Source organism: Corvus cornix, chromosome 19, assembly GCF_000738735.6.
Source record: "Corvus cornix cornix isolate S_Up_H32 chromosome 19, ASM73873v5, whole genome shotgun sequence".
Taxonomy (NCBI): domain Eukaryota; kingdom Metazoa; phylum Chordata; class Aves; order Passeriformes; family Corvidae; genus Corvus; species Corvus cornix.
In genome coordinates, this window is record NC_046348.1 from 3,752,733 (window position 1) to 4,026,020 (window position 273,288).

At 45.5% G+C, this 273,288-nt stretch overlaps 7 protein-coding genes across 17 annotated transcripts; 5 read left to right on the plus strand and 2 right to left on the minus strand.

Moving 5' to 3' along the window:
- Positions 1-7,830: 7,830 nt before the first annotated feature.
- On the minus strand, positions 7,831-34,996 carry SPNS3 (sphingolipid transporter 3 (putative)). 3 transcript variants are annotated; one of them, XM_010402526.4, is made up of 13 exons: positions 34,690-34,995; positions 33,217-33,548; positions 30,034-30,099; positions 29,448-29,584; positions 28,756-28,907; positions 27,807-27,873; positions 26,759-26,949; positions 24,710-24,862; positions 21,393-21,582; positions 18,803-18,868; positions 12,209-12,307; positions 9,458-9,626; positions 8,877-8,963 (listed from the first exon to the last, which is right to left on the minus strand). In XM_010402526.4, exons 2-12 carry the CDS (start codon positions 33,422-33,424, stop codon positions 9,459-9,461), a joined length of 1,497 nt encoding a protein of 498 aa, XP_010400828.1. In that variant the 5' UTR covers positions 33,425-33,548; positions 34,690-34,995; the 3' UTR covers positions 8,877-8,963; position 9,458. The 3 variants fall into 3 exon arrangements, with proteins under 3 accessions (XP_019143003.1, XP_019143005.1, XP_010400828.1); XM_019287458.3 differs by lacking the exon at positions 9,458-9,626 and having other exon boundaries at positions 7,831-8,963; positions 34,690-34,996; XM_019287460.3 differs by lacking the exons at positions 9,458-9,626; positions 34,690-34,995 and having other exon boundaries at positions 7,831-8,963; positions 33,217-33,655.
- Positions 34,997-48,085: 13,089 nt separating this feature from the next.
- On the plus strand, positions 48,086-74,482 carry UBE2G1 (ubiquitin conjugating enzyme E2 G1). 3 transcript variants are annotated; one of them, XR_005603398.1, is made up of 7 exons: positions 48,086-48,388; positions 63,096-63,198; positions 66,549-66,646; positions 67,709-67,887; positions 71,065-71,188; positions 73,145-73,180; positions 73,300-74,482. XR_005603398.1 is itself a non-coding variant. In XM_039562920.1 (6 exons), exons 1-5 carry the CDS (start codon positions 48,343-48,345, stop codon positions 71,149-71,151), a joined length of 513 nt encoding a protein of 170 aa, XP_039418854.1. In that variant the 5' UTR covers positions 48,086-48,342; the 3' UTR covers positions 71,152-71,188; positions 73,300-74,482. The 3 variants fall into 3 exon arrangements, 2 of the variants coding, with proteins under 2 accessions (XP_039418854.1, XP_039418855.1); XM_039562920.1 differs by lacking the exon at positions 73,145-73,180; XM_039562921.1 differs by lacking the exons at positions 48,086-48,388; positions 73,145-73,180 and having other exon boundaries at positions 63,112-63,198; positions 66,554-66,646.
- Positions 74,483-77,844: 3,362 nt separating this feature from the next.
- On the plus strand, positions 77,845-110,132 carry ANKFY1 (ankyrin repeat and FYVE domain containing 1). 3 transcript variants are annotated; one of them, XM_039562918.1, is made up of 25 exons: positions 77,845-77,940; positions 82,651-82,843; positions 84,369-84,487; positions 86,801-86,936; positions 88,371-88,494; positions 89,671-89,820; positions 90,312-90,477; positions 92,515-92,719; positions 93,467-93,535; positions 94,284-94,483; positions 94,902-94,999; positions 95,378-95,603; positions 96,545-96,643; positions 97,021-97,174; positions 98,088-98,256; positions 99,419-99,537; positions 99,887-100,043; positions 101,003-101,203; positions 102,434-102,610; positions 103,026-103,173; positions 103,444-103,534; positions 103,861-103,985; positions 104,201-104,347; positions 104,828-104,918; positions 105,862-110,132. In XM_039562918.1, the coding sequence occupies exons 1-25, from the start codon at positions 77,931-77,933 to the stop codon at positions 105,992-105,994; spliced, it is 3,507 nt and encodes a 1,168-aa protein (XP_039418852.1). In that variant the 5' UTR covers positions 77,845-77,930; the 3' UTR covers positions 105,995-110,132. The 3 variants fall into 3 exon arrangements, with proteins under 3 accessions (XP_039418852.1, XP_039418851.1, XP_010400826.2); XM_039562917.1 differs by lacking the exon at positions 77,845-77,940 and adding an exon at positions 78,093-78,391; XM_010402524.4 differs by lacking the exon at positions 77,845-77,940 and adding an exon at positions 79,080-79,172.
- LOC104691235 (neuferricin) lies at positions 109,723-115,991 on the minus strand. The gene is given in 5 exon segments (XM_039562919.1): positions 109,723-112,704; positions 114,339-114,525; positions 115,175-115,315; positions 115,679-115,760; positions 115,762-115,991. Coding segments are annotated over 5 exon segments (765 nt in total). The 5' UTR covers positions 115,903-115,991; the 3' UTR covers positions 109,723-112,490.
- Positions 115,992-116,905: 914 nt separating this feature from the next.
- Positions 116,906-173,035, plus strand: ZZEF1 (zinc finger ZZ-type and EF-hand domain containing 1). 2 transcript variants are annotated; one of them, XM_039562789.1, is made up of 55 exons: positions 116,906-117,256; positions 121,393-121,537; positions 122,566-122,760; positions 123,641-123,812; positions 125,216-125,415; positions 126,461-126,671; positions 128,216-128,332; positions 128,547-128,725; positions 129,753-129,851; positions 130,919-131,010; positions 131,985-132,133; positions 132,675-132,786; positions 133,890-134,105; positions 134,598-134,698; positions 135,030-135,199; positions 135,954-136,087; positions 136,385-136,455; positions 136,905-137,019; positions 137,644-137,803; positions 138,760-138,881; positions 138,967-139,077; positions 139,741-139,907; positions 140,472-140,553; positions 141,161-141,362; positions 142,405-142,553; positions 142,943-143,183; positions 144,710-144,789; positions 145,664-145,757; positions 146,307-146,823; positions 147,433-147,597; positions 148,249-148,368; positions 149,224-149,385; positions 150,016-150,145; positions 150,394-150,532; positions 150,726-150,891; positions 151,362-151,624; positions 152,591-152,763; positions 153,321-153,468; positions 154,026-154,165; positions 154,589-154,866; positions 155,920-156,094; positions 156,612-156,744; positions 157,739-157,935; positions 158,489-158,608; positions 159,530-159,718; positions 160,072-160,172; positions 160,679-160,814; positions 161,816-162,175; positions 164,044-164,187; positions 165,067-165,235; positions 167,119-167,217; positions 167,958-168,123; positions 168,769-168,919; positions 169,416-169,487; positions 169,972-173,035. In XM_039562789.1, exons 1-55 carry the CDS (start codon positions 116,921-116,923, stop codon positions 170,044-170,046), a joined length of 8,910 nt encoding a protein of 2,969 aa, XP_039418723.1. In that variant the 5' UTR covers positions 116,906-116,920; the 3' UTR covers positions 170,047-173,035. The 2 variants fall into 2 exon arrangements, with proteins under 2 accessions (XP_039418723.1, XP_039418724.1); XM_039562790.1 differs by having other exon boundaries at positions 116,921-117,256; positions 154,029-154,165.
- A 26,560-nt stretch (positions 173,036-199,595) lies between these two features.
- Positions 199,596-251,795, plus strand: ATP2A3 (ATPase sarcoplasmic/endoplasmic reticulum Ca2+ transporting 3). 2 transcript variants are annotated; one of them, XM_039562833.1, is made up of 22 exons: positions 199,596-199,807; positions 218,617-218,634; positions 219,069-219,151; positions 220,321-220,425; positions 221,150-221,288; positions 223,947-224,027; positions 224,420-224,505; positions 225,031-225,495; positions 231,324-231,412; positions 234,018-234,120; positions 234,330-234,461; positions 235,274-235,399; positions 236,481-236,699; positions 237,157-237,492; positions 237,582-237,802; positions 238,475-238,677; positions 238,781-238,866; positions 239,434-239,567; positions 239,982-240,099; positions 240,736-240,853; positions 242,811-242,872; positions 246,993-251,795. In XM_039562833.1, exons 1-22 carry the CDS (start codon positions 199,690-199,692, stop codon positions 247,014-247,016), a joined length of 3,066 nt encoding a protein of 1,021 aa, XP_039418767.1. In that variant the 5' UTR covers positions 199,596-199,689; the 3' UTR covers positions 247,017-251,795. The 2 variants fall into 2 exon arrangements, with proteins under 2 accessions (XP_039418767.1, XP_039418768.1); XM_039562834.1 differs by lacking the exon at positions 242,811-242,872.
- Positions 251,796-256,920: 5,125 nt separating this feature from the next.
- Positions 256,921-268,739, plus strand: P2RX1 (purinergic receptor P2X 1). 3 transcript variants are annotated; one of them, XM_019287705.2, is made up of 13 exons: positions 256,921-257,237; positions 260,522-260,669; positions 261,075-261,146; positions 261,575-261,644; positions 262,148-262,244; positions 262,487-262,567; positions 263,794-263,935; positions 265,019-265,149; positions 265,766-265,856; positions 266,523-266,588; positions 267,220-267,312; positions 267,826-267,873; positions 268,127-268,739. In XM_019287705.2, exons 1-12 carry the CDS (start codon positions 257,101-257,103, stop codon positions 267,868-267,870), a joined length of 1,173 nt encoding a protein of 390 aa, XP_019143250.1. In that variant the 5' UTR covers positions 256,921-257,100; the 3' UTR covers positions 267,871-267,873; positions 268,127-268,739. The 3 variants fall into 3 exon arrangements, with proteins under 3 accessions (XP_019143250.1, XP_019143249.1, XP_010400825.1); XM_019287704.2 differs by having other exon boundaries at positions 268,190-268,739; XM_010402523.3 differs by having other exon boundaries at positions 268,193-268,739.
- The last annotated feature ends 4,549 nt before the right edge of the window (positions 268,740-273,288 follow it).

Sequence of the window (273,288 nt, forward strand, 5' to 3'; positions counted from 1 at the left end):
CAAACCTTTGTCCTGGCATTCCTCTGTGAAAGCCAACAGCTGCCCACCTCACTAGAGCACATCTTTTACTCAGACGTGTGGCAGCACCTTTTCTCCTTTCTGTGGATCCCTCTAATCCAAATTCCATTCCTTTGATTTTCCCATCTTCAGCTTTCTCCTTGTTACAGTCCCAACTTCCTGTGCCCTTTCCTGCTTTCAAGTTATGGTGCTCTAAGCATGTTAAATTCCTGCCAATCAAAGCTGCAGAGCAGGGGGCTCTCCTGAGAACACTCACCTGTCTTCTGCTGCTTTAGGCTACAAGAACTGAGCATTTGAAATCTTTATTTTGGTGCCTGTGAAGGTCTGACCTTGGAGATGGCAGTGTCTGAGGGCCTCTCACTGACACATCACTGCACCGGTGGCTGTTAGGTCAAGGCCTTTCAGAGCAGTCTTGAGAAGATGAAAAAGAGAAACTGAAGAAATCTGGAGAAAGGTCAGCACCTAAAGGCCGTGAAATAGTCCTGGCTCAGGTAGTTCATCTCAACTCATTGCAGGACACTCCTCTAGTTCTAAAAGGAATAGCAAGAGAATTGAAATCTCACTATCAGTGAATACCATTTGGAATATTTTTAATTAGCATTTTCATTATCACCATCTACTTTGGAGCCCTCTCAAAACCTTTCTAAACAGATCTGTGCAGAGCACCTTACAAGTACATGACGATGCAAGGCTGGATCACAGTTCCATGAGTTCCCCAGGACACAGCCAGTTTGCTGAATGGCACTAACACTCCATTGCTCCTCTAATCTATGTTGGGAAAAGTGCTGTAAATCCAAGGGCACCACTGCCAGGGACAATCCTAAGGGACTCTGTGAACCTGTCTGTGGCTGCTGCCACAGTGTGAGCTCGGGACACTCCTCAGAGGGAAGCACTGAGCAGGGAACAAACAGCCTGAGAGTTCAATCAGGTTCAAATCCCAGCTCCACCTGACCAAGACACTTCTCTGGGCTTTACTACCATTAAAAACAACCCTGTAGATGACACTGTTCCCTCTCAGTAAAACACTGCTCAGTTGAGGGTTTTTTGGTTACTTATTAGTGAATTGAGTATTACGCTCTTCCCTCCCTCCATGTAATTCTTTTTTCAAGAGACACAATTTCAAAAGATGGGAGAAAACTGCAATACTAGTGCCAAAGTCCTCCTGTTGGTCTCTTCAGAAGCTGAGAACTGCTGGCACTAGCCCAGGAAAAGCAACAAAGAACAGGAGGAGTTTGGAGAGCAGCTAGACTTGCAAACCTCAGAGCACTGTAGAATAAACCAAACACAAAACAGAATGATGATTGGCAGCGATGGGATGACTGTGCTGCTGGAAATGAAAGTGCTATGAATAATCAGGCACCTCTGACCCAGGAAAACATTGACTTCATTTGCAGCACAAAACAGATTGCAGATGGTATTGGGGAGGGGAATCCAGCTATTCACTGTGCTTTCCCCTCACCAGAAAAATTCATTTCCTCTGTACTGTTGAGCAATGAAATGCACCTGATTGGATCTGCTGAGACAGCTGCACATAGAAGATCTGGAATGAAAAATTAAAGAGCCCATGGGGTGATGCTAAAGGTAATCCTATTAAAACAGTGGGCTGAGGGCGAAATGCACATATAACTCCTATTTTAATAAAGAATTAAAACAAATCCCTTAAAGGAAAAAATTTATTTGGACATTTATTTGAAATCCTAATGTCATTGTTGCTGAGTTAGATGCTGGATGTCAGTGCACAAACAAGGATGTTTCTCATTCCCCACTGCTCCCCCTGTTTGCTCCTATTACTGCTCACTTCATCCTGCACTTCCAGCTGCTCCCTGCCTCCCATCTCCCTGCGTGCTGGGCACACCTCTCTGCTCTCTGCCAGCCCTCTCTGCTCTGGCTCACATCCCTGTGAGTGCTCGTTCCTGTCCAGCCTCTGCAGGGACAGGTGACAGCTTCACCTGGGGCTCTCAGCACTCCCTGCTCGCTGTGACACATTTCCCATGGCCAGGACTCCAAGGGAGAAGGGAGAGCAGCAGCAAAGGCCCATCTTTAAAGCAGGCTGAGGGCCCTGGGTGCTCCTGTCCTCAGTTGACACCAGAAGAGTGAGGCGGCTCTGACTGGAAAGAAGCCTGAAGATACAGAATAACATTATCCCTTGTTATCCCTGGTCTCAGCCTTTGGCTAGTGGAGAACAAGATGCAGCAAAGCCTGCCTGGGAAGCAAATGCAAACAGCTCAGAATGTCCCTCTGGAAACCTCCCTTGCCTTCAGCATGTCCATGTCTGACATACACAGGTCCTTGCTGAAACTCAGGTGTCACAGCCCCTCTGACAAATGCTGCCTCAGAACAAATGAATTGAAACACTGGCTTTCCAGGGCCATTAGAAATAAAGTCCAGAGGTGAGGAGGAAGAGGAGGAGGAGGAGAAGGAGGAGCAGGAGGACGCATTTGGATCTTTTTCTTGCCCCTCCCCAGCATCACTGGAGGACAGATGTTTGTCACATCAGGAAATAAAATGGATATCTTATAGTAGGAAGCTCAGCTTGGGTTTAAGGCAGGTTTGCCTAAAGAAGCAACATGTACTTACTCATAGTTAAAGAAGTCTGCCCTGGAATTGTTGGAATAACAGAAAAGCCAATCACTTGTCAAAGTAGACCCATCCCATTGCCACACCTCTAAGCTGTCTACGAGATCTCTCTTCACCTAAACAGGCTATTCTTTTTTGGTTAAACATTTGCATTTTATGGAACATCAGCAAATGGGAATCTTTCCCCTTTCCTCCCATACCTTGCCATTAAAAAGAGACAGAAGTGTCTCAATTAAGTTGGCAAGTCCAGGCAATCCCAGTATGACAATTTTCTTCTTCCCCAGACACAGATCACTGACTTCTTAAGAGCCACCGGTGTCAACATTTCAATAACAGAATCACAAAACAGGTTGGGTTGGAAGGGACACCTTCCACTGGACCAGGCTGCTCCCAGCCCTGTCCAACCTGGCCTTGAACACTTCCAGGGATGAGGCAGCCACACCTTCCATGGGCAACAAGTCCTGTTGTTCTGTCATCCTCATCCTTCCAAGAGCACTTTGAGCCTCTGGTAAAGTGCAGCAGAGAACATTCACTGGTGATTGCTCCAAGTCAGGAGACACAGAGCTGGGAGCCATCGTGTTTAACCACACACACTGACCTTTGAGGGGAAGGCTGCTGCTATGACAGTAACTGCACCTGCTCCATGGCTAATGTGCTCCCACTTGCACATGGAGATGGTGATGGATCCCATTGATTCACACGCCCTCAGAGAAGGATCAGACCCCACAGCGTGGGCAGGTTTATAGGGTACAGATGCCCATACCCAGTGCGCAAGGAAAACAATTCTAAAATTAGAACTGCAATTTTCTTTAGGAGCTCTTCCTCCTCCCTGTGCATGTCAGGAAGGCAGCTCTGTCGTCCATGACTTCCAGGCAAACAAAGGGCCAAAGAAAAATAATTCCCTTGCTCAGGAGCTTACCATACAATTCCCATTCAATTATTATTCCCAAATTAATTGGAAGGACAACTCAGAGAGATTACTGGCTTGCAGGGGCTTTTGTGGTAAAAATCAGATCATAAACATGATTTTCTTGGATAAAAGATTGCCTAAACACTATCCAGCTGCCACTGAGCATCCCCTTGGTGAACATCTTGTCATTCCTAATACAAAACCCAGATAATATGTTTACTACAAAAAGAACTGGATTGGTAACCAGCCCTTTTCACCTCTCCTCTTCCCCACTGCACTCACACCCACATACTTCTCTGCAAGGCTTCTAAAAATCATTGATGGGGACTCTGCTCCTTTCTACTGTGATCTGCATTTTATTCCACTACTGGATGAATCCATATTTATCCAAATGGGCTAAAGAAACACCTGGTTTTACTGCAGAAATATTCTCAGCAAGAAATCAGGATTCTTTTGCAGTTCATGTCCTCCCTTAGAGCTCTGCCTGCTCCCACCTCTGCCATACCAGTTCCAGTGACATCTTCTCTGCCCTGGGTTGCCAATATACTCAAAAATGAAGTTCATGCACTGAAAAGGCAACCTACCAAGACAAAAGGCTGTGCAGAAGTTAACAGCTGCACTGTTTGCCAGACTGGAGATTAAGCAACAGTCTCAGACCTGCATTTCTTAAAGTGATGTTTTCATTAAGCAGGATAGATATTCCTGAAGAAAATGCCTACAACCAAGATTTCAAACATAGGTGCCTAAGATTAGGCTCCCAAACCTATCTTTAAGCTCCTAAATCCTTAAGCAAATGGCCTGGTCCTCTCGAGTATTGATCACAGAGTGACTCAGCGCACCTTCGCTAGGAACTGAGGGATGAGAGGCTCTTGGGAAAACAGGAATGAAAAAAGGAAGAAGTCAGGCCCCTTCCTAAGGTACATGCTGGTAGAATAAAACAGGTAGCTTGAAGTCAGCACTTTCAAAAATTATTCCCTCCATCTTTTACATCAGTTTCAAGCCTACTGCCCAACACATTTGACACTGAAAAGCAAATTATACCTGCATACATGAATGCATGAATTCAATTTAAAAGACCTTTTCACAATACTATGAAAAGACCCACCAGAGTGTATGAGCAGATGCAGTCAGACTGTGGTGCCACAGTGTGAGCTGAGTCCCGGGCAGGTCGGGTTTGGTCATTGCACAGACTCCTGGTTTTAGGGAGACAGGGTGTGTTTCCCAAGTCTGCTCCAGCTCTCTTGGCAGGGTCAGGCCTGCTGGGATACAGACACATTCCAAATCTGGGCACTTAAGAGGGCATTTACAAAGCACCTTCATACAATGGGATTTGACAGCATGTACATTAATCTCTCCAATTAGAGCTATTTGACTCTTGCAGGGTATGTAGGCAATTTACATACTAATAACAAAACTGCTAGGAAATATTAAATGACACAGAGTGAGACCCACACAATTTGATCAGCTACACAGCAGCAGGATCAAGAGCCTCCTCATATCAACCCTTGTTTCTCTTATAAGCCAAAAGCTCTCTAAGAACCTTTCCAAGGCTTTATTGGATTACAATGAGGGTAATTATAGCACTGAGATGAATCCAGTGGCTCTCTTGTAATGAAATACAGCCAGTTGTAGCTACTTGAGTGCCAGCCTGACTTGGCAGGGCCTCACAGACACTGTTTCTTTCATGCATTTTTTGCCTATTCCGAGGGATGAGGTGACTGCTCCCCAGTCCCAGGCAGCCTCACAGGCAGGATGGGAGAACCAAGTGCTCAAAGGAGGCCTGAAGAGTGAACAGTGTTCGCAAACCAGCAGAAGGATCTCTCAAGAAAACTTTTGCCATAAAAGTTTGGGGATAATGGAGGACTTTTAGCTTTCTTAGTTATTTCAGAATTTATTTCAACAGACACTGCACAGGCATTGCATTGTGGGGAAGGGAAAGAAAAAGCAGAGGTGATAGATCTACTGCTAAGAAAAAATAAAATCAGCTAAATTTGGCTGTTTGGGCCTTTCTGCACTCCTATGATGCTATTCTTAGGTGGAGAGTGTCTACCTCCTTTAGCTTACTTTCCATACTGGAATTCTACAGATTCTAAGCCAAGAGGACATATGTACCTAATGGTAAAGGCACCAGCTGAGCTCCAGCCACTGGGCAGTGCAGGGCTACAAGGGGAAACAAGTGCAGGGGAGAGGAACAAGACAGAATTCAGCCATCTATTCTGAAATAGAATATGGGGGCAAACACCAATTTTCATTGCTGGAGTACTGACACAGGACACCTGTGCAGGTGCTGATTTTTTCAGTGGAAGTTAGGAATGAGTTAGCAAAAACCCAGCCATCAGGGCTGGTGCAACTCTGAGCTGTCACAACTGACCCAGGCTCAGCACAGGCCCCTCAGAACCACCCCCTGAGCCTTTTTTCCCCACTTTTGACACCCATGGCTACATCAGCAACGTTATAACGTTCACAGCTGTTCTGCAAAACAGTTTGCAAAAGACAATTCAGCTGCAGAAGTAATGAGGGCAAAGAGGAATAAAACACAAGATGTTCTTAGGAGAGAGCAGCCCAGACAGCATCTCCAAATCTGTCGCCTGGAAGGCCAAGCTCTGCCATCTGCACCTTCAGCCACAGCACAGGGAGTTCCTGAGGTGCTGTGACATCCTTTTCCAGAGCAGAGCACAGGGCTACTTGTTTGGGAAGGAGAGAAACAGTTACATGAAACATCTTTGGCAATTAGAATTCTGCTGACAGGAATGTCACGCCACATCACTGGTGGAAGAAGTGAACCCTCTGGAGAAGTGGTTACACACCCTGGTATTGTGACTTAGACATGTCCTGCCCACTTGGTGCCTTTACAGGCATTTGGCAGAACCTAGAAATAATCACAGCTCTGAAGGCAATTTTTATGCAAAGCAGAGCTCTAAAACTTGTTAAAAAAATATCCACAAACAGCAGTAAAGGTCACCTGTCCCTGCTTTGGGAATGAGGGAAGGGGAGGAAAAGATCAAAAGGATTACCTGAATGGACTTATAAAATCCCACCTTTTGGAGCTGTTTCAATGTGTATCTTACTCACTATTTTGATTGGAAAGAGCAAAGAACAAATGTTGAGGGTAGGAGGAGAATATACAAACAATTACAGAAAATGCACATTTTGACAACTTGTTTGATTATCATTCAGTTGCTGCAAGGGACACAGATTCCCTGCAGCAGGAATGCTGCAAAACAAACAATCCCAATAACCAGCAGCTTCCAGCAGCAGCTCTTTCCAATGTAGACAGAGCATCTGATTTAATAACTTTTTAAAGCCCTCCATTTTTCTCTTACTCATACTTAGTTGGAACCATAGAAAACAACTGGTATTTCAGTTGAGGCCTGAAAACCTTAGCTCCTTCACTGGCTGTGTGCCAGGACTCTGTGACTTTCCCTAATGCAGGTTGTTGGTGGCATGAAGACTGTAATGTCTGAAATAGCTACCATGCAGCACAGCCCCCTCCAGCACTAAGTTAACCCCTCCATGCAGAATTTGGTGACACCCACTAAGAAGCAAAATCAAGACATGCAGAAAATGTTAAGAAATTCTACTCCTCTTACAAATCCTAGCGAGGAAGTTCCATCTTTAAGAGACAGCACCAAGCAGGTGATGGAAACAGCTTCCCTGCCATGGAGGCAGAGGCTCCCCAGGCTGCTCCACGCAGGTGCTGCCTCTGTCAGCAGCTCAGTGAGACAGGACAGGGCAGCTCCAGGGAGGCCCAGGCACAGCTCAGATTATCCAGTTGCTTGGTGGGAGTGTTAGTCCTGCTAAATGCAGGAAAAAAGAACAAAAATACACATCCTTTGCAACGAAAAGAGAGAGGTATTTGAAAAGATGGAATGACTAGTCAGTGTGATCCTGCTCATTTCTAGGCACTGACTTTCACAGAGGAGATTGGAGTAGGAGTAGGAAGGAGTTTGTCACGGACTGCTTGCACCATTTACAGAACAGCATTTGGCATCTCTTGCTCATATGCCAAATACATGCCTGCACAGTGAGCCAGATGCACCTTCTAGTGAATTTTTTAAAAAGGAATTTAATGCTGACATAACAAAAGTGATAAATTGCTCAACTGTTTGCAGGGCAAGTCCTAAATGTACCGATAGAGAAGCACATGGAGCTGCTGAAATCCTGCCATGGCTGAAGCACTTAGGACTTCTGCAAGCTTATGCATTCATATCCAATAGCAAAAATCTCTTTTTGGACATGGGCTCTCTGGCACCACAGGAGTTTCCCAAAAGTCAGTGTGACAATGGCCATGGCTAGTTTTTGCAACCAGAAAAAGTTGCTCAGTCTTTCAGAATACAAACCTTTATTTTAAGGACAATTATTACACTGAGTATCACAAAGTTTCTCTATTATTTCCCACAATGGTCACATTTCACTACCTGGGTTTAAGTCAGACTTCAGAACAGATTTTTTAAAAATGAGGTAGACAGAGGGAAGAACAAAAGCCCGCAGTAGCTGAATTATGCTATTTACAGTGACATTAGACATTCACAGTCATTACAGGAATATTGTGCTTTATGATACTTATTATTTACTGGGAGAATCAGGCAAGATTCACAACACTTTACAATTCACTTGCCAATATCTTCCTCAGGCTTTGGCTTTAAGGTGCTACTGGGAACTACACCATAACAAACAATGGAAGTTGGCCACACTGGTCATGTCCTGTTTGGTACCTGGCATGATACTGTGACAACAGATATCACATCCCAAATGCCCTTCACTTTGAAGATAAGAGTTCAAATGGACAGTTATATTTAAGTGGTTTTACTTAAATATAACAGTTATATTTTAGTGGTGCTACTGCTCACTCGTGAGAGGAGATACTTACCCAAGGCCTGAGGATACACTGAAGAGCCTCAAAGTATTAGGGAGAGGCCATTAACATGTTACATATAAAATTACCACAACTCTCCAGTCTTGAATCTGACATGACTTTGATAGTTTTTGCTTCTCTTGGTCATTTCAGACAATTTAAAACACTCTTTGTACTATCTACATTTTCCAAATTCTGTAGGCAAATCTCATCCTGCTAAGAACTTAGAGACCTCCCTAATCTCCAAGAGATGTTGTGCCTCAGAAGCTCCTGCCTTTTTGAGGTCAGCAGTTGTGCTGGTGACAGCTCTGTAGAACACCCTCTGGAGCTCTCCAGCCCCACAGAGGACAAGGGCCTGGTTATAGATGGGGGAGGAGGGTTGCCATATGCCAGTGCATGAGCAATTTTTGACTTGCAGTCAAAAGCATCCAAAAAACTCAGTATGCAGGATTTTCTGCCATATGGAGGAATTGTGATTTGGCCTTCTCCCCAGCTGTATCTGATTAAGCAAAAAGGAAAGAAAAAAGGGAGGACATTCTTTTCTTCAGGGCAAACCTCACCCCAGAGTTCATCTTCCTTTGAGGGACAGTTCATTGCTGGTACCTGGAAAAACAAGTCAGAGCAGAAGGAGGCTGTAAGAACCCAGGTGCTTGAGGACAGAGCTCTGTCCAATTCAAAAGTTTTTTTCCCAAGTCTTTTACACTTTGAACACAATTTCTTTCAGGGAAGAGGGAAGTGCTACAGAGAGACAGGACTGGTTCTACAGGGCTGAGAAAGATCAGAGTAGACAAAGAACCTCATGTTCCATGAAGTCTGCAAGGGTGCATTACAGTAAATGATGTTATTTCCATTTACTGCAGCATTCTGCACTAACAGCAATTTTGCTTGTGAGCTCTGTCATTTGTTTTACTCAATGTGGAAGGTTTCTTTAATCTGAGACTTTGCTGGGATTTGCCCTTATCTTTTTTATAGAGATTGACATGGCATTACCATAAGGCAGATGTTAACATGGTTTAAGGTTACAGAGACAATTCTGTGGCTGGTGTCCAAACAGGCCACCACATCCAGGTTTAACAGTTGTAAAGACACACAGACACCTCAGAGCCTTTGTGCTTCTTTCCGATCTTCCTCGATGTAGAAAGACGTCAGGAGGAAAAAGCCTCCTCCAAAGACCCCAACAAAAGCACAGATGATAAAGCTGTACTGCATGCTCCGGAAACTCCACTGCAACGACGGGATGTTCTTGGCCTGGATAGCGTTGGAGATCTGGGGAGTGAACAAGGCTGCCATTAATCTGGGATAACACCTCCATCCTCTCCTGCTTTAAACAGCCTGTTTACAGTGTGGGCCTTGAAAAGAATAAGAGTCAGACAGGGATGAGAGCCTGCTCCCAAAGTTTGTCAAACCCAGTACCCAGCACACCTGTACTCCACTGCTCTCCAGCTGCCAACTGGCCAAGGAATCTCATGTCGTTTTACACCTCCAGTGCCTCCAGTCACAAGGGCAGGAAATACATTTCACCATTTCCTAGCCCATCTCCAGACTGCCAGCACAGGATGGGCATTTGGCAGTGACCTTTAGCATTTCTTGATCCTATTCAGTAAATTTCTGCCTCCCTTATTGGCATCCAGTGGATAGAAACAGGGGGTCAAGCAGCAATACAGGCACAAGCAGCAAGACTCATAAGACAGGGAAGAGATGGAAATTAACCTGAGACAAGAGTGGGGTCTGCTTTAGAGCCAAAAGGCTTTTGAGGAGTTATGGAGTGACACTGTGAGTAAGTGGGAGGAAGAAAATACCAGGCAGGTGCTTTTTGCACTGGAGGGAGAATGAGGTTGTAAAGGATATAGATGATACACATGAATTTAATTTTGAAGACAGAAGGAAAATCTGATTTCCAGAAACTCAGTAAGATTCAACACTTAACCCAGGAACCTGAAATCTTTTCTTAGCATAAACAAAAAGATAAATGTTGAAAGCTGTCATTTTTATTCCCACATTTGTTCTTGATGGTTAGAATACACTGTGTGACTTGAAATGCATAAATACAAGACTCTTCAACCTTTGCTGGGTTTCTATGATTATTTATGACAGTTTAGAAAGATAAGAGCAAGATCAACTCTAAATGGGCACCTAGGGACTACAGCAAGCATAATGGCTGCAATACAAACCCAATGCATTTAATTTTAAAATGCTTAGTGAAAAAATCTCTGGAGTGCAGAGGGAAGAAAAACAGGCTCTGAGAAAGAAAACTCCCTGATTCCTCAGCCAGATTTTAAACTAAAATGTTGGCTGAAGCAGGTTAGGAAACACTATCAGGATATGAAAGCAGATTTGGTGTTTAACCAACAGCAGTCATGGGAAGTGCTGGTATATGGCTTCACAGAACATTCCAGAGGACAATGTGGGTGCTCAGTACACAGGAACACAGTTGGACACACGGCAGTTTTATTCCTGGGTTTATTGCCTCTGTTCTCTTTGAAGTTACAAGGTTACCTGATGTTAATCTCATCTGGATAAGCTTTTTTTTGTCTTCACTCTTTTTGATGAGCTGCTTTCCAAGGTGACTTCTGCAGGTCCTGCACACAGTGACAGGCAGGATGCAGCACAAAGCCTCAGTTCTGCCCGTGCCCCAAAGAGGGCAAAGGACAGCGGGCAAGAGGCACAGTTTTATCTTTCAGGTAGAAAGCTTAAATGAATAGATTGGTAAGAGAGAGAATGAACAAGACATATTTCAGCTTTTGGGGTACCTCCCATTTTTGCATCCCATTTCAGCCATTTTCCACAGTGATGTTGGTTGTGTTCCCACACACATACAGTCAGATAAGTGTGAGAGCAGGAGTTTCCTAACACCAACAAGTAAAAAGGAAGTCAGCAGGGGGAATCCCTCAGGGAGAGAGGTTGTCTTCTCTGCCAGACAGATTACACAGCTGAGACTCTGGGTTTCATCTGGCTGAGGGCAAGGGGAACCTCCTGTGTGGCTGGGCCAGCAGCAGCTGTGCAGGCACAGCTCACTTGGGCATTGCTGGCCCTGTCTAACCCTGACACTGTTAACATGAGGTGAACTTCTTTAAATAAACTTTCATACAAACACAACTTCAAAGCAACAACAAGGACTCAATCTCCCACGTCAAGTAAAGCAGAAAAGTCAAATGGGTGCTTTGTTAGCTACTGTGTCTTAAAATGAATGAAGGAAGGAAATGAGACTGACAGATAATAGTCCACTGAAACTAAAATAATGAACTGCACGGAGAAAGCAGTACGAGGCTGATTTGCCCAGAAGCACCTAAGATCAAGTAAATGTAGGAAGGGCAGAGAAATCAGGTCCCAAGGAATATGGGAATTCAAGGTTAAGGTGATTTGAGACCAGAGTTTTAAAGGTCAAGTAAAGACAACCATTGCACCACTTTTGTTCTGATTTTTAAGAGACCACTGACTAATTGCAAGATTTCAAACTTCGAGATTTGAACTAAGTCTTGGGTTTTAACACATTTAATTAATTTCCATGAAACTCCTCACAAACTTAGCAGAAAGTGCTTAAATCCCATGACACTGTCTTTGCAAAAATGCGTGCCTTCAAAAATGTATGAATCTGCAAATTTAAAATAAAAGTAAATTTCTACACACTGCAAAGAAGTACTCACACCTAAAAGCAGTGTCACAGGACCAGGTGCTTCATGCAAGTAAAAACATTTAGAAAAATGTCTCTGTGTCCTAGACTCAGGGCCAGCAATTTGAGTAATTTCTGGTTTTGGACCAGGTAGTGCCTATGATTCTGTGAGTTTCTGTCTTTCAGTTTCTGTAAGTTTTACCCTAAGGAAAGCTCAATAAGGAGAGAATTCACTTACAGCTCCAATGAGGTATGGGCTGCCTGCGTCTCCCAGCAAATGGCTCACCAAAATCTGCAGGGCGATGGCTGTGGACTGTCGCCTCGGTGTCACCACATACTGAAACAAAGCACAGCCCACAGGAGAGGAAACATCAACACAGAGAACTTCATGAGTGACCAGCTGCTTCTAGAATATCCCAGAGACACTGATATAGCAACTTTTATGTATTTCATATTCAAACACTGTTTACAATTTCGGAGACAGAGAAGTTATTCTGAGCAAAAGAGTACATTGCATGTTTTGTTGAGGAAAAAAACATTCAAGAAAGGAAGACACAGGAGAAAATAACAATAAAATAGCTAATCTGTGACTCCTCTGCTTCCATACAGACTCAGAGCAGCTTGTACAGATCCATTTGGCCGTGCAACCAACAGAAGCCTCCAGCCAGTATCCCTTGCAGTCACAATGATTTGCTTATAAGGATTCAGCACTGATGGTCCCTCAGAAAAATATCTTCTGACCTGTGTCAGCAGGCCTGCTCTAGACTGCTGGGGGAAAGTGGGGTACCTGGAACCTGGAGGAGATGCAAAGCATGTCAGCTGAGGCCTTGCAGACCCCTTGAAGACTGAGGGTGAGGACCCAACCTGACAGACCAAAAGGTGGCTGGTGATGCTTTGATGGCACTGCCTGTAACTGGGAACCACCTGAGACACAAGATACTGTAGTAACAACACCTCACACTGATTTTGTTTTTCAGTGCACACAGTTTAAATAACGAGTTGGAGAAGAAGATGTGGTGTACATCCAGAACACAGCAAAGCATTGCATAGATTAGAACTGTTTTGTCAAACGAAATATACGAATTTGGGGGTAATAAGAGCTCTTTGCCTGTGCTACTGAAGATGAACTGTGCCTGATGAAGTCTTTCAATAATACATTTATGCAAAAAGCATTCACAGGCAGAATGCTTCAGAAGCAATTTCAAACCTTCATAGCTTCATTTTCCAACCACTTGTTCGTATCAGAAACAAAATGCTTAATATTTTCTCAGTCCTCTATTCCACAATTTGGGGGGCTTTCTTGAAACTCATCTAAATGTCACCAAGTATGTCTCACACATTAGTTAACAGAGTGATTGGTGGTTTTTACCAAGGGACAAACTCAACGTGTATGACCTATACTGTGGCTCTATCACTGCCCTCAAGGAAACATTAACATGCATGGTAAGATGGATTTAAAACTAAAAAAGACCCTGCTCTCACATTTAATTTAGAGTTTTGGTACTGCTTACCATATACTGCAACCATTTTCAGTAAAGAACCAGACAACACTGGCAGTGCCCCTCTTAGGCACTCCACTCAACCTTGGATACACAAATCACTTTTAAACCAGTATGTCTGCACCCAGTAAGAGAGCTCTGAGCAGCTGGATTAGAGCAGACAACCTCCTTCCTTCCTCTGCACACGTGCAGCTAACGCATACCCTGCTCCATTCCTAGTTCCTCCAAAGCAGGTATTTCTGAGCATGGATATAAGATTTATTTTTCATTAGGAATATTTAGGTAGAATGCTTCAACACTAGTAAATATTAAACCAGGGATGCTTTGGAGATCTCTCCAAAGTTACAGAAAACCACTGTGATGTCATGTTGCCACGACACTGCATCCAGCCCCATGACAGTGTAAGAGCAGAGTTATGTGAGATTGGCTGCTCTGAAATCCTTGTCACCCATGGGATGAAGGAACAATCCAACAGCTCCTTCTCACTGAGGCCACAGCACACTATGGCCTAGTGTGTGCAGTCTACCCATGGGTTTTTTTCCCTCTCAGAACCTGCCTGGATGATGAGCATGCACAGTTTGTGAACAGGCTTTCTTGCACAGAGACTAAAAAACTACAGTATAAAACTCTAAGCTTGGGAAGCAGACCTGGCTATGACAGACTGTACTAGACTGGAAACTGTCAGCTCTTGGCTCTCTGAGGATTTCATGTCATCTGTCCCAGACTCAAAATTTCTTTTATGGATAATGACAGGCTGTGTTTGAGAAATGCAAATCAAATATTGTTATGCACTTAGTATATTGTGGGCATTGAAAGCATGAGAAAAGCTAAATGTAATTTGGTTCTCCCAGTGCCCTGCACCTTACTACCTTTATTTAATATCCCATATCTCTAACTACAAGAGACAGATGGAACAAAGCTGTAACAAGAAAAATACAAGAGAAGAATAGGATGTTTCCTATAGTTTCAGGGCTCATACAAACTCTGCCTGTGCTATTACTCAGGTTCTGCACAACAGAAACTGTACTCTGTAGCGGGGGGGGCCCCGGGAGCAGGGGAATCCAGCCAGAGTCACGACAGGAACACCGATACGATTGGAGCATCGTGCTCCAGTTTTATTGTTCGGTTACACCAAGTTATACTTTTTCCAAAGTTCACACCCCTTTCCCATGAGAAAGCCTCTAAGCAGCGGGGGAGCTGACCAGTGTATACCTTTTCCCAAGGCTGTTCAAGGCTGCCAGCTAGCAGGTGCCTTGCAAGCCTGTTTTCAGCCTGAGGCCCCATCAGGGGTACTTCTGCAACAGCCCTGGGATGCCCAAGCTCTCCTGGGGTATCCTATATTCCACAAGGAATCCCTCTACAGTACTCAAGAGCTCAAGGCACTGTGGGACTCACTAGGAAAAGAAGAAACAAAAGACACTCTTGCACAGAGACTCTGAAGTAGCCATGGGGTCCTGCCTGGCCACAGTGACTGCCCAGGACCCCCCACCACGGCAGGAGTGCAGGTAACGTCCTGGAAACTGCCCCTCTGAGGAGATCCAGCCCAGATGCCTGGACAGAGAAGTAGGTGCCCCAAACAGGTACAGTTTGCAGACCCCTCGAGCTGCCTCTGCAGGTTTCAGAGATCCCCCCGAAGACTCTGCCACAGAGCTGTCAGCTAAATAAGCAGATGGAACACACACGCTGGTGAACACTTCGGTACCTCTGAGGGCACTTCCAAAGACAGGGACACGTTGGTAGCCTTCCCAAACCCCATACAGGCTTCAAGTTCCAGCATCTCCTACACTATTAGCTGCCAAAAACCTAAAAGACAGAGTTCCATAACCTCACAGATGGCAAACATATTTCATAAGGAACACTCCAAGTACAGCCTCCCAGTAAACCAGCAAGGCAGCTACAACACATCTCCATTTGCACATTAGGACTGTAGTTGTACAGCAGATACCTTTGTGTTTACACTGAATAGGAGGCACAAAGGTGGCTACATGCAATGCCTCTTGATGCACCAGCCACAAAGGGAGGAAGTCCTTATCATTCAGTCAGCATCTTCCTTTGTCTTCAGCTCCGCAGGTCGCAGGAGAAATTAATTCCTAGTTACATTGTCTGGCTAGTAGTGCCATGTGGGAAGAAAGAAAAGTAATTTTCATGGCAAAATAAGAACATGCATTAGCAAATCCAGCTACATTATCAGAAATTCTACCAGTTCACATGGGAAACAAGGCAAAAAGAGAAATTACTGCTGTTATCTATGGCACCCTTCAGTCAGTATAACAGCAGTGATACACTGAACTCATGGGATTTCAACAGGATGAAACACAACTCCCAAGTAAGATTACCACTGAATGAGCAGACATCTACAAATTCAGCTAAATTCCATCATTTTTCTGATAAAATAATTAGTAGCATCTAGAATTCAAGAGATCCAACCCAAAGCACATTTGTGGTAATAAACTGGATGTCTGCCCCCAGGGGCACACATCAGGGGAACACAGCACCACAGGGCTCTGCTATGCCAAGCTTTTCACCTCTCCACTTGTTGCCAATTGATACAATATTGCTGGTAACTAATCCCACAGTATTTTAAAAGAAATGGAAATTAGGGGTGTTGGTCACCTGGGAGACAAGAACTTCCTCCTCTTCTGAATTTACATGGATGCAGGATATGGCAATGATGCTCCCCACAGACTTCTGCAGGCTGCAATGTGATGCAGCATTCCCTAAGAACAGCATTCCCTGAGACTGCAGTGATGGAACTGAACAAAAGCCCTGCCCCCGCAGGCTTTGCAGTTTGGGTTCAGGGAGGAATTGAAGGAAAGAGCTGACAGCAACCATCTGCCTCACTCTCCTCACCATGTATCACCACTACCTAACTCAGTGCTGTCACCTCCCTCTTTAACCGTGACAGAAGACAGAATTAAAATGCAGATGTAGGAGTTCAAAGAAAAGTAAATTGAGAAACTTAAAAAAGTTGGTGCCTCAACTGATATAAAAACAATGGCAATGATATTAACACTTGGTTCTGGTGCAAAAACCCCCAATTATTTCAAAATAAACTGAAACAGAATCTAAGTAAAAATGTCAGTCTGGACCAGTGATAGTTTTTCTGCACCTGTTCACTGCTGTAAGGCTTCAGCTCTTTTCTCGTAGGATAATCATTTCTGACCATTCTGCGAGAGTCGAATAAGAATCAAAACCCTCTTGGCTGCTGGCTGAGATTTTAAGCAAGCAGCCAATTCACTAATGCTGACTACATTATTTACTACTTTATTAAAATTCCAGAGTGCAGAAAACTGACATGTAGAGAGCAGCACCGTGAAAGAGAACATAATGCACAGTCAGTGTCAGCAGGACTTTGCTGAAGACCCATGAAATGTAAGTAGTTCCATTCCTTCATCTCAATCAGAATGTAAAGAAAGGTTCTTCAACATGAAATAAAAAGATAAACAGACATGTCAAGGCAAGGTCAGGCAGTGGAAGGAGAGTTCTGTAGTGCTTCACAGCTGGTCCCTTTGGTCACTAGACAGTGCTCAGCTTTTGGTAATATACTTTCTCATCCTTTTACACAGACTCTGCAATAGGGATACTCCTATCTCTGCTCAGATTGTCCCCTACTTGGGTTTAGTTAGCCAGTAGAGATACCAAGCAAGTTGTATATCTGAGCAACTCAGACCACAGTGACAGTGACCTCAGGGGTAAACTTCTAGTTCCTGTGATAGCAAAGGACAGTGACCTGTGTTCCACTGGAGCCAAAGCCTGCAAGGTTTTTTTACTGTCCCTCTTGTGAACTGGTATTGTGCATCACTGCATGTTGTGCTACACATGAATGCACTCACTGTGGTTCTTAAATGAAAGATTTATTATGACTATGGAGTTTGCAGCAGCAATCTGCAAACAGATTTCAGCTCCCTTAGAATGAAACACTATTACACAAAATGAGAAATGCTCACCTGACTCTTGCTTCAGAAGAAACAGTCAAACATCTCTGTTCTGCTGTCCCTTAACTTTGTGCCTTCTCTCACTTGTCCTGATGGCTTTACACAATTTTCCCACTTTCAGTGCCAACTGCAGCAGCACTGTGCCTGCACCACACTTGCCTGAACAGTCCCTGTCTCTCAAGGAGCTTCCTGCTTGAAATATTTAGGTTACCATCACATCCACAGTTTTTCAGCACAGGGATCCCAAAGTGGAGAGTTTGGGTCCCTTGTGTGACACAGTACTCTATTCCTCATAGAAAACTGTAGTGTCAATTTAAATATTTTGTCTTATGCCCATGGGTAGCAACAAAAGAATTGTCAATCATATAAATAACTTCGGTATTTAAATCAGCTTTTTGCAGTCTGACTATCAGTTATGAGCATTTCTTCACTTATTGCACTGATAAACCACATTCACTTGCTCATATTATGAATTAATAATAAAAAAAAGGTAATATAAACTACTTGATAAGACTCTAACAACCTGGGTAGTTTAGCGACCATAGTATCTGTCCCATGGTTTACACAGACATCTATTAGTGACTGTGGAGCTACAACCTAGATGAAAGGTTGCCAAATTTTTATTTAGAGTGAAAACTCAAGTAAAATTAAATCTAAAAACCTTTGAAATGATAAAAAGAAGCTGCTCATCGCAATCTAGACAAACTGTGCTACAAGATGTGTGCTTTTCACATCACTCCTTTCTAAAGAAATTACTGACAACAGAATCCAAATGAAATCATGCACTGCTATTCGTCGGGCTTGTGGTGTCAGTCCTGCAATCCCCAAGAGCCCCTTAAGCATCACTGCTGGCCTGATGCTTTGGCAGTGTAGCACCACTTCTGAATTGGACTTGCAAGCGCTGGAATTCATCTGCACTGTATTCTGGACTAAGGGAACTTGCTAATACATCACGCACTATCAGCTTTGCCTCATTTGCATCATGCTCTCAAACCTCTGGAAAACAAATAGAAAACCTGATTATAGACACAAAATGACCTTGTTTCTGGTGCAGACCATTTTCTGGCAGACATCTGACAACACAGAGCTGTACCGAAGCCCAAAATACTCTGGATACAGGCAGCACTAGAGAGTCCCACGTGCACGAGTTCCATCCAAATCAGGACATCTTCCTGGGATTATAATAACTTGGACTACTCCACCATCACACCCTTATTGCCACTGGCATCCTTGCCCAGCAGTACATTGTGGCAGTGATTCCAAGCAGAATACCAATAAGGGGATTCTTAGTAGGAGTTCGTTCATCTGTCCCCAGAAAGCCACCAAGATGCAGGCTTAGGAACAATATTACACTGACAAAAAAACTTGAAATAAGGAAATAGTTTCACAAACACTCACCAGCAGTATGTCTGTCACAACAGCCCAGTTTACAGACAAAAATAATTCTCCAAGTGCAATAAAAATCTGCAAAACAGAAGAAAGCAGTGACTATACTATTACTATTACTGTTACTATTACTGTTACTATACACTGAATTGCCCTTCTAGGCTGTGAAGGTAAGACAAGCTCACTGACTGTGCTTATCTATGTAAGAGTTGTCCTACATACCCATTACTTCTAAATTAAACACCTCTGTCTACGCTTACAAACACTAACTTCATCTTAAAGGTGGGGAAAGGAACCAAAGAAGGTATTTGAATCACAAATCCTCAGCAGAAGAGCCAAAATAGGAAACATACCACCCTCCCAAATTAACTGCTGTGAACTACTGAACCCAAGAAGAGAAAAGCAAGATCCATGGAAGAGAAACATTCAGTGCAAGTTTAGAAAGTGCACAGGGATGCATATGAAGCCAACTGAGCACCTCTGTGCCAGTGCAAGTACTCTTGAGGGCTCCTTCGGAGAGAGAACTTCCAAAATGGAATGGACTCCAAGGAACAGGCAGTCTCAAAACCTTGGTGTCCTGTGGGAAATCCCTAATCCATCACAGATGGAGACCCAGCCATGAGGAAAAGGGGTAGGGCACCGAACAGTTCTTACAGCTGTGGTCTCAGGAAATATTAACCCTTTCAGCCAGTCCTGGATACAGATTGAAGCAGCCTGCCCAGACTAAGTGAGACTTGAGGAAAGCATTAAAGTTACACCACTGAGGTGGAGCAGTGCTAGAAAGCAGGATCTCTTCAGAAACACAGGCCACAAAGTCACATGGCACCTGGAACATTATTCTTATCTACTAATCACACTGATGGCACATTGTTACAACAGGTGCCAGCATCATGTTTGGTAAGGTCTTGGCCAAGCTGTTGTCCCTGGTTGATGAAAACACAGTCTAGGAAAGGCATAGTGACAAACTGTCAGATGTTTTTGGAGGGATGGCTTACATTCTCCTAAGGAGAACTAGACCTAGTATACCTAGGATATCTATAGATATCCTAGAGGTAATAGATAAAGATCATAGACCTAGAATATCCATAGCTCCTCTGTGGTTCTTGTCTGTTCTGTTCATTTGTTTTCTTCTCCAAACCAGTTTGGAGAAAAAGTTCCTTGAAGCACTGAGATACTTAGTATAGACCTTTATCCAGACATCTTTTCCTTCACAGTGCTTTAGATTAGATATAAAGAAGAAATTCTTCTCTCTGAGGGTGGTGAGGCTGTGGCACAGGATGCCCAGAGAAGCTGGGACTGCCCCATCCCTGGAAGTGTCCAAGGCCAGGTTGAACAGGGCTTGGAGAAACCTGGTCTAGTGGAAGATGCCCTTGCCCATGGCAGGGGAATGGAACTGGATGAGCTTTTAGGTCCCTTCCAACCCAAACCTCTGATTCTCTGATTCTAACAAAAGGTACATTTTGGTAGTTCCAACCAAATATATTATTGATTCACTCATATCACAGAGACTGGCAAAGTAAACTGTTGCTCTCTACCTTTAATGACAAAAAATCCCCTGAGGAACACACTCAGAGTGGAGCTATGGGGGACTGAGAAGCAGAAAAAGAAAATGGCTAATTCTTCTGGGCACACAGATCCCTACTCTTAGATCTAAAAATAATCTTCAATTTCACATTTTGCTTTGGGTACACGCACTCAGGCAAATCCACTTGTGTTTTCTCTTGGTGTAAAGGTGTTTTTCCACAGGAATACACAGTCCTGAGGAGTCAGAAGGAAAACCTCTTTGAACAAGTGTTATTCTTAGAAGCAAAAAACCTGCAAAAGTGCCCTTTTGCAGAGAACTGTTGATTACTGTAATTAACTTTACTTGGATCCTCTTATTTATGTTAATCATGGTGATTTTGGCTGGGAGTCACAGGAAAAAAGCACAGGAGTCTTCCCCTAGCTGTTACCAGATTATAGTTGAAATGGGGTTTACACTCGGTTCCCTCTTACAGGGATTTTTTGCCATTCCTAGTAAGTTTCTGTCTTCCCCTTTACTGAGAACAGAATTTAAGTGATTTATACTTCAGTTTGCATGGCCAAAAGCTTGACTTCAAAGATCAGGTAACGATCTGGGGCTTTGAAGGTAAGGGCTAAATTATTCTTAGCAAGAACTGTGTGTGTTGTACAGTCCCAATAACACCAATCTTTAAGTATTCAGAGAGCAAAAATAAATAAGAATACTATATTAGCCGCAAAGCATTAACATAAGATTGAGACTTGCTTTAACTACATTTCTGCATAAGGGACAAGTTTCATGCAGCTAAATGCATAGTCACTATTCTCTTCTTCAGTGTGGGCACTCTGCAGGTCCTGAGGCCCAGCTTTTGTGTTCTGTCTACCCTTTATACTGGACCAAGGACTGCCCAGTGTGGCTCTCACAGGACAGACCTCAGCTAAGGGAGAGCTGAGCTTACCTGGATACCTTGTCACAAGCCACTGAAACCTCTTAATGGTCTAGAAGACTGCAGAAAATTCTACAAAAGCCACCCCTCACCTCCTCCTCCCCTTTCCCATTCTCCCTAGGATGCCAGAAGACATTTTGCTAATTGTCACTTACAAAAGTGGAAAGGATGTTCATCTGGGCCACCATCAGAGCTGTGTAGAGGCACAGGGCAGAAATGAACATGCTTGTGGCACAGATCAGAGGATCAGCTTTGTTGTTTATCTTCCTTAATTGTCTTGCGGCTTCTGCCCCGGCAATAACACCCAAGATTCCTGTCCCAATGGTGATGCCTCCAAATATTAGGCTGGTGACAAAGCAAAGGATTCAGCAGAGCATAGTAAGACTGTACCGTGGAAAAATAAATGGTGTTAGCTTGCACCTGCAGTTTCAGAGGAATCTTTAATGGGGAAGTTGAATTTTATTCCACTTGATGTAACCCTCCCACTCCTTCTAAATGGATGTAATCCCAAGCCTCAGCTGAAGCTATGGCTTTGCAACGGCGGCTGTATCCTGTGGAGAAGATATTTTCCCATTTACAGAGCAGGTGTTATGCACCCAGGCTCAAGGAGGGCTCTGCTCAGTATGATCTGGCCTGGACATGCTGTGATTTAGAGGAGACACAGTCATCCTGGTTACCCTGAGAATCAATCTACCCAGTCATCCCTGAAACACAGATGGAGTAACTCTGTATCACAATCTGCTGTCTTGGAAGAGATCCTAGCACGTGGAATGATATACATCTAAATTATAACCCTCTGGTTAGCACAGCTGAGATGAGTCACTTCTCTGACTAGGGGAAACACCTACCACTTCCCAGAAGAGTTCAAAGAGTACTGAATAGGTAACTACTGCCAGGTCCACGTAGCATTTTCTGAACACAGAATTTCCAACACCATTCAGCTTTGTGTGTCTGCAAATGCAAATGTGTCCTTCGGGAACCACAAGTTCATGTTTTAAAAGAATATGTCTGAATAGCTTAGAAGATTCAGCTTGCAAAGGGACTTCCATGTGTGCTTTCATCTCTGTCCCAAATGAGACCCCTCAATGACAAAGCAAGTCTCTTGCACAAGATCAGTGGTGCCACTTATTGTTTAGTGCATCGTCATTCTCTGAAGGCAAACAGGGACAGGACAAATGTATTCTGAGCACAAGTGCTTCTGAATATTTTAGAGTGCTACATGGTGAGTTCTGTACATTTTCCTGAGCTTTCTCTAACTGTAAAGCAAAGTAACCAGCTGGGATATGATCTGTTCCTTTAAACTACAGCAGATCCACTTCTTAATTTTTTTCTGGCTAATTAAGAAGAATTCAATAATTCTAAAAGGAAAAAAAAAGGTATTGCTATGCAAGATAACAAACTTTAAGCAAATTTGTACTCTCCCTGCAAGTTCTTCAGGATTCTGATCCATCACTGTCTATAGCTCGATAGTGACATTATAGATTGTCACTAGGCAGAGTAATATCAAAGATTTCTTCAGGAGAGGCAAGTTCCAAGGTGACATTAGTTGATTGAAGCATTCATGGAATTGTGTTTAGAATATTCATGTATTGTAAACTGTAGTTGAAATAAACCTGCAGCTGGAATAAAAGAGAACAGCCAAAACTAAATCCAAGCACGGTGCAGTCAACAGAGAGTAGGAAAGTACAGAAGCCTAGTCCTGGGGAAAGGCTCCTATGGGATCTTTAAGGGTCTGAGAATGCTCACTTATCTCTCTGAACTGTTCGAAAGCGTTTGCACAAAGACCTGAACAAAAACTTCACACTGCCTATTTATCTACCTTGAAAGGATTGAGACTTGAGTCAGTTGTGGTGCCATTTGAGTTTGTGTTTCCAAGGAGTCTAAGTCACACAGTCTTGATCCTTAAACAAACTCTGAAACTGCTCAACAGCCAAAGGGGAAAATATCTTTAAAGTATCCCTGGGCAGGTCTGGTAATGTGCAGTTCCTCCAACACCATCAGGTCTGACACAGTAGTTTATATTCTGTTTCTTTACATCCCCTTGGAATAACAGTCCAAAACCAGCCTTATGCTGCTTCTGGCATGAGCTTATGCCAAGGTTATATTTAAAGCATCCTATAAGAAGCAGTACATGAGGTTAAACTATCAGATGCTCTGTTTCACTCCCCTGAAAACCATGTCTGCTCTCACAATACTACTGTGGAATAATAATTCAGAAGTGGATTAGAAAACAAACTAGAGGCCAACACCTTCAACTTCACAAAGGAAATATTTAAACTGCATCTGTGAATAGATACAGCCAAGCATCTTAAACTGTTCAGCTTCCCTTATCTGCCTACCCTGAGCCAGACTCCTGTGTTTCACTCCCCTCCCAGTGCTGTTCATTGATAAATAATGTGCCAATGGTGGCATCCATAGAAGGACAATTCATTTCCCCTTGAAGGATTTTGGGATGACTCTTCAATCCATGTGGTTATGCTACAACTTAGAAATCACTTTTGAGTTGACTCAGTTATTCCACTGCAGAAAAACAGAAGAATCCTATTAGCAGAGGACATATTCAAGATGTGATTACTGCTTTTCCCTTTAATTTTCTTTACCTGGAAAGGCCACGCAGAAAGCACTTAGTTCTTTGAAATCCATTACAAAAGCAGAGACTGAAACGAGATCTGGGATACCTCCCAGAGAAAGGGACACTTGTATGGAGACCACTGGTAGAGAGTCAGTCCCAGTGCTCACTGTTACTGAGGGAAGCCATGAAGACTCAAGAGGAACATTGAACACATATTTGTATTCTGGACAACACACTGTGAAGAAAAACTTCCCTTCCTATATGGGGAAAAGGGGTCTACAAAAAGGTGTGTTATGACTACTTCAAAGCCTTCTACTAGTGTAAATTCCCCTTCTTATACAATATTTGATACTATTAATGAATCTTCGTTGGTCTGGACATGCTCTGTAAGCAGAGCTCTGCTGGCAGCTACTCACAAGATCCTAGTTTGACATGATGATATAATACTACATCAAAATCATCACATTTTCTTCAAGCTGGGAGCCACAATGAACTCACCAACATGGCAGGGATTACAAAACCAGATTAACAAGAAGATAATAGGTTACTAAATCACTGGATTTAAATATACTTAAATGGGTATTTAAGTAGCTTGGGACGCACAGTCATTTGTCAACTAAAAACTCCTTGCTAAAGCTGCTCCTTTTTCCCCACAGGTGTTCCTATTACTGCTTCCTCCCACTTTACTGCAATAGGGCTGGCAGCATCTTTCCAGTTAACTGAGTGATTATAAACAAACAAACAAAGGGGAGTGTCTCAGATACCTGGAAGCAATTTAGTTTAACATTCACACCCCATTGCCTTCACAAAAAATGCTCAGTCACATCCTCCCTTCTGCCTTTGGAAACAAGCTGTGATTGAGCACCGTGCAGTGTTTCCAGGTATGCTCCCACAGCTCACCTGTTAGATGAATTGCACGATTCTTGGAGGCATGGTGGGACAATGCCCTGGACAACCTGAGCCCTGTACAGAAACAGTGGCATCCACATCCCCAGGGCTCCAGTGACAAAGGCCATGGCAGTCAGACCAAGAGAGGAACAGACAAAACTACCGCTGAAAGTCAAAAGAAAACAACTGAGAGATATTAGAAAGAATGGTGTGTGAGGAAAAATGGAAAACCCATCTGCAACACCCAGGACTTCAAGCAATAGAAAAACAATTCATTCAGATGTCTTAGAATCAAAATCCACTCCCTTGAATATCTGAACTCTGATCAGGCTTTATCATGAAATTCAACAATAAAGTACTAATTAGAGCAAAGGGTATGACCTACTGATTTCATGTTAAATCCCAGTCTCTTGCAGATTTCATTGCCAACTTCTGCCAAAACAATTGCTGTGAATTTTTGATAGCAGAAATACAACAATAGAGAGTGAGAAAGAATTTAAAGGCTTTGTAGCTAAAGGAAAGGGTACTATCTGCAAGTCTAAATGCCTCGGTTTTTAAGTTGATATTGTAACCACTATAAATGAGAGTAACATCTGGGTCTTCCAAACTGTGAAGTTGCAGTGGCTGAAGCACTCCTTAACTCCACCTGAGTAAAAATAGATTCTCAATCTCCACAGTAAGTTTTGGACAAAAGGAGAAGCATTTTTGAAAACTGTCCAAACCTTGTGTCCTTCCTGCCCTATTCTAGGAGAAAATTAAATTTTTGCCAGACTCTTTGTCATTAATAGTTCAGGAGAAAACTCCCTTTGAGGTCAATAGGGACATACAAAATCTTAAGACTGCTGCAAATGACCAGGTGACCACCAGACTAGAGGATTTGTTAAGAAATTAACCCAATTCTCCATCTTCTAAAGATAAAGTGCTCTTGGACTTGATTAAAAGTGGAACCACATAGTTTTTTGGCAGTATGTCTTTTTGCTTTGGAAATCAATTGCCCAAGGAAAAGAAAATGGGACTTAATTGCTAAAGGAAAAGAAGATTAAAAAATATTTTTACATTGGAAAATCTCTGTAGGAAAGCAACTTTGGAGATAGTCTAGTTGCTGATATGTCAGAAAGGTTCATTTTTGACTCAGGAAAAATTATTTTTTTATTCACTTCAGGATGTAGTGCCTACAAATTGTGATCCAACAAAACTGATCGCTAGTGTACTTGCCGTTCAGGATGTAACGAGGATGCAGATTTAGTGGGCAGTTAGAAAACGCTGGATCGTGTGGAAGAACAGTCCAAGACAGACAAGGTCCCAGGAAAGCAAGTCTTTACACGAAAAGCGTTGGCTCGGGAAAGCAGCCTGCGGGCAGCGCGGAGCCGGGTCTGGCGCAGCTGCACAGCGGCACCTGCTGTTCCCGAACCGGCTCCAGCTCCTCGTCCTGTCCCGGCAGGGCCGGTCACCGCCTGACTGCGGGGCCACCGGAGCGAGGAACCTGCTCCAGTCCTGCTTCGTCCTGCAGGTCAGCTGCATCTTTAGTTTTTGTGTGGTTAAAAGGAAGATGTCACCTGCCAGCCACAGCTCAGCCCACCAAAACACATGGACAATTACTTTACAAACCATATTGGGGTCCTACAAACTCTGACCTCATGCATAGCAGATTCCCAAATACTACAGAGACTGCCTGAGACATGCTGATCCAACCTTCCTCAGGCACTAAGAGTTATAAACAAATTTACACCAGACAATTATGCACTTTTACCAACCTAGCTTCCTTAGGGAAGTGAAAATTTAGTAGAAAATAGAGCTGGATTTAAATAGGAGCAAACTGCCATCATAACTTTGCCCCTTTCCCCCTCCTCAAAACGGGAGGATAGAAGAAGCAAATAAATTTTTTATCTCTTGTGTAGAATTTGTGTAAAAAAGTGGAAGAAAGATTTTTACTAATGGTGTTTCCATCCTCTTGCATAGAGCATGTGGCTCAAAGGCGTGAAGAGGATTCAATAGACGTATTTCTTAAAATGGACTGGTGACTCCTCAACAGAGGGAACCTTTGTAGCTCAAACCACTTACTTCTTGGCAAGTGATCCCACATCTTGACACCAAGTAGTCTTGGCAGTTCTATGTACATCTGGCTTCTCATCTGCTCTTTGTATCGTGCCGGAGATGCTCAGTGCTCTGTGTGCTGCTGTCTTTCTCTGGATCCTGTGAGGGACCAGTAGAATCAGGAGAAGCAGTGCCAGTCCTCCCATGCAAGGAGTTACCTGTAGACACAAGGCTGGTTAGATCAAAGACACCTGTTTTTTTATAGAGAGAACTCCACAGCAATTCAAATTGTGTTAGAACCACATATCAGAAAATTGCAAATATGTTCAGAAATAGATGTGTGCTGGTTTAGGTCATATTTGTAAAGAAAAACAGTGACTTTGGTGACTTTGGAGGAAAGATAATAGATCCTCCCTCCCCATCATACAGATACATGATCGCTTCTCCCTCTGATTTTAAAGAAAAAACATGTGAAGAAAGAAAACTGTACTGTAGTACTCCAGCCACAAACACAAGAATCACTGATGCAGTCACCAGTGTTACCTGAGTAACATAAGTGTTACTCCAGTAAATATTCTGCCCTACTCTGCATGTGCTAGCTGATTCTGTATACAAGGCATGAGGCTCTGAAAAAGTGCTTCCAAAGCACTCGCAATGAGAGACATCACAATGACATGACCAGAACAGAAGAGGTTATTTTCTTGAAACCCTCAAATAATAGAAGTTGTTCCCAACGGCATTCCAGAAAACTGGTGCTACCAGTATATGATCATTTTACCTTCAAATTTTCTGTTTGAGGAGGTTTTGGTGCAGTAGCAACCATTCCAAATGTGCCCTCAGGTAAGAGGAACATCAGCACCTGCCCTGGTTGCTGTACACTTTCACCTACACCTAAGAAGTTTCTAGGCAGAAATTTTCCACTTGTCCTGCAGGAAAATTTCTCCTAAACACAATGTTCCTGACCTGTCAGAAGGTAGAAAGTCCTTCCACTGCTCATCTTTAACACAATGAACTTAAAGAATCCAAACCCCAGTGATGATTTTGATGTTACGGTGAATGAAAATGAGTGACTCACCCTGAATGCCCAGTGCCAGTCACCTGTGCTTTTTGCCATGACAGCTGCCAGCATGTAACCACAGCCACTGTAAACAACAGAAAGGAATGATCAGTAAGCACCAATGAATTCTGGGTGGCTGAAATGACATGTCTTGCCAGCTGAGGAGAGCACACAGAAGTGTTCTGTCAGTTTTCCAAAGGGATAAACAGAAATAACCCTCATGGTTTGTGCTACTCTACTTGCCAGCCAGTATTAAAAAGAGAGTCTAACCTCCTCAGAGCAGACTTGAGACAATGACAGTAACGTCCCAGATTCCCCTTGGAATACATATTCTGTAGAATGACCCTGCAAACCCTGGTCAAAGAGCCCATAAAACAGTTTATTACCTACTCCCTTCTGTGCTAGTCACAGGAATTATGCCCTGCAGGAATTTCTTTAGTTTTAATCTGCCTTCTGGGCCCAGCCTTGGCTGCCTGCTCTGATACAAAGTATGCCTCTAAACCACTTGAAAAGCCCTTCTCCTCCTTTTCTTCAGACACAATGTCAATTTAACTAAAAGAGGAGAGGGAAGTACCACTTCTTCCTTGGGAGATATTTAATGGAGGGTCCTTGAAAAATCTGTCAAATAAACTAATACCTAAAAGCTTTTGCTTCCAAAACACAGAAATAAATTACATACTCTCATGCACATATTTCTTTTAGAATTGATTCAATCTTTTATTCAAAGCCAGAGTTTCCAGAGTTTGTTTCTCCCTAAAAATGTTGGGGAGAAAAAGCAAATTTTTTTCAAGGTAAGTAGAGAAATACACCTAATCAACTCTATTCAAACTTGCTAAGGAAGGGACAAATCCCTTTGCAAGAGTCAATGCAGAAATACATCAAAATAAATCTGATTAGGGCTCAGGGTATATTGAATTGCAGGTGTGGTCAGACAGAATTTCAAAAGGCCACTAGCAAGAAAACCAACCTTCCCACTGGAATAAAGATGTAGAAGATAGATAACACTGTGGTCCTTTTTCCTTCCTCAAACAGGTCTGCAATGATGGTAGGCGCTATAGTGGAGTAACTGGCAGAGCCAATGCCAACCAGTCCTCGTGAAAGAACAAATATCCTGTAATGCTGCAGGGAAAAGACATATTATAGTCAAAAAAAGGCCATGCAAGAAAGAAAGCTTACTGTTTAAAGAGGGGCATTTTAGTGGATCAAATCTACCAGAGGAAATCAGAATTGAACTGCCTTTTGCCTATGTCTGTATTCCCTCTACTCACACCTCCTCCCCTCACATCTCACTGCTGGGCTTTCTCTTTCTGCACAGCAGTGACTTCTCAGAGTGACACCCAGAGGGCATTTCAGGATCGGGTGGATAGCACACAAGCTTGCCCAACAAGCTGCCACACCATAAGGTCATAAACAACAAACATGCAGGACAAAAATAAAATCCCATCAATTGCAACAATAATGTGGAGGTTCTCTATTGGCTGGGTTGGACGCCAGTGCCCTATAAGGCATTCCTGCATGGAGTACATTTAGTCCAGGCTTAAGGCTCGGGAAAGGAGTGGTCACTGATGCTTTTGCAAATGTGATTAGAGAAGGACCCTATCAAGTCCTGCAAGATGTATTCAGGTTGTTTTCAAAGCACCCTATAAAAAAGCAACATACCGACTCAGTGATGAATGAGCTCCCTAAGGTCACACCAGACCAGAAGAAAATACCAGCCCCAAGGATGATTTTCCTGTTGTAGCGATCTCCGAGGTATCCAAAGATGGGGGCAGCCAGCATGTAACACAAGGTGAAGACTGAAAATCCAACAATCAACAAAGACAATATTCGTCCAATTATTTTTGTCATATGTGCTGCTCACCCCTCAGATAAACTCAGGTTATTTTTAGAGCAGGGTTAAAGGCAGACTGAGTTTGTAGGACTAGGAGGGGGACTGATATTTGGAAAAAGACAAATGCAGACTCAAAATACTTATACAAAAATAAAATGTATGTGAATTACTTAACTTCTTTATTTCTTGCGAAACCTTTCATCTTTTGTGGTTTCCATACTGTGGGATTTTTGAAGGACTCAACTCCAGTCTGCCTTCCAGTTTTGCATTATAGTCAGCCTGCCCACAAGTGGAAGTGAGCAATACCACATACGAGGAGGAACTAGGAGAGGTAAGTAACTGGACTGTGTTTTAGGAGCAGACCACAAAGGGGCAAGGCAAAGTCAACCATCTGAAATAAGGAAATTTTATTACCTGTTTGCAGTAGACCTGTCTTCCCATCACTAAGCCCAAAGTATTTCTGTATATCCAAAAGGATCCCTGCAACAGAGGCAGACATTGAACGACAGCAGAGTATCCTGCTCAATCCTGCTGTCAGCTCTAAAACAGGGCTTGCAAGAACTGCAGCACATTTTCTAGTTTAGATGTAAGCCATTACTCTGCCACAAGCACAAGATGCACAGAGAATTAAAAATTCTTATCACTATAAATAAAATTAATGATCTTCCACTATAAGGGTCTTATGAGAGTCGGTTTACCCACTGTTTCAACCACACCTGTTCTGTTTTGCACCATTAGCACCTAAGTACATGAACAATTTAGAGTTCAAAGTTTAATGGACACAATGTGGAACAAAACACTGGATGTTAAGACAAAAAGGTCATTTTTTTCTCTATACTATGCCAGGGCTACAGATCTTCCATCTCACCTATACTGTATTTCCAATTTACATTGCTGAAAAACGATCAAAAATAGAAGGTACTGCTTTGAAAAAGCATACCTGTACTCCAGTATTGAAAGATATCAATTAAAAAAGACATTTATTCTCATACCACTTTAGTTTTGTCAAAATAGATAAAGTCATAGCATTGTTGAGAGGATGAAACCACCACCACTTACAAGAACAAGTTCTGTGTAATTTGCCTGCTGTGCTCACAGGAGCTCGTCTGCAGCAGAAGGGAGCTGGGTGAGGTCAGCAAGAGGCACCCCTTCTCCCACAGTGTGTTTTACATGTTGTGCCATGAACTATACTGCTCCAGCCACTTAAAAGCAGTGTGGGACCAGCTAATTTAAAGCTAAATCCATGTTCTCCTACAGTCCCCATGGCTGCAGCATCAGTCCACTCACTATTTACTGATGTGACTTCAAGTCAGTGTGGATCAAGGTCCAGCCTAACAGCAGCTCCAGAGATTTACAGTTGTTTCTCAATGACTCTTGAACATAGTTTACATTTAGGGATTTCCTAATGTTTTCAAAAGTTTAAATGGGTGATTTAATTCAAACATTTTGCATCATTAAAACAGGACAATCAATTGTATCTTTCTGGCAGCCAGTGATCAACGCACAGAAATACTGTATTACATGAATTCAGGTTTGGTCTCATGGATTATTTAGAACAAATCACAGCTAACAAGACTTGAACAGAACCACAACTTCACCTCAAACTAACATTCACACTGAACACAATTAAAATGTCATCCCCTCCACATAACTAAAATAACTGATCCTACTCGTTCCTGGCAAATTACAAAGCACTGATTTGAACAGCTTGGTGACAAAAAAGAGGGGAAAGGTCTGCACGGTCACTAGTTTTAACAAATTTAAGTCAGCAGACAATTAAGAGGAAGAGCTTGTTTTCTGTGATGCAAATGCTGTCAAAGCCTGTGAGCAAAACTATCCGGAAACCACAGCTTTGTAACTGCTACCAGTTTACTGCTAGTTTACTTCTAAGCAGATACTCACACCTCCCCTTCCTCTCTTTCCTGTTAGCTGATACCTAACAACATGGTCATACACTTGGACAGCCAAACTCAAATGCAAAGCAAAAGTGTTGCAAGAATTCTGCAGTGGCACGGAATTATAGCAGGTGAACAGTATATTGCTGTGGTACAAACTTCAGCTTACAGACTTTCTCCATGGCCCAGGAGACATAGGATTAAGTAAAAAGTGGTTTAATCATACAGTGTAATTAAAGGAGATGTTTCAAAGGCTTGGGAACTATCCCAACCTCTGCTCTTGAATTCTTACGTGTCCCTGAAGGTACCTCACTCACAGGAGCATGCTGGGGAAATTTTAAGCTCTTAGCAGGTACAGGAGCCCCTGAATAGTTCAAAGCCTAGAATGAGCCAAATGGCTTCTTGAACTTAACCCCCCAAAGGGGTTACCCTTCTAGCACCCAAGTTCTCCCTTGAAGATATTTTCTTTCTCTTCTGTCCTCTGCCCTTCTCCAAGGAAAGTTACTTGACAACAGAACGCATACACAGAAGCTTTTCACCAACAGCCTTGCAGTGTCATTCAGCAGGCACTCCTACTGCACTCCTACTCCTACTTGCTTCCTTCCCTCTTGTGTTGTTTAAAAGTACTCAAAAAACCAAGCTCAACCTCCTAAACCCACTATGCTCTCCATTATTAAAGACACTGACTGAATGTCCTAAATTTCTGAATGGTCTAAGTAGCAAAATAACTCCTTTGTGTACAGTAACTAGGTATTAATTCCAAATTCAATAGTCCATCCTTTGGGTTTTTTCAAGGTTATAAAACATTGCTGTTTCCCAGGCCACTCAGAAGTAAAATATAGCAAGGTCACAACAAGTGTTTCCCCTATTTTCTAAATCAGATGCCTGGAAGCATGGTAGATGCTTAGGAGTGTTACTAAATAAAAGAATTTACACAGACCACAATTTACATGGGAGAAAAAACCCCCAGTTTTCCCTCCAGTTTACTATAAGCAACTCTTGGTTGTTTTCAGCTAGGGAAAAAAAATAGTTTAAAAATCACATTTTGGAGGAAGGATATTATTTATTAGACAACAAGTCATAACTTGGGTAGGGGAAGGCTTAAGGAAGTGGGTCTCTATTCTTTTTTCACAATCATGTTCTACTCTTCATTGCAGAAGTCACAAAACTGCCAGCAGCTCACAAGGAAGTTAAGCCTCCCCTAAGCAAACTAACACAGATAACAAAGTTATCACAAAGATGACATAGTTTTTGTACTTTTAAGGGAGGGAATAGCATCAGTATTCTTCAGATAAAGGAATACCATGTAGAATCTACTAGATGAAAAGAAGGCCTTGAAACTGCTGGGTACAGTGAAGAGAAGCTCCTTAGTCAAACCTCTGTAGAACCCAGCCACAAAAATGGACCAGTTGCTCCGTATGCTAAAGTCTGTTTATAAGAGACCTAGATTTTAAAATATTATATTATTTTTATAAGCATTCCACTAACTATTAATATCCAATAAATCACTTCTAGGTTTTTCCAGATTTATAATTGGAAGTTTCATTAAGAGTATGATCAACAGGCTAAAGCAGATAAATGAGAAAAAGTAAAAAGACATAAATATCCTTACTTTAGAAACATTTGTAGAGTTTAGAAACATTTGCAGAGCTGCTAAGAACTTACATTTCTTTTTCTTTAGAAGAGGAAAATGGGCTCTCACCTGGCACAATGAACCAGTCAATGAAATTTATTAAATTCCCAAAGCACAGCACAGCAACTACCAGGCAATCCCTCTTTGCTGGATTGTTCCTTGACACGGACACTGATGGACATTGTGTCCCATCTGCTGCAGCAGCTCCATAATTCTGTCCCTCAAGCAGTGGCTGGAGCAGCAAGCCTGTGTCTTCATGTTCGCAGGGGGGTTGCATGTTTCCAGTGCAGACACTCAGCAGGGATGATGAAGCATTTCCTCACACAAAATTGATGTGTTGGGGCTATGAGGAACTTCAATCACTACGGTCATTTCCGGCACTGAAGCCCAGCCACTAAGAACTGAAATGAAATGTTCCTTGCAGTCAGAAGAACTTGCAAACAAAAAAGCTGCAGTGTTTTGCAAAAGTGCTGAAGATCATGGCCTTGAAGACTAGGAAAAGTAAATGTAAACAAAAGCAAAGTAATCCATTGTGCACCCAAGAAATAAAAGTGCACAACTCTGCAGTGATATCACAGAAACTACAAATGCCAAAATAACAATATTCTTTGTTGTCAGTGAGTTGCCAAAGCTAAAAATAGTCTTTCTACAGAAGAAAGAGAGAGAGAAAGAGAGAAAGAGAGAAAGAAAGGCTAATTTTCTAGACCAGTACCTATTTTTTTTACTTGAGCCCTCCTTTACCACAGATTTCTTGTGCAACTCTGTGACAAGTCATTTGCTTTCTCTGCACCTCAGGTTCTCACCACACACAAACTGTGTCCTTTAAAACAGGGCTGTATAGCCTTGTCCTGCCACCTAAGCATTCCCTGCTCCTTGCTATCGCCCACCTGTTTGGCCAGATATACTCCCAGAACAAAATCCTTCCCCCTAAGTTCCAGAGTTTTTAGGTCAAATCAGTAGAAGACTCATACTCCACACTACATGCTGGGTTTCATTTGGTGTTTTAGGGAAGGAATATGAAACAAAACCAACCAACCAACAACCCAGAACGCTACACTGAGCAGAGAAAGGGAAATGGAAACAAAGCCACTCTTCCCCACTGCTGCTGGAACAGTGCACATTCCACAGTTTTGAGTTGTTCAAAGGGATTTTTTTTCCCTTTCTCCCTCAAAAAACAGTTCTGAAAGGGGAGGAGCAAAGGGTATGGGAAGGCGTTCTTGTTCTTTTGGCACATGAAGACGCCTTTATCTACCTTCTTTCTTCTGCCCACTCACATTTTTAGAAGTATTCAGTCACCTGTCTTTTGAGCCACTTTGTGGATTACCAACTTCAGAAGCTAATTTATTTTTTGCAGCCTGTTAAGAAAATTTAAAGTGAAAATTATCAGCAAACTCCAAGAGTTTAAGAGTGAGGCAGCTAATTTGAATGAGGACTGCTTATGGTTTATGACTCATGCATGAAAACACCAGCCTGTGGTTGGGCTTTTTTAAAGAACTGTGTATTTCACACTTTAGACTAACTAAAAAACAAAATAGCACCTACCACTCTTGGCCCTTTTGTAAAATCCAGACTCCTTTGCTTCCACGTGCTCATTCTATCTTCCCTTTCTTTTATCTCTCTCCCTTTTTCGCTGCTATAGACCACAGAATGTTCTCTGAGCAACGTCACGTTATCCATACCATCCCAGCGCTTAACTAAACCAGCGAAGTCAAGAGCTCCTTGGAAGTTCTTGGAAGCAATAAAGAATCAACACAATTTTGGAGCAATTAGGAGTTTTCCCTCCAACCCCAGCCGAGGACAAAGGAAAATCAGGAGCACCTATTCCCATTACCGGTTCAATGCCTCTGACGAGTTCGGGCGGGCTGTGGCGGCGCCTGGGCGCTGCGCCGCTGGGTGGCGCCCCAAGCCCGGCGCGGCGCCGCCGCCCCGCCCGCTCCCGTCCGGCCTCCGTATCCTTCCCCAGGAATATTTTCCGTGTTTGATGCCCAGCCGCCGCTCAGACCTTGTAAGGAGAAGGCCTCACGGGGCAGCTCATCATGGTTTAACTCTCACTTTGGATAGTTTAAATGTCTCTTGATCCAAGCGTCCTCGGAGTACCCAGGGCACATCCTATATTACTCTCAACTCCTGACATTTACTGCTGGACCTGATGTTTTGAGACAGCCAAAGGCAGGTTTCTAACTATAACTGCTGTGGCAAGAACACAATTCTGCTTTTATAACCCAACATTTCCGAATTCCAAATTTTCCAAAGACAGAGTCAGATTAAACAAGATGTTCCTCACAAACACAAACCCATCAGTTCTAAACACTTCTTTTGATTCCATTTTTGCCCTTCATTAGTTTCCAGATATCACTTCCACTTCATGCTTTTTGTTGCTGTACTACCTGGCCACTGGTGGCATCGCGTCTGTGTACACATCCCCCTTCTCCCTTCCCTCAGTGTCACAAGCCACCTCCTTCCACCCATTCCGGCTTTCACTGCTGGGTACAAGTCCGCAGTGGTTTTTAAAAGGCCCCCTGTGACTTTGCCTTCCTCTGTCAGCTCCTATAGCCATCATTCCTTGACAACCATCATTCCTTGATAGCCACCCTGCCTTAACTGCATGCTTGTGCTGTTCTCCAATCACAATTTTCGTGTTTATCCAGACCACACTGCACCATAAACTTCCAGCAAAAGTTCGTGGCAATCCACTTTTGCATTGTGGGCATATAGAATGCCACTATACAATGTAAGCCAACTTTTGTTAGGCAAGATCACAGCTCATTTCTTTATAGAAAATTAAATTTTTTCTTTATTTGTTCTGTCAGTCAGGCAGCTCCTTTCTTGGAACGAAGTGCAGTGTTTGCTTCCACAGCTTACCCTGGTGGTGCCAGGTGCCCATGCAATATAAAAGGCAGCTTTTTATCCCTGTCATACTCCTTCAGAAGCTCTGTTCTCTTGGTGGTTCATTTGAGCATGAGATCTCATAGCTGTGCCATGCAGTTAAACTCTCCCATGAGAGCAGCAAGTCAGAACCTCTTTATTCTCATGTTTGGCACCAGCCCACACACAGAGCAACATATTTTCTTACACCATTTGGAATCTGGCTGTGGTACCAAAAGTTGTTTTGATGGCTGAACTTGACAGAGGCAACTGAGATCCCCCAGATGGACACACACGTTTGGTGATAGTTAAGCTGGCTGGCTGATCCTCAGCAGGCCAAGAAATGAGCCATGCCTGAATCCTGACAGGACTGCTTACACACAACTGATGTGAGAGCTTCCAGCTTTCTCTGAAAGGATTTCCAAGTATTTACTACAAAATGCCTTTGAATGTATTTATTTATCCAAATAACCTCTAATGGTGGATGCTGCCGCATCCGTGAACAGCTTTGGAGGTTTGCCAGAGCTTTCCCAGAAAGCTACATCAGAAGGGGCATTAATAGTGAACCAAGATGTCGGACAGATATACATTGAAAATATTTTATTATCCTGATTAACTCCGAACCATTTCCATACATGTAACAAAAAGAAGCTTATTAAGCCACTGAACAGGAAACAGCAACAAAATCTATGAAAACTAAATATGAAAATAATATTAATTGTTGACTAAATCTAACAATACTGATTTTAGGAAGAAAGAAATAAGCTGCTTTTGGTATCTCTCTCATGCATTACCCAGACAGAGAACATAAAGTAACCAAAAGAAAATACATACTTGTCTGTATTTGCAAGTATATATTTAATTGCTTCAATAAGGTTAGACCAACAAGCATGCATTTAATGCAGAACATAAGACTGGTCTGCATTTTGAGGTGTATGTATTTTAAGCCTGTTGTGATGGAAGCAAATTCATAAATCATGAGATTCTGCAAATAATTGAAATTTGGATTGGTGCAAAACTTAATAATTTTAGTGTCTGACAAGATCAGAAAAGTGAAATTTAACATCATTCTAGTAGACAGACAGCTCAATAAATGCATGTCCAGACCCACCTGAAATATTCCACTCCAAGGAGATTCAAAGACAATTATAGTGACTGCAAAAAAGCTGCAGAATGACAGAGATTCAGGTAAGAGGTTGGGGGGGTTTAAGGTTTGTCACTACTTGTACCAAGGCTGCACAATAACTCACTTTGGTTTTGAACCCAGTCTGCAGTGCTAAAACATAAAGACAGACTTGGACTGAGACACGAACACCTGGGCTGCACGTCTGCAGGGGCAGCAGTTTGACAGTTTAAACCAAGCAGTGACCAGCCTGACAGGAGGGCAGAAATGTAACCACGTATAAAAGTAGCATAATTTTCAGTTACAGATCTATTATAGAATCAACACTTGATCCTGTTCTCATACAAGACCATATTACAAAACTCCAGAGATGACTCATCTACTAACGTGTATATTTTTCTTGCCTTTCAGCCCTCCAGACTGATGTACATTTGCCAAGCTGTTATTGTCATGGAATACACAGCTGAGAGGGAGGGAGCCCGAGCACTCTCCTTCCGAGGGAAGTTTGAGAAATTCTGCACCTGTACTTTGTTGAATCTGCTCTATCTGGATGTGGTGCTTGCAGCTACATTAGCCATGATTAACACTCAGGTAGCAATTGCTAATGACTTCAAAAGCTGTTAGGAAATATTTTGTATTTTAACATGAAATTTAATACCTGAATAATCAAAACTAGATTGCCAACAGTTTTTCTTCACCTTTGCAGGCAGAACTAGATGTGTGAACCATTATTTAATTTGAGTCTCTGTCCATATCTTGTGGAACAAATATGCTGCAACAGCCTCAACCATCCAGACTAATCATCTTTACAGTAGTCCACTACTACCAAAAACTTCAAGAAAACCAGCTGGACCACCTGATCCACTGTACACTTAATTAGAAAATATCTGCTAGGAAGATTCTCATTCTGCGAGTTTCAATAAATGCTACATTTTTAGTCACCACATCCTTTTTACCTCCTCACCCTAAATTTCCATCTAAAATGCTTTCCTTCTTGTTGCCTGAGTAATAGCACAAAACCCAGTGTGGATTCACTGGAACATACTCTAGTGCTGTGACAGCAGTAAATAAAATTTACACAAACTGAAGTATAAAATCTACTATTTCATTATTACTGACAATTAGCTCTATATAACTTCCTACTTCTTGGAATGCAGATCATGCTTTTGGTTGGGCAGGGAAGCTAGTTTAGACTCTTCTCCTACACCTTTTAAATTAGGAAACAAACTGAAGCTTTACAAAAAATTTCTTAGGGTGCTTACCTAGATAACTTACCTCACAGGTAACATTCTCCTTGGTTGTATCCATATAATTCTGTCCCAAAAGGTATAGCAGAAGAAATTACAGTTCCAGCACATAATCACAGAGCAGCAAAAGATGAACACACTCCAATTCTATTAGCTGCTCCCTTCTTCTCTGGGAAAACAAAAAGAAAAGCAAAAACCTCCTTTGCAAATGAGAACATTTTGCATTAACATCAGACAAAGGAGGAAGCTGCACATCGCTGGAACAGAGCTTCCTCTTATAGCTGAGATTTATTCAAGCACAGAGCAGCTCGTGGATGTCAAGAGAAGTGAGGAATTATAGTTAATGTGCACCAAAGATACTATTTCACCAACCAGTTTATCTGCTTTGGCCTTGACCATTTTTTAGCTCAAGCTTATTTTTACTGGTGTAGCTGATAAGTGAATTTCTCGCATTTTGGGATTCTGGATGCTTCTGACACAATTAGAGCAGAAAAGGGCTGTGACATCTGCTTGGATTTTGGAAGAAAACTCTGGAATTAAATGTCTATTTAACCTATGTTTTGACCTTTCTACCACAGTGAAACATTCATCCCCAGAGGAACTATTAGTTGACCACTGCAGTCTTCACTGTGATACACCAGAGTCCTCTTAATTAAGACGACAGCAAAGCAGGTAAGAGTCATTTATTATGAGTAATGATAAACAGACAAGCACTGACAGAACAAAAATGGAGGCCTTTCCCTATGAGGCCTCTCTCTTTCCAGCCTCACTACCTCCAGACTGAAAGGGAAGACTATTCTGCAGTGAACACAGTATTTTAATCACTACAGAGAATGTTAAGGTCAGGGTTAACTAAAAATTGATTTAAATTAAAAATATTCTAATTAAGTATTGAGAATGCCTTTATTTCCCAGAAATAAGTCCTGCACAAAGAGATTTACTGTCACTCTCAATGCTTCCAGTAAGGCAAAGTGAGGCTGTATGCACCCTTTTGGGAAGGGTAAGTATGTGAACTCACTATAGCCATGCTTAATTGATAGCACTGTGAAACAAATTCTGCCAGCAACAAAAGAAAAGCTTGGTCATTCTAAAGCACTACCCCCAGGATGCTGATTTTTATGACAGTTATTATGCAAATATTTGGAAGTTCTTAAAGTTATAATGCAATTTAGATAGGAAATTGGGATTAAAATATATCTATACTATCACTGATAGGTAGCCACCTTAGGCAGAGGGCAGCTCCCAGTCCAACAAGAGAACAAATGGAGGAAGTGGCCAGAGTCACTCTTTTCCTGGGCATCTTCTGTTTGATATTAATCCACTAGAGATAAAAAAAGTCTGTAAAAATCTTGGCCAGTCAAACATCTACTTTTAATGAAACAACAACAAAAAAAAACCCCAAAACCACCAACCAAACAAAAAAAAAAAGTGAAGTGTGGAAAGGATTGTCTATCAGTTACATTGGTAACCTGGGAGAAGAGTTGGGAAGAACTCCTTGCTCTGCTACTTAACTTCCTTTGCTAAAGCAAAGGGAGGCCAAGCCTGCAGTCCTAAAGCAACTGGTACCATCATAATTTAAAGGGAGAAAGAAAACAATAAACATTAAAACTTTGAAACACTTACACAGTTCTACTTAACATCTGATTCTTGTTAACACATACAAGATGTTTTCAGGCTTCAGCACTTGGTTCTTAAAGCTCTGGTTTGCATACAGTATTCATTACAAAATTTAAAACCACAGTAAAAAAATTACTATATGAATCACTTAGCAATATTAAAGTAAAAAGATAGAAATTAAACTTCTTTCTATTCATTTCATTCACAACCTCCTTCTATTCACTCTTTATACCAGAAATTTTACCTGTTCTGAAGATGCTCTCAAAATGTCTTACATATAAAATCATAAGGTATATGAATAAACTCTGGCCTTTCTTTCTTTCCTGGAGTCATGCTGGCATTTGCACACTTTACACACTTTTGATAAAGTATAAGACTCTCAGGCTGCTAATGAAAGAGAATTTTATTCTCACAATTTTAGAAGCTACTTTTGCTTAAGACAAGTTCAGTACAAGCGGAAGAACTATTCTCTCTTTATTCTTACCAGCCACCAACCAGCAAAGGCTCTTTTCCATACTTCAAAGTAGCTTTTTGAATACTTTTCATAATAGAGCATTAATACCAACTTCAGCTGGTACATTTGCTTGAAAAAAAAGTGTTATGAGATTTATTATTGTAAATCCTGAATTTAAATGAAGCTAAGAAGAGGCTTTGTTTCAAAGTCCAGAATGGTTGCAGGAGTTTAACTGGCAGTCATGGAAGAACTGCAATCACTCGATTTGCAAAACTATCCAAAAAAAAAAAATATTCTGTACCTTCCAACAAGGCTTATGTCAATAGAATATCTTCTGGCTTAGTTCATTAAAATGCTTCCTTAAGAAATGATTTAGAAGTACAGAATAAGGGCAGTGTAAATCAGCAAAGTGATTAATCTGTTCAAAAAGCCAAATATAACTGAAGCCACCTGTGTTTTCACTGCCTCCATTTCCCCTCCTGCTTTTCTCCTCCTCCAGCAAGTTCTCAGTCCTGACAGAAAACCAAAGCAGTCCTACATGGCCACACACTGAGATCACCAGACTCCACAGGCCCAAGCCGTTCATCCCTTTTGTCCACCTGTTTGCACAGCAGACCTGCTTGGTGCTCCAAAGCCAAGATTTTCCTTTGGGCTTCTGTTGAAATTAAATTCAGTTCCACAGTTCCTGTGTATAATACAAGAATTGTGGTTGCATAATTTTCTAGTAGAGGCAAATATTGTATCGTATGGTAACACTCTAGCCCACTGATGGATGGACTTACACTATCTTAACCTATTTTGCTTCCTTGAGGGGACTAATCCTCACGTAACATGTCTAAGTGCATCCACATTAAGGGATTTGGCACTTGAGCTGTGCAGTACAGGTCGTGTTGCTCGTGCTCTCACAGAGCCCTTGTGCAGGTTATATTTGTATTCACTGCTCCGTTCATCTCTGGGCAATTTCTATTCAATACCTTCCTGGCTGCAGACATATTTCCTTCCCTTTTGTGCACTGCACTAATTTTGTACTCGCAAAGGCACCAGAATGTGTCAGGTACAAATATGAGCATATCTCAAAGTACTGCAAATTTACTGTTCCAGGGAAAAATTAACTTTGTTGCCAAGCATTTTATATACCTCATAATCAACAATTTCTGGCCACAATTTGAGGTAAGAGGCATCAACTGGGATAGATTTTGCAAAATGAATTTTTGGGATATATTTTATAAAATGTGAGCAAAAGAATTTAGCAGGTTAAAAGGAAGAACAATTTTTAAAGTGTAATTCTTTATTTTAAACCAAGTGTGTATGTTCTTTTAAAAACAGCCCTATCTAAAATAAAATGTGAAATAAGGGCAGCCCACACGCCATGAAATCCAGCATCACAAAGTACAGAATATACCAGTAGTTCAGGCTTGCTGCAGAAATTTCAGAGAAAGTCAAAACACCGAACTGGTGGGTGTTATTGAGTAAGTGGCTGGAAATAGCATGTGGAGTGCTGAACCAGCTCCTTGTAGCAGAGCTTCATCTGCAAGTGCAGAAAGAAATTTCTTCATCTGAGTTTATTCAACAAGTTCATTTTGATGCCTGGTTCATTAAGAGATGGGAACCAAACACGGTTTGAAAAAAGCAGCCAGTTTGATTTTCCCTTTTCCAAACTTTGTGCAAAATCAAGGTGTGGGATGCTTAGATCTAACTTGTGGGAGGATGAGATCTGGTAGTATGAATATCTTGGAAGTGGGGGGAGATAAAAACAAATTCTCATTTCTCATTTTTAATGATTCCTTTGTGCATTTTAACTGAATCCCATCAAATGTTACTTGACAGAAAGAATCAGTTAAAAGCTCACAGCATCTAATAAACAAAATAGTACTTGATGGATTAAAGAACAAAATCAGAAGTTTGAAAAGATATATGTTCATGTGCCTAAAATCAATGACTACTCCAGTCCTACTGACTGTCAAAAAGTAGCGTTGTGCCAAGCACCTGGAATCCACTATTTTAAAACATAATTAAAAATTTTAAATATAAAATAAATTATGTAAATTAGTATTTCCAGCTTGCCATTTTAAACCATGAATCAATTATTTAAATATCTTGTTTAAACCAACAATAGAAAAAGGAAGCAGTGAAACCAGTATTTTAACTTCTAGCACCAAATTTACATACAAATAACCATTCTCGAGTATATGTCCTTGTTTCTTCGAGAAAGAATTCTTATGTTTATTTTCTTCCAGTAACATGCCAGCATTTCAGAAAAGGCAAATCAATTATGACCTCCTTCATATTTCACATCTTTGTGTTTGTTCCAAGGATCGAACACTGACACAGCAGTGGATCTCATGACTGCTTTCCATCAGGTATATTAAACTGATTGTCAATTAGGTCAGGCTTTCAGGTTGCAGAGCAAAGATTTCTCACACTCAATTCTTTAGAAATATGGGTTAGAAAATTGCAATTTTCATTTTACTTTAACCCTCCCCATAACTACTTTGGATTTAAGACAGTCTTCCATCATTAACTACTGATTTTGTTTGCAGATTTATTTTGATGTTGTTTTTTACTAATAATCAGGAAAGACATCCAATTCTGAATAAATTATGTCCATGCTGTGTAAAGTGAACACCTCTCAGGGGTCATTTTACACTCTCCTACCACTAATGGCTAGGCATGTCTGTTTCCCAGCTGAGAACGTTATCAGTTTAAGTAATAGTTTAAGCTTATACAAATAAAGTTTGGAACAAGGTCATTCTGGTTTACCCAGGTCTTAAACAGCACCTTTCTGCCAAAAGCCTGAATCAACACCACCATAAGAATCCATAAGGATTTCCTGCAGTTCCAGAGACTGTTTTACCATAACCATTCCTGTCAAGCCTGATCATACCAGAAATCTTACCCAAAAGTCAGGTGAAAACACTTTGTTTAGGTGTCAGCCTTCAGTGAACAACTTTGTCTACATGTACATCTGCTCTCCTTGGCTCAAGCAATCATTGTCCACACTTCATGCCACAACTAAAGCCTTTATCTCTGGTCAGTGACCTAGAGGGAATACTGCTAGATTTATTAAGGAGTGACAGACAGACATATGGTGAGGTTTGAACATTAGGGTCATTGTGGTTTCGTTTATCAGGGAATGTTAAGTCAAGATTAGCTCCTATTTCTGGCTCCAGGGCTTGCTCTGGTATCTTGGGCAAGACAATTTAGCGCCATGGACTGCCATACATGTCCATCCTGACTATGTGGACTGGTAGGGAAGAATGGAGATTCTTACCTCTACAAGAGATCCTCAAGGATTAGTGTTAACCCAGCAGGACCCTGATCTGAGCTGGAGAAGCTGAGCACTGCTGCAATACAAGCCAATGTAAATATTTTCATCATGTCCTGCTCGGAGACAAGTTCTGAAGAGATGTATTGTAGCAGCTGCAGCAATTCCTGTACCAGGCTTCTCTCTGTTTGCCATGCTACTGATTCACTGGTCCATATTTTTCCAGGAAATCACATTTCTTCACACACACACCCACTTCCAGTGAAACGTGAGCCCGACAACATTTGAGTAACAGTTAAACTTTCGAACCTGCTCTGTAGGAGTAGCCTTGAACTCAGCACAAATACTTGAGGCCAGACTGATGTGTTCGGCCCAGGTTTAGTCCCCGCTTTATTTATAGGTCACACCAGATTGGGAACAAAACAGCTTTTAGACCTTGCTATGCTCTTATTCAAGCCAGCAAGGAGCTGTGAATCAAACAAAAAGTACAATGAATTGCTATCTCCTTTTCCCCAATTTCTCTCTTCACAAGGAGTTTTCAGAGCGTTTTTCTTTATGATGCATATCCATGGTAATGGCCAACTGTTACCTCTACATACAATACAAGAAGAAATAATTTAGATTTTGCTACTCCCAAGTAAACTCAGTCAAGGCTTATTCAAAAAAAGAGATTCCTTAGAGCAAACTACTTATGTATTGACAAAAGCACAGCAAAACCAAGTGCTAGGGGGTAGACAGGAACACAGAACTGTTCAGCAAACTGATATTATTTCCTCGTGACAACTTGGATCCAGAACATAAGCCTTTTAAACACTTAGCCTTTACTGTTCACTAGATATAAACTGCAAGAAACCCAAGCCTGCAAATGCTATAAAGGGCATATAAATGGTCCCTTTTTGCCTAACAGGAACTGTTTTTAAGCCTAAAACCTGACACTTCACAATGCTACCATTTAAAATGTCTCTTCACTGACTTTAGCTTGTAAAATTAGAGGAACCTTGCAGAACATGTTACAGGGAGCTGTGTCTATCTTACCATCAGCTTTTTGCATTTGCCAAGAAGCTGAAGTAGGGGAGCAGATGATGTTAACAGTGTGAATCCAGCTGGAAGACTCCACAGAACAGAAACTATCTACTAGTGTAATCTGTGATTTGTGTTGTGAAGGAGGAACTGGAGAGAAAGTCAAACGAAAGACATCATATTCAAGAAAAGTAAGATGCTGAATGTGAAGCCTTGATCCTTTTTAAGGTGACAGAAAAAGTGCCAGGATTTCCTATTCTAATCATGAGATGAATTATGATGATAATATACCCTTGCCAAGGGAAAGATTAATGCAGTAAGGACCACAGCAAATGGCTGTCAGAACTGAACAGTCATTATACCAGAAATGGTCTCAGAAAAGATAATCTAAATTCTTATTGCCCTTCCACTCAATGCAGAAATGGGGGAAATGGCTGCAGAGAGGCTGCATGCCAGGGACAGTAAAACAAATTCAAAAAAACAATCTCTCCTATCTTGAAATCTTTTCCTCAAATGTGGTGCATGTTGCCTCAACAAACAGTAGGACAAGGTGTTTGTGCATAAGCAGTACAGAAAGTAGATATTAACAGAACAAAGATCACTTCATCTAGCAGGGAAAGGCTTCTCCCTCTTTTCAGACAGTCTGGTGTGTTTAAGGACAGGCAACATGAGATGCAAGCCAACAGAGCTCCCCTCTGCTGTGGCATGACAGCTCCATTTTCATGATGGGATTCCACGGAGTCTTTACTGCTGCAAGGAAACACTAAACTAGTTTATGCCTCAGTCACACACCTGCCCTCACCACCATGTTGGACATTTTGCAGCTACACACAAGGTGATTTCACAGAGCAGGGTTAGAGCACTTCAAACTGTCAATGCTTCCCATAATGAGACATACTACTTTTATAAACTAGGGTTGAATTTGTCGCCAGGATAAAGGAATCCAGGTCATTTGTGCCAGCATAAACTGAATACTTTATTTTCCAACCTACAGTCTCCTATGTGCCTGACAAGGAAAATAATACACAAAGTATAGGAGACCACAGAAAACTTCCTTTCTTAAGTCAGGTAATTGCCACTGAGTGACCTAATCGTGAACAATACAGAATGATTTTGATTAACAGAATGTAATAGAAATAGAGTTGTTTCATATAACCTTTCAGTCTTCAGTGCTGTAGTTAGGTCCTCTATTAATAGAACTGTCAGAAAGTGTGCTCATGCCTGAACTGACATCAGGTACAGAAAGTTGAGTGAGTGAATTTAGTGCTGGCTTAACTGACATTGTGAACAAAGCCTACTTTTTATTCCTGAAAGAGAAATACCATCCACAATAGTGTCACTTCCCATCAACACGCCTGAATTCCAATCTGGGTGACTGTCTCTTAGCATAATAAGTTTACAAATGCACTTGCACATGATAGCCTCCTATGTTTAAATGGATAGCTTGTTTTTTAAGATTGAATGAACCTGACTGAAGCAATACAAAATACAAATACAAAATACATTTAGGAATGCGAGTAAACCTACAAAGGAGAAAGGCTTTCACAAAGACTTTCTTTGGCTAAGGACACCCTTATGAGGTGAATTTCAGTAATGGTATCATACACTATGGGATGTCTTCTGTCATCTCAGTTTAATCATTGAAAAGGACACATAATTAATCAGAACTGCAAGAATATCTGGGAATAGTATTCTGATTAATTGTACTAGCACAGTAATGAAACTCTCAGACTATACCGGGCTTTCCAAGTTGGAGCACAGGAAATGACGTTACCATTGCTCATTCTCTTTCCTTTTGTTGCAAGCCAGTTTTGGTGTTCACAAAATAAAGCCCCTGTAGTAGAAAAAATAAATTAAAACAATTCCTTTTTATAAAGGATTTGAACATTTTGGCAAACAGATACAGGATAAATCCCTTTGTAGTAATTTATTTCTGCAATAGAGCAGGGAGTTTCCTGCTTTCTACTACTGGTAATAACGGTTCATCCAATTAGCCAGAAACTGTGTTTACTTGTGAATTGAAATGTAAAATTAGGGAATCCAATGAAATGCTTAAAGCCAGAGGAGCAGAGCAGCCCATACCTTTTACTTTAGAGTTGCATACACCTATTTATCACAGTATATTTTTCAAAGTCAACACGTGAGCCTACAGACAACTCATACTTTTGTCAGGCTTCTCCTGGCCATTTATTTAGTTCCTTGGGATAAATTATCTTAATTTTTAGCTCTTTTCCTCTGCAGTGCCTGTCTTCAGACTTGTAGTCATCCTTCAAAAGCCCTTTTTCTGAAGGTTTTTGCTGGAGATCCAAACCCAAGCCTAGGTTGCCCTTCAGGGATACACTAATGCAGGAAAGTCCCTTTGCCTCATAAGTGTAAGGGTTGATTTAGGCCTTTTATCTCCCTTCTTCTTCCCTGGGCACATCCTCAGTGCAGTGGCACACAACTCTAAAGCATGCCCACCACACACACAGACAAAAATGTACATTTTGCAGCAATCCTGTGTGAGCAACATTTACCCAGCAGCTGGTAACTCTTTTTACCTGTTCTGTTTAGCTGTTCTTTTTAGCTGCTCCTCAAAACCTCCTGTTTTTAGTGGGTTGGAAGATGGCAGCAGCCTGAGGGCCAGCAGAGCTCTGGGCACAGACACTTCTGTTACATACTGCCTGCATCCGACAGTCCTGTGCAGCCTGGTGATGAGGGCAGATGTGTCTCGGGGGCTGCTGTATCTCAGCAGAATCTCATTCCACCCCCTGCAATGGGCAGGGACTCCTTTCACTATCCCAGGTTGCTCCAAACCCTGTCCAACCTGGCCTCAAACACTTCCAGGAATGGGATAGCCACAGCTTCTCTGGGCAGCCTGGGCCAGGGCATCACCACTTGAAGAAGAAAGCATTCCTTCCTAATAATGTCTTTCATGAGGGCCTTTGCAGATCACAGAATTGTTAGGTTTGAAAGGGCTCTCTGGAGATCGCCCGGTCTAACCCCTTGCCAAGGCAGAGTCACGTGGAGCAGGTGACACAAGAAGGTCCAGGTGAGGTCGGCATTTCTCCCTGGACAAGTCTGTCCCAGTGCTCTGCCACACTCACGTAAAGAAGTTCTTCCTCAAGTTGAGGTGGAACTTGTTGTGCTTTAGTTTATGGCCCTAAATGTCCTTCGTGAGGAGATTCCCCTCACGAAGCGCTCTCCCTTTCTCCCCGCTAACTCAGGCTTGACTCGGGAAGGGGAGGCAGCGACCTTCCCAACATGGCGGCCAAGCACGACTCCCTCCTCCCCGCCCCTCAGCCGCTCTCAAGATGGCGGCGCGGAAGGGCCGGCGGCCGGCCCGGGTGCGCCTGCGCGGGCCCGAGTGCGGTGAAATTCCTGGCGGGGGGAGCAGGAGGTGGCGGCGCTGAGGGCTCGGAGCAGGAGGCGGAGGGCGGCTCGGAGCCACGGCCGCGCTGCCCTGCCCGGGACCCTGCGTGCTGTGGCGGCCGGCGCCGAGCCAGACCCCCGGCGGGCGCGGAGCGGACGGGCTGAGGGACGCTCGCCGCCGCCTCTTGCAGCGCCAGGAGCCGCGCCGTCCCCGCCGCCGCTGGGACTCCCTCCCCGGGCAGAGCGGGGGAGAATGACGGAGCTCCAGTCCGCCTTGCTACTGCGGAGACAACTAGCAGGTACCTGGGCTGGCGGCGGAGGAAGGAAGGGAGGGCGGCGGGTGATCCGCCGCGGGGGAGCAGCGGCCGGGCGGCCTCGGAGGGGCTGCGGCCCGCAGCGGGGGAAGGAAGGGGCGCCGGCTCGGGGAGGGGGCGGGCGGGAGTGTGTGTGTGTGTGTGAGGGGGAAGGGGAGATTACGGCCCCCCCTCGCCGTGCTGTGCCCAGCCGGGAGCCGAGGGAACTAGGCCGAGCGGGGGAGGGGGAGCCCGGCCGGCGATTGCTGCCAGGGGAGCCGGGGGAGGGGAGCGGGGCCGGCACGGCGGGGGAGCGTCCCCTCGGCTGCCCCCGTCCCGCCGGGGGAGCGCGGGGTGGCACCAGCCGCGCTCGTCGGCCCCCACCCCCACCACCCCCCCGGTGCCAAGCCTGGAGGACTCCTCGTCCCCTCCCCTTGCGGCCCCGTCTCCCTGGGGCGGGGGAGAACCGAGCCGGAGCTCGTCCCGCAGCGCGGGGGATGCGGGATGATGTTTGGGGGTGTTTGTGAGGCGCCGGAAAGAAGGGGAGGACGGAGGATTGTTCCCCCACCTCCCGACGAGGCACTCCGGGCCCAGGCTGACTCCCCGCACTCGCACCCTTTCCCGCGGGGACCTGCGGTGCCCTCGTCCCGCCTCCCCTCGCCGGCTCCCCCTCACCTCCCGTGCCCGGGAGGGGGAGGCCGCTGCCCCCTTTGTTGTCAGGAGAAGCGCCGGGGGCTCCGCAGGCACCGGCAGGGGGAGAGGACCGGGCAGCAGCGGGGGGCGGCGGGTGGGACCGCTGCGGGGGGATCCGCGGGGAGGGGCGGGGGGGTCCGCCGGGGGCGAGAGGGCGGGACGGGCGCGGGGGAGGAGGAGTTGGGGACCGGGCTGGGGGACGGACAGGGCCGGGGTGCTGGGCCCGAGCCGGCGGCGGAGGGGAGCGGGGTGGCAGCGGGGTGGCAGCCGGGCTCGGTGTCGCCGCGCCCCCTCCCTTTGTCCCCGGGCGGGCGGGCGGCCGAGCTGGCCCGGCCCGGCCCCGCCGAGGGGACCCGCATGCGCGGGGCCGCACAATGCGGCTCCATGTGTGCGCTGCCACACTTAAAGGGAAACGAGCCGGCAGCGCTCCCTTCCTCCCTCCCCCACTCGCACATGTTCGCCGCATCCTCTGCCTCTTGGGCCGGGATACGGCGGTCCACTCGAGGAAGCGCACGGGTCCGCCCGGTACCTTATGAGAATCGGGTCGCCTTTTTCGCCCCTTACGTAAAAACTGCTTCGTACCCAGATAAGGAAATGTGTGCTAGGTGTACCTAAACTCGGGCAATTACAGCGCTGGCTGGAGTTGTCCGACTAGCCATACAAAGGGACAGGGTCACTGAGTGGCACGGGAATTCCCGGAGGAAGATTTTGGCCCGAGACTTCAGTTAATGTCGTTGAAAGCCTAAAGGTGGAAAGCAGCATTGTTAGCAGTAAGGAGATGAGGTTGCATAACCGGGCATAGCAAGCTGGATGGTGTGTTTCTGCATCTCCAGCACTGTTTTCTGGGTTTGGCTGATGACCAGTTTGAGAAACTTCAATATCGTTAACTACTAGCAGAGAGTGTTTTACCCCTTTAAGGTGAAGCTCTTTAAAAACAAAACAAAAAACCTAGTACCGTGGCTAAAAATCTCATACTGTGGCCTTAGTCCTGAACATCAGCATGCACCTGTTAATGCCCTCCCTGGTAACTGCTGAAGTTATTAGTGACACTCAGTGAGGTGTCTGCACGTTCAGATAAGCTCATACCGCCTCAGTATGAGCTTAACTGCAGGAGCTGCAGACTGGATGTGACGTGAAGCTTCTCTCTCCTATATATGATCCCTTAAGGGAAACAATAGTGTAGGATAGTTGCTCTCTCCCTTGATAAAAACAAGCATTTGGTAATCCAGAATAGTTGTTCAGCTGTCTGAAATTTCTCTTTTAATCTACTAGTTGTGCTCTGCAAAAGAAAGTTGAAAGTTTAGCTGAAGTCTCTTTTGATAGTAAGTATTCAGCTTTTGTGGTGTATTTTTTCTTTTTTTTTTTTTTTTTTTTTTTTTTTTTTTTTTTTTGTCTTGTGAAGTCTTAAGATGTTGTGTAAGCACAGACTGGTTGGATATGTAAGTAGATTTGTAGACTTCTGTCTAGATCTAGGTGTTAACTTCTGTTTAACTTTCTTCTCACCCTTTTCTTAAGGTTTCTCATGTACTGGTAAAAACTGGTGAGCTTTTCCAGTTGCCCCTGTTACTGATTCAGCTGTACTGACTGCAGCCATTTGCTTGAACCATGCAGCTATTGTGAGGGGATGGTGTTTTAAGTAATATCAATACCTTTGGTATCCCTTTACATGTATTAAAAGAAATTGAAACGGTATTAAAAGTGACTTTGAGCATGCATGAAGTGTGGTGAGCATTGAAGAAGAGCCTTGAACTCTTCAAAAATCCTACGTGGAATAACTGACCTGAGAAAATTATCACATATGGAAGAAACTATTTTCTATGTGACATCTGAACTGAGCTGGCACTGGACTGACACTGGTTTTTCTGGTGTCAGGCTGCTTGAAGTCACAGTGCAGAGACTGAGCTTCATGATCTTCCTTCCCTACTGCTGACTTATCTTCTTCCAAGTCTCAGCTGCTCCAATGTGTCCCTTTGTTTATACCCATACTGGTTTTTTTCTACCTCAAACCAAGAGTCACCACTGGTATTTGCCCTGGTGGGACTGATACTCAGTCTCTCTGCTCCCATTGCCTATATCCAGTGTGGTGAATTATGGGGTTGTACCTGGTAGTTGGGTTTTGGAGGACAGTAAACAGTTGATATGAGTCATGTGATCTAAGCTAGTTTAAATTGCTTTAGATCATTCACTTGTGCTTCAGTAATGACAAGAGATCTGAAGTTGAAGCAAGACATCCAGAAATGGAGGGAGGTTGAAGCGAGAATCTGAGACCTGTATAATGGTGGAGCAGTTGAGGAATATAAAAAGTCTTTAATGGTAAGACCCTGGATATCTCTTTTTGATGCTGAGAAGAAAAAACAATGGCAGGAGGAGGGAGGAATGTTAAACAGTAGTTCTCAGAGTGGCTACCTGTTTGGTCCCCCATATGCTTTGGTTCTTAATTATGGGGAAAGAAGGTGTCTGACACAGAGCACTTTAATGAGCTGTTTTAATTCCTGAGTACTTTGTCAAAGTATAGGTCAGCCGATTAGGCTGCTGGTTGTCAGTGAGATGTAAAACAATGGGTCTTATCAAACAGAGCTAAACTTCAGAACACAACCTGAAGTAAGTTGCTCCAATAAGTGTATGAAGACAGGCTCCTATATTTTTTTTTTCCTAAAGCAAGCTGGCTTGTAACTTGAGCAGGGAGCTGGTACCACAGCACCATGTACAGCATGCTTGTGTGCTTCAGTGGCATGTTCTGGATGCTGATAGTGCTCTGAGAGAAGGGACATTCAATGACAGTCACAAAATACAACTTCAAGTTAGATGTGGGTTGTTTTTTTTTAATCTCCCAAATTCTGTGTGGCTTCACAGTGCCTTTGCTAATGAAATATTGAGCTGGATCCCCAGGGACTTAGTGTAGTAGCTGTTTTTATATTGACATGTGCTTGCCCCCGTTTAGGCACAAGAACAATTCAAGGTAGTAAGAACTTCAGGTAGTTTTTATGGGTTTTGTTTTGGTTTTTTTAAGTGATAAGGAAGTGATGGGTTTGGATCTCTTAATACCAAAGCCATTTAAAAAGGGTAGTCTAACTAGAGCTGGAGGATCAGCAGTATCTATGGATATCTGTAAAACTAAATGCTGTTCCATCTCAAATCAACTTAATTGTAAGTTGTAGCAGCTTCTGGAAATATCTTAAAATTCAAACATATTTGTTCTTATTTTTTTTTTTTCTTAAGGAGAGGGGCGCTTTGTGGGTTGGTAACAATGTGAAATAGAAGCCATGACCTGTCCATTTCTTCCAGGCAAGGTGCAGGAAAAACTAAAAGAAAAAAAAGTGCCTCTGAACTTAAAAAAAAAAAAAAGTCTTCAGCAAGTATGTAGATTGGTGTAGCACTGGGTTAGCAGAGTTCACCCCCCAGGGGAGCTGGTGGAGGATAAACTGTTCTTTTTACAGCCCCAAAACTTTATGTCCTTTAAAAGGAGATGGAGACAACAGGGTGTAAAACTTCTCTTCCAGTCTCCAGAGCTGTCAAGCCCAAAGGTTTTACAGACTGAAGTATTTCTCTGAATACTTTTATTTCATCTTTCTGCCAAATTCTTGCTGACACAGAGACTTTAGAGTAGGCAGACATGTCTAGTTCAACCAGCAAAATCACATAGGGAGGATGCAGTTAAATCAGTAGCGCACAGTGGAACTAGAAGTGCGAGTTCTCTTTAACATAAACATGGAGCATTGGAAATGGGAATAACCATGCCTTTGTTGGCTGATGTTGTGCTAGGTTGTAAATAATCTCCAATTTAGGATACAGAAAAAGTCACACTAATGCTTTTCTTAAACATGAGAAACATGGCATTATTTCAGTTTAAAGTGTATGCAGCTTCTATTTCAAAGCAGAAATGTCTAATTAAAAATTAACAAGTTGGAAAACTGTATTAAATACTTAATGTTACAGTAGAACAATTTTTACTTTCTTCTGTGGAAGAATCTTGCCATGTAATGTTGAGCTAGTTGAATTTTTGGCAATTAGATAGGACTTACTTTCTAAAAAATCTGTTTGAATAGTAAATGGAGACGGAATTGTGGAGTGAAGATAGCTTAATACATCAAAGCTGAGATGTGTATTTCTGGGGTGGCTGGTGTATAAGAAACCTTTGTTTACAGTTGAGCACTGGCTTACAATAAGTTTGTCTATAAGATATTTGAGTGGCACTGATGTAAAGTATTAATTTGGTACTAGACTGCGTGTTACCTCCATTGTGAAAGTCTGTTCATATGGACAGTAATATTCTGTATTATCCCCAACAATTAAGACTCCAAGGTTCTGCAGATGTCAAACTTAGCATTTGAAGTGCTCCTGAAATTAAAAGCAGCCTTGCATATTTTTTTTAGAAGATTCTTTCATGTTTTTAGATAACCATCAATTTTTTGGTCTGATGCTTTTTGGGGTACTTAGGTACAGCATGTGTGTAGCACTCGCCTTAATCCCCTGGCAGTGTAGGGCCCTGTTTCAGCAAATGAGATAATCCCGTTTCTTGTGAGGTTGTGCTGACAGAATTATCAAAGCTCTCTTGCTCAAGATGGCTTTATAGACAATATCATTGCTAAAACGCAGATCTTGCTCAGACTCCAGTCACTACAACAGCACAAGCAGCCTGAATTTCTGTTGCACTGTAAATAACATGATAAATATGACTAATGGCAAACTTTGCCTGCTACGTGTTAGTTTTCCAAATGCTTCTCTTGCAGAAATTATCTGAACTTTGCATCTTCAAAGAAAAGAATATTTATAACAGCAGCCACCAGCAAAATTTCAGGGGTGCTGGCAGTTTTGGAAAGTGAGGTTTAGCTAAACCTCAGAATGGAAGGGCTTGATGACTCAACCAGTTGCTTGAACAGGATGAAGCAATAAGCTGCTTCATAAACTTACTATAGCTGCCTCATCAAGGAGTCACTGCCTTGGCTCTGCCTAGGTCAGCTTACTAATCTTTCAGGGAAAGAACCAAACTTACCATGAACTGAGTTCTTTTCCTTCTCTGCTTGCCCCAAACAAGGCATTGTAAGTTACACCAAAGTAAGGGCATATCAGGATGTGGCAGTAGAGTGATTTATTCCTGTTTTGTTGGAGAATAGTGCAATGGGAGAATGTTGCTGGAGATCCTCTGAGAGGAGCACAATTAATACCATTTGAGAAAATACTTTCATCAGAAGAATTCCTGCTTTGTTGATAAGAGCTTCATTTGGAGATGTTAAATCATGCAAAACCAACTAAGATGTCTTGCCTTGTGTGATTGATACTGATTCCAATCCAGTATTGGGGTTATTTGCTCCAGAATTGCTAACTAAGGATTTGTTGATTTGCTGTATATGTGTTTTTTTTGTTTAAGATAAACTGATGTAGAGTGAATGGTCTTCAGGTGAAACCATGTGTAATTAGAACTGATTCTGCTTTGACTTTTCTTTATGCTATTGAGGTTTCTTTTAATGCAGGGCAGACTTGGAACAATACCTGCATATTCCACTAACATAGGATTACTTGGTCCCTTCTGTGGTTGGTACAAGTTGGTTTTTAGTTCCCTCAAAGCCCTATGTTAAACATTTTGGAAATAAATGACCTTTGTAGATGAAACCTGTTTGCCTTAAATAGGCATTCTGCTAAATTCTCTTCCTGTAGTGTGTTTAATCAACCTCTATTTTGATCTAAAATACACCAAACAGTTTGTTCCCAGCATAGAGATGGGGTTCTAATGAAGTGGAACTGAACTGAAAGATGGCTGCTGTTCTGAAATCAAGAACTAACCAAATACTAAAATGAGTGTGCAGACTTGGGTGCCTGGAAAAAGGAGAGCAGGTGGCTTCTGTGAGGAAGAGGACATGTGACTCCTGAAACTCTCCTGTCCACTTTTTGTTCCAGTGCATGGGAATGGAATCAGGGCAACATTTCACATGCAGGCCTTTGCTCTCACCAAGCTGTGCCTGCTCTGTGCTTCAGTTTTCAGTGGTGTGTGGATATCTGTCAGTGTCTGGTCTTGGTGAGATCTTTCACTTACGGCCTCTAGCAGGCTTGAGCTTTAGGCCACCATGCAAGTGTAAATGTTCATATTTACTTTTCTTTCCTACTCTCAAGTTCAAGGCGTGTCAGCTGGAGCAGAGATCAGATATCCAGACCTTGTAAGAACACTAAGTATAGCAATCTAATTGAAATAGGGTTCCATAAAAATTACTTTCCTGGACAGAAATGTTAGCAGGTTTTGCCCAGGTTTAGAATAATAGTAAAGACTTTTGGTAGAAATCCTCCGTCAAGGTTTTCACATACAGTCTTTGTGTGGATTGTTAAGGGAAACCTATTTCTGTGCTGTCATCACACACCTCATAGGTCGAGCTGGCTGGTTTTTTAGCTGGCTGGCATTTGGTGCTGATCCAGAAGATGGTGCTGTCAAGAGTCATTTAAAGGAATGTCTTAAAACAATTCTGAATAACAATGTGGCTCAAGTTAGGGTATGCAAACCTGTTATTCATATTATAAGCAGGAGAGAAAACAAGCTGAAAAATTGTCCTTGACTTGCACAAGAACTTACGCATATGACAAGGAAAGCTACTGATGAACTCCTCAGATGTTAACATCTCCGTGTGGCATAGGCATGCCATAAAGACTTTTCAGTGGATTTCTAATGGTGTTCTGTTCTTGTCTGTGAACCATATACATCCTAGAATCCTTGGCTCTGTGCAGCAGTGCTGTTTCATGACTAACGTCTATATGACTGCTCAGAAGATACTTGGATGGAATTTTTTTTCTTAGCTTTAGTCTGTTGGTAATTTGCAAATAACTTGCAAGAAGTTAATGAACTTCTCCTGTCCATGACAAACTCAGCTACCTTAATGGTGCCTAGAATGGCACAATTTGGTCTTCCCGAATTCCAGCAGTTGCATGCAGTAAGCATCTGAAACTCGTAGTCTCCTTTGTAGGTGAGAGAAATAAGTGTGTGTAGAGTGTGATTCATCTGACCTGTTTTCAACAACTGCTTTGGGATAATTATGGTGTCTCCGAAACTACTTAGCCTGATAAGATGTCTTGAATGCTGCTGAGGGTGACCATCTCAAGTACAGACAGATGCAGGTGGCCATTGAATGCTTGTCTAACTCTTAAGAGTGGAAACAGGCATCAAACATGGAGGACAAAGCGGAGGTGGCATTTCTGTTACACTCAGTGTGAGAGATGAATGTGGCCCTGTGCTGCAGTTGACTCGATGGGCAAAGCACTGAATATTCCCTGGTGACATAATTGCTTCCTTTTACATGTGGGTTTCAGAATCAGGGTTCTTCCAGTTCTTTTTACTGTCCTTGTTTTTCCCTTCCTCGTAACACTTCCTCTCAAAATTCAGAACTTACTGGGGATGATTTTGTTGTGGTCTTTTAGCCGACCTTATTCAACCTCCATTTTAACCTGGGTGGTATAACGGTGCTGGATTCTGGTCTGATGGGATACACAGCATGCTTCTAGCAGTCTAGTCAAAGAAGGCTCTTCAGGAAACATTTTATCTTGATTTCTACCAAAATCACGTGACTGATAGTGATTTGAACATATATTCTTGAACTTACTGCTGAGAACCTTAATTCTGGAAGCATAACTTTCAAAACTTCAGACAATACTATGACATTTAAAGGTTTTCATCAGATGAGTATGTTTTGTATTTCCAGTGATTTGGACAGGAAAGTAATTTGAACACCATGTTTGTTTTCAAAGAAAATATTTGTGGGCTTAGTAGGCACAATGTGGTCTACAGTAACTTAAGTTACTGAGTTTAGATATTTGCTTAATGGCAAATGCGTTGAGGGAGGGGGAAACAGACCTTCCTTCTGTAGTGTGGGATGTTGGGAAAGGACTGGTTTGAGTTTGTGTACACAGAAGGGTCCATGTATGAAGAGTGCTGCAGAAAGGAAATGCCTCAAAATAGGTTGTGACTGTTCTTGCCTGTCTTTAGGACTCTCAGGTGAAACGGTGCGCAGGAACAGACTGTGGGCTGGGTAAACTGGGTTGCTGGTAATCTGTGCTCTAGTTGAGACTGTCTAAGAGCTGGTTTTGAGACCCATGAGAGAGAAATCTAAAGGAGCATTGACAATGTCTACTGGTGCCCACCTCCATGGGTTTAAGGGATTACAGGGAACTCCTTAAGAACCAAGTCAGTACCAAAGATCTGCAAGCTCCTGGTTGGTGTGTTAAGACTCAGTTTTCCACTAAATAACTAACCTGAACTTCCAATTGTCTGTCTCCAGGTATGCTGAGATTCCTATGACTGTGGAGCTACAGAATATACAGAATCAAGAAACTCAATTTTTAGCTTAATTCTAGAATAAAGTGACACCTTACTCATAAAAGAGTTCCAATCTCTATTTACTCAAGTTTCTCTGGTACCTTAATCCTCATACCTGTAGTGTCAGTTCTAGGAACTTTGGGCTAGTGCTGCTCTCTACTTGTTTGCAAAGCTGAACTGTGGCCATGGCTAGGAATTTGACTGGGAATAAAACCAAAAATCAAACAAGAAACCTCCAGCCTTGTCCTCTGTCCTTTCAAAATCTGCTTCACTGTGCAAATCTATGGAAGACTTCACAGGTATAGCTGAGGAGATGGCAACTGAAGCAGTATGCGAAGGTGTGCAGCACTGCACTGAGATGCAACTTGCCTGTTAATGCTAGTTGTGCAAGCTTTCTTACATATTTTCTGAACTCAGAGAATTTGATTTGTAGAAGTCTGAAATGCTTCCATTATTAAGAGGGAGTGATTTGTGGAGCACTGGAAATTAGTTAGTTGCCAGGCTAAAGTCAAATCTAAAGCTGCTACTGAAATGGTTGGTAGAATCTCTGCTTAAGACAGGTTTGTCTTTACCACTTTAGTCTCCCTTCAAAATAATTTCAATGTCCTTCAGAGACTTAATCTGTTCTGTCTTAAATGTTGTCTATTTGTTACTCCCACAGTGGCTATCAGGAGCGTGTGCATATTTTGTGCTACGTTTTGTCTGAACTTCTTGGATGAGCTTGTGAGCAAGACAGAACATGATGAAAGCAGATAGTATGGAGAGCTTGGGAAATACATCTCCACATAGAGATCATGTTACTTTGTCATAATCTCAGCCTGAGTTCTCTAAAAGGCGAGATTCTACAGCAGGGTCTATGGGCAACCAAGTTTTGGAAATTGTAACTGGCCTTAGTGAAGTAATAGGACTATACAGAAGTCACAGGGTGGGGTACCAGAAAGAAGAGTCTAAAATGAGGATTTTTGGTGTGAACAGCTGTTAGAATCTCCTGAACTAGTTCTGAGCCTCACAAAAAGCAACGAAGACAACATGAGCTTATGGTGCAGCAGATATAAAGTGCTGATATGGCCTGCTTGCTCTGAGAGCTGTGTAAGCCAGCTAGATGGTTTATCCAGAAGCCTTAGCTGGGACTTGGGCTCCCTAGTCTCTGTTTTTGTGCTGTACTCTATCCACTGGCTGCACAAAACTCCAACACTGTGTAACTTACAAAAAAGGCTGCTGTTAAAAAATACTGGAGTTCATATTTTTGAAAGCTTTGTACTGTAATGGAGCTTTAAATACTCAGAGTTCATATGCAGTGGCTGGCTGAGCGAGACGTCAGGCTGAAAAGTTTGGATGCCGTAAATAGCTGTTCCATGGAACTATGGGGCTCATTCTGCTTAGTCATTTTTGTTGATGCTGTTTTGCTTTGGGATTGGTGAAGTCTCTTGGCTTATATAAAGGCAGTTTCAGTGAGTGTGGGAACATCGGTAGCTTGATGTAAACTAAACACTGAAACTGGAAGTGCAGCCTATGGTACTGTGTTGGCTCAAATTTAAGGCAGTGGTAATTTAGTTCTGTTTTAGTAAGAGCTAAAGGGACAGACAGTGGGGCAGATCATGTGAAAAGGGAGACATGGGGCTTTAAAGTCTGTTCTTGATTTAAACAACTCCACTGGATTATGGGCCTTTAGTCTTCCTCACCTCCCAAATCAGGTATTGGATTTAATCCCAGGTTCAGGACTGGGATTAAAGGAACTGAATGTCTAATTTATAAGCAGACACTGGATTCAGTTCCAAGTATGTTGCTGCCTGGCAGCTGTCCAGGTGTGTGCTGCTTTGGCTGTCAGCTGCTGCTTGGTTTGCAAAGGGCTCTGCCTGAAACTGCTTCTAGACTGAGTGTAAGAATGTTTCGGGGGTTTTTTTTCTTTTACTGGGTAGAAAAATGCCTATTATATTAAATAATCAGAAATGCAAAAAATGTTGTCAAAAATACTAAACCACAGATTTTAATATATAGTAGTTGCAAGTAAGTGGCATTTAGTTAGGCATGGACATGATGGAAATATATTAATGTACTCATTTATGTTTAAAAAGTACAGCATATCTTTAGCTGAACAAGAAATCTGAAAGTAAAGCTGTTGGAAAAATAATGTGGAAGGATCCAGTTCTTTGTAGGTGTCTGGCTCCTCTGCTTTTCCAGGACCTGTAGGGCAGTTCTTCATCAGGGCTTTGTAGAGGACCTGCACTAAGAGTTTGTTCCCCTCTCCCTACCTGGAGAAGGGAACTGAATCCTTTGCTTTATCCACATGTTTGTCTAGGGAAGCTCCTGTTCAGGCTGCAAGCAGTTCAGTGCTGTGGTTGGTGGGGACTGACAGGCGCAGGGAGCAGGTGTCCCCTGCTCTGGGTGCAGTGTCAGTGTCGCTCGGTCGCTGGGCAGTGACACCAGCCTGGCACCAGCCCTGTGCGACTGAGCCCTGTGTTCGTGTGTATTCCTTTTGTGCCCTGCCTGCATCGCTATTCCTCTGGGATTCTGGTGCATGGATTTCACTACTGTGTGAGGCTCAACTAGTGAAGAGAGAGGCAAGAGACAGGTGGTATTACCAGTTAACTTTTCTGATGCACAGCACTGACTATATCCAGGGAAAAAAACAAAGCCAAACAAACCTTGGGCCTCTGCGTTGTCAAGTTTTAATGAGTAGCAGCTATTGGCTATCCATGGTAAAGCAGCCAAGGATGATGCTTTTCATATCTCAGTGCAGAACTTTCCTGAGACTTCCTTTTTTGTCTGCCTACCAGCCATGTTGTTTAGTTTAGCATAAATAATCTGGATGGAAAAGCTCATTTTTAAGTTGTTGGTAATTCTGCATATCTCTTGTGGAGAAGGTGTATGAGCTTATGTTCACTGTTTTTCCTCAGAGTATTTCTGCAATCAGCAGCTGTTTCAGCTGTGCTTCAATATTGCTGTCATGGAAGGAAAATAACCTTTTCACAAGCAGACACTGATGCCACCTCTTGTAAAAGAAGTAGTGTGTGCATTGCGTTTATAGGCAACGTCCACTAAGCAAACTGTTTAAACTGAAAATTTTTGTTAATGATTTATCCCTTTCATACAGTTTACAGATGTTCTACTTTAAAGGAGTTGGCATCCAGGACTCTTACTCCTTCTCTCAAATTCTCTTGCAATATAGTGGTACATGGTCCTAGGTGTGAGTCGGAGTGTAAGCGCTGTCTTTCTTTGGGAATAAATACACGAAAAATGTTTTGAACTACTTGGGGATAAAGTTGTTTGATACTGAGAGAGATGTAGAAAGAAATTGAAACGGCACACATTAAGAAATAGAGAACAAAATGTGTATATTGGCTTCGGAAATAGTGTGGCATATTTAAATACAGAGAAACATTCTGAATTTTTTCAATCTTAAGTTCTGGCAGTCTTTAAAATCTTACCAGTGAGCAGTGATAACTTGCAAACAATAAAGAAGCTAAATGTGAGCAGTTTGAGTTACAGCAGTTCACACAAAATTCACACAAATCCTTTTTTCTCAGCGGAAATGCAGAAATGATGGGACTTGTGTTTCACAGGTTTAAATTTATGTTGGAAAGTCTTAGGTGAGATACTCAAACCTAGTGTTTGCATTCTGACTTCTGTAGTTACTATGGTGGATATTCTGTATTACAGTACCGATAATATCCGAAAGGGTGGTGTAAGTGTCCTGAGCAGAGATGGCTTTTTTCATAAGCAATAGGCAATTTTTAAAATGAAATCCTGTGTGAAAAAGCAGGTTATATTCAACGACTGATGTGGTGGAACCTTTAATAGACCATGCTGAAGAAATGTTTGTATTAAGGAGGTAAGGGACTGGTGAAGCGCTCTGTTAATGTGAGATGCTCACCAAGCTATCTGTCCTTTCAGCTAAAATTAAATAGTTACTCTGGCTTGTGCAACTGTTTCCACAAAGTTTCATAGATGCCAGAGTCTGAAAACTGATTTGCTTGGAGGAGGCATGGCCGTGCTGTTGCTTTTGGGTTTGAAGTTGGCATCTTGGTTAGAGAGCCTGTGACATTGCCTTTTTTTTTCCAGGCGTTGTCTGGAAAAAAAGTGGTTGGGCTCAATACCCAAATCTTTGTCCTGCACCTTTGGGACTGGGTCGCTGACCTCAGCTCCTGATTACACCCCTCTGAGTAGCTCCTAGGAAAACCCCTTCCAATATATGTTCCTTGGGATTTTAGAATTGGGTCATCTTTGTGGATAAGTTTGACTAAATTAGCAATGACCAAAACTGATATTCCTGCCATCTCCCTCTTCAGGACCTTGATCTTTCTTGTGAACTGAGGGCTTTGTTTTCCCCATGTGGAGTTGGACTCCTCTGTGTAGGGTTTGAATTGATTCTTCTTGCCTTTTTCAACCACACTTTAAATAGTTCAGAACTTAACTAGCCACCAGTGATTGCAAGCTTATGGGCAAATCAGTTTGAACTTACTGGCAGCTTTTTCTCCAGAAAGATACAAGGTTCTCACTTGAAGTTCCACTGCATGTACCTGAGGGCATTATAAGGCCCTCTGAACTTAAGTCTGTGTAATGCTGAGAAAACAACACAAAGTACAGCTTTTGGGTTTAAAAAATGGGAATATATAGACAAACTGTGCTGTGGAACAGAACAATGAGAGCTGCATGGTGTCTGACAGGTTGTAAAATAAATAGGGGTTTTTTTTCCCCCAATAACTACCATTCTTAATTTAATCTGGAAATTACTGACCAATTGAAAGAATAACTTTTTCCCCCCCCTTCTCATATTCTAAGTACCCAAGATCTATCAGGATTTTGTCTGTACTGTTGGAAATGCTGGATGAAGAATTTGAATTTGGCATAAATATGGCATTTAATGTAATTTCTGACCTTAAGCTGTCAGTTAACAGATGTTCTTACCTTCCTACTCTCACCACTGGATTTGAGTGTTTAATTCCAAATCTTACAGGTCTTTTTCCTGGAGCAGGCTGAAAACAGAAGTTCAGTGGAGTCTAGACCTAGCTGTGACTTGTGTGTAGCTATTTCCAGAGAAGCCTCTATCTGGCAGTAACTGTATGAAGTAGCCTATACACTTAGAATGCTGTATTGCTTATCACTGAAGGAAAAAACTGTGAAGTAAAAGGAAGAAATAAAAACACACAACCCCATACCGGAACAGCATAGCAGCTTATCTTCTATGTTTTCTTCTACTAGTTCAAAGTATAGTAAATTATTATCTCCATAATTTACTGGCACAGGTCTCAAATGCTTTCAGATTGTGGGGAAAAAAAAAAATCATTTAAATGAAGTAGAATGTTACTTTAAAATAAAAACATTGTGTGACTTTGGTCTGCTGTTAACATTTTCTAGAGTTAAAGGCAGACTCTAATTTAAAATGACTCATTGGGGTTCTTGGAAAGCTTTTTTATTATTAGAAAGCCTGTTTCCTGACTTGAACACTCATTGGTATCTAGTTTAGGAGACCATGTCCCATAGTTGTGTGCTGTTCTGGCCCTTCTGGTCATGGTGTACTCAGAGAGTTTTAGGGTCAGACATGGTCTCAGCACTGGCAGAAGTGTTTGCAGTGGGGGAGCTGAGGGTACTCACCCAGGCCATAAGTCCATAAGCAAGCACTAAATGTCACGGGGTTTTTTGGTCATGTATGGACACATGAGCAAAACCAGCAAGTGTGTATTATAAACACTTAAAGTTACTCTTAATTTTTTTTTCCCTTCACAGAGCTCAACAAAAATCCAGTGGAAGGCTTTTCAGCGGGCTTAATAGATGACAATGATCTTTATCGATGGGAAGTCCTTATTATTGGTCCTCCAGATACACTATAGTAAGTACTGATACTTATACAGAAACTTAAGTGAACTCGGATTTACTAGTTCTAGTTTGCTCCTAGTGAACAGAAGCTAACCAAAACCTTTGTGCTAAATTAGGTAGTGCTCTTCTGTTGCTAGCAGAATATGTGTAAATAGCTGGATTTGCTATGTAGAAGTTCTAAACTGCTTTGCTCCCCTGGGAAAAGGCAACACTGATCTCTTTGTACTTGTATGGAAAAGAAAGAGAATAGGTACACTTAGAGGCTGCTTCTGTTTTCTTTCACATGTAAGTAAGGTAGATAAAATCCACTATTTGCTGTTGCTGCTGGGAGGCTGTAGTTTAGCTGATAGTGCTGTGTTAAACCATTACAACTTCATGTTTGTGATGGTAGGAAAATACTCAACTCAAGTGGGATGTAGGGATGTAGTTGGAGGAAGCCGAAGCAGTCCATAGAACTAGCTTCAAATCCTGTCAGTTTGAGATGGGGGAACTTCCAAGTGTCACCTGGAGTACTTTGGGGTGATCATCTACTCCAGTTTCTGGGAAAAGGTTCTATGCTCAGGAGAGGTCAGTTTGAAGTGTACTCCTGAAGATGAACTCTGTTATCTTCTTTAAGATGTTGCAGTAGTAAATTACTGATACAAAAAGCCTGGTGACATTTACTTGAGGTCAGTTTTGGTTGCAGCATGAAGTTGTGTATGTCTGTCGGCAGACTTTGAATAAGTACTTAAACCCAGCAATCAAATTGCTTAGCTTTTCCTCAAGCTCACTGCACTGTGGTTCTCATGTTTTGCATGAGATGTTTCCTCCAGCTTCTCTTGACCTTTTCTGAACAGTCTTGTTGGTTCTGTTATATTCTCATGGCTATTTTATAAATACTGTCAGTAAAGAAATGCTGCCTCTAATTGTTCATCATCTTAGGTGTTAAAAGTTGCAGTAGTGGTTTTTTTGCTCCACTTTTATAGGGTCCTGTACCAGTTTGGCCAAATTTAGAAATATATCCTCTGAGAGAAGGCAGGTTATAACCACCCCTCCCCCCCAGGTTCGGGGAAAAAAACTTTTTCCTCGAAGGAAAGTGAAAGAGATAAAAACTATTTATTTAACAAACACATGGGAAAAGGATAATACTGCTAAATAATAAAACTTCTCACTGTGGAGAAAAACCTGGGAAAGTGTTAGAGTCCTCCCTTTGGTCTTCCTCCTCCTTGGAGCTGGGACTTGGCCCAGGGCCAGGCCCTCTGTGCTCAGTGGAAAGTCCTCCCGATGTGTTCTTATATTGAAGCAGTCCAGCAGAAAAAGGGAAAAAAATCTGAAATTCCAGAGAAAAAAAACAAAAGTTCAACTCTCCATCTCTCTCTGGAGAAAAAGAAGCTGAAAAACTGGCCGAAAGCTGGCTGGAAAACAAAACTGCTTCCTCTCACTCCTGCCGCTGCTGTTAGAAGCCAGAGGAGTCTGTGTCTCTGTGTCCTCGAAACATGAAAACAAAGCTGCAAAACTGCTTTGAAGAAGTTTTGCTCAGTTTCTCCTTCCCCCCTCTCAGGCTCAGTTTAAAGGCATAGAAAGGCATATATATGGGCAGTGATATGGGATGCAACATAAAGTCACCTCAAGACAGGTCCCAAGCTTGAGGACCTTTGAGGCTTTTTAGATAAGAAACTCTCTTCTATTCCAGTCCCCAGTTGCTGTTTTTTTCAGGGTAGTATTACACTGAATCCTTCTTCCCTGGGCTGTTTGATAAGGATGGTCTTGCATAATAGTTTAAGTTAGCCAACTGTCAAGCTTCAGTCTCATTCCTGGTCCCACTTCATTTATTCTGAGTTTACTTGAAAATACTTTAGACATAGTGCATTAGTCTACTGAGAGAAACCCTTTTATCAAGAATATTGCTAAAAATGGCATTGATCTCCCTTAATTGACAGTTGTATTTCATTAACTGATTTCTAATGTATATCCAGTTTAAAAGTTTTATTTATATGCAGTTGATATGGGGCAACCAGGGATGCCCTGCAGTCTAGTAGCTTTAGGATCTGCTTCTTTAAAAAGGGAAAGAAGGACTTTCTCAGTTACAAAGAAAGGGTTTGACCAGTTTGGGGCTCTCAACAAATCAACAAATGCAGTCTACCTCTCCTTTGTTGACATTATGGGTGTTAAAATTCTGGACTTCTTACCTTTCCTGGGATGAAGGATTCTTTGGAAACTGCCTGCCTTTTCTAAAACTTGTGAAAAATGAGTGCCGTGGGTTCAGATCCCCTCAGCTGCTTCAAAGGGCCAAGTTACTTAAATGCAGTGCTTTTTGAGGTTGGTTTTTTGTTTGTTTGTTTGGGGGGGTTTTTTGAGACAGTTGCTGTAACTGCACACCTTTGGTTAGTGGTGGTAAAACATGTTATTTTCTCAGTAGGCGGTGCACTTCAGAGATTCCTACTCCTTTACAAATACAGGAAAAATATTGCACTGAGCAGTTTTCTACAGCAATTCTTTTGTCCGAGTGGCTGCTGAGGAGTAGCTTGCCACACTGTGCAACTCCTGCCATCTTCTTTGGAGGTTTATGTTCCTCTTTTTGTTCTGCCTTTGCAATTCCAAATTTTGTTACAACCTTCAGTTAGAGGAAATGACAGTAGCAGGACAAATGTTGTATTATTGACATTAGCAAAGTATTCCATCTGTAAACCTTTCCATCTAATACAGGCCTTCACATTTTTCAAAAGGGACTATTCCTGGCTTATAACTCCACATAAAACCTGGATGTCTCTTGTTTATTGTTGTTTTCCAGTTGAGTGGGTAACTAATGTAGAACACCTCACTGTCATGCCTGAGTCCCTTTAACTTAGTGTTGAAAAGGTAGCATTGGAAGTCTTTTTACATTTAATGCTGTAGACACAGGCAGAGCTTTCTGCAGTTTTTCCCTGGGGCTCACTGCTGCAGACTGAGACCACAAAATTAGGACTGAGGTCTCTAACAGAGGAAAATGGGTGTCTTCTGGGCTGGACATGAGAAAGGCAGTTATTGGCAGTACCTTTTTTTTTCCTGTTAATAAATTTACTGGGAGGGAAAAAATGTAAGTTGTGATTCCAGATGGGAAATTCCTTGGCAGTTTTTTGATGATTTTTTTTTTTCCCTGTGGTTTTTCCCCTCTGGAATATCATCCTAGTTCTAAAAAAAATCATGTTGGAGAACTGGCAGTATCTTGTGAAAGGATCTTCTCAATGTAGAAATGCTTTACATTGCATATGGAAGTGTTGGTACTGTTAATTACCAACATGATGTTGTGTGAGGTGTAAACTTAGAGGTTTTGATACATCAATAAGTTCTGATCTTCAGCTTAAGCTTACAAGAAACTCTACTAAGATATTTTTGATTCCCCAGTGAAGGTGGTGTTTTCAAGGCTCATCTTACTTTTCCAAAAGACTACCCACTGAGGCCGCCAAAAATGAAATTCATCACAGAAATCTGGCATCCGAATGGTAAGAAATGTCAAAGTTTCAATTTCTTTTTGCAGTTCAGAACTAAAATGCAGGGAAGACAAATAGATACATTTCTGTTTGTGTTAGAAATATGAAACCCTGCTTTTACTTTGCCATCCTCACTTAATAGAGAACTAATAACAATGGCAGAGTTTTTAATAGTGCTGCTCTGAGGGCATAAAATACTCTTATTTTCAGAAGCTAGTCAGAGTAGGTTCTTGCATTCTTGGTAATTGTTAAAGGATTTTTTCTTCATTTGTTTTCCTAAGTGCAGAATTCTAGTCTGAGGAGAAACTTGAGTTCTATAGCTGCCTTTTGTTATACCTTCAAATATTTCGTCTTGCTGTTACTGACTTGGCAGTTCAGTATAGAAGGCCCAAGGTTGTCCTCATCTAGTGAAGCATGAAAAGAAATCTTTCAGTTCCTCCCAAGGAGACTTCTCCTAATGTCTCATTTACTTATAGGCTGTTGGAGATTAGATGGGAAGGTAAAATAAAATGGAAGATGGTTTTACTGGGAAAGAGAAATGCTCTTCAGCTTCAGAAACTGTAGATGTTGAAAGGTGGGAGGAGACAGTGCTCCCATCAAAAGGACAGGGAATATTTTAATGCTGTGTCAGTTTCAGCTCTGGAAATATCAGAGTACTTGTCAGGCTCTTTCTAATTCCAGCAGTTTAAATTATATTTCAGTATGTTCCAGTAATATCCAGCTGCTGCTGTTGCTGTGGAAAAAACTCACTCTCTAGTTTGCTGAACTTAACAGAAAAAGCTGTAGTGGAAGCCTGTCTAAATAAATAGTCTTGAGAGTTGCAGCATGATGCTAGACTGAGTCCTTCCTCCCCATGTACCCTCTCTGTCAGGAGTTCAGGCACATTCAGACTTCCACCAAGCCCTGTTTATTACAGTTTAAGTTCTGCAATAGTTAATTACTTTCCTTCTTTATAAAGTGTTTTCACTAACGTGTTTCAGACTAGCTGGAATGAAGATGAACAGTTCCATGACTGTCCTGAAGAAATGCCAGCATGTTGTTCATTACTGAAATATGCCTTGTTCTATTTTGTAGTTGACAAGAACGGCGATGTCTGCATTTCAATTCTTCATGAGCCTGGAGAAGACAAATATGGCTATGAAAAACCTGAGGAACGCTGGCTTCCCATTCACACAGTGGAAACTATAATGATTAGTGTTATTTCTATGCTGGCAGATCCCAATGGTGATTCTCCCGCTAATGTTGATGCAGCGGTAAGACTTTCCTTGGTCTGCCAATTGTCTTCAATGTAGAAACCTTGCCATGGAGTTCTGTTTCTAGTTTAGCAGACAGTAACTTTGGGAAGAACCTTTTCTATCACAGGCTAAGGCTACCTTTTTATTGGGAAAAGCAGTGATGATGTCAGACAGAACTACTAATTACCCTTGGGAACTTTTTTCACCTCTCTAGAACAGTCTTCTTGTCCCATGGATTAGAGCAGTAGGTTTGACTGTGTAGGTCTGTGCTCTGAGACGGTGCTCAAAGCCTTCACTGGGCATCTGGCCTTCAACTCAGCAGGAAGGGTTGTCCCAGACTAGTCTGAGTGGCTGAGGAGTGAGGAAGAATGGTCTGATTTATAGTCAAAGACCAGGGTGAATCTGCAGGCATAAGTGAGATGCAAGCGTTTGCAGCACAGTGTTCTGGAGCATGGCCTGTGCTGTGTGCATGTGTGAACGCAGCTTTCAGCTCTCTTGAAGAGCTGTGTTTAGAGCAGACTAACAGTTAAGCTGAGAACTGTTTGTGGTGGGGAGAGGAAAGAAGTCTCAGTTCTGGAAGGGCGTAGGGGAACAGACTCCAGGCCCCACTCATCTGACGTACACTAACGTGCTGTTGAATTGCACACGGACATTGTTGTCCTCTCACAGAAGACATGTTCTAGCTCTTTTAACTGTGGGAGTGAGGCAAAAGGAGATGGGAATTGTGAGATGCAGAGTTTTGTAAAGGAATGTTAACCTGCTCTGTTAGCCGAGGTATGCCTTCCCAAAGCGGGTGAAGTTTAGTAGTTTCCTGGAGCCTTTGATTTACTATGTTGTGAGTATTTTCAAAGGCGGTTGAGTTCTGCTGAAAAATCATCATGGGAACAGACTCATGTGGAACAAATTTAATGGAAAAAAGACAGAAAACAAGTAAAGTTGTAGTGAACAATTTCCTCATTCAACCTTTTTAAGTGTTGGACCTCCCCTTTTTTGTGTCATTTTACTGGTGGAAACAGACACCCAGGAAACATGGACATTTCCTGCTGGCAAACCTGAGAGCACCGAGAGGAGCAAGTAATTAATGAAATGCTAAAAGTGCAATTAGAATTCCTCAGTTCACAAACTCATGTATGTTGAATGTAGTTGGCCTAACCCTGGAGAAAGCACATGCTTTTAGCTGTGCTTGTCACCTTCCTGACATCAGACTTTTTGTATTTTGCCCCACTCTGACACCTACTTCAGGAGTGGGGTTTTTATTTTTTTCCTTAGGAAAGTTAGACACAAAATGAATTTGCCTTAGGGTAAAGGTCAAAAATGAAAACAGCTTTTTCTAGCCCAGCATGAAAGAACAAGAAAATCCAAATTTGCCTGTGAAGATAGTAGTGAGTCATCACTTTGGATGCTAGAGACTATATTTCTGACTGTGGCATGACATGTTTCAAGGAACTTTTAAAGTGCTGCTTGAGCAGTTGGCTTCTCCTGTTGGATCAGAGACCTCTTCATATTAGCAAAAACATACTGATCAGGGTAATGAAGAATCAGCAGCTCCTGTGTTTACTACAGCAATAAAATTTGGCAGTAACTATAAGATACTTTGTCTGCTGTCATTAATTTCTGCTTTTAAGTGAGTCTAGTGAATAAGGTGTTACAGGCAGTTCACAGAATTACAGGAGCAGGGGATAGCTTTCTGGAAAAATGAACTATGCGTGTTGGAGTACTGTCTCTTGGAGTGGGAGAAAAATGAGGATCAGGAACCTGAACATACATTTTGAAAAAGCAAATAGAACAGTTCATGACCTAAAATTACATATTTGGAGATTCAGCTGTCAAATAGGAAACTTTGCTTGCTACTGAAATCTGAACAATTCATAGAACTGCAAATATAAAGAGTAGAAACCAAAACTAAGACTCTGAAGCTCCGAGGGCACAAATTCAATGCTTTTCTTGGCCTTAAGCCATCTTGTGTAAGCTGTCCTGTGTCCCAATCCAAGGAACCAAATGTTTGCTGCATGAATTGCTGAAAAAGAACAAATTAATTAGTAGCCTTATTTGTGCTTTCATAGGAGACTTAAGACATGCTGGGCTCTCCAGTGTGCTGATTGTTGAAGTGATCTTGGAGGTGATGAATGTTAGGGTATGCCATTTTTCACTCAAGTGTACTACAACCTTCACTCCAAGTGGGGGTGAAAAGGTGTTGTATGCTAGATTGCATTAGGTAAAACAATGTGGGGGTTTTTAACCCCTTCCCTCACCTCTGCAGTAAGAATATATTGCTTATATCAGAAACTAAGAACTTTAGAACTTCATGAAATGAGGGGTTCTTTGTATTTTCCCCACTACTTCTGACTGGAAGGTAGTACCCAGCATGTCAGTTAACACGATGCTCCTGTGCTTTCTTCTGAGCTCATTGTGAGCATGGCACAAAACAACCTGGCTGCACTTTTTCATGTAGGTTTTTGTGATACCTTGATGTGTGCATCTCTGGGTTCAGACTACCCTCTTACCTATCTTCCTGCTTATCTTTTTCTTTGCTCTTCATCTCTGCAGTTCTGAAATCAGATCCCTGTCACAGACACCAGCCCTGTAGATGAGCTGAGTATTCTCCTAAGGTCTTTCTCACAGAGCCAATATATCTTATAGCCATATCTAACTAGGAAGTGTTTGCTTTTGAAGGACACTGCTGTCCCTCTTCTGGATACTGTGACTTCTGTAGTTCTGTCCTGGAGTGTCCTGGCTAGATTGAAGGGAACTAAAACTGTCCTAAAAAAAAAAAAAAATAGAGTAACTACTGGCTCCACAGTACCTGTGTACCTTTTTCACCGCTGCAGTTAAAGACATTAACACATAACAGCTTGTGGTCTACAGGTTGAGTTTGCTGCTACTTTGCAGGCTGAAGCAAATAGATTTTAGCACAGTGTGAAATACTGGTAAGCCACCAGGCTAGTCTTGGAGTATGCCTAAAATCCAGGGGGAAAATTACATCCTCACTGTCTTGTGAGCAGCGGGCACAGAAACCCAGAGCAAACTTTCAAAAGTCCTGAATATCTCAGATTTTCAGTGAGTATCTCAATGATTGTAAGCAAATATAGGTGTTGACTAGATGGCTAATGTCTGACAACAAAAACACCAAGAGTCTTCCTAGAGCTTGTACACTGTTGCAGGACTGACATCTGAAAGCTGTCTATTCAATTACAGAAAGAATGGAGAGAAGACAGAAATGGAGAATTTAAAAGAAAAGTTGCCCGCTGTGTAAGAAAAAGCCAAGAAACTGCTTTTGAGTGACACTTATTCAGCAGCTAGTAGCTTCACTTTTTTCAGGGTAAGTATCCTTCTCAAGACAAGTCAGTTACCTGAGCTGAGGATTTCCTGCTTAAGTGTTGCTGAACTATTTTTTTTTTGCGCCCCTCAAAAGCAAAAGAAACACGCAAACCTTTCTTCTCAGCTGCATGATCTCAGTGGAGCTCTTTGGCTGTATATAGTACTAAAGACTAAAATAATTTAAATGCACTAGACAGCCCGTTCTGCCAAAATTGGGGAACTTCTCTTGTATTCTTGCATTTTATGCTGTTCAGAAGTTGAAATTCTCTTTATCAGAATTCATCCTGCTTTATTAATGGCACTTAAAGGTTACTTGGAGCTCTGATAGAAGGGGGTGATAATTCTTTGAGATTCATTATTTTGAAGAACACTTGCTAGAATCTTAAAAGCATCTTAAAAGTCTTGTTATCTCAGGAGTTGCAGATTATCTTGCGGATGTCGGTGGCATGTTGCACTTAGGTATTAAATGAGACTTCAGTGAGGTTGTCAGGAACCACTGAGAAGGGTTTGCTTCAGGTATCTATGGGAGTTTTCATAGAAAGTCTCCTGGCACAGCAGAAAGCATCAAGTTAAGATATTACCCGTCAATAATATCAAGAAAGGTGGTGTTCTCTTCAGCAGCCCAAAAAACATTTTTAGTGAGGAAGGCTTGGGAATAACGTCATAAAAACAGCTGTGTTCTGCTTGGAAACTGAACTGTGGCATATCTGAGAGCTTGGACAAGTTTTGACCTGAGAGTAGCTGACGTGATATTTGCGTTTTATGCCACCTTGTTAAAGAGCTTCTGACTCAAGATACTTAACTCTAATTTACACAATCCCATCTCAGTTTTAATGGGACCTTTTTTTTTTTTTAATAGCCTCTCATAGAAAGCTCTGTATTAAAGCAGGGCTCTTAAATCCCTGGCCTTTGGTCACTTTATCTTGGGTATGCCAAGGGAAAACTTCGTCCATGAGCTAATAATTTCCTGCTCTTGCTTTTCAAAGCAAAACAGAGCTTCATGTTGAAGCTGCCTTTTCTTAATAGTTGGTTTGGCAAATAAACTGCTCTGATCCATTTGGCTAGAAAACTCCAAATCCATATTTACTGGTTATCTACAGCATACATAATTCACAGGGACAGAAATATGGCACTGTATGTAGTTCAGAGGGGTTGTGCTGACTGAACCAGAGCAGCATACTACATTCTTCTGCTAGGTAGTTTTTTTTCATCACAGTTGTACAGGAGAGAGTTCCTTTCTTACCCTTTTGTTAGCACTGGGGGGGTTGGGGGAAGGCTCCATCTGTGACAAATTCGTTCTGCAGTCTCTCTTTGCAGAAATGCTTTGATTGAAAGGAACTTTTTCCAGTACAGATTAAGCATGAAAAATGCTTAATATTGATCAAAAGACTAAGCAAAGGAACAGAAGGTCTTGTACAACTGCCTATAACTGGAGTGCAAGAATTGTTAATGCAGCTGACTCTTTTTTTCCTGTCTTGGAGAAAGGGAGTAACTGTGAGTAACACTCCAGAATATCCTTAACTAACCTCAGCTCTGTTGCCATGTTGAACTTAGCTATAGTGAAACAATGCTCTTGACAAATATTTTAAGTAATTGGCTGTGTTGCTTTTTTGGAAGGCGAAAGCTTTTCTAAGTCCTGGTGACTCCTCCCAAGTGAGCGATGGGCAGGGAATTGGATGAGAAGGGGCCACAGCTGGTTTCAAACCAGCCCAGTGTGATTGGGGGCTGTGGTGTCAGTGCTTGCTGAGCACTGCTGTGCCATTTGTACCTACCATTCACAGTAAGTAATGCACAGACTTTTCAGTGATAAATCTGCAGTGTTCAGCCCTATGTGTGAATAATCAAAGCTTTACACACTATGCACTCCACAAGCAACATGAGTAATAGGAGCCGGAAAGTCTGATAATTGAGCTTGGATACACATGCGGTGTGCTGAACTAACTCCAGTCTTTCTCAGGTGATGAGTTTGGATTTATCCATCTTCTGTCCAGAGGTATGTAAAGTTCTTGAACAAGTAATAGTTATTTCTTAAGCTTGAAAAAGTAATTAACATATTGAAAATAATTGAGGGTGAGGAGGGGTTTTATTTTAATACCTGTGATTTCTTTGCAGGTCTCCAATTGAGAAACATGGCACTGTTTTTTTTCCTGCACTCTACCCACCTATTGCTGGACTTCTGTTGTTACAAGTTGGCAAACACTGGCTGGAACTGGGCTGCAATAAAACATGCCAGTTATCAATGCTGACAAGAGCCTAACAAGTGCCAACACAAGATGATTACGCATTTTGAAATCTAATGAACTGCTTTAACCTTCAGGAAGAATTGTAAAGATGTGTACATAGCACAACATGATCCGGATAATATATATACTGTTCATGTACATCCACAAATACACATTGTACCAAATAATGCTGTCTGTAGTTAGGGATAGAATTGTGTAAATTCTAAAGATTTTAGCAGGTTTTTTCTCTCCCTATTCATTGTTTCCTGAGTTAAAAAAAAACAACAACAACTTGTGAAGCATGTCAAAACCAATTAGGATACTAAGTTGGTTTTTTGGTTTTGGTTTTTTTTCCTCCCAGTTTAATTTTCCTTTGACCCACTGAGGCTTAATTAAAATTTCTTGCTTATTAAAGTTTAGTATCTCTTTTTTTGGTTTTTGGAAATGTGCTCCCTTTTATTTCCCCCATCAAAACTTAAAATTTTCCTAATTAAACCCTGAAAGGATTTGCTATCAATTACTTGTGTCTTCTTTTATGATGACCTTTGTAGTCTCAAAGGTGCTTTTTTTTCCCTCCCACCCCTTTGTTAAACCCAATTACTCATCCTTCTTGAATTGGGTATAGCAATAAAACTGGCCATGGAGCACCCCTGAGCAGCCTGATGGATTTTTAACTTCCAAGGACTTGAGTGCTTTCACTTGGAAGTTTGGTTGACTTAAGTTAGTCCAAGATAGGAATGAGCTGCTTCTTATGGGTGAAATTTTTGGTTTGCCTTTTTCATTGCCTGTTTGTGGGGTGGGGTGTGTGTGGGGGAGGCTTGTTTTTTCTCAAGGTTGAGTTCAAGCATGCACATCTGTAGGCTTTCAAATGACTAACTTCTGGGTTTGGTATCAAAAATAGTTTCTCTCCTTTACTCTCTTCTGTGGCCCTTCATCTGCTTTGCCTTCTACTTCAGAGTTTTCCTCACCTAATGTACAAAGAAAATTGCGATGTATATTTTCATGTAATTTGATTTTTGGAATTCTGTCACCTTCTGTAGTGAGTTCTTCCAAAATATAATTTTTTCCAATAATAATGTGTCAAACTGGGTGTCTTGAGTATCACAATAGGAAGGGTACCTATAGTTGGAGCACAACTTTACCTGAACATCATCAACTATACAACACCAGCAAACACTTGAGGAATTGGACATGCTTTGCTTCATCTTGAATAATGAAAGAGCAAACACAACACACAACTTTTCTCCTTATTGTAACCATCTTTGGCCCTCTAGTGAGCAAATACAAGTCTCAGAGTAGCTGCTTGCAAGAGGTATCAAGTCTTTGACCAAAGAAACTTTATAGAAGAACTTGAAACTACTTGACTCTTTTCACAGCACAGCATAACCCACTAATAAATCAAAAGTTCCAGTGTCAAAGAGTCCGCTTTTAAGAAGCCTTCAGTCCTGAGTTGCTGGCTGGACTTCATTTCATGTTGCTGTGCAACATGGATGTGCTGAAAGGCACATACTGCAGGTTTTGTGAGGGGGGCTGGAGTGGAAGGAGGTGACAGTTGTTAGAGGTAGGGCAGCCCTTGGAGACAAAAAGGCATTTTGTATAAGGGGACTTACAAGGAAAGGTACTACTTCCTCCTACAGGTGCTTTACATAAACAGGTATGTTTGATACCCACATTGACGTATTTGGATATGAATGATTTTGTGAAATCATTAGTTAAATTTGCTTTTAAGTGGCTAGGCTGCTCCGGCAGCCAGGCAGGTGCATGCAGTACTTCAGTCCCCAGACACCAGAGCTGCTTTGAGTTCCTGTTGGAGCACTTGTCCAAAAGGTCTTCAGAGCAGGTTTCTATCCCACCAGCTGACTGCCACTTAAAAGTTGGGACTGTGCAGAATTTCAGTGGCAAGGTGTCATTCTTTCCATTAAAGAAAACACTGGAAGAAAGCTGTTCTTCCTCAATCTAGCAATGGACTTATTCCCCCACAGGCTGCGCTTCCTTTTTGATTTCCACAAGTGTATCTAGAACTGAAGCAATTCAAGGTACTTGCTGTTTTCAGCAAGTTCAGCAGTGGTCTCTTCTTTTGTCTTCCTAAATAACACACAGTTCACCACAGACTCACCTGTAACTTCACAAAATAGTTAAAAGTTTTACTTCTCTGCTCTCCAGAATTGCTGCTTGTTTTTCTTTAGGGGGTAGGCCTGGAACTGTTTGTCTTGCCTCAGTGCTATGGAAGAAATGAGAATTCCACAGCACTACTCATTCCCCTCTTTGTAAATTCAAATATATATTTGGCTTACCCAAGATGGTTTGTGATCCCACCTGACCCAGATATTCCCCAGGGAGGAGCGTTACCATGGGATACTGCTAAGATCTACAAGCTGCAGGTATGCTAATGCCCAGTGACTGAATGAAAGAGGCAGCTCAGGGTCTGATGCCAAGTGTCCAGGTTGTAGGAATCCTCTGGCAGGCAAGGAAATGGCCTATTTCACTTTCTGTGCTTACAGTTGGCTTTTTGTTTGTTCCTGCCCCACACTGAAAGGGGCACTGGTAGAAAGCTGTTACTGATACAATCAGATGGGAACACCACTGAGGAGCTGCAGTATTGACAAGTAGTATGAGGATTCTTGGTGAACAAGGCAGTAAACTAGCATTCCTCAGTTTTCCTTGTAGCAGGGCCTTATATCTGGTTTGATTTGTGCAGGCTGTTGGCATCCTGGATGCTCAGTTAACACTGTAGCTTCTCCAGGCGTTTGTTACCCTGGCTGAGGGTTTGAGCTGATTTTTGCCCCAACACGGTTTGCCCTGCATTCCAGATATCACTGCATCACTGGGGGAAAAGGAAAAGCATCAAATATGAATGATGTCTAACTAGTGTGGCCATCTTAATTCATTTTTTCTATTTCTCCATGCTGCACCAGAGAAGATCTCTAAAACTCAAAGGCTGTCAGCTGTCACTCTAAAATTCCTTCTGCTGCAGTGCCTGGAAACGCTGAAACTGGATGATCAATAAGCAGAGCACATAAATTCTGAAGTGATTAGAAGTGTATTTTGGGCTTTGGTAGGCTGATGGGGGGTGGACTCCACTGCGCCTGTACCATCTGGTGCACTGCTCTTGGTGCAGTGCCATCACTGCACACAGAGCAGCAACACAAGGCCCTTCAGAAGCAGCACGAGGGATTCTAAACCAAATCAGAGGCTGGTTGGGGTTTAGAGAGACTGTCATACAACAGCTTCCTGCCCAGGCAATTCCTCAGAGACTACAGTTCCCTTGATACAAAACATAGCAGTAGTTTGAAATCTGATCTCTGTTGTTAGTGAGAAATTAAACTAAATCTGTTCAGGGAGCAGTAACTGTTTCCTCGCAGTTCCTCAAGAGGATCAATAGCACCATGAGCAGTGGGGTAATTGCTACGCAGCAAAGCCATACACCGCTGTCATCGAGCTGCGCAAAATGAGACAGGTTGTTTCATGGTATGTCTAGAAAACTACAGTCTGTGGCTCTCCCGGGCCTAGCTCTGTATTTGCTGTTTTATCCAACACCAAAATAAATATGATGCAGAGCAACTTTTCAAAGGTCACTTCATGGCAGAGTCCAGAAAAAATTATGTCTGTAAAACAATACTGTGCATGAAGTCTTCAAACGTTTAATTGAAAGTTGCTCCTTAAAGCAAGCAAAACATTTGCTGTTGGACCAGCATCGAGTATTTGGCATTTCTGTTGCACCTAAGCAGGAGCGATGATGAGCAACGACAGCAGCCGAGGCGGCAGCTGTGTTGTATACATGGCTGCGAAAACGATCCTGTTACTGGTACTTGGCCATTGCCTGTCGACTCGCAACCACTTGTCACCCACCGGGCACCAATCCAGCGTCCAGGGGGCACAGATCCAGTGTCCAGGATTGTTGGCTCTGAAACAAAAGCAAGAATTGAAGTGACGATGCTACAGTGAGCACAGCGCGCGGAGGAGCGCCCATGCCCCGAACACCGTCGCTGTGGCTCTGCAGCCGTGCGGGCACTGGCCGGGCAGAAGGTGCTTTCCGGGCTCAGGGCGGCGCGGGACGGCGCTCCTGGGGCAGGTGAACGGAGGTGGTGCACAGGTGCGTTTCCCCCGGTGCTGGGCGGTTTTTTTCCAGCGTTCCCCAGCCGTGCCAGTCGGCGCCTTACTGTTCACCGCCAGCCCAGCGCTCCGGACGGGATCACCGGGCGAGTCCTCCACGTGGGAAGCGCATCCCGGAGGCGGCTACACCCGGCTGCCCATGCCGGGGGGGCGGGGCTGTGCCGTGCCGCCAGCCGGCTGTCGGTGCCAGCGGAGAGGCGGGGAGGAGCCGGGGATAAAGCGGGAGAAGGCGGGATAAAGCGGGAGAAGGCGGGATAAAGCGGGAGAAGGCGGGATAACGCGGAGTGAGACGGGCCGCCCCAGCGCTGCGGCCGGTGCGGGCGCTGTCGCGCGGCTCTCGCGAGAGCCGCCGCCCGCCCCAGCGCCAGAGCGCGGCGGTCTCGCGAGAGCTGCGGTGCCGGAGCCAACATGGCGGAAGGTGAGGGGGGGAGCCCGGGTGAGGGGCCGGGCGGGGCCGGGGGATTCCGCCGCTCCCGGGGCATTGCAGTGTGCGGCTCCCGCCGCTCCTCCGTGCGGGACGGGCTCGGCCCTGCTCGCGGTGGGTGGGGCAGGTCGCCCCCGAGGTGAGCGGGAGATGGCGGGGGCCGCGGGCGGACACCCCCGGGTGGGGCCGGCCTGGCGCGGGCGGCTTTGCCCCTCAGGAGGGGGCTTGGGGTTGCTGTGGGCGGTGGGAGCCGGCCAGGACGTCCCGCCGACCTCTCCCCGCAGGCCGTGGGTCAGGCGGGGCCGCAGGGGGGTCCCGCCCGTCCCGTGGGGCTCATCCCGGCGCCGTCCCGGGGCTCATCCCGGCCTGCCCTGCCCGAGTCGCCGCGGGGAGCCTGTGCTGCAGCCTCCCGGTCACTTGTGCCGAGTCCTTTTGTCAGGCTCAGGTGAGATCTGCAGAGTTCCTGGAGTGCTGCTGTGTTGCTTGAAGACTGTACGTGACACCGTTTAACCTAATGCGATTTGAAGGGACGCTTGGATTTTTACAGTTCTACTCATTTCTGCAGGACAAGCTTCCTCTTTTTTGTTCTCGGAGAAAACGGAGTCGGCAAACGGAGCTAAATGCTCAAAGTTACAAAGGAAATAAAGTTAGAGTTGCGAAAGCACAGCCTTCAACTCTTGAAGTCCAGCTCTTGGACAGTGGTGAAATTTTAGGAACACTTGTAGAATATTGACTTAAGATGGAACAGATGCTGATGGACTGGCATGCATCACCTCAGAGGATGCTGCAGTCAAGCTGGATTGATCAATCCCTAGAGCAATGCCTGACTTCTTGTGTGCTGAAATACCACTGCTTCATATTTAGCTGACCAGCCTCTTATGCTTGCTTTTAAGCCTTGGTGACCCAGTTCTGGAGGGCTTTAGATGTCCAGGTTGGCTTCAGGCAGTGAAACTTTCCCCAGTCAGACCCTCAAGGATGTGAGGCTCTGGCTCAGGGTCCTCCTCTGCAGAATTAACCAGCAGTTAATACAAGCCCTGTTTCATACAATCTATACTTCTCAGAGATTCTTCCCCAGCTTAAGTAATTCTCTGATCTTTTGGCTGAAGAAAGCACATGACCAGTGAATGATCCTGTGTGAACAGGAATAGCAAGCTGGAGTTGTTGTCACCCTCCTCGGTTCCTTGGGATGTCTTGGAAGAGGGGCTCATTTTGTCCCTGCAAACAAGGTACCAACCTGCAGCCTCACTTCTCTAGTTAAGAGCTACGGTTGAGTCAGCTGAAAAGTGAAGGCCTATTAAGGAAGGGAGCTTGTCAAATTGTGGTTATTTGCTCAGAAGCCAAGTGCTTTTTCTCATAAGGAAGTGTTGCCTCTTCTACAAAAATCCTGAATCAGATTTATTGCAATTACTACCTGCAAATTGGCTGAACAGCTTAGTAAGACAAGAGCCAAGTTGGCATTTCTAATTTCTGGGTTCTGTACCACTAATTCCAGAGGTTTACAAGCAGGCATGGGTAAGAATTGTTGGATCAATGCTTGAGTGTAAAGAAGCAGTAGCTGTAGAATTTTGGGGTGGTGGCAGGGTAAAGATCAAAAGTGAGGAGGAACAAGAAAGCAGTGACTTGTACAGCCTTGGGGTGATAAGGGTCAGAGTGTGGAGCAGTGGAGCGGATAAGGAAGTAATTTGGTTTTCTGAAATACTTCACCCAGGTCCACTTCATAAATAAAAAAAGTCTGTCTGTATGGTTTCTGGGACTGCTTTGGATGGGTGGGATGGGCTGTGTGATGGGTTTCACTAGACCCTCTGGTGTTTGATATGTGTTATCTGTCTCTCATTGCCTGTTGCCTCCCTACTTGCATTCAGCTATCTGTTTGCTCTCAAGTACTTCTGTGCCTTCTCCTGTAAGAAAATAGCAGTAGCCTTTCCTGAAATCCTCTTCAATGTCTTTGATATGGAGTATAAACTTCTGCCAGTTTGTGAGATGCTGATCGACCTGCCAGAAAGCTGTTAACAAACACTGCTCTTATTTACCTGGACTGTGGCTTAGAAGGAGAGGCATTTTGTATTTTCCTCTCTGCTGAACCCAGCTGAGGCATTTGGATTGATGTTTAGCCAGAGGCTTACCTGGTATCTTACTAAGCCTGTACTTTCGGTGTCTTGAGGCAAGGATGGTCATTAAGTGTGTGCATTAAGAGTGTGTGTGTGTGTGCCTGCAGTAATTGTGCATTTTATTTGCTCACTCTTTAAGTGAGCACTTTACAGGGAAAACTGAGGCTTTGCCCTTGTGCTGTAGATGTTTATTAACTGGACATTGAGAACTCTCTTGAATGTGCATTTGAAATGTGCTGTAAGATCAAATACCGTCGTCAAGTGTAGCTGCTACCCAACATCTGTGCAGGTTGTCACGTAGAATAAGAGAAACTTTCTTTTACAATTCTTGTAACTGGCACAGTAAGCAAATACCCATCAGTCCTTCTCACTGAATTTGCAGGAAGCATATGGTGTCAATCTGAAAGCAAGAGTTCTCAAAGCTTCGGTTCTTTGAAGTACTTTCACTGCTGGTAGGGATTGTCTGGGATTGCCCTGAAAGCAACAGTAACAAGCTGGATTGTGGGTCACACACAAAGCTTCAGCTACTGCTGTTTGGGAGTTTAAGGCAGTTCTGCATTGTATCCTAGTGATTTCAGGCTAATTTGGAGCCAATGAGCTGACTTTGGTAAAATGACCGTATTTATGATGTTACCTCTGGTACGGATTCTTTATTCCCACCTTCACACTCCCATGGTTTGACTGGAAGATGCAGTATTTCTGTAAGGTGGTGCATGCAATGAGCTTCGTTAGGCAGCTGCTTATTCCTAGCATTTGAATTTGTATGGCCTCTAAAAATCTCACTGGATGAACAGTGAACACTAATTTTTGGTGCAGTTCTCAGTGTCTTTCACTCTGGGCTCCTGTCAGACTCCTGCTCTCCCTGCTGTAACAGTAGGATTTGCTTTGTGCCCTCCCAACACTCTCCTCATGGAGAAATGAGGAAGGAGTAGTTGTTCAAGGGACATGTCCTTCTAGTTCTGGGAACACCAAAACTGCATTCATCTTCAGATAGAGAGACTGACCACAGCAGGATTTCAAACCCTCCTTGAGGCTTGCTGTGGTACTGATGGCACAATTCTGAAATCAGAGTACATTTCAGTAGAAAAAGACAGGTATCCCAAAGGAGAGGGTATCTATGAAATTTCAAAGGATGAAGCTAACAAAAAGGCTGTTGAAGGAAGTACCTGCCAAACGTGCTTAAGTAGTATTAACTGAAAAATAAAATGGGATATGTTGCCTTTTGTTTATCCATTACAATAGTTGTTAAGTTAAAAGACTTATGAGGAAGCATTTGCTGCCAGGTCTGTAGAGGACAGGCTAAACAAGGTGTTCTGTCTGCAGCAGAGCCAGAGACTGATGCTCTGCCCTGGGGACCTGTGTCAGAGCAAAGCCAAGGTCAGCTGTGCTGTTGAACTTTCTACAGAAGCAAGAAGAAAACACTGATCAACAGAGCTCAGTTTCTCATTGTTTGTACTAGTGACATTTAGTAAATATTTGAGAAAAGTCGTCAAAGTATGAATTCTTAACTGGTAGGGAGTAATCTTGTAGGAACTTTCCCACCTAAAATCACTGGTTAGCTTACAAATTTATCCTCCCTGCCCCCTCTTATTTTAGGACTGGTTTGGGATTTGGCCTTACTTGAAAAATCAACTTAGTGATGGGGGGAAAATAATAAAGAACTGTGATTAATAGCAAACATATAGTTTTTGCAACTAATCCACAAATAAGGACCCATAAGTTGGATTGGTTTTAAACAGCTGTACAGATGTTTCCTTCCAGCAGTGAAGTGTAGAGGTTTTTCTTAGAGGTGGCCTGGGTTGAGTTCAGTGAACAACTTACCCCAGCATGTTATGGAGTAACCAGTTAAGTGTGGTGGAAAAGTGAGTTCTGCAATGGGATGGAAGTACCTGTTCAAGGCTCAGATTCCCAGGTGCTGTTGCTTTGCTGCTTCTGAACTGAAATAGCCACCATGGACTTGACTCCATATGTGATGCCTTGTCAGTGGAGGGCCTCCAATGGAGGAGTGTGTGTGTCAGCAGGAAGTAGTTTTATATATTTTTGACTGGCCTTTAGCACGTAGATTCTGGGGACAATCTGTTTTCCACTGTGGCCATTTTTTGGGGAGTTTCTTAGCTGACAGGTTGAGGAGTTCTAAACAGTCAGTTAAATACTCTGAGGTAGATATGGTACATCAGCAACCTGCTCACTTGTGGTTTAAGTATCAGCTGTCAAGTCAAACAGCATCTTACCTAATGCTGAAAATATGGGTAAGAACCAGAGACTTAGTCCTCTACCCCAACTACAATTTCCACAGAAATGGACTCCCATGGCTTTAGGAGCTTTACGGCATTCCTGTAAATTTACAAAATTCAGAACTTTCTTTGTAAGTGACTTCTGTGACTGTGTTATGATTTTTCAATGTGTTTATGAAAATGATATAAAATAGAAGGTTTAATACAGGGGGTGAGATGCTCTAGTATGTGGAAGAGGAGAGGCTGTCCTTGGAGTGTTGTGTAATTAAACTACATGTGTAATCTGAGGGTTTAAGTTATCCTCAGATGCCAGAAAAAGGTGTGCATGTCTCAACCTTGTAGTAACACTGTGTGCCTTGCAGAGGAGGTGGCCAAGCTGGAAAAGCATCTGATGCTCCTCCGCCAGGAGTATGTGAAGCTGCAGAAGAAACTTGTTGATACAGAAAGGAGGTGCAACCTTCTGGCTGTGGAGTCCAACCAGGGCAATTCCAGCGACACCTTCATCAGTCGACTTCTCACCATTGTAGCTGAACTCTATCAGCAGGAGCAGTACAGGTAAGGAATCCCCCTCTGGGGAAAGGGGAATTCCAGGAACCTTTGATTTTATTGACTGCACTAGGTCCTGGTCTTAGACGAGGAAAATTCTTCGCTGCCTGGTGTGAATAGCGTCCTGAGTTGCAGCTGTAGATGGAAGAGCATGCTAAAATCAAGTGACATTCTGTATCCAGTTCTTGAATCGAGAGCTTTAAGCAGAAGTTTGTTTCTTAGACAAGTTCAGAGAAAACTGACAATGGTCACTGTCAGCAGCAAAGCTCCCTTTGAACAGAAGGAGTTTTGACCTGGACCATACTTGGTTGATGGATTAATTACACAGTGTGTCTGAAAAACTGTTCCTTTCTTGAAAGGCTTTGTCCTTAAAACATTTTCAGTTCTGTATTCCAGTGGTGTGTGTAGAAGCCTGATTAATTTGGCTTGTCTGGTTGTATTGGTGATGTATGTGACTTAGTGATGCACTGTATTTTTGAATCTCAACACAAAGTTATGGTTAATGTTTTCTTTTCTGTAGGCATACTAAGGATCCTTTCCGTATTCTAGATCTCTGAGCTGATTCAGTTCTGAGACTGTTGTGATATTTATCAATTTCTTTGCTGTTACTGAAAGCAGTGCCAATATAGTAAAGAAGTTTAGTCATGTAAGGGAAAATCTATTTTAGTTAAAATTTCCTTGCACCAGCATCTCTTCATGAGCCTCCCTGAGAAAAGGCTCTGTGCCTGCAAGAATTTACTGTAGCCTGCTGGGTAAAAGATTTGATAGATAGTGTATGTCAGAAGAGTTGCAGCACTTTATTTCTGTTCAGCTTCTTAGCTTTAAATGCATAGAATAGTTGTCTAAAAGGGCCTACACATCACAGAATGAGAAAGGTAGCAGGTCCCAGTGCAGGTTTCATTAAGTAACATCTCGGTGTTGTGCTGTAGTTTATAGCAGTACTTTGATTTGGAAAATGGTCTGGAAAGCACACCTACACAGTCAGAACATTTGCAAGCCATGGGACTTCAAAAAGAGCAGGTCAGGTATTTTCTAACTGCAGTGGATAACCTGGTATAAACGGTCAGGATGAAATGGGTGTTGTTGACAGCTGGTCTCCGGGGAGCTGGGGATTCTGCCTTGCACTCAGACTACTGTCAAACAGCGTTGTTCTCTTGCTGGTCTTGCCTGAAAGCATTGGTGCTTAGCTGACAGTATTAGTATGGACACTGTGACATAAATATTTAACTTCAAGATTGGTGGCTTTTCCTAACTTCTACAATAATTCTCTTGCTGTTTATTCTGAAATGGTAAAAAAACCCAAACCCAACCAAGTACTTGAAGTATTAATGACTCACTGCATTTCTCCCTAGAAAAATATGGATTGCCATTTGACAACATGTTTTACTTAACCAATTGTGTTTTAACGTCCCAAACAACTTGAACCAAAATCGTGGATATCATGACATAGATACTGTGGAGATGCTGAATCTATACATACCTAAGTGCAGGGAAAGTCTGCATAATACGTGTTTGTGCTTTTTTCTCCTATCAGTGATCTGAAGATAAAGGTTGGGGACAGGCACATCAGAGCTCACAAATTTGTCTTGGCCGCACGCAGTGATACATGGAGTCTTGCCAACCTTGCCTCAACAGAGGAGCTGGATCTGTCAGGTCAGTCACTGCTGAGTAATGTGATGCCTCATTGTCTTTAGGGTGACTTGTGAAAGGGCCTGTTGGGAGAAGGTTGCTTAAGTGCCTTTCAGTCTAGTGCTGTCCACTCAAAGTGGTGCTTAATCTGTTGATTATGGAGCTCTCGTTCTGAAAAGTGGTAGTGAGCTTGTGAACTGTGTGCTAGGGGTAGTTAAGTCAATAACCTGCCTTCTTTCTCTTTAACAAACAGGGGTTGAGATTGGTGGCCTGTTTGTCTTTTCTAGAGTCAACTAAACGTAATGAAAAACAAATCTATATGGAGGAGCTTGACTTCTTCCTTTGTGAGGAAGGACAGGGCTTTTTGAGGTAGTGTGCATAATTTCTCTGAAGCGTGTCATGGAAATACCTTGCTGCTTGTTAACACAGTGTGTGTGGGAAGTGAATGCAAGTACTGATGTGTTATTGAAATTGTTTGCTTTGGCACTTTGATACCTTTGTAAAACAGGTGAGGAAGAGAAGTTTTCCAAAAGACCGTCTTCTACATGAGCATTTTGGTTTGCTGTAGCTATTTCTTGCATGTACTTACACTGAGCAGTGTTTCTGCAGATTGAACTCTCAACAGGCTTTTCTGTACTTAACAGTGTAGGACAGCCTTATACAATTAATTTGTGAGCAATAAAACCAGGTATGAAGTTAAGCAGGCTTGCTGACTGGCATGTTGAATATTAAGCACTGGCTTCACTTTCTGCACTTAATCTTATCATGAATTCTAAGTACAAACAAACTGGAAAGTAGCAAGTCACAGCAAGCTGGTTTTATGAGACAGCGTGGGCTTCCGTGCAACATGATTTGTGGATCTTTCTGCAGGCACAAGAAAACAGATGCCAAGGAGTTTTGAAACTGCTATGCTAACAAAAGCTATTACTAAAAAGCTCTTATGTTACTTGGAGTGTCATTCCAAGTGGCAGTCCGAAGCGTTTCTAGCTCCATGTCTAAGCTAGTCTGAGAATGTCAAATGTAACTGCCGTCTTACATGTTTAACAATGCAAACACTACTTGAATGTGTGCTAGTAAATGATACTTTCCACTGTAAAATTGAATTACTGATTTTTTAATAAATTTGATAAATGGCACAAGGATTACCTTATGAAGTAGCTGGAGCAAGCAACAAGCTGTTCCCTGGAAATGGTTTTCTTAAGAGGTTCTCTTAAGAACTTGCAAGCTAAGATTGCCTGAATCTTATCTTCAGAATGCAGGCAGCATTTGAGATTGAGTGTTTTTAGAGTTCGTGTAATCTGTAGAATTTTCTAATCTTTAAAAGAGTAGAAAGAGATGAACACATGTTCTCTTACTGAGAGGGAGAAAATGCACTCTTACCTCTGCCAAGGCAGAGCTGATAGTACATCTCAAGTAGGTTTTCTGATTGCTTCAAGTTTGGCAAAAAATACTTGTCTTACTAAAACCTTGTGATTCCTAGGAGGCAGCCTGCATGCCAAGTACTGCTGCTACTCTGCAGATAATCTGGGCCAACCCTCCATCTAAAGGAGATGTTTTAGGATGGGTATTTTGGTGTCTTTAAGGTTTTTAATTTAAATTTTTTTTAGAAAAACAAAACAGCTCAAAGGACTAAGGTTAATTTTTTAAATGAATGGTATTTCTGTTGTTGATCTGATCTCCTGAAGTTATTCTTACCTACATCCTTGTAAGATGGATTGTCATTTTAATTGTGAGTAGGTGACAAAGGTCCTTGGCCACTGGGCTTGAGTAGTGTCCCATGGTGTGATTTTCCGTTTTATTCCCACTGCATAAAAACATCAGTTTGTGATCAGTCTTGTAAACACCTGAAATATAACCAGCTCCTTAAACTGGCTCTTCTACACTTTTCCTAGAAGTGGCTGCCAGCAGTTTGAAGTGCTTTGTAGTCACTACCAAAGTGTAACAAGGTGTAAATACCTTTGTTGGAATGCAGCAGTTCATAACATATGGCTGTTAAATCAAAAAGGGAGATTGTTCTTGTCAGATGTGGGTGTGCATTTGGCCATATGTGAGGGACCAAGGAGCGTAAGGGGCATCACTGGTCCCTGAATATGCAACGTGGGTGTAGCAGATAGCTCCCTGCATTCTGCAGTGTCCCAGTGTAAGAAGGTTTTCCTGCTTGGTGCCAGCATTGTTATTCAACTTCTGACCAGTTTCAACATTTTGAACTAAGTACAGTTTCAAAACAAGACCATCTTTTTATGGTAGCTGTGACTTTCAGAAGTCAAAGGAAGAGCAACTACTAGGATAGGTGATTGCTTTTAGGTATTTTATTAATCCTGTTGCTCCCTGTACCAGATGCTGACCCAGAGGTAACCATGGCAATGCTGCGGTGGATCTACACAGATGAACTTGAGCTAAGAGAAGATGATATCTTCTTGACGGAGCTTATGAAATTAGCTAATAAATTTCAGCTCCAGCTGCTTAGGGAAAGGTGAGTCTTAGTAAATATACCTGAACTCTTAAACCTTGTTTGAACAGAAATAAGATGATAGCTGCTGGCAATTGGATAAAATTATACTTTTTTCAAAGTCTTGAGCTTTTAATAATACAACATGACATTCAGTTTATCAGGGGAAATGAAGCATTGTGCTACAGTTAAACTGTAGCAGATTTCTCATAAGTTTTATGTTTACTTTGCAGTTCTTCTCCCAGTCAAACTAATAACCCTAATCTGGTGTTGAGAGGAGATAGTAGAATAGCATCAGGTTCAGGAGAGTTGCAAGAAAGGAGTTGTTAGAGAATGCTAGGAAGTCAATGGCAATTAGCTTGGTATTAAAGTGGCACAGGTGAAAGTTTTGTAACTTCTGTGCATCTTGTGCAACCTTTCTTCAGAAATAGGGTTAATGTACAATGCTTTCACGTTCTGAGACTGTGATTACACCATGGTATTAGGGGCTAGGTTGTTATATTGAATTACAGAGTGTTCTAAACCATTTGGAGTTAGTGAGAAGCCTGAATGTACAAATTGAAACCTCGTCAAGTTTGTACAACTTCAAAGCCTTGAATTTAGTCAAAGTACCCTTTAATTGAATAATCCTTTGCCCAAGGGGTATCTGTAGCAGTACATTCATAATCTATGATTTGTATGCCTTCAACATGAAGCAATTAAATTGCTGTCAAGTGTTCTGACCAGAGAAGCTGAAATCTGTAAGGCCAGTGCTAAAACTGCTTCAAGCCTTGTACCAGCCCAAAAGCTGCCCTCATGTTGTAGTGTGAACTTAGCAGTTGGCTGGTCGATGTGTAGGATGCCATTCATAATTATGAGATGTTTTTGTAGTTACAGAATCATTGAATAATGGAATTGTTTAAGCTGGAGAAGACCACTAAGATAGAGTGGTCAGCAGCCCAGCACTGCCAAGTCCATCATTAACCATGTCCCCAGGTGCCACGTCTACACGCCTGTTAAATCCCTGCACAGGTGGTGACTCCACCACTGCCCGGGGCGGCTGTGCCAGTGCCTGACCACCCTTTCAGTGAAGACATTTTTCCTAATATCCAACCTCTACAACCCCTGCTTGTGATCACTGTTGTACTTGTAGAGATACACATCTTCCCTACTTCATAGTAGTGAATGAACTGCAGTTTGTGCCCTTGGGAGAGCTGGGATGGATCTCTACTTGCAGACTGCTGTGTGGTGTTATTATGGACCTTGGCTAGGTGGGCTCTGATAGAAGTCTGCTCTTATGGAAGAAGTCTTCTAGGACTTCTGACAAAAGTATGTTTATGCAGTTTAGCCTTATTAAAGCAAGTCCCTGCTGTATTCTACTGGTATCTGTAGAAAGGAGTCTTAGGACTCTCTTACAGCATGGGAGAGTGATTAAGTGAAGCTTTTTGGTTATTGACACTGGCTTTCCTGTTTTGACAGATGTGAAAAAGGAGTTATGTCACTCGTTAATGTCAGGAACTGCATCCGTTTCTATCAGACTGCTGAGGAGCTCAGTGCCAGCACACTCCTCAACTACTGTGCTGAGATTATTGCTAGCCACTGGGTGAGTTCTGGCACAAGGAGGCAAGACAAAAAATGTTTGGACATCATAAGAATGTAATAGTAGAATTTTGCTTACCTTACCACACTGTCTAACCTCAGTTAGTTGGTCAATTGTCTTGAGAATGTCTTGGTAGGGGGGAGTAACTTGTTCTGTTCATTGGAAATACTTCACTGTACAAAGTGTCTTAGTTTCCTAAACATGACCCAAATAGAAGGGACTGTATTCTAATAAGCAAGAGGGTTGTTTATCAAATCTGGACTCCAAAGTGTTTAGAAGTTCATCCATAGTTGGTCTCTGTCTATACAGATCACAAATCCCAGGCCTGCTTTTACTTCTAAAAATAATTCATGGAAGCCAGGGAAATTTATTTATCTTCTGTAATGGAGGGAGAGGCAGCTGGTCTTGCAACCAGCTTGGAAGTTTCACTTGCTCTGATCTCTTATTTTGAAGAAAGTTTGATTAACTGAGTAATGAGTTAGCCTTTAAAATAAGACTTGTCAACAGTAAACTTGGGGCAGGGGGGGCTTCAGATTATTCTAAATCTAAAATGCATACTCTAGATGTGGATGTTTCTTTCTCTGGCTAATGCTAAGGCAAAGGGAAGTGTTTTGATATGTTAATACATAAAAAAAGATTATTATGTCTGAACCTTTGGGTCAGCAGTTTTAACTCAACTTTCTTCTTGACTCCTAACTTTTGATGCTCAGCTCTACATGGAAATGAAGTTGCTTCTGTTTAGTCAAATGAGCACTAACTGAGACCTAAGGCCTTCTTATTCCGAAGATTCTGTTTACTTTTATTCATATTTTTATGAATCAGTCTTCAGTAGTTGTAGGACTTTTTGGCAAAGTTAAGAATAAGTCAGTAGAGGATTATCTTAAAGACTAGATGTTAATCCACCATAGTGTCTGGTAAAATGCTAGTTTTCCATGTCTGTAGACAAAAAGGAAGAAAAATTTCACTGACTGATCTTGAAATTAAAATGTAAGATATAAAGCTTCCTGATTGTTTCTTCCTAATCTTAAAAGACTATCTGGGATTTTTCCTGCCAAAATGTTATCAAAATGGAACTTCTAACTGAACTTGTTTTGTGAACTTCAAAATTACATTGTACAATGCCTTGTCTATAAATATAACAGGAGTATTGCTTACCCTTGTCTTTTTTATTGCTTCTAGGATGACTTGCGTAAAGAAGACTTCAGCAGCATGAGTGCTCAGCTATTGTATAAAATGTTCAAGTCAAAGACAGAATATCCTTTGCATAAGGCCATTAAAGTTGAGAGAGAAGATGTAGTCTTCTTGTATCTTATTGAAATGGATTCACAGGTATAGTGAGACTGACTTGATCTATCTTCTAGAATTTGGTGTTTCAAGTAACTAGTTCCTAAGTACCAGTCTGAAACTCGTTAGTGATTTTTCTCACTAATTCTTATTTGCATGTTCAGCATTGCCACAGCTACTTCTGTGTAGGTAATGGAGGTCTGTTTAGCAGTAGCTTCATGAAGACATAATTTAGAAGTGATTTGTAACACTTAAAAACATCTTCATGCAACAGAATATATCTAATAAAATCCATTACCTGATATTGCTATGTACATTTATAGCTGAATGGTTATAATAGCCAACTTTGCTGCTTCGTGGCTGTTCAGTAAGAATCATTTCCTTGGACAACTTTTCTGTTGAAAGCTGAAGTAACAGGTATTTGTTCTGCTTGGATGAAAACTCTAAACAACTAGCAAATAAGTTGTCTCCCAACAAGAGGCAAGGAAGAGTTATTCAAATACTTGTAATGTCAGTTGGCTGTATTTGTGTTGTAGCTTCCTGGGAAGCTCAATGAATTGGATCACAATGGAGATCTTGCTCTGGATCTAGCCCTGGCCCAAAGATTGGAGAGTATTGCAACTACACTGGTCAACCACAAGGCTGATGTAGATAGGGCAGACAAGACAGGCTGGAGTCTGCTCCATAAAGCCATCCAGAGAGGTAAGGAGATGTGATATGAAGCTTTGTTAACTTCCAGTTGTTCCCAGTGTGGAATACATACTTCCAAGTCTGTTCCTGTGTCATGTTGTAGTGACACTGCAGTTAGAAAATTGTAGTGAAGTATGAACTTTGTCCTGTTTCTTTTTATTTTTTTAAGACGTAAGAGCAAACAGACTTATTTGAGATCTGAGAGCCAGTTTGCTGGCTGGGCAAACTTATGCTATGTGAAATCCAGGTGCAATCTAGTAGAACATTGCCTGCTAAAGGAAGAAATCTAGGGAGACACTGGGAATATTCTAATTTAACAGTATTCTTTCTGACAAATAGTTGAATTGAGCACGACAAAATAAAGGTCACAAAGAAGAAGTCCTTTCCTAGACTTGGGTTGAATGCAGCATATGCTTCTTTGAAATATGGTTAACAGTAAGGGTCCTTGCTACTGCATAGCAGTTTCAGAACAGGAAAATCTGACTGAAAGAAGATGAGGAGCAGGTGGTGGTACCTGGACTGTCCAGTCTGAATATTTCCAAAGCTCCAGTGCAGTTACCAGAGTGGTGTCTGAGTACAACTACATGATTATATTGAGCTGTTCCCCACCTTAGAGTGGAAAATGCATCTTATGAGAATTGGAGCACAGCAGGTTCTGGTTGCCATGGCCACAGTACTCTGAAGGCTTTGGATCAGCAGCATCTTGGCCTGTGGTCAAAGTGTGGTAAAAATCTGCAGCGAACACCTTGTGCTGCTTGTTATTTCTGCAATGTCTTTGGCAGCTCTCTTCCAGAAAGCCAAGCATAAGTTTATTTTTACCAGCAAACTGTCTCGGACCCCTAGAAGTAAAGGAAGAAGTTGGGAGCTGAATTTTAAACTCACAAAATTTAAATTCATCTCCTACATGTCTAAACAGGGTAATGCTGGCTTCTGATCCTGTGAGTGAGACTTCAGCCACGGGAGTAGGAGACATTGTAGGCATAGGTCAGTGTTGTGATGGCTGCAGCCATATAAAACACTGGAAAAATTGCAGCAGGCTGTTCTTCATACTTAATACTGGCATTTGTCCCTAGTTCTAATGTCTGCTTTCAGTCTGATCTAGAGCTCTGAGAATGAACACTTGCTTTTCAGTAACCACAACTTCAGTGAATTAATCACAGTTAACAATCACATGTTCTGGAAATGGAGCTAAAGCAAATTGTCTGCACTTGCCACATGATTCTTACTACTTACAATCACTGAAAAGTGGGGGAATGTCATATATGGAGATCAGAATGGGACTTTTGTTTTTGTTGATAGAGATAATCCAGCAATATGGATTTAAAACACTGTTCTTTGTTCTCCACTCTTGCATTCAGGCCAAGCAAAATGTGAATATGTCTATGCAAAATAGCCTTTGAAGCAAGGGCAGCCAGTATTTTCCTGAAGTTATTCTTTGCATATTGGTGTTTCAAGTACAAGGTTTCATATGTGAAAGTGGGTCTGACTCCTGAGAAGCTCTCAAGGAGTTCTTGGGAATGCTGTGCATGGTGGGTCTGCACTGCTGGAGCCCTTACCCTGTATATATATGAGGGCCTGAATTACCAAGAGCAAAGGCTGTGTTATTCCTGTTTATGTAGTAAGACTCAACAGGCTAACTTGAACTGGAAACTTTTGACTAATGCCTTGGAATAGTACCTTTTGTTCAAAAAATACTTGTATGTTTAGTATCACAGTTTGTCCAATGTTTTATTAAAGGAACAATGGATTTATCTTGATAGAGGAATGAGCAAAGTCAGTATCACTATAACAATAAGCTGGTGTGAGAACTTGAGTCACAGGTAACCTGTGGGCAAAACACTTCTTCAAAGGATTTGCTGTGAAGTGTTTTAATCCTGACTTTGCAGTGAAGCACTGTTGAAGTTGCCTGTTGCTGGGGCATTTTAGGAGCAGACACTTGTGTTGGAATGAATGTATGGTATGGATTGAAGTCACGTGTATCCGTTTCCTGGAGTATAAAACATATAGGGTACATATATCCATTAATAACTTGGTTTTGTTTCACAAAAGGAGATAAATTTGCTGCAAACTTTCTCATTAAAAATGGTGCCCGTGTGAATGCTGCTACACTGGGAGACCAGGAGACTCCTCTGCACCTTGTGGCATCGTACAGCCCCAAGAAGCACTCGCCAGATGTCATGGCAGAGATGGCACAGATCGCACAGTCCCTCCTGCAGGCAGGAGCCAATCCAAACATGCAGGACAGCAAAGGCAGGTAAATGCTGTGGGATGTAAAGTCTGCTACAAGTGTAACAGACAATGCTGTGGTGATCAGATGCAGCCTCCTAAGAACCTCTTCAGGTCTTTCAGCAAAGTACAGCTGATACTGGAACCAGGAATTCATTTACCTGGTTTGAGACCAGTTGGTAGCACTCAAAGTAGAAAGTTGAGCAGGCTGAATGGTACCCTTCACGGCCAATTAAATGTAGCCCATCTACAGAAAGCTGGGGTGAGTTGATAGTGTTAGAACACATGGTACACAGTTAAATTGCCTTTATTGAATCATTGAATGGTAAAAGCTAACTAAGATGACAAATAATATACCTGAAGCTGTCAGGGAAACTAAAATGTTCTCAAAAATCGCCAGTTTCTGCAGTTTGTTTATCTGAAGTGTAGGGCCTGTAAGCTTTTTCACAGGTTAGGTTGGGCTGGCAAGCAAGTTCATAAAATAATATAGAAGACTTGGGATATATCAGCTGCACAGTTCTGACAGGTGAGGCTATTGTACTTCTTCCTGTAAAGTTACTTCTTACATTAATGAGTTCCTTACTACCAAATTAATTGGAATCATGTTCACTAAAAGTTTAGATTTCTCTTTCTTAAAAGAAGTGCTTGTGCCTTTCTCCTTTAAGCAGAGATGAAAGTTAAGCCCATGGTTCCCTAGGGGTGTGTTGGTGACTGGGGCCAAAGTCTGAAGTGCCTTGCTTATTCCTGCTGTAACTGTTCTTTGCTGCAATTACAGGACCCCGTTACATGTGTCCATTGTGGTCAGGAATGAGCCTGTGTTCAGTCAGCTCCTGCAATGCAAGCAGTAAGTCTCACTTGAATGTAAAATACACTGAGGTTACCTGTATAGTGAAGATACGGAAACTGGTTTAACAACTCTTCTGTGCCTTTTTGCCTTACAATAAGACTAGTAATAACTTTGGATGCAGAAGTGTAAAGGCTGTGCATAAGTGAAGATGCTAAAACCATGTCAGAAGCCATGTAAGATTTTGCTCTACTGTAAAGAAGCAGCAAATTGCATCTTTGTGCTTTTCAAAGAGACTGAAATAATTTCAAAGGTGAGGTAATGTAGGAAGCTTGATTTGTAGTGGAGTTAAAAGGAGTAGTAAGACTCTTGAAATATCTCAGTATGTTCTTGAGTTCGGCTTGGGTTCTGCTTAAAGCTGACACCGGTGACTTCTTAGGGTGGTGAAGCAGAACACTTCCTTTGACTCTGTTTGATTGCAGCTGAATTTGCAGTTCTTGTACACAGCTTACTCAAGGGGATTTGCCTCTTCGTTACACTTAGTGGGAGTCCAAATCTACCAGGGATTCTACACTTCCCTAGGAGCAGTGAGCTTGAATCTAGTAGTCATTGAAAGGTGCTGTGCTTGTTTTAGAGTATTCACAAATTCTCTGAAGTAACTGGAGCTACAGTAGGCTTCTTGGCAAGCAAAAGTTGTCAGAGATGTATGAGATGAACTAGTACAGCTGTTCAGACGCTTGAAACTTAAGCTGTGTTGGGGAACCACTTTTTAAGGTATAAACTGGGGACTCTAACTCTTTATTTTTAGACTAGACTTGGAGCTGAAGGATCATGAAGGAAGCACAGCTCTGTGGCTTGCAGTCCAGTATATCACTGTATCATCTGATCAGTCTGTGAACCCTTTCGAGGATGCCCCTGTTGTGAATGGAACCTCATTTGATGAGAACAGTTTTGCAGCAAGGTTGATCCAGCGAGGCAGCAATACAGATGCTCCAGACACAGTAACAGGTAAAACAGAGTATTTCTTTGTAGGTGGAAGGCTTGTAAGTTAATTGCTTGATGCTGACTGCACTTGGAGGAGCTGGATGAGGTTTCAGCAGCATTTTCTCCATAATAAATGGTAGGTGGTAGTTGCTTTACCCACAGCTGGCACACTGACAGTCCCAAGCTGAGCTGGACTTGCAGGAAGTGACAGAACATATGGAGTCATTGCCAGATTCTAATATCCTCTTTACACTTTCAAGATGTGTAATCACTAAATTAAAGTGCATGTGACAGTCCAGTGTTGGAAGGGGACTGCTAGTACCTAGGGTTTTCCTTGTTGGCTTCAAAGTGTAATGTTGTAAGGTAGTGGGGAAGGTGTTAGCAGACTTACTATCAGTGTGGTTGGAGTAGCACTCTAACAGTGTTCATGGTTTTTCTGTAGGAAACTGCTTACTTCAGAGAGCAGCTGGTGCAGGAAATGAGGCAGCTTCTCTCTTCCTAGCAACTCATGGAGCAAAAGTCAACCACCAAAACAAATGGGTAAAAGCAGACACTTAGTCTGAAAGTTTCCTTACTTCTCTTCAGAAATAAGATAGCAGAGATCTCTTGTAGCTAGCTTAAAGCAAGTTGGAGCACATTGTGAACCTTTGCATATTTTCAGGTATTTACTAGCGATCACTTGCATTCTTGTGGCACTGTTCTCGCAGAATCACCAGTTGTTAACATGCTTTTAGCACTTACTGCAATGCCTGGTGTAATAAAATCCTTAGTAAAAGCTAACTCATGTAGTTTGGAACTCCTAATGAGCTTCAGCTTCTAAGAGTGAAACTCTTCACACCAGCTCTTGTAGTTTTAATAATTTAAAAGCTGCTTCTCTTCATGTCTCAAGCTGTTAACCCAGCACCCTGTTTATTAAAGGGAGAAACCCCACTACACACAGCCTGCAGGCACGGCCTAGCAAATCTGACAGCAGAACTCCTGCAGCAAGGAGCCAATCCCAACATCCAGACGGCAGAAGCGGCTCTTGGGCAGAAGGATGCATCTGCTCCTCCATCAGCAGAGAATGTTCACCTGCAAACCCCCCTTCACATGGCTATTGCTTACAATCACCCAGATGTAGTGTCAGTCATCCTAGAACAAAAAGGTAGGTGTTTGCTGGTCCAGACTGTTGATGCTGCTGTGAATTGGTGTGTCAGGATGGGATCCAAGTTGTGTTTTGACAAACTACTGAGAAAGCATGTCTTCCTGTAAACAGTATTTAAGCATAGCAATTAATAAGACTGGCTAAGTAGTCTTAAACTCCAATCATCTGCTTGTTAAAACTAGAAAATTATTTTGTCTGTGCGTGTTTGTAAATTCTCCACTGCAGATAATGGGCTTGAACAGTTAGTCTCAGGTTCTGTTCTAGCTGTACAACTGAGATCGCTTTAAAGCATTTCCTCAGGTGAATGCTGGAATCAATTTTGGATAAAGGCATCTTTCTGTGGTGAGACTTCTGCCTACCTCAACTCCTTAGTAAGAGGACTTTATACAGAGCAATGCTGGTAATGATAGTAGAATTGAAACGTGAGTGCTCAAATATCAGCAGATGAGTTCATTTAATCCTACTAGTCAGCTTCTTTCTAGCAGCAGGATGGGAGTTTGACAGCCAAAGCAGGGCCAATTTTGTCTCCTACCATAAGTGGGATTTAGAAGGAGTTAGGTGAACTGGGGTAGATATTGTCCATCCCAGGAAATGGAGAAGGAGGGATGCTGCCGCTCTATTGTGGAGCCTCCATTCTTCATTCTCAGAGCTTTGTATATGCTTTGTATATTTGGAATTGCAGGTAGAAAGGGACAGGTTAAGCCTCTTAGCTAGAAAACTGAATTTTTCTTAGTATATGTGTTAAGATTAGGCAGTAGTGGCAATATTGTCTGAATGCTAAGCAGTGTCACATCAGGGAAGCTGAAGGTACTTTGTCAGATCTTAAAAACTGACTGCTAAAGGAACAACCTTCTACAAAATGTGACATTACTGCTGCAGCTTTCAGTCTGTGACTGCAGGTTAAGTACAGGAATGCCCTAATTCCTTATGCTTTTTTGTAGCTAATGCTCTTCATGCTACCAACAACTTGCAAATTATTCCTGACTTTAGTCTAAAGGACTCAAGAGACCAGACTGTGCTGGGATTGGCTCTTTGGACAGGTATGTGCCCTTCAAGATGCGAATTTACAATGATAGGGAAGCTATGACGTGAACAAGATTTTCTTAAAGATAAAACAGCAGGTGTGTGTTCATGTTCTGGCTTGTGCTGCTAGGGAGGAGTTGTCAAGGAGAGCTTTAGATGGTTCTTCATCTTTTAAAATTCGTGTTCACATATGACTTAGTGAAAGATTTCTAGTCCTACAGCTTCTGCCCAGAACTGTACTTGCAGTTCTGTGGAATTCTTCTTGTGTGAACTCCCTAGCAGCTTTCATATCAGATCACTGTATTGTCTGTGCACGTTAAGTCGGTTCTATTAGTCTCAGTGTTTCCATTTTATAGAATGGAAGGTAAAATACTAATGAGTTTGAACTGTTCAGGCATGCACACAATAGCAGCTCAGCTGCTTGGATCTGGGGCATCCATCAATGACACCATGTCAGACGGACAGACGCTCCTACACATGGCAATCCAGAGACAGGACAGTAAGAGTGCCCTCTTCCTGCTGGAGCATCAGGCAGATATAAATGTCAGGTAAGATCCTAACTGATACAGCACTTACCTGCATATGTATCTAGGAGCAGGTGGTGACTGCCTTTGTATAATGGCTTGAGATTTGTTTCAGTTTGTGATTTACACAGTTTGGCACTGTTCTGTGGCACTAGTTATGGCTGAGGGATTACATATGTTAACTTGGACCTATGTATAGCTCCATTGGTCAGTACCTCCTCTTGAGGCTGCAGAGGGAGGTGCTACTTAATTCTAGGTAAAACAGCATCCTCTGTAGGAGACTGAAGTCCTAGAGACAGGCCTAGAGGCACTGAACTTCTCTTGTCTCATCCATTTGCCAGCTTGTTAGAGCTGCATGTTTGCTACTATCTAAAATATATTAGATATAGATCCAGCAACAGGAGTCTGATAAACTTCCCTCCTCAGTATCTCCTAGACAACTTGATATTAGACTTAACAGAACATTTGTCTGCTTACATGACTGACAGGCTGTCTGTTAAATTTGGCGAGCTGTACTGTAATGAATGTCATGGGTACAAACTGCCTAATGCTGCTGTGCTAACTTCAACTTTTTAACAGTTGGTATTTGACTGTTGCTTGAAGTGTTGCCACGTTGCAGACAAAGCTGTTTGCTTCTGTGGCAGCAGGCTGGCTTGGAAGGAACTCTGTGCAAATAATGGCTGCACTGAAGGAATTGAGTGTCTCTGAGCTAAGAACACTAACTTGTTTTTCCAACTTTAGAAATCAATCACTTGCTAAAAGTGAAGGGAGGAAGAAAGGTAGACTGCAGAGCTGTGATGAAATACATGGTGTGTTTGTGATGGTCTTACCACAGCAAAAATACATACAAGAGGAGATAATTCTTGGCTTTCCCAATAAAGTGCTGTAGCTGAACTTTATGATGCACCTGTAACACTTGCAAGTGTCCCTGCTGCAGGACCCAGGATGGAGAGACAGCCCTACAGCTGGCCATCCAAAACCAGCTCCCACTCGTGGTGGATGCCATTTGTACCAGGGGAGCAGACATGTCTGTGCCGGATGAGAAAGGAAATCCTCCCTTATGGCTTGCCTTGGAAAACAACCTGGAAGATATTGCATCAACTCTGGTAAGACTGTCAGTTGGTTTAGTCTCACTTTTTTTCATCGTGCTAGCAAAAAAAGGCTTCATCAGCAAAAACAAACTCAATGCATGAAGAGAACAGACTTGTCCAATATTACTAATTTCTGGAGGTCTTTTTCTTCACCACAAATTCCTCTTTACTGCAGGAATCTTATAAATACTGTAGTCTGCATAACCAAATATCTTGCAGCCACTTTAATAAAAACGTAGAATATGCTGTCTGGATTCTTGATCTGGAAGGAGTAGGTATCTGCTTAGATCAGTCTGTAGCATACACGACTTGTGTAATGATCAGCTTTCTGAATAAAACTGAATACTCATTTTATGCTTTAGGGTCTATGTTGCTTTTTATTGCATGTTAAAGTTGAACCAAGAAGGCCTTTAGAAGCTTATATTTACTTTAAAGACTGTTTACTTTCAGGCATGGGTGATACAGCAGGAGATTTCCTAGGAGATACAAGTAGACCTCCTTGTGTCTTTTTCATAAGGAAGTTACTTTGCTTTGTCCAGTTGTCTGCTAGAGACAACTATTTAAAAACTCTGCTTGTGACCTGAGAAATACATCTTGTAACTGTTCTTGGCTGTGCTGGTATTGGATAAGAACATTTATGGAGTCAACACTCTTAACTACTCATGTTTAAACCTTGTAAATGGTTTGTAAAGTGGAGTGGAACAAGTCTTAAGTGCCACATTGCTCAAGTATGTAGTTCTCTAGTAGAAGAATACAAATATTAGCAAACAATTCCTGGAAAAAAACTCTCTCTGTTTAGTTGATTGTGTAAGAAAGCAGGTAAATGGGCCAGACCTTCAAAGGCAATGTCTGCTGATGCTGCTTGATTTACTGTAGGTGCTTGTCATTGCTGAAAGTGAGGTAACTAGTCCATCCTGCTTAAGATCTATCAAAGTATATAGATGAATATTTAAATTGTTAATAAATACCGTCTAATTAAGGATTACACAGTAAACAATAAAATATTGGTCTGGAAGACTTTAAAGTAGCTTCCTGAAATTCAGTGACTGTCACAGGAATAGACAAGGCATCTCAAGTTTTACCTCTAGGGGATAATGTTCCAGAAGCATTAGTCAGGGACTATTGTAGGAGCCTGTTGAAAAAAACCTTCACTGTGTCATTGTGCTTCTCCTTCCAGGTTAGGCATGGCTGTGATGCAACGTGTTGGGGGTCAGGACCAAGTGGCTGCTCACAAACCCTTCTCCACAGAGCTATTGATGAGAACAGTGAACAGATTGCTTGCTTCCTGATCCGCAGGTCAGACCCCTTCCAAGATACGAACCTTCTAACATGCATGTAGGGATGCCCCTGGCATAAATTAATTGAATGCTATCTTGAGTCAATAACAGCTATGTGCTTCCTTAGGCTTTTGCTGGGTTGGGTGGGTGACACTTGGGATTCTGACCAATCCTAAATACACATTCTGTTACCTATAATAGCATCGTGTTCTTGATGACAAGAGTCAAACTAAAACCAGGAACTTGTGCTTTTGTAGAACGTGTCAGCAGTTGCTGGATCAGCTCTTGTAATCTTTTCTGTGACCTTTTTTCAAGCAGTTTAAATCTGGATTAAACATAATAAATTGACCGCACTGTGTTTGTTTTAGTGGGTGTGATGTGAATAGTCCCAGAAAGCCAGGCCCAAATGGAGAAGGAGAAGAGGAAGCCCATGATGGACAGACACCCCTACACTTGGCAGCCTGCTGGGGACTAGAGGAGGTGATCCAGTGCCTTTTGGAGTTTGGTGCCAATGTCAATGCTCAGGTGTGTGAACAAATCATGCACAATTTTTTAAAGTAGATTCTTTGCCTCTGACGTAGTGAAAACAAACTTTCCTCTCAGCTGTGTATTTTGCTTGATAGAGAAAAGAAAATCCTGCTCTTAGAGCTGAGCCAATGCAATGACTGGCTGAAGCTCTGCTTTCTCTCCTGTCCCTTTTTACCAGACCTGGTGCTTATCTGCCCGTATGGTGGTTAATTCAGGAAGCTATGCTGAAGGAAAATAATGATACAGAAAACTTCTTGCAGTGTTAGTTTTCTCATATAACTATGGGATTCAGTGTCTTCTGTCCCTAGTGTGAATTAAAGCCAGGAGCAGGGCTGTATTGTGCTGCAATTAATCATTAAATCAGCTATAGTGTAAAACTCCAGAGTACTCTACTTTGTTAGTATGTTTGGGAAATATCTTCTGTTATTGAGTAAACTGAGGTGATTTGAGTTACATTTCATTTTCGATTACACAGTAATCCTTAAACAGAAGCTTTATAAATAACAACAAAAGAGATGAATGGATAACATTTCTAGGTCCTGGTGCTGTTGAAAGTGACATTAAAATGAATCACAGAACACAGTCACAAAGCAGCCTTGGCTGTAAACTGCTGCTTGATGCAAACAAATGTTTAAACACCTCAGCTGACTTTGCTATTAAATTTGAGTGCTAATCTCTGCTCCCAGAATGACTGACTACATGGGAAATGTTATGGTGAGCTATTTAAAAGGCCATGTAGCACAGGATTGAGGTCAGCCTGTTTGGAGAAACAAATCTCAATTTGCTTTTCTTACACTGTGGGTTTGAGCTCACCCTGCAGCTGTTTGGTGACCATGCTGAAGGAAGCTGGGTAGGTCACAGGACTAAACTACTAAGTTGCTTTGACCCTTGAAAATTAGGGAAGGATTTGTGTACTACTGAGTCTATATATAACAAACTTCCTGGTTTCCTTCTAGGATGCAGAAGGAAGAACTCCAATCCATGTTGCCATTAGCAACCAACATAACGTTATCATTCAGCTGATGATTTCACATCCAGATATTAAGCTGAATGTACGTGACAGGCAAGGAATGACTCCCTTTGCTTGTGCTATGACGTATAAAAATAATAAAGCAGCTGAAGCAATTTTGAAGAGGGAACCAGGAGCTGCAGAACAGGTAAGCTGGGAGTGTTCAAACCATGCTGGTTTTGTTACTGCACTAGTTTGTGGTAACAGCTGTTCCACAAGCTGGTTCTGTTTTATCCTTTTGTGGCTTTACATGCAATCCGTTTGCCAGATGCCAGTTCTCTTTAGCAGGATTTATTAGGAAACTAGGTGTGTATGTGATATGTGTGAGTAAGAACATTAAGGGTTAGTATCTTGTCAAATCTTCTTATCTTGTCAATACTGAACTGAGAAACAGGCATATGTATGTATAAGGAGGAAATTCTAACTCTACTCTTGTCTTGTGCTGGACTAGTACAGAAATAATCTATTACCCAGCTCTCCTAAAGCTATCCAAAACAGAAAACGTGACCTAAAATAACTGAATAATAGATGCTATGCTGCCCTGCTGAACTATAAAACTTCCAACTGTATCTTCAGGCTTCTGGTGTGACACTTCAGGCAGCTGTTCAGGAGGTTCTTCCTATCCTGTGTAAGTTTAATTACTAGCAAAATATTTGAGTACTTAGTGAGCTCTTGTAATATATGTAAAACATGGTTACAAATACAGCCAGTTTAAATATGCTTTAAGGTCAGCTGCAAGGTGAACAACATGTGCTTGGTATTAAGCAAAAAAACCGAATTCTCAGGTTGCCCAGAGCAGCTGTGGCTGCCCCATCCCTGGAAGTGTCCAGGGCCAGGTTGGACAGGATTTGGAGCAACATGGGATAGCAGAAGGTGTCCCTGCCCATGGCAGGGGGTGGATGGGATCACCTTGGAAGGTCCCTTCCAGCCATTCTATGGTTCTGTGAATACACTTTGCATCAGCATGGCAGGATTCCATGTTGCTTCCTTCTCCTGGATTAATTGCCAGATAGACTCAAGCTTGTGTCATTTAACTGAGTTTATCATTAACTGCTGCTCAGTACTTAACTACAACAGCTGTTAATCTTTTGTCTGTTTAACAATACTCTCCAGTGTGGGGTCAAGAAATGACAAGGTTATAGAAATAAAGTCGTGTGAGGCAGATTGGACCAAGCAGTTGCAGCAGATAATTTCTCAGTTTGGTTATTTGATAGTCACATCTATCAGGTAAGTCTCTAGTGTCAACGAGGGAAAGGAACGAGATTCTACAGTTCAAGTAGAAGGAGCAAGTGTCTCTTAGTGAAAACATGTCCTACTGCATAAAACACCTTATTCTGCAGGATTAATGGATTAATTTCACATGCCCTTTCTGCCACAGGTTGATAATAAAGGTCGGAATTTCCTGCATGTGGCTGTTCAGAACTCAGACATCGAGAGCGTGCTGTTCCTGATCAGTGTGCAGGCCAATGTCAACTCCCGGGTCCAGGATGCCTCCAAACTGACCCCTCTGCACCTGGCAGTGCAGGCTGGCTCGGAGATCATTGTGCGCAATCTGGTGCGTGCTGGAGAGTCACCGTTCCCCTGCTTAAAAATGTGCATTCTGCCTTACTGCACAGTGCCTGCAGGCTGATCAATCCCGTGGGAGTGACACCACTCTTTCTGAAACAGAAAGTTCCCGTAGCCTGTACTGTTAGCTGAGCTGTTGCAGAAGCCTTCACTTGAGCATGTTGGGTTTGTGGCAATCACTAGGTAGTGTGGCTCAATTTAAAGAATCTTTCCTTGTGCTTTCTGCACATTTGAACACAAACACAAGTTGTAGCCAGTCAGTCATGATACCATTTTATACATGCCGGAGGCCTAGAAGTACCTCTGTACACTAGAGTCTTGCGTGCTTCATTCACAGAAATGAGCTGTTGGCTAAAATAGCCCTGAAACCATCTTTGAACATATTCCTTTTTGCATCTTGACAGCTGCTTGCAGGTGCCCAGGTGAATGAACTGACCAAGCACCGTCAGACTGCTCTTCACTTAGCAGCCCAGCAAGACCTGCCCACCATTTGTTCAGTCCTTCTGGAGAATGGAGTAGACTTTGCAGCTGTAGATGAAAATGGAAATAACGGTAAACTTTAAGTTACACAAGTAAATGCAAAACACTTCAGTAGGTCTGTTAATGGTGTCTCCTAGTGCTAGAGAGCTCACTGTGAATGGGCTTGCTCTGCAAAGGTGAAAGAATAAAAGTGCAGGAAATCAAAACAGACAGAAGGAGTTGTTTGAGAAGGAAGATTGGGAAAGTGGAAGGAGGGTGTTTCATTTAGTTATTAGGCTGTAATTATTGCTGATGCTCAGAGTCTTGAACCTTCTTTTTTCTTTTTTTTTTTTTACTGTTCAGCTCTGCATCTGGCAGTGATGCATGGCCGTCTGAACAATATCCGGGTCCTCCTCACAGAGTGCAATGTAGATGCAGAAGCCTTTAATATCAGGTAATTACTTACAGTCTTAACAGACTAAAAGAACTGCTTTGTATTTTAAAATGTGCTGATATGCTACTTAAAAAATATATTTGGCTTGTATTATATTATTTATACATGAATTTGGAAGTGTGCAAATGATTCTGTGTCTAAATTCTGTGCAAATTATACGTATGCACCAAGAAAGGAAAGTTAAAGTGGGGAGTTGTGTATGATGTACTGAGTTGCAGAGATGTAGCATTGTTCAAGTCTGAACCAAGCTTGAAAGCAAGGAGAGTTGGATGAGTAACTGCAGTAGCAAGCAGACTTTGATCAGGATAACAAACTCTTTTCCCCAGAGGCCAGTCACCAATGCATATTTTGGGACAATATGGGAAAGATAACGCAGCAGCCATCTGTGACCTCTTCTTGGAGTGTATGCCAGAATACCCTCTAGACAAACCTGATGCTGAAGGAAACACAGGTAGGTGAGACTCAACGACTACTAAATTTGGAAGTCACTCAAGTTGTATTCGTGGTACGTCACTTTTAAAGCTGGAATAATTGGCAGTAGTATGTTAAATACAGTAGGAGGCACACAATACACAGAAACTTAAAAACTAAAAATCCTGGTCCGGACTGAATATAACACAATCTGCCACTCTGTTAGCAAGGAGCTGTTTGGCTTTTGTTTTTCAGTGCTCCTCTTGGCTTACATGAAGGGAAATGCGAACTTGTGTCGTGCAATAGTGAGAGCTGGGGCTCGCCTGGGAGTTAACAACAACCAGGGAGTCAATATCTTCAACTATCAAGTTGCTACAAAACAGCTTCTCTTCAGACTGCTGGGTAAGTACCTCTTGCTGCAGTGGGAAAGTGCTTCTGGCTTATGCTTCCAGGATACTTTGGAGGAAAGAACTCTGGACATCTGACTTAGATGACAGTAATTCCAGAGAGGTGGAACTTGTGAATTTTATACTACTGTCAGTGGGGGGTAGGAATACTAGTTTTTTTTGTGATTAGCTGAAAAGTTGTACAATGCAGATTGTCAGATACTACTTTTTCTGGAAGGATAGACATGGAAACTCCTGGCTGGTTGTGTAGTCCAATGGTCCAAAACACACACTGCTTTTTAACTGGTGCTGTACTGTTGCTGTGGACAATGTGATTGAAAGCAACTACAGATTGCCTACAAACAAGACTCCAGCTCCTGCAAGAGTAGTTAAATCCATTATACTGGGTGCAGCCTAGAACTGGAAAAAACCTTCATGTTTAGTGTACTCAAGACGTGTCTGAGCTAATTTGCCTTCACATTTTTACCTCTAACAGATATGCTGACAAAAGAACCTCCCTGGTGTGATGGCTCCAACTGCTATGAATGTGCTGCCAAATTTGGAGTCACAACAAGAAAGCATCACTGGTAATATGAGCCACCTTGCTGTGCTTACCGGGAAATGGATTCCTCCCCAAATGTAGCTAGGCTTGTTCCTTCCAGTAGTTTAACGTAGGTGTATAACCACTAACCCAGCTGAAACATTCCATCCTGTCTTAGATCAGAAACTTGTAGTCTGACTGAAATCATATTTTAAGCAGCTTGTGCATTTAATATTCTGATTGGTTGTAAATGAGGAATCATGTCCACATTCCAGTGAAACAGGATTTAAATACCCAGTTGTCAGGGAAAGAAAGTGATGCACTTCACTCCACAGAGGAGCAACAATAACAGAAGTTTAGTGGTAAATGTGGCAATGGTTTATCAGAACTTGATGGCAAAGGTGCACTTGATTATTTCCTTCAGAGAGGATGGGGTCTGGGAGAGCCTCCTGTGGAAGCATGAGGTTCAGAGGGCAACAGCTGGGGCTGTGGCTTACCCAGGAAAGGCAGGAGGGAGCACACCACCACCACAGTGGTGGGAAGACCTGCTCCAAAACAGGTGGCAGATTTGGGCAGGTGTTGACAGCTCAGGTTTGGGATGCTGTTTGTAGTGTGGAAATGGCTGAAGATGAACATGAGCTGCTCTTGTGTAGATAGGAGTTGCCTTTTTTAACTAGTCTGAAGTTGTACAAAACATGCTGGGTTGGAGGGCTGTTAAGCTAAGATTCTTCTTAGCTCAGTATGCCAGAGAAACTCCACGTGCATCAGCTGAAGCAGTACCAGGTGACTCACTAGTACAGAACCAGCATGTGCTGTCGGCATTAGTAAATTATTCCATGACAAATACCAGAAGATACAAGACAATCATAACATTTCAATTGCTAGTGTGTATTTAATGATGCTATCATTGATAAAGAATGTCAAACAGTAACATCCTGGTGTTCACTAGGAGGGAATTCACTTTTCTCCCACCCCTCTTCTATCTACAGCCGACACTGTGGACGCCTGCTCTGCCATAAGTGCTCAACAAAGGAGATTCCTATCATAAAATTTGATCTGAACAAGCCAGTTCGAGTTTGCAACATCTGCTTTGATGTCCTGACTCTGGGAGGAGTCTCCTAGTATGCTCTGGAAGTAAAGGGATTCCCAGTCAGTGCACCTGACAGCAGCTCTGCTTACAAGCCCTCGGGATAGGGAAGAGGAGGCCTATACATGTCTTCTGCAATAGACTGAACAAATTAAGGACCCTGTTATGATATACTCTGGTATAAATGATTTTGTATGACTGTAAATGTATCGGGCTGCGATAGACTTCACTAGGAATCAGAGTGGATTGTTGAAACCAAGTGACAAAAGAATTTAGACCCTCTTCTAGTTGCAGTGGGGTATGGAAGCTGAAATTTATACTGATTGAATCGGCATAAAACAGGTCTGTCCTCGACATGGTGCTTTGCACTGAGCAACTCTATTAAGTCCTGTGGCTTTCAGGCTGCTTAGTAGAGATGGCATTAAGTTTCAGGGTAACCAGGTATCTTTCTTTGCTTTGTCTTAAATGTTCCCCTTCTCTAGAGAAGACTTCTTGTGAAGCTAAACTGAGCTGTTGCAACCACTGTTCAAGAAACTCTTCAGACCCAGGGGTAGTTCTAAGTATAGCTCAAGAATTGTGGCCTTACAGTAACAGAAAGCTTTACAACATCTGATGCGAAGCAGTCAGAATTGCAGATCCACGTCTTGATACCTCCTCAGCAAACGACTCATTAGCTTTAGCATGTTCAAGAGAAGTGCAAGATTGTTTTAGGAAATGCTCTTGCTCATACCTGCTGGAACTGTCAGTCTTCGTTGCACTTTCATATTTATGTTGTTGGTCCTTCCAGTTCATGGAACTTGTATAAATGACCGTGAGTTTGCTGAAAGGCCTGAGCATGTGCTAAAGGAGAAACACTAAAACTGGTGAAGTCTAACTCACAGTACAGCAATAAATGCTGAAGTGCATTAGGAATCCCAGGAGGGAGAGTAGCACTTTCCTTGGGTTTAAGGAGCCTGCACTGCTGTGGGAGAGTCAGTAACCCTACCAGTGTAGAATGTGCTGCACCTCTAGACACTAAACTTGGGTCCATTTTCAGCAGGATTGCTGGTGAATGGAAGTGTTATGTGGAGGCTTCCTATTAGGACTAAGCTGCAGTATTTTAATCTAGGCTGGTTGTGCTCTCTTAAACATGCTGAATCTGTAGAAACCACCACATTGTCTAGGTAAACACGAAAGTACTTGGCTGGTAGACCAGCTTTGGTGGGCAAAGGCTTCAGCTAGAAAAAATGGGTACTTAAGCAAAACTACATGCCATGTTAAGGCTGTTTTTATTCTAAGAGATAAAGCTAGTATAGACTCAATTCAGCATTCCTCATCTTTACTACATGAATTGGTGTGCATTTTTTAATGACTGTTACTTCCAGTGAACAGGATGGACAGGTGATGATGTGTTGCCCTGTTTGGAGCAGTGACTTGTTCATCTTAAAGAGTAAGATGAGATGATGAACCAGACTGCTGCTGTTATGGGAGACTTGCTCAGTTTTTCTCAAGCTTGTACAAGGAGAGGATAGGAGAGGGTGCAATTGCTGACATTTGCATGATTAATTTCACATCAAGTCTCACTTGATCTGCACTTTCATCTTCCACTATGCATATATTGTAACTGGAATCACCCCTGTACCACTAGGGAAGAACAATGGATGACAATACAAGCTTGCCTCACTGTTTGATGTCTGCTGCTGTCATGTTCCAACAGAATGCTCTGGGGTAACACAGCTGGTCTCTAACACAGTTACTAAAGCAAATGGTGAATCTCTGGCATAATATTGCAGGTGAATGAGGGAAAGTAGTGGTGTCAGTTAATGTTAGCTACAGTAATTAATGGTGTCAGTTAACTGCAATGTACAGTTTGGGGGGTTTTGAGTGAAATAGATGATGGAAACATTGTACTTCTGGTCCATTGCCTTCTGATATTTCAGGGTGTCACTGGTTGCACATCTCTAGCAGTGAAAGATAATGATGGAGAGAAAGTGCATTTGGTGAATGAAGTCTTGACTGTAGTCCCATGCTAACATGTTGTTTTTCCTTCTTGGTTTGGAGCTGCAGGGATGTAGAGGGGTAAGAGTGTGCTCAGAATGCTGAAAGACAGTGCAGAGGAGGGGTTTTCCAAGGCCACAGCCTATGGGCTTCAAACTGATTGGAAAACTGCACAGCATGTAATTGCCAAAGCATTTAAACATCACTTTTTCAGTGGCTTCTCTGATGGAAGGGGCAAAGGAACAGGGAGCTCAGCTCTAACAGATGAAGCAAGTTTTTTAATGATGGAAAATGTGGATCTGGTGAAAATTCAGCTTAACTGAATGGCAAGTTTAAGGCTGGGTAGTTGGTCTTCTGAAAAGTAGGATATTGATTATAACTGTAAAACTCTGGGAAAGATCTGGGAAACCATTGGTAGTGCTCCCACTTTGCTGTTTACAGCCAGTACTGTCCCAGCTTTCTTACTGAAGTCTGAAAGGAAAGTTAAGGTTATTGTTAAATGTACAGCCTGAGGTGTTCATTAAATTTAAAGCAACTAAGTTCAGCAAATTCGATCCTTTTAAAGTGCCTTTGAGATAGTTTCCTTCCAGTTAACTCTAAATAGCTTTCTGCCAGAGCTAAAGGGGAAAAGCTCACTTGAACCAAAACCCAAGTTAGTTCTTTTCTAGTTCAGCTGAGGAGTTGACCCCGCCAGACAACTGGTGGGACTCAGTTCCTCACACACTCTGCCTAGTGTTGGTCTGAACTCTCAGACCACTGAGACTTTTTTGGGAGTTTTGCTGGCAATGCTCCACTACAGGGTACAAATGTGAATGAAGCAATTGGTAATGTAGTGGTGGTCATCACATTTCTAACTCTAAACAAACGGCTCTTCCCTTTCTGTAGCATAACACAGTTGTGACCAAACCCCCCACCCCTCTTACCCCTGCTGTTTTTTAGTGGTATCTATTAACTCGAGACTCAAGTCTGCCAAGCACTGAACAAAAGGTTAAATGGAAAATCAGTTTGTGTCCCTGGAAGTGCTGCTGTCACACGAGGCTTCAGGCACTTCAGCAGGGACACATGGGAAGTTGGGTGGTTCATGCTGTAGCTTTTTGTTCTGAGACTGGATTCCTTTTGATTGCAGTCATCCAGCACTCTTACACAAGCAAATTCCATGGTCCAGCACTCTTACACAAGCACAAACTGTGGTCTGGCTGAAATTTTGTGTCTGTAAAAGTTGCAGTCACTGTTTCACACCACTGAGTGGAGTGAGAATGTTGCTGTTGAAGGTAACAGAGCAGAGTAAGTCGCTGGCTACAAGCTGACAGATGCCTTAATGACTTCCCTTGCTGGAGATAACAGCTTGTCCAACTGCTCATAAACTAACATGTAACAGTATGGGAGGCCAAGGCTGGATTGTTTTGTAGATCAAATGTTAATAGGCAAGTCCTCTTTTTTCTGTAACCAGCAGAGGTGGTCACTGCAGCAAACTTGTCTTTAGAAAAATCAAAGCTTGTATGAGTGACAGAAGTAACTGAACCTTCTAATACCCTCTGTGAAGTAGAAAAGGAAGTCTTAGAACAATGGCATTTTATCTGCAATGTTTGTCCAGAGTCGTTGTAAAAATGTATTTTTCCAATATGCATTACTTTGTTGTGTAATGATTCTACTTGTAATAAAATGCAGAACTAGATGATGCATCGTGAGGTGAAACCTTGCTAAGGAAGTATCTGCTCCTGTAGAGACAGCTGCCCCTCTGCAAGCTATCCTTACAGACCACGAAGAAAACCAGGGATCCAACATCCAACTGGACATAACAGCTTTATTCTTTGTTCTGAAATGAGTCCAGGTATTCATTTTCATGTTGTGGAACTGCTACAACTGTTCTTTTGGCTGTCAAGGTCTGGTGTTCTAGTTTGTACCATGTAGTCATCTCGAATGCCTTATACTAGACTTACCTATAATCAGTCTTGTGAAACAAATCCGAGCTCCCCATGGGCCAGAGCTGGTTCATGGAGTTCATCAGTTCAAGTTATTAACACTTGGTGCACTCAGTTGTGTTCTGGAAGCAGCTCAGCCCCCTGGGAGAGCAGAGAGCTCCTGCAGCTTCAGTTGAGGAAAAGGAAAGCTTCAGTGCAACAGCAAAGCCAGCCAAGACTTCTGGGTGAGATTGTGATGCATTAGTCTTTTGTTAATAAAACTTACTGAAGTACAGATGAATGGCAAGCTTTATTAGAGCACTGTCTGTGGTGACCTGAGCCCTCTGTAGCTGTCACTGTTTTCTTCCCACCCTTTTCCACCTTGGGAGAATCCAGCTGAGCTGCTGAATTGGAGTTACAAGTACAGTAGTCTTGGAGCACTTCAGGTCAGTGAGGGTGTCTCCTTGTTTGCTTTAATAGATATCTCATTCCTAGTGCAAGACAAACTCTTCCCCCCCCCCCCCCCCCATATTTTCAAACACTAAACAGGAATATTTGTGGTTTTCAACCAACTTTAACTTAAACCACCACCTTCCTGCCCTGCCTTTTTGCAGCAGTTAATTTGATTTTTTTTGTGTAGCTCTTGCACTCAAAACCATCCCCTCAGCACTATTTGCATAGTGATTGAGTATTACAGCAAGATGAAACTTGCTTAGAAGGTCAAGCTGGTCCACCTTCACTAGAACTGGTTTGCCCTCACAAACTACTTCTTACAGCATTTAATAGTCTGGAATTTGCTGCAACTTTTAAATAGCTCTTAAAAGTTCTTTTAAAGGCACTTGCCAATCATTTGGGGGGATGGTTTCACCACTTTAACAAGAAATTGTATTTAAAGTGGTGATGTCTTTTTAAATGTGGTCAAGGCCAAAGTTGTGGAGGCAGTGAAGTGCTGCTTTGTAGCTCTTTCCTGCACCTTTTACACAGCTTGATCTTCAGCATTGTGTGAAATGAGTTGCTCACTCCACCCCCAAAGATGGCTCAAGCCCAGGAACGAGGTTCGGTTCTGCCACACATCCTACTCTCCCTGTGAGTGCTAAGAGCTGGCACAGCAGGGCAGTGTCTGGAAGAGCTTCTCTTCAGGATGAGGATTAGGTAAAAAAACCCAAAACCAAAACCACAACCCCCCTGCAATGTTACAACAAGCATGTGCAAACATGTACGTTTAAACTGCTGTATGGCTTCGGCCCTGGCAGCTGTAGCATCCTCTAAGCTTTTATCAGTGAGAAGTGCTGTCACCTGTCCTACTGCAAGGGCGTGAATGGTGCCTCGTGTAAACTTGCCAATTAACTAACTAATCACTTAGATTCTGGGCGTCTCTTTAGAGGTGATGGTAGCTAAAAATCAGTTTATATACACTTTCCAGCTGCTTACACATAGGTGACAACTGCCTTAAGGAGAAGAACTGACCACAGCTCAGCAGGGACCTGTGCCACCACTGGACCATGATCTGCGTGTCTCTCTCAAAGCTTGGCTACACCAAAACTGATTTTAACAGCAGATTCCATTAAAACCAGCAACTGCTTCCCTGCAGCTTGAGGTTTGTAGTGCCTGAACCCTGTGCAGGTATTCCTTCCTCCCTTTTAGCCCCACCCAGAAATGGTAATAATCTGCCCTGCATTTCTGGGAGTCACTCATATTGCTGAATTCTGCCAGCTCTGATACAGTAAATATGGATTTTAAAGGAGCTGGGTCTTGTGAGGGCACATTCAGCTCAGGTTATAATCTGATAGGCACAGACCAGATGGCAGCAAGTCTTACACCAGAATGGAAACAGGAGCTAGATTACAGTAGGATGGTTGTGTTGCCACCCAGGCAGCAACAACAAAAAAAGCTATTTAGAACTACTCATTCCTGATGAGAGCAGTTTGAAAGTGGTGAATCACAGACCAGGAGGGCGAGGTCAATATCAAACAGCAATCCTCACAGGTGGCTTCAATATCTTGGCACAGTATCTAATGCAAACACTGAATGAGGAAATACAGCTCTGGCCTTTGCCTTCTCTACTCCAAGAATTTGATAAAGCTTGTGTATAACTAAACTGCACAAGTTCCTAGATACTGTGTATCTTAATTGCAGAAGAAATTCAGGGTTCTCCCTGCTACCTTTAAATTCTTTGGAGCGAGTCAGGTGCCTGAGAAGGAGCATCAGCACTGCCCTGCAGCAGGACCTGAGGACTGTGCATGAACTGTGGGCAGTGATGCTGCAGCAGCTCCTGTGCTCACTGACCTCGCTGCCTTAAACCACAGCACATTGTCCCACCACTGTGCACACAAACATCCATCTCCTGACTGCACAAGAAAGCAGTTCTAAAATACAATTCAGGCTCTGCATCTTACAGTTTGTTGCCAGGTGTAAAAATACCATAGAAATAAAGCAAGCATCCTGTTACTTGAATTTTTAGCCACTAACCTGGCTGAAGTGTTTTCCCCTTCTCTCAACTCCATCTCCATACGTTAAAAAGCATCACAAATACCATGAGATTGTTATTGCTCCCTTTGCACAGATAGGTGGAAGGGATGGAGCTGGAGCTGCCCACCCAAAGTGCAACGTTTCACCGCAGGACTCTCCCTGCCCTGGAAGGCAGCGCCTGCTATCAGCCCGTGAGGACACACTGCTCAGCCAGGGGATGGCAGCCCTCATACTGCTCCAGGTGAGGGTTATCCAGGTCCCCTCTGTCGCTGTGCTGGGAGGAGTCTGGCTGGCCCCAGGGGGGACCTGTGCTCCTCACACACACACAGCGACTCCCCTGCGAGCCAGGGCGGTACAGCTTCCGAGGGACTCTGGCCCAGTCTCTGTGCACTCCCCCACTAGGAATGGAAAATGAAAATAAATTACAATTCAAACCCATGAAAATGCTTCCAGTCAATAGAGAATCCTTAGAAAACAACTAAGACAATATGGGAAAACTTGAACTAACACTACACTCACTGAGGTAGACTTTGCTCCCAGCAGCCACCATCCCACAGCTGATAACCTTCTTATTGGCTGTGCTTCAGAAACCTGTGGCCTGAACCTGGTTTCATCACTGCTGCTACAGGCTCTGCCATTTTGAGAGTGACCAGCTTCTGCATTCCATGCATCCATTGCTGGAAAAGGAATCACAGCCTTCTGTAGCACAGCAAAATGCCTTTTCTGGAGGTACCGAATTGCTCACAGATGATCACACATCTTCACAGAATCACAGGGGCTTGGGTTGGAAGGGACCTTAAAGATCATCCAGTCCACCCCATGCCATAGGCAGGGACACCTTCCACTAGACCAGGCTCTTCTAGGCCTTCTGTGCCTTGACTAAACACAGTGATTTTGAGAACTGGGGCAAAAGAAAAAGTACTTCCCCAGCTAATTCATCATGTCTCTTAATGTCTAAGTGTCTCTCTGGGGGCCAAATCCTGCCTGTTCCCCAACCACTGCAGCCTTTAAGCCTCTTACACAAGTCACTGCCACATGACACCTGGTCCCAAGGCTGTCCCCAAGCTCAGTCACACAGAGAAGCAGAGCCCTGGGGTACACAGTGCTGCTGGTGGGCTCACATGAAGCCCAAGCATTTTGCAGTGCGGTCTGTGAAATGATTTCACCTTCAAGCAAAATAGTCCCTGAGCTGAGAGATAACAACTAACAGGAAAGTAAGTAGGAAATGACTATCCAAAGCTTAACCTCATTTTTATGTGGTTTAAGTGAAAATGTTGTGGTATCAGGCTGTGAAACTGTCTGAAAAATGCAAGTTAATGCTTGTATTTCTGATAGGTGACAGAACCTGTTTGAATCCCAGTCCTACTGAGAATTCTGTCCTGTTTTGCTGAGAACAGGAGGATCACGTGCACATGTGGCAAATTCTTTGATTCCAGTGTTACAGAAGAGGTTCAGCCTGGAGAAAAGGAGGTTCAAGGGGGACCTTCTCACTCTCTACAACTCCCTGACAGGAGTTTAGAGCCAGGTGAAGGTTAAACTCTACTCCCAGGGAACAAGGGACAAGGTAAGAGGAAACAGCCTCAAGTTGTGCCAGGGGAGGTTTAGGTTGGATATTGGGGAAAATGTCTTTATGGAAAGGGTGGTCAGGCACTGGCACAGCTGCTCAGGGCAGTGGTGGAGTCCTCATCCCCGCAGGGATTTAAAAGCTGTGTGGATGTGGCCCTTGGGGACACAGGTTAGTGCTGGTCTTGGCAGTGCTGAGGGAATGGTTGGACTTGGTGGTCTCAGAGGGCTCTTCCCACCTGAACAACCCTATGAATTTAGACAGGGACAGAGTCCATGCCTGGCATATTCCAGCCCTGGCAGCACCACTGTACACTGTGCCAGGTCACAGACCTCAGCTACCTATGGAGTGCAGTGGCTGCAGGAGCCAGGACAGCTTCCCACACCCCTCCTGCCAGGAGAGGCAAGAACAAAGCACAGGGCACCCAAAAAGGACAGGAATGCTCTCCTCCAAAGGGTACAAGTTTACCTCTGTCTGGAGCACCAGAACCGGGTGCCTTTAGTGGAGCTCCATTCAGAGTTGCAGGGTGGGAACTGCTGCTTCTTCTGCTCAGTTTCTGCTTGGAATTTGAGAGCTTCCTCAATGGCAGCCTCAACCTCCCTCAGGGCTTCTGTCGGTGCCCCATTTTCATTGTAGAATCTGCCCACCAGCTTCCCTGGGAGAGGAGATCAATTAAGACCAGTGTTTCTAGGCAAGGAAAATGCATCATTCTGGTGGGGTTATTTTTAATTTGTTATTTAAAGACAAAAATAAAAGGAGATGTCACCATGGCCCAATTTTAGAACCCAACTGAGCTTACATCCCTTCAACCCCATGGAGCACACAGCAATTTACCCATATTAATAAATCCATGCAGGTTAAGCTTAAGCACAGACTCATTAAAGACCTGCAAACTAAAGACAGTTTCAGCTGCACAACCCAGAAGCCTTTCCCACCCATGCACCTCCTTCCCCAAAGCAGTTTCCCTGCACTGCTGCTCCTATAGTCTCCCAAGTCCTGGTGATTTCTGGCTGGCTCCATGCTTTTTGCTCGGCAGAGACAATCAAAGCAGGGCAACAGCCAGATGGGAAAACTATTAAACTTTCCCTTGGAAGGAAGCAGACCTCGAAGATCTGGTGTGGCTGCAGCTCCAGCTGGTCCCCACAGGGTTCAGGACGCTGGGCACAGCTGAGAGACCCTTACCGTGGTGGCACCCTGTAGGTGAAACCTGCCCTGGACCTCCCACCATCCACCTGCGTGGCCCTTGTGTGAGCCCACCCCCGTGACACGCACCCACCGCGACACGCACCCACCGCGACACGCACCCACGGGCTCGTAGTTGTCGCGGTAGAAGTTCAACCAGCTGTGGATGGAGAGCAGCTCCGGGGGCGACAGCCCTGACACGTTGTCCACCAGCCCCGCCGGGGTGAAGTCGCCGCTGGCAAACGCTCTGGTGGCATCTCTGCCTGCGGGGCAGGGGGTGGCGAGACCCCCCAGCCACAGGGTGAATTCCTCAGTCACAGAGTGAATTCCACAGCCAGGGGATGAACCCTCCCGGCCACGGAATGAGCCCCCAGGCATGGAGTGAATCCCGCAGCCCGGGGTGCGACCCCAGCCATGGAGTGGGCTCCCCAAACACGGGGTGAGCCCTCCCTCCTCCCAGCCGGGGCTGCGACCGCCAGGCACGGAGTGAACCCCCCAGTCAGGGGTGAGACCCGATCACACACACAGACACACACAGACAGACACACCCCAGCCCGGGGATGATCCCTCCCCAGCCACGCCATGCCAGGCCCACACCCAGCCCCTCCCCGCCCCACCAGAGGTACCTGCGAGCCTGCTGTAGGCGCCGCCGGGCCCATAGTGCTTGCGGCCCCGCTCCACATCGAAGACCCGTCCCAGCAGGGCGAGGGTAGAGCCCGGGCTCGCCCGGTGCCCCCCGGTAGCGGCGCAGCTCCGCCGCGCTGAGCAGGCGGGCACGGGGCTCGAACCCGTGGCGCAAGAGGCAGGCGGCGGCCAGGCACAGCAGTCCCGCGGCCGCGCCCCGCCACATCGCGCCGCGACACCACGACGCTTGCACGACCGTTTTCTCGCCGCACGCAGCGTGGCGGCCAACCACGGCCGGCGCCGCGTGCGCAGGATGGCCGTCCCGAGGGCGCACTTTACGGCAGTGTGGCAGCGGCCATGGAACGGTTCGGGTTGGAAGGGCCCATAAAGCTCATTCCTTCCTTCCTTCCAGCCCCTGCCCTGCGCAGGGACACCTGCCACGATCTCGGGTTGCTCCAAGCCCCGTCCAACCCGGCCTCGAACGCTTCCAGGGATGGGGCAGCCACAGCTCCTCCGGGCAACCTGGGCCAGGGCCTCAGCACCCTGACAGGGAAAAGTTTCTTCTTAATGATGTCATTCCTAAAGACCTTCTCAGAATCACAGAATCGTTAGGGTTGTTGGTGCCCTCTGGAAATCACCCGGTCGAAACCCCTGCCAAGGCAGGGTCACCTGGAGCAGGTGACACAGGAAGGTCCGAGTGGGTTTGGAATCTCTCCAAAGAGGGAGACTCCCATGCCCTCCCTGGGCAAGTCTGTCCCAGTGCTCTGCCACACTCACGTAAAGAAGTTTTTCTCGAGTTGAGGTGAAATGTGTTCACGGGCGTTACTCTTTATCCGGTCACTGCGCACCACTGAAGAGAGTTTGGCACTGGCCTCTTGGCACCCCTTAGAAATATTTCTATGAATTAATGAAACCCCCTCTACGTCTTCTCCACGCAGCCAGGCCCATGTCCCGCAGTCTCTCCTCGCTGAGGAGCCGCCCCCGCCGGTTCCTCCGCAGCCGCTCCCTCGCTCCCCGTCGGGGCCACGGCGGCTGGCGGGGCGGCGCTTTGCGGCGGTGTGGCGCTTTGCGGCGGTGTGGCGCTTTGCGGCGGTGTGGCGTGGGTGCCGCTTTACGGCGGTGTGGCGGCCCCGCGCTGACAGGTGCGGCGGGCGGGAAGTTGCTGACTAAGGCGGGCCGGGCCGGGCGGGGACCGGCGGGAGCGGCGGCACCGGCGGCGGCTGCGAGGGGCTCCCGAGCGGCTCATGGGGACGGCGGTGAGCCACAGCAGCGAGGAGGAGGAGGAGGGTGCCGAAGAGGGCATGGAGGGGGCGGCCGGCGCGCCCCAACCCGGCGCGGCCGTGCCGGCGCTGCCGCCGGCCGAGGTGCTGCTGGAGCAGGCCCGGCTGCGGGAGGCCACGGCGCGGCTGCGGGAGGCGGCCCTGCCCGAGCCGCTCGTGTCGCGGCACCACAGCGCGCTGGTGCGATGGCTGGAGGAGCGGCTGAGCCGCGGCGACGAGGCCGTGAGCCTGGAGCAGTTCTGCGAGGTGCTGGAGAGCGTGTCCCGGCTGGCGGCCGGGTCCCGCGGGGAGAGCGAGGAGGTGAGAGCCGGCAGGAAGCGCCGTCCGCAGGGAGCGTGGAATGGCTTGGGCAGGGAGGGACCTTGAAGACCATCTCCTTCCACCCCCTCTCTCGGGCAGGGACACCTTCCAGTAGACCGGGTTGCTCAGAGCGCCGTCCAGCCTAGCCGTGGACACTTCCAGGGATGGGGCTCCCCTACAGGGATCCGCCTGTCCGGGCCGGGAGGGTGGTCGGGATCGGGGGAAGGGAGGCGGGGGAAGCGCCGGGGTGCTGCTGGGGGTTGGTCTCCCCGAACCCTCGGTGTGGGCGGTGGCACCGGCTCCGTGGCCATCCACACGACCCTGGAGACCCCGTCCTGGTACCTGGGGAGAGGCCAGGCCAGAGGGTTCTGCACAAGGTTGGAAAAGCGGCTGCTGCAGTTGATATGCAGCCTGTCAGCTACTAGATATCCCTTTAAAACTTATGTGACTTATCAGTGATCATGCTCAGCAGCCACTTATGAATAAAATTGGTATTTACAGCAATATTTCTGCTGTTGCTATTGCTGAAGCAGCTGAGAGCACAGGTGTGGTGAGAACACAGGTAGGAAATTCTGCCTGAGTAATTCCTCTTGATACTTACTAGCATTATCAGCAAGTTAAAGTTTACCACGCTTAATTTTACTGGAGCTTTTTAAAACCAGCAGTGAAATTGTCAAGTATCTCTTTTATTGTAAAGTAGAACTTTTGGGAAACTTGCAAGAAAGTAGTATAACAGAGATCCCCTTCCACAGCCAGAAGGTGTTAAGGGCAGCTTTTAAGGATAGAAGAGAGTAGTTTCCTCTCCGCTGGGATTTCCAGTTTTCCCCTTCTGTGGGAAAGGATATGGAGAATTTAATATCTAGAACACTTAAGCTTTAGCTTTGCTCTGTAGCAGTCCAAAATGCAGCAGAATACCCTGCTGGGAATTCCACACTCACTTGAGAAAGTGGCTGTGTCTGAATTCCTTAGTGCAAGCAGTTCCTGAGGCTCAGCAGTCACTTCCTGCTGTCTTTGTTTTGCTCCCGAGTAGCAGAATAACTGTGTAAACTGTTAAATCACTCACACGTGCCTCAAATCAGTGCTGACAGGTGAACAAGGCTCCTGGAAACTGGGAGGAGATTCATTTTCCTGTACAGATAGGTGTGTTTCTACCAGACTGGTTTAAGCAGCTTGGTAAACTACTGCCTCCACTTCCAGTCCTTTTCAAGAAGAGCCAGTAACAAACACATCTTCATTTGTAACAACAGCAAGGATGAAATTAGTCCATTGGGGTTCTTTCTGTTGGCACAAACAGCTGAGCTTTGCGGGCTGCAGAAATATTTTGAGGGTTGTCTGTATGTCACGTCCTCCTCTGCATGAAGAATCTATTTGTTTTGGTTTCATTTCCTGCTCTAGGGAGTGGGGAAAATGCTTGTCACAGGATTTACCATGGCGCGGATATGTGGTCACATCTGGTCTGTCCAGCAAAGTCGAGATGTTGAGAGTTCTGTGGAAAACCTTGGTGTCAAAGTTTCTGTAGCTGGCACTAACCCATGAGCTGTGGTATTTGAGCTTTCCTGGGTGTGTTTTACACTGATGAGAAGTCAATTTGGGGCTGGCAGGTCAATAGGTTTCACTTTTTAATGTTTATAGAGTCCTGTCTGGAGCAGCCCAGGATTTGATCTGCCCTTTCAGTTTCTCTGTTCTCAGTGCAGGGCATTGAGCACAGGCTTCAAATGCTTTATGAGCAATGTTTAAATGCAAAATCTGTTCTCTAGATAAACTGAACCTTTGAATCCTTCTGGGTACCGCTTCAGCAGTTGTCATGTCATGTATCCAGCTTTGGCTGGCAACATTAATGCTGCTGAGAGCAGAGGGTGAGATACAAAGTTCTCCCAAGTCACCTTTCAGATACTTTGTTGTGCCATCCAGCTCCTGAGCTGTGAGATGAGGGGCTGATTTTCCCATGTGCCATATTTCCAAGCAATCCTCTCACCCATCATTTCCTAAGAAAGATGTTTCTTACATGCTTCTTCATGTTCAGGGTTGAACTGTGTGGAGTTACTGCTTTTATTTAGGAGTAGGATGAGCTGCTGAATTTGTATCATGTCCCAGTCCTGCACACAAACTCAAAAATTCTTTGAGTACAGGTTGATGCTCCAGTTTTTTCCCCCCACTTTATTTTTTTTCCCCCATTACACAGGACAGCAGTGGAAATTGTGTATGTTTTTTGTCAAATACAGAGTTTAAGTTATACTGAACAGTCAAAAAATAATTTTAGAGTTCTAGGTTTGGTGCAATCTCCTGAGATCATAGGAAGAGCTTAAAAATAAAATAACAAAATACTGCATTAAGATGTGAAGAAAAGCATATATGTAGTAATCCCTTCTTACCTGAGAGTATAAAAAATTGGTTTAAAGTAAGTGTCAGCAGATCCAGCCTTGTTGCCTTGTGTTTTATTGTCACCAGTAACATCACAAAACTTGCTCAATTTGTAGTTTAGTAATTGTGCAGTTCGACTTCAAATCTGAAGAAAAACGGTGAGAATGGTGTGGTGTGAAACTGTACATTGAATTGTTTTGGCAACTGAGTTATGTCTGTTAGAATTAATTCCCTCTGGCTTGTTGTCCTCAAGCAGAGGTGGTGGCTTTTTGTTTCGGGATCAGCCCAGTGTCCGGGCTGGACTGGCTGTGGTGCCTGCTGGATGTTCAGCGCCAGTTTTGCCACTCAAAATAACTTTTTAAGGGTGATCATTATTAGCTTGGGTTTAGCTGTGTGTATAAGACGTCTTTATAAAGCTTCCAAGCTGAAATTCAGCTCTGTGCCACAGAAGTGCCATGAGAGCTTTAGTCAGCTAAAACGCTGTGTTTCGATTCTGTTGTCTTCTGAGGACTTTACTCTCATTTTACTGGTGTAATTATGTCATGGTTAATTGGCAGGTTATTTTGAGCTGATCATTTCGGGTTACTGCTCTTTAGGATAGCACTGTTAATGGTACATCAAGTTTGATAATCAGGTAACAAACCAAGAAATTGAAGCAGGAGCTTCCTCCTGAGCAGCAGAGATCCCTTGACTCAGACACTTGTGAGATCATCTGTTGTTAGAGACCAAATTTACTTGGCTTGTGTGGCTGAACTTGAAATACAAAGTTCAGGGCTGTGAGACTCAAGTCCTGCTTGTAAGGAAATATCTTTTGTAAGTGCATTCCTAATTTATATGAAAAAGGTGGATGCTCCTGAAATACTGGAACAAGTTCCACTTTTTTAGCAATTAAACAGAAGTTTGTTTCAAAATTAAATCTGATTGTGAAAATATAGCCAGATTTTTAATAGTAGTGTGTCACTGGATCATGAGTTCTCTGCATTGGTTAGTTAAAGCAAGTGACATTTATGAGCTTAGTTCTGTTTTATAGGCTCAGCTGAATAAAAATACCTTGTACTTTTGTTAGTTCGAAGTTTGAAATGCTATGTGAGTTGCTTTTTGTACATGCTCAACATAACTTTTTATATTAAAAATTTTATTAAGGTCAAAGTTAATAAAACTGCCAGTGGTTCTCTTCAATAAAAAAAATTCTAACTCTCTCCACTGTTTTCACAGATACTTAGACAAACTATATTAAACTGGTATTTTGTGTAGGAGAACAGTTTATGGGAGGAAAATCCAATTGAAAAAATATTACTGTTCTTAGGACTATTTCTTAAATAAAGAAAATATGTAAACCCTGAAGGAATTTGAGTGGATGCAGTGAGAGAGGGATGCAGCAGTGATGAGTAACCGAAGGTGTGGCTTCTGGAACCAAACCACCCTTAAACTGAGGAGCTTTTTGGTGTTTTGTGAGCACCTTCCTCACAGTCCCAGCTGTCCGTGGATGGATCCTGCTGATTCACTGGCGTATATGATGGGCTGTCTCCACCTAAGCATGACTCCAGTTGACTTTTATAGGAAGGCAGTGCAAATACCTTCAAACTTGCTAAACACTGCAGATTTCCAGCCAGGCTGCTTCCTGTTACCGTGAATTCAGTACTTTGGAAAGTGGAGTCTTTTGATTTTGTTTCAATAGTGTTACAATGTTTATTGCTCTGGTTTCTGTGAAATACCTTGAATTTCTGCTTTAAGGAAATATGCTGAAATAAATTTCCTTTTTTGTTGCCCTTCAGGCCTTTGCACAATTTGATGCTGAAGGAGATGGCACTGTAGATGTGGAGAATATGCTGGAGGCTCTCAAGAATTCCAGTGGAGCAAATCTTCAGGGGGAGCTGAGCCATGTAATCAGGCAACTGCAAGCTTGTTCACTGGTGCCAGGTATGAGGGCAGAGTGGTGGAGGAAAGGGTTTCCCAAGCCCTGCCCTATAGAAGAGGTGCTGCTTCAATAAATTGCTTTAATAGCATTGCTTATCCTAATCTTATCAAAACCATCCTCCAGAAGGTTCTTGGTTCTCTAGTGTCAAGCAAGTGGAATTGCTGTAAATTAAAAATTTCCCAGCATTACATGCAGAACTTCATTCACAAATGGCCTCTGTTTCCTTCTCTGTGTCACTGGGGAAGTGTCTTATCCCCGTTTGGTTTATTTCACAGACAGAAAAGTGTTCTTTGCAGAATTTTGGTGAGTACCCAGCTAATGCACTTGGTAACTGGAGGAATAAATCCTCCATGGAGTCTGTTCCAGGGCATGAGTCACATATTTTAGTATTATTATTATTACACTGTTATTCAGCGTTTGAAATCCTGATAAAACATAATTCAGGTTTTATGGTTTATAGTTCAGAAAGTGTCAGTTTGCAGAATTTGATTTCTGGGATAAGTATCAGTTACTGGCTTTCCTTTCAAGCTTTTGATGATAAGTGGCTAAAGGGGATTTGCCTTAAAGGATCAAACAAGAAACACTAGAATTGGCTACAGATAAGTCAGAGGAGAGGACTTAGAGAGTACTGTTCTATGCATGTAAATGCTCTGGGATTCAGAGTACCACTGTTCAGGAAGCTGACATTTCTCACCACGTTGATGGAGAGCATTAGGCACCTCTTTGGGAATAATCCACAGTGCCAAAGGGAGAGGCTCAGTGTAGCTCAGGGTGAGTGATGCAAATACCTGAGCTTGTTAACCAAGTAGCATCTGCTTCCCTTAGATTTTGAAGGTAAGGGTTTGGGGCAGCAAAATAAACGTAAGATTTTTGGTAATTGTTTTCAACTCCTTCAGGCATGTCAAGTCACTGGCAACAATATTTGCCTGCACTTTTCCCTGCTGTAGAGGTTGCAGACTTGAGCTACTCTCTCTAATAGTTTTATATCCTTCTTACATTGTGGTCCCAAGGAAATAATGTCTCTTTCTAGGGTTTATTGATATATTTTCTGAATCGAAGGAGCGCCTGGGCCTTCATGCCTCAATGATCCTGAGATTCTTGCACCGGAACCGCATTTCCAGTACTGCCATCCCTTACCCAGTGCTGGAATACTTCAACAACATCTGCACCATGCGCTCGTCTGTGCTGAAGGATTCTTTGGATCGACTTCTCCTGAAAGAGAGAGGTAGGCAATGTCTTCCCTTTTTTTTCAGGAGGGTAGTGTAACCATGGCTTTGAAAAAGAGATTAGAGATAAAAAGCTTTCTTTGCTATGTTACCTCCAACAGGCCTGATGTTTTATAAAGTTGATCTGCATGCTTCTATGGATTTTTGTTGGTTTTTGAAACACATAAATTAATTTCTGAACTACCCAGCAATCTGAGTAACACTCTGGAATGTTCTTATCTTTCTCCTGGCCTGTTTCACAATTGATGGTTACTCATTTGTGGTATTCTTTATTCAGTCTCTACTAGTTGCTGGAAACTTAGTTTCCATGTGAAGGGGAATGTTTTCTGAAGTTGACTGTTCAGTATTAAAAGATACTTTATCATTTTGGACTGGAGGTGGTGAATCTCTTACTGTATCTCTGATGGGACTGGCCTGGTCCCTGCAGCGAGGGCTCCTTTTCTTCACAGCTTGACTAGATATTTTCGGATTTCCGTACTTCTATTGAAATAGATCAAGTTACTTGGGAAAGAGACTGCTTTGTCCCTTCCCTAGAATACATGAATTGAAGTTTTCTCCACCATAATTTACTTTTCCCTTTCATTTGTTTGTATTTGGGTATAAAAATAATAAAGCACTGGTGAGGCAAGTAATGAAAGGGATAGATAAAGGCTATTGAACTCAAGGGAGTGGACGTGTTTTTATACTGAGAGTGATAGGTGGAGATTATTGCAATTTCATCTGAAATGAAACTTTGCTATCTCCTGGTTTCTGTCAGAAACAGTCCTTCAGGGGCTGTGTTCTGTGCCAACAAGTTAATTTGTGTGAGATAGTTCTTACAAAGGTATAACAATTCTCAAAACAGGCCAAAGAAGAATGTTCTGAGTGATTTCTTTGCAGAATACCCCAGTGATCTGAATGGTAATCAGGAGTCAGACAAGCTGAAATCTGTCACAAAGTGCTACACACACATCGAAACCTCCTCCAATTCCGCCGATATCGACAAGATGACAAATGGAGAAACTTCCTCCTTCTGGCAGTCAGATGGGAGTGCTCGATCCCACTGGATACGGTGAGCTTAGGGTTGGGGCTGTGAGTCCTGAGATTGACAGCCAGTGGGGTGTTGTGGTGGATTGATCCTGGCTGGATGCCAGGTGTCCCCAAGGCTGCTCCATGACTCCCCTCCTCAGCCGGGCAGGGGAGAGAAAATGGGATGAAAGGCTCTTGGGTCAAGGGCAGGGAGAGCTCTCTCAGCAACTCCATCACAGGCAAAACAGACTCGACTTGGGGAATTTAGTTCAGTTTAGTAAAACAGAGTGGAGTAAGGAGAAACAAAACCAAATCTTCCCCTTTCCCCCCCACTTTCTTCCCAGGCTTAGAGAAAAACGGAAGAGAAGTTATCTCCTCCCCTCCAGAGGCGCAGGGGGATGGGGAATGTGGGCTGCAGTCCCTTCATCACATGCCAGCTCTGCCACTCCTTCCTCCTCAGGCGCAGGACTGCTCACACCCTTCCCCTGCAGCAGCGTGGGGTCCCTTCCATGGGAGACATTCCCCCTCAAACTGCTCCAATGTGGGTCCTTCCCATGGCAAGCAGTTACAGAATCAGAATATTCTGAGTTAGAAGGATCATCAAGTCCAGACCTTAAGTGAATGGCCCCTGTGGGGATCAGTCCCTCAGGAAGAGGCTGCTCCAGCATAGGTCCTCCATGGGATCACAAATCCTGCCAGCAGACCTCCTCCAGGGCAGGCTGCTCTCCCCACAGGTCCAGCCTCCAGCAACTTCTCACACCCTGTAGCCCCCCACTGCTAAAACCTTGTCACACAAACCCAATAGAGGTGTAATTGAAAACAACTGGAATTAATGAGTGACATATGAATACAGGTAAAAGCAGAAGTCACTAAGGGCTGCATAAAATATAAAAGCCTGACCACCAAATAAAAGGTCACCTGTGAAGTGCCTTTATCTGCTGTGGTGACACACAGTCTTGTGGTGTGGAGAAACTTTCCAAGCTGTAATAGAGATGCAGTGGTTGGTACTTGAATAGAAACACTTTGCCACTGTCCAGGAAGTTCCATGAAACAGAAATGCTCAATGAAACAGAAATGTTTAGTGTCTAAGAATGTGTGCTTCAAAAAAAAAAAAAAAAATCTCATTTTCGCCATTATTGATGCTGCATTTTTATTCCTGCGGAACAAATTCTCAGTTGAAAATATAAATAGAAAATTCTACAGTCTCTCAGAGGCAACTGTTTTCTAAATCAAAATTTTTTAACTTGTTCACCATGGTATGGGGTTAAGAACACCTGTGAAGCATTAGGTAAATTTCAGAGGATGTGTTTGTGTTTGTAGAGGTGGAAAATGAGTGAACAATAATATAATACCTATTATATATACATACATATAATATATAATAAAAGCACAGTGCTTGACTTACCTTCTCTTTGCAAGAACTGTTTTATCCTCTTTGCTTTGCAGTTTAAAGATGAAACCAGATGTGGTTTTGAGACACCTGTCCATTGCAGTGGCAGCTAATGACCAGAGTTACATGCCACAGCAAGTCACAGTGGCAGTGGGAAGGAATGCCAGCAGTCTCCAGGAGGTCCGAGATGTTCACATTCCAAGCAATATCACTGGCTACGTAACACTGTTGGAAAACGCTAACATTAGTCAGATGTGTGAGTCAATAAAGATACCATTGGGATACTGGTTTGGTGCTTTTTGGAAGGTGAAAGCTTGGGTAGATGATGGAGAGATGTGCTGCAGTGTCAGTCACCAGGGGTGACATTTTGGACCTTGTCCTTGGGTCAGAGAAATTGTTTTGGTTCTAGTTTAATTTCTAGCCTGTAAGAGAGTCTTCCAAGCCTTTCTCGTGGCCTCTGTAACGTGGGCTAAGGGTTGAAGAGAAAAATAACTAAAGACACAGTTTTAGCCTCTCAGTGTGAAGACATGGGGCAGTTTTAAAATATCCTTACTTGCGGAGTGAAAGCATATGTTGGCTGATAGTATCTAGCAAAAAAATCTGCTTTTTTGGTGCTGGAACTCTGAAGTTCATCCAATGTAAGGCAGGTTTTACGCTTTTAAATAGTGTTATTTTTGAGTCTGGTAGCTCTGTGGGTGCTATACTGGAATCAATCAAGAAAAGCTGCTCCTTCCTAAGATGGTTTCTGCAGCTTCAGGAATTTTGTCCTTTCAGTTCCAAAAGATGCTTTTCTCTGAGGGGAGGTTTCAGTGCCACAGAAGTGGGCAGGAAGGATGTTGTTCCTCAAAAGTAGTCAGGATAATACCATCTGTGCAAAATGGTCAAGAATTTGTGTGAAAATTTTTATGTAACTTTAAACTTTGCTTTTAGGCTTTGCTCCTTTTCCCTATTATGTCCACAGCCACTTGCTTCCAAGGCATTTCCTATGTATGTAGGTAGGAAGGTACTGGTCAAACAATCTACAATGTATTTTCCACTTTGAGGATATTTTATTACAATTTTTCCTAGTTTCTAGCCATAGCATCTGTAATGGATCCACAGGCTATTTATGCAAAGGCTAAATTTTCCAGATCAGACGGTGCACAGCGTGTGTGGCTGTCTGTATCAGGCAGTGCTGTTCCATATCTGCCGTTACTTTTCTAAGAGGTCCTGCACTAATTTAATGTTTGGAATATCTGGATTCTTCTAGCTCTAATCTAGCAGAAGAAATGGGAAGAAAATTCTATTTTGTGTTTTGACAGATGTACAGATAAACATCAAGCGTTGCCTTAGCGATGGATGTGACACCAGAATCCACGGGCTGCGGGCTGTGGGCTACCAGCGAGTGAAGAAGGTGGGAGTGTCCGTGTGCGACGCCTCGGCCATCTGGTACTGGTCCCTGCTGACCTCTCTGGTGACAGCTTCCATGGAAACAAACCCAGCATTCGTTCACACCATTTTACAAAATACTCAGTAAGTACCAAACTTACATGGGCGGTGATTTTATCTACTTCTTAATTTTTTAAAAAAGCACTTCTGGCTTTAGTAGGCAGTCTGCTGTCTGTAACTGGTTTCCACTCCTGCCGTTAAGGTGTTTAAACATCTTTTTCTATCTCATTGTTCAGATTTTTGATGTTTTTCTTCTATCCATTTGCATGTACTAGGACAACTGTAATTCTCCTGGCTGTTTCATCTAATCTAGTTGTTAAACCATGACTGAATGGACACTGGAAAATAGATTTTTCACCTATGCATTTGTAATGACTTTGAGCAGCCTAAAATTAATTAATTTTTCTTGTCCAGTATTAATAACCAATAAAATTAACATCTTCCCCTTAGGACTGAAGCTTAATTTAGCTTAATTTTTAGCAGAGTTCTGCTCATGTGATGCCTTGTCATGCATTTTATGGGGATATAGTTGAGTATATGCACCATCTCCGTGCAAATGTTTGCTTGTGGTGATTGACCATTTTCTGTGTAACGTTTCCTTGTTTGATTGCCAAACACTTCTGCTCGATGACTTGAAGGATTGGAATCCTAATAAAACCTCTCCACACCCACATCAGCTTTTATAGAGCTCAGTTAGCACGATGTCACCACACTGAAGAGCAGGGCTGTCATTAGGTTGATGAATCCTGTAGGCTAAAGTCCACTAAGCCTATCTTTTAATTTATGTCATCTGTGAAATCTCTTTAAAGTTTAGATAACGTCATGCATGCTCACACCTGAGACAGGCCCATAGTTGCAGGCTTTGCTGAAACTGAGGACCTTCAGTTTTGGTCAAGTTTAGATATTTTTTAGAAGTATAAAATGAACACTGAGCTAATAAAGCATTAAAAAATTATGAAGGAGAAATCCTGACTAAAATCATGCTTTCAGGAATTAGATTCAGTGTTTAGAATTATAAAGCAAAACCCCCAAACTTTAGTATTGGATAGAATAACTTTGGTGAAACTGCTTAAGAATTCCTAATTTCAGGGGTTATCACATTGTCTTTGGAAATTCAGAAAAATTCTGATTAGAGCTAACAGGTGTCTCTCTTTCAGGGGTTATCACATTGTCTTTGGAAATTCAGAAAAATTCTGATTAGAGCTAACAAGTGTCTCTCCTAGTTTCTCTAATTCTTCTGAGGGAATTTCAAATCAATTTTCCCTTTATTCATAGGCTCTTGCTCAATTCTAGACCAAATTAAAATGGAGCAGTGCTTGGACACTAAGCTATTTCTAATGCTGTCACAGATTTAATTCAAAACTCCTTGATACGTTTGTCTCATTAAATCTGTGACTGAGACTAGATTCAAGATTACCCAGCAGTCATTAAACTTTCCCTGCCTAGAATGCAATACTGTTGTTCCCTTTTGAAGAGATTCTCTGTGTAAATAGATTTTGTGCACTCAGAAGCAATTTGCAGAGACCTGCCCACACAAAGCATGAAGATTCAAACGTCTAATTCACTTTAGGAAGCTGTTTTCTGCAATTCTGCCTGGCTTCCTGACATTATGTTTCGTTTTTTCCTAGGAAAGCACTGCAGCACATGCCACCTCTATCCCTAACACCAGGCTCCACAGATTTTTCAAGCTTCTTATCACCAAATGTTTTGGAAGAAGTAGATAGCTTCCTTATCAGAATAACAAGGTGAGCTTATGTGGTTGATGCAGTGGGAAGTGGTTTAGAAGAGTCTGTAAATCAAAGCTTTTACGTCTTTACCCACATGCTCTTTTTTAAGTATCTTGAAAAATACAAACACTTCAAGAAATAGGCACCTGAGAGATTCTGTGGCAGCTTGTCTTTACTGAAAAACAAAATGTCCCAAATTTTCTTTTCACGCTGTTGTTGTTTTCCTTCACAGTTGTTGTACTACTCCAGAGGTGGAGCTGACACTCCTGGCCTTTGCCTTAGCCCGGGGGAGTGTTGCCAAAGTGCTGAGTTCCCTTTGTGCCATCACTGATCATCTGGACACTCCATACAAGGCTTCCTCTCTTATCTCTTCCATGGCAGCAGTCAGACAGAACCTGCTCTATAAATACGGTAATGGAACAATCCTGGATCCTTTACTGTACATGCTTAAGGAAATACACAGCTTTGAGTTGTTCCACTTGTTGGGATTTAGAATTATCCAAATCTAAATTAAAAACTGTCACTGAAATCACAAGCTAGCAGCTGAACTGCCCAAAAAGCTGATGATTGATCAGCTTTCCATGATCAAAGAGTTAAACCAAGTGAGATCTTCTCAAGAGAAAAAACATGAACTTTGTAGATCATGGCCCCTGGATCAGGATGGTGATGATGGTGTTTGTGTTGCTTAAAAGGCAAATGACTGCAAATATTTTTATTCTTCCAGAAGACATTTGTTTGTGTGAGTGATCCTCAGTGAGTGCTCTCTCTTGCAGGCATGTAGAAATTTAAGATGCATTTTAAATGTAATGTGAATAGCATCTCTTTATGGTTCTTTTTTTTTTTTTTCACTGTTATAAGATGAGTTAAAATTAAGTTTTTGTAATCTGAGTATGTCATGAGTGTAGAGCTGTTCATGGTCTGGCACCAGGTGGTGATTTTGCTGTATTAGCTGTATTTTCTCAGTATCAACTTCTGAGATTCTCATTAGTCTCTCATGAAGAATTTTACCCTTTATTGCCTTTTAGTATGTTTTGTCAGTACTTCTTGTCTTGTGCCAAAGAGCACATGAATTACTTTATAATTATCAGTGTTTACTTTTGAAAGTTTTGAATATTAGTTCATTTTCCCCAGAGTAGCTAATGCCTTTTGTAAGACAAGTGGTATTTCATGGACTGGGAATTCCAAAGTGTGGCAACAGTTGAAGGAACGTGAATTGTCATGATTTTCATTGTCCTTCTGTCTGTATCTAGAACTCTAACTACTTTAGAAGAATGTATTTCTCATATTCCAGTTTCCCTCCCCTATTTTGGGTCTGACAGTGGTAAAAAATCTCATAGTATTGTAATTTTTTGCATTTTTTTCCCTGTATGAAGAAGTTTGGAAAATGTATTTTACCATTTTAAATGACTTTGATAAACCTGTGGATTTTTTTACTTAGGAAAGCCTTTACGACTCACTCTGCAAGCATGTGATGTAAAGGGAAAGGAGGATAAATCAGGGCCTGAAAACCTCCTTGTAGAGCCGTGGACTGGGGATGGTAAGAACCTGGACTTAAAATCCATAATATTAGAATCATAAAATCATTTAAGTTAGACAATTCCACCAAACATAGTGATTGTTAAAAATGCTGTGGTGCTGTTCCATATCTACTTATATATATTTGGTTCTTTATAGTTCTATGCTGTAGAAGATCTGTAATTAAAAAAAGGCAAACTAACAAACAAAACCAAGACATTATATAAATTCGATTTTGCAGCACTGTGGATTTCTCATAAACCAGTTTATTGTCAAAATAAGCTAACCAAACGAAAAGATTGGATTTTGGAGAGAATTATTGATATTCTACGTGGAAGTCAGCAATGAGAATATTCTACAAGAGCACACTTTGTGGGCTGAAGTCCAGAATCACTGTTAGTTTCCCAAATATTGTTGAGGAGACGGTTTGTAGAAATCATTGAAATTCTCACTGCACATGCCTATTAATTCTCCCTTAAAGCCCCTCTTTGTTAATGCAATGCTTTTATGTACTGGATACTACCTAAACAAAGAGATTCGTGTTTCTTGACCTCTTTTTTAAGTGAAATGCCACCTAATCTTTTTTTTTTAAATGGTTTATTGTCTTGTGCAGTGCTACTGGTAAATGAAAACCATTGTGACAGAAAATCAGGCACATTCTAAATGCTTTTTTACCCCTCTGTTTGTTCATGTGTATTATTTGAGTTCATTCTGTAGTTATTTTGTGACTTGTCTTCTGTTGTTTTGTGGGTCATAGTTTGGGGGATTAGTCACTGAGTTCAGTGAATAGAGCCACAAACCAAAGTAATATTTGGGAATTACTAATAAACTTCAATGAGAAAATATTTTTGAAACTGCTGCAGATATTGCAGTGCCCAAAGAGACACTGCCTGGAGAGTTCTGTGTATATACTGGTAAAATACAATCTTAAGTTGTCCCTTTTATTCGGGAACATTTGCTAATGAGCATTTCACTGGAAAAGCGTTGTGGTTTTGTTTCCCCCCTTCAGCCCACAGTCCCAATATTCTCTTTCAAACATGTTGCACTAGCACTCATTCCAACCTCATTCTCTTCCCACTGCTGCTTTAGGTTTTCTTACTGAAACCGGGAAAACCAGAGCAAGTATCATTCTTTCTACTGGAACTGAATCTTCATTTCAAGTGACACAAATTAGAATAAAGGTATGTAGTTCCTGTGAGCTTTTGAAGTAGAAGACTTATTTTTTTCCCTAGTGGTGGAATTGAATTGGGATATTTTTTAAATTAACTGAAATTTAAATTCATTATGAAATACTGTTATTAGAATTTTTCTTCAGGGTAGGTCAGGGAACTTCAGAAAAAGGAGGCCCTTAATTGTTCCAGGGAGACACAAGCATGTAGTAAAGACATTTATTTTATATTTATTCTATCTATATCTTGCAATATATATCTCAAGCCAGAGACTCTGTGGTTTATGGTTTCTCTCTGAAGTGTGTGGATTTATATGCAAGATCTTTTATCTTGTGCTTAAAATAAATTTATGACTCTGTTTCAAGATACTAAGCATGTGAGTTCAGATTAAATGAAGCTATTTCAAATTCTATTTAGAGACACCAGTGTCATTTGAACATTCGTTGTGACTTTTATCTGGTTTCAAAGGAAGGTCTTGTGATTAAATCTCATGGCCAAGACAAAACTTCAGGGAAGTTTCTGCAGCTGAATTGATTTATTTACTTAAGGCAAAGCAATAGTTTAATTCCCAGAGCAACAATGCATATATTTATGTCAAAGAGACTTAAACATGAATGAACTTCTGGCAAGTGAATTCTAACTGGAGCTGGAGAGGCAGGTGAGTCGTTTTGCAGTGTAGTGATATTAATAAGGAGGCATGATTTTAGTTTTGTTAATTTTTTTAAATGTAAAAAGATGACAAAATTACAATGGGAATTAATATGTGGAATTCTAGTTAATGTCAGGGTGCTGGCAGGGTGATAAATACAGTAAATAATACCCGTGTACATGATCTCAGTTCAGTGGGTTACAGAAGTTTTCATAACATTTCTCTAAATGTGTTTCATTTTCCCGTGCAATTCCCGAGACCAGGATTGTCAGGATTCGGTTGCTTTCCATAAGTTCTTCTTTTTTCTGACTGCACTGCTGTGGATTTACCCCTTCAGGTCCGGAGAGGTGCCATTGGGGCACAGTGTGGGCTGGTGTTTGCTTACAATGGTGCCTCAGAAAAGTTCCATGCCGAGGAACACTTCAAAAGGTTTGAGAGCTACGACAAATGGAAGCTGAGGGAATTCAAACAATTTCTAAAAACCAGGTATAAATGGACTTTTTGTAATGCATACCTGGAAAATAAATGTTATATTTGATATTTTTGCAGTGCTGCTGGAACTACTGAGAATTATTCCAAGTGACTTAAAAATGGTGCATCATTTAATTGTTATTTGTTTGATTTTAATGACCATCAGTTTGATGTGTTGGAGGAAATATGTATATAGTTGTTGTTTTCAGCTTCTTGATTTAAAGCCCTGTTATGAAAGTGATATAGCAAAACAAACCTTTTACTTGGAGTGCAGATCAATGAGAAATTTTAAAATTAAGTTTTATTAAATCAGTTTTCAGAACTGTTGCTTAGGAGTAAGGGGAGGTTAAGGGGCCATGACTAAAAAGATTTTCTTGATTTTTTTTTTTTTTTTTTACTTTGCATGTGGTAGAGTTTTGGGTATGTGAAACTTTTCTCTCTTCTCATCTTTATAGCCATAACATGCTAAATTTAAGTATTTTGGTAGTATATCAACAGCTTTACAATGTCTCTAAACGTTTTCTTTACAAAGTGTCTTACATTCTCTTATACACAGAAGCAATTGCTCATGTGATGATTTGGGAGATGATGATCCTATTGGCTGGTTTGAAGTAGAAGAAGAATGGGATGAAGTTGATGTCAAAATGCAGCAATGCAGAGTTTCCCAAGTAAGAACCCACAAAAACCCCTTGGCCCAGTCAAAATGAGCAGGGGCTCTTCTCTGTGCCAACTGAAGTAAACCTAATTCTATTTTGTGAGGGAGAACTCTGCTGGACAGAAAATAAAAATTAATAGGCTTCTACTTAAATGAACGATTAAATTTTTGTCCTCTGAATTTTATTCTTTTTCTCTGTATGCACATATATCTATATATCTATATATCTGAAGTTAAGTGGTGCTTCATGATCAATTTAATGCAAAGTTATGTGATAATGTGCAGACTACTGGTTTTAATATGAATTGTTGCTTTATTTTAGTATCTAGACCATTTAACTACTGTGTAGTCATAGCATTTATTCTTTCAGAGCCAGGTTCTTCAATCCATGTTTTAGTGGGCAAACAATTACTAAGAGTTTCCATCAGTTAGGCTGCTGTCCCTGGGGAATGGAGACTCTTCCGTTTCAAGAATGGCAGAAGATGGCTTTGATTTGTAGTGCTTAGGGCCTTTGTAGGGAATGTTGCATTTCAGATCCTTGTTCTGGAATCAGCTGTTGTAGTTCCCCAGTCCATTTGCACTGTGGGAATTAAGAGAATTGGTGGCATTGTTGTATCAACTGGGATTTTTTCTAACTCTGTTGCTGCTTGCTAAGCCACTGCTGCTGCGGAGTAACTGAGTAAGTGTGGATGGCAGGACTTGCTGTTCCTTCCGTTTTGTGTTCTGCACCTCACTGAGAGCAGACTATGTTTTAAATATTACATATTGATCCTCTGCTTGCTTTTAAATGCAGCTAATAATTCTGTAACCTGCAAGAGTACTGTGACTGTGGAAGTGAGGAACAGTGTGTGCAGAATGAATGCACTGATAATGAACTAACGAACTTTGCAGACGCCTGTAGAGGTCATAGAACTGTCCCTGTGACTTTTTGGAAGTAGGGAGAGATCAAACTTAGCCTCAGTATTTTAAACCTCTGGAGGTGATAGGCGAGGGACTAAGGCTTCCCCCCTCAACCCCGGCTGCGGTCTCCTCACCTACATCCACTCATGCCTTTTAAAAGGCCAATTTGTACCAGCTTTTAAACCCAAATCTTGTGCTGTTTTTATATCCTTCTAGTACTTGATGATAAAGTTCTTGTGCACAAGACAAGACTCAGCAGAACGGCTCGGGGTCCAAGGGCTGAGTGTTCTGGGCTATCTGCGGCCCCTGCGAGACGAGCCCTGCAGGACCATGAGCTGCCTGCAGTGCAGGAAAACTGAGGATGACACAGTTTGTGGCACAACTCTGCTCCTGAAGACACTTCATTTCATCCAGCAGCTGGCACAGGACCTGGTATTTTTACTTCTTAGGGTTTTTTAAGCCTCTGTTCTCCAGCCTAAGAAGAATAAGTCAGTGCAAACAGCAGTTGTGAGTGGGCAAAGAACAGCTGGGGTGCTTTTAACAAAGTTAGAAACCATGTTGTGGAGAAAAAAAAAAAAATTGTGAAAAATAGAATTCTGTGTATGTTTGCTGACAGTTTATTACTTTCAATCAAACTAGATGGAGAGGTAGAGGTTATGAAGTCTTCTGGTGGTGGAGAAAAGGGATGGGATCCTAGAAATCTGGAAAGAGGGGAGAGCTCTGTGGAGGAGAAGGTTTCAGCATGAACTGTCACATTTAGCCACCAGAATACCCATGAAAGAAACTGGAATTCATGTTAGCTGCAAATTTATGGGAAAGCTGGCTGTGCTTTCCTTTAAGCCCAGTGCTCAGGGATTTATATTTTATAAATGTGTTCTGTATAGAGTTAATTTTCCAATCCTGCATTTTCTTTGTCTTTTTAAGGTTCAGCAGAAGGAGAGTGGATTAAAATACAAGTCATTTTTAGATTTCACAGGCCTTGATTTGCAGCTGTTCTGGAATTTTTATAATAAACTGCACCAAAAGTAAGTTACTTCTTTCGTGTCTGCTGAGGCACTAATCAGTGTGTATAAATAAAATATGCTTTGTTTAGTTACAGCAGTTTGTTCTTCCTAAACTACATCATTTACATAAATAACATTTCCCTACTGCTGCCATATGGACTTTTAACTATAAAGTTATGTAGAAGCTCGAGCTGTAGATTAATTTAGCTGGTAGCTACACTTCCTTTGGCTATGTCTCTCCACTCAGTGGTTTTTATCTATCTGAAATGGTGACTTTCATAGCAATATTTATTTGGTGCAAAAGAGCTGCTTTTCTAGTTTTTGCTTCTGTTTGTTATATATCTTGTTACAGCCCAAGGGAAGAATGTATCTTTGCTCAAACACTGCTGTTGCAGCTTCTCCAGAACTGCTTCTCTGTACTTACTGGAGATAATAAAACTGCTAAACCTCAAGAAACTCCTCAGAGCAAAACAGCTGGTCACACAGAAGCTGCAGAAGAGCTTTATAGACATTTGTGTGAAGGTAATTTTTAGTCAATGTATATTGACTGTTTTGTCTGTTAAAGTTTGGGAAAAGATATTCATTCCTAGAGGCCAAGTCGGCTCCTGTTCCTTTGTTTCTCCTTCAGGTCAGTGTGTGCTAATTAGTCCATCACTAGAAACTTTCCTTGGCTCAAAGGAAGGTTTTATAGACTTTCTGGCAATGTGGTCTGGAAACAGCTGCAGTAGAAAACTTTTGAATGTGTCACCTGCTTGTACCATCAGGGAATGTGACCCTTTGACTATAACATTACTGGGGTTAATTTATTTCTGACACTGCATATCAGTATAAATGAGCTCACGAGTAGACTGTGACGTTTACAGGAACACAGGGAAGATTCTGGAGCCAGTGAAGGGAATGGGAATTACACATTAGATTTCTTTGGAAGTAGGGTGGCACTCTCTGTTCAAGTGTAATTTGAAGAGTCTCCTGCAAAGTGAGCTAGAGGGAAAACACTTTATATAGAATCTGTCACATCTTGAAAATTTTATTAGCTTTGTTGGGTGTCAAGTTATAATCTTGCTAGAATTCATTTACTTGGTGAATAAATATATTCTTTCTTAATATAAATCTTTCTTGCTGTAAGTTAAAAAGTTTCCCCTCATTTTCTGTGTGTATAATGGGATTGCAAGGGCTTGAAGTTGTGCAGACTAACATTTGATTCAGTTATGCCTCTAACATATTAGATGGGGTATTAATTAGAACTTGTAATTTTGTTTCCTTTTTGTATGAGCAGTAGTGGATATGGGGGACAGTAACTTCATGCCAATGAAAATGCTGAAAGAGGAAGTTAAGAACACCTTACTCAGTGGAGCAGCAGTTTTTTTCCCAGATAGACAGACCAGGCGACACCAGCTCTTCACCATGATGGTAAACATTAAATGAGAAATTGTTTGTTTAGTACCTGCTTTCTTTATGCAGAAAAGAGGACAAATCTGAGTTGTTATTCTCAAATAATATATACTTTGTCCCATTCAAGTAAAAACCCTTTTTTTTCTTTGCTTCTTTTTACCCTTCCCCTTTTCTCTCTGCAGCTTATCCAAAGAAAGAGGAACTAACCCTGCCTTTCTTACCAAAACTGAATAATAGAACAGAGAAATTAGAATTCTTTGTCACAGAGGAGGAAAACAGAATGTATCATAAAACTAAATCTTTTTCCTTTTCTAGAAAAACATCACAGAGCAAGAACATAAGCAATCTGTACATCTTGCCTTCAGATCCTTGTGTACCCACTTCAGGTAAGGGGTCCTGAAACTGAAAATGTTTGTCTGATACCCCACATTTGTTAATAAGCATGTATTTAATCATTTTTAGAAATGTTATTCCCCTAAACAATAATTCTCTGAAGTAATCAACTAATGTTGTTTAGAAAGGACATACTGCTACTCAATATTTTTATTAACTGAATAGCTCTATAAAGCACTGGCCAAGGTTGGTGCTGAAATCACAGTGTATTGCTCTTAGGCTTCTCCTAGGCTGTCTTCCAATTTTTTAAGTGATTGTTTGCCAATGCTGATGGTTGGTACTGATTTAATTAGTCTGGAGTCATCAGAACACAAACTTTTGATTTTCATAGTAATTATACAGTAGGATCTCTACAGATTTGACACAAAAAATACTAAATTTCTGGTTGGGAACTGTTTGGAACTTCTTATTGTTGGTTAGTAAGAATATCTTTGTTTTGTAGTGATCAAGATCCAGGTGGACTCTTACTATTACCAGAGAAAGGAGTTTCTGCAAATTTTGACATAAGTGAAGTGTTATCAGTCATGGACACCCTTCTGCTTGTGGCAGCAAGAGAGGTAACTGGCTTTGCACTGCTCCTGCTTCTTTGTCATGAGTTTTGTAGGCACTCAAACACAAGCTGCTTGCCTGCCCATGGATGCTAAGGAATCAGCTTCCCTGTCCTTCTGGATGCAATTGCTCATGGCTGTGTGAGTCAGTAGGATTAGCTTTTCCAAGTTGAGTGTTTTCCTTTAAGCATTAACATTTCATAATAGTAGAGTAGGAAATGAATAATATTTTTCCAGTAGGAAATGTGTAAGATGTGGTGTTTTTCCATAGCATTGAAAAGACTCTATGGAGAGACACTGGGCTACAGAAGGAATCATTCCATTTTGAGAGGATAGGATTGGGCATGTCACTAAGGGAGGTGGAAATGGAGGAGGGTTATTTACATATGCAGAAAAACTCTGCTGAGAACATTGAGTGACTCATATGTAACTGTTCCTATTTAAAATTGTGATATATCAAAACAAAGCACATCACTTGCTACATGGTGTTACATGCTGCTTGTCATTTGCATTTTGTCTTTTTCTGGGGTGAGTGGGATGATTGTGTCCATCCCAGTTTACTTGGTGCATACTGTGTGTCATGCTGCAGCAGAAGAGGCTCCATTGCATTCATAAGTGTTCCTTATTTTTCAGTGTGAAATGATGATGCTGGCTGTTGCACAGCAAGAGAGTGGCACAGTCTTGTCTTCCTTATTCTGGTCTGTTCAGGGCAGCCTCCTTTCCTGGTGCTATCTGCAGCTTAAAGGCACTGATAATTCAGCCAAGGATCTTGCAGTAGAAATACTTAAAAACTGTAAGTGCTGGGATTGAATACAGAATTCAATATGGTGCAATACAGGACTTTAAAATGTGATTTTGCAAATTGCGGTATAATTAGGGATCACCAAAGGTTGCCTGAGGCATACTCAGAAATGTCATAGCTTTTCTAATCTCTCTAGGAAGTAATTAGAAGGCATATTAAGCAACTTGGAGTTTTAGTTGTACTGATAATCTTATACTGGGAGAATCTTCAGAAAGCATTTCAGTAAGTTTTGGGGGCCAGATACTGAAAAAAAACCCAAACAACAAATAGTTACAGACTTCCATTTGAATATTTTAATGTCTTAGCATCCCTTATTTTGGTAAACTCCTGTGTGGTGACACGTGTTTTCCTAGATGGTTGTAATAGCAAGAAGAAAGGAACTTGCTTAAGGAGCCAGGTACACCTAAGGGGTTTTGTTGGGTTTTTTGTAGGGGGGATTGTTAGTTTTCTTTAATGCAGCAGCTCAGTGTTGAGTAGTTAATTGGGCCAAATACTTAACAAAGGTGTAATTTTATGTAAAATGATATCATATTTATGTTATTTGTATATAAATACATTGCTGTGTTCCTGTCTTACATTTAAAAATTGAGTACGGCTGTAGCTAAAAATTCCTACCCTCACTTGTTACTTCAGCTGCCTTTCCTAGCTGTGTATGGAGGCTGCTGGATACATGGAGCTTGTTGAAACAATCCTGGGGTGTTTGATGAAATTACTCATCACTCATTTTTTCTGTGATATTGTTGATAAGCACGACTTGTTTCCACAATAGAAGTATCACAGAAAACTTCCTCTGAAATGTTGGGTGTTGCTGCCTTGGGGGCAGCAGATCCTTTCCTGCTGTATTTGTCCTTGTGCACATCATCATGCACCTAATGTTTCATGAAGTCATGGTTGTGGGAGCAAATCCTTAAGGTGGCTATTAAGGATTTTTTTTTTTCTCTCTTTAGATGTGGGCCAGTTCCTGTCAAATATCAGAACAATTTTGCAATCACTCTTATCTCAATATAGTGGCAAAACAATAGTAGAAAAAATAAGTAGCTCTGTCTTTGCTATGGCAACTCGTCAGCTGGTAAGTGAACAGTGGGATTTTCTCCTATTCCTGGGCGGCATGGCTGTGACTCTGGCATTTTCATGACACCTGTGTTTGCTCCTAGGTCATTTTCTTGTTGGATTTTTGCACTTTAGACATTCCATACTGTACTCTGCTACAGGGATTCAGCACTTTGATAGAACCACTGAAAAGCCTTTGTAGTGAACCTCATAAGGTAACTAAAGGCGCGGGCACATTAAACACAGTGAAACAAAAGCAAAATTGCAAGAAAGACGTAGAAAACTCGGGTGATTCTGTTGGTGAGCATTGGAAAAGAGCTGGAAAGCTTCTAAAAGTGTGGGATGTGTAGTGAAATGTTGAGTGAAGTACTAGAAACATATCTACTGATATGGGAGATGGGCAAAGTGATCAGACAGTGCAACTGGAATGAGCAGCCTGGAAGGTAGATAGGAAGGAGGGGATTCTGAGGGTGAAGAGGAAAACAAATTAAAAATAGTATATGCTTAACATTTTTAGCTTCACTGCTTGTGGTGATGCAAATAAGTCTGTATGTCTGTAGGGTAGATGTTTAAATCTGCATTAGTCATCCAGACTCTCTTTTTGTCATGACTGGAGACTTGTACTCACTTGTGGGTGAGACAGTCTCCTCCTGAGTCTCCTCCTGCAGTAGACTGGGTGGGTTTCGCTTTAGAAGTGCTTCCTAATTATGATTACAAAGGATGTCTTCAGAACTAGTTTCAGAGTAAATCAATGCTGTAGCCTTTTAAATGCCATTTGTATGCACATCTGGCAACTTGAAATTATAGACACAAAAATCTAGTGTGGCAATTTATTTTTTTCTTGCCTTTGTATCTAAGAATGCATTTTTGTTGTACAGATGGACATGGAAAGCTGGCAGCAGGAGCAGCCTGTAGTATTGCGAACCTGGACAATGGAATCACCTCATAACTATGAAAATAATTGCCATGAGGTCTCAGTCTTCCTGTGTCATGGGGCAACTTACTTTGAGGTGGAATTTGATGAAAAATGTGAAACTGAAAGGAGGTAATTTAATCTTGTGCTGTGTTGAATTCCAGTGTCTGTTTGCAGAGGGGCAATTCATGTTTCAATGTGCACTCCACTCATGCCATTTCAATTTCTTCATTGTCCAGAGCAGTCCACAATATGTATTTTTGAATGACCTTGTGCTGAAAGCTACCTCTCCTGGCAAATTTACAGACATGCTGTTCCATATGAATTTTGCTTCCTTTGGCTTTGATCTGTTTTATAATTATGCTGTGACCACCGCAGTTTGTGCTCGTGGTATTTTTTTTGCCCTCTTTCTATTGGCTTGGTTTCTCTTGGTAACACATCAGGCTACTGCTTAGTTAAAGCATTTGCCAGATGTTGGATTTGGCAAACATTACCAATTCCAAAGTCCTGCAGGACAGCAGATCTGTGTTTGCTGGGACTTCTGCATTGAAACATGAAATAAATTCCTTAGCAGTCACATGAAGGTGTGGTTCAGAAAGAAGTGACAGGGTGCACTTGTGAAAATCCAAAAGCAAAAACATTCTCCCCCAAAACTTGAAAAGTAAATTTGGAAGTAATGAATTGCAATTTTCACAGGTATGATTACCTGGAGTTCACTGATGCCAGAGGGGCAAAAACTCGTTACGATACAAAGGTTGGCACTGAGAAGTGGCCTAAGGTGAGCACCTTTAAAATTCTGAACCAAATTATTTATCCAGTCTTAGGAAGTCCTTATGATTCCTTTGGAAACGTTTTATGTAAAAGGATGTGTGCTTTTGTGCATGGGTGTGTTTATTAGGTTTCTTAGGTGGAGGGGAGGAGATGGGGAAGAAAGTCTGAAATGCTGCAAATAAAAGGAGTGAATGGGTAAAGAATCCCTCTTTGCTCCTGTTATCAAAAGAACAATCAGTTAAAGTGAAAAGGAATAATCATGTTTAACTGCCAAAATACATGGGCAAAACTTGCTCTGCCCTTGCAAGTTTTTATATCATAAGACAAGTGTGGCCCTTTCTGGGGCTGTGCTCTGTCCTCAAATGGGATCTGCTCTTCTGTTTGTGGCTCTGACTTTTAAAGCTCAATCATATATAAAATTGCTCATTAAGCTCTTGGATAGAAATTTTACCTGCTTAGTACTGTGGGTTTCTCATTGAGATGGTGGGGGGAATTAGATCTGTTATGGCCAGAACATAATAATGAAACCCCAGAGTTGCTGAAGGGAATTCATTACCCTGAAATGTTTTCCTGTCATGTACATTTGGCAAAATGACTGTTTTGTTGCTCTGTAGAAAGTGACCTTTAAGGCTGGCCCACGGCTGCAGTTTCTCTTTCACTCTGACAGCAGTAATAATGAGTGGGGCTACAAGTTCTCTGTCACTGCTTACGGCCTCCCAGACGTTGCCGTGTCTTGGGGCTTGGATTTACAGCTGCTTGTCTCCCGGCTGATGGGGCGCTTGGCTTCCCGAAGCATGGCCCTCAAATCCCTGCGAGGTGAGTGCCTCCCACAGGCCACAGCTGGGATCCATGCAAACAGGAGCTACAAGGACTTTATGTTGAGGATCCCCTGGGAAAATGAAGTTCCTTTTGTGTTTCTCTCACGTGAACATGGAACACTTGCTGTGTTGTGAGTCCGTGGAAGATGTGGACTCGTGGAAGTAATCCTACTAAGCTAAATTACGTTTATGAAGTAGTATGTGCTTCTTTTTTTCCTTCTAAAATTGTTCCCTGGTGCTGTCATCCGCCTCACATTGGGAGTGTGAATATGGGGCCAACAAACTGAAAAAATTACAGAGCTTAGGACACAAGTGATTCTAAAAATTCCACATGAGCATTTGGTATTGAATGAAATTTGAATTCACAAATTAAGTTCAGTTAGTTCCAGTAGTTAAGTACACTTAGGATCTGGGCCTGTGAAGATAAGTAAAATAAACTTTAAAAAATAAATTAAAAAAAAAAAAAAGTTTATTCTTTAATTTAAAAACAAGACCACTTCTCTCTAGCTTCCTAAATCCAAATCCATCCACCACTTTAGAGAAATTAAATAAAGCTAAAGAGTTCTTGCTCCAATCAGGTGGTCCATGTTTACCATGGAAAATTAGACAGCTATTTACCTGTGAATTCAAGGAACTAATTGAAGTGTTTGAGAATATTGTCTTCCTTTCTTAATATGAGCATGCTTGCATATAACAATTTAGGCCTTTAGTAGGAGAGAAAGCTTTTAAACTCTTTTAAATTAGAAAATTTCTGTAGTTATAATACAGTGAAAATGTTCAGTTTAAAATCCTTCCATATTGTAACACTGTCACTATAAGATGTCGATGCTGCCATTAATGAAAGGGTACATCAATTTTCTGTACCATGTTAGAAAAACAGAGAACATTGTTAAATTACTTGTTCAGTCTATTTGCATTAACTTTCTGCTGTGTTTCAGTTTTTTTCCCTACTGGATGTTTAACATTTATTATTTTCAATAATCTGTAAAAATGAAGAAAATTCTTTAGTAACTGAAGGGTCTGTTCTGAATTTCTTGCAGAATTAGGTAGTGAAGCAGACTTGCCTCCTTTGAAAGTAACATCAGTTCTTAATTCTCCTCTGTGGAAACCTGTCTTCAGGCATCAGATGTGTCCTGAGGCACTCCTGGGAACCAGGCAAAACACTACCAAGCACCAAGACAAAAAAGAGGTACTTACCCACTGCCTGTGTTCCCTTGGCATGAAATCCCTGTGTATCACACGGGTTCATTTGGCTTTAGGGAGTGTGAATGCCCTTAAGCACATGCTGCTGTGTCATCTTTGTCATCATCATTTGTGCTGTTGGATTCAAATATCAAGGAGGAAAGAAACTGTTGTTCTGTGCCCTTTATGAGTTTCCATTTTCATGGAATCATAAAATGGTTTGGAGGGACCTTCAAAGATCATCTAATTCACTCCCCACCTTGTGCAGGGATGTCTTTCATTGATCAGTTTGCTCAACTGCAGTGGATAAACTGCAAGTTGACTGATGGTTGCAGCTCATTGCTACATTTTTTCTCAGCCAATGTTGAAGTTAATGTGTTGTATCCTTCTCTGCAGGCTCGGAGCTCTCCCCACGAGGTCTGCCGTAACTTTCTTATCGACTTTGCAAAATCAGATCCTGCCCAGGACTTCAGTGGGCAAAAATCTGAACTTTTCAAAGGACTTATACAGGCATGTAAAAAACAGACCCCAAAGACAGATATAGTTGCTGGTTCTACTGTTGATCAAGCTGTGAACTCAACATTTGCTGCTTTGGTGTATCTCACTCCAGATTTATTTGAGAAGCTTCAAAAATATGGTAACTCTAATATTATTAGACTATCTTAATAATGAAGACTTAAAGTTTGTAAAAGGCTCTCTTACAGCTGAGTTTATAGCATTTAAAAATCAGTTTAGTGGGGCAATTTAAGGAAGATGTTCTGTAAAAAGGTATCATTTAAGCAGACTAGGTGAGCTTTTTCTCTAGAGTATTTATTTTTTTATTAACATATATTTTTGTCTTCAGAGCACTGGCAAAATATTAATAACTATCAGAAGCTACTAATTCTGTAAGGCTATACCTAAAGAGAGTAGTGATGTCCTCTGGGGCTTTAACTCAGAACTATGTGGCTCCAGTTATTAGAGGTTCTTGGATCATTTTCTACATTGTGCCTTTTCTAAAAAGCCAACAACAACTTCTGTTATTAACTGTTGGTGTTGGAGGAGGTGTGAATTATCTTCCAAAATACCATTCAGTGGAAACCAACCTTGCCATCCTCAAAATATATATTTCATTTTTTTCTAATAGAAGGTAATGTTTTGCTTTTAACTTACTAGCCATTGTATTATAGTTGATGTATTTTTCAGTAGGTAAAATGAAGAACTTTTTGACTTACAGCATCTTTCCACTATTGATATGTTTGAAGTATTGGGTAGTAAGATGTTACTTGGTTTTGAAGGATTTCATTTTAGGCTTTTCACTTTTTGTCATAATTTTGACACTAAACATTTTACATTTTCATAGAATGATTGAACTATTTTTTGAGCTCTAAAGTTATGAGTAAAAATGACTGACACAAAGACTGACTTGATGACTAATGTGGTTACTGCCTTTAGTCATTTTGTGTATGTCTGACAATTGAGCTAATTTTCTGAGTGACATTGAAAACTGGACAAGTATTAATGACTGTTAAAGAAATCCATCCCACTGTTCTGTCAGTATCTTCATCCGCTGGTTGTGCTGGGGCAGACTCATTTCAGGACCCGTGTTCACCTGTTCTATGGGAAGTTTGGAGAAGGGATGCTGAAAAAAATACAGGAAAAAAATTAGAAAGGGAGAATGGAAGAAGGAAGACTGACTATCTTTTTCTCCATAGTCATTGTCAGGCCAGTTTGAATAGAAACTGATTTGTCAGATTTATGATTTTTGCAAATTGGTATTGAAAGTCCATTCCAGAAATTCATAGTGTAAAACAGTAGAGAAAACAAATACATCTATAGAGTTTTAGGTTAATACTAAGCATTTGTTGATTTTTCTGATAAGTTTACATCAGTGTTATTGCATGCATAGGGAAGGATTTTATTTTCCATGGCTTTAGGCATCAATTTTTGGGAAGAGATGGGAAAGATACTCGTAAATTAACTTTGTAAATAAATCAGTCAAGGTGCAGTTCATGTATTTAGGACGTATGAAAGTTGGCAGGCTTATTCTCTATTTTTCATACAGGTATAATTCCAAGTATTGACTAAGAGATGAAGAGAGGGCTGTAGCATAATTTTAGTTAAGTAGCTGTATAAAAATGGAGCTGTAAATAAACAGGACTCTCTTCTTTCTCTCATTTCCAGTCAACAGTGGAGGCAAGGTGCCTTTGAGTGATGAGTTTGCACAAGTGTATTCCCTGGCTGATTCCATTAGAATATGGATGGTAAGAACACTCAGGAGGATCTCTGTTAATGTCATTTAATTTAGTACTTTACAATGCAATGTTAAGGAGTAGGGTGGAACAATTTTTCCTTCAGTTATTCTACATCAGCTGTTTTCACTTAGAAAGAACGTAGGTTTACTTTGAAACTTTGGACTTAAATGTTTTAATGCATACTTACACTCCCCTCCTCCCCTCAGCCCCAGATGTGTCATCATGAGTAGTTAGGACTGAATTTGACCGAAAAGCAATTAAATTTGTGGTATGTTTCAGTAAGAGCATATGTTGTAAATTAGAAAGATTTTTACATTGCATTTGAAGTTCTTTTGAGGTATATCATAGAAAGAAGTGTGTCTTAAACATCATTCTATTGTCTTGTGACTTTCTCCCTCCTCTTTTCTGCCTAAGAATTCCTGGCAGGTTGATGTACTAGAGTTACAATGGGTTCAGATGCATGTTAAGATGAGTAATTGCCTTTACCCATTGCAGGACAGGTGTTTGCATCTGGCAGAGCTCGCTAGTGAGGTGACATGTTTTTGGAGAACTCTATCTCATAACTAGATGTATATATTTTCCTGAGTGCTGAGGGTAAAGGAGAAGCCTTCTTTTCCTTGGAGGACTGATGCACATCAAGTCACGAGACAGGCAATGGTTTCAGCCTACAAAGCTCAAGCAGCTTGTGGTGAGGCTGTTCCTGCTCTGACAGTTCAGGTACTGCTCTTTTAGGCTCCTGGGCAGTTTGCTCTGAGGTTGGGAATAGTAACTACTGTCATCTATCCCTGAGATTAAATTCCTTTTAGTCATTACAGTCTTCATCCTGCCTATATAGATATACAGAGAGAATCATATTTTAACTATATTAACATCCTGTTTACAGTTGGAAATGAAGCAGAAATCCCTGATGGGGAGGGGAAATGATGCTGAGGAGAAGCAGAACACAGAAGCAAGTGAGGTGAACCCAGAAACTCTCGGTGAGTGTTGCCTTGTATGTAGGAGCATTGCAGGTAGCTTAGGAAAGCATTGCCTTGTAAAGCTGAAGACATTATTTTTGCCATGAAAGGTAAGTTAGCAACTGGGGTTACTTTTTCATACCTTAAGAGATAACCTAGTGTACATTGGATTAACTATCTGGGATTGTGTTCTGCTATTCTTTGCAGAAAACAGTGAGCAAATTCTTCAGGGTGTGACCTCTCACTTGGGTCGCCTGGTTCTGAACTTACTTTCGTCTGTTTTTGTAGATACTTCTTACCACATTTAACTGATGTTAGAACAGCAGCTGATGGTTAATGTGTTCTCATTGGCTACTCTGTACTTCATATGGTTTAGTGTGATTATTCAGATTTAGCATTTGGAAATCTGAACTTAAGCAACTGATAGCATCATGATCAATATAATAAGAAAAACAGTATTTTCTAGCTGTCTTGACTGAGAAGAAATAAATCCCTTTCTTCCTAAGCATAAGACAGCAAATTTGTTGTTTTATTGTCATGATTTTAACTCTTCCAATTTTTATGCTGCAGCAAAACTCTGTATGCAGAAGAGCCTTTTGTTACTGAATTTTTTGCCCATAAGAGCAAAGACGAAAGATTCTGCCTCAGACAGTTTGGAAGCCCAAGACCTGGACGATCCCCAGCAGTATGTGAGTGATAAATGCCAAAGACGAGGATCAGCTGTGGACATGGACTTCCAGGCAGCACAGTCGGTGTCATCCAGTGCAGGAACTCACCTTGTTTCAAAAGAGGGGGGTCAAACATCACAGTCTGATCTGAAAGTTAAACAAATTCCAGACCTCCACCAAGCAGAAGCTGTATCTGCATTTCATAGTAAGCCTGGTGAAAATACAGTTTCACAGCAAGAGGATGTGTCATCCCCTCCTTCCACTCCTACACGGAAGTCTCAGCTCGGCCGGGGAAGACTGAGGCTGCTGTCGTTCAGATCAATGGAAGAGCCAAGAGCTGTGCCTACTGTGAAGGAAAAATATCCTATTTTGAAGAACATATTAGACTTTATTAAGGATCAATCACTTTCGCATGAAAGGTAAACAAATTGAAAATGTTGTCAGTTATACTATGCAGAAGGTTGACTTCACACCTCTGCAGGTAGGCTAAAGCATTTTAGCAGCAAGATAATATTGCAGAATATTTTGTATATGAACATATCAAACTTCAGTTATTCATGAGCATGTAGGGGCTCAGAGAGTACTATTTCATTTCATTTGCTTCCATCACATAGAACAGAGTATAAAAAACAGTCACTTGGCAATTTATTGTCTTGCTTCCCGAGATGTGTTTTGCTTTTTATCTACGAACAGCAAAGATGTGGTGTACCACTCCTACCAATCCTTGGTACCAAATAGAAAGGAGTTGCATCTCTGATTAAATTACCTGGTATTCTGAAATGCAAATCAAAAGAGGGATTTCCAATTCTCAGCTTGTCTGTTTTGGGCTCTAAAACATGGAGTGGTGCAGGAAGAGCTGGATTCTGTTCAAAGCTTTATCACTCACTCCAACTAATACACTGAAATACAGTTGGAAATTCAGATACAAAGCAATTGTGTAATTAGTCAAGCACTTCTTGAATTGTCATTTATTTGTGTTGTTTTAAGCACAGTGTTTTGAAGTTTTCACTTATATTTTTTGCTTTCAGTGTTTTAAAGGTTCTGGCTTTGAGAAAATCCCAAGGACAGAATATTATGGAAGTGCTCAAGACCATCCGCCAGTGCCTCGACTCGCTTGGGCAGCCACACTGCTTTCACCCACCCTGTGTACTTTTTCTCCTGGAACTTCTGGCCTGTCAGAAAGATTTTACAAAGTAAGTAATTATTTAGGCAAATCTCAGCCATGTGATTTACTGTCTGAGTTCTTGTGTTCCTCCAGGCATGTGTATTGACAAGAGTAGAAAGTTCTGCTTTTTAATCCACGTGGATAATGAAAATATGACTTGAGGTTTAGTTTTCAGGCTAGTAGGCATATCTTGTGTACTTCATTAAAAAAACCCCCCAAAATTAATAATCATTTTCAAGTGGGTCTTAGTTGCACAGCTGTTCATGCCATGAACATGTTTAGGTCTGATTTCTATGTTGTGTCTGGCCAGTGTTGTCAGAACTCTGTCACTTGGCTTTTCACTTGTCAGGAGCTTTTGTGGTCATCTTGCAATGCACTGATTTCCTTTAAGATCTTGATTAGGTTTTCATAAAGCAACTTTTTAATTTAAAGGAATGTTCTCCTCTTAGTGGTATGAGAATATTCTCTTTGCCTGTTTTGTTTCATCACTTCTGATTCCTAGTACAGGATTCTTTTGGTTTTGTTTGAAACTTCTAGACTGTGTTCTTAAATAAAACTAACATCTTTCCCACTTTTGGGGAGGGGTTAAAAAGGGCCTGTTTGTAAAATTTGCACCAATCATGCTACCTAAAACATCACAGTGAATTCTAGGCTACTAAGCCGACTCTTTAATTTGCAGCTACTTTGGAAACTTGGAAGGCTGTGGTGCTGAGCTACACAAAGAGATTCGAGAGTCCTACTATCAGCTTGTTTTGTTCCTGGTAAATTCTGTGAAGGGATTTAGTACAATTAATGACAGGTACAGTACATTGCTTGCTTTATTTATGTGAAATTTTTTTTTGCATTCCTCCACTCCTCTTCCCTTGTCATTTGTTGTCATCTAAAGCCTTAATTAATTTTGACTATACTTTCCGTTATTTACAGAACTAAATAAGGAGCCTTGATCTTGTGATCAAAAGTGCCAAGTTAGCTTTTTATTACTAAAGGAATAAAGGAAAGCACAATAAATTTATTGCATTTTGTAGTTACAATTCTGCAGTGTATCGCTGAAGCTGAGTAGTAAAATACTAGAAATGGCAAATTTGCCATGGAGTACTTGGGCAAGACTAATGCCACAAGAAACATGGCAATTCTGCAGCCATGCTTTAATGTTAAAACTCATGTTTTGGCAACATTCTGGTTAGAATTTGGAGGATTTACAGCCAGGTGTCCTAGAGAAATGAGAATTTTATGGCTATAATGTCAGTCTCTCTGACAATAACTTTCAAGTCCTTTGTTCAGTTTCAAGTGAAATTGTCAAAAAGGTTTCAAAGAGAACAAATTCCTGCAAATACCAAAAAAAAAAGCTGTACTGCAGAGACAAACCCTCTTGCTAATGCTCAGGCAACAGCATTAGCTTGATCTTAACTGAATCCGGAAGGAAAACCATCTTTATTTCGAATTCCATAGTCTGTACTTGCTAAATTGTGTAAGTTGAATACTTTGATAAACCTGAGTTCCTGCCACAGGATTACTTTAATGCATAGTAAAGCCTGAAATCAGTGTGTGGTGGTTTTTCTGCCCCTCCTCCCCATACACAATTCCAGCTCTAGGTCTGTCAACTTTAGGTCAGCTTTAGAGCTGTCATGTTTTAATGTCTTTTGTTTTTATTTAGGTCGTTGCTTCCTGCCTTATCCTGTGTGCAGACAGCTCTTCTCCACCTCTTGGATATGAGCTGGGAGCCCAGTGATCTTTCCTTCTTTGTTGAGATCCAGCTGCCACATCTCCTCATGACGACATCACAGGAGAACATCAGTATCCATGACAGTGTCATTAGGTGAGTCAGGAAGAGTGCAGCTTTCACATGCTACTAAATACTGATTCCATTTTACCCAGAAAGGCTCCTGAACTTCGTGCTGGAGCAAGCAGTAAGAGTGCTATTAACAAGTGTGGCACAGTTTTGACCAGTATCCAGTGGCTTAACTGAAGTATTTGAATTTTTTTTTGCTAGTGCAAAAACCATGGAAATTTTATCTTTAACCTGATTACTACTGGAACACTTCGCTTGTTTGGCAGTGTAGCAGGAGGTAGATAATGCTGTTTCTTGCCTTGATGAATGTTAAATGTTTTTAACACCTTCATGTGGCAATTTTATAGTAGTTGTACTTGCACATGAGCAAATGTGAAGGCCAAAAAAATGGAAAACATCTAATCTGATCTGCCAGCATTCCAAAAGCTGTTTTGTAAGAGTAGGTTTTCCTGATTTTTGCATTATGGTCCCCATATGTATTTAAAAGCATGTCACAGAGGCAAGAAGCAGGTGTCTGTATGGTCATTTATTAACCAAGTGAATAATTCTGGTTTTATTAGCATGTTGTAGCACTTTGTTCTTCATTAAAACGTAAAGCTTTATTAAAGGGAATCCTGATTGCATTCAAACTTAATTTTAAGCTTGCTTTTCTTTTAGTCAGTGGAGTGAAGAAGATGAAATTGCAGACTACAAGCAAAACTGTGAATGGATGGATGAATGTCAGGATGTAATGTTTGAGACCTGGTATGAAAAGATAGCTCAAGCTGAGCCAGAGAAGCAGAGAAAGGTGACCTCATGTTTTGTATATTTATCTGCAGAAGGGATAAATAAGAGACCTCTAAAAGCCAAAAGGGGAGAAAGGAATCTGGTTTATAATGAATTTTTATGAGTTGGATCTCTGTAGACTTTCAAGAGTCTAAAATGATTAAAAGATCCCCCTTCATTTTTGGCAGGGGAAGTGTTCTGCTTTCTGTCTGAGGCTTTCTCAAAGTCAGAAAATAATACTCAAGTAACTGTGTTGATTTTTTGCTGTAGATGCACATGTTTGTTGCTCGTTACTGTGACCTGTTAAACGTGGACATATCCTGTGATGGCTGTGATGAAATTGCACCGTGGCATCGCTACCGCTGTCTGCAGTGCAATGACATGGATCTGTGTAAAACTTGTTTCCTTGGTAAGAACCATTAAATAACCCCTCAAAACCCTGTGTTTGAAACCAAAGTAGCATCTTGTAAATTATACACAAAATAAAGTCAAACACTTTTCTTTGGAAATGTTTAACTTTTCTTTCCCTAATGTGTATGTGAACTTGAAATTAGGAAAGGTCCTTTCCCAAAAAGATTTTACAGGGAAATCTTTCTTTATAGGTGGAGTTAAACCTGAAGGACATGAGGATGACCATGAAATGGTAAACATGGAATATGCCTGTGATCACTGCCAAGGAGTTATCATAGGTCGGAGAATGAACTGCAATGTGTGTGATGACTTTGACCTTTGCTATGGATGCTATCATGCAAAGAAATACTCTGACAGGTATTAAAAATGTGATTTGCTTTCCCCCACGTGGCAGTAAGACAATATTTAGTAGCTAAATACAATCAGTCATTCTCACGGTGCTTCCTATAAAGCCGTGTCTGACATCAGAACATCTCCTTGGTGTCCTTTGGGGAAACAAAGGTAGGACCAGTTCAGCAAAAAAGTCTGGAAACCTGCCTCAACCTCTGAAGTCACTTGGTAGCAATTGTTTTCTGGATGTGGCTAGGAAAGCTGCAGAAGGAGTTACCAGTCCTGTATGACAGGATAGAAGAGATGATCACTGCTGTGGAAAACAACTTCAGTGCTTGACACCAGAGGTCATAAAAACCAGGTGCACAGTTTGAACCTCTGGAAAGTGTTGGGTTTTAAGTGGCTTCCTGTTGAAGATGTTTTGTGTAGACTGACTGGCTATGTTGGTTAGCAAAACACCAGCTTGCATTCCTAAATGTTGTCCCTTCTCCTTCCAGCCACTTGCCCACCCACAGCATCACGGTGTATCCCATGGTGACCATCCGAATCAGCGACCGGCAGCGCCTCATCCAGCCCTATGTCCACAATTATTCCTGGCTGCTGTTTGCTGCCTTGACTCTCTACAGCGCAGATCTGGCAAATGGGGAGGAAGTAGAAGGAGAGAAACTGGATCCCCAGGTCCTCAGTCATGCCAGAGTTCTGCAGCATCAGTGCATTCAGCTCATTGGGGACTGCCTGATGAAAGCACAGCACGGAAAAGGTGAGTCAGCTCCTCCTGCTCTGAACAATGCTTTCTACCAGTGTCAGAAATGTCTGTGGTTACTCACTTTAAAGTTTCCAAAGGAAAGGGGAAGCTACTGTGTACTTCACTGAGAATAACTGTTTATGTAGAAAGCAAATGTAGAACAAGTGTTGTTCAGGGTCATTGGAACATGGAAAATTGAGTGCTTGAGAAAATTAATTTTATGCTTACATAAACATTGGAGACAACTTGGCAAGTCTGTGGTTGTTTTTTTTTCCATCTTAGCTGTTGTAAAGGGATCAGTCAATACAGCTTCATGTTCTGTTACTAATGTATCACTGACAGCTGAAGGACAACAAATAACTTGGTAGAAAACCTTTTTGTTCTGCACCTCTTACGAAGAGATTTTTAACTGTGTTTGTGGTATAAATTTCTGGCAGTGGTGTTCATTTGTCTGGAAATGGAGGTTTCTGTGAACAAAAATCTGGTACAGAAAATAGGGGGATATAATTGGGACCTATAGTGAATGTATCAAAAATTCTAGACCAAAATTAAAATAAGTTTGCTGGTAGTTTTTGTGAGCAGCTGTAATACAGCTGAAATAACACCACTACCAAATACTTGTGCACACTCATTAATTAATCTGTTTACAGTATAGAGTTCTATTGTGCAAGAGGTCAGAAGATTGAAAAATAAGACAAATTTCATTTGCTATTCATAATTTACACTCTACTGCTTTCTTAAATTAAGACCTCTACCCCAATGGCATCTTTGAGGTGGAAGATGTCACCACCTGTCCATGACTAATATTTAATGGAACTACATAATTATATGAGCCTGATGGAAAACATGTTTTTGATGGCGTTAGTGTTCAAAAGAAGTGTGTGAGAAGTTTGCAGTTCTCTTTTAAAGTGTTTCAGTTCTGCTTTTTGTCTGTCTTACCACTCAGCAGCTAAATAACTTTTACAACTTTCATGCTCCCAGGACTGAAAAACTTAGCTCTCCTCTGCATGTTACCAGAAGATGAGACTTTCTCAGAGAATGACACTGTTTCAGGCAGTCCTCCAACAGACAGTGCTCCAAAAAGTCATCCTGGTGATGAAGCAGGGAAGGGAAGAGATGAGAAACCCAGCACAGGCTCTTTGGTGCATCGTGGTGTAAGTACCTGTTATTTCCAGAACCACTGATATCAGATATGTGATCTGGTATTAGGCATCTTCAGATGTTCAAACGGCCTATTCTGAATGGGGGACTGAAATAAGGAATAGTAATGATTTCATTTATAGGTAAAAGTTGAGGGGCAAGGGACAGTTGTCTTTTTCATTAGATCTGGCTGATCAAAAACTTCTTGTTCCGAACTGATTCACGAAAGTGTTGGGGGAGAGGGGCACGTCTCATTTTTTGTGAAAGAGCTGTCATTTCCCCTGGTTGTTAGCACTGTTAAGTAGGAGAATGACTTTCCTACACTTTTATACAGTGTTCAAAACTATTGTAGTGTAATAATTTTATGCAGAGAGATATGAGCAAAATAAAAAAACATAATTTAATTGTATGGAAGCTTAAGACATGAATACATCAATACATTCTTCAGTAAAATGTTTTGATACTCAAAGGAAAATGTTTGTCAAGTGCAGATGACTGACTTCTTTCCATGTTTGTTCCTGCAGATATTAAATTTTGTTTTAATCTTTTAGTACTTTTGTTTTATTTTTAGGGGAAAGGAGATACTCACAAGGAAATCCAGTCTCCTCCAGAAGATAAAGTAGGAAAACAAGAAATTGAAATCAAAGCTATCTCTGCAAAGAAAGCTGTTGTGAGACAAGAGTCAGACTTGTCTGTGGATAGGAATGTTCCTCCAACAGGTAAAAAATGATTTTTCATTTTCCCTGTTACAGAAATACCCATTCATCTGCAAACAAACAGCTGTCCTTTTTATTCCTAATCCAGTTTTGTGTATTTTCAAATGTCTCTCTGCTTTGTGAAAACCTGCCAGACATTGCTTTGAACAACTGCCTTGCAGTTGGTTTAAAGGAGTCTGGGAATCGGAGTAGATTTCCACAAATATTTATCCATCTACAGAGATTGTCATTCCTGTTGGGCTAACACAACATTTGTGTGTTCTGATGCACTTGGAAGCAGAAATTGTGTTATCCTGTTAAAGACTGGGATTGTAAGAATTATGATAGTTAAATGGATCTGTCTGTAGCACTGTCCTTTATATGTTTTTACTAGATGGTATAAATTTCTTTGCCTTCTGTCTTCCCTACACTTTTATAAAGACTTTATTTTCAAATTGTAATACTTCTTTTTATAATTTCTATTTATTTTTAGATTTGGATTATAAAAATTAAGCTATCACTTATTTCTTTTATTTTTAATGTCACTTAGGGGATTTTCTTCTTTTGTTTTTATTTAAAAGCAGGTGACTCCCTCTCAGAGGATTTGGCCCAAAAGCCAACAGAGAAGGTTTTAATACAGAGCCAGGAACAAGTTTTTGCTGAATGCTCTCAGAAGAGGATTCTGGGATTGCTGGCAGCTATGTTACCACCTTTCAAATCAGTTAGTTCTTTTTACTTCCATCTGGGTAGTTTTCTAGGTGCACAAATAACATGAATAAAATTCATAGGAATTAAATGTGGGATATGGGCCCTTGTTGCTTACATGTTAGGAACTGTGAATTAGAATGTCATCAGACATTGACATCACTAAGGAGTGTAAGGGCTTGTTTCTGGGTGGAGGAGAGGGAAGGGAATTTTTCTATCTGTGAGGTAGTGTCCTAACTGTTCAGCAGAGTTTAAATCTTCAGTTTAGCTTCACATGTCAGGTCACACTAACAGGCCAGTAACCAAAGTAGGAACATAGTCTCTCATTCCTTTTGTCCCATTTGAAAGACCTTTAGAACAGAAGCTTTTGCATGTGCTGACTTTGACTAAAAATCTTGTTTTCTTTCCCTGCCTCACTGAGATTTTTCTCTCTCCACAGGGCTCCACAATGTCTCTGATCAACCTGGAGCAAATACTTCCACTGATGTTTCATGTTGTAATCTCAAATGCTGGCCACCTGAATGAAACTTATCATTTAACCTTGGGACTTCTGGGCCAGTTAATCCTCAGGCTTATGCCTGCAGAAGTGGATGCTGCTGTGACTAAAATCCTTTCAGCCAAACATAATTTGTTTGTACCAGGAGATGGGTCTACAGTGCCAGAAGGATGGAAGACAACTCATCTTCTGTTCAGTCTGGGAGCTGTGTGTTTAGACAGGTGCTTCTTACCTTAACCCAATTAGTTAATCTCTGCTGAACAGTTGTTTTCATGTGTGCCTTGTGCACAGAGGCTTTTTAATAGAAAGCTAATTAAACCTGTACCCTGGTCATGGAGGAGCTTACCATCTGCAGCCCTTGTTGCAGTGGGAATCTTAATTTCCTTCCAGAAGAAGGCTGGCTGCTGAAGAGTGGCCTGATTTCCTGTGCTTGCCTACACAGCATGTCATGGAGGAGGAAGTGAGGTTTGGAAACTACGAGGAAAACCAAAAATACAGTCCTTTATTTTTTGTGTGACATTATTTCTCTCACATAGTTACAAATCCCTTGTGTAACTTGGGAAAGGACGAGGGTGTGTCACGTAACTATCACCAGTGCTGAGTTCTGGATGTGGCCCTTCTGTCTGAGAGTATTTGAGAGAAAGGGTTTTTTATAGCAAAATAGCACTGGAAACATCAGGGAGGGACAGATTTTGAAGATCCTGAGAAAGCACTCGAGCATTCTGAGATTAATGTCATGCCCATTAAATGTGACTTATTTTTTATTGTAGCTGTGTTTTATGGGGGGGGTTCATAAACAAATAGAAAAGCATATGAAATTTAAAGGCAGAATATCCAGATCATAAGCTGAGGGAAAGGATTTTCTCAAAAACTAACTTTAGTGTGAGGAGACCAGTCCCTGTAGGTTATTTGTGTGATCCACAGAGTAAGCAGGTAGTCACATATATGGGAAGTAAACCTCTTGCTGCCATGCAAACAGAAACTTCTGAATTCTAAATTAAAATTGAGAATTAACAGTGGCAATGTTCAGGCACACTTTGATTTGGGACTGTAAGTGCTCTCAGAAAACAGAGTAGTATTTATGCTCTATGGCAAACAAAGCAGAATTCATGTGTCAGCTGGCATGAAAGCTTCAAGTATTTAGAAAAACAGTTCCCTAATGATTTGAAAGCTGCAGCTGTGCCAGATTACCAGTGATATGCTGTCTTGAGGAAAAATAGCTTCAGGTAAGTCTGCAGTCAGCCCTCCTAATGCAGCCTGCTCTTGCTTTGCAGTCGTGTAGGTCTGGACTGGGCGAGCTCCATGGCTGACATCCTTCGCTCTCTGAACGCCTCTGCGCAGTGGCACGATGTGATCGCTGCTTTCACTGACCACTGCGTTAAGCAGCTGCCCTTCCAGCTAAAGCACACCAACATCTTCACTTTGTTGGTGCTGGTTGGCTTTCCTGAGGTAAGTGGCCTGTCAGTCTTAAAGGAAACGAAATTGGTTAAAGCTTTTAGGTGTCTCTTTCTAAATACTATGGATTCCATCAGTTGGGGACACCCTGTATAAACTCTCAAAACCTGGTGTGTGTCAGAGTTTGCATCTTTTCACTTGTGCACAATTAACGTCGGTCTAATGAGGAATAATGAGCTGGTTTTGCCTGGCATTTCTTTATAACTGCTACAAGCAAACCAGCTTCATTTGAGTATCAAAAAGGACTTTTGTACAAGCAAAACAATCCATTCTCCATCTTGATGTTCATAACTGATACATTGCCTATGTAACATTAAGTTGGTTGTTGTAGGCATTTCTTCTATAGACTCGAACTGCCATTTTCTAAAGATCAGCAAATACCTGGCAGCAAGCAATGGTTCAGCTAAAAAATACGATACCAAGAATAAGCAAATATAACCAATATAAGACATGGCTGTGTATTTGTAAATAAGTGTTCCAAATCCTAACTGAAGTTCTGCTGCCATTTCAGGTGCTGTGTATGGGCACTCGTTCTGTGTACATGGATAATGCTAACGAGCCTCATAATGTGATCATCCTGAAGCACTTCACTGAGAAAAACAGGGCAGTGGTTGTAGACATCAAAACCCGAAAGAGAAAAACAGGTTCTGTGACATTTTTGTTTTATCAGAGAATCACAGAGTATTTCCTTACAGTTTGTTATGGATACCCAAAAGCAAATGTTAACTAGACCAGTCTGTGCAGGTCTGCAGAGTTTGAATTCCATTATTAGTAAGTTGCCTGACTTTCTGCTCATAGGTTACCAAATTCTGCTTGCAAGTCACTGCCAAATTGTGAAGCTTCTGCAGTAATTATTTCAGTTATCTTTATTCAGAAAAGGATTTAGAAAACTGTTGAGACCATTCTGGTAACTGAGAAATCTCAGAAATAGGCTTTTGATGAAGCAGTTGTTTCTGTTTTAATATTTGTGTACTGCTTGTGTCTTACCCTTTACAAACGTGTGCTTAATGTTGTAAAATAATTGCTAGTTTAAAAACAGTATGGCTATCCCTAAAATCTGAGACCAAGTGAAACATTTAATATACAACAAATCAGTTGGATTTTTAGGAGCAAGGGCTTTTTGTTTTGTATGACCTAATATTGTGAAGTTAATAAAGCCAAGGTTGTCCTAAGATTTTACTACTGAAGTTGTGTAAAAGACATTTGGAAAAATCAACAGACTAAACTGCTTTTTGATATTGAAGGAAGATTTGAATATAAAAGCTTTTCTTTTTGTTTAACTATTGACATTTTAAACAGTAAGGTCAGCAATATTTATTTCATCATATTAATTGCAGGTCAGAATTTTCCCCATTTGAATTGTAAAATACAACATGGGCTGCTTTGCATGCTGTACTGCTAACCTGCAAATATGTGTTGTTGCCAGAAGTGACATGGGAATAGGTGTTAAGAAACTTGTACTGAAAAATGAAATACGTTCTTGACTGTTCAGGGAATCTGAGATAATTTTTGTATAAGACCTTTATTAGAACATAATTGATGTAAGGATGTCTCATGTCTCAACCTACTCATATCTAAGAGATGACTCCACAACATTTTGAAGTCAACCAAGTGAATTTTATTTTCTCTCTCTTGTAGTGAAAGACTATCAGTTGATTCAGAAATGTGGGCAAGAAGGCAGTGATTCCCAGACCCAGCTGAGACAGTACCTGCAGCACTTTGTCCTCATCTCCACCCACCTCCTGCAGACCAGCATGGACAGTAGCTATGCTGAGGCAGTGGAAACAACTTGGGTCTTGTCGCTCGCTCTGAAGGGCCTTTACAGAACTCTGAAGGTACCTGGCACATAAAATATGATAGAGGAATAAAAACTGATGTTCTACCCTGTGCTACAGGAGCTTGGGTATTGACTGAGCGCACTGGGGAATTACCACAAGGGTATTTCTCTCACAGCTGGATCCCTTTATGCCCAGTCTGTAGGGAGCTGAAAATATTGTTGTTGGGCTTTAAATAGCTTTTGTGAGTCTGAGCTGGAAGCTGTTTTGCTTCTCCTCTGTGGGGGCCAGCCATTCAGGAGAGTGCAGGAAGAAATTTGTAGAGGTAACGTTTTATGGAGTGAAGTTCACTTCTCTCACTCCTGAAGTATTTTTTTTTTTTTTTTTGGACTGGCAGATCAAAACAGATACTCAGTTACCACTCTGTGCATGTCATAGATGATACCCCTAAGGGATTTGAAGTGGGGATTTTTATTTTAGGGAAATGGAAGAAAAAGATTCCCCATGTAGTTCATCTGGGCAGGAAATTCACCCGAGGCTGTGTGCCTTGCAGGCACTGTGATGCATTGTTCCTTACTTAGTTCTTTATTTGTGTGTGTGTCTATGTGTGCAGATTCATGGATTTAAGGAGATCCAAGCTGCCTTTCTGCAGTCTGGTTTACTCAAACTTCTAGTGAAGAAGTGTAGCAAAGGAACTGGCTTCAGTAAGACTTGGCTTCTCCGAGACTTGGAGGTAAGAAAAGTGACATTTTGTAAAAAATCAGGCTTCACACAGTGGCCTGAAAGGTTATAGCAGTGCACTGCCCTCCTGGGAAGAAACACTCAATATTATCTCTAATTAATTAATTAATTATCTCTAATTTAAAAAATGTTCACTTAACTGTGTCCCTGAATCTGCCTCCTTCTGCCCATCATAATCATGTAGATAATAGTCTAAATTCTTTGAAACAGGAACTGGTTTTCCACTAATCTGATTTTATTTGGAAAAAAATTTGCAGATGAGACATTACTCACCTACTCAGATTGTTTTATGGATTTTATTTAGATTGTTCTTGAAAATTCCATTCTTCAGTTTAGAAAATATCAATGAAAAGCATGATTTGCACAAGGTTTTGCTGCAGTGCAGGTGGGGAGATCAATGCACATGTGGGCATATTCTTTCACGGTAGTTGTTAATTGCTGAAAGGTAAGTGTGGTTCAACGATTAGTTATGTTTTATCTTAGGCAGGAGTTGTGTTAATTCATATTTAGGACTATGCTGAAGCCAAAGGGCTGTTTTCAAAGGAGAAGGGTATGTAGGGGCATTAGTGGCATTTTGGTGATAGTTACCTTTGCTCTGTTTTTGTCTGGGAATCTTCAAATCTTTGATGTACTGAAATGGTTAAAAAATTACTTTCTCAACTTTCTCTGCACTTTCAGCTAATCACTGAAGTTGTCTTTGCAGCAGCATGGAAGGTGTAACTCATTAGTGAAGTGGGAAATGGTTTTGGTTTGTGTTTTGGGGGTTGTTTTCTCTTTTTAGGTGTTGCTTCTTTGTAAAATAGCATGTGTTAAGCACTGTCCAAGTCTGATAATGTTCTTCTAAAATGCTGATTGCAATAAACTAATCATACCTACAGGTCTCACACTATATGCTACCTTTTTTTCTGTGTAGATTTTGTCAATAATGCTGTATTCCTCAAAGCAAGATATCAGTTCCCTGGCTGAACAGGAGGATACTGAACTGGAAGACAGGGAACAAGATCAAGATGTGGAGCAGCCTGTTGTTGGTTCTGTTGATTTAGAGCAGAATAAACTTGATCCTCTGGAGGGCCTGGATGAAGCCACCAAAATATGCTTCTTGGTATTTAAATTACTTTACCTCCTTGTGGGTAAATGAGCATTTGCTAGTTGCATAAAACATTTTGTAGTTCATATGGTTGTTTTTCTTCTAGATTTACAGAATATGGGTCTATGATTTCAATGCATCATTCTTTAAAGAAAATAAAATAGAACTACCAATGAATGCTACAAAATCATTATACAGTATGTTGCTAAATTGCTTCTCATTATTGCTAATCCAGATATTAAGTTCATTAATTCTCTACCTACAAAGTGGAGAATAATGCCTAGGTCATCCTTAAAGAAACTCATCTTTCTTTTCCCCCTCTAATGCGGTTTGGTTTTTTTTTTCATTTCTTTTTGCTCCTTGCTCAGATGACACATGATGCACTTAATGCACCTCTCCATATTCTTCGAGCCATGTATGAGCTGCAGATGAAAAGAACAGATTCTTTTTTCCTGGAAGTTCAAAAGAGGTACGGAGAGTCTGGGTGCTGCAGAGGAACAGTGGTGGGTGAAAATCTAAAATCCTCTCGGTGTTGAATAGGAATTCTTCCAAGGATAAGATTTGGTTTTCATGTTTAAAAAAGTAAGGAAATAAACTCCTGCTAAGTTGTATTTATGGAAGCAAGTCAGCATCTTCTGAAACACATCACATGCTCTTCTTTATGTGGTAGCTCCCATATCAAGAGCTGCTATGGCTCTGAGTTCTGTGAACTGAGGAAGAGTCAAGAGCTCACATGTGGCTTCTGGTACTCAAAGCATCTCACAGAGACACCATGTTCTCACAGAAATGAGTGATTTTGTAACATTTAAATCCTTTGGCTTGTTAGAACAAGTTAACGTGATAAAAATAGGTAGAGTTTAATCCTTCCAAAACAGAAGGTGGGAAGATTTAATTTGCATTTAATTGCCCTAATTGAGTTTGCATTACTTTGGAAACACATTTGTGTATTTTTGATTTTCTTTTGCCTCTGTTAAGGTTTGATGGGGATGTAATCACAACGGATGAGAGGATCCGGACGCTGGCTCAGAAGTGGCAGCCCAGCAAACGCTTGAGGCTGGAGGAACAGAGTTCCAAGGCAGTGGATACAGATATGATCATCTTACCCTGTTTGGTATGGACATCTCTACAAACAGGAGCAATTGGGAAATAATGAATTTTGGCATTGAGTAGCTTCTGTTTAGTAACTTCAAACCTGAGAAATCTTTTTTAAACATCTGAAATAATCTGTTACCAATGTTTTATGTCAAAATGAGTGAGCAGGTACAAGAAGCAAGTATTTCTTCCTTGTTATTCCTTCCTTAAGGAAGAGAAAGAACTTGATTCCCAGGTCAGGAGAACAAATTGTGATTGCATGCTGTAATTTCCTCCCCTTACACAAGAGAGATTGTATCTCATTGCTGTAAGCTTATGCCATGCTACTGTTTCAGCATATCATTGTTATCTTACAGTAAGTTCAGCAGAACAAGGAAGCAATGAATTTTTCTTGCAGACAGACACTACACTCACAAGCTTTAGGTTTTGCATTCAATAGCAGGGTCCCACAGCTCTGCTTTATTTTGGGGGCTCGTTCCTGGCTGTGTGGTGTCACCAGCACAGCTGTTTATCAGTTGTACAGCTAAGGGCAAGGAGCTTCCTGAAGCAGTTTCACATAATTATAAGAAAAAAAAATAGGCCTTTCAACAGCTTCTGCACAGGCTGTGAAATACACACTCCTGGAAATAATCCAAACTTAACTGGACAATACCCTGATTTTGAAGTTATCTCAGCCTTAAGTCAAATTTGGACCAAGTGATCTCCAAAAGTCCCTCCCAACTTGCCTCATTTCATGGCACGTGGTTAGCTTTGCCTCTGTAGGTCAGCTTCAGCTAACACTTCTGGTTAGAACTCTAACTGCTGTTTCCACAAATGCATCAGTGTATAGTGAGGTCTGCTGACATAAACAGTGTTTCTCAGGAAATATGTCCCTCTAGCTGTGTGAGAGATCCCACTTTTGTGGGTTTTTTGGAAAATTCATCTGTAAATTCAGCTCGCAGTTTGACTGGTCAGATATCCAAACATAAGGCAGTAAATTATTGACAGCCTGTTTTCAAACTTGCATTTCTCTTCTTGCAGTCAAAGCCTGTACTCTGTGATAAAGCAACAGAAGAAACCAATCCTGTTGCCCAGAAACTCATCACCAACACAGAGAGTGACCTGCAGCTCAGCTATGCCAAGCAGCGACGCACCAAGAGTTCCATTCTCCTGCACAAGGAGCTGGACTCCAGGAGTAAAAAGGCTGTGAGGGACTACCTGTATCGTGTGAATGAGGCAATTGCAGTTCTGTATGCCAGGCATGTGCTGGCATCCTTGTTAGCTGAGTGGCCTGATGATGTGGCAATAAATGAGGAAATCCTAGACCTCAGTGGCCCAGCCCATATGACATACATCCTGGACATGCTGATGCAGCTAGAGGAGAAGCAGCTGTGGGAAAGAGTAAGTGGATTTCACTTAGACATGTGAGCAAAACCTGTGCCTACATGCCATGAGACTCTGACTAACAAAAATACTTGAAGTTCCTTTTTTTTAACTAAATTGAAACTCCAAAATTTAAATTAGTTCTGAAAAACCAGTTGGGATCTGTCAGTGTCTTGATGTGCTGATCTTGTTAACAGAAAATGGAAAAACTAGCTCTGTGGAGAGAGCTCTTTCAGTTATGAAAGAGAAATTGGTAAAATAGGCAGTCTGTTTTGAAAATAGGCAATCTAGATGGTAATCTAGAGAAACTGGTAAAATAGGCAGTGCCTTTTAAAAGCTGCTTTTACTTAGATCTCAATGTGTATATTGTAATACCTGCTACTCCACTGATGAGCTGGTGGTGGAAGTGATCTTGGAATTACAATAGAATATTGTAATGAAAGTGTCAGCTCAAGGCTTCACGGCAGTCAAAGCAAATCAAGTGCTGGGAATCTTTGAAGAAGGAATGAAAAATAAAGCAGAAGGCATTGATATGCCACTGAACCAATACTGTGCAGTCTTTTGGACTGCAGTGACTCCCTCATCTCATTAAAAAATACAGATGCAGTACAGCTGGAAGAGGCCTAGAGAAGAATGGCAGGGGTTATTACAGCCATGGAATAATTTCAGTATGAGGAACCAACTCATTTTCTACATTCTGGATCTTTCCCCTGTGGGGCATTGAGGGAGAAGGAGTAATGGAAAAGTCTGTTCCTCTTTCTCTGTAGATTTAAAGCAGTAAATAGCATGCAAAAGCTAAGAGCAAGTATTATTCACTGGCCCTCCCAGTAAGAAAACAAAGGAGTGTCAGATTAAGGTAATAAGTGGCAGGTCCAAAACAAACCAAAAGAACAGGTTCTTGACCCAGTATGTCATGGAAATTGTTGCCCCAGGGTGTTTTGATGGGTTCAGAAAAGGGCAGGATGAACTGATAGAATAAAATCTATTAAGACATATTAAATGCAAAAGTGTAGCCTTTGTGTTAGGCTGTTCTGCAAGTGCAAGGCAAGGAGTGCATTTAGGGAACTGCTACATGCTGCCTTTGGTTTTCAAATTCCTTCTCCCAAGAAATCAGTTTTTGGCTGATTTGGAGATGAACCTGCTGGTCTGAGCTGGTATATTAGATTTTATAGGAGGAGTTAGGAGATGGCAGGTGAAGAGATGTAATGAGTTGCTCTGATGACCTGAAAGGGCCTCAAGTAACAGAACTCTCCATTCAGGGCTTTTGTGCACTTTGAAAAAGTAAGGAAAGGGGAGACACAGGTGGTTCTGAATTATATTTAGTGTGTCCTGATACAGATTAAAGGGCATTTTTGGGAGGTTTTAAGGGCAGAAAATGTGCATCTGCTGCTTTCAAAACTTCAGCCACCTAATTGATACTTAATCATTTCTTCTTAGGCACAGAGTTGTACATTTTTGAAGGCTAAAATGTATGACATATTCTATTCAAATCAAAACCTGTAGGTACAGAAGGCAAAGGTGCCTGTTTAGTATGTTAACAAAGTTGTCTATCTTACTTGATTACAGCTTTAGTTTGCTGTTAATTACTTTATGGATTAGCCTTGATTCTAGCAGTTGTGGGAAGAGATGTAGCCAATATCTGCCATGTTTTTATCAAATAAAGAATGAAAGATCCAGAACAGAGGACAGAATGAAATCTTCTGTGCTTATGGAGATGACACTTGGTAGGCATCATTTGTGAATTTGTCTTGTTTCTTGCTGGTACATTGATTCCCTCTTGCAAAATACTGTGTGGCTGGACATGACTCGTGTCAGCCATCAGCATGTACAGCTGTAAATGTTCTTTTGATGGTAAATTGTATTTACATGACGTTGCTTCTCCCCAGATTCTCCAGAAAGTGCTGCACGGGTGCAAGGAGAACATGCTGGGGACCATGGCCCTGACAGCCTGTCAGTTCATGGAGGAGCCAGGGATGGCAGTGCAGATGCGGGAATCTCAGCATCCTTACAACAACAACACGAGCTTTGAGGTGAGGCAGGCATGGATTGCAGTGCATGACTTGAAGCTGAAATCACCAAGGAGTTGGAGCAGAAGCCTCGCAGAGTTCCACATGGGTATCTGTGGGACTCCTGTGCTTGAAGCAGCTGTGAAGTCTGTTCAGTCTTGCTTGAGAAAGGCTGATGTCAGATAGCTGAGGCCTTGCCCTGCAAAGAAACGTGTTCAATCACGTGTTCAATTTGTTGTAATTCAATCATATGAAAAGTGCATAACTTACATGGTTTTACTGTGCATGTATTTGAAGTAGATCAGATTTGTAAATGGTTTCAAGGCCTTAATGATCAGATATATCTATCCTTCCATCCAAAGATTTGTTTCAGTTGGCCTGTTACTCCCTTGTGCTGTTAGATGAAAGTAGGAGTGGTGTCTTTTCTTGTATTTCTCATTTGAGACTCTTCCTCTGATACAAACAGGGGATTTTCTGATTTTCTTTTCTTGATACTGTTTGAAAGCATTTTTCTGATATAGTTTCATAAGTAATTATTGCCTCTGGGCAGTCTTGGGATTTTTAATTTTAATTTTCCCTGCTGCTCTGACTTTTCTGATTTTTGTTTTTAAAATGCGTATAACCCCGTAGGTTCTGGCAGTGAGATCAATATCAGCAACAATTGCTGCTTTTGAAAAAGGAAAGCATTGCTGGCAATTAATTTTACATGCTTAACAGCTAATGTGAACAATAGGCCATGCTTTACATTTGTTAAATTAGCTCTGGGTAAAAATATCAAACAGTTTTTTACTCATGGAGATGCTGTAATATTTTTTATATCTCGCTTGTTTGTATGGTGAAAGTTAAGTGGGTTCTGGGTGGTACAGTGTGACAGGACACACAGCTGCTGTGTTTATTTCTCAGGATAAAGTTCACATTCCTGGTGCTATCTACCTCTCCATCAAGTTTGACTCTCAGTGTAACACAGAGGAGGGCTGTGATGAGCTGCTCATGTCCAGCAGCAGTGATTTCCAGCAGGATCGGCACAGCTTCAGTGGGTCTCCACAGAAATGGACTGATTTTGAGCTTCCAGGTGAATATGCCCTGATTCAAGGTTATATAGGATATTGCTGGGACTCCTGAGAGAAACTCCTGATGAGTTAAATGTGGATGTTCCTGAGACGTGTAGGAAAAAAGCCAATCCTTTCCTTGTCCCACTCTGTTTGCTCTCACGTGCTACTCTTGCATTTGTTTCTCAAAAGTGGCTTATCTGTTGTTGTGCTGTGACCTTTTCTTTCCAGCCCTCAGTCAAAGCATGCACTCAGCTACTGGAAACAAATTTGATCTTGGTTCTGTTCCAGCATAGTCCTTGTTCTGCACGATACTCACTTACATTGTTTATGCCTTGTCTTACTTTCCACAGGAAGCACATTTTTTAATAAAAAAAAAAAAAGATAGGCTTATCTCTGTCTCCGTGCTCTGCTGCTGCTCTGAGCAGAGAGAACCAGTGCCAACGCCTTGGCTGCAGCTCGTGCCACAGAGCACAGCTGGAAAAAACCCAGGATTTGACTGCCAGCTGCACTCTGGATTCTCTGAGCACATTTGGGACAGCACAGTGCAAATGCCAGGGAGCTCGAGGACTGCACAGTCCCCTGCTTCTGATTTTAAAGTGTTTTAACCCCTGAGCACTGGGGCACTGCAGGAAACTATTGACTTCAAGTACTGTCAGCACCTGTAAAGAGATTTAGGAACTTTCTTAGCAAAACAGTTTGGGTTACAAGGTGCTGGTTTTGAGTTACAAGGTCCTAGTTAGAAGCAAATGTGTGTTCTGTAGAAATATTTTAGATTTTTGTGAACTTCTGTCTTCCTTTTCCCCCCAAATAGTTGTGGAGGTTTGCCAAGGAGCTGAACTTCGAGGCTCAGTGTTTAAAGCAGCTTTGGCTGTGAAACTTGAATTTCACCTTAAGAAAGTTCATTTCCAGCCTAGGCTGTCTGCGTTAAGGCTCTTGATTTCCGCAGGTTTTAGCTGAAAACAGACATTTAAAGGCTTCTGGGCTTTTAATTTGATTGCAGGGCTTTCTCCTATGAGTAGGAGAGAACATTGTCTCCATTTCATGATAAAAAGGGAAATTCTTTTTTAGATATTTCCTTCTAAATCCTAAAAAATGTCTTCAAAATTTTTGTTGTTCATGAAACTTTGAAAATTCTGCTTCCCAGTGAAAACTAGCCTGCTTGTCCCAGGGTGACAGGCTTTTTCATGGGGCAGAAAGATATTTTAAGTTTTAACAGCTCTAATATTACATAGCACAGTAGGTAAGAAGATGTTTTGTGCAGCATTACAGCCAGCTACCAGGATTTATCTCTGAAGGTGTAGATGCTACAATGACAAAAACCTTTTGAATCTTTTTTGCCTGATTGTTAAGTGGTCAAATGTTCTGATAGTCCTTCTGGTTTTAAGTGATTAAGTTTAACAGTTTTCTTCCCTAGAGTAAAAATGTTCAATTTAATTTTCTGATGTGTAAAAATTTTACTTTCAAATATTTTAAACCTTTTGTCCAATGAATTCGAGTGTTGTTGTAAAGAACTTGGCTGCCTATATAGGGGTTCTTTTTTCATAAATCATAACTGATCCAATAACACAATTGGAAAAGTGAAGTTACATGTGCAGAATATGGAATTTCTTTAATTTCCTCTATTTAGTTGTCAAAAATGTAAAAGACATTATTCTTCCTAAAAGACATTATCCTTCCTATCCAGTATCTTTAGACAGGGGAAACCATTGTAGGTTTTGCTTCAGCTTCCTCTTTGTCACCCTGTTCTGTGTGTTTCATAGTTACCAAAAAATAAAAGACCACCTCTGTTGAATGAAGACATCTAGGATTAATTAATTTCAGAGTTTTCATTTAAATTGTGTTTGAGATGGCAAAACTAACTCAGAAGGTAGTAATGTGGGCTTTCTTCCTTCCCTGCACATAGGAGACACACTCTACTACCGATTTACTTCTGACATGAGCAACACTGAGTGGGGTTATAAGTTTACGGTGACAGCAGGTCATCTGGGAAGGTTTCAGACAGGTAAGAGATGCTCAGAATGTTTTGGAAAAGGCCTTTTTTAGTCATTTTGCTGAGCTTTGAGAAACTCGTGGTTATCCCTTTTTCTTGACTTAGAATTTGCATTCAATGTCTTAGAAATAACACGATCAGGTTTGTTCAAGTTGAAACTCAACTGATGTCTCTTACTTCCTGTGACTTTGGGGTAGAAATACAAATCTTCACAGAGACTTGGAGATTACAATTATAATAATGTAATTTGCATCCAAAATCTCATTATATGATAGTAATTACAAAGAGTATTTAGTAAACACTCTGGGATTCCGTAATTGGAAACAGAAATAATGGTAATTGCATTTTTCAAAAGTGGTTATCCATTAAAATAGGATGGTTCTGGGTCTAATTTCTAGCATAAGATGTTTTGTTAGTTTATTTTAGAGTTTAAATATTTTGAATGAAATTGAGGCTGGTGGATAATTTGCTATCAGCAAAACTCTACTGCACATCACATAATATGTGTTTTGTTTGCCTTATTTGGGCAAAAAATTAATGTTGGATATGATTCTAATTTTTATGTATGTTTTGCCTCAGAAAAGAGTTGCCATGTCAGGATGTAATCCAGAATTGTCTCAGATCTTTGTTGGTATTTTAATTCAATATTTCTGGCTTGCCAGAGCAATACTTGGTGTATGGAGAAAACTGACTATGTGAACAGAATGTCCCCCTACAAAATGTAACAGCTGTTTGAATTTTCTTTTTTCCAGGGTTCGAAATTCTAAAGCAGATGCTGTCTGAGGAAAGGGTAATTCCTCACCTCCCACTCGCCAAAATCTGGGAGTGGCAGGTGGGGGTGGCGTGTCGCCAGACGGGTCACCAGCGTCTGAAGGCCATCCACCTGCTCCTGAAGATAGTGCAGTGCAGCACCCAGGGGTGAGTGCACTGCTCCACACCCTGCACCAATGGCAAAGGGCAGGGCAACAAAAAGGCACTAAACTGATACTATTTTGAAGCAAAAAACCCCTTGTGATTTGAAGCAGGTATTCTTAATTTGCCTGATGGATACAATTTACAGTGCTTTGGTAGCAGAAATTTATTACTTTCTCTTCTTCCCTGGCCTTTAAAAAAGTCCAATGAATTCAAATGTTGTAAAGACAAAAAAATCACCCCAAAACAGGATGAAGGTAGATTTCAATTAATTTTCTAGAAATTATTCTCTTTGTATTAGTTACACTGCAGAATTAAGGTAAGGATGAAATAATAACCTGGTGATGTTCTGATTCTCTGTAAAGTAAATAGATTTTAAATTATTATTTTTAGTTGTACCACTAAGCCTGTAATTGAGTTTTAGAGGGGATATGTGTCCTTAAGCTTATGTATGTATGGCATGAGTATCTCTAGATGCAAGAGCATTTAGCAAAGTGGTTATTTTTTATTTTTAACTGTCACAAATGCATGGTTTTGTTCTCTTAAATTTGATTTGGTTTTGGTTTCTGTCCCACCTCCCCATTCCCAGAAACGGGCATGGTGGTTACTCACCATTGCATCACGATTTCATTTAAATTACTTTTTTTTCAGAGACTGTGACCTCACCTTATTGAAGCCACTTTGGCAGCTTTTCACCCATATGGAAAACAATTCATGTCACGATACAGCCAAGCCTGGTATTCTCCTTCCTCTTCATCGTGCACTGGCAGAACTCTTCTTTGTGACAGAAAACAGAGTTACTGTAAGCAGTTCCTGTATTTGTATCCCTCTTTTCCTCAGTGCTGGGATTGACAGAGAATTCAGTGTTACACTAATTGCAGTTTTCCTTTATCCCTCAGAGCTACAGAAACATTAACAACTTTCTCTTAAAGAGTGTGGCAGCAAGTTCTAATTAGAGGGGAATTCTGTTGCCTTATCCATCATGGGACTTTAAGTAATAGTCATGACTATTAAGGCCCTAAAGCCACTGTTTATTCTGAGAGGAATGCTGGTTTAATAATTAATTTAAAGGTATTTGCATGTGGTTTTCATTGAGTTGATTTTGAACTTTAAATATGAGCAGTGTCGTGAGCTCATTTCTGTGATCACAAACTGCTCTAGTCCAGGAGAGTCTGGTGTGCAGTTCTGATACCTTTGGTTCTCGGGGACTGCTCTAATGATCAGCATTTTCATGTTAATTAGTAGAATATCACCTTTGGCAGAACCACTGGTGTTCATTGCATATTTTCTGGCTGCAGGAGCTTGGATCTCTACAGGAGTATTTGCTTGCCTTAAATACTGAAGATCATCTTCATCGCTGCACAGCACAGGTAGGACTGCACAGCCGCAGGGCTGGGTGGGTCTGTGATCTTTGTGGCAGACACTGAATGATTTCTCATTGCCCAGTGGAGTTTATAAAAGAGATATTAATGTACTTGGGCATTACAGTACCTTGACAGGCCTCTGAAAGTTGTGAGTGAACTGTGCACAAAAGCTTTTCTGGGATATTGGAAAGAAATTCTTCCCATGAGGGTAGTGATGCCCTGGCACAGGCTGCCCAAAGCATCTCTGGTTGCCCCATCCCTGGCAGTGTCCAAGGCCAGGTTGGATGGGGTTTGGGGGAATGTGGTCTGGTGGAAGGTGTCCCTGTCCATGGCAGGGAGTGGAATGAGATGATCTTTAAGGTCCCTCCCAACCCAAACCATTCTATGATTCTGGGTTTCTATTTCTGTTTAGTTTCATACAAGCATTTCTTTACACTTTGGGATTGAGGAGAATATTTGGTGTGACTTTGTTGTTCCTTTTCTCTTCTAGGCCCTGAAAAACATTGCTGCTATCAGCCTTGCCATTAACTATCCAAACAAATCAACAAGTTTCTGGAATGTTTAATACTGGCTCAGGCCGGAGTGCATGGGATAGAGTAGTTTGTCCATAGGACATTGGAACAAACATCTTAACTTCGTTCAGGAAAAGTTCCTTCAGCTTCAGTGTATGAGCACTCTGCAGCCTTCCTTCCTTCCACCTTGATGTAGAATTTGTAAAAGTAACAGCGCACTTCAATGAAAAAGCACATCCTGAAGTAACTCACGCGTCGCCTACAGTTATGTATGCACATATTGTAGCATGTTAGAGTAAACAGAACAATATTGTTTTTTATTCAGAGGAAGTAAAGGAAAGAAGATAGCTGAAGTATGAGAATGGAAGGCCCCCATGTTGGTATCATCTGCTCCCGAGGAAACTTGATCCGTGGAATGCGTCAGCTTCAGAAAGTACTGCTGAACTCGGGGTGATGCCATCAGCAGCATCTGTTGTACATCTTCAAAGTGAAACAGGCAAACCAGAATCTGGTGGCTGCTGCAGAAATGGTCCACACTTGAATCCTGTCATTTTTGCTTTGGAGGCTACTACCCAAGGAAAAGGATTTCAATTCTTACTAAACTACAGGTTGTAAAAGAAATTGTGGGTGATTTGCAAAGCAGTTGAAGGATTCCAGTTTCAGAGCATCCTCGTGCAAGAGCTTTGTTTCTCCTGTTCTTTGATTCATCCATCTGGGTCACCTGTTCTCACCTTGCTTTATCTCCAGTGTATTATTCCAAATAGCCCATTATTGTAGTGCAGAGAACAAAGGCTGGCCCTCAGTCACAAGGCAGTGGTGACATGAAGACGTGGGGAACTTACATGTTTCTCAAAAACCGCATCTTTACAAGAAATTATTCACAAGGCGTTTTTTCCTTTAGTTATTTCAATATTAGTGGCTTAGGAGGTCCTTCTTGGCAATGTTGGGAACCCAGACTCCCAGCACTCAGGGTAGGGTTAATGATCAATCCACTCTTATCTTACAGAGCAATAACCACATTCCTCCTAGTGAACATGGAATAAATGGCAGACCTTCTATGCTGAAATAAATTGGCTTTCTTCCTGCACAGGTACATTGGTTATTCCCTTTCCAAAGAGTTAACACTGAAAGATTTGGGCGTGTATTTTGTATACCATTGCACAGTTTGTAGAGCTGGTCTTGTAAAATATAAATTCAGATTACTTTTAATGCTAATTATTTTCTTCTTCCCTTCTTCGCCCCAATGTTGGACTATGGAAAAAAAAGGCAGCCAATAGCTCTAGCAGTAAGAGAATGCAAGTTGTATAAAGCAGTGGCTCTGTCAGGAGGGAATGTATTTATTGACCCTGTTTGTCTTAAATTTGAGTGGTGCCTAAATACCAGTGCACAGGAGCCCTGCTTTGAGGGGTGTCCTCTGAACTGATGGTCTTGTCAGCTGGGGCTGGAGTTTAAGGGTGGCCCAGTCTCCCTCTGAGAGGGAAACATGCAGTAATACATCCCTCGGATTTTTTTTTGATGGCCTCTAGTGCTGTAGAGTTTTGTTTTGACTTCTGTTCGGCCAGGTGAGTGCACAACAAGTGCTTGAATCAGAATATGAGTATTCTGCCTGAAAGACTTAAAAATGAAGACGAGAAGCACCATGCTGAAGCCATTGCCTTCAGGAATGGAGTGGCTCTCTTAGCAAATGAGAATGCCAGGATTCAGGAAAAGTGTAGTATTTGTCAAAGACTGAAAGGCAGCAGAGAGATGCTGCTCTGAAAGCCCTCCTTGAGCATCCTGAGTTGATTTCCTTAAAGACATCATGATGGGAAGGGAATTATCAAGGCTGTGGTGTACCTTTAACGCACGAATCATTCTGTTCCCACATCCAAGCAAGGTGTTGGAGTTTGCAGCCTCCCTGCAGGGGAGTCAGAGATCCCTGGGGAGCCAACTGCTTCACACCTTGTAATTGTTTGAGCAGATTCTGGCCACGGGAGTTGCTCCACCAAAAGGAGACGTTCCTAAACTGATGCCAGGGAGTTGTATGGATGGGGCAGGTGAGCACTTGGAAATGGCTTTTCTGGAGCAGTAGGACTTCCTATTCACTGCCTCTGTGGGCATCCGTGGCTGGGGAATCAGGGATATGCAATGGGCTGCTGTGCTGGGCCGTGCAGCTGCTGAGATCTGCCTGTTCAGTCAAAGAAGGCTTTTTCTTTTTTCACATCAGGGATGAAGACTGTAAATAAACCATTCATAGAACCTGTCACAGCTCTGTCATAGTCACGTTTTTTTCTGTTGGACTGTCCTTTTGCTTTCTGGATGAAGACATAAGGCTGCAAGGATGACACAGGAGTGGCCAGAATTCCTTGCTAGGCATTACCACTCAACTTACTCTACCAGCAGTGACTGGCCTCGTGAGTCAGTCATCTTGCCCTGAAGGAACTGTCTAGGAACAGTGTCCACTAAATATAATTTCTACCCACTAGATGGAACTGAAGGACTGTGACCTGAGTTGACACTGAATCTGTTGCTGCCTTATAACTCAAATCATTAATTATGGATTTTTTAACAGACAAGAAACACTGATTTTTTTTTTTCTTCTGGTAGCTCTAAAGAAAGAGGAATAGAATACCAATAATGAATATTCATGATCAATCACATTTTGAAAATTATGCAGAAGTTCCAAGCGGATGTGAATGATGCTATTGAATTGTATAAAACTGTCTGGAAAACAGGTATGCTGAAAAAAAAATGTGCCTAATATAAGAAAAACTAAAAAAGTTGTCCTGCCTGAATCACCTATGATGTATTTAAAACAAACCATGTTGTTCCTAATGATACATTTGACTTGCTTTCATTAAACACTTAAAAACGAGAGTTTTATAATTTCTTTTCTTACGGGTTTACTACTTTGCAATTTTTATCAGTTGTTTAAAATATATCAGACCTTTAGATTTATTCCAGTTCAGTTCAACATGTAAAAAGAAAGCTACAGATGTGGGTAAAATATGCAAATGAAGAGAAATATATTGTAAAAATTCTATAAAATCAAAAAAAGTACAACACGGTGTCTGTTTCTTGTTTGTTTTTCTCCTCTCCTCACTGAATGTTTAATGCTGGAGTTTGCAGTGAGATCCAGGGTTTTCTTAGGAATCCTTATTTTCCATGCCTGTAAGCAAACCTGCCTGTCCCCATGTGGTTGGTAAATATCTGATACTGCATCGAGCTATGCAGGAACCAGACTTCTGGAGTCATCTCTTAAATTCTGGCCCTGCTGTTTACATTCCAGTGGCCTTACCCTAAAAATTCAGTTTTCCCGTGGATATCCAGTGGTTTCAGTGCCTGTGTGTATTTACTTTGAGACCTGAAAAGCACATCTGGAGACCCCAGATGTCTCCAGTAAAGCTGGGATTGTGTTGGTAGGTGTTGATTCTAATTACTGATATTTATTAGCGGAAGTGCTTGTGCCTACCTGGTCCAGTGGGTTTAATTGAAAAGGTTGTTTGCCTTGGGTTTGGCTCAAGGAAAGGGCTGTGTCGAAGTCAACATCTTTCTGTATTTGCCTAAAGCTGCACGTTGTTTCCTTGGAGAATGGTCTAATTAGGTAATTTTATTAAACACAAATAAATAATGGGATTTGAGGGTGTGGAAGAGCGAGGATTGTTCCCTGAGGTTTGAGGTTTCAGCTGATAAATGTGAAAAAATTCAGTGTAATTGCTCTGAAATGCAGTGTGGTGCCAGGCATTGGAATGTAACAGGGCACATCCATAGCACTTTGGATCTGCTTTTCAGATCAAGTTCATTAAGACTGTTTTTCTTCCAAGAGATCAAAGGTAGGCTGCAAGTTAGCTTAGAAGTGGGTGACTTTTAAAAATCTACTTTTAGGAGAAGGCTGAGCTGTGTTTAAAACAGAACTGGCCCAATCCCTGCATTTTCACAGCCCAGCTCAGGTCTGGTGTTTCCAGTGGGTTTTGTACCTTCACAAACATGAGGGCAAGACCTGCCTGGTTTTACCTTTTAAACCTGGAATGACTGCAAATCCCTGGAGTACCCTGCTGTAAAATCTGGGCACCCTGGGGCAGAGCAAGACCCAATAATTGATTTCATTCTTCCCCTTTTCAATGGTGAATCCCCCTGAAGTGAATTGTGTTGGGTCTGCTGGGGAGGCACCAGCACAAGCATCATTCCTGTTTCCAGGGGACAAACCACAACCAGGGGAGCCTCTAAAAGCATGACCTGGCCTTTAGGGAAAGCTCTAAAATGTTGGAAAATACATTGGTATAAGTAAAGAGGTTGGTTTTCAGCACTGGACCAGGAGGTCAGGCTGGATAGTAACTGGAACAAAGAATGGCTGTTGGTAAAACGGCCTGGAGAAACAGGAACTGTACTGGGATTTGTAAGGGGAAACTGAAGTCTGGCCCACCTCACCTCTGCATTTAAAGCAAAGTAGTCAACCCTGATTCAAGTGAATAAGAGAGAAATCCACTGTGAATAAGGAAGAAATTAAGTAAGAGGTGAAGGAAGTAAGATTAAAGCTCATTCTTTCCATGACGGTCAGGTCTAATGTAATCAGGTCTATTCTGCAGTAAAATCTTTCCTGATTTTTACCTAAGAAAGAACAAATAATAAAAAGCTGGTACCCAGCTCCAGCCCAGACTGCAGTCAGCCTCACATGTGGGTATGCAGGAATAAACACTTCAAGAAAAAAAAAAAACCCCAAACTCTTTTTTCCTCCAACTGGAAACATCCACAAATATTCCTGATAAATAGATGGAAATCTTGGGCAGTTTTGTACTGGTACTTAGCATTTAGAGTTTCCCATTCCTTGAATATAAAAATAATCAATGTTTGGGTTTAGGGAGCATGGGAAAAGAGGGGGAGAAGGGATAACTGGTCTGTGTCGAAGATGGGGTCTTTCTCTGCAAGTGCTGAGCAAGGGAGTTTTTCCTACTAATCCTTTTCTGACAACTGCAATGAATTTTTTTTCAGCTGGTTTCTTCTTTCCATTCCCCGCTTGACTGTCTGACTTTCCATAATCTTACTGCATAAATCTTATTGCATTTTGGAGTTTTTTTCTTAACATTTGCAGTGCAAATAACAAATATTTAAACTTGTGTTGCATGGAAAAAGTCAGTTTTATGAAACCTAAGGAAATGTGAATTGAAGTGCCTGCAAATGTTTGTCAGTGGTATCGTCTCTTAGAGGCTCATTTTTAAAACACTTTGTTGGCACCTCCTCACAGCTGGATCATCACATCCAGGAGGTGTTGGTAAGGCCACGCTAAATTCTGTTTAGCTCTGTATAAAGAGTCATTCCCCTTACACTGGCACAGGGTGCCCAGAGAAGCTGTGGCTGCCCCATTCCTGGAAGCGTCCAAGGCCAGGTTGGATGGGGCTCGGAGCAACCTGGGGTAGTGGAAGGTGTCCCTGCCCATGACAGGGTGTGGAAGAAGATGGACTTTAAGGTCCTTCCCAATCCCATTCCATGATTCTCTGATCTTTTACACACCTTTGTGTTGTGGGCTGGACCTCCGTTCTCACCTTGCTGCCTTTCAGGCCCCCAAAGGTTTTAACTTCCTCAACCACATAACATTTCTAAGACTCAACAAAACACCAGAGGAATCACAGGAAATGCTTTCCCTTATGATTTTATACTTTCTAATCAGCAAAAGCATCCTGTGCAGATTTTCCTCTCCAGTAAGTCATCTATGATAGGACTTCAATGTGCGTGTGTAGGTAGACATTTACTGGGGCTTCAGTTCATCACTGTGCTTCGATCAAGTTAAATATGGAATTAAGGTGTAATCTTAAGCACATCTAGTTCAGCTTTTGAAGGTAGGCTTTAAATTGGTTTTGTTGCCTTGGAGCCTAAACAGCCCGTGCTGTTGATGGGAGGTGCACAAATCGTGTGGCTTTCCCTCGCATCCAGCAGAATCTGCAAAGGCACAAAACAAAAAGATGAATTCTTGAGTCAGGAGAAGTGTTGAGTCAGGAGACCTTTAGTCTCATCATCTTGCTTGAGAATAAATCACGTCTGCGTTTCTTAACCTTCTTTTCTACATCAACCACCCACAGAAAGCTCATTCATCAAAAATGTCAATGGTTTCTCGGAAATTCCTTCACTTACACTTTGGGGTTTTTATTCCTCTGAGTAGCAGGTTGGGCTCTTTTCTCCCCACCAATGTTTTTTTTGGGGGGAGCGGTGGGGGAGTGAGGCGTGGGGTTGTTTGTTCGCTTGTTTTGGTTTTTGGTTTTGTTCCTTCATATTGTGACTGTTAATATTTAAGAAGAACATTTCATCCTCTGTGGGGTCAGTATTGGATACACTACTGGATTTTAAATGACATCATTCTTTTCCCCCCACTCAATTGCCACTTTCAAAATACAGTGTGATGTGTTTGATCTTTTGCCACCTTATTTTTCTGCAGAAGATGGCTCAGCCTCTTCAGAGATGATGGCATCTGAGAAGGTGTGCTCAGTGCTCACTGCTCTGGCTCCTGCCTTTCCCTTAGGTCGAGGAAGGCAATCCTATGGGGGCAAACCTGGGGAGCTGAAAATAGTTGCTTTATTTACCAGAAACTCAAAGCCTCTCTGATGGTAAAGCAAATCTCTCCTCCCTTTTGCACTAATAATGCTTAGCACCAGCAGAGATGCTGCTGGGAGGTTACAGCTTGTCTTTAATTAAGCCGACATAGAATTGAGGCGGGATATCCATGGATGAGGAGCGTGGCCTGATATCCAGGAGGTCTCGGGGCCTGTCCCCTGTGCTTGTGCTTGCCGTGCACTGTAGGAGTTACTCTGCTCCACGAGGCTTCCACACAGCTAAAACCAGTGTTAGAAGGGCACAAGAAAGATCCCTCCAGCTCCCTGGGTTTTTTCCCCTGCTTTTTTCCAACGCCTGATGCCCCTTTGTGGGGGCCAGCGAAGGCTCAGGGCGGCCGCGGTGCCGGTGCTCTCCAGGCTGAGGGGCTGCTGCTCTTAGGGAGTTTTTCACGCACTAAAATCACGTTTCCTCCCTGGCTCGTTGCCTCAAGCGCACCCCGAGCCCTCTCCAGGCAGCCGAGCACGGAGCTTCGCCAGCCGGGAACGCCGTGTCCCGCCCGGGGCCTGGCAAGCGCCGGGAGCCGCCACCGCCACAGGGCCCCGGCTCGGGGAGCGGCGGCTCTGCGGGCCCGGGGCAGCTGGAGAGGCACCGCACCCCTGGCCAAAAGCAGCTCTGAGGCTTCTGCGAGCTGCAAACCCCGTGTGGGACACTGCTGGGACAGCTCTGCCTTTTGCAATGTGTGTTTTATTCCTGGGCTCCTGCGAACGAGGAGTTTGCATTCCCCGGGGGAATTCTGGATTTCCCGCAGAAAGCAGCACCCTACCCCTCACCTCACCCTGGGCCAGCACTCGGGGGCAGCCCTGGCAACCCCTGGTTTGTGTCCAGTTTGTTCTCTCCTCAGGATGCGCCTTGTGGCACACGAGTGACCCACCAGCCCTTTATAACCTTGATGGACACAGCAACGATGCCAGCATGGGCTGCCGGTGCCAGTGGTCCATCATCTGCCCAAGGCAACCTCTGGCTTTTTCCTTTTAAGACTTTTTCTCCTTGATGTGGAGTGGAGTGGCTGTACATGAGGTCACACAGTTGTCAGTGCATCTGACCCTTGGCTTTAATTACAAACTAGTCCTTTGGAAAGCCTCGGATAAATTAAACCAGACAATTGCAGCCCAACCCCAGCTGGTGAGCAGTTGGTTCACTTGGGCACTCAGGAGCCCCTGTCTGTGGCAGAACTTGACCCGAGTGTGAATCTCTCTGGGCAAAGGCTGCTGTTGGTGTCCCACCACTCATCCCCAACAGTCCCTGGCTCCCAAGCCTGGCTCTGCAATTTGACCCTCTGAGTTTCTCCTTGGTGGCACAGCCAAACTCCTGTCTCAGACACGTCTCTTCTGGCCCCTGGATCTCCCAGCAGGTTTTTGCTGCACCAGAGCTCCACTTTCTGCAGGGGTTGTAGAAGAAACAAGACAAGACAGGAGCCTCGGGCTGTTTGGGGGTGCTGCACCACCAGACACCATGTGAGGGGTATTGGGTTGACCTGCTGTTGTTCATGGTTTTGCTCTGGGTGCTGCCCTCAGGCCTCTTGGAAGAGCTGCACAACCCAGCAGCAGCATTTCACCTCTCCCACTGCAGGTGCCTGGGATGGGAGCAAGGGAGGCTTGAGGGTGGTGTCCAGCTAAAGCTTTGAGCAGGGCACCTGCACTCCCCAGCCAAACCCTGGACACCGCTACAAGCCTGAGAGCAGCAGCCCCAGGCTGCAGCTGCAAAGGGTGACACCAGAAAAGCAGCATCTGGCAAGCAGAGCTGGGTGATGCCCAAAATAACCCATCCCTTTGGGGTGCCTGCTGCAGAGCAGAGACCCCACCATGCCCTGGGAGCAATAGAGCAGCCCTGTGCACACCCACACATTTCCATGGGCTGCTGAGAAACCCCACCCTGGCTCTGGCTCTGGGGGATGCTGCAGGAGGCAGATTTGTGCTCAGTGCTTGTACCCCCATCCTGCTTTTTCAGCAATTGCCTCCCACGGCCGTGATCCAGCCCCGACGCCTTCCCGGGAAACCCTGCAAGCTCATAAACCACTTTTAATCTCTCAAGAAGGTCCTTTGTGCAGCCTTTTGTCAACAGGGCCTGTCCCATTGCTATAGCTACGGCCCCTTTACTGCCGGACACACCTGTTTGTTTTTCCAGCTCCTTTCTGTTGCCGTCAGATTTCTCTGCCACCTAAATAAAAATGCTGAGAAAAGCCCTGCCCTGGTCCTGCGCCCTCCTCGCCCTTCCCGATTAAGGAAACTCCTTGCTTCCCTGGGATCAGTTTTCTGCAGGCAGTGGGCTCAAAGCAGCCTGCTCAGCCAGGGACCCTTGGTATGGCTTTGTTTTCTGGTTATTACCCTTAAAATTACTGTGTGGAGCAGGGCTGGAGATGATGGTGTTTGCAGCCAGGTCCCCAGGTGAAGCAGATTCCTTGGGAAGGGTCAGAAGTGGTGATGTCCCCATGGCCCCTTAGCAGAGATTTTGCAGATAAATCATGGGGGTTTCTCACTGAATGCTCCTCTCCTCATGCATAAAATTCCCCCAAATTACTGCTTTTTGAGTATCAACCTCATGTGTCCACTTGGGCGGCTGGAAGTGCCCAGCCCCTGGGTTCAGCACAGCATGGAGAAAGGCTTTTCCCTTGTAGGACTCGGCTTTCCCTGGCACCTGGAGTCTTCTCAAGGGTTTGCGTTGCTTTTTAGAGACACTTAAAAAAGGAAAATATTCCACATTCATGAGCTGTGGTTGTTGTGTTCTCAGAGAAAAACACCCAGAGATGGAAGCTATCCTGGGGAAGTTGCCCTTCACTTGCAAGGTGTTTCTCCTGCACCAGGTTTGGATGGCGATGGGTTTCAACAGCAATTCTATGAGCAGAGGGATTATTGTGACCTTTAAGGGGTGACTTAACCACAGGAGTCCTTGCTTTTGTCTTCCCATGTTTCATTTCTTCCCCTTCCAGATGTAGAAGAGGTTTGATCGCAGCACTAAGGCCGTAGGATCCGCTGGTTTTGCTTCCCTGCTCTGCTCCTGAGCACGGCTGAGTCATGCTCTCCGCTGCCGCTGACTCACCGCCGCACCGGCATCACCGGGAAGTCTCCGGGAAGCCTCTGCAGGCAGGCAGAGAAAGCCACCCCCGGGCTGCAAGGCTCAATCCCCCTGGGCCAGAGCCCCAGCGCTTCCTCCTGGCACCCAAAGTGATGCTGACAAAGAGCAGGGAGACACCTCAGGATGCACAACTCCAGCCAGGCACGGACACCTGATGGTCTTGGTGAAAAGGATGGGCTGGGGCAAGGAGCAGTTCCTAGGATGTGGGCCTACTTTGTGCAACAAAATATTTAAATGCGACCTCCTTATCCCACACGAATGTTATTGCTCTTGATTGTCCTGCTGCTTTGGCATCGCTTCTAAATATTTAATGTGCTGGAAATTGTAGTTCTGATTAATGGGATGTATTTGGTGCGTGTTGTGTGGGTCATAGTCTTAAAAGGGAAAAAAAGATGACCTTTAATGCTCTTAATAAAACAAGGCTGGGTTCGGCAACACCGCTAAGGCCTTGCACCTCATCTGCCCCTGTGCCTGGCAGCCCCCATGCACGCTCTGATCCCTGGCACCGTGTTCCAGCTGTCAGGTCTTGCCTGAAATTCAAGATGTAACATGACTCATGTCCCCAACTGCAGCTCTGTGGGGACGCACTGCTGCAGGTTTGCAGTGATGCTGCACATCTGGAGCACAGGCACATCTGGGCAGCTGCTCCAGGAGGGACGGAGCAGTGCTTGTGTGCACAAGGAGGAAGGGCAGGGGAACAGCTGGAGGATTTCAGGGCTGTCCTGGCTCTCCCCCTGCCCACAGGCAGACAAAACCAAGCTGCTGTTGGGTGGAAAATGAGCTTTTTCAGGAGAAATGGGTCACGCTCAGCTGGACATTCCTGTAGCCCAGAGGGCTGCAGGGAGCAGCGTGTGGCAGCAGCTGCCCTGCACACAGTCCCATTTGTCTTGGAGGAAAACAGCCAGTTTTGATATTTAGGATTTCCAGCAGTGGAAAATTCACCGCAGCCGCGTGTTGGGGAGCCAGGCGCTAATTGGCGGAACTTGTAGGAAGAGCGTCCCTCCAGCTCTTTTCCATTGGAAAATCCAAAAGCTTTCTCCAGCTGTTGATTTCTTGTAAAAACTAAAGCAAAACATGCTGGGTGGGGAAGTCGGGATTGGGGAAGATCTTGAAAATGTTGGAGCTGCCCTTTTCACTCCGTCAGGACAAATATTTACATTTTTTTATTGTAAAGTTACTCTTGTTTGGAAATAATTTGTTTTATTTTGCACTGTGTTACCAGCTTTGACAAATCACAAAGAAAACAAAGTGCAGAAATATGATGTTTTGGCTAAAGAAGAACTTTTTTCCCCCCTAATTTTTCCTGGGAGCATTGACATTTTGGGGCCTTTTCCAGCTTGGAAATTTCAGCATGAGCTCTTGTCCCTGTTTCTCCAGCTGTACCATAGAAAAATTATTCTTGAAGGGTTAATAAATCTTATAATATTTTTTTTAATCCATCCTGCACTGCCTGGTTCTGGGGACTGGAGCCATCTGCAGCACTTCCTATCACTGTGCTCAAACCCACCCGGAGCATCTGCTGCTCCCACCAGTGGCACTGCTAGGATTGAGTAAATCAGTTAGAAATCGTTAACAAATGAGCACTGCAGGTCACACCTAGAGACCATGCAAATAGCATTTGAAAAGAAAATCTTCTCCTATGGCAAACCCATCTCTGGCTGGGTGAGCACAGGTGTGTTTTCTCCCTGTAACATCCCTCCAGGCATGTGCATCGCTCCAGGTGTTTTTCCTGCACTGGAGGGGATGGAGCGGTGCTGGGAATACAACCACAGCTAACGGGGCCAGGGGAGGGCTGGGGCGTCACATCCCGGCCCATGGTGGGAGAAGCAGATAGGAGGTGAGGGATGGGAGAGGTCCTGGGAAGGCTTCAGGCTCAGAAGTGTCTCTTAATCCACAGTGTGGCATCACGTCATGGCCAAACCCAGTCTTACCTTGGGGTTTTCCTTTGGGATTACAGACGCATTGAAGCGCTGCTGTCCCCATAGCTCTTCTGTGGGTTGCAGCAAGGTGGACACAAGCATTTTGCATCCCAAAGTTGGTGACACCACACATGTCCCCAGGGCAGTAGCTCTAGGGTCACAATGCTTGTAATCCCTTTCCTTCCCAAAATCTCCTTTGGCTCTTGCACAAACTCCTCCAACCCCAACCACTCTCCTGCTGCAGTCAGAGCCTGCTGCGATGCATCCCAGCACCCGTGGATGTGGAGAGGTTCCATCCCTTTCATCCTGCAGAGCTATTCTCATCGGGAGCTTTGCTGCAGGGGTCTGGGGATGGGGGAGCTATGCCAGCCCCTCCTCAGCAGCATGAGCCTCCCTGTTCTCAGGGATGTGCTTGGGAAGAGCTGATGCTGAGGTGCTGAGCCCATCCCACGGTGAGCAATGAGCACAGCTGGGAGTTCTGGCCGGGGAAACTGGTCCTGATGGCATTCCTGGCTCCCAGGTCATTCCTCACCCAGGGCTGGAGGGTTTGCATGGGGTGCAGGGGATGGACTGTGGGACAAACACCTCAGTATCCACGAGCTTTCTGCTGGAAACCTTCCCTTTTGGTGACACCACGCCCTGTGCAGCAGTGGGGAAAGTTAGTCCAGGCTTTCAGGTGTAGGGAGCTGGTTTAGGTGTGTCAACAGGGCTAAGATCTGCTTAGTCAGTCAGAATGGAAAAGGTCCAGTCCCTCCTTTAAAGCCCTCTCCAGGGAGCCCACAGCCCTGGCGATGTGCGATGTCCTGCCCACAGTGGGGTGTGCAGCATTTCTTGTTTGAGATCTTCCTCTGTTTCCAGCAGGTCCAGAACCATCTCCCACCCTGCATCTCCTGCTTTCAGCTCTCCTGGTGAGCAGGTTTGCTGGACCCCTGGACCAGGCTTTCTGCTGTGTCCCCCTTGGGTGCTGTGAGACACCCTGTTGTCCCCATCCCGTGGCATGGGCTGGGTACCAGTGCTTGAGACAGGGTCATGGGCACCCTCTTCAGCACTGTTTTTTGGGATGCTCCAGGGAAGAGGCTCAGCAAAGCCCTGGGGAGGCTGGTGTGGGTCACTGCTGTGCCTTGGCAGTGCTGGAGGGTCTTGGCTCACACAGGGCTCTATGCTGCTGCCTGTTGCCTGCTCTCCTCTGGCACATCCTCTCACTCAATCACTTCCTTCCTCCCATCCCGTTTTTCCAGCGGTGCTTCTGTTGCTGTCTCCTGTCCCAGCAGCTGTTTTGTAGCACCGGCTATTTTGACTACTCAGTTAACTATTTATCCAGATGGAGCAGCTCCGGTGTCATGCGCCTGGCATGTTTTTTCCATATACAAATTCTGTGTCAGAGCGGAGGCGACAAATCCCAACTATCTCTGTGAGGTGTCTGGGGCGTGTTTGCTTTGGCCACATTCAGCATCCCCCAGTCCCAGCCCTCCTCCAGCCCCTTTTAGACCGGGTTTGGGGGTTTTGTCCTCCCTATCCCCTCTCTTTCCCTCATACAGGTCCCACCATCGGACTTTGCCCTGGCCCAGCTGCAGTAAGGAGCTGGCTGCCTTTATTTTCCTAACACTTAATTTTAATCAAATGCAAATCCCGAACGCTTTGGAAAGCCGGTGACCTGTGCAGATGTCAATTGCTCTGGCTGGGGATGCTGTTTGCCGCCCTGGGAAGGCCCTCTGTCCCTGCTGGGAGTGGTGGGGAGGGGTGGCCCCATGGCCATTCCTGGCTCTGCCCAACATCGAGGACACACAGAGTCTCCAGCCCCAGGAAGGGAGCTCAGGGAGGATTTTGTGACCTGTGCATCCCCCCAGGGCCCAAAAGCTCACTGGGGCTTTGAAGCTGGATCTCTGCAGCCACAATTAGGGCACAAACCCACTGCAGAGCTCAGCTCCCAAATACGCTGCTTTTCCTCCCATTTCTGTTGCTGCGTGAGGACTCTTGGCTTCCAGCTGCCTTTTCCCCAGCAGGGTGGTGTGATCACCTCTGCAGCCCTCGTAGCTCCCCATCTCCACTAGGGATGAGAAACAGCTTCATCTGGACACCTCCTTGAGCAAATTCCTCAGAGGCTTTTCACCTCCATCCAACTCTCCAGCTGGACTGAGGATTTCCCCAGGAGCCAAACCTGTGGCAGATCCCAGCAGAGCAGAGGGTGCCCTTACCCCTATGATCCCCTGGAACCTACCAGAGGCCAGGTTTGGCTGCTCAGCAGCATTTGCACTGAAAATCCCAACTTTGAAATGCAAAAAGTGATGTGATGGAAGCAATTGCAGCAGGGAGTTTACAGCAAAGCCTAAATACTTATTTAGAAACATTGTGTTTTTCCTCTGCTCATGAATTTCATATTTATTTCCTTTGCTCCATCCTGGGCTGGGGATGAGCAAAGGCTGCCTCAGCTTAGCCATACTGGAGGGGACCTTTCTCACCATCTTACAGCAAAACTAGCTGAAATTCAGAAAACCATTCCAAAACTCTCTCCTCCAACATTTCTTCTTCTTCCATCTCTTTTTTTTGCAGAGAGCCTGAAGTTTCCAAGCGCACTTGTCGCTCAGTGCGTGAAAGGAAAGTTGGCAGCTCTCCGGCCTATTGTCATGGCCCCTTATGAAACTCAAGGATTTCAGCTACGTTTCCTACCCGCTGACCTTATCGAGGTTCTGCATGTTTTTGGCATTTCTTCATGCACTTGCAGGGTGCAAAACATCGAAGGCACCAGGCACCTCACCCCGAGGTGCCTCCAGCCCCTTGTAGGGATGCGTTGCCTGTGTGAAGGGATTTTAAGGAAGATAAATGACTCCCAGCACAATTTATTTAGTAAATTCCCTGTTGTTCTGTTCATGAGTTGTCAGCCAAGGTTTGCTGAGGGGCTCAAGCTTACTTGCAGCTGATGGTTGGTTTCTGAAGGCTTTGCAGCAGCACCTTGGGGTGCATCACAGTATCCTGGGACCTCAAATATCCCATCTTGTGCACAGGGCTGGGATTCATGGCAAGAACGTGTCCATGTGGGGTTGAGTAATGTAAGAGTGAAATCAGGTCAGAAATGTTTATTTTCAGTCTGTGCTGGTTGCAGGACACGCTGCCACCCTTGGTTGCTGCCAGCTGAACTCTGGGGGCTGTGCTCAGAGCAGGAGGGACCAGCCCTGCTGTGTTTCTGCAGAACACAAGTGCACCCTTGGCCAGCAGCCACTGAGCAACAGCACGAGGGTGTTGGGCTTCCTCAAGCCGCCTGGCCATGGAGATAAGCACCAGAGCAGGAAGTGTCTCACTCCATGCTGGGATGGAGGAGCTTTGGCTTGGGCTGGGAGCTGAAGGGCAGCACCTGAATCCCTCAGCAGTGGTGGGGACATCCCTGGGGTTTGTTTCCTGCTTTCCTTTGAGATCCCCTGCTGGGAACAGTCCCAGCATGGCTGTGGTGGGATTAGAGGGTGCAGGAGGCAGCAGGAGGTGGGGCAGCACCTGCCAACATCCCCATTCTGCAGCCACGTAACCATCCTGGCTGTGACCACTCAGGTAACACAAGCATTGTAGCACAAGTACTCCAGGGTCGGGTCCACACTCACCCCAGCGAGGCAAGTTGGAGGTGATAAGGGGGAATGAGTTTAAACTGGAAAAGGAGATATTTAGATTGGATATTAGGAATAAATTCTTCCCTGTGTGGGTGGGGAGGCCCCGGCACAGGGTGCCCAGAGAAGCCGTGGCTGCCTCTGTATCCCTGGAAGTGTCCAAGGCCAGGTTGGATGGGACTTGGAGCAGCCTGGGATAGTGGAAGGTGTCCCTGCACTTGGAAGGGAGAGTTGGAATGAGATGATCTTTAAGGTGCATTCCAACCCAAATCATTCCATGCCTGTATGATGTCTCCTCATTTCCCAGGGGAATGCAGCATCGCTCTGACCAGACACAGAAACAAGGACATCTCCATATGCTTGACACCCACAGCATCACTGTGAGAGCCAACCTGCCTGCGGAAAGAGAGCTTTTTGCATGCTGTGCACCAGTATTCAGGGATCTCCGAAATGTGGGGCACAGAAAACCCCTTTGCCCCAGTGATTGTGTCAGAGCAGGATGCTGCAGGACGTGTTGGGAGCTGCAGCCAGCACGGCCACTGAGGTTTGTGGTGGGCTGTGCTTTGCCAACGGCGATCAGTAAACAGCCCTGCCCGTGGTGCAAAAGGAGGGTTCCAATCCAACTCCAAAAAAGCAAATCGACCCAAAGTTATCTTCACAAACCAAGCCTGGAAATGCAGGAAGAATTCCTGCACCCTCTGCCAATAGCGTCTGCCCTCCTCCTTGCCAGGGATAATTGCTCCATCTACCAGCAAGCTGCTCCTGGCAGTGCTTGGCTGGGACATGGTGTCCCCAGGACCGGCTGCTTCCCTGGGGCTGTGAGTGCTGGCACAGCCACCAGGTGTTTCCTGCCTGCTGTGTCCTGGGATTTACCTTTGGAGCAGGGCAGGCAGGGAGTGGGATCAGTCGCTGGAGCTGGAGGCTGCTGGAGGGTTTGCAAAACAACAGCTCTTGCTAAGAGACCCTGATATTTTATAGAATCCTAGAATCCCGGGCTGGAAGGAACCTTAAGGATCATCTGGTCCAACCTTTCTTGGCAAATGCACAGTCTAGACAAGATGGCCCAGCACCACATCCAGCCAAATCTTAACAGCCCAATGCTGGGGAAACCACCACTTCCCTGGGGAAATTATTCCAATGGCTGATTGTTCTCATTGTGAGAAATTTTCCTCTTGTTTCCTACTGGAATCTCCCCAGGAATAACTTGTACCCGGTGCAGGGTGTGATTTTTTCCTAAAGGGTTCTTGCAAGAGCTTTTCCTGGAGGGAGGAAAAAAAAGTAATCAGAATAAAAATAAAATAATTGGAGTAATAAAGTGGGGGTGCACATAGGGCTGAGCATCAGCAAGCCCAGCTTGTCCTCCAACAGCAGCTCTGGTTTTTTTTAATGCAGTGAATGTGGGAGAGAGCAATGGTTTGGCTCAGCACGGCCAGAATGATTCCAGTTGTGCCTGGGGTTGGGTCCATGGTGAGCTCGAGGAGAGGGACCTGACTCAACCAGTCACTAGCAAATCATTTAGGAGTTTTATTTCTTTATTGGTGATTAATGGCAGTGTTTCGTTTCTAATGGAAGGAAATAGGGAGGAAATGGTTTCTTGCCTTCATTTGTCAGGGATTTGTTTAAAAGGGCGCTCATGTTCCCTGGAAATAGGTCAGGGTTGTGTATTTCCAGGGATGAGAAGCTGGTTAGGCTGAGGCTGGATGTCAGATGATGGATGATGGAGCACCCCAGGCTTTCCTGTGCGAGGCCTTTCCCCTCTCCCTCCCCATCCCCGTCCCCTCGGCCCCGCGCCAGGGACACCCTGTGTCCTGCTGCTGCTGGATGGAACGAGAGGCTTGGAAGTTCCCAGCTGAAGCAGCCTCTGGCTGCACAGCAGATCAGCAATTCATTAGGTGGAAATGAATTTTCCTGGTGTGTCCCTGCAGCAGGACTCTGCTGCAGGCAGCGTGGGGTGTGCAAGGAGGGTGCATCAGCCCTGGGAGCTGTGTGCCTCCCTGAGGGGTTTTGGAGTGGGTAGTCCTAGAATCATAGATTCCCAGATTTATGTAGGCTGGAAAAGCCCTCTGAGATCATGGAGTCCAACTGTTCCCCCTGCACTGCCAAGGCCGCCACTGACCCATGTTCCCAAGTGCCACATCTACAATCTTTTAAATCCCTCCGGGGTTGGTGACTCCACCACTGCCCTGGGCAGCCTGTGCCAGGGCTGGACAACCCTATGGCTGAAGATATTTTCCCTAACATCCAACTTAAACCTCCCCTGGCACAACTTGAGGCCCTTTTCTCTTGTCATGTCCCTGTTCCCTGGGAGCAGAGCCTGACCCCGCGTTGGCTGCTCCCTCCTGTCAGGGAGTTGTGGGGAGTGAGAAGGTCCCCCTGGAACCTCCTTTTCTCCCTCAGCTGCTCCTCATCAGACTTGTGCTCCAGACTTTTCCCCAGCTCCACTGCCCTTCTTGGGCACACAAATGCATTGGGCACAGAGCTTTTAAAAGAAAAACCTTGGTTTTGAGTGGAGTGAATGTATTGCCCACAACTCCCCCTGAAAAACAGGGACTAGGAGGCAACACTGGGCCAGCTGCATGGGCAGAAGATGGCAAAGCCACTGTCCTGTGTCCTTGCTGCTTCCAGGGCAGAAAAGCTGAGATGGAGTCACTGCCACAGGAACTTGTGCATGGCCTTGTGCCCTGTCTTGTGTGTCAGCCGCGTGGTGAGACGCAGTGGGAAGGTGTAGAAGGGTTTAACAGGGCTTCGCCCCTCATTGCTGCCCCGGCATTGTGGTCAGTGTGACACTGAGGGAGAGTTTCAGAGGTAAATAAGAATGTCTGGTGTTCTATAAATGCCAATTTCTGGTCAGTTTGTGCACTGAGGTTGAGATGTTTCCATGAGTTCAGAGCTTAGGGCTGAGCAAACCCAGGGCATTGGGTCACTCGAGGTGACTCTTGCCACCATCCCAAGCCCCAGAGCGGACACACTTTGATGTCCTGGAGACCTACAGGAGCCAAAAGTGTTACTGATCATCTGAGCCATTTAAAAAATTCATTTGTGCTCTGAAGGGACTCAACCTTTGGAAAAGTTACTCATGTTCCTCTTCAGCTGAAATAACACCATTCCTGGTGGCTGTCCTTCCCCAGCCTAGCCCGGGGCTCTCAGCCTGGCCAGGCAGTCGGAGCATGAAAATCCTAGCAACAATGACATTGTTTTCTATATTTGCATCTCTTAAGGCTGAGCAGAAGCGATGACACACCGTGGAGCTGGCAGTGGAGCCGGGATTGATGCCATCTGCAGAGAGCCGCCTCCACACCGGCTTCAAATCAAATTTTCTGAACTGTTTGGTTTGTGCTTCCCCAGGGCCGGCATTCAGGGTGCTCGTGGTGGGCACCACAGTGCCTGGCCAGGAGCCCGGGGTGGCCCCAGATGCAGGGGGTGCTCCTTGCATCTCTCTGGGCATGGATGCAGAGACGTCACATCTCGTCCCTTTCCTTGGCACACGTTGTGCACACAGGCTCCTTCCAGACATCCCGCCCTCCCAATGAACAGTTCCAGCAGCAAATGTTCTTGTGATTTTTTTTGATTTGATTTGATTTTTTAAAAAATCTTTTTATCCTAGGCTGTTTCTGATGTAGGAGACAAGGGCTCAGCTCTGCTGCATCTTCAGGAGATGCAGCTGCGTGGCTTGCAAACCCTCTTAGTCTTTATGCACCTGGGGATTCTTGTATTTTAAATGTTGATTTGGCTCTTTTAGTTTACTTAAAGTGCACTTGGGGACTCATGAGCTTGTGTGATCAGGTTGGCTGAGGGGAGAGAGCTTCTGGCTTCACAGGGAAGCTGGAAAACAGGCACGTGTCATTTCACAGGGTGGGAGGAAGGAAGCCAAGTCCTACAGTTGCATCCCACCAGTACCAGGAGATGCCCTGCGTGGTCCTTCCTCCAGAGCTGTGAATTTAGACCTTAAAGAAAAATTCAACCAAACCTTGCTTTTAAAGAAATGCTGGATTCTAAATATATGCATCCTGGGGTTTACATTTGGAGAGCACTTGCTGCATGTCTACAGCTTGAAACTTGGAGTGTAAAAATAGCATAAAAGCCAAGATTGGCATGAGAGACTCCAGGAGAAGAGGCAGGCACAGCACACGCCAACTCACATGAAACCACTCGTCCCCCACACAGGGGACAGGGTGCAGCCCCAAAATGCTGTGGGGCTGCAGGTGCCACAAGGATCCTGCACTGGGGGCTGCAGACAAGGGGACAGAAACAGCAAAAACCAGCTGGGAGTGGGGAATGAAGCAGTTAGAGGGGAGGTTGGGGTCAGCTCTGTTTAATCCCTGGGGTTGTGCTCAGTCACTGCAGCACCACTGGCACAAGGTGAGCCTGAAAATCGCTGCCTGATCCCTGCTGCCAGGAAGGGAAGCTGGGCCAGCCAAGGGAGGATTTCCCTACCTCTAGTAGGGCTGCTTGTACTTAGTGCTTGGTGCAGATACTAAAAATAATCCATGTGGACCAAAACCATGCTGGCCCCGATGGCCCTCGAGCAGGCAGCCCTATATCAAGCCAGCCCCAAAGGAGCCCATTTTCCTTTGACAGTGTCTTTTCTCATACCCCAATGCAGGACCAATGCTGGTCCCCACTGGACTGCTTTTCCTGCCGTTCCTCTTCACAGCTTTGTCCAGGAATAAGAGAAGTGGCTTTGGGAGATGAGTTATCCCGAGGGGCTCTTCTTTTTCCCTTGAGCTGTGGGGTTTATTTTCCTCCACGTGCCTGGACCTGCTGAGCCCAGCACAGGCATGGGTTTATGGGCAGCATTTCCCATGGCCACTACTGGAATTAGAGGCTATCCCCTGGCACCAGCGCTCTGGCCCAGTGACATTCTAAACACCGTTGTGTTTGGCTTTCCCACCCCACCATGTCCTGTGCCCAGCAGCAGAGCTGCTCAGCAGCCTCAGTCCCCTGGTGATTTGGGGTTGAGTGGGAGCAGTGGCATCCCGGGGCGATGGAGAAGGTGTTGTTGGCAGTGGGTGTCTCTGCCACCCAGGCCAAGTGTGGGAGAAAGCCTCTGGCTCTGTTTGGATTGGCAGTGGCCGCTGGGCCCCCAGGTGCCGGGATCCATCCTCGCTGCCGGCGCCTGTGAGGGGACCTTTTCCGCTCCCGCGGTGAGGGCAGGAGCCAGGAGAAGCCTCCACGTCCATGCCAGGGCTGAGTCACCCTGGTCGTGAGGAAAGGAGTGTGTGTGTGGGGGAATTAAACAGTCAATCATGCTTTCAGCAAGCCTGAAATCATCTGTGATATTTTTATTTCCAGATTCCCAGCTTCAGTTTTTGTGGGAAGGTTGTTCCTGACGTCCCGACCGCAGTGACGCCACGCCGAGGGCAGCCCCAGCGTGCTGGTGCCAGGGCTGGTGAGCGAAGCCTGGCTCCATCCCATCCATCCCAGAGCTCCCCTCACCCCTGCCCCACAAGCTGGGGACTGGGGGCAAATTTCAGCTGAGAATGTGCTTTTCAGCCCCTTGATCACCATGGGGAAGGTGGACACATCTTCTTGGCTGCCAGATCTTCCCTTTCATCCATGCACGGCTCAGGAGCTGTGGCACCTCAGAGGCCCCTGGGAGCCACCTGCCACGGCACGGAATGGTGTGCAAGCCAGAACATTTCCTCTGGGAAAACCTGGGAATAGAAGGAGCCCGCTGGGATGGAGCAGCGGGACAAGCCTCTGCACTTAGGTAAGGAGAGTGAAGCGAGCTGTGCCTTTATAAAAAACATATGAAATAAATAAAGGCAAGTAGCTGGCCCTTGGTTTCAGAAGGATGAGATGTGGCACTTCCCCCTAGAGAAGCTGTGGCTGCCCCATCCCTGGAGGTGTCCATGGCCAGGTTTGATGGGGTTTGGAGCAATTTGGCCTAGTGGAAGGTGTCCCTGCCCATGGCACGGGGGTTGGAATCAGACAGCCTTTAAGGTCCCGTCTAACCCAAACCATTCCATGGTTCTCTGATCTCAGGAATGTGTTTTCTCCCAAAGCCTCAGTCCCCAGAGCAATGTAAAGAGGAGAATTTCAAAAGGTTGGTTTTTCTAGGTTGTTTTCTTTATTTTTGCCTACTTTATCCCTGGTTTCTGGCCGCAGGCACAGCCTGAACCCGCTTGGCCCAAGCCCAGCAAGAACAACTAAAGCAACTTGATTTGGAGGGATGCTCAGGAGTGATGTCTGGAGCCGGGAAACCATCACCAATTCCTCAAGCTGGAAGGAAAAAATGGTGGAAAAAAGGCTTTACATCTCCCACAAAAGCCTTGGTGTGAACAGCCGTCAGCAATTCCAGGCTCAGAATCCAAACCGAAACCAACTGAGCAATCACACACATTTTTTTCCTTGTGGAGCCAAAAGCTGTTCCTGTCAGGCTATATATTTGCTCTCTGATTAATATAGGAGATTTTTTTTCCAGGGAAGAGAAATGGAGAAGCTGACAGCAGCATGTGAAGTATCTGGCAAAGGACTTCTTTTATGTTGCGTGTAGGTAGCACTCGATATATTTACGAGCTATAAATAGCCCCACACTTATATACCTCCCTCCACATATTGTTTCCACTTCTTTTGCAGACTACCTGCAAAACACAGACACCCTCTGAAGCTGTAAGTGCAGTCATTACACTGACTGACAGCCCATCCTCCAAGGTTTTGATGCAAAACACCTTTGTGTTTTCTGGGTAATGGCGCAGGGATGTGGCCCCTGTGTTTTGGGTATCAATGCACCCAGAAGAATAAGGTCTCCTGGAGCTGTAGCAGTGTGTTGGATAATTCATGGCAGATTTTCAGATGGTTGAGAAATTTTCTTGGTGTGGGTGTCAAATTGGGGTGGTGGTGACTTGGCTTCTCCTTTCAAGATGAAAAATACAGTAAAAAATTTGGTAAAGGGAGCTACAATGAATAAAACTTTTCCTTTTGGTCCCTCCAACCCAAACAGTCCCATGATTTTTATCATTTGGGATTCCTCCCCTTCTTACATAGAGCTATGGGAAAAAACGAGAAGAAATCCCATTTTTTTCCTTAAGAAGTGTTGGAACAAAATCCTGGGACTTTTGGAATAAAAAATGCTGCTGCTTTTATTTTTCCCTCCTTCTTCCAGCTTGATTCCTCAGTCAAACCAGTCCCTTTTACACCCAGTTGTATTTTTTTGGCTACAAACATATCTGTACAGTCACTGCTGTGTTTTCCCAATTCTCTGCCTGAACCATCCATCCTGACACTGCACAGCAATGTGCTGGGTTGCCTTTTTTGTCTCTCGAGGGCTTCCCTGCCCCGAAGCCAAGGGCTTGTGGAGGTTTATCTGGTTTCCCTTTGTTCAGCGCTCATGAAGGAGAAAGAGGAAGGAAAGGCGCTGCTGCCCGCCTGCTGCTCTGTTAAAAATAGCAGGGCCAGGGCTCCCAGCCTCGCTGAAGGTCACTTCCCTGAGCCCCACTGCTGCAAATATGTCACAAATGACCTGTTTGGGCACATTTCTGAGGGTTCAGGGGCAGCAAAGAGCCTGGAGGAAGGCAGGATGCTCATTGCCCAGCTCGGCTCCAGGCTGTGCATGGAGTTAATTTTCCATCCTAGTGACACATCCAGGTGCTCTCCTGGGTGTCAGGGTGTGACAGCCCTGGTGGGATCTCTGCAGCTGGAGAGATGAAGCTGGAACATCCGGACTCCCTTTCTCCCCCGCTGGCTGGTGCCCAGGGCCTGGCCCCCCAGTGGCTTTTCATTTCTATTTTTAATATTTAAAAAATATTTTTCAAATTACTTTTTAAATTTTTGTTTTTAAAATCTTGTTATTTTAATTATTCCTTAAAAATATTTTTAAGTTTTATTTTTAAATTAAGTATTTTTAAATTTTACTTATTTATTATTATTGTGCTGTGCAGGTCAGCTACTGGCTGGGGTCAGGGCAGCCCCAGGTCTCAGCAGGGTGACCCTGGTGACTTGCAGGGGAACAGGAGACAGGTGCAGGGCAGGGGACAAGCTCCAGTCCTGTCCTCAGCGTGCCTCAGTGTGGGCAGCCAATCTCCTAGGAAACTGCAGGGAGGACTCATGCAGTCAGAACCCCTCTGTTTCCCCTTTTCCCACTCTTCAGTCTTAAAAAGAAATTACGTGGTAAAAAACCAGCTCATTATCCCATGCAGCGTGCTGGGTGCTGATGTCCCCTTGGATTCCAAAGCTCCGTGCTGGGATGAGCACCCTCCTGCCAGCCCCAGGGCACCCACCCTCCATGGGCCAGGATGAGGAGGGATGAGGCTGCTTTGCACCCCTGTTTACATCCCCACATCCTGTGGGCATTTTTGGCTTCCAAGCCACTGTGATGTTTGTCCCCTGACAATGGACACAAGCAGTCGGAGGGGGCCAGTTCCTGGTGCAGTGATATCCTGCAATTCCTGCTTGGCAGGGGAGAGGAAAGTGCTGAGGATATGAAAGAGAGAGGCAAAGCCTGGTGATGCTGGTCCAGGGCCATGCAAGTCTCCAGCCCTCACCCTCCCCTTGGTGAACATCACATCTCCATGGAGAGCAGGAATTGTTCCTTCTGCCTGGTGAAAACCAGACCTTTTTCCACTTTTGGCTTCTGCTTTTGCTAGAAGGAAACATGGAGTGAAATTTTGCCCACAGGGAGAGGGCTGAATTAAACACCTCAACCATCAGCCCAGCCCCAGGTATGTGAGGGATTCTTGGCGCTGCCCAGGAGCCTCCTGTTGTATTATTTGTTTTCTCTGTTTCCTTAACTCCAGCAAAATCCCAGGAATGACACACCACAAAGGCACATTTTTTTCCAGGATGCATTTTGCATCAGGAAAAAACCCATTTGAGTGTCAGAGGGAGGGTCATGGTGTTCCCCCTTTAATGGATATTAATGTATTTTCCTGCCTTTGAAAGGAACTGGAATACAGTTAAAATAAAATAATAATGGGCCAATACAGGTCTGGATTCATAAACAGAGGCTCCTAAGTGTGCTGCTGGGGGAAAATGCCGGGGAGTTTGGAAACACCACAGGATCCAAGCTCAAATCTAGTTTGGGCAACCATTCCAGACATGCCCCAGATGGGGCATTGCACTTGGGAAAGCTCCACTTCCAGCTTAGTTGTGGACAGGGCCATGGAAGAAAACCCCAAAACACAGGCTTTAGAGCTGCTGCTGTAAAAGTCTGACACTTTACTGAATCCTATTTTTCAGAGCCATTTGCAGTGGGATCAGAGCTGGGAAACAGGGTGACTGCTCTGTTTTCATGCAGCCATGGCCTCCCACAGAAAATCCTTGTCCAGACAGACTGTTCCTCCTCGTTTTTCCTAGACGTAACATCCTGCCTGCCTCAAAATCCTGTGCTGGCCAGGTGTTCCCAGGATGTCCATCTCTCTCATCCATGGCCCCAGGTGGGCTCTGCAGAGCTGGATTGCTGCAGCCCTGTGCTGCAAATCCACATCATCCCCTGCATCCTGCTGGGATGCATGGCAGGCCTGGTGCTTCCCTGCCACCTTCAGTGGGTGTGTTTGTGCTCCAAGAAGCCAAATCCCGCTGGTAACCACACTCCCACAGCACCTTAAGGTGCACAGGGCAGCACAGGATGCACAGCCACGGGAATATATTTCCAGGAAGGGTGGGAGCACCGAGCTCCAGTCCTGGGCATCGTGGTGGTGAAGATTGATGTCTGAGCCCTCAGGGAGCAGGACAGACCCAGAGCTGCTGCAAGTCCTAGCTGGGGGATTAGAAATAAACCCCTAAGCCTGGCTCTGAAAGGTCACCTGGCGTGTAACATTTAGAAAAGCCTCAAACTGTTATTTCAAGGAGTATTATTTTCTTTTCTCCGTAGGAAAAGCAAATATCTAAGCTGCCGTGGAACAAAAAAGCCGTTCCTGATTCTCCCTTGTGGATGGGCATTTGCTGTCTGTGAACTGGGGTATGCAGTGAGAGGAAGCCTGGAGCAGGACAAATGGCAGTGGCACTGTCACCTCTAATTAGTTAATACCCCTGTGTGTGACAGCCCTGGGGCCAGGGGAGAGAGTTGGAGCTCTGTTTGGGGTGGTTAACCCTGAATTCGCTCTTCTTGGGCTCTCGGCTCCTCTCCTGCGGGCGTGCAGCTGTGGTGAGCTCAGGGGGTGGCAATGAGATCCCTGAAAAGGTGCGAAATGCCCATCCGAGGGCTGGCTCCTGCATCTGCCGCCCACTTCTAACGCCCTCTGGATTAAGATGAACTTGACCTGAGCGAGGTGGGGAGATGTGGACGCTAAACCACGTTGGCGCAGAAACAAAGAGGATGAAATAGTCAGCTAAAAGCCCTGTACTTTCCCCTCAATTGCCGCTGACAGTCCTTAAACCCGTGGCGTGCCTGCGCTCGGGCTCCGCTAGCGCCTGCTGCCCATCGCTGCCTCGCATGCCGAGCCGAGCCGGAGCCTGGCGCTGGTTCCCAGCACACAGGCTGCTCTCTCAGCCTTTCCAGCGAACATAATTTTTTCCCCATGTCAGAGGAACAAAGTGGAGACAAAAGATTCATCTTCCATGGATTGTAAAATCCTTGGAGTGAGGAGCGTGGCGTCGGTTCAGCGTCGCTGGCAGCCTCTCTGCTGACTCCGACAGACTCTGGGGCGGCTCCAGCCATCCCACTCCCCTCACCCCCAGCCAGGGAGCAGAGCAGTGCAAATCCACAGCTTTGGGGAGAATTACTCCTGATTTCCTTTTGTAGAAGCAAGATTAAAATCAGAACTGCCTGTAGACTTCCATGTCTTGTTCAGCGCTCAGTCAGCCCTGGCTGGGTCCTGCTCTTCCTCCCACACTGCAGCCACGGCAAAAAAAACCTCCTCCGTAGCCTGGGAGGTGTTAAACCCATTCCTTTCTTCTTTTTATGGCTCTCTTAAGAATGTCTACCTCCAAAAGTTATTATCGTGGGGGAAGCCAAGATAAATAAGGAGGTTTGCGCTTTGTTTCAGGGCTGACCTGCTACAGAAGGGAATCCCCCAAACTCGAGGGACTGCCAGGGATGGAGCCCAGCTCCCTCCACAGCCCGGGATGTCTGCTTGCAATATTGAGTGTGTTTTCAGTCCATTTTCCCTCACTGACTAATTTACCACTTCCGGTCGGTTTTTATGGATTGCTTAATTATAGGTGGGGGAGATGGCGCTGTCTTGTTACCAGGGCTGCCAGATGTTCCCTTTGTAACTCCCACCTCAATCACTCCCAGCCATGTCAAACTTGAACCTTTGCAGCAGGGACATCACCTTCGTGCTCTTTTCCAGTACAAGGACTGGCATCATCCGATGAAACTGGGAGAAGAAGGAACAACACCCTGCACTTGACCTAGTGGTAGGGACTCACGTGTGGGGTGGGACACTGCTGGGCTGGAGGAACTGCCAGTGTGGGAGAACGTGACAAAAGGGTCAGGAGACGCTGGGGAGAGCAATGAGGGTCTCCAGGTGGTACATGCACAGTCACACAGCTTGAGCTGTCTGTGTCTTGTCTCTGTTCTCTATCTGTACAATGAGCATTAAACCAGACCCTCACCTTCTCTCTGCAGGTGAGGGAGTTTGTGGAGTAGGACCTCGCCTAAATCACACCCAGGAGGACACCAAGAACCCTCTTTCCAAAAGCCTTGCTCTAAGAGCAGCATGTTTGCTGTGAAATAGGCTAACAAGGCCTGAGCAGCTGCCTATCATGGGCTCCCACATGGGCTGCAGGCTGAGGGGTGAGGGGTCCTGTCCCACCCCTGCCAGAGCAGCTGCTTTGAGGGCAGCTCCCAAGTTTTGGGGATGATCTATTGCATCAGGTCCTCTGTGCCCCTGGCCAGGAGCACATTATGAGTTAATATTTTCACATCACATCAATTCTTCCCAGGCACCTGGTGGAAATCTCTCTAAGGAAGACAGGCTGAGGGAACTGGGCCCATTCAGCCCCAAGAAGAGATGACTGAGAGGGGACCTCATCCATGTCTGTCACTATCTGAAGGGAGGATGTCAAGAAGATGGACCAGGCTCTTCCCAGTGGTGCCAAGAAATAGAACAGGAGGCAATGGGCAGAAATTAATGCCCAGGAAGTTCTACCTCAACATGAGGAAGAACTTCTTTCATGTACAGTGACCAAGCACTGAACTATCTGCCCGGAGAGGGTGTGGAGTTTCCCTCAATGAAGATATTCCAGAACCCTGTGGACACACTCTGTGCCATCTGCTCTGGGATGACCCTGCTGGAGCAGGAAGGTTGGACCAGATGAGCTACTGCAGTCTTTTCCAGCCTGATCCATCCTGGAATTCTGGAACTACTCAGCCCCATGAGCCAGGGAGCCCTGGGGCAGACTCTGGCCAAGGGCAGCACTATTGCCTGGAGGGCTCAGCAGCAGAAACAGAACTTTTCCTCCCAAAACACTCATGAGAGACAGATGAATACAATGACAGAGCTTGAAGCAGGGCCAGCTCGCAGGGCTGGGAGCTCTGCATCTTGCAGGAGGGCCTGTGGCATGCCGGGCTGAGCTCTGGAGCACCCTCTGCCTCCCACGTCTCAGCTGCGGTGAACCGAAAAACTGAGTTTATCAAACTCGAAAACTGAACCTGCATTTCTTCATGACCTCCACTCCAGTGGGAGCCACAAAACATTTTCTATAAATGAATTTACATAGAAATAAATAAGCCAGAGTTCCTCCCTGGGATGTCTGCTGTCACTTCCTCACACTGGCCACTGTCTCCGCCTCTGCCTTGGGTACATTTCTGTAGAAGTTGGGTTTGTCACCCTCCAGCTGTCTCACCTCTCCCCTCTCAGCTGGAGAGCAGTGCCAGTCACCATCAGCTACAGGCTTCTTCCAGCAACAGTGGGAAAACTGGAAGTACCTGAAAAGTCAGAAACTGGTGTTCACATGGGGAGCAGGTTTGAGCCGGGTCATGGAAAAATTGCTGGAGTGAGGGAGCCGGGTCAGGTGCACTACGTTGAAAAGTCCTGCAGATGTGGTGGTGGTGGTTACCCTTAGCTGGCTTGTACCATAGATTTTGGGGGCCAGATCAGGGTAAGTCGCCATGGTGCTGCTGCTGATCTCTGCTGCATGGGGGAGCTGCTAAAAAAAGTCATTTTGCTGCTGGAAGAAGTCATTTAAGTAGCCCGTTGCAACAAGTGTTGCAAAGAGTGATGTAAAACTCTTGTGTGGTGTAACTGGAGCTCTGGCCCCTCCTGAGCCGGGCAGGAAAGGGACAGGGAACCTGGCTAAACAGGAGAGTGAGACAGGTCAAGGCCAGTTCTGCTGTCTGAATCCTTGCAAAGACACAAGTGCCTCCAGGATAAGCCCGTTCCTCAAATATGGATGCTCTGCCTTCAGCGTGGGGACGAGGAGCACTGAGGAGTGTGAAGGAGGATGTCTGGGACATAGGCAGTGAGACTGGTGCTCAGGTTTTACCACACAGGAGGTGCCTTGGGTCCTTTCTCCGTCTCCCTGCAGTGACAGTCCACTTCTCACATTTCCAAAGACAAAGGCAGCCCAGCACTGCTGCCTCTCTCTGGGTACAGTGCCTTGATGGGAACAGTGCCAGTGGTTTCCAGAAGTGTCAGGCAGGGATGTGTAATTCCAGGGCTCCTGCTGCTATCATACAGTGATAATCCTGATCCCACCAAAGTCAGTGGACATGGAACTGCTCTGCTTCCAGCAGAGTAGGAGCAGGATTGGGGCATGCTTGGCTTCTAGCTAGAAGTAGGGTGATGGAGGGGACCCAGAGAGCATCACTCTTGGGCAGCCCCCTTAGACCCCACAGCTGAGCTGCATCCCTGCAGCATTCCCACCTCCTTCTATTGCTCCTGATATTTTTTGTATTATTTTTGTGATTGAAATTTTACCTCTGCTCTTAACTGCTTAAGACACAGCTGTTTCCTCTGGACTCTTTCCACTGCCCACAAACCTGCCCATTTCTCAGCCTGGAAATCTGCCGAGACATCGACAGGCTGAGAGAGCTGGAGTTGCTCAGCCTGGAGGAGAGAAGGCTCCGGGAAGACCCCAGAGCCCCTTCCAGTGCCTAAAGGAGCTTCAACAGAACTGGAGAGGGACTTTGGACAGGGGCCTGGAGCAACAGGACAAGGGGGAATGGCCTCACACTGAAGGAGGAGAGATTTAGATTAGATATGAGGAAGAAATTCTTCCTTCTGAGGGTGGTGAGGGGCTGGCACAGTGTGCCCAGAGAAGCCGTGGCTGCCCCATCCCTGGCAGTGTCCAAGGCCAGACTGGACGAGGCTTGGAGCAGCCTGGGACAGTGGAAGGTGTTCCTGCGCAGGGCAGGGGGTGGAACGAGATGAGCTTTAAGGTCCCTTCCAACCCTTGCCACGGCCCGCCCGGGCGGCAGCGGGGATGGTGCCGCACCCCGGGGTCCCCGCTCTGCCGCTCTCCGCGGTCCCGGGGCTGCCGAGGGGGCGGCGCTGGGCCGGGGCCCCGGGGGAGGCGGGCAGCGGAGCGGGGCGGTGCCGGGGGGGCGGGCCCGGCGCCGGGCGGGCGGAGAGGTGCCGAGGCATCGCCGTGCGAGCGGCGCCCCGTGTGCCTCCTGCGCCCCCGGCCAGCACCCCCGGGCCGGGGCATGGAGGCGGCGCACAGCATCCCCGTGCTCGACGTGCTCCGCCGCTTCGGGGTCAGCGAGAGCTGCGGGCTCAGCCCGGAGCAGGTCCGCCGCAACCGGGAGAAGTACGGCCCCAATGGTCAGTGCGGCGGGACGGGACCGCCGTGGGATGCGGGGCGGGGGTGGGATGGGGCAGCGCTAACGGGACACCGGCATCCCGGCTGGGGCCCTCCATCGGGACCCTCCCTACCGGGACCAGGATCGGGATGTGGACCGGGACCCTCCCCACTGGGATCGGGATGTGGACCGGGATCCTCGCTGCCGGCACCGGGAAGGTCCGGGGTGCTGCCCTAGGTCCCGGCTGTGCGGAGGATCGGCGGGGATGTGCCGCGGGACACCTGTTGATTAGGGCAGTATTTGCTGGCTTTAATTAAAGGCTAATTACTGCGGGTACGGGCGGCCGGGGTGTTAATTCCGCTGGCGGAGTGACAGAAAGCGGGGAGGGACAGCGATATGTTGTTACCAGGAAGGAAGCAGGGGAAGGTCTCATTGCCCGTGGGTGACAGAGGGAAGCCCCAAAAAAGCTGTGAGAGGTGTTGCAGTGGGGGGATCCCGCTCGCCACTACCGCAGCCCAGGCTGCGGGTGCTGCTGTGGAAGAGCGAGGGGTGCTGGGGGGACCGTCCGTGTACCGGCCCTGCCGTGTGTCACACTGACCCGGGGGACCCTCTGCGAGCAGCTGGGAATCTTCACGGCATGGGGAAGGGGATTTTTTAAACCTGTGTTTTGTAAGTGTTCAGTGTGCCCAGGAGGGGCTGGCCGGGGTGTCTTGGACCTACCCAGGTGATTTTAGGGTGGCTTTTTTCAGCCTGTGACCAAGGTCGGTCGTTAACTCTGCATAGGAAACAGGAGGGTTTAGGGTGGTTTGCTCCAGTGCTTTGGAGTATCGAGTCCTTTCTTTAACTTATGCAAGGAGATAAGTGTGTACACTCTCTCCTGGGTTGGAGCTTGTTGCATCTGCTTTTTGCTTGATCCTCATGGATGAGGCTAAGGAAAGCCTGAGTAGATGCTGGCAGGATTGCTGTCTGCATTTCTATTTGTTGGGAGGGCTGTGTTAGGTGGGATCAGAGGGCTGTGACTCCTCCAGCCCTGTGAGCAGCCGTCCTGTGCTGAGCTCTGCTCAGTGTCCTCATCCCACCAGTGCTCCCTGACCCAGGCAGCTTCAGCTCCATCACCTAAGCCAGTATGGTCAGGGCTGGACTTGGGAGCTCTTGCCATGGAGCATCTGCATAAGCTGCAAGCAATGGAGCATCACATCTGCCCCTGTTAGGCTTGATTTTGGAGAAGGGCAGTTGGGGACCTGTCTGGTTAACTGGGAGGGACCCCTCTGCTTCGAGGGCTGAAGGCAAAATACATCCTTAATGCAAAATACATCCTTATCAAACAGGTGGTTGGTCTGATTTCAAGGTATAATTGCACCCAATTTCAGTGCCATCTCCTGGCCCCATGGGAGCATGTGGCTGAAGGGTGGTCCGTGCTGGGCAGCAGGGTGTCACCGATGGGCATCACCACTGTGGGGCTCCTGGTGGCTTTGTCCTTCTGTTTGCCCAAGTGAATCATCATCACTGAGTCAGACACGTTGGCTGCTCAGTGGCACCGGGCTCTGCCTTGAAAAGGGGAGCTCAAAGGTGTGACGTAGGTGCAGAGCAAAGAATTAGTGGTGGCAATTAGTTTGCCTTTGTATTTTTTCTTTTTGCTTCCTCCTCTTGCAAGCAGTGGCTCTGTGCTCTCCTCGCTCGGCAGTTTTGTTTCCCACACACCCCAGCGTTGGGTTTCTCACAGCCTGTTGGTTCACAAGAGCTTCTGACTTTGGGGTGTCCTGTGTCTTTCACCTTCCAAGCACAGCTCTGCAGCTCCTGTACTGCACAGCTCGCAGTGATGTGCCTGGACGATGTGAGCAGTGACACCCTCAGTGAAATGTGGTCGAAGGTTTTTAAGAATTCTGAATTTCTGCAATTTCTGAGCAGTAAATTTTTTCTCATGTGCAAATGAGACTTAGGTTAGAACAGCTTAAAACCATGCAGATAGGGATCTGTGTGGTTTGCTTGGTTTAAAACCTTAATGTTAAGCAAAGAGTGGGGGTTTCTTGCAGCATGCTGAGAACTTGCAGGTTGTTTTGTGGCAGCAGGCACCAACCTCCTCGGCTGTGCTGGGGTACCCTTGGGTATCCTGTTTGGGAGAGCTGCTTGGGGTGAGGGTGCTGCAGGGAGCAGCTTGGGGCAACGAGCTGGGTTTGGAGATGGGCTGTATCAAATTCAATTTAGGTTTAAATTGAACTCTGGCAGCAGAAGTGTGGGGCAGTTTGGGGACTCGTTTGAGCTTGCAAAGAAGGGGAAGAAAACTCAAATCTTTTGTGACTCAAAGTGCAGAGCAGGCCTTCAGCTCCAGCTACTTTCATTTTTGCACCCTCCTGTCTCACATTCATTCATTTCCTTCTAATCCTGAACTCCAAACTGCCAGTGTGGTCGTGAATCACAATCTGAAATACATCATCTTTCTGAAAAACTGCCTCCTGACATACTTCCTAGAGCTGCTGGCTGCTGCTTTTTTATTGCATTTAAAAAAATACGAGCTGCAACGAGCTCTGACGTTAAGTGAGAAGCAGCCGTCATTGGTGTGATTGATATAAAATTATTTTATTTTTGGGGGGCAGTATTCTTTTGGAGCTTAAAATTGTTTGTTCAGATCCAGTGCTCACAAACACATTTGCAGGAGGAAACAGAGAGCAATACTGATTATTTGGTATCTCCAGATCGTGGCTGGGCAGCCAAGCAGTGTGGTACAGATTACTGGAGTGGAAGGAGATATTTCTCCATTAGGAAGAGCTTGTGTTCTTGTTTCAGCTCTGTCATCAGTGCTGTCAGCATGGCCTTTCATTTGCCAAGGAAACTGGAGAAGCCGCAGAACATTTAGGTCTCACCACGGCAATTTTGAATCTCCCAAGTCAATTTTAATTAATAAATGCTTTGGATGTCTCACATGTGCCTGGCAGGTGCTTCCCTATACCTCATCCCATCCACCAGCTCTAAGCTCCACAGGTTGCTTTTAGACCACAGAACTTTAAAAAAACCACAAACAAATGAAAAAACCTAAATGCACATCTGTTATTTTATAACAGACTGAGCAGGAGGGTACAGGCGTGCAAACATTTTCCTTCCTAAATGTAAAACCAGGGGCACAATTTCCCTCGAAATGATTTGAGTTTTGCCAAGAAATGACAGATGTAAACAGGAGTTGCTTCGTGGACAGCCAAGTGATTTTTCTGTTTTAAATATAGCTCTGATTTATTTCTTCTAAATGGATTTCTCAGTGTAAATGAGCATACATTTCAGGCAGGATATTGCTGGAGTTAATGCATATGCATAATTTTATTTGCTCCATCGGTAACCTAAATGGGCTGTGAATGTCAGTGGAGTCAAACTCGAGGCTGCAGCATAGGGGCGTTTATCTCATCTTGTGTTTTATCTCCTCTGACTCTGAAGCAGAAGCCCTGCTGCAGTTGGAAACGCAGCCGGGCAGGATCATCCTGCCCATCCGCCCTCCTTGGGGGCTCACCCATCCTCTTCTTTACCTGTCCTGCTCCAGGGGTGGCCCCACCGTGGTACCTGATGCTCTGCAGACCCTCCCACGCCTTGCTGAAGATGCAATGTAACCGTGTTTAAGTGTAATCCAAACCAGCTTCAGCACCGGCTCAGCTCAAAACCCATGAGCAAATTTACTTGTTTTTTCCAACACACCTCCCTGTGTCTCCGTAAGCCTCATTCAGGATCCCCAAACCCTTGTGTGTATTTTCCCATGTGCGTGCCGAGCCTGCCTGGGCGGGAGGAAGAGACATCCCCAAGCCCAAATCCAGCCTGGGCTGTGCTGCTGCTCTCCTCAAACCCACCAAGGCTCATCCTCAAGGAGCTGATGTGAGCACACATCCGAGCCCCTGTTTTGCTAGAAGCAACAGTGATCTATGATTTCTTTGCGTGCTTTTCCCAGGATGTGTGTGTACATCCGTCAGCACACGCGTGTGCCCGTGTCTGTGCGTACTCCGCCTGCGGAGCGGGGCTTGACGTTGGATTAGCTGCTGGCGGTTGCTAACAAGCCAAGGTTATGCTCCAGCTCTCTCTTGACAATAATAAAATTAAAAAAAAAAAAAAAAGAAGAAGAAATAAAATTTCTATTTCACGCTGAAATATTTGAGGTGGCAGCAAGAAGAGGAAAAGCAGCATTTTCTGACTCATCGAACTCTGCGCTCTGTTCCTCTGCGCATCGCCCACCTTTTCCACCCCCGAAACACACGCTTAACAGTCTGATTCATAAACATGCTACGGGTTGTGGGGTTTTTTTTCTCCTCCTCCAAATCCTTTCCCTGAGGAGAAATGCTGAGGCATTCAAACCTTGCGAGCGCCTTCAAATTTGGGGAGAGACTACGCAAAGTTTTCGTAATTGACAAGGAAACTTGGGATTTTCATCTCTGCGCTGTCCTCTGAGGTTACCTGCATTCACACCTACCTTTAAAAAGTACTGTGAATCAAGAGCAACGTTCAGAAAAAGTGACATCTGCTGTCTAAATGCTGCAGGAACCAGGGAAGGAAGATTTGCAGGGCAAGAAGACGCAGAGACTGTGCTGTGGGAGAAGGGACTGTGCCTGCAGGTCTTGTGTTTACCCCTGGGGCTGGTCTGCCTTGTGGCACAAGTGTTATTTCATGAATATTTTTATTTCATTGCTGGTTTTAAAGCTGGGGGTGGTAGAGCTGGTGCTATAAAACACTAATTTAAGAGGAGCTGGACGCACTGTGGATGCCCAGATGCTGGCTTGGGATGTGCTGCTTCCAGTAAGGGGCTTGAGCGGGTCCTCCAAAAACACCATTAGTAGCAAAATACCCCCTTTCTCCCAGGGTAATCCTTTTCCCCAGTAATTCAGGCGTCTCTTTTGAAGTCCCTGCTCCAGTCAAGAGTTTATGACCATCCTAGAGCCATACTTGCCACCACCACAAAGTCACACCTCTCCTCTTGGCCATTTCAGTGGCATTGGTCTTTCTGCATGTTTTAAGCCTTTTCTTATCTCCAGATCTGATCTGAAGCATTCCGTTTTTGTGGTCATCTCCCTTCGGGGTAAATCCCTGAAAAATCCTATTGATACTGATGTTGCAAGTAAGTTTTGCTCTCTAAAGCTTGCCTCAAACCCATTTTTCTTGAGTAGAAAGCATCACTCGATGCCGGGTGTTGCTGTTGCTTTCTTCCTCCCAAGGAGAATTTTAATTTTTGAGAAGCATCCAACTTGCTGCCTTTTCGCTCTGCGTTTGATCTGCTCCTGCAAAAGGGATGGTGTGAGAATAGGAGGCTCCTGGCTGAGTGTTGGGTCTGTCCTGGCACAGCCACAGCCCAGGTGGTGCCTCTGGCATGGATACCACGGAACATCCCTGACAGGGGCCAGGGTTGCAGATGCTGGCACAAAGTGGGGCTGAGCAAGGGAGACTTCAAGTGACTTAGAGCAGATGGTTGTTGTTTCTGGTGCTGACAGCTGCCCTGTGCAGCACTCGAGATCTGGGCTGATCCTGGATGCACAAAATTTCCCTGGAGAGCAGCATTCCCGGTGCTGTCCTGTGATTGGCACCAGGGATCTGAACTGGGCATCAAAAGGCATCAGAAACCTCACAGGGCTGCTGGTAGCGCTGAAATGCTTCTATTTTCACAGTCCTGAAAAATGAGGTGGTTTGATGCTTTTTCATACGTTCAAACCTCTGGAGGAGATGGCTTTGATTTTTCTCCCACACACAGCTCTTGCAGAGTCAGTTGGGATGCTGATACCCCTCCAAAGTATTGTTGGGGGGGGGTTTTAAGGTTATTTTTTGTAAGCTATGAGCCAGATGTTGAGTGTTTGCACCCTTTTTCCAGCTGGTGCTGCCCCACTCCTGGGGAAGGGGCTCCTCCCTGCGAGGCACTGCTATGGCTGGACCAGCCACAAAACCCTTCTCTTGGTCCATCAAGCTCGCCTGGGGGCCAGTGGATGCTCCATCCCTGTTAATGTTTTCAGGGCTGTTGAAAGAAGGACTGAGAAGTTAAGAGCAACAGCTGAACTGTATTCCACAGGGGATTAGGGCAGTAAAAGCAGAATAACAAACCTCTTTGGGAGGTAATACCGGGCATGTGGGTGCTGACCTTGCCCAAGGATGCTCTACAATTCCTGCTCATTATTTTCAATGGGAAAAGCCCATCAGGGCACTTAGGCAGTGCTCCCTGCCCAGCCCCTTGGTTCTCTCTGCTGAGTTCAACCAGTGGCGCTGCAGAGACGAGGCTGTTTTCTCCTGGGCTGGCTGGTGGGATGTGAGTTAGTGCAGTAATGGGCTGGAAGAGTGTTCCAGAAGGGAGGCACTGGGACTGGCATGTGGAGCAGGAGCTGAGCTGCCAGGCTGATGTTTTCTGGCACTGCTGGCACTCATGGTCCCAGTTACAGGATGGAAATACTGAGGTAGGTTGTGATTATCAGGAGAGTGTTGGGGTTTTCTGCTTGCTTTTTTATATTTTCTTTCTTTTTTTCCCTTTTCACCCCCCTTTTTTTCCCCCTCCCCTTCCCCTGGTTCTCACATAGCACACATGGATGATCTCCCATGGCATCTCAGATGGGGTGAAGGCAATGCCGGCAGCCCCTTCTGCTCAGCCAGAGCACCTTGGGCAGGAGAAACAGCTGAGGCTGAGGGCACTGGGATGGGTAGAAGGGATGGATGGAGGAGAAGGGGCCTGTGGCCACTCTGCATGGGTGAGTGGCAGCAGGACAGAGCTCTCTGTGGGTTCAGTCCAACCCAGTGCAATATTACTATTCAGAAAACCCAGAAAGCACCAACCCACAGCCCACCTTTGTTTATTATTCTGCATCTGATAATTTTTTTTTTGGTGGTATTGTTACTCATGATCATTTTTTGTATTTCAGTGTTGGTAGCATTGGAAGTAGAAAGTATAACAATAACCTGTATTTAAAAACAAAATCCCCGGCTGCTCAATGGAGCTGCTGTCAGTACCAGTTACCTCACTGGAAAACAGGTAGCAGAGATCTGGGGTGGAAATGTAGAAATGTTGAAAAAAACGTAGCCAAAAAGCAATAGAGAAAATTGTGGTTACTCCAGTATTTCCATGACGTGAGCGTGCGCCGGAGGCTCCTCCGTGGGCGGTTAACCCCTGGCAGGCAGGGCTGCAGGCAGCTGCCTGCTCCCCCCGCATCCCAGCACTGCCTGTGAGGAGCAGAGCTGCACAGGGGGCTCGTTATTCCCACCAGGATTAACGCTGGTGGGTCTCCTCCACGCTGTGGCTCCGTCAAGCGGAGCTTAGTCAAGCAGTCATCTCGTGACCAAAGGGTCGCATTTGAGTCCAGAGTGTTGCTCTTTTGAAGAAATGCTGCATTAATCCTTGCCAGAGATTAGACTCATGTCTATAACAAGCATTTGCTGGTTTGCTGTGGGAACCTCCCAGTTTTTGAGGTTTGGCTGCTCGTTATCACTCTGTAAAAAACCTTTTCTCATTCTCACCCGCAGAGGTGGCGAGGCTGCGGTCAGGCTGTGGTTTGGTGGTGATCCCATCTACCCATGTGCTGCCTGGTCCAACACATCCCTGGACATTCAGGGCATGTGATGGCATCAATTTGTGACCCGTGGTGGCTGAAATCTGAAATGTTGTACCTCTTGTTGAAGTCTAGATCTATAGTAGTCCTAAACCTAAGTGTCACTGCTCTGATCATCAAAATCATCCTAGAATTTAAATGCTCAGGAATCTGCTGGATGTGCTGATGCAGGTCCTGGCTTTGTACCCTCTGGTCCTACAGGAACCCATTTGAGATTATATTTATACTTCTATATCCCATTTGAGATTTTATATATATGTTTTTCATTTGAGACTGTATGTGTATGTCTCATTTGAGATTATACATATGTGCTCCATCTGAGAGTAACCTATGTCCAATTTGAGATTTTTATATATATCCATATATATATATGCCATTTGAGATTTTATATATGTATATAGTCTCCCATTTGAGATTATATATATATTGTCTTATTTGATAAAAGAAACTAATGTAACTTATTAACCCGCTGATAACTTTTATATATATATTAAAAACTTTTCCCCCACACTAACATTTGCATGTCACTGTGGGACACCTTTGAACAAAAGATCCCTTTATGGAGGGAAAAAACAAACCACGCACAATAAAAAGCTGTTTCTCCCTATCAGAGATCCGTGCTGAAGGGTGAAGGCACTCGAGGACGAGTGACAGGGCGCTGGTGGTCCGGGCCAGCCCGCGGCAGGGTCACGGTCCCCGTCGGAGGTGCGATGTTTTGGGGAGGAAATCCGCTCCTTGCTTTTGCGTGTCCCCTGTGCCCCTGGGTTCCTGCCCGCGGTATTTTTGCTTCGGGTGTTTCCTGCTATTTAACCACTCTGTGTATTTTAGACCGGCGCGGGGGGAGGCGGGGAAGGGATGTGAGTTAATCCGGGCCGGGCCGGGGACGCGGTGCCGGGGCAGCCCCGGGCGTTCTCCGTGCCTGAACCGCCCCAAAGCCGCCGGCTGTGCCCGGCCGGGAAAGCTGTCCCTTGTGCTGGGACCAGCCCCCACAGCTGCTCCGTGTCCTCCTTGGTGATGAATAGCCAAAACGCCTTTTTTCCTTTGTTTTTTAACTTGTCTTTCTGGAGAACCCCCCTGGAGCGCTTGCAGAGCCGTCCTCAGAGCAAATGCAAAACTGTGGGGTTTTTGTGTTAGATATTTGATTTATTATACAGGGGGTTTTTTTTGTTTAGGTATTTCTTCTTCTGGTTTGGAAACAGTTTTGCTTGCATTTGTTGGTGATAAAAATCAGTTGTTTTTTTGGGAAGGCTATGTGGGTGGGGGAGATTCTCTCTTCTGCTTCCTTCGGCACGGGGAGTGAAAGCTCAAAGATCCTCGAGGAGGAACTGAGCCGAGGGTGACTCCGGGCTCTCTGGCGGTGGCCGGATCCCCAAGGATTGCCCCGTAACACATCAGCGCAGCTGGGCTCTGCCGAGCAGGAACCGCCCGCTCCCGGGAGCCGGGCAGCCGAGGTCGGGATAACCCTCCCCTTACCTGCCTGTTTGCACTTTCCTTTTTCCATTTTGCAACCTCCCGAGTCAACAGAAGGGCTAAATTAAGGAATATGTGGGGAGTGAGTGGAAAAGTAAAAAAGAGAAAGGCTGGCTCAGCAGTGCAAGGGCGGGAGAGGGGAAGTGATGGAGCTCTGTTCCTGGTCCGCCTGCTCTGGCCGTCACAGAGGCTTCCCCTCGGGTCATCTTTGGGGTGTCCTTTGGGGTTTTGCAGTTTTTCTGGGCTTTTGCATGCTTTGAGAGCCAGGGATCTTCTCTGCTCCCCTCCGGAGGGGAGTCCTGCAGTGAGCCAGGAGCTGGGGCTGCTCTGCAGTGCTGGCTCAGGCCCATTCTGGGGTTCCTCTTCTATTTATAAAAGCCTAATTCAAATTATTCTTCCCTTTTTCACACAAATATATTTAGGTATCCCTGTATTTAGGTACATAAAAAAGATTTTATGCTTATGCACAAATATATGTCGCTATCATGTATGTATACATATATGTGTAATATTTTGTATTTATAGTCATGCACACAGATATTATACATACTTGGAAGGAGATTATGAAAAACCCTAGAAGTGACTCATATTTCCAGGGATCTCTGAGTATCTCACTCCAGGAAAGGAACTGTTTCAACTACATAGAAATGTGTGATCCTCAGAGAGTTCATCCATGAAAAGTATTAATTGTCCAACTTGCCCCTTTTTCCCATCCAGAAGAACAGATCTTTTCTATCCTACAGAAATTTTTTTCTTCTGATATAATCTAAACTAAGGGCAGGGTAGACTTCATTTTCCATGAAAACCCATCCAAGAGGATTGCTGAAAATAGACTGGGCTCTGAGAACAGATACCAGAAAAAGCCAAGGGAGGGGTGGGGGCAGGTCAGCTGGGGCAAGGAGTTCTGCAAAATAAATTAATGATTGATATTAACAGTTTGAGTAAAAAGCAGCTCATTAGCGCCCATGTGGGTCCGGGGATGCATCACCCTGCAGATACACTGGATGTATTTTATCACCCTGATTTTATTTGCCATGGGAGGTGGGTTGGAATGGGATGCCATGTTCAGACTTTCATATTCCCCACAGGTTTGCCATGGCAGAAGCATTTCCTCCAGAAAACAAACAAATGGAAAAAATACTCCAACCCCACTCCCTCCAGACCACAGCACACTGAGGATGGAGTTGAATCCCTTTGGCCCCGAGCTTGGGGCAGGGAACTCTTCCAGCCCACTCCGGGTTTTCATGATCCATAAATGCACAGCCCAGTTTGTGCCCTGGGGCTCGGCTGCAGCAGGATTGGTTAGAACATATGGATTAAAACATAGCAATTAGAACAAACATCAGCCTTTGGAGGGGTCAGGGTGAGCAGGTTCCTCATCTTGGCAGGGAAGGGGAAAAGATGCAGTTTGGATTTAAAAGCAATATCCTGTAGTTCTTTTTTGGGTTTTTTTCTTTTTTAAAATTGGCACTGCAGGTGCGGGGCTTTGTTTCAGTAACTTTAGTTACATTTGTAATATAATTTATTTTTTCTGTTTCTTACTTATTTTTATTATTTATTGGTTTATTTTCCAAGACATGCAAATGTGATATCCTTGATGGTTGCTTGCAGCCTCATGGAAGTTGCTTGTCTCAGTGTAAAGGGATATTGGAGCTGGTCCTTGGAGAGGCAGTTTTGGGGGATGCTGTTCCCCCACTGGGCACAGCAGCATTTGCTGTGTTCTGAGCAGCATTTCTCCTCCAGATTCAAATACATCCCTTTGGAAAAATGCATCCTAGTCTCATTTTCTTACCTGGAGTCTTTTCAGCTCAAATATTTTTAGGAAGAATAGGATTTTTCTTAAATCCTTTAGGATTTTTAGAAATAAAATCCCAAACATGGTCCCACCTTGCTCTTTCCCAGCTCTTGCAGAATTCAGCTGAAAGGCTCAGCCCAGTTTTGGTGCTGAAGTTCCTCCCCTGCTGCGTTTGAATCTTCCTGAGGCTGGGCACTCTCTGAGCTGACCTGGCAGTGAGGGCACCGCTGGGGCTCCTGGCACTGCTGCCTCCACAGATCCCTGTGCTTGGTTTCCTAAACTGCTTCCAGCACTGCCAGGAAAACGTTATTAAGTTTTGTCACTGGGTGTTGGAGTCGCTGCAAGTGCCCAGTTTGTCCAGTGTGCCTGGAGAGGGTACAAATCCCCCACTGCACTGTGCCCTGGCCTGGCTGGGGCTTTTTGGCCACTGTGCTGGGTCTGGGGGTTGGCTCTGGGTGGCAACTGAGCATCTCAGGGATGTGGGGAGCAGCCAAGGGCAGGAGGCTGCAGCAAAGCCCAAAACAATGAGAAAACATTACTGGCCAAAAATTCCCAGTTTACTTAACACTTAGCTGAAAGCTAAGGTTTAGGGTGACAAAGGAGGAAATAAAATGGTGTCTCTAGGGTGAAAGAAGAGAATATATTGAAGTTGCACCATGTCCCTTGTTTGGGGTTGTGGTAACTTTGGCAGAAGGTTCCCAGATGAGGCAGAGTCACTCCCTCGCCTTTCTCTGCAGTTATGGAAAGGGTCTGCCTGAAGCAGAGGTAGGAAGAAGCAAAAAATACCCAACACAACCCCAAAACTAAAAAAACCCACCACACTTTTAGCTTTATTTTATTCAAGCTCCTGTAGTGGTTGTGGGGTTTTTGGTTTGTTTTCTTCTTTTTCCAAAACCGTTACTATTTAAATGCAGATTTTTAGCTTTTCCACCCGGGAGCTGGAGCTGGAAATTCTTTCCACTGCGTTGGTGCAGGAGGGAACAAACCGCTGCTTTTAGCTTGCTCAAATAATCCATCCCTGGCTGGAGCCACGGGTTTCCTCCTTCCCGCTCCCTCCCACTCCCAAAGCGATCCCAGGATCTGCTGTGGGTGCTGATGGGGACAGGGGTGAGGGGACATTGCTTGAAGTCCCATTTGCCCAAGGTTTTTCCCTTAAATTTCTCCAAGGCTTTATTCTTGCAAACGCCACATGGGCACTGGAGCAGCAAACCCAAGTGGCAGCTTCATTTTTCAGAGTGAAATGGGCAAAATCTTCTGTCCTTATTTTCCTGGCGTTAAGGAAAGGAGGTGGGATATTGGCAGGGAACCAATGTGCTTTTTGCTGTGGCATAGGAGGAGGATGCTCAGGGCTGGGCAAGGTTTGTGGCCCTGTGCCAGGACCTCTTGCACTGCAGTGAAGGGGAGCTTGTGCCCCCCAACATTTTGGGGATGAGCCATTTCCAAGAATGAAGGAAAGGAAGTTTGGAGTGGGATGGGTGAGGCTTTCCTTATTTATTTCACACAGCTTCTTGGACCATTGGTCTGATGCCCTACTCCCTCCTCCATTCCTGTTTCCCTCTCCCTGGACAGTGGGGCATGGTGGTGGTGGCTTATCCTTCAGCACAGAAATGTCATGTCTGATTTTCTGGGGAGAAGGAGATATTGGGCTGGGTCTGTTTGGTTCTTTGCTGCTCTTAGCGGGGCAGGACAAGTGCATTTCCTAGTCCCTGACCTGCTGAGATCAGCTCAGCTGGCCAAAAAAGGAACAAATGAGCCTTTCAGCTTTCCCCCTCCAACTGCAGCAGTGGGGCTGTGGGTGCCTGGTGCTCCCAGTTCTCCACTGGGACCCTGCCACTGTCCTGGGGAGATCGATGGGGCTGGGTTCAGTATCTGTGAGTTTGGAAGAGCAGTGTGAGGGTGGGATGAGCAGCTGATCTGGAGCTCTGTCTGCCACAGGAGGCTTTGTGACCCAAACCAGAAATTTTTGGGGCTGAATTTTTTGCCAGCCATTGACAGCATCCAGGTGCCAGTGAGGAAAACGGTTGGGTCATTTTGCCCTAAAGCATCGCCTGGAAAACAGCAAGGATGTTTCTGGCCCTTCAACCTCTGCTATCCATCCTCATGTGCTACTCACCCACCCCGGGCTGCTGCCATCCCCAGCTGGCCTCAATTTGCTTATTTTTGGGGCGGTGGATCCCCCAGCCACAAGGGCTCTGGGCTTTTGCAAAGTGCAGGGCATGGCTGGAGCAGGGATGAGCGCTGGGGAATTACAGGAACAGCAAACCGCTGGTGTTTGCCGTGGGAGGGGGGTTGTATCTCGTTTACTTTATCTTCCTGATGCCTTTTGAAGCAGCCCCGAACGAGCAGCTGTCGCTGGTGTAAGCAAACCTCACCTGGCACACAGGAAAAAGCAGCTGTGAGGTGATAGGCAAATAAGGTGCTGGGGCTGGAGGGCCTCCCCACCCACGGCACACCCAGAGCCACCACTGCTTTCGCTCTGGAGGGGAAGGCACAGGAGGAGAGCACCCGTGGCTTTGGCAGCAGCTCCTTGGGGGTGGTGGAGCACAGGGGAAGGGCTGAATCCTCTGGGAGCAGGCTGTGGTACAAAACAGAGCTTGGCTGTGTTCACCAGGCACAAGGATGGGGATGGATGCCCCATCCCGGGAAGTGTCCAAGGCCAGGTTGGGCGGGGCTTGGAGCAACCTGGGATAGTGGAACAGGATGGTCTCTAACCATGGCAGGGGGGTGGAACAGGATGGTCTCTAAGCTCCCTTCCAACCCACACCATTCCGTGATTCTATGCTCCCAATGCTGTGCCTGCTCCCACGAGGTGCCTTTTAACTCAGGGTTCGTTCCTGTGTTCCTCGGGTCGCAGAGGCTCGGCACAGAGGGAGATGTTGGTTGCTGCAGCCCCGTGGGCTCACATGCTCCCGCTGCAGCTGTGCCCGCCCAGGGGTGGCATTTCCATGCGTGGGTGGTCGGGGGTCAGTGACCCTCTGCCAAGGGGGTGCCCCGGGGCAGCCCCTTGCCGTGCTGGGTCTCGGATGGCTGCTTGGCTGTTGGGGTTTAACGTCTGGGGCTTTTCTGGTGAAAGGCTAAGTGAGCTTTGGGGTGTGTTTGCCCCCGATCTGAGGGCATTAGAGTGTGGTAGCCGTGGGGATGTGGGTCCAGTTCCAGCTCCCAGAGGCAGAGGGTGAGGGAGGCCGGGCGGGAGCTGAAGCGGGCACAGTCCCTTCAGCTGCACCCTGAGGGTGCCGCTCCTCCCGAGCAGAGCCCCCTCCTGCCCTGGCACAGGGGCAGAGTCCCGGCAAGACGGGAGGTGCAGGGCGGGCTCCAGGGATGCAGCGGTGCTCGGAAGCTCCGGCAGGGAGCTGTGCAAAAAGGGAAGTGGTGTGGGTGAGTTTAAGCCATACACAGCCAGGCACTTGGATCACTGTGTTTTGTCCTCCGGGAACATCAGGGAACATTAGCACCATTAGGCTTTGAGTGTTTGTCATCCCAGATGACGCTAAAACACCCGGGATTAGCTCGCAAACGCTGGTTTTCACACTTCTCACCTCGAGGATGAGGAGCAGCCCCATGCTCCATCCTCGGGTGGGATTTATGGGCTGAGTGTGCGTTAAAACACCCCGGCAAAGCCTGTCCTGTCCTGGTTGTGCAATCCAGCAGTTTTGGGGGGCGGTGGTGTGCGGTGCTGGCTGTCACCGGGGGTGAGGCAGAGCAGATGTCCCTCCAGGATGGGATCCTTCCCATGCAGCCGGCCCTGGGAAAGGCAGCCAGTTACAATAACAGTTTATCCTGCCTGGTGTCTTGTGGGATGGTGGAGGGATCCCAGAGCAGCCCTGCCCAGGTTCCTGCTTTATGTCACAGGACGGGAGCTGCTCTCCCAGCTGGGGTTGGTTTAGGGTTTTCCTACTCTTTTCACTACTATTTTACTGCTTGTCAGCAAAGTCCAAAGAAATTGGATGCATCCCTTATTTTGCACATCCATTTCCCCTTCCCTGCATATGGGAAAAGATATTAAAGGCAGGAAAAAACAAAGGAGTTTACAACATAGAAATACAGCTTGAATTAAGTTATTTAGAGAAGAAAGCTGGGCCTGGGTGTGATGCTCATCATTATTCCCCCAGAGGGCATCATGCTCTTCCCACATCGTTTGGGGGCAGAAGTATTACCCATGAGGGAAATCTGATTTTATCCAAGGGAAGCTCCTGAAATGGTGAAGGAAAATGGAATTTCAGTGTTCACCCTGCAGGATGTTTGCTGTTGTGGATTGCACCCTGGACCTGAATGTGCACCAGGGGTTGCTTTGCCACGTGCTGGCCAGTGAGAGTGTCACCTGGTGCCTCACTTTCCCCCAAAGCAGAGTGGGATGCAATACGTCAGTGCAGGACGGAGAAACACCAGCTGCTGTAGGGATGTGCTCCAGGGATTTTTTGCTCCTGTTACAGCAGGAGAAACTCAAATGTTTCCTTGAAGCACCCCCAACGCCACCCTGTCCCAGTTTGTGTTTGCTTTGGCCGGGAAGCGGGGCCGGGTCTCCCCGGGGACACGGAGGCTGTGACAGAGCCCCGGGGCAGCCGCCTGTGCCTGTGCTCGTGGGTGGCACCAGTGTTTATTTACCTTTTCATCACCTGATTACCGTGCCCTGCCATGTTGCAGGCGCCAGCCCGTGGGCTGCCAGCCCTGTTTGAGTTGGCAGGAGCTGGAGATTAACCTCCTGCTAAAATAGCCCGACGCCAGCCCCACGTCTGCCCGGGGTGGCCGGGCTCCTTGTATGCCCTTAGAGCATCTTGTATGGATATTTTGCAGCCTGGTATGGGCCAACATCACCACATGACATGATGCCTCAGCGAGGAAAGACGTCATGATGCGACAAGCTCAGAGCAAGTTGCAAATGCTCAGCGGTTCCAGGAGCTGTGGATGTGTCCCTGCAAGGCAAAGCCCTCTGAGGTGGTGGGACTGGGGTGCCTTAACCCAGAGGGGACGGTGCTCTTTGCTGGTGGGAATGGCCCTGTGACATCCAGGCTCCCATCGCCCCTTGGGATATCTCCACTTTCTTGGCTCTGCTCTCGAAAGCTGCGATGCCAAAGAGCAGGAGCAGAGGAGCCGCAAATGTGTCCACAAGCTGCAGGCCCTGTGATGGGACTGCTCAGCTGGGGAAGCTGGATATTTATGGTGCACGTGGGTGACCCATTTTGGGATTCCCTGAGCCACCATTACCACTTTCCACCCTTGATGGTGTCGCTGCATTTGTGTTCTGGCTGTATCAGGGAGCTCGTGCCCAGAGTGGGATTTCTGTGCTGAGCCACTGTCCAAAGAAAGGGGATATTCGGGTGCCAGCCAGGAGCTTCCATTTCAGCCTGTTTGCACTCACCATGTTGTCCCAAAGGAATGGCAGATTTGGGATTTTGCTGGCGGGTTTCCCGGTCGGATGGGACATGGCAGCCCTGCTGGTGCCATGGGGCTGACTCACGTTGAACTCGGGTGTTGGTGAGTAGCAAACCCTCTTATTTCTGGTGAGACTTCGGATGTGACAGGAAGAAGCTCCAGCCCCAAACCTTCCCATTTTCCAGTGTGTTTTTATCAGTTCAGACCCAAAAATATGGGCTTATCACTTTCTGCCCTTTGTCTCTGGGTGTTTGGTGCTGAGCCGCCACATGAACAGTGGTGGAAGGAGTCACCGATAGCAGGAAGCTGCTTGGTTATCACCATACTCAAAATTGGGGTTTTGGGAGGTGCCTGCAGCAGCATTGCTGCGTTTGAGGTTTGGTGACAGCGATGGCACAGTGTCACAGTGCCACTGCGGTGTTTCAGCTGCCTGCCCCAGGGCACGTGTTTCCTGAGTTCACAGAAACCCGTTTTCGTGCTTTAATCAAGATCTCATGCAAAGTCCCAGCTCTGTGAACGGCATTGCTGCCAGTCTGCATGCAAACACGGTGTGGGAGAAGCACTGAGAGCACTGTGGTGTTTCGGGTGGCTGCTCAGGGTGGAAAGTCACCCCTGGGCACCCCGGCCGAGCCAAGACCTGTGGGACCCCCAGCTGCCTCCCCCAGGACATCTGCCTGCCCTTAGCCCTCTTACCTTGCACGCTTGCACCCTTAAAAGTGGAGTCTGGACGGAAATAGCAGCAGCAGATCTCTTCTACTTTTAATTTTGGAGGCTCTCTGGGTTGGGGAGAGGAAGCTGGGGGTGGAGAGGAGCTGGCTGTGAGAGGACAAGAGCCACTTTGCTCTGACACACTCTGTAGAGCGATTTGAAATGTCCTCCAAGATTAATTTTTTTTTTTTGGCTATAAAAATAATTATAGGTATTATGTCCTGGTCTGTGTCTCACAGGGGCAGGGGATCAGAGTAGCCTGACCCAGGGGGAATGTGGGTTTAAAACAACTTGTATTGGGTGTGTCTGTGAGCACTGAGGAGCTGGTACAGTTTGAAGCATGAACACATTCAGGCTTCTTGTTTTCACCAGTTGGTTTAGTGAAGGTGGGTTTGGTTTGGGTTTTTTTTCATTCCTCTGAATGAAAATAGGTGATGGAAAACAGATGAGCAGGTTTCACTTCCTGCTCTCGCTTAGGGCTCCACGCTGGGGGTGTTTGGAGACAGCCACGGTGGTGGGGCATCAGTGTCTGCCTCGGGCTGATTCCTCGTGGACTCATCTGGTCCCTTATTCCCTCCCAGAAGCACAAGGAGTTGGAGAAACATCTTGTTTTATCATAGAATTGTTAAGGGTGGAAAAAACCTCTAAATTCATTGAGTCCAACCATTAACCCAGAGTTGCCACCTGTCTCTTGTCACCCCCATGGGGTGCAGAAATACGCTGAGAGATCTGGGGAGAGGAGAAGGCTCTGGGGAGACCTTAGAGTCCCTTCCAGTGCCTAAAAGGGTTGCAAGAGAGCTGGAGAGGGGCTTTGGACAAGGGATGGAGTGACAGGACAAGAGGAATGGCTTCCCACTGCTAGAGGGCAGGGATGGATGGGACATTTGGAAGAAATTCTTCCCTGTGAGGGTGGTGAGGGGCTGGCACAGGTTGCCCCGAGAAGTTGTGGCTGCCCCATCCCTGGAATTTTTCAAGACCAGGCTGGACGGGGCTTGGAGCAACCTGGGACAGGGGACGGTGTCCCTGCCCGTGGCAGGGGGTGGAACAAGATGGTTTTTGAGGTCCTCTTCAACCTAAACTGCTCTGGGATTCTAATGGGTGCAAATGGAGACAAGCACCCATGAGCCACCAGAATCAGGGGGGGTCACTCCTGAGCCCTCCCAGGGTGCAGGACCTTACAGTCCTGGACCCAGCTTGCCCACAGCAGGGCCAGCACATCCCTTGCTGCCCAGGAGCAGGAGGACTCCCTTGCAGGGTACCAGGGTTTGTGCATTGTCCAGCAGGACCCGTCGGTGCATGCGAAGGTAGCGGTCACCTCCTGGGGATGTGGGAATCCTGGGGAAGCTGTGATGGGTGTTTGGGAGCCCTTGGGTTTCTCTCAGGTTCTGCAGGTGACTGGGCTTGGGTTTGGTTGGGAGCAGTGTGGATGGAGGCTCTGCTCCCACTGGGGTGGGTTCAGGAGGACAGCTTGGAGCAGCTGAGCGTTGGCTTTGGATTTGTTTCCTAGAGTGTTGCAGGCTGTAAAGTACAACAGATTAACAGGAAACGTGGTCTGAAAGTTACAGTCCCCAGTAGGGCTGTACTGGGTTTCTGGCAGGGCATTTTATGGGATGGTTGGACTTCTGTGTCTTGGATTTGGAGAGGGCAGCTCCTGAGGAGTATTTTTTTAGGCAGGCTGAGTGTAGGAATAAATGCTGCCGGAGCCACTTGCAGCAGGGAAGTGATGTTTCCAGGGCTGCTTACTTGGTGTTAGACTGAGAAGTTTGAGGACAAGCTGCCTTGATGTGGGAATATGTGCAGAAAAATTTGCATTTTGGGGTACTGAGTGAACTGCTGGGCATAAAGGAAGGGATTGCTAGTTTGGGTCCAAATCACTAATTATCTTCTTATTTTTATCATTTTTTGCTGTATTGCACTCCTTGGGCTGCTGATGAAAACCCACAGAACTCCCTGCAGAAGAAGGTAAGTCGTGGGCTGGAGGTGGCAGTACATGCCTTGAGTCTGGGCGGAGTGTGCTGGGGACAAGGAAGAGGGAATCTTTGGGGTCTTTTAATCTTGGTTTTAATCCCAGAGAAAGCTGGGCTGACAGCAGAGCTTCCCTGTGATGGGGAGGCTACCTCTGTGAATAGAAACACAGAGGATTTGATTCCAGTAGTTAAAAACAGAGCCAGTAAAAGCAGGGAAGTGCCACAAATGAAAGCATTTCATTTTAGAGAGAACCCCCCATGGCAATGCTGCATGTCCTCACCAGTGCCCATGGCCAAGGGGCACTGGAGCAGCCCTGAAGCAAGCAGGGATGGGATTCTGTGGGTCTTAGGGCCTCAGTGGTCTAAATTACCTGTCCTCTGGGATTTTTTTGAGCACTGACTGTGCTTGGCTTCATGTTTTCCCACCAGGGAAGTCCCTCTGGGAGTTGGTACTGGAGCAGTTTGAAGACCTACTCGTCCGCATCCTTTTGATGGCAGCTTTTCTGTCCTTTGTAAGTACCTGGAGCTTGGGGTGGCACCTTCTGGGGCACATATGGCCTCAGGTGACATCCAAAGAGGAAAGGTGGGCAGGTGCCTGTGGGACGAAGGAGATGCAGCAGCAGAGCAGTGGTTTCTAGGGCATAATGGCAATATCACTGCATCTGCTTAAAGATGGGATTGGAGGATTTTCTAGTAATGCTGATCCATCCAAAAGTGATATCAAACAACTCCCTGGGCTGCTTTCTGTTTACAGGGGGCTGTTCCAGGCTGATGATTTGAGCCTGGTTTGCAGTGCCCCAGTGCTGAACTGTCAGTTCAGCTTTGCCCACAGTCTGCCTTGGGAGCAACTCTGCGTGAGGAGGTTTCCCATCAAGCTGCTGGAGAATGATTGATTTTTTAGAGTGTAGTCAGTGTGTTTGGCAGGGATGGCAAAGCTGAGACTCCTGTCTCTTCCTTTTGGATGTGATTCATGGGTAGATAAGGGGGAAAGCTGGTCCCTTGTGGGGTTTAGTACATTCCCAAAACAACACGCAATGAAGTGAATGCAGGTAAAGCAGGTGTGAAGCCCTGTGCCAGAGGTCCTTGTGCCTCTGTGACAGAGCAGAGGGGTGTTGCTGTGTTGACACAGCACAGGTCGATGAGCAGTTAAATGGAGTGGAAATATCTGTGTGTTTGCTTCATTCGTACTATGGTATGAGGCCTTTGTGGGATGGAGAGGGGGCTCAGGGTGGTAGAAGCCACAAGGTCAGTCCCTGCTCTGCAGAGCTGCTCTTACTGCACTGATTACTCGTGGTGCATCACTGGCCTGCTGCCTGGGAGGGGCTGCAGTGCTGCCTGGTCTCCCCACTCATCAGCTCATGGCCATGGTCTCCCCACAGGTGCACTAAACACAAATAGAGAGGCTTTCCTGGTGCAAACACTCATCCAGGCATTGCATGGCTGTTTGCTCCAGCCCCACTTGTTCAATGCATTAGGTTATCCCAGCAGAGGAGTGGAGGCTCCAGCAGTGGGGTATGGCAGTTCCACTCTTGGACCAAGCCATGTGGCTCTGGCCACCTCCAGGTTGTTTTCTCTCCAGCAAACACCACCTGTTGTTTGGCTCTTGTTCCCATCATTCTTTTTAAAATGTTGTTGCTCTTGTTTGAACCACACTGTGCTCCTTCTTTTCTCTTGCCACCAGATCCTGGCCTGGTTTGAAGAAGGAGAGGAGACCACGACGGCGTTTGTGGAGCCCATTGTCATTATCATGATCCTGATTGCCAACGCTGTGGTGGGTGTGTGGCAGGTAAGGCACAGCCCCCGCCTGCCCCTGGGCTCTCTGCTCCACGTGGCTGAGATCCTTCATCTTAAGGCCTGGTTGCTTCATGCCCTTGGTAACTCATTTCCCAAAGGTTCAATTTTCATGTTGGCTGTGCTTCCCCATGCCCCTGCACAGATGTTCAGTTGCTGGCTGCCTCTTGGCTCATTCCTTCAGTCCTTCTTTGGCAATTTTTGCAGGTTGGAGCTTATTTTGTAGTTATACAGGCAAAAACTGCTTGTCTCCTGGCCAGGGCCAAATGCATTTTCCAAGGGAAGCTCTTTGCCCTGTCTACCAGACAGCCACAGTGGCTGCTGTCCCTCTCCTCACTCTGCCCCTCCTGGGGGATGAGTAAACACCTCAGCCAGTGATGCTCCTCTTTTGTATCTATTCATTATCAGGCCATTTATTTATCTGCAGCTTCAGGTGGGGTTGCTGGGTGGGGAAAAATACAGTTGGTTGGGACATGCTGCTTCCCAAAGATGATCATCCCCAAAGGTCCAGGCAATGTCCAGGATCTGGTGTGGTTTAAACCAGCAGGAATCGTTTTGCAGACACTGAAGAAGACGTGCTGCTTGTTCCATCCATGGTGTCAATGGATTCCGAAGCCAGGGCCGGGGTTTGGGTTTTCCCGTCTTTGCAGCGGGTGGGGAAGGAGCCTGCTGGCACCAGCAGCTCCAGCACCAGCAGCTCTGCTCCTGTCTGCTTGCAGGAGAGAAATGCTGAGAGTGCCATCGAGGCCTTGAAGGAGTACGAGCCCGAGATGGGGAAGGTGATTCGCGCTGACCGCAGCGGGGTGCAGCGCATCCGCGCCCGCGACATCGTCCCGGGGGACATCGTGGAGGTGGCAGGTAGGGTGCCATCACCCCAGGGCATGGGGTCGGATGGGGAGGTGGAACTGGCTGGGGGTCCCCCAAAGCTGTGGCTCTTCACCCTGCCAAGGCTTCACGTGAGCATCAGGCAGTAGAGAACAACAGCAGAAAAGAGAAAAAAGTATCCATTTCTGAGGCAGGTTCTGTGTCTCGGGAGGGTTTCCTCTTTTTCTGGAAGAACTAGAAGAACTTTTAACTTTCACCAAGATTCCCTCTCTCTGGAAGTGGCTCTCCCACGCGCATCCCTGGATGAGGCGTGGGTGAAGGGCCGGTGCTGGGTGCTGCTGCAGGCAGCCTGTGTGGGAAGGCTTCCCTGGGAATTGCGGCTGGTTATCCAGGGAGGGTGAGAGCCAGAGGGGACCAGCTGCAGGGTGCTTTTGCCTCTGGGTGAGTTTTACCCCCCAGCCCTTCTGTTGGGGCTGTGCATTCAGCAGAGCATGCCTGGGGGTCTGCTGCCTGCCCCAGCAGAGCTGAGGAGGATGCATTCCAATTATTCCATTTTGTTTGCTCCTTAAATGATGCCATAAACCCCCAGAGCCACAAAACTAATCCTCTCCTTTCCTCCTTGTGGCCCTGCTGGTGGAAACATGCTGCAATCCCTCCCGTGCCCAGCCAGCTCGTTGTTATTTATGTCTTCCAGTTGGGCTTCAGCTGGAAGATGAACATAAAAATAATGCAGGGAGGATCAAGCCAGCCAGATCCTCAGCTGGGCAAGCTGGCGGCGCTCCCAAACCAGCTCTGACAATGCAGTCCGGCTGCTGACCTGGCCTTTAATTAAATTAATGAATTATTAATAAAATTCTGCCATCTTTCCCCAAATCGAGTACATACTGCCTGCCCATCAGCAGCCCAATATTACTTTTTAATGGCACAATCAGCATTGCGACTGGAATGGAAAGAGCTGAGCTCTCTGGACGGGTTTGCAAATTATTAGCAAATTGTGGGTTTAGGAGCTTATGGAAAGTGGTGAGGGTGCTGTCAGGCACCTGGTAGGAAAGCACACCAGGAGGAAAAGCTTTGAACCTGCAGTGGACATCCAGGTGATGCCCTGGGGACAGTGTGACAACACAGGCAGGAGGGACTAGCTGCTGTTTGCATGTGCAAATGCAATAAATTTGGCAGCAGGGAGCAGGAAACCTGTTGCACTGAGGCAAGGAGGGAGGGTGGTTGGAAGTTGGCAGGCTGCTTAAACCCAGCTGAGTTTTGCCCGTTTGTGACAAGGTCGTGGAGGTGAGTCCTGGTGCAGGCAGCTTTTGCCTTTCCCAAAAAGTGCAGGCAGAGCATCTCTTCTGGAGCTCCAGCAGTTGCTGTGACCCCTGTGGTGCTCGGGCAGTGTCCTCCTGTTTTCCTCTCTTTCCCTTGGCAGACTTTGGTGCTGGGGGAATCAGCACGTGTTCAGTACCTGGCTAATGGCGGGGCCAGGTCTGTCCTGTGCCGTGGGATAATAAGGCACTGTGTACCCTGGAGCAAGTGCCACCCCTGTGGCACCAGGGCTCTTTCTGTCCCTGGTTGCTGCAAGAGTCTTTCTGTGCAGGTTTAGCTCATGTTTGCAAGCCCTCCTGCCTTTCCCGGGGGACGAGGAGCTCTTTGCTCCCTCTAAGATGCTCCAGCCCCCTTGAACAGACGCAGAGTCTGAGTCTGTGCATGAAGTGGATGTTTTGGGGAGGTCTGTGCTGGCACCCCCCAGCTCAATGTCCCCCAGACAGGTGTGACAGGGAGCAGGGGAGGTCTGGCTGGATGGCAGATATTGCTGCTGCATCCTGGAGTGCTGGGATCTGCAGCTGGAATAACTGGCTGGGTGGTGGAGCGGCGCCAGCCCCCTCCCACTGCGCTGGGGGGGTTTATGAGCCCTGGGAGGAAGCCCTCATTACAGTCTGGGATTTGAGAGCATCGTTAGCAGCCAGGCCAGCAGTGTTGTGTAAGGGCTGGGAAGGGCTGGGAGCCAGGGCTCCCTCGGCCTCAATATTTCCGAAGCGTCGGAGCGTGGTTGTGTCCAGCTGATAAGGGAGCAGGAGGAAGAGCCAGGAGGAAGAAACCCAGCAGGAAAAGCAGCTTTAAATGTTTTTTTTTAAAGAAGCCCTAGTGCCTTGGAGGGTGGTGTTGAGTGGCTGGCAGTGGATGGGCAGCTTTCACCTGTGCCCACTGTGCCATACCAGGAGAGCCAGGGATGGTTGTTTGTCTTGGACACAGAAGATTTTTCCACTGTCAACAGCCTCCAGTCAGCCCAGAGAAACCTGAAGCAGGGTCAAGATGGGCATTAGGAAGCTTGGACTGCTCCAACGTGGGGATGTTGTGGTTTTTCTTGCAGGAAAGAGGCAAGATGGGGGTGCAGAGGGAGTTTGCAGGGAAGAGGAGAGACAGGGACATGGTGGGGAAGGGGATGAGCACAGCAGGAAGGGCACCACCAGGGTTTGGCTGGGGGCAGACTTGTAAATTATAGACAGACAAAATGAAGCTTTAACAAAGCTTTACATGCAGAAATGAGGTATCCCAGTGCAGGGCTCTTTGCCAGGGGCTGGACCCCTCATTGCTCCAGGCTGGGTGCTGCTGTGCATCTGCACATGGCTGGTGTCAGCTTGGGGTGTTGGGCGCTGCCAGTCCCCCCCTGACAGAGCTGCTCTGCTCTTGTCGTTGCAGTTGGTGACAAGGTGCCAGCAGACATCCGGATCATAGAGATCCGCTCCACCACCCTGCGGGTCGACCAGTCCATCCTCACAGGTGCGTGTGGGCCTCACGGAGCAGGGGCAGCTTCCTTCTGCCATCTTCATGGAGGCAAATTTTGGAACTGATGCCAGGATAAGTGCTTTGCTGGGGTGGGAAATGGGTGGGAGAGCAAGATTTAGATGATGCTTGGATCTTCCCAGGTCCTCAAAGTCACAGAATAGGTGAGATGTGTCCGGTGCTTGGGTATCCCTCCTGCAGAACACAAGCCTGAGGCTTTCCTGTGTGACATGTGGGGTTTGACATCTCCATGGTGGATGTTTGGTTTGGATAGTTTAGTGGCAAAGTGCTGCTCTAGAGCACTGTGGGGTGTGTGATGCAGGGACAGTAATAAGCTGAGGCTGGAGAGGGAACATGGGTGGTCCATCTCTCCCCTCTTGTCTTGGCAGGGGAGTCTGTGTCGGTGATCAAACATGCTGACCCCATCCCTGATCCCCGGGCTGTCAACCAGGACAAGAAGAACATGCTTTTCTCCGTAAGTCCCTTCCACCTGTCTCCACCTCTCCTGTGGTTTTCCAAAGTGCAGAGGCTGGCGGATGTGGGAGATCTCTGAGCAAAGAAAGGGAGTGCATGACCTGAATCCATAAAAAAGAGCTCCAAATCCATAAAAATAAGAACCTGCTTCATTTGGATTTCATTTGGGCTGTGGCACATAAGGCCTTTAAATACCTTGGGCAATCTCAGAGCACTTTTTTTTCCATCATGTTGAATGCATTATGGATGGGGAAGAGGTTTGTGGTTGAGCCCGGAGCTGTTGCAAATTTGGGTTTCCTCCTTTCTCATGCTCTTTTCAGGCAGAAGTCAAGTCCTCAAGGGGTTACAGCTCTCAGGAAGGGCTCTCCTGCTCCTTAGGGTGGGTTTATATAAAAACCCAGGATGTCCCATTTTCCTCTTAACCAAGATCTCATGTTCTCCTTTCACAACAAGCAATCCATTTCCCTGCTCAAACCAAGAGGTTTCATGCCCACATATCCACTCTGCCCCTTTCCTCCCCTCCCAGGGCACCAACATTGCAGCTGGGAAGGCCGTAGGGATCGTTATTGCAACAGGGGTGTACACTGAGATCGGAAAGATCCGAAACCAGATGGTGGAGACCGAGCCTGAGAAGACCCCCTTGCAGCAGAAGCTGGATGAGTTCAGCCAGCAGCTCTCCAAAGTGATCTTCCTGGTGTGCATCGCCGTCTGGGTCATCAACATCAGCCACTTCAGCGACCCCGTGCACGGCGGCTCCTGGTTTCGGGGGGCCATTTACTATTTCAAGATTTCGGTGGCGCTGGCGGTGGCTGCCATTCCCGAGGGCCTCCCGGCCGTCATCACCACCTGCCTGGCCCTGGGCACGCGCCGCATGGCCAAGAAAAACGCCATCGTCCGGAGCCTGCCCTCAGTGGAGACCCTGGGCTGCACCTCCGTCATCTGCTCCGACAAGACCGGCACCCTCACCACCAACCAGATGTCCGTGTGCCGGGTGAGAGCCGGCTGGGCTTGGGGTCTGGAGGTGCAAGGGGGATGCTTAAGAGCACCCCATCCTGTGGTGCTGGGCTCTGTGTGTCCTCACCACAGTTGTGTCATGTTAGGAATGTGGGGGTGTGAGCAGGGAAGAGGGGTTATAGGAAGCCCCGAGGTTCCCCTGGACAGGGTCAATAAGGATCAGGGCTTCTCTTGGCTTGGGGGTAATTAGAAAACTCACTTTTATCAGCACACCATTGTGGAGGTGCTGTGTTGCAGTCTCGTTTCAGGGGTCACTTTCCAGGGGATGTTTCTTCCTGCTGGGATGTGACATTGATATAGAGCTCCTGGAAATGCTGATGCAATCAGCCTCCTCTGCTCTCTTGCTCTTTCCCCCCTGTTTTTAACCAAACCAGTGAGAAATCCTGGACCCGTGAAAAGCATTTCTGATGGAGGGAGCCCTGGGGTGGTTTGGTGAAGAGTTTGAATGTTCCTCATCTACCAGAGAGTTTTGCTCCCACAAGCCTGGCCATGTGGAGAGGTGATTTGTTAGGAAAGCCTGGACCAGCTGAGTACTTCTCAGTTTCCCCATTAATCCATGAGTGTTGGGAAAGCTTTTTACATGGCTTTGGCGTGTTGTTTTATAGGAGAACCTTGGAAAATGTGTTGCTGTGGGAAAAAAAGGACCTGGCCAACGTCCCTCCTCTCTGACACACAGATAGGGTGGTGGGAAGCTGGGACAGTGCTGCAAACTGGCCACAGGCTTTGGCCACTGGTTAGCTCAGCACAAACTGCAGATGACTGGAAATGTCTGGTATTTCTGCCCTGTAAATGATACAGAACAAGACAGGGCCTGAACAAAGCAGGACCAAAGTGCCCGTGTCTCGCATGAGGAGGAGGTTCCCACCAGCCCATTTTCAGAGCCAGTGATGCAGCAAAACAAGGACAGGGTGACCCCAGTGCTTGGGGTCTCCTGAGCTCTGCACGTTGCAGGAGGAGAAGGAGGAGTGACCATGCCTTTCCAAACCACTTCCTACTGGAAGGTCTGTTCCTTGAACTTGGAAAGAAGTGCCACCATCCCCTGCAGTGTGGCACAGTCAGGAGAGCCAGGATGGTGATACTGAGGCAGGGAGAGCGACACAGTGGGGCAGTGGTATACAAGGGTTTTGGCATCAATTGTCATTTGCAGAATGAACTCAGCAACTTCGCAAAAAAAAAAAAAATTCAGTTAAAAAGTCAAAGTATCCTCCAGCCCATCTCCCCACAACCCCATTCCAATATCTGTTTATTCACTTGGCTGGATCCTGGCTCCCAGGGCACGATACTGGGAGCAGGGCTGGTGCCAGGACGCACAGGCAGGGGTGTTAATGTTTAATGGACAGGGATTCCCGTGCTGACGTGGCCAGGACGGGGCCCTGTGAGCGGCAGGAGCGTCAATATTTGTGCTGGGCAGCCGTAGGCGTGTCTGGGACATGCTCCTGTGCCAAACAGCCAGCTCAGCCATGGGAGCAAACAGCCAGACAAGCCTATCAATAACCTGGGAAAATGTATTAATTGAGTGTGATTTCATTAACTTGCCCATTAATTGGGTGAGCACAGCTGCTCGGCTGCAGGGCGTGCTGCTGAGCGGGGCCTGCTCACTGTCTCACTGCTGGCATCGGGTCTGTCAAGCTGTGAAGTGGCTCTTGGAGGGCTTCAGGTCTGGTTTCAAACCCTCAGCTGGGTTTTTAAGGGCTGTGCCGTGTCTCTGGGTCCCACCCAGTGCTGGGCTCTCGTGGCCAGGGTGGTGTCTGGGTCAGCACAGCAGGACACACATCGACCCCAGGTGGTCAGCAGGGGTGGAGCTGTGCCCCCCAAAGCCCCCCAAAATGAGGTGCTTCGTGCTGGGGACCTTGTCCACCCAGGATGGCCGAGACTTCGGTGCTTTTGCTCTTACCTCAAGTCCACCCAAGGTTACAGTAACAAAGCCACAAACCCACTTGGTAAATCAGAGTAAACCTGTGGTTCGTGTCACTGTATGGTCAGCTGGGGCTCTCTGAGATCACCATCTCCCCCAGCCCAGGGCATGGAGGAACCAGGAACAGCCTTCTCCCAACCATTAAATAACCATGGAGCAATGGGAGCCTGGCAGGAGGAGAAGGGACATAGAAGCATCACTGCTCTCTCTGCTCTCACGTTTAAATCACTCTCCTAAAACTTGCAGCACCCTTTTATGCATCCTACCTTCACTTTCCAGGAAGGTGGCATTTGAAAGTCAGGACCCAAAGTGGAGATGTGGGCTTGGGGGGGAAAAGATGCTGGCACCCCGTGTCTGGGAGGAGGAGGTGGTTGGTGATATTTGGCTGTCCTTGAGATGGCTGCTGGTGTTTTGGGGAACAGGAGCAGAAAGGGGTTTATTTTCTACAAAGCTTGTAGCAAAGCCTGGACGTGCAAACTCTTGGTCCCAGGAGTTGTGCTGGCAATGTTTGCTTTGCAGTCTCCAGGACACTGTTTGCCTCAGCACTGTTGTCTGTCTAAACCTGTCACTGATTACTGGGAGACCTGGCTGGGGGTCCCCAGGGGCTGTGCCAGTTGCCAGTGGGTGCCTGTTGGCTGGGGCAGCTTCCAGTGCAGGAGGAAAATGATACTGATCCATGGGTTGATTGATGGAACAGTGACTGATGATTACAGCTCTTACAATTCCAGACAGCAATCCTGCCTTGTCTGCCTCTCGATGAGTAGTTCCTTTAAAGACACTACAGAAAATACGGAGTAGTGGAGATGAATCCTTCACGCTTGTCTTCCCCATGAGCCCACAGCTGCTGCCATGTGCTGCTCCAGGGATGGTGCATCCACGAGTGCCCTTTGCTCCCTACAAATACTCACCAGCAGCATCCAGCCGTAATACAGCACCAGGGCCAGGCAGGATCAATGGGACATGGGAGGAGGAGTGATGCTGCAACCCTTTGGGAGAAGGCTGCACTCTTCATGAGCATGTAGTAACATTTTCCTTCCAGCCTCTCTGTTGCACTAAAACCCCAAGTCACTGGCATGGCTTTAAAAGGGTCAGGGTAGGGGGGAGCCCTGGGGTGCTGCTGGCTGCGTTCCCCTGGCTGGGTGCTGGAGCTGCTGTTCACTGTGCAGTACAAGAGGTTGGGCAGCCCCTCTGTGAGCCTGACTTGTCAGCAGCCCCCACCTGAGCTGCATCCCTGCAGCATTCCCACCTCCTTCTATTGCTCCTGATATTTTTTATATTATTTTTGTGATTGAAACTTTACCTCTGCTCTTAACTGCTTAAGACACAGCTGTTTCCTCTGGACTCTTTCCACTGCCCACAAACCTGCCCATTTCTCAGCCTGGAAATCTGCCGAGACATCGACAGGCTGAGAGAGCTGGGGTTGCTCAGCCTGGAGGAGAGAAGGCTCCGGGAAGACCCCAGAGCCCCTTCCAGTGCCTAAAGGAGCTTCAACAGAACTGGAGAGGGACTTTGGACAAGGCCTTGGGGCAACAGGACAAGGGGGAATGGCCTCACACTGAAGGAGGAGAGATTTAGATTAGATATGAGGAAGAAATTCTTCCCTCTGAGGGTGGTGAGGGGCTGGCACAGTGTGCCCAGAGGAGCCGTGGCTGCCCCATCCCTGGCAGTGTCCAAGATTGGTCAGGGCTTGGAGCAGCCTGGGACAGTGCAAGGTGTTCCTGCGCAGGGCAGGGGGTGGAACAAGATGAGCTTTAAGGTCCCTTCCAACCCAAATCATTCAGTGATTCTCTGATCACACCGAAGCCCTGCAAACCCCTCTGCAGTGCCCCGGCCACCCCCATGCTCGGCCAGTCACGCAAGCTGGGAGCAGCAGGAAATTTGATATAACCTCTGGTTGCTGTGGGTTATGTAGCACCTTTTTTTAAAAGGCATGGAAAAATAAAGGGCTTGGAATGTTTTTTTTTATTTCCCTTTTCCCTTTTTTAATAAGAAGGATGCTATTGTGAAAGTAATAATTGTTTTGTAGCCATGAGCATTTGAAAACAAACAGACCCATATCAGGCAAAACCATCAGTGGCTGGGGTGGGTGCGTTCAGCTTTTTTAATAAATGAGTCTGGTTGGTGTTTCAGGAGTCTATTTTCTGAAGAGGCTGGGAGAATTTGGCTCTCTGGAAGGCCGATGGCATTGGATGTCTCAAAAAGAGATGAAGGGTGCTTAGCCTTTGATGTTGTCTCAGACTGGGTGCCTCACCTCATGTTCTGGGTCTGTCTCTAGGGGTGTTGTCACCAAAGGAGATAGGATGTGTTTGGTTTCTTTATTGAGTTTACACCCACTGCCAGAGGAGCCCAGTGACTCCCAGAGGAGCCCTTCTGCAGCCATTTGGCTCATTACTTTCTTCAAAACCTGTCAGGAATGCTGATGGGCCTCCAGGATGGGCCCTGGGAAAGGAGCTGAGGGCATTAGCCCAATAAACAGGATATCTGCAAATAGCTGGGAAGCTGGGAAGCCATGGCAAGGTTGTTTTGGGCTGAGAATTACTCACATAGGAGGTGTATGCTTTGAACCTGCTCCTTTGATTTGCCTAAACCTGTAAAATAGGGAGGTGAGAAAACCCACCGAGGTGTCCTGGTGCTAGACATGCCGTGAGTGTGCTTCCCTGAACGTGCCCTTTATTGCCTGGCTTGGCCCTAAGCTCATACCTTGGGACACCTTCTGTGTGGGGCAGGCTCACACCTGCCAACGTGGCTGCACTGACGAGGTTTCCTTGTATTATTAACAGTAATTAATAACAACAGCAAATTAACCTCTGTTTGTTGCCAGAGGAAACGTGGAAGGCAGAGAAGTGGGTGGTACCCGGAGCTGTTGCATCTCTGGTGCTGAGTGATGCCTCCTGATTTCTCCAGCATCTGTTGCTTCCCTCTCCTGGGAAACAACTCAAATAACCAGAGGAAAATAAATAGAGAAAAAACAATTATTTTGAGACAGGTTGGAGGGGGACAGTTTTCCCTGCACCTGCTTTCTGGAGGCACTCAGCAAGTTCATGGAGCTGAGGAGAGCAGCACTTCCCTGCAGCCAAATTCCATCCTGGCTTCTCCCTGCAGCCAGGAAAAGGCATTTGTCAAACAAATATTATTTATTTCTTTATTTACTTATTTATTTATTATGTTGCTTTTTGGCTTCAGTATGGGTCATAAATAACAAGTAAGCAGAAATGAGCATCTCTGAACTGTCTCCTTGGCTGGGGTCAGGCCCTGCTCTTGTTCCTAGGGGATGCTGCCCTCAAAGGTGGGCTATGCTGGGAGGGGACAAGGGGAGGCTGGGAGAGCTTACGGAGAGGGGAATTTTTATTTTATTTTAGAATTTGAGGGATTCATCTCATTATAGCAGCAAAAGAGAATCTAGAAGGATTTTGAAAGGCAAAAATCACTAAAAATAGAGTGTGGGGGACTTTAATGGCTCACTGGGGCTTTATTAATGAGCTGAGCTGTGATCCCAGTAAGGCACAAGGCTGGTGCCTGAGCTAGCTGGGAAGGGGTGGCAGAGGCAGCTGCTCGGATCCTGCCCTTCAGAGGCTTTCCAGGGCAGCCAGGGCAGGAGTGGAAGCCTTGACCCAGCTCCTTCTCTGCTCCAAGAAAAACAGAGGCACCTTCTTAGGAACAGGCTCGGTGTCTCTCCTCCCCTAGGGAAAGAAAGAGCTGGAGGAGGTGAACATGAATAAGGCAGGGGAGAGCTGGAAGGGTTTGGGGACAGCCAGGAGTGGTGGTTGAGCAGGGAGGGGGCTGAGCCTGGTGCCAGCAGGGCTATCACTGGGACAGTACCAGATGCTGGGCACGAGGGTTGTACCAAAAATTTGCTGTCTAATGCTCGTTTCCACCTCTCCCCCTGGCAGATGTTCATCATGGAGAAGGTGGAGGGCACCCAGTGCAGCCTGCACGAGTTCAGCATCACCGGCTCCACCTACGCCCCAGAGGGACAGATGTGAGTGAGGGTCCCGCCCCCTTCACAGGGACACAGGGTGGCCCTGGGCTGGCAGCACAGCTGGGGGAAGGTGGGAGGGTCGGGTTCATGGCCACGGCCGGGGGTCCCCATGAGCTGGGGAGAAAGGAGGGTTTTCTGAGGCTGGTTGCAACCCTGTCCATGGGGACACCCGCTGTGCACTGTCTTTTGGCCACGCTGGGCTTGCAAGTGTTGGGTGATTGACTGTACTCTGCTGGTCGTGGGGACCAGGGCAGTTGTGTCACTGTCCCTCACATCCAGCTCCTGCCCCACTTGATTTGGGTGGTGCTCACCCTGGCTCTGCCTTCCCACTGCTCAGCAGAGGGGCTCCCACACGCTTGGCTCTCCCTTCGTTAGCAATCCCAGTAAAACAAGGCCACCTGTGAACCAGAGAAGATGGCAAATGTGGGAATGGTGATGAATGAGGCTTTTTGCAGTAGTCGATGACTCTCCAAATTTCTGGAGCCTGCACAGTTTGGGTGTTGACTGGCAGCTGTTGCCCTTGCCCCGAGCAGAATGCGGGGCTGGCAGCTTGTCCAGGAGCCACCAGCAGTGATCAAGAGGACTTGCAAATGGCTGAAACCCCACCAGGAAAGTGCTCCCCGAGCTCTGTGTCCACGGCAGGGATGGCTCCCATGCTGGTGTGCCCAGGGCACGATCCTGCTGATGGCAGGGTGTGTCTCAGGGCAGACACGGGCTTTGCAGAGCTGCAGCTGAGGGCAGGGAGTGGAAGCTGGGGGATTTTCCCTGAAGTGTTATCACACACATGGGGTTTTCTGCTGTTGTATTTATTTATTCCTGTTCCTTTGGAAGGAGATGGTGGCCCCCAGTGTGGCAAAGTCTGGGAAGAAGGCAGATGAGAAGCTCAGCTGGTGGTGGGAGCACTCTCTGCTCTCCTTTGCTTTGTTCTGTGATCCCAGACACGTTCGTCACCATGGTCCCTTCTGCTTATCCGTGGAGCAGCTGTAATTCATCCTGGCCTCAGACTTAATTTCATGAATATTTATAGAGCCAATTTGGTCCTTGGCTGGGAATCTCCATTAAAAACTGAGCCAGGTCATAAGCTGGTGTCAATCAGTGCTTTTCAATTAAAATTGAGGAGGACTGGGGGGCTGAAGTTGTGTCTGCTCAGAGTCCCCTTTCCTCTGGGCACTGCATTCAGGGCCACTGTGTTGGTCTGCAACAATTTGTGTTGCTCTTGAGTTTTGCTTTAGCCCTGTGCCTGTATTGTGTCTCGAGGGGGATGTGTGGGCTCACTGAGGTGTCACGGAGAGAACTCGCCTTTCCCCCAGGGCTGGTGGGACTGAAATGCTTGTTTGCTTTAGCCTGGCCTTGACAGGGGGATATTTCATGCTGGATCTTGGGTTTGCTCACACAGCACCCAGCCAGCAGTGCCTTTGCTGGTGTTTTTCCCAGCACATGGGTCTCACCTGGCTGCATGCAGGGACCGCTGACGATGGGGCCGTATCCTCCCATCCCTTCCCAGCAATATGCCGGGGATCACATGCTGCAAAGCCATGCCTGGTATTTCCACCTTCCCAAACACTGAAACCCATCCAGAGTGTCCACAGCTCCCTCCTCCACCCTCTGTCCCTTCCCATGAGCCCAGGGCTGGGCAGCATCTCTGGGCAGGAGCAGTGGATCTCCCTTCCCACTCACAGCCCAGTGCGGCTTCATCTCCCTCAGCAAACAGATTTTTCAGATTTTCTTGGCTGCTCCCTGTTTTCCGCTCCCGAGCTGTAACAAGGGCTCCAAAATGTTCTTTCCATTGGGAACCAACAGTGGAATAAGCTGATCCTAGTAAATGCCTGACAAATTATTTTTCCAGCAAGCAGATGACCGGCTGGGTTTATACAGCTCTAACCTGCAGTTACCTCTGCTGGAACCAGGATAATTTTTTATTTCCCTTCAAAACCGCTGCTGCCATTCCTACCACCAGGCGAGGAGAAGCATTTGGCTTGCCTGGAGTGTTCGGGGCTGCTCCTTTCCAGGACATTTGTGCTCCTTTCTGTAGCAAAGAGCTGCTATTTAGGAAGCAAAGATCACAGTTCACTGCTTGCTTGGAGCCGTCACAGCAGTACAGCTGTGAAAGTTCTCTGCTGCTCCTAAGTGCTCCCTTGGGCTCCCTATGGAGCATGAAGCAGCATTACAGGGAGGAGAAGGGACTTGCTGTTGGTTCCACAGCTCCTCTGGATTCCCAGCAAATGGAAACCCCTGAGGAGGTGGATGTTAACGTGAATTTCTTTGCCCCTTTTCTGGCCCATCATCTTCATCACCAGCCTGTGAGCAGCCCCTGCTTGCTCCTTTGAACTCCTCTGCAGCCCCCTTTATTCTGGGCCACTTCCAGAATTCATTTGCCTCCTGTGATATTTTATTTGCAATTTAGTCCTGCCCCATTTCATAAAGTACAAAATGTGAACCCAAGGATTTATTGCCAGCACTGGGGCTTTAACTGGGCTCTTTCTCCCACATTTACAAGAGTGATATACAGACTATATATCCCCCTAGAGGGGATCTTTAGGATGAGCTAAGTGCATTTGAAGGTGTGAGCTGGTGTAAGGCTGTTGGGGTTGCTTTCTGCCCACAGCCTGAAGGACGAGCAGCCGGTGCAGTGCGGGCAGTACGACGGGCTGGTGGAGCTGGCCACCATCTGTGCCCTCTGCAACGACTCCTCGCTGGACTACAACGAGGTGAGGGGGCACCAGGGCCGGGTGGGGTGGGGGGAGGCTCTTGCTGTGCTTCGGGGCAAAGCCAGTAGAGTTTGTCCCTTGGGATCCCCTTCCCTGGCTTCAGCTCATCCCAAGGGGATGCTCTGGTGTGGTGGGTGACAGCAGCCTTGGTGGCAGCAGCATGTAGAGGATGTGCTCTAAAGCTGAAGCTCTTTTTTCCTGCCCTCTAGTCCAAAAAGGTTTATGAGAAGGTGGGGGAAGCCACTGAAACAGCCCTGACGTGCCTGGTGGAGAAGATGAACGTCTTCAACACGGACCTCAGCAAACTCTCCAAGGTGGAGAGAGCCAATGCCTGCAATTCGGTGAGTGGGGAGAAGCTCCTGTGAACTCCAGCACTGGGGGACTGGAGGGAGAGGAGGGATTTAGGACGTCTGGTACTTGGGCAATAAACACTTGCAATGATCCAAGGGACTGATCTGGCACAAGGATGTGATTTCTGGGCTCTCAGGGTGAGCTGGTTTTGGAACAGATGGTGCAATGGCCCCGGGGGGCTGATCCCAGGGCCTTGAGGACCAGCCTACATGGAGCTTTGGAGCAGGTGATTCCTGAGGCTCCAGCTCAGTCCAGTCCCTGCTCAGCCAGGAGAGACCCTCTCAGTGATAGCCCGAATTCTGGCTGCACATGAGGAAATTTGGAGTTATCTTTAGGTGCCCAGTTTGCACTGAGCAGCCACCCTCCAGCATGAACCAAACCCTCTTCCCCAGAGCCTTTCCTGCCGCAGTGACACTTGCTGCTTGGAAATATCTGTTTTTGACATGAAAATATCTTGTGCTGGCTATTCCCCTACTCCAGTGTCTCCCTGTCCTCCTGGGTGAAAATACACTTTAATTTGGGTCTGGATTTCCTCCGCTTTAGATCTTATAATATCTTTACTTGCTCAAAGGGCTCTCTGTTCCAGCATTTTTTCCCTGGATAGGTCTGAGCAGGTTGTAATAAATCTCCTGACTCCTTTCTGATATGGAAAGCTTGTAAGCTTTTAGCCCTGTCCCATCCTTCCTGGCTCCTGTGGCTGCCTTTCTCCTCCCATCCCCGGGGCTCAGCAGGGCCGTCAGCCAAGGCAGAGAGCACCAGTGTCCCTGGCACGTCCAGGCTCAGCCCAGCACTGCTCCTGCAGGTGATCAAGCAGCTGATGAGGAAGGAGTGCACCCTCGAGTTCTCCCGAGACCGCAAGTCCATGTCCGTGTACTGCACTCCCACCGGGCCCAGCAACAACTCCACGGGCAGCAAGATGTTTGTCAAGGTAGGGGCAAAGCACCTGCAGGGTCCTCCTCCCCTCTGCACACCCAGCAGGGCTTGGCCCTTGCTGCATGGGGCAGTGATGATGCTCTGCAGTTCCTCTCCCACTCTATCTGCCTGTGGATCCAGGGTCCAGCAGGTGGGCTGGTGGGGTCAGACAGGAGGTGAGTCTTCGCCATATGGATTAGGAAAAAATGGGGATGAGATGATTTAAAGGGAGGAAAAGGTGCTGAGTGTGCTGGTGCTGGGGCAAGGGAGAGCTGCCCCTGTGCAGAATTTGGGCACTTGCCTTTATTAAAGGCTTGGACCCTCCAGATGCCAGTAATGCCCAAAGGATGATGTCCAGTTTTCCACTGTAACCAGAAATAAAGTAGTGTTTCATAGGGCATTTTCTTCCCGAGAGAAGAGATGTGGTGGAATTTCCCCCTGCTGACTCTGAGAAGGTTTGTATGTTGTTGTTCCCACTGGGAGATGATCTGGGTAGGTGAACTCTGCCCTCCAGGTCAGGCTGGGACCCTCTGAAGCCTCTGGATCTGTGGTCCTGGGCAAGCTTTTTAAGAGATGCAATAGAAGGATTGCAAGTTGCATATTAAAGAGCAATGTCAGGGTCTTTTGTTAGGCCAGAAGGGCTGGGGTGAGATGCTGGGGTGCTGAAGGACATGTTTTCCTGAACTGAGAAGGCATCACAAACATCCGCTGAGTATCCCACATTTTTTTCACACAGATTTACAGCCCTCATCCCCTCCAGGCCGGAGCGGGGATCTGTGGGGCGGCAGTATCTGGGGCAGATACGTAGGTTTGGCAGGAGTCAGCTCCTCTCCAGCAGATCCTGCTCTTGGTGACCTGGTGCGGGTGCGCGCTCCGGGGCGCGATCCCGGTGCGCGATCCCGGTGCGCTCGGTCGGAGGCTGCCATCTAGTGCCCCGAGCCGCAGGGCCGGCGTGTGCCCGCTGCACTTTGGGGAGATTTCCTTCTCCTTTGCCCAAACTTGGCGCCTTCCCTCCCTCTGGCACTTCCTGCGGTGCTGGCAAGAGATGCCCATCCTGCAGCTTCAGTGCAGCCCCTGAGCCCTCCTCTCCTCCTCAGGGTGCCCCGGAAAGCGTCATCGAGCGCTGCACCCACGTCCGCGTGGGCCCTGCCAAGGTCCCGCTGACGGCCCCGGTGCGGGACAAGATCCTGGGCAGGATCCGGGACTGGGGCATGGGCATCGACACCCTGCGCTGCCTGGCGCTGGCCACCCATGACTCGCCTGTCCGCAGGGAGACCATGCAGCTGCACGACTCCGCCGCCTTCGTCCACTACGAGGTACGGCACCGGAGCTTCGGCCAGGAGCTTTCTTCCTTATTCCCAAAGTTTCCCCCCACACTCCCAGCTGTCCCAGCAGTATTTTCCCTCTGGTTTCCCTGTGGGCGGTGTAATGGCTCATCTCCTCTGCAAACCTCAGGGTCCAATCTGAAGGATAACAAGCCCCATCTCACTGAGGATGTGTTCCTGTGGAGTAACAGCTGAGAGGGCCTTGGAGACCATTGTGAGGGATGGGGAGGAGGGGAGCAAAGAGAAAAGGTGTGAGGAGGAGCAGAGGGGATGGGACCATCCTGTTGGATTGGGGCTGTAGAGTGCATCCGTGGGGCAGTTGGTAGGAAACCTCCTGAAAGTTTCCTCCCCAGGGAAATCCCTGTGCCCAGGGTGGTGTCACAGCAGGGGGGAAGTGGATGCATCCCAAGGGGTTAATGTTGGTCTGGGGTGTGTTCCTCCCACCCAGAACGACCTGACCTTTGTGGGCTGTGTGGGGATGCTGGACCCTCCCCGCAAGGAGGTCACCTCCTCCATCGAGATGTGCCGCAAGGCCGGCATCCGCGTCATCATGATCACCGGCGACAACAAGGGCACGGCGGTGGCCATCTGCCGCCGGATCAGCATCTTCTCAGAGACTGAGGACGTGTCTGGCAAGGCCTACACGGGCCGGGAGTTTGATGAGCTGTCCCCCGAGGAGCAGCGCCAGGCGTGCCGCGAGGCCCGGTGCTTCGCCCGTGTGGAGCCGGCGCATAAGTCCCGCATTGTCGAGTACCTCCAGTCCTTCAATGAGATCACGGCCATGGTGAGCCCTCAGGCACACCCCACCACCCCCCTGTCCCTTCCTCCCCACCCTGCCCAATCCCTTGCACGCTTAACCACAGCTTCGTGCAGACAGGTGACGGCGTCAACGACGCTCCAGCCCTGAAGAAGGCAGAGATTGGCATCGCCATGGGGTCGGGCACGGCTGTTGCCAAGTCAGCTGCTGAGATGGTGCTCTCTGACGACAACTTCTCCACCATCGTGTCGGCCGTCGAGGAGGGCAGAGCCATCTACAACAACATGAAGCAGTTCATCCGCTATCTCATCTCCTCCAATGTCGGGGAGGTCGTTTGGTGAGAGCCTCCCACACCAGGCACCATACTGCAGGAGCAGCAGTGTGGGGACACATCCCCTGGGACAGGTGACCTGCACACCTGTCCATGTCTCCTGGCCCTGGCAGCATGTAGTGCCCAAACTGGTAATCCCAGGCACCATGTCTCATTCCCCAAGCGCAGGGAGATTTTTTTTTTTGTAGTTTTCCAATCCTGCCAGTCCACAGGACCTATTCTGTTAAAGTGTTGCCTATTTAAGGCCATGAGAGTGCCTGAGCTGGGTGCAGATGTTTGTGCACAGGCTGTTGTCACCCAGTCACAGCTCTCTGCCTCTCCCTCCCAGTCCTCAGCAACATCAGCACAACCTTGGGATCGCTTGGGCATCCTTTGCCCTTGCATTTCAGCATGGGTGTTTGTGCTGGGAATGGGAACCTTTGTGGCTGTGAGGACGTTGGTTGTTGGGTTACAACTGCAAAGCAAATTTTAATTGCAACAGGAACAAATTTTAGCTGCAAAATTCAGTGCTGGGCTTCAGGTTCCCGATCAGGGGCTGTCGTTCATCTTCAGGACTTTGGGTTAATATTCAGTTTGGGGCTTTGGATCCAGGTGCTCTCTCCCCCTTGCATGACACAGAACTTTTCTCTGCCTGCCCAGAGCTTGTCTAATTTCACATCTCTTGTTTTTTCCCTGCAGTATCTTCCTGACAGCCATCCTGGGCTTGCCCGAGGCCCTCATCCCTGTGCAGCTGCTGTGGGTGAACCTGGTGACAGATGGGCTGCCGGCCACCGCGCTGGGCTTCAACCCCCCCGACCTGGACATCATGGACAAGCAGCCCCGCAACCCCAAGGAGCCCCTCATCAGTGGCTGGCTCTTCTTCCGCTACCTGGCTGTGGGAGGTGAGTGCTGTCGGTGCGGGTGGGCAGTTAGGATGTGCCTGGGGTGCTCTGGGGCAGGGGCCCTCTCTGGGTGCTGGGCTAAGGGTGTCTCTCTCGGCTGCAGTGTACGTGGGCCTGGCCACGGTGGGCGCAGCGACCTGGTGGTTCCTGTACGATGCCGAGGGACCACAGGTCTCCTTCCATCAGCTGGTGAGTCAGGAGGGGAACAGGCTGACAGCTGGAGCAGATGGGTGAGGGCGTGCATTCAGGTGTCGGAGTCCTTCATCCACCTTTCCTCTGCGTTGGTTGTAGCATTCCCCAATTCCAAGGCTCACATTTCCAGCCTTGCTTCAGCTAGCCACCAGCGTGGTAGTGAAAGTTTGATTCAGAGAAGCTGAAAGTACCTCCCATATTGGAAGGGATCTGTTCTCACATTACATTCCTGTAGCTAATGTGAAAACGGCAGGGTGGGGGGGAAAGCAGGTGCTATCACATCCCAATGGCATGTGCCATGCAAGATGGATTTCTGATGGAGACACGTGTGTGGTCAAACTCTTTCCTAAATGCACCTGAGAGTCTTAAAGCCACTGTCCAGCCCCTACCCCAACCCCAGCAGAAGCTGGGTCACTGTAGGCAATTTACTGGTTGCTCTGAACTGTGGGATATTTAACAGCAACCCAGTTCATCACGTGCCCCCAACCAGTCGACTCTTCCTCCTCTCTCCTGCCTGTCCTGCTGCTCTGCCGTGTATTTACCAGCGGTTTCCTGTGCCGACAGAGGAACTTCATGAGGTGCACTGAGGACAACCCCATCTTTGAAGGAATTGACTGTGAGATCTTCGAGTCGCGATACCCAACGACGATGGCTCTGTCTGTGCTGGTGACAATCGAAATGTGCAATGCTCTGAACAGGTGTGGTGGCCACAGGGCTGCCTTGTTTGCTCTGTGCATGACTGATTTTGTGCAGGGTCTCTTTGAGCGTCTGTGGGTGGGCTGAGGGCTTTGCTTTGGCTCAGCAGAGCCGTTCAGAGCATCCTCACGGGGGACCGCTGGGTTTTCCATAGAGAAGCTCCTCCAAGGCTGTGTGCTGTGGCTGAGAGCAGGGAAGGAAGGACTGGATCTGCATTCATTAGCGACCTGGTCATTAGTGATCGATCCTAATCCATGCATGGCTGGTTGTGTTGGGCATCCAGATCCAGTTCTCAGCAAAGCCTGAAGATGAACAGCCCCTGGAAAAGCAAGGATATAGCAAGGATATATGAAATTCCCAGCGTGGGCAGATGTGGGGAGGTTTCTGGGCCTGACGTTGTCCCCTCCCTTTCACAGTGTCTCTGAGAACCAGTCGCTGCTGCGGATGCCACCGTGGCTCAACATCTGGCTGCTGGGGGCCATCATCATGTCCATGGCTCTGCACTTCCTCATCCTCTATGTCAAGCCCATGCCTGTGAGTGCCCTCTGTCACCTCCCTATGCCTCCTGTGGACAAGGACATCCCTGGAGCAATCTTTGGGTCTGGAAACTTCTGGGATGGTTGTTCCTAGCAGGTGCCCTCAGGACCAGGTCCCATGACTCAACCCAGCATGGAATATAGGAGTCATTCTGCCCCATGAGCCAGAAGTCAGAAGCTCTCCCTATAGGCAATGCAAAGGGATGTAGATAATTTCCAGAAGGTGGTTCAGCCCTTTCTGGAGTTGTCTCCTTCCTTCGCAAGGTTGGGGATGCCTCGGTTGATGCCCAGAGATGCTTAAGATGAAGTGTGTCTCTGTACCTAGGAGGTTACACTGTCCCTTGTCACTTGCTAAGCACCTGTGAGCACCTAAACACACAGTCCTACCTTGTGCCTCACTTTCCCCATTTGCAGGAGAGATGAAGGACATAATTTTTTACTCATCTTGGCCAAGAGCCACCTTGGATCATGACAGACCTTGAAGAAATCCTCCTGTTTGGGCTGTCTGGATCCTCCCTCCTTATACCTGGGATGACCCTCTCTCAACCTTTGCCATACAACAATGGGACCCTTAAACCAACAAAGTATCCCACCTGCTTCCCTGCTGACATGTCCAATCCTTTCTGCCCTGCAGCTCATCTTCCAGGTGACCCCCCTGAGCTGGCCGCAGTGGGTGGTTGTGATGAAGATCTCCCTGCCCGTGATCCTGCTGGATGAAGGACTCAAGTACCTTTCCCGCAACCACCTGGATGGTGAGCATGGTCTGCACCACCCTGGGTTAGGGTGGCTCTGTGGCACTTTGCTTGGGGTTCCTGGTGGCTTTGTGGACCCCTCGCTCACCTCCTCTGCTTGTGTGATGTCTGCACCTGCATGTTCACCCACCTCTGCTGTGCAAAGGGGCTTTTTCTCCTACTCCCTTCCTTCCTGGTGCCATGCCTGGCAGAGTAGTTGGTACTTACATCTGCTTGAACTGCTCCCTTTGGAGCTGGAGCATTAGATAAATCTGCCACAGGTTATTAATTCAACTCTTGAACCTCCAGGAGCTGGATCCCTTTGCTTATAAAGCAAAACAAATCAAACACTGATTTGTAACAGGAACCTTTTCTTTTTTCCTCTCAGATTTCCACCCCTCTCTGTCCATCCTTATTTTGTGTTGGCAACCTCTATGATAAGATCATTTGAGAGCTGAACACCTTATAAACTGGTTCTAATGGGGTTGCCCTTGGCCAGCACCTCTCAGGATGCAGCCCTTGGCACAACCGGAGGAGAAGCAGCTCCTGTGACACTGGGGCAGCAGTTCCCATGTGCTTCTGGGCTCCATGATGTAAATCACAGCATATCTTTGGGCAGCCTTCCAAAGAGATGATATCATTTTTTGTCTTTCATTTCTTGCAAAAGATGTTGCTCTGGGGGATATCTCGGTGCTGAGTTAAGCCCACGGGTTTTCCTGGCGGTGGCTGTGGGCCCCAGGCTGCCGAGCAGTGCTGTGTCTGCCACAGGGGTGGCCCCTCTCCAGCAAACAGGTTTTATTCATTTTTTGTGGTGTGCTCACCCTGACAGTGATAGCAGGGAGAAGAAGGGCAGGAAAGGCACTGTCCTTGCTCAGGGAAGCTCTGGGGGCAGATGGACAATCTGAGTGTGAGGACTGGATGTCCTTCCGCACCATCAGCTTGCTCAAACCATTTTTTCATCCCTCAGGCAACCTGTGTCATAGTAAATCCCTCTTTTTCCCTTCACCTTGTAATAACAACCCAGAAAATCTGTGCAAAGCCACTCTTGCCTTCCTGGGCTGAAGGCAGGTCTGGCGAGCCCCGTCAAGCAGGGATTTGGGCATTGTAACAGCTGCGTTTGGTTTCTTGTGGAGCAGAGCTTTGTGAGTACCTGGAAATATGGGATGGGAAAGTATTGCAGGCAGGAAATGATCACAAACAGGTCTCCCTCCCCACCAGTGTGTCCTGGTGGGCAGCTGGTGCTCATGTCAGCCTTTCTTCCTGTGTTGAGCTGATGCAGAAACTCAGCAATTGCTCAGAGAAACAGAGGTGCAGGGACTCCTGTTTTTACAGACCAGATAGAAATTGTTTCTAGCCTTTTTTTTATTGAATTGTTGCATCTCTCACTGGACACCCAGGTCTGTTTTATCCCACAATTAAGAGCCTGTAGCAACAATTTTACAGCACGGCACCGGGCTGGGGTGTAGGAGAGCTGGTTAATGTTGCATCCCATGCATGCCCTCGGTCTTCACTTCACCATCTGTGATCTGGGGCTGAGCCTGTCTTTCTCCCACACTTTGTATTTCTCTATAAAATCTCAGCACTGTTGGACAAAGGGCTTTTCTTTGGCTCTGCCTGCACAGCTCCAAGCACAGCGAGGTTTCTGGTAGGCACACATTCCTCTCAAGTGCCATCATACCAGCTCAGAGTGTTTTCTCCTCCCATGCCATGCTCCCAATGTTTCAGGTCCTCTGAGCTTCCCTCATCCCCACGGTCACGATGCTGCTGGTGCTCACGGGCTGCTCTGTCTCATGGATCCAGGGTTTCCCATGCAGCTCTTCAATCATGGCTGTGTAGCAAAATCACCACTCTTAAATCATCAGACTTGAAAGAAGTAATTGAAACTCTTCATCTTCCTCATTCCTCTGGGCTTTGAAAAGCAAAGGAAAAAACCTCCAAAAGCCACTTTTATATGTGGTCTTATGATTTTTTTTACCAGGTATTCTCAGGACAGTGGAGCGGGGAGCACCAGTTGAATACCTGCAAGACTCCAGAGCAAGGGTTGGCTTCCTTACGTGTCTCATCCCTGAATGCCGTGTCCCCGTGCTTCCTGCAGAGTCTTGCTCGTGTGTGGTGGGGACCTGCTTGGAACATGAACATGGCTTAGACCTAGAACAGAGATACAGTAACAGAGCCGGGGGTCTCTACCCAGACAGCATCTCCTTTCCCACAGTGCTCTCTGTGTTTTGCTTCAAAATAAGGCCTAACAAGTCTGTAAAGTAGCTCTTTGATGGCAGTTTTGGCCAGGGGCCAGGCTACCACTTGGTCTGTGCAAGACAGTGCTTGGGGATGGTCTCCAGCATGGGACCTTCCAAGGGAGGGCCAAGGGTGTTCAGCTGAGGAATGCAAATGTATAGCTGCGAGTTCTGCTGACTCAGGTTTTGCATGGAAAACTTTCTCCTTTGGTGAGATTTAGATAAGTTGTGTTTCCATTATGCTGGATTTTCCTTGTCCTTGAAGTGGCAGAAAGCTGAGACTCTTCAGTTCTCACTGTGGTCTCAGTGCTTTACATTCCTCTCCCATCGCCCTGCTCACGTCCAGCCTTTCATCTCACATGCTTTGCATATCTGACTGCCTTCATTCCTCCCTGGCCCCTCTGAGGTTTCTGCTATCTCAATTTTGGGAGGTGATGTGATTGTGAGAGCGAGAGAATGTGCACGGCTGAGGTTGGCTTGGTGTGAGCTGCAGATGTTCTGGTCAGGAACATGGAGATGTTCTCAGGGGTCTGTCACATGCTGGCAGGCTCACAAGGGCTCACCACCCTCAGGGATCTCTTGCTGTAGTATCTTTAATATTTTCCGTGCTCTATGAATTCAAGTGTTTGTTCTTTCTGAATCCTGTGGCATGCAGGAGGAAGGTTTCCAGGCATCTGTGCCAAAGCCTTGCAGAAGTCTCTTTTCTGAGTGGTTCTCGAGACGTACCAAATCTAGGGAGGACACTGAGATAACCCCAGTGCTCATGTTCCTCTGTGCACCATCAGCCCACTGCTGAGGCCACCCTGCTCTCCTCCTGCACTGTCCCTGGACCTCCTCATGTTCATCATCTCAAAGCAAACCCCTTGCAGGTGTCGGAGTTGCTGCTGTGGTTGTTCTCAGCACGTTCAGCAGCAGGCCCTGCCTGGGCGCTGAGCATCACCATTTCTCACCTGTGCTGTGGTAAAGGCAGGGGCAAATCACAAAGCAGGTGTTTTCTGCAACACAACTACACACCTGCCCCGGCAGCAGCAGGGCCACTGAAAATCAGGAGTTTGGATGCACAGGAATTCACTTGGTGTGTTTTGTGGTAGATCAGCTTTTATGCAGCTGTTTCTCCTTGTGCCCAGTGAGGACAGCAGCCCCTGGAGTCATTTTGCAGGGGTTCAAGACGGTGGCCACCCCATCCTGTTCCTGTCCCCACCGGGTCCCTGTTCGCTCTCCCATGGGCAGCACAGTGCCCTGCAGTCTCCTGCCACTGCAGCTGAAGTGGGGGTGAGGTTGCTCCCTTGGGTGAATGTCTCCACCACTGAGGGAGCTTTGGCCATTTCTCTGCAAAGCTGGCATCAGCTTTAGCGTTCAGCATCCTCCCAGAGGAGAGTGGCTGGCAGAGGTGGCAGTGCACTGACAAGAGCATCATACTCCCTGCCAGGGGTGGAGGGAGCTCTGCATCTGAGACAGCCCAAAATTTGCAGGGACCAAAATCTCCATGTCCCATCACAAAAAACCCTCCAGCATATAGCAAAAAGGAGCTGTTCACCCTCATTTTGCCCCATGTGCCTGCACCTGAGTATGAGGGAACCCCCCCCAAAACTCCCCAGGAGCACAGGAGCTGCTGCAGCTGCCTGTGCTCCCTGCAGAGGAGGCAGGCATCCCTCTCCCTGGCACGGCAGAGCCGGGAGCGAGCGCCTGCGGCCGTGGCCTGCCCTTGTAGGGTAATCTGTGCATGGAGCTACCTTGGCTGGGTGCTGGCAGAGGAATGTGTCCCTATGGGCCAAGTATTCCCTTGAGCTGTGGGATGCTCTGCAGGAGAGTGGTGCTGCACCTTCCAGTGCTGGAATCTCCACAGGGGATTTTACAGCTCTGCTGCCTCGCTTTTTGTTTTTATTTCCCTCTCTCTCCTGTTTTTTCATACGTGTCCATGTGTCCTGCTTTAGAAATGGAAGAGCAGAGGGAAGCTGCCAGTGTTGCTGCCCTGGTATTGCAAAGGGATGGGGGGACAATTCCCCTTTTGGTTTTCTCCTGAGGTCTGGGGTCTCGGCTGCAGCTCAGGATGCCCTGGTGTGATGGGGGAGATGCGCAGTTTTCAGAGCTACGAGGGCTGCAGCGTTTCCTTGGTGAAGGAAGTGATGTGGGCTGGCAGTGGGAGCCTGCATCCCTCCAGCAGCACCTTTTACAGGGACCTGTTGAGGAAAGTCAAAAGCAGTAAGGAAAAACGTCCCCAGAAGCCTCAGCTGTCCTGGGGGGAGCAGACCTTGGAGGAGCTGAGCTCACATTGTTCAGCTGCTGGTTTGCAAGTGCTGAAGGGCTGCGACAGCCCTGGTGTGAGGCAGCATCCAGAGGGAGTGTGACCATCCCATCATCCCTGTAAACAGGTCCTGCATTCCCCCTGCTCCTGTCACCAACGTGAGGGGAGGACAGATGGACTCTGGCATGCAGGGACCTGGAACTGGACCTTGGCTGTTTGCAGGGCTCATGGAAACACCTGACTCGCTCCACGCCAGGATTGTGTTACTTAGAGGCCTGAGAGCAACATTTTGAAGAGCATCCACTGTGGTTAAACACTGCAGCTGTGTCCCCTTCCTGCCCCTGCCTGTCACATGCCATGGCATCCTCCTCCCTGTTTGCACAACCATGGAGTGATGTGTTTAGGGGAAGTGCCATGGCTGGCAAATTACCACTGGTATGTCACCTGTTCAGCTGCTGGAGGAGACAGAAGAGATGCTGCTGCAATGGGGAGGAGGTGAATTTTGATTATTGCAATGAGATTTAATACAGTGCAGTTGCCAGCATCCTTGCTTTACACCAAAGCCCACAGTGTCATCCAGAGGGGTGCTGCCATCACAGCAAACCATTTTATCCCAGGACACAGGAGCTGGGCTCTGCAGCCAGCCCTGGAAAAAAAATTTGGCAGAAGTTGCAGAAAAGCCTTTTCCCTCTCTCTTGCCTGTTATTTATTAATTCCCCTGAAAGCTTGTCGGCACCAGGGTTGGCAGCAGGCACGGAGCCCCGCGGGTAACCCCGGGCAGGACCCCTATTTATCAAGAGCACAGGAACAGCGGTCCCCAGTGAGATGTGTTTGGTGATGTGTGCAGTGATGAAAGATAGAGAAATACAGTCAAAAGATTCACGATAAGGGATTTTTCTAACTCTCCTTAGCAAGTGCTGCTTCTGGGTGGGTTTTTTTTTAAGGAAAAAAATCTGTTCTGGGCAGCTGCTGCCTCAGGGGTCAGGGACACTCCTGTCAACTGCTTGAAAATTGGGGATCTAGTTGCTGTAAGTCATGTTCTGGCAGGGATTTTGAGGCTGCTCACATGGAGTTCAAGCTGGATACCATCACTTTCCTACAGGCCATGTGTTGCCTGTTAACCTTCCATGTCCAACCCCATCCATCTGGAGGGAGGGTGAAGGGAGGAGGGCAGCCCTGGGACAGTGGCTGTGATGAATAGGTTGCTCCTTGCTCATTGTTTTGGAGGTATTTATGGGTGTAAGTACATGTGCAGTGTGTGTAAGTGGTGTCAGCCCATGGAGCAGTGCCCGTGTCTCTGGCTGCAGCAGGGCTGGGGCTCTGGGGTGGGTGGGAGGATGCAGTGAGCTTCCTCCTCTCTGAGCCACTGCTTTTCCCTGGGTAATGCCTCATTAGGAGCAGTAAGGAGGGATCCTGCCTACTCGCCTTCCCACAGGGCTCCACCTCATCCCTTTTCCTAACTCTTGCAGAGGCCTTCCTCACCCAGGGACGGGCATCCTCCTCCTCCTCACACAGCCTGAGCTGCCGCAGCTGCAGTCAGGCCAGCTCTGTGCAGACAGGATTCCAGGTTCCTTCTGAGATCAACCCAGGAGCAGGCACTCTTGGTAACAAAAACATGGATCTGGTTTGCTTTTGAACCCTCACCAATACTTTTCCTTCTCTTTTTTGCCCTTCATTTCAGGAGAAGAGGACAAGAAATGAATGACACGAGGGCGACACTCCAAACTAGAGGATCCCTAACTTGTAACTCGGACTGAAGTCTTGCATGCGTGACCACCGCTAAAGCCAGCAGGACATGCATGTGTCCGACTATCAGACAAATGCGGGTGAATCGTCAAAAAGAAAAATACTGATTTTGTTTTGTTCTGTAGCTTTCTTTTTCCTGTACATATGAGTGCAATTACTGGACAGCTGGCATAGGCTTTGGGGATGGAGCTGTGTGGATCTGAATCGTTGTCATGTGGTTCCTTAGGATTTGTTGTTGCCAAATTTTAGACCCTCTTTCCAATTTTCACCGTGACTGGGTGAGCTTGGGCAAGGTGGCCTTCATGAGAGATCAAGGCAGGAAGTCGGGATTTGAGGCCACATCCCCCAGTGGGACAGGATGCACAGGGCAGCTTCAGGGGCCAGGAAGGGCTTGGCAGTGAGTGAGGGCAGGGAGAGAGGAGAGGGGGCCACATATTGGGGTTGCTGAGCCTTGATGATGTCCATAGTGTTGGTGGGTGCATTGCTGCTGCTGTGCTCTGCTCCAGTGGCTGCAGCAGCTGGGAATAGCTTCAGAGTGTGTCCAACATTGGCATGGACCTCATGGATGTGTGTTTATGCGTCGAGGTCGGGTGCATGTGGTGGAAGGTGACATTCTCCCTATTTATCACGCTGTCCTGTTTGATCCCTGCGTTTTGGAAAGCCCAGCACCTTCTCAGGCTCATCCAGCACCAAAGCACGATGAAGTCCTGTCTGTTCTTCTCCATCTGGCATCCTTCTCGATCCCATCTGCACTATATAAGCTGCAGTCCTTCTCCTTGTAGGGGCAGCCATGTAAAGAAAAGCAAGGGGGTGCCCACCTTGCATTCCTCATGTCCATCACTCCTTCCTAGTCACACTTTCTTTCCTCAGTGAATTTTTAACTATTTCCCTAGCAGGAGTAGAGCTTAAGTGTTCAGGAGCACATCCATGACTTCACATCCTCTGCTTTGGAGAACATCGCTGACTTGCACAGGGCATCCTTGTCAAGGGATCAGAATGGGAATGAATGTATGCTTGTACATAACGTGGTGTTTCTCCGTGAGTGGTGTTTGTTGTGGCATCCCTTTTTGTAAGGCACCAACTTTATCTTGCCCTTTGGGGATTTTTCCACAGCAGGAGTGAGACAGGCTGCACTGAGAGTTTGTAGATCAGGAGTGGATTTTGGGATCCATTAAATTTATCTTTCTCCATTGAGCTGTGTCAGCTGAGAAGCTGATAGTGGGTGGTTTCTTCTCCAGCTCTCCAGATCCTCCCTTCTGTTTTCCTCACAGTCCCCTATGATCCATCCTGATGATATTTAGTTAGCCAGAGCCTGTATTTTTCCTTTCTCTTACATTCCAGCAACAGCACTAGAGCCACGGTCTGGGGTAGCATTTGCTCCTTTGCTGTTGGGTTTTCTCTTCTACTTTTTGCCTCTTAAAAGCTTCCAATGTTTTTCTGTATCACCTGGGCAAGAGCATCTCTCCTTCTGTACACTAGGTGCCAAATATCATCCCTCCTTTCTTTTCTCCATCACCAGCATTGAAGATGAGCAGAGCCCCCAGACCAATGGGAATGTACAGAATTGTTATACTACTGAGCTGATTTATTGTACAGAAAACCTTGCATGAAATGTTGTTACTGTATTTAATATATAATGTATTCAAGGAATTTTAATATGGAGCTCTTTAAAAAGATCTTTATAGATACTCTGTGGTTAGAAGATTGTTGCTGATTTTTTAAAATCTTATTATACTTTGTCTTGAAGAAGTTTTATTTTTCAAATGTGTTCTGTCTAAATGATTTAATCAGTTGATCCCCTGGGATAACCAATTCCTCTTCAAAGGTTTTCACTATGGATGAGACCCACCCTGGTGTAGAGGATCAGGACATGACCCAGGTACTGCATAAGCTTTCAAAATAAAGCCTCAGTAAGACTAATGCTGTAGACATTTGATTTGCCCTTCCCCAGAAGGGTGGATTTCACCTTATTTTAGTACAGGTCATAGAATTAAAGAACAGTTTAAGTTGGGAAAGACATCCAAGGTGATTGAGTCCATCTCCATTACTCTGTGCAGAAAAACAACCAGTGGGAATTTAGTCCAGTTCCAGCTCGGTGTCATCAGAGGAAGCAGCAGCTTCTCTGAGGCTAACAACCAGTTTGGGAGAGGCTGGGCTGGATTCAGAGCATCCCAGCCCTGTTTGGAGGGTCCAGCAGGGCTTTCAGCTGCCCAATGGCATCTCCCTGGGATGTGGTGGCCTTGGTCCCTTGTGCTTACAGGAACCTGCTTGGTCCATCCACCACCTGAGTTACACTGTTTTCCCTGGACTTAATGTCTGGTGGTGTATTATTAATTTAACCCAAATACGTGTGGTGTGGAGAAGTTTCTTGTGTAAAAGCCCAGGCAGTGTCAGTCTGCTCATGCAGTCGTTGGGTCACAGTTGTGAGTTACCAAATGCTGAGCCATCATGGGCAGGAAACCAGAGCTGTGTCCCAGCTTGTTCTTTCCAGTAGCAGCAAATTGCATTTTATTTCTGTTGTGAGCCTTCAGATCTATCTAGAAAGTAGCCCAGGTAATCTGCACTAGAGCTGCCTGGAGCAGGCATCCCCCTTGCTGGGAGGGACCATTTTGACACGTCTCCATGTCCCCTTCTGAATGGTTGACTGCGTCTCTTGTCTTTCCCCCCATCCTTTAATTACTTGGAGTACAGGTTGTTGCTCCATACTTTTTGATTACAGGGGCTTATACTTCAAACATCTTAATGAAGTAGAAAAACATCCATAGATGTAATTATTTTTTCCTTTATTCTTCAGTGAAGGGTCAGGATAAATCACAGAGTAGTTATTTATTGCATGTATGCCAGCAGCAGCATGATGGGGACTTTTACAGGCTGGAACATGTTCTTATGTAAACTTGGAGATCCCAGAGCCAAGACCATCACTTTGGGATAGGCTCTTGTGTCTTACCAAGGCATCTGACTGTGCAATACAAGGGAGAGGGATACTGGGTGGCTGTTTTGCCCAAAAGCTTTATTAAGAAAGTAGCTTAGGGGCAAACCTCTGGGATCCTTGCTTTTCTTGGCAACAGAGGTTAGGAATTATTTCCTTTTTAGTTTTATTTTGATGGTGCTGCTTGGCATATTCTAAGTCTATAAATAAAACTCAGGTCTTTCCAGCAAGACCTTTAGCATTGGTGGGCTGCTGTGACAGATCCTCCACAAGATGCAGGGTGTAGGATGTGCTGGGATGGCAGCATAGGATTATCTATGAGCACTTTATACTCCTTCCTCAGGGGCCAAGCACTGTGCTGGGGTACAGCCAAGGTGGGAGGGGAAGGTCCTGTGTCCCTGGGGCGAGCACCAGGGGGATCAGCTTCGGGCAGCAGCTGTGGCAAGTCTTTTGTACTGTTTTGGGATGTTGTGTCATTGTGGCCAGTTGCTGGATGAGCTCTTCCCCCTGTGGTGTGTGATCCCATGGGGAGGCATGCTGGAAAAGGAAAAAGAGCAAAGTACTGCATCCTGTGTTTTATTTGTGTCGTGTGGCCCAGGCCTGCATGAGGTTTGTGTTTGTGTGTTTGGGGCTTTGGCACTGTGAACATTCCGTGTGTGTGTTTCTGGTGATGCTCTGCTCAGCCAAGGCTGGATGGCACCATCAGGCACTGGAGAGGGCAGTAGGAGGGACAGGCTCTATGGAGGGGCTTGGGGGACTTTGTTCCTGTAAGAGCATCAAACCTGGGATTGAATTTGAGTTTCTGCTCATGGTGTGCATGGCAGAAGGAGGAGCAATAGGAAAACTCAGCATTGATTTTTGGTCCTTCTTTTGTACATCAGGTTGATAAAATACTGCTTCCCAGTCAGGGTCCTGCTCCACCAAAACTCATGAAGTAATGATTTGAGCTGTGCAGGCACTCTGGCTGGGAGATGTTCATGAGGTTCAGTGACCTTGGCATTATGTCACTCCTGAAACTCAAACACAGCTGAGGCCCCGCTACCAACTCTTAAGACTTACTGTGATTTTTGGACCATACCTGGCATGGCCATCACTTTGATGACAGAGATTCAGTCCCATCTGGGCTCTTTTTCCTCCCACTTCTGCAGAGGCATTTTCTGTCAGGGGAGACAGCCTGGGACTCAGGTTTTTGGTACTGACCAAGGAGAGGGCTTTACCCCATGCAGATCTTGTGTGGCACAGTTGGGGTTAGGATTTGCAGGGCTGCAATGAGGAGGAGACACAGGGTAAACTGTGCTCCCTGGACATGTTCTTGTGGTGCCATTCAGCTTTTGGTGTGAGTGGGGCATTAAATGAGCCAAAATCTGTGTGTGCCTGGAGTGATGGGCACTTGGGACCAAGAGGAGGGCGACCACTGAACTGCCAGCGGGTGCCCTCAGTGGCTTTGGTCTGGAAATATGCTGATTTTTTTATATGAGATGCCTGAACAGCCAAATGTAGAAATCTCTGAGATTGTGCTTCATAGCAAAAGGTAAATTGTTATATCTTGGGGGGTGGGAGGGTGTTATTTGAGGGATAGAACTGAAAAAAATGAGGTTTCCTATTTTATTATATGAGAGATATTTTTCCACTAAATTACCGCTTCCTAAACCGTGTCCTTTGTCTGACTGTAAATAGCCAGGTGTGCCAGGAAGATGTGGGAAGGCTCCTTGTGGTCACATCCATACAATCCACTCTGTTCACACAATATTGGGCTGATTTGTTTTATACTTAGAAAATTACAGAAATAAAAGCAATTTTACTGGATGACTCTGGGGTTTTTTGGTCTATTTTGTTGTTGGTTTACCTCTTCTTTTTTTTTTTTTTTTCTCTTTTCTTGTCCCATTTGTGGCTGATTTGGGGGACATTTGGGAGCCCATGGAGCCATACGGGAGTGTCTGAGGGCATTCTTCAGCCGTAAAAGGAGTTGTGCTCACCAGATCAGGATTTCTTGTGGGTTTTCAGAGGAGCCAAACTAGAAATGGAGCTGAGCTTGTGCCTGGCATGGGATGACAAAGGCAAAATGAGCAGAGTGGCATGATGTGACTATTGGGAATGTTTTCATTCACTCTCAGGGCACAAGAATACAAATAACAGTGCTAATTTTGACTGTATCCAGAATAGTCATCACCTTATCTTCCCCAGCTGGGAGGGGAGGTTTAAATAAGCCCTGAAATAACCTCCGTAAGAAATAATTGTGAAATAAATAATAATTAAATAACTTGGCCTCCTCTGGGGGGATGGCATAGTGCTTGGGGCCATCTCTGCATCACCCGGAGCTCTGCCCATGGTGATGTTTCAAGCAGAAAATCCTGATCTAGCTGCAGGTTGTGTTTTAGAGCAAACCTGTGCTCATGGCAACATCTACCCTTGGTGCTTTTTTGCTGGGATGTGGCGCCATATATTCCTTCCCGATGCTGTGAGCAGGACAAAGGTGGTGCACAAGATAAGCCAAAAACTTTGTAACCCACAGGGGGTTACAAAGAGGGACATGGGATACCCTGGCAAGTGCTGGTTTTGGGGAAGGGCCATTGCTTGGCCTTCTCTTTGCAGGAGCAGACTAATGGCAGAGCAAGAGATGCACCTCTGCCATGGCTGGAGGGGAACCTCAAGCCAGTCCCCCATACCAGAAATGCTGTCTCAGGACACAGTGGTGAAGGCAAAAACACCCCAAATTTCCCACCTGATGTTGTGTCAGTCCCTGGATCCCTGGGGACCATCACCTGGGACTATGCTTGTCTTTGAAGGCATGATTCAGAACACAGGTGTTACCCTACCAAAACAATCCCATTGTCCCTGTGATTGGCTGGTCCATGGCACAGGTCCAGCCCCCACGTTGGATGTGCATCCACATTTCTGGAGGCCACAATGGCCACAGGGCCACTGACACGTTTTGGCACCCCCAGCACCTTGGGTTCATGTTGGCTTTGGCATCAGCTAAACTATTGCTGAAGTATTTCCAGGGAGATATGTTGTCACAGCAACTGGGGATGGAAATGCCACTTCTGAGGGGTGAGTACCACCAAAAACATCTTGTGCCAGGGCGTTGCAGCACGGGACAAGTACAGAGCCAAGCCAGCCCTGCTGGGAAGGAGTGAAGAGAGGTCAAGGACAAGTTAAAATTGGAAAGAAAACTGAACATGCTGTTTTGTAGAACCTTGCTTGCTCTCATCTGCCAATTTTTTTCCACTTTCCCCTTCCCATTGCCAGTGGTGCAGTGTAAGCACCTCCTGCAACTGGTGAGGGCAAGGGGGCTGTGGTAGCCAAAATTACTGGGAAAAGCCACCAGCTCTCAGAGGCTCTTCTTGGCAACCTTGACCACAGCAGGGCCCCTCTGCACCCACCATCATATTTTAAATCTTGCCTCTGTGTTACTCCTCCCCATCCACAGATCTGCAGCGTGCCACACATTTTTGTGCTGAAGTTCAGAGCTCTGTGCTGGACACTGCCAAGCATGAGTCTGGGCTGTGTAATGAGCTTAATCTATTATTTTTGTATTTTCTTTCCCCCCATCAATGTCTGAGAGCCTGGCAATACCTGGTAGCTTTTATGCCCTCCACAGTTGTGTTTCTCTGGGTGTGGGTGGGCTTGAACCCCATGCAGAGGTTTTCAGAACCCTCTTTGTGCTCCAGCAGTTCCTGTCCCAGCTCAAAGCAAGGATGCACTTGCATTTCCAAATGTGTCCCTTAAAAATACCAGATTTTGCATTTTTCTCTCAGCCCCAAGCACAGGCTGAGTGTATTTAACGGGCAGGGGGAAGGAGTTCCCTTTGCAGCCGTAGATGGACTCCTGTGCTAATGCTGCACAGCACTGCCAGGGATACCCTTGGAGGGTCACCAGCCCTCAATGCCCTTGGCATCTGGCCTGGCTGGAGCTGGAGATGCTGGATGAGGCCAAGCCTGGCACTGGGGACCAGTCAATGCCAGCTGATGCAGAAGAGTGTTTGGGAAATCTGGCCCTAGGTCTTTGCAATCTCAGACACAAACATAGGGGCTTTAGAGCCTCGTTTGCTGTTTCTGCTTCCATTTTCCCCCCCCACGGGCAGTGGAGCTAGATGGGCTCATTTTCCTTATCTCTACCTGGTTTTAGAGTTACAGAATCACAGAATGGTTTGGGTTGGAAGGGGCCTTAAAGATCATCTCATTCAAACCCCCTCCCACGGTCAGGGACACCTTCCATTAGACCAGATTGCTCAAAGTCTCGTCCAACCTGGCCTTGAACACTTCCAGTTCTACTCTCTGTGTCCCTGTGCTGTCCCACTTGGTCCTTTGTTTTCATGCTGCTCCGGTCAAGCCTAGTTCAGCACTTTCTGTGCCCTGGGCAAACCTATCCTCAGTGCCCAGGACCTGCTGCAGATGAACTCAAGCTGCCACTGCTCCTCCAGCAGCATCCACACCTCGTCAGTCCTGGCAGAGCACCCCCAGTGCCTCCCACCTGCTCTGCTTGGAAGTGGCCAAGAGATACAAAAGTTATTCGGAGGAGATGACTGTGAATGCATTGACAGCACCATTCCAGTTGCTGTCTGTGGGAACCCAAGATAAAACCATCCCCAAGGTCCCAGCTACGTGTGGGTATTGGTGCAGAGGGTCATGGGACAGCCCCAGGCTGCACCCTACACAGCAGGCTGATAAAAACCTCTTTCTCTTAATAGTATTTTTATTTTTTATTTGGGTGTTACAATAATGCATTTATTATCACAGCAAACAGACATCCCAGCCTGGCCTCAGGACAGCCCAGTGCCTGCACCATAGCTGGAAGCATCACAGCCCCATGATCCCAGCATCTCTGGCCAGCGACCGCCCTGTCTGGGCAGGTCAATTAACAACTGAACAGCCCGAGCAGGGCACTGTCCCTCGATAACCACGTGGCAGAGGCAGGGAGGTGTGTTGGCAGCCACCTGGCACCACCATGCCACCACCATGGCACCATTCCAGGGCCACACAGGTGAGCAATGCCTGGCAAACCTACTAAATTCCTTGTGATGAAGTAATGTAAAGAGTCCCAGGGATGGCATGGGTGTGGGAGAGATGTGAGCCCACAAGTGTTTAGGCTGTGGTTTTTTCACCCATGCTGGGTGCTGCCCAGGAGAAGACTCAGGTTCTGTTGGTGCTCCAGGCTGGGGTCTGCTGCTCTCCACATCACTCCAGACAGGGTCCAGCCCCACTTACCAGCTGCAACATGGCTCCAAGACATTATAAAATGGCAGATGCATATTATCCCCCAATGGAAAGTATTTTCGCTAAATCCATGCTATAACCATTTTATTGACTCCAAGTACCAGAGAGGAGGTTAGAAGTGACTCTTTTACAAGTCATTTTGCTGTTAAATTTAGCTGTCCTATTTTCATTATCCCCATGGCCTTGGCAAGGGTGAGCAGCCTTCCCTAAAAGGCCTCATTTCATACAGTAAGTTATTTGCTTCTCTCCTGACAGATATCTAAGCTTATAAGGTTTGTCTGCTCTGCTCAATAGCAGTATCAGCCTTCAATCTGTATGGTTAACATCAGCATTTTGTATTTGCTTTTGGCTCCCTGTCTGACAGCTTTCCATGTTGCTGAGGACTGGGGCATTGGGATCGCATCACGTCACTTGCAACGTGGGATCATCTGATTTGGATTATCAGGCTTCATGACATGCCCAAAAGATTTGGATAAATGGTTCAGTTGCTTTTCCCCCAGTTTTTCCTATTGCCCAGCAAAGATAATTGATTTGTTCCACTTATTTCACAGTTGTCATGTCTGTAGTATATTGAGTCGAAAGGTTAATGTGACAGTAAGCAATCAGCAAGTGAACTTGAGAGGTGGTGTTGCTAAAAGAAATATTCCTGAAAGGAAAGATTTATCCCAGCAGGTTAAGCTTTTCCATGTTTCCTCCTGCAGAGAGGGCCTTTATCCCAGGCTCAGTGGCTGCAGAGATCCAGTGTCTCCTTTGAGGCCAAGGGAGGCAGCAGATGAACTGGGGCTCATGGAGCCTGTCCCTGCCTGGAGTGCTGAAGCAGCTGGGTGCTGGGATTTCCAGGGAAAACGTCCTCTCTTTCCCCCAGAAACACAGCCCCAGTGCCCCCCCCTCAGCCCCAGTGCTCCCCAGCACAGAGCTCACCCCTGAGGGGCTGTGCCCGGAGCTGCCTGGTGGGATGCAGTGAGGGCACAGGGTCCCCCACCCACAGCCTCTGTGCTTTCCCCAGCAATGAGCCAACGCCCTTCAAAGCTCCCATTGCGGCTGTTGCCCCCAAATTTCAGTCTGGCACTTTCAAATCCAGTCCCTTTCTCAGTGATATTTGTACCCTGCTGAGCATCCCTCGCTGTGACCCCGGCTCGCCCGGCCCCGCTCACGGCCGGGCCTTTCAGGAAATGCTGGGAATGCTTCGAAATGCGCCCAGCCCAGCCCAGTGCAAGTGCTGGGAACGAGCCAAGCCCCAGCTGTCTGGCCTCACCACGGGAGGGGGCCAAGCTGGGCGCCTTTCTGCTCCGTGGGTCAGCTCCGAATTGCTGAGCTGGGCTTTCTGTGCCCCTCTTCTCTTTCCCGACCCTTTTTCTGGGGCAGCTTTTGGGAGACAGAGTAGGACACGGGCTCGAGACACACAGCCTGAGGTGGCTGCTGTGGCAGGAAAGATGATACCCCAATCCTAATTCCTAAAATCTCCCCCGGGACCCCCACCTTCCATCCCACTGCTGTCCCCAGGGATGCCTCGTGGTCCCGCTCATCCCGAGCCCTGCCTCTGTCCCCAGGGAAGGACCCTGCCGGCGAGGGAGCATCTCTCACGGGCAGATGGCTTCGTCCTGGTGGCATCTGGGCTTGGCAGCGGGGTGGCCCTGCACCCTCCCACACCCTGTCCCACCCCCAGACCATGTAGGGCACCCGCTGTTCCCAGCCCAGAGCTTATAGGAAGAGGAAGCCTCATCCCTGCGCAGAGGAGGAAACCCGACAGCCCAGATGTGCACAGAGCCACGCCGATAGCATTCTTATTTTCTTTTTTTTCCTCTGCAAGCAGAGGAGCTGCCGAAGCGGCGGCGGGCACGGCCCAACCCACGGCGCGGTGAAGAGCCGGGAGGCTGCGGGACAGCCCTGGCGCAGCCATGGGGCAGAAGTGCATGGACAAGGTGTCCTCCTTCCTCTTCGAGTATGACACCCCTCGGATGGTGCTGGTGAGGAACAAGAAGGTGGGACTGACCTTCCGGCTGATCCAGCTCATCGTCCTGGCGTACATCATCGGGTAAGGCTCCCCAGCACCTGCCTTTCCTAAAATTAATGCTTTGCCATGGGTTAAAAAGCAATGGAGAGAGAGAGGCTTCTATAACCCCTATATCCCAGGGCAGGGGGGTTACTGCTGATGGCTTCACATCCCTCTGGTTGTGGCTGCCCCCATGCAGCCCAGTGTCACACCATGGCTCTTTTAGATGGCAGTTAGTCCCCATATCCTCCCCAGAAGCTACTGTATGTGCAGGCTGGAGGCTCATCCCTGCCCAGCCCTGCTCTGCACACTGGGGCCCGATCTTCTCACTGAAGGGAACCCAAATCCTGCTCCAGCTGCTGGACGGTGGCCCAAGAATCTGTTGTTATTTTTATTTTCATTTGTATTAAATAAGAGGCATCTGAGGCCAGTGCAGTGATTTGTGAGACCCAAGCAGCTCAAGACAGGGCCATAAATCTCCCTGTTCACCGCTCTGATGCTGCAGCTGAGACGCAGCTTGGCTCCAAAATTCCTGGTCTGCTTTGCTTCTGGGAGGCAGCTCCAAAAGCAAACGCAGTGCAAGGGCAACTGCTTAAAAAAGGCAGCGAGTGGAGCAGGCGGAATCAGAACCCAGTGAGGATGTGTGTCCTCAGGTGCCCCGGGACTGCTGCTCCTGCCACAGTGACTCGGTCCCTGTCCCCTCAGTGTGAGACGATGCTATACAATGCAATGATTGGTAAGCCTTTGCTGTAGCCCCATGGCTGCTGTGGACTCAGCCCTACAGGGAGACCAGCACCCTTTCATGGGGAAGGGCCCCAGGGCAAGAGGTTTGAAGGGAAAGGGGGTATGTGGCCATGAATTGGAAAATCTGGGAATTTTTGTGGTGCAGAGTGTCTCATGAAAAGACATGAAAAGGAAAGGCAGTGGCTCCCAGGGCTCAGTGCAAGCAAGTTGCTGTGGGGAGCAGAGGTGCCCATCCCTCCTTTTAGCACAGACTCCTTGGAAAGAGTGAAAATCTTCCCAGGGGATCATTGGTCCCACCCTGCTCATCAGTGCTTTGGCTCCCAAGGGTAATCCTCATGCAAAACTGCAGCTGAAGTTTCAAGGATGCTTTGTTGCAAAGAGTTTTGCACCTGTGTTACTGGGAGCAGCTTTGTTTTTCCTAAGGATTGAGCCTGTGAAGTCCCAGGGCTCCAGTCCCAAATGTGGCCAGGGCCAGCCACTCCTGTGGATGGGGAACTGGCACAGAAGGTTGTGCAGAGCAGCTAAGGAAACGTCGCTTAAGCAACTTGGCTAAACTGAGACAGGCAACCAGAAGGGAGCAGAAGAACCAGCCAAGGGGCAACAGTGGCAGAGGGGAGGAATCTGGTATGAAGGTTTTCCTGGCTTGTGGGGATCAGGCTCCTCTAGCAAGGGGCTACCTATGATTGCAGCTGCCCACAGCCCCCCCAGCCCCTGGCATCCCCTCACTGCTGACAGCACTGCCCCCAGCTCCTGTCCCACAGCACTACTCCCAGTTCCCTGCCCACAACACTGGCCCCCAGTTTGCTGCCCTCATCAAGCCACAAGGCCTGAGATCTTCTGTCCTTTGAAAGCCAATTTGGTAGCCAAATGTGTATTTATTTACCGTTTTCCCAGCTTTTGTCCCTCCTTCATAGTAGGCATGGGATGCTCATGGAAATGTGTGCCAATGCATGACTGCTGGAAGGACATGGGTAGTGCCATCAGTGCACACAAGTGGGGCCACCTCCCCTGCGAGACCCCATGTCACCCCTGGGAAGCAGTACCTCTTTCCTCTGATAACTGATAAGGCAGTATCGCTGCTGTGCAGGCAATGCTGGGTGCCTTCTGGGTTCCACTTCCGGAAACCTTGCATGCAAGGAGCTGCGGGCTGAGCCGCAGGATGAGGCTGGTAAGGGAAGAGAGCTTGGGGAGTGACACCAGGGGACTTTTACAACCTGGTCAGGACTCACTGCAGCATTTACAGCTTCATGGGGAAATGGTGTTTTGTTTGTCTTGACCTTGGCTTTGTGGCAGGGGAGGTGGGGTTGCCCAGCCCTGTGTGCCCGTAGTCAGCTCTGCCAGAGGGGGATAAGGTCAGCAGCAGAGTCTGTGCTGGAGGCTGATCTAGGAAAATGTTCTGCCCAGCTCACAGCCTCCTGCAGCTCCAAGGGCATCAGGGAAGATGCCCACTGTGACCAGTGTAACCCATTACGGTGTTCTGCCTTGGAGGAGGATGTTGGAGCTGGGTGTCCCAGCTGGGGTGGCAGCAGTGCTGAATTTCTGTTCCCATCCCCAGGCACTGGAGCAGATGCCATCCCTGGCAGAGGTCCTCTTGCCCTCAGTCCTGGGATGCCAATGGGGCTGCAAGCTAAAAAGCTCCCTCCCTGAGAAGTCCCCACAAGGTCCAGCACCAAATAGAAAACCTCCAGGCAGCACCTGGGGTTCTCCATTTTTTTCTCTGCCCATCAGCCAGGTGTCAGAGGCGAGGTTAACACGCCAGGCTGGTGTCATGGGCCGTCCCACGGGTAGCCTGCTGCCTCTGTCACAGCCAGCGGGACTGATGCCCGTGGCAGTGGGGACAAAATCCAGATCGCTCCTTTTTTAGTGCCGAGAATGCTCCGCGCCGCCGGGAGCACTACCCGAAATGGTTGCTTGCCCATGTTTATAGTCTCCCTGAGTCTGAGTTAATCCAGCAGCAGCTTGTTTATGCTGTAGGTTAAATAGTGTCAGGAGCCTGCCCTAATGACTGTGTGATGGGCTGAGAAAGGCAGAGAGAGCCCTGTTCCGGCCACAGCAGTGTCCCTAACCCTGCTCCTACAGCCCTCTTGCACACGGGGCCATGGCTCCACATTCCCTTTGCTGGATGGGGAACAGTGGCTCTGGATGTGAGCCACGTCCAGACTCAGCCCTGTGTTGGCCTTGGAGGCATTGATTTTTGGAGAGTTCCTCTGCAGTGGATCAGGAGATCAGGAGTGTCTGGGTAGGTCACTGAGACCAGCAAGCTGCAAACCTACTGTAGGCTTTAACCCCAAATCACTGATGGCTACCGTGCTCCACCTGCCTTCACACACCCTCAGCCACAAAATGTGTCCTAGTCCCCAAAACACACCATCCTGGCATGAAAATTGGGTCCTGCATCTACCACATGCCTCAGGCAAAGGGTAGGAAAGTTCAGCAACATGTCCCACGTCCAGCAGGAGGAAACTTGGAAAATTATTCCTCAGGTGAGACTTGGTAGAAAAAGCCCCAGTGAGCCCTGAGAATTGGGGCCCAGTGGAGGAGTGCTGGTGGCCATGCTCACCCTGCCACCTTTCCCTGTCCAGGTGGGTGTTCCTCTACGAGAAGGGCTACCAGTCACAGGACAGCATCGTAAGCTCGGTCTCGGTGAAGTTGAAAGGGCTGACGCTGACCAATGAGAGTGTCCTGGGTCCTCACATTTGGGATGTGGTGGATTATGTTTTCCCACCCCAGGTAAGGAGTCAGGGTGGGTGGGTTAGGAATTTGCTTTTGTCCCTGTGGCTGCTTTTCCCCATGTGCTGGGGTGCAGATGGGTCCTCAGCATAGGCTTTCCATGGGGCTAACCATGACAGGGTGTCCCTGTGGTGGAAAGGAGGTTGCTCCCATCACAAACCTCTGCCCAGGTTCTCCCTGGGGAGCATTTGGTACTTGGGACCCACTATGGCTGAGGAGGCCCATTTGAGGCTGCCTCCAAAAGGATCAAGGATCCTCCGGTGCCTCCGGAGCAGTATCTCAGGCAGTGAGCAGGGTCCTCCACTGTCCCTGGGGCTGGTGGCACTGTAGGTCCCCATCCAGGGACAGGCTCCTCACAGAGGAGACCCTGTGCTGGCTGTGAGCTCGTTGGCTGTCTCTCCACAGGGGGACAACTCGTTCGTGGTGATGACCAACTTCATTGTCACTCCTGGACAGAAACAAGGAACCTGCCCAGAGGTAAACGCACTGGCTTCCTTCAGTGGGCTGAGCTTCTGTAATTCAGGGGGACTGTGGGGAAAGACTTTCCTGACATTGGGAGGTTTAGTAAAAGCCTGAGCCTGGCCCCATATTATTGTTCCTGACTCCTGTGTGCTATGTGAAGACTTTTATTCTGCTGAAAAACAGGCAGCATCCATTTAAATTTTCTTCCCTTTGAGATGATCAGGCAGAGCAGACTTGAGGCTTAAATGAAAACATCTGCCCGGAGTGAATAAATTGCCCCTTTGTTCCTGCTGTATCTGGACAGCCTTGGTTGGGAAGCAGTGTATGGACAAGGCTCTGAGCAGTGTATCCCTCTAGGAAAATTCTGCCTGGTGAGGCAGGAGGGACAGAGGGATTGAAGCTGCAGGGTGGGATGCTAAGAGGTGGCTGCTTTCTCCAAACAGCTGCCAGATGCCGGGCTGTGCACGCGGGACAGCGACTGCAGCAAAGGGAAGTACAGCCGTCAGGGACAAGGTACGGCGCACGGCCCCGGGGCACCGGCCTTGGTGTTTCTGGTGAGACGCACCCAGAAAAGCTGCCTGGCTGGGGTGTCACCTGACTGGGGGACATGCTTTGGACAGGGGTTTAGGAAAAGCCTCTGACATGCTGGTTGAAGTTTCCACCTGGGCTGGTCCAGCTGTGCTCTTTTGAAAGATACCTGAGCTGCAAACAGCTCAGCCAACAAAAGATTAATCAGGACTAAGCCATTTCCCCTAAACTCTTGTCCTCTTATCAGCTCAGCATTTTCTTAGGTGTGTTTTAACAAGAAAAATCCCCAGCTCTTCCCCTGTACAGCATTGTAAGAGAAACCACTGCCCTGAGCTGAGAGGCCACAATTAATTTCCTGTTTTAGAACGGTGCCAAAGCCTTGAGCATTTTGTGCCTTGAAGCAGAAGCCCCAGCCAGATCCCATCCATCCCAGCATGAGGCTGAGATTTCACAGGATCCAGGGGTGTAAGCAGCTGTCTCTCCCACAGGGCTCATGACTGGCAAGTGTGTACACTACAACAACACTGTGAAGACCTGTGAGATCTTTGGCTGGTGTCCTGTTGAAGTCGATTACCACGTTCCCAGGTAAGGAATGATGATGTTGCCCTCTTTCCCACCCCAGATGCACTTGGTGTGGGGCAGACCAAGCTGGGGCTCTATGGGATGTGGCTAGGACAGCCTGAGTCATGAAAGACCAGAAAGGGAAGGGATGAGACCACCATTTTTCTGTGGCTTGTCCCAGTTTGGGTGAATTTCTACCAAATGGGGCTTTCTCTAGAGCCTGGAGAGCCAAGTGATGGACACATGTCTACACTTGTGTTTTTCAGCCCTGCCCTACTGTCAGAAGCAGAGAAGTTCACCTTGTTCATCAAGAACAGTATCACCTTCCCTAAGTTCAAGGTGTCCAGGTAAGGAGAGGTTTGGGGGGTTGGCTCCTGGTCAGTTCCTCCAGCTGTGTCCCTCAGAGGAAACCATGGGTTTAGCTGGATGGATGTAACTGGATGCTTGGTATAGAGGATTGCATACCTCATCAGGGATCCCAGAACTACTCTAACCACTTCACTGAACCCCAGATTACCTCATAGGAACTGAGACATTTCCCTCCCAAGTCTGTCCCACTTCACCTGGTAGCTGTAGTTACTGGAAAGATTTCTGGAATTAACCTCTCCTGAGTTACCCTCACAAGTTGCACATGAAAATATAGTTTCTCTGATTCTTCATTTTTCTTCTCTGAAGACAACATAAAAATACTACATGGCCAGGATAAGCTTGGTGCCCCAGAGTCCCTCTTAACATCACAGATTCGATCTCTTTCAGCAAAGGGTGGGGTTGGCCCCTTCCTGGCAGCACTGGGGGAAGTGCTGCTGGCTGAAGGCATACTCATAAGAGGATTTGTGATGGCACCGATTATATATCTGATTTGAAACAAATTAACAGAAGCTATTTGTGCTGAAGACAGCGGATTCTTCTCTCTAAGCTGATCTTGTCCCCGTGCTGCAGCCAAGGTTAAATGTCCTGGCAGCTGGCATTCTTGGCAAAGTCTTGGGCTGACCTCACACTGCACCCCAAGAGGTGGCTGGGAGAGGGGATCCCCCCAGCAGCAAGCAGAGGTGCCCTGAGCAAGGGCAGGCTGAAGAGGACACAGAGAGGAAGCAGGTCCTGGCAGTGAGGGCGGCGGGGCTGGCTGCTGTGGCAGGGGCTGTGCCAGACCCCTCTGGGCTGTGGGGAAACTTCCTGCCTTTGATCACTGCTGACAATTAACTGCTGAGCATCAGTGACGGGATGAGGTTGAGCAAGGCACAGGTCTTACAAAACCATAGGCTTCACAGAGAGGATGTTTTTAGGCAAAAGAGCAGAGTGGGATGGAAGGCAAGAAGTTTTCCTTTCCTTTTAACCCTTGCTATAGGAGATAGCAAACTCCAGCTAAATGTAAAAGCTGTGGGATACACTCACTATCCATGAGGTGTCCCAGATAAGAATTGTTGGTGCTCCGAGCATTGCCTAGCAGAGCCCATGGACAAGCTGGCAGGTGAATGGGAGAGGGACATGGATTGGACATGGGACTTCCAGAGGTTATTTCCCACCCAAATTATTGTATTATTGAGAATTTTTCTCACTCTCTTTTCATTCACAGGCGCAACTTAGTTGAGAGCATTACCAAGCAGTACCTGAAGAAATGCACCTATCACAAAGTCACCGATTCCTTATGTCCTGTGTTCGAACTGGGATACATAGTGAAGGAATCGGGTCAGAATTTTACCTTTCTGGCTGTTAAGGTACTTCAATTTCAAGTGATGTTCTTTGCTGTTGATGGGAGAGGGACACTGGCAGTGCAATCATCCCCAGCTGTTGAGATGATTTTCTGTTTTCTCAAGAATGCTTGAGAAAACAAAAGTGTCAGAATTATCTCATAGAGATTATGAATCTCCTTGGACATGGCCTAATATTTACATCTTTCTTGGAAACTCTTGAGAAGATTTGACCCACTGGCAGTAAATCCCAGGGTTCAGTTTGTTTTAATTTGAGCAATGAATAACTAGATCTGTGTGGCCAAATCCCATCTGATTGAGCTTGGAAGTCCCAGCTGGATGGTCAAATATTGGTCATTGCACAGTGCAAACTGCAGCCTTTCCCCAGGCTCCAAAATGCAGCTTTGTCCAACACTCCTCAGTCTGGCGTGTGGGATTATCTGCTCCCTCTGCACTGCAGAATCTTGTGATAGCTTTGCCAGGCACTGAATAAAATCAGAGGCTTGCATATATGAACATGTATTGCATAGATTGGATCAGATGGCCCAGAGAAGCTGTGGCCACCCCATTCCTGGCCAGGTTGGACAGGACCTGGAGAAACCTGGCCAAGTGGAAGGTGTTTGGAACAGGATGGTCTTTATGGTCCCTTCCAACCCAAACCATTCTAAGATTCTATATGTTAAAGGTGTAAAAATACAAGCCTCTGGGGCACAGCTATTTACAATCTGGAGTGAGCTCAGGAGGGACTCCTGCGTTTCCTGAGCAATCTCTTGGGCAAAATCAGGTAAGGGAAGGCTGTCCCATGAGGACCAGAAGGGATCTGTGGTGAGCACTGTTTCTCAGGACCATGCCTTGGGCACAGGATTTGGATCAGGAACAAGAGGGCATGAATTTATTTGTGTATCCAGCACTCAGGGCAGAAACAAGAGCCTCTGCAAGGGGTTATGTACAGGCCACAAAGCCAAGGCTGCCCAGGAAGGCTGAGGCAGCAGTAGGGTCCTGAGCCAGGACACCTCATGGCATTGATGACATGTATGAGGAGGGAAAACATTTCTCTGTGTGGGCCAGGTCCAAGGAGGGGCAAGCCCATGACTCCACTCTTGGCTGCAGGGCGGAGTGGTGGGCATCACCATAGACTGGAACTGTGACCTCGACTGGCCCCTGCGGTACTGCAAACCCATTTACCAGTTCCATGGCCTTTACAATGACGACAGTAACGTTTCACCAGGGTTCAACTTCAGGTAAGGAAACATCTGTTAATTCTCCAGGCATAATTCAGAAGTGACAGCTTTCAGGTTCCCACAGCGCTCAAGGGATGGTGGAAGGTCAGAGACTTCTTCAAAATACTCACTACCCTTGCAGGGCCAGACAGCAGTACCAGTGCTCTTTAAAATGGCATGAGAAAAGTGGTAATACACCCCTTGGCTTCAAAATTACCCTATTTCCTTTCCATCTCCTCCCCCTTGCTGGCTCTCCTGCTTGGCTGAGCTTTTGGGAAGCCCCTTGAAAGACTAGAGATGGTGCAGGATCATCTCACATGTTCGCACAGTCTCTGTCCTCTCCTCTGTGTGACGCTGTCACTAGTGCTGCATCAATATCTGCAGCGTGCAGGACTTGGGGACATCAGATCAAACAGCACGAGCAGGAGGTGAAACTCCAACCTGCAGGCAGGCAAACTGAGGCACAGAGAGGAGAGGTGCCAACAGCCCAGCTCCTTCAGGGGGTTTAAGGAGAAGGTCAGGAGCAGGTCTGTGATAGCACATTCCCAGATCTGTGTCCAAGATCCTGATGCTGTAGGGTTGCAGGGGCTGTTAGACACTCTGGCAGACCATTAACACTCACCATCCAATTGCACAGATATGCCAAATACTACAAAGAAGGTGGGATGGAAAAGAGGACACTCTACAAGGTGTTTGGGATCCGGCTCGACATTTTGGTGAATGGCAAGGTAAGGGTGGATCCCCTGGATCCCTGGGAAAGCAGTGCCATATCCTTGGGAAGGTACCAGCTCTGTAACACAGCACCAGGATCCTATGGGTTCAGGAAAACTAGTATGAGTGCTTTCCTCGGGTGCTGGCCCGCTCACAGGAACCCTTGGGAAGTACTGGGGAAGGGAAGAGAGGAGGAAACCGTGTTTTATATGTCACATCTTTCAGCTGCAGCTTGGTCAATGGTTTTGTCAAAAAAACTTCATGATGGGAGTGGGGGGGACCTGTGGAAACTCAAAACTTTTTACTGATATTTCCAAAAGCTGAACATTTGCATTTTTCTATTTTGTCTTTTTCTTCCCACTGGGAGAGAAGGCTTTCCTCATTATGTTCCCACTGGGAATATTCAAAGTGTATACTTTTGTTTGGTTGCTTGGTTTTGGTTGGGTTTCTTATATTAAAAATACAGGAAGAAAAGTAACTTCAATTTATTTCAGCCTAAAAACAACCTACAATATTTTTCTGTTTGACTAGTTCTTTCCCAGCTCCTGTTTCCCTGTGTGCTGTGGTTGCTGTTTGGGTTGCTGCGAGGCACTTTTGCCGAGCCCCACCTACAGCTAGAGCACCCTTTTATTTTCCCCTGGTCTGACTGTAACTTATCACCTATTTTCTCTGACTTTATCCAGGCAGGCAAATTTGACATCATCCCGACCATGACCACAATTGGCTCTGGAATTGGTATTTTTGGAGTGGTAAGTTCAGATATTTCCAGCCTCTATATGGAGACTCTCAAATTATTCTTCTTGCCTGTGACATCCGTGGGAAGTGTCCTTGAGCTGCAATGAAATGCTGGCTACTGCTCAGGGAATCAGAGGATGGGCAAAGGGGGGAAATGAGGTGCTCTCCTGCCTTGCTAGCTCAGGAAAATAGATTCCTGCTGGTCCCTGGCTGATGTGAATTCTGCCCTGCTGATGAAGGGAAGGCTGGCTCTCTTGGCAGGTCTTGGTATCCTGATAGTTTCAAGTTAGAGCTGGCATTGAAGGGGGTCTGGAGGTGATGGGCAGTATTTCATGCAGGACAGGAACCCAACATCCTATTTGGTTATCGTCGTTAAAGACTGGGGCACGGCTCAAAGGGTATTGTGTTCTGCACTTACCTAAAGTAGAAACACTTCATTTCTGTTGACTTAAATCACCCACTATTGAACACAGCACACTTCACTTCTGTCCTAAATGGACATTTGGAGACTTCAGCAACCGCCATGTTGTGGGATGAAGCAGAAGTGACCCTAAATTGTGGGGCAAACTGGGACAAACTGGAAGTACACAGTAGTCTAGGTGAGCTCAGAGGGCAACTCCAAGCCTAACTGCACTTTGATTTAAGGCCTCTGTCCTCTGTGACCTGCTCCTGCTGCATTTTCTCCATGGACGAGACTATTACAAGCAGAAGAAATTCAAATATGCAGAACAGGAGCCTGTAAGTAACAGCGAGTGCCTGCCCTGCGGAGGCTCTTGCGGGGGTGTGTGTGGATGTGTGCATGAGTAATGACGCTGTAACACAAACATCCACGCTGAGGGGCAACGAGGCGCCTTCCTGAGCCCTTGGGACTGTTGGAGACTGGGATCCATGAATCTCCTCTCCAAAATTACTGAGATCTTGTGTGACTCACTGCTAATGACTTTATTCTCTCCCTTTAACCCCAGATATTCCGGTATCTGGTAGCACTTGCATTGCTTTAAGGGAAGCAGCGGAAGATCAGTGCTTTAACAAACTAGAAAATGTCTCTTTTTCTGCTCTTTGAGAACATCTCCATGACCATGGAATGTTTCATGGCCTTTAACAGGACACAAAAACAGTTCCTCTCAAATTCACCTGAAAATATGCTTATACACTGGGGGTTAGGAGTTGCTCCCCAATCACATTTTTCCCTGGCATTAGAAAGGAGCAGGTCTGTAAAAGAATCCTTGTTTTCTCTCATTTAACCCCCAGTCGAAGCTGCATAAGAAGGAAAAGGAGACAGACAACACACAGTGAGAGGTGAGTGGTGTTTCCCCAGCCCTGCTAGCATACATCTGGCAGGCATGAGGACTATAGGTCTTGGGGCTATCCCACGGCCCATGGGAAGGCAGGAGGATTTCAGGGAAGGCAGCAGGGCTCCAGGGAGGCTTGGAGGAGATCTGAGCTGTGGGCTGTAATGTCTAATGTGGGGTCAGCATTTCCCAGCATAAGCAATTGCATGGGGCAGCAATGGATACAGGATGTGGGGCTGACATCACATCTTCGATGGCAGCATCTCTTGAAGAAGGGCAGTCGGGGGCAAGACACCAGAAATCACTGTGCACCTCTCTCTCAGCAGAATCCACACTGACTGACAAACCTGCACCGCTTTTCCTCCTCCTCTTCTCATAAAACTCAGTCGCCATCCCCTGTCACTTCCCTGGGCTAGCCCCAGGCCAGCAGGAGCAGTGTCCAGCACCAGCCCATGGGAAGGTGGTGCCCTGCAGCCAGGGCAGGGGCTGGCCGACCCAGCACATGGCCTCTGGTGGGACATGCCACAATGCTGTGGATGGGTCAAACTAAGGGATCTCGGGGCCCTCTGCCAGCCCTGCTGCAGGGCACTGGGTTTGCTGGCATTGCAGGCCCTTCAGAAGGGCTCCCACTGCACCCTGCCTGGTGTGCCAGGGTCGTGCCAGGGCACTTGCACGTGAAGACCCTGGGGAGAGCACAGCTGCCATTTCTTCCCCAGAAGCACCCTTGGACAGATTCAAAAGGGAAGGGAAGGGAAGGGAAGGGAAGGAGTGCTGGCAGGAACCATACCCAGCCCCTCTGCCTTGGAAAAAAATGGTTATTTTGTAAGGATGTCTTTTATTAAAAAAGAATAAAGCTTTAGTTTTTCTACTACATCCCTTTGTGGTGCCTATGCTTGCCCCAGAGCACGGTGTTGGCAGTGGTTTCTGGAGGGCCTATGCATGCAAAGTAATCCCATCAGTGATGATTCCTTCAGAAACTGCCCTCCCGTGCAGGGCCCCTGGGCCTCCTGCCACGAGCCAGGACTGTTATCAGAGTCGTCACTTGGGTTTCCTCCTCTGACAGGCTGGCTGTCAGGGAGTGCTGGCGCACTGCTGGCCACGGCAATCTGCTGTCCTGTGCCAGCTCTGCCTCCACTGCCCACACCAGTCAGTGTTAGCTGGTCAGAACGGACTTTCTCAGCAGCAGCCTCACAAACCAGCTCTTTGCACCCAGGAACTAAATTTCCCCTCTCTGATAGAAGATTTGGACTACTCATCATGTGCAGCTGGACATCACGGGCTGTGCTCAAACCCCACACCCCTGTGAGCAGACCCTGCCCTGTGCTGCTGGCCCTGTCTGTTCCATTCTCCAGGACACATCAACACTGACTTTCTGCATAGTCCCTTTCTGAATGTCTTTTTTTTACCTCCCTAGGGAAAATTTTGCTTTGGTTTCTTCAAAAGTGGATCCCAGCTGCCATGGAAAAGTCAGTGGAGAAGCTGTAGGGCTGTAATGCTGCCAGAGCCTGCATGAGCGCTGCTCCAGGCTCTAAGGGACACAAGAATGTGCCATAAACAGATGCAAATAATATTTGGTCATAAGCTCAACAAACATTCCAAGCCATACCTTCAAGCCATAGGTTCTGCAGGGGTAGATAACTTGTTCTCAGCAGGATGCCTCAGCTTTCACAGGCAGGGAGGGTTTGTGTAAGGTTATCCACGGTTAACTCTTTCACCCTTTCCTGTGCTGCCATCCTGTGTCAGAGGTGCCAGGTGCTTATCCTAAGGATGCAGAGAGGGTTAGGGAAAGCTCCCTGGTCTCTGGAGGAGTTGGTGCCTGTTCAGCTGGGGTGGGGGATCCCCAGCCCCGGGGACTCTCCTGCAGCACCCAAGCACTGCACGGTCCCATGTGGTGCTGCGGTGCAGCTCCCCAGCAAGCTGCCACCAGCAGAGGGGACTGCAAGACCATTTCACGCAGACGTGCCTGGGGAAAATGCAGTTTCCAGAGACAGCGAAGCGAGAGTGTTCAGGTAACCTTTCGCACCCACTTACACCGGGTCAATCTCCGGTCAAAACGTAACAAACTCAAGGCTGCAGGTAAAGCTGCAGGGTGTTTCTGCATGCTTAATCTTTCAAGCTGCTTGTAATGCAAAGCCCCTATTCTTTCCTAGGAAGAATTAAAAGGCAGAATACGAAATCAGGAAAAATGTAAATGATCCTCTCTAGTTGCTATTCTAAACTTCTGAGCTGGGATCCCTAAAAGTCCCAAGGCTGCTTTAAAAATCATGGAAGGATTTCTTTTCATCTCTTTAACTTCTTTTTTAAAATGCACAGTCTTTGGGGATCCTTTTCTTTGCTCTTTTTTCATTCATTATTTCTGCAACCAGCAGAACGAGATATTGCAATTTTAATTCTTTCCCCCTAGACAAGCTCCTCCTCAAAGCCAGGGGCCCCAGGCCCTGTGGCTCCCAGGTGGGTGCCAAACAGATCGATGGCTGTCTGGAGGAAACTGAACAAGTGTCAGATTTTAACATACACTGGTCCCCTCTGCTGTATGAAAAGGCAGGGAAAGCCCATGGCACTTGTTTCATGCCTTCTTTTGCCAGAGGGGCTGGAGCTGGTGCTGAGGGATTGGAGACCAAGGAGGAAGGGCTGCTCTGTTCAGCCCCATGAGGAGCTTTCCTTGGCACAGATGCTCTACTTTAGCTTTGCAGTTCCCAGCCGCCTCCCAGTGCCTTCTAGTTTTGTCAAACTCACACAAAGTTACTGAATGCAGGATAGGACACAACAGTTAAAAGTTAGAGCCTCACAAATGGAAATGCTGACAGGTTTAGACACCTGGTGTTCCAAGTCCCAGTGAGGAAGTGTGGGTGACCAGCAGGATCATATTCTTGTCCTCCTGGTTTGACCTGATCTTGCTCTGAGGGTCAGGGGAGAATTTACTGTTCTTAGGCAGAACCACTTCTTTGCACTGTGGCCAGGAAACAACTGCATTTGAAGCTGTTAAGATGTGGCCAGTGTCTCCTGCTGCTCTCTGGCCTCTGAGCAACAAGATGAAGAGTTACAGAATCCTAAAGGGATTTGGTCATCGTGTCAAGACCCCGTCAATGACAGTTTGCTGTGTTGCTTCCCATTCATGCTGTGATCAGTTGAGGGTTGGGTTGTTTGTGGTTTTTTTTAACTCCTTGATTAATTGCATAGTTATTAACTAATAGAAAAATACTAATAGAAAAGAAACTTTCAGCAATTCAAACACTGTCCCAGAAAACACACAAGAAGGAATAGGTATTATCCAGCTTATCCCTAATCATTGCAATCAGCAGTAACAAGCCCTTGTATGTGATGGTGTCAGTGCTCCAAGGGTCTAACAGAGGACTCTTGCCTTGATCATGGATGTCAGATGACGAAAGCAAGCAATGAGTGCAGTGTGATTATTCCCATTTTATAGAAATGGAAACCAAGATACAAGCAAATAATTTTTGAATATGGATTTAAATGTAGTGAGAATTTTCTGCTTCTGACCAGCTTCTGTTATCTGTAAAGGCTACTATGTTGGACCTTGTACAGATATATCTTTTCACTCCCTCAGGCAGGATTATTTTGAAAAAAATCAAGTAGCACAGATATTCCAGAAGAGCAATTACAGAAAAACTTATTTGGCAATAATTATGCTGGTTAGTGATTCTGCAGAGATGAGGAATTACATTTCAATCTCTGCAGAGCTGGCAACATTTAATCATTATGTTTGTGCTCAATTCCCAGCACAATGAGGCCCTGATTTCCACCTGGCACTTCCAGACACTGTAACATGGCAAATTAAAATGAGTAACACTCAAGAAGTAGATAACTCCTTTCCTGTGCAACCTCTCCTATCTTTAAGCCCACTCATTCTTTCTCTGGCACAGTAGACTCCCTGTTATTTTTAACCCAGTCCTCCTCTTAGGACATTCTTGGATTTTTCCCTAAAAAAGCACCACCTGCCTTTCTGGTTACACTATTTCCCTTTCTCTTTTGTTGTGGGAGCATGTTTTCAGTTGGATAAATCCTCTGGCTGACATACAGCGAAGGACTGGCAGGAACATGCATATCCTCCTAGCTCTGAAGGATGCTTTTATTTCCTTCTGTCCCACAGCTGGGCATTTTCAGGCCAGACTGTGCTGGGTGGCAAAAGGAGCTTCTGGGCCATTCGAGCACTTGACATCTGCAGCTCAGCCTGCAGCCACTCTCCTGGAGACAGCGCGGTTGTTACAGCCCATTTTCACCGCGGCCAGCCCTGTATTAATTATGCCACACTATAATTTTTGGCTGTCTTTGGTGAAGTGCTCTCTCCTTCTGTTATCTATTTCTAATTGCTTTATTGCCTTATTTTAGAAAGCGTAAAATTCGAAAGTGTCCAAATGGGTTATGAATATAGCAACAGCTCGGTCATCTGATGGGCTCTTCAGCAGGGGTGAATCAGGATCGCTCCAGTTAACAGAGCTCTGCCTACCAGTACCAAGCACGGGTCCTGCTCAGCTTTATGGCACCACAAAGGGATTTCCTAAAAAAATGATGGCTTTAAATCTTTTTTTATCTAAACATACTAGTGACATGCCCGGGGAAATGTAAGCTCTCCCCCTCCTGACTGTAACTCAAGAACCGGTTAAATAAACTTATTCCCAGTCCTTGCACCCAAAAAACATGCGAAAAATCAGTTACCAACAAACCACACTCAATCATTATTGAACAGAAGTATCGAAGTCTTATTCTAACATTGTTATAGCCATCATGGTCTAAGCATCAGAGTCTTTGACTCTCTTTCCACTGGCCACAACTGCTCTGCAGTGTAATCACCTGTGTATGATGAAAAGGGAAACTGAGCCACATTATTTGTTTTGGGGCTTTTTTTGTTTTCTGAAAGAAACAGCAGGTTCTGACTGAGCTGAGCCAACCAGGTTATTTCATTAAGTCAAGTGCTCGCAGTCTTTGCCAGAGTCGGTCATTTCAAACCTTGATACTGGCGCTAAACTGTGCTTCAGGTATCACTGGTGATTTAAGCTGCCTGGTGCTAAAGGAGGCAGATCTTTAGGGGACAAATACCAGCACTTTCCAAACAGCCAGCATCTCGTCAGCATCTCAAAGCCAAATCAATCTGTCCAAAAGACTTCTGAAATCCTTGCAAAACCTCCTCAGCAATAATTAAGGCAAGACGAGCAGGAGGCTGGAAGGTTCACTCATTGCTCAAGAGAAGCTGAGTTGGCCCTGCATGAGCAAAGCCCTCCTTGATTGAATTGAAAACCTCTGTGAAACAGGTCAGTGTCTTGGCTCACATGTTTTGGTCTTTCAGAGCATCTCTTGTGCCCTGGAGCCACAGGAGCCCAGTCCCTCCACAGGCACAGGCACAGGCACGTTCCTGGGTCCTGGGCACATACTCCAGGCATCCGAGAAGGAGGTTGCTGGGGCT

Excerpts from the sequence above, each read along its gene's own strand:
- SPNS3 (XM_019287458.3), bottom strand. The coding sequence starts at position 33,424 with ATGCAACCCCCCTGCGAACATGAAGACACAGGCTTGCTGCTCCAGCCA. Across the intron at positions 30,100-33,216 it reads TGACTGGTTCATTGTGCCAG|GGATCCTTTTGGATATACAG; the intron begins GTGAGAGCCCAT and ends CCTCTGTTGCAG. Across the intron at positions 24,863-26,758 it reads GTGGGATCACTTGCCAAGAA|CGGTAGTTTTGTCTGTTCCT; the intron begins GTAAGTGGTTTG and ends TTTGACTTTCAG.
- UBE2G1 (XM_039562920.1), top strand. The coding sequence starts at position 48,343 with ATGACGGAGCTCCAGTCCGCCTTGCTACTGCGGAGACAACTAGCAG. Across the intron at positions 63,199-66,548 it reads GGTCCTCCAGATACACTATA|TGAAGGTGGTGTTTTCAAGG; the intron begins GTAAGTACTGAT and ends TTGATTCCCCAG. Across the intron at positions 67,888-71,064 it reads CCGCTAATGTTGATGCAGCG|AAAGAATGGAGAGAAGACAG; the intron begins GTAAGACTTTCC and ends ATTCAATTACAG.
- ANKFY1 (XM_039562917.1), top strand. The coding sequence starts at position 78,097 with ATGGCGGGGGCCGCGGGCGGACACCCCCGGGTGGGGCCGGCCTGGCGC. Across the intron at positions 94,484-94,901 it reads TGCTCCAGACACAGTAACAG|GAAACTGCTTACTTCAGAGA; the intron begins GTAAAACAGAGT and ends GTTTTTCTGTAG. Across the intron at positions 103,535-103,860 it reads GCAGAAGCCTTTAATATCAG|AGGCCAGTCACCAATGCATA; the intron begins GTAATTACTTAC and ends TCTTTTCCCCAG.
- ZZEF1 (XM_039562789.1), top strand. The coding sequence starts at position 116,921 with ATGGGGACGGCGGTGAGCCACAGCAGCGAGGAGGAGGAGGAGGGTGCC. Across the intron at positions 117,257-121,392 it reads CCCGCGGGGAGAGCGAGGAG|GCCTTTGCACAATTTGATGC; the intron begins GTGAGAGCCGGC and ends GTTGCCCTTCAG. Across the intron at positions 147,598-148,248 it reads TGTCAGAAAGATTTTACAAA|CTACTTTGGAAACTTGGAAG; the intron begins GTAAGTAATTAT and ends TTTAATTTGCAG.
- ATP2A3 (XM_039562833.1), top strand. The coding sequence starts at position 199,690 with ATGGAGGCGGCGCACAGCATCCCCGTGCTCGACGTGCTCCGCCGCTTC. Across the intron at positions 235,400-236,480 it reads GCAGCAAGATGTTTGTCAAG|GGTGCCCCGGAAAGCGTCAT; the intron begins GTAGGGGCAAAG and ends TCTCCTCCTCAG. Across the intron at positions 240,100-240,735 it reads TCTATGTCAAGCCCATGCCT|CTCATCTTCCAGGTGACCCC; the intron begins GTGAGTGCCCTC and ends TCTGCCCTGCAG.
- P2RX1 (XM_019287705.2), top strand. The coding sequence starts at position 257,101 with ATGGGGCAGAAGTGCATGGACAAGGTGTCCTCCTTCCTCTTCGAGTAT. Across the intron at positions 265,857-266,522 it reads ACATTTTGGTGAATGGCAAG|GCAGGCAAATTTGACATCAT; the intron begins GTAAGGGTGGAT and ends GACTTTATCCAG. Across the intron at positions 267,313-267,825 it reads AATATGCAGAACAGGAGCCT|TCGAAGCTGCATAAGAAGGA; the intron begins GTAAGTAACAGC and ends TTTAACCCCCAG.